The sequence below is a fragment of the Pagrus major genome, chromosome 4, assembly GCF_040436345.1.
Source record: "Pagrus major chromosome 4, Pma_NU_1.0".
Lineage (NCBI taxonomy): Eukaryota > Metazoa > Chordata > Actinopteri > Spariformes > Sparidae > Pagrus > Pagrus major.
This window is the reverse complement of record NC_133218.1, coordinates 28,605,876-28,891,515: the sequence shown is the minus strand read 5'-3', so window position 1 is coordinate 28,891,515 and position 285,640 is coordinate 28,605,876. Positions and strand designations below refer to the sequence as shown.

Below are 285,640 nucleotides of genomic sequence, written 5' to 3'. Positions count from 1 at the left end.
ATGATGATTATATTTAATATCAAGTCAATATTGTGTAGACCATAAAAAAAACAAGTAAGAAACTGTTTATAGATAAAATAACCAGAAGAGTGTTTCAATCAAACAAAATAAATATCTGACAAGTGAACTTATTTTGTCACAATATCATCAAATAATACAAAGCTTAATACAACCAGAGGTATTTAAGGGATAGCACAGTAGCATGGTATAAATGGCAAAATCTCTTACAGCAGATCAGTTATCTGTTCTGTATGTGAAATGTGCTTCTGGGCCCTCGTTACTAAACGTGTCCATCTCCTCTCTGTGCACAGTTTACTGTTTTCCTGTAGTAAAACACTACATAGTCTCAGGTGTTCTGTCTGGTAATCTAACATACGCAAATTAACAGGTTGGAATATGCACCATATCAGTAGGAGTAACTCACCATACAAATCTGCAGACATTGCAAAAAAATCATCTTACGATACATCATGATATGTGTCAAAAAATACCCCTATGAAGGCAAAGTGCAGGAATATGTATTAATTCACTGTATTACCGTGTCAGTTTCACTGAATTTTACATGAACAGAGATGAAACACTGTTTTAAAAAAGTGCATAGAGTCTGTCTTAGCTCAGTGCCTCTTTATCACACACTGACTGAAACTTGTCCATGTGTGTCCTCATTCTGATGTTAAACAGCCACAAACAGACAAAACAATAAACTAAACCCCTAACCCTTAAGTTTACAGAAGTTTACATCATGAAGGAGTCATGTAGTAGTGACTCTGGCAAGTCAAACTGTCAGGAACATCTGTTCAGAGCGCCTGCATGTTTTATCAAAAATTACAAAATGTGGGCGCCCATGTATTGACAATCATATCTCATGAGGAGGCAGTATGATGTTATGTATTTTGTCCCAACTCCAAACCACAAGATTAGTGGGGAAAAAAACATAGTCTTTAAAACCAGATTTCGACACGGGGCCCATCCTCAAGACAAGGCCTTAAAACCAGGTGATAAAACAGGACCAACCCTGAGGCCTACATCAGCTTATGTTGTGTTTGAATTAATCCCATACACCCAATTGATGTTAAAATTAATCAAATAACCAAACGTGGTGGAATTGGCCTTGCACTCAGCCCTTCTACATACAAATCCCCCAAATAGAGCAGCAATTTTCCACATTAATATTGACAACACTGAGTTTCCCTAACAGCTAGTCTACAGCAACAAGCCTTCCACCCACGTCTCTGCAGAAGAAATCATGTGTAAGCATCATATTTACAAATAGGTTTTTATGAGTGCAACATTTTGACTGCAAACCACTTAGCTTTGACGAGTCACTTTTACCAGTCATTATACCTATGAAACCGTGACAGAGCAATGGTGCCATCTAGTGATCAGTTGAGAAGCTAGCTGCATGTGCTAATGTACATGTAGGAAGCTAGCAATCAAGAAGAACAAACCTCGTAGCTGCACGCAAACACTCACAGTCACCAACGCGAATATACCATCTGCTGTAGGCTATATGAGGAATATAAGGTGTACCTGACACATACAAGCGGGTAAAGAAGGGAGACTAAAAATACCAAATGACTTATGAGAGATAGAAAACATAGCTGTAGCAGGAACACAACTACCGAGCAGCTCTTTAATCCAAAGCGGGACGCTGGTGACCGAGAGGAGCGTCGCCTGTCTCACCGTTTGAAGCAGTGATGGCAGACGTCTCTGGACAGTTTGTTGGACACACAGCACGCCAGCGGCTCGCAGGAGTACACCAGCTCTCCTCTCTTGATCCGAGCTGTCGCCCGCAGACCGTTTCCTTTCCCCGGACTGACAAAACGCTCCAGCTTCGGTGCCATAGTCGGTTTTCTGCCTCCACGTGAACCGGGCTGTGTTTACATCCGTTACGGACGCAGGCGGTGCGTCGTGACGTCACGAGCACGTACACACACACACCCACTGCGTGAACTTTTCTGGTTACGTTCTTTCTTTTACATTTCTTCTTCCGTAAATAGTTTTCATCCCTGATGCAGAATTATTACAGGATTCGTTTCATAATGTTGCTGGGCAAATACCACATGCATTAATCAACATTTTTAATACTTTGTTGTTTTGAATCTTGAATCTGAAACACATGGGTCAGTGTTTTGAATGTACACTCAGTTACCAGATTATTATGTACAACTACACAGCAACAATTGGAAAATGAATTTTTTTTTATCATGAATTTTTTATCATCATCATTATAGATACTATATTATTTTGCAAGTAAGACTCCTCGTCTCTTGTCAGTTTATTATTATTAGAATTATCATTAATATTAATATTATTTCATCAATATTACTATTATTATCATTCTTATTATTATTATTGTTATCATTACTATACTATAGTTATATAGTAGACTGAATATGACTATAATCACCCCAGGCCTTATATATGTGTTTATGTGCATACATGTACGTATGTGTATGTATGCATGTATGTGTATGTGTGTGCATGTGTATATGTATGTACATGTGTGTGTGTGTGTGTGTGTGTGTGTGTGTGTGTGTGTGTGTACATATATATATATGTCTATATGTATTTTTTTCTCTTTTTCTCCCTCTCTCCCCCTCTCTCGCTATCTCTCTCACCTCTTTTCTTCTTTACTTTTCCCACCACTCAGAAGCCATACTCCCAACTGCACACATTAATACATGACACTGCCACTCATACAAATACCCAAACATACTTAAACACATGTATTCTCTACCTAATCACTATAACCACTCCCTCTGGACACTGACCATCATGTTTAACTGTTTGTTATTGTCTGTATTTTCTCACCATCATCGACCATTTTGTCTTCCTCATTGTTGTTTAGTGTCTTTTTTTTGTTTGTTTGTTTGCTTTGGTTGTTCTGTCTGCACTAGTTTGCTTTGTAATCTTTATCACCAATAAAATGATGAGGCATAAATTAATTAAACCAGGGTTAGCACTCAGTGTAGATATATAATGTACATCTCATTATAACTATCTTGAATAAATTTTTTTTTATTAATTTCCCTCGTTTTTGCGTGATGTCTGATTGTTTGGTTTTGTTAATAAAGATGTCTTTTCACCACAAATAACCAAAATTAAATATAACAATTTTGCAATAAAGTAATAATAATCTTGCCCCATGGGCCATATTTGAAATGTGTGATAACCATTAGCAGCTCAGTGCTGATAAAACACTTAACAGTTTAAATCTTTTTTTCTGACAATATATAAATCCCTCACAGATCACAGAAAGCAAACTTCAACGATAAACTCCACATATTCATTCAATAAAAGTATCTCTGTCCATGGTGTCAATGTCCTGCTATTTTTAAATGACATTAGGTCCTGTTTAGAAGTGATAAATACGAACACCTTCTCTCATCCTCAGGTGCTGAGCTGGGAATAATTGCACTATTATGAAGCCTACATGACACAGACAAGCTTTGTGCTTGCCTCTATACGTTTGATTCTCTCTTACTTGAAGGATTTCAATGCAAGATTCAAACATTTTTCATGTTGCAAACCAAAGAAAGTTTTACGGCGGACCAGTGTATCCTCCTAGATCAGGGGTCAGCAACCTTTACTATCAAAACAGCCATTTTTGGCAAAAAATCTGAGTCTTGTAATGAAGGTAACACAGCCTAAAAAGTCTCATTATTAGTCTCTCAAGATTATTAAAAGGCCTAAATGAGCATTTTCACATGTGGCTACTCTACAGTGGGCCATTTATGCTTATTAGGAAATAGGTCTTTGCGTTTCCATTACAATAATACCATGTTTTGGTGCATTTATTAAATGACAGAAGTAGCCGAGCATAAAGAAATGTTTTTACATTTTTGTTAATTTTATTGGGGGGATTCTATAACCAACTAAACACAAAACTGAACACTTGTGAAGTGAAGAAAATGTCCACTGGCATGTGTAGGCCTATTTTGAAAAAGAGTATCAATGCAGACCTATATCCAGGCCTGCTTGAGTCCTCAACCCTCGGGTCTGAGCATAAAATACAATGATGCTGTATCAGCTCAGGGTCATTCAATTGATTAACAAAATCACAACTTGCTAATACAGATGCAATTCTGTTTGTAGACTACGCATTTTTACAACTAGGCCTAGAAAAAATGATAATGTCCAAAAATAACCATGATTCATTTCTATGACGGTTGCCACTGCAGTGGGGCAAAAGGGCTGCAGGTTGATGACCCCTGTCCTAGATCGTTACCAAGGTTTATCGCAATCTGACATTTAAAACATAGACTGGTTTGCAGTTACTGATTGAGCCTCACTATGCAGCTTATAATTGCAACTACACAACACACCACAAGTAATACCGAAACCCAAAACAGCCTCTGAACCCACAGACTTTACTTCAGTAAACAGTACATTTTAATGAAGATGAAATATTTCAATATCAGGTGCCATCCTCCATGGCAAAGAGTAAACTGCTGTTAAGTATGTGACTTACAGAAGATTGAACAAACACTGGGCTTACGTTTTGCTTGATAAATGCATCAGATCTAAATGTAATACAGCTCAGACTCATGAGGTTCATTTTTTAGCAAATGTAAACATGCATCATGTGTCGGAGAAGCCAGACTTATTCTACAATAAAAAGATACATGGAAATGCAATGCAAGACTTTTTAAAAGAGACCATATAAAAGTTTGTGACCATAGCCCTTCTATGTTTGAGACTATTCATTATGTTGTCCACATGTTGCTACAAGAGGGGACTAAATGTATGGCTACATGTCTGAGACAATCACATCCACAGTGTGACTTACAGACAGGCTACTTTAACTCATCTTGCAGCAGTTCATTGTTGAGCTCTCCACTCTGAAACCACGTGAGTTTCAGCTTCAAAATGTCTAAATACCAAGTTTGGCCCATTAACTTCTAACTGTGTGAAAAAGACCATTGGTCAGAATTGTTGCAGAAAAGACAAAATGGAGGCTCACAACAACTTTTTTTCCAACGGCTTTAACAGGAGACATACCAGGAAGGAGGTGTTTTTTAACAAGGAAAAAATAAAAACCTCATCTTCTTATTACAATCTGTAAGAACAAAGTGAAAGAGTTCATTGACCAATTCATAAAACACATCAGGTGCTGATCCACACATCCACAAAAAAATTACAACTTTTCATTCATTCATTTCTATTTGTCCGTTAAAAACCAACTGGGTAAAACAAATGAAGATTTATTCAAAGGTTACAGATGAACCTTTTTAACAATCTGTGTGAGGAAGATCACAATGACAGCAAAAATCCACCAGTCTCAAATCATTTTCAGGAACTGATGAGGGAAAATTAATGAAAATATAACACATATAATGATGGCCCAGATGATGGTATTCAGACATAAAAAAAGAAATTAAAATCTCTGTCGAGGAATGAATGAATGAATTTTAAAAAAATGAAAAACCTGAATGGGATCAACTAAAGAAAACAGATGCATCTCTTTTTTCCTTAACCACCTACACTTGACATCCTTCTCATTATAAATAATTAAAAACATCCAGAAGATTAAATAAGAGGTTTTCTGAATGATAGTCATCTGAACCAGCCAGACGACATGTGCAAATAAAAACAATAATCATTCTACTATTTGTTACGTCCTGGGAAAACCTCATATCTCAAACAAATGATCAGTTTTTGTGAGAGACACGTCATGAAAAAAAGATAATACAGCCTTATGTTGCTATGAATGCATAGGTAAGACACAAAAATGTCTCCTTTTTTTAATAGATTTGTTCTTTTCTTTACATCCTGACAATTGAGACCTTTATGAGATATGTGGTTTTTCTAGGTCTTCTTCTATGGCATCCACTACTACAGCAAATGAAAGGAAAAATATTTAACAGGACAACAAACACTGCATTATGTTGAAATGAGAGATAAAATCTATGAAGGCAGTGAGATTAAGCAGTAAAATTACCCCAGTAAGACTTAGACCTGCCTTAAAATTATTAAGAAATAAGAGTTAAAGCACTGGTGTGACAATGAAGGCTTGGTTTCAAGTTTAAGCCTTTTACATTAGACAAAATGTTTTACAACAATGGAAAATGTTAAGTAGATTACTCTTTAAGAAGGCAGAAATTATTAAGTTGGAAAAAAATTTAAAAGGCAATGGAAACATTAACAATCGCACATTGAGGATGATGGCCAGAATAAGAACAGCAAACACACAGGCAGGCAGAGCTGGACTGACACAGAGCTTCAAATGATCTCATCAACAGTGAGGCCTGTATTGATAAAGTACACTGAGTAATTATTGTTTAAGCATTAATTGTAAAATTCTCATTTATCAGTTTCTCTGACTGAGATGTTCCAAACCTTGCTGGACCAGCTTAATTGTGGGGTATTCTCTGTTCTCTGAGTTATCTGTACATAAATAATGTTTACTGGCTGTACTGAACCTCAAACTGTCCCAGATGGCTGTTCCATTGATGTGAGAGTGGTTGTGTGAATGCTGAGCATAGAAATATTGTGGGGCACTTTGGTTAGGAAGCTCTGAATCGCTCCTGATGAGCAGGTAGACACCGTGCATGGCAGCCTCTGCCATCAGTGTGTGAATGTGTGTGAATGGGTGAATGTGGCAAGAGCTGTAAAGCACTTTGAGCTTTATAAATACATGTCCATTTACCATTTAACTTTAACAGCTTTGTGGCTATAGAAATGTTTTGTTTCTGATCAAATCATGTAAAATCATGTAAAGCCCGTGTTCAGCCTAGAACCAACACAACAATGCCTGTAGAAATATTGCAATATACAAAAAAAAGAAAAGAAAAAATCGTACCAGTCATTTATGCAACATGTTAAACATTCTTTTGACAATATACAGAGGTGCACTGTGTTGCTGTACATGTTGCATATGCTACACAAAGCTAAATCTAGCTCATTGAAACCCATAAACGGATAGTTTGGACTTTTCGTCTCCAGTGGCAGCCATGTCAGCTGACTGCAAATGCATTGTTGGTAGTTAGACAGAAAAGCACAGCGACAGGACACTCAGTCAAATGTGTACGGGGGGAAAAGAACATATAGAGTACTGTGCAGCTGATTTAGAGGTCTTCATCATCTGCTCATTGCAATAAAATAATGATAATTTCCCCCCCTGTGACATATTTGATGTGCCTGTTGTCCATTAGCAGCTCAATGTTGATCATTACCAAAATAACCTTTTTTTTTTTGACAATATATAAATGCCCCACAGATGACTGAAAGCAAACATTAAACTCCAAACATTCATTCAAATGTTGATTAAGACATGATTAAGACATAATGATTTCATTCCAAGTAGTAGACATCAGAACAGTTTGCTAATGTTAAAATTTCATTTGTGATTTAAAAAAGTCAACAATAAAAGCAACACTAGTGGTTGCAGCGGTTTGTAAAATGCCCATTGCGGCACTTCCCATTTGTGCAGTGTGTGTGGAGAGAGCATCTCTGTCCACTCAGTTAACAAACTATACATTATATATCTTTTTTTTTTTTTTTTACATCTCAGCGGGTTGTAGCTGTAATTACTTAGTACTTTTTCATAACTGCAGTCTTGTAGTCCAGTGTGAGTCAGTGAAAGTTTGTATCCAGCCATGGTTGATTCATTTACCAGTGATTTTTGAAACTTGAGTGTCAGTGGCTGACAGTGAACTTGTGTTCAACAGGACTCTAAAAAACCTAGCTTGAGAATATCTAACCTATTTAATCTGGACAGGATTGAGAAAGGTCCATTCTTCCTCTTCTCTTATGCAGTCTCCATTCTCCAGTTATTATCTTTCCCTCTCTGTTCTGCTTTCCCTTTCAAACTATTGACTCTTAATCTCAGTGAACCCTGCTTTTGTATTCAAAGAGCATTAAAAATGCAGGAGAGCAGGCTGATATAATTGTTTAGCCAATTACACAGCATAATAGCCACTTGCTCCACACAGCCACAGGGACGATAGCAGCCGCCTGGCACAATTACCTCAAAAGACATTGTCTCAGGAAGTAGCAGGAACTGCTGGGCCCTGCAGTGATGAACGGTCAGGCCAGTGGAACCACAATGTTGATAAATTGTTTGCTGCTATGAACCGGGGCCGAACCAATGCTGGATGTGAGATATTCCACGCTGTATCTGGCCAATGTAGAAGTCTGCATTTCTGGAGAAGTCCTGACAGACTGAGGAGTGGGCATCGCCCAGAGCACAGTAAAGGGCGGTGCCACCCACACTGATCACTACGGTAACCAGACATAGCAGGAAGAGAAGAAGGCAGGAGTCCCCACCGCCAACATCTATAGAAGAGGAACAAAGGGAGGGAGGCAGGGCGTTGGAGTTCATCAATTATTTCTAGACATTTTATTGTCGCAATGGATTTGTAAATTTGGTGTAGGTTACCTAGCCTACACCAAATGTCCAGTATGTAGGATTTAGTGGCATCTAGTGGTGAGGTTGCAGATTGAATATAACTGAATACCCCTCTCTTCTCATGTTTTACAGAACATAATAATGTGTTCTATTTGTATAGTTTGTTTTTTTTACTCATAGTTACTTACCTACTTACTTAGGTTATAGTTTACTGTTTTAGTGCGCTGTCATTTAATTTGGACAACGAAGTTTCAACAAAGGCTCTACTCTGTACATATTAAAGGCTCATTCCAGGGTAAACAAAACACAAAAAATCTTAGTTTCAGATAATTATTAACTAGTAAAAACACAATTTGGAATAATAAATTCAATTTCTGTTATTCAATGCCCTTAAATCCTACACACTGGACCTTTAACTCATTCAATGTTACAAAAAACACACAAACTAACCGTGCTCATAGGCGTCATCAGGGACTCTGAAGCGGACGCGTCTTTTGGCAGGGGTTTTGTCAGGTCGGGGCTCTGAGGTGGCAGACACACTCACATTGTCCACGCCAAGACTCCGCTTCTTCAGTATGGAGACCAGGCCAGAGGCAGGAGACATCTGAGAAGGGAAAAAACATAAACAAAGAGATGTTAGGAGGCATGGACACATATGTTAACAGAAGCATTATTAATATTTACATAAAATACAGTTTGATCTAATTTAATACACTGACAACATTGTCTATGAGAGAGAACTAAGAAAGGGTGTTCCTCATCAGCCATGTCCACCAGGTGTCAGTACATCACACAGTCAGCAGCAACAAACTTTAAACCTCACTAACACTAACAATGCTCCCTGACAGATTTACAGTCAGTCTTACAGTAATAGACACTCCTTTCCTATGAGACAAATTTTGCACATTGGACCGAATGATCATCCCAGGCTCAACACAAAGGGTTAAAAACACATAATACGACTACAAATGAACTTTGGAGTCCCTGTCGTATTTAGCAATCGCTCTGCTTATCGTTACATCATGTAGTCATAATGTCATCATCCACCTGGTGCTGCCTGACACAAAGTGCTATGAGTCTAAATCTTCAAAAATCTGATTGGTAAAATTTTAAAGCACATCTTTTCCCTCTGTAGTGAAATAAACACTACAGACACCATTCTACTGTATGTCTATACCCTATTTAGAGTTTGATTCCTCGTAGATAGAAACATTTAACATAGTGTGGGACCAAAAAGAAGACACAATTTCTTCGTTATTTGTTGAAAAAGATGCTGTTTAAATTCTGCACCTTAAGTGAACCCATCACAAGGATCTCAAACAGGGAACCAAAATGACCTACTGCTTCCAAGTGCATGACACACTGCATGACATATCCAGTTCTCCTACCTTTCTCTCAGCATACCAGGGTTAAATGTTACATTTGCTTCCACATCCACAAAACAAATCCACTGCCTGGCTGTCAAGGTAATGGATAGGTAATAGCATTAGGGCTGAACCAGGCCCTGTGCTGTCGATTACATCTGCATCCTTTATAGTCTATTTCTATAAATAGTCATCAAAACACCAGTTTAAAGCTAAAATGTGTTTTTGGTTCTGCCAGTGTTTTATTGTTGAGACTTTCAGGAAGATATAATGCAACAAATCACGCCAGGTTATAGGCATACCTGTACAAAATAATCCTAACACTACATACATGCACACCTGCAATCATGCAAAAATATTAAAATATGCCTATAAATAATTTAAAAAAAAGACTTAAATCTTAAATTAAATTTAATATAAGTTGCACCTAACACATGTAAAGTCTGATGAGCTTACTCTTCCACTGTGGATGAGTAAGGGAGAGTGACAGAGAAGCATGATGATGTACACACCTCCTCTACAGTGATGAGCTTAGCCATGTCATCCAGTGAGGCAGCTTCTCTGATGATGTCAGCCTGTTCTACTTCGTACTCGTACTCATCCTCTTCCTCCTCCTCACCCTGCTCCTGCTGCCTCATATGGGCCTCTTGAGAAAGGTGGGCCTCCTGGTGCAGGCAGGTTTCAGTGCTCTCCTGTAGCGATAATGAAATTCAATTATAACTAAAATACCAAGCTACGGTTATGGAGACAGTAATCCTTTTTGTTGTTCTACTTTCTGTTGAAGAACTTTAACACAATTCTGATTGAAGCCATTAAAACTTATGCGAGTTAGGTGAGGTAATCACCAGGAATGATCGGAAATAGAGGAAGTGATCCTTTTCACATTTCCAAGAAAAGCAACAATGGTTTATTAAAGACAAATAGTGGAAGTGAGTAGTTAGCGTGAGCTGCAATCACCACCATGACTAAGAAGAAACACAACTCAAACCTCATTAACAGAAGTAAACAACTATAATACTGTTCCTGGTGACACAGTTACAGGGAACTACAGTGTAAAATTACTGCCAAAACAAACAACTCACAGATAACACAGAGGACAGACTTCACATAACGACTGGATTTCTCTACATTTACAGTACTTTGATTTAATTTTTTAATATTTGGTAAAATATCAGTAATACTGATAAATATACCTTCTCTTCAGCGAGGGCTTCCTGGTGCAGCTGTTGTGCCTCCACCTCTGCCCCACTGACCAGAGTCTCCACAGGGAGAGCTTCCTGACAAAGAGGGGAACCTCTTTCCTTCTGCTTCTCCTCCTCTTCATCCTCTCCCTCCTCTTCCATCTCCAGAGCCTCGGCTGCCTCCTCCACGTCCCCCTCCTCCTCTTCTCTTCTTTCCTCCTTTTCCTGTGCTAGACCTAAATCTCCTCCCTGCTGCTCTGCGGGTTTGGACTGATCCATTTCTCCAGATGACGAGGGGTGCAGTGCATTTCCTATGACTGGAATGGTGTATCCTACCCCTCCTTCCGCCTCTCCTCCCCCTCTGTTGCTGCCCTGCCTGTCAGTCAGCTGAGATCTATGGAAACTGTCCCTTCCCTCTAATTCTCTGTCTGGGTCTTCCCTGTCCTTCTCAGAGATCTCAGGGGATTTGAGCCCATCAGTTAAATTAATGGAGGGTACGACTGGGCGGCTGCTCTGAGAATGGGAGGAGTCTTCAGCTCTCTGCTCCATGCCATCGTCGACCTGACGGGCTGCATGAAGAAAAGAAGGAGAGCAGAGCTTTATGTCAGTAGAAACACTGATCTGTTTACCATAGGCAGGGAGATCTGCTCTCAGATATAAACCAGAGATCCTATACAGAAATAAAACCTCTTAAAATACGTCTTTTCAACACACTACACAATGAAACAGGAGCTGCTTGCATCTTATTTTCCATGTATCCAATTCCTGAAACTTGTGGATGTAACAGTTTTAAGATTTCCTTAAATTATGAACAACCAACTGGAAAAAAATGTCAATCTCTCCAGTGCATGAAAACCTTTTATCAAGCTCATATAATCAGAGCATTTAGAAGTGTGGGGAAGCAGTTGAGCAATACTGTGTTGACAGAACATGTTTATTCTGTCTTTTAGTGAGACTGTTGTGTTGTATGAAATGAAACTACCATGAAACTCAAACATTGCCCTGATGTCTGATCAATAAAACATTTCACTAAGAACATGCAAAATGTCAGAGCAAATGAATATAACAAAACTAGGAACTATTTTCTTTCTACCAAACTACATCCACCAACCATATCAACACGTAGAAGGAAACATGCATCTACTCATGGATGAGAGGCTAGCTAACTAAGTTAGGTAACATTACAGCTCAGCAGAGGAGGACACCATTAATGTTAACATCCCGCACTGTCACAAGTTGCTTGTCCATATGTAGATGCATGCTTCCTTCTGTGCTGTGATTTAGGGTAGTGCAATAAAAAAGAAAATAGTGACTACATTATACTTTTCACGACAAGGTCATCTTGTTCCATTATACTCAAGAAAAGGCAGAAATCTCTACAGCCGATATCTCTAAAACTTAGCAACTCACTAACAATCTAGATGGATAAATAGCAGTACAGATAAGATGAAACATGTGTCCTTTTGATTCTGGGGTGAACTGTCCCTTTAAATAAGAGCTTTCAGCGACTTACCGATCGTTTGGCTTTCCCTGGCCTAATCACTACAAATTGCATATGAATTACATTACAACCAAGCAGTTTTCAAGGCATTTTGTACCATAATTGTGAAATTTCATTGTTGACTTAAGGTCCTCTTACTAGTTTTTTGCCCCCAAACTTTCAACTGCAGCTGAGAGTTCATTCTCCTTTAAGTTGAAAGCTCCAGAAAAAGTTAGTAAGTGGACCTCGAGGTATGACATTCCTACTTTTAAACGAATTACATTTTCCAGCGGTCAACAGATATGCACCCACTGACTCACCTGTGGTACATGGAAACAGTGCACCACCTTCTTCTAATGTAGGCCTCAAAACATCAAGAGATGCAGACTGTGCACACACACAAATAAATACAGTCAGTACAGAGATACATTATCACATTTACATACACTACACAGATTAGTAATTTGCAAGTTACACTTTATTAAAAATCTAAATCATGAATGCATGCACACTCAACACATCAATATTTTACATGTAACATGAATCACTCAAAATGCAAAATGCACACTCATTCAGCTTTTTATATACATATGTACATTCTTTCTCAAACACAGACAATAAAAAAGATAAAGGTCTTACCACGTCATCTTTAGCTCTCGGTCTATGAACAGAAGAGAGTAAGAGAGACAGAGTGAGATGGTGAGAGTGTTGGTTGTTCTTGGTTTTAGTAAATGAAGACGTGAAAGATGGTTGACCCTTCTCTACTCTCCCCATCTAAAATTAGCCCGAACACATTTCCTTGGCTATAACAACGTGAGTGTGCATGTGTGTATGAGTGACACTCTGTGTATATGCGTGTGTGTGTGTGTGTGTGTGCGTGCGTGTGTGTGTGTGTGTGTGTGTGTCTGAGTTAGGCGAATGAAACCCTAGCAGTGTGATGGCTCAAATGTCTGAAAGTGCAGCAGCAGCAAAGACACATATGTTTAAACTATCACTGCACTACCACACCACACACACAGATATACATACAAACAGACACATAAACACACACACACACACCACACACACACCTGCCTAGGCACATACATAAAGTGCATGTGTGTATAGTGTGAATGGGTGTGTGTCTGGCAGCTGTATTACACTGAGGACTTCCTATTAAATATTGAAAAACGCCAAGGTGGGCTTCACCTGACTGATTTGTTACACTTGCATGAGCACACACCACAACAGACACACATCACACACTCCTCAACAATCAACACAGCCACACACACACAACACACACTGTATTACAGAGCACAATAGAAGTTAATATGCAAATTTGCAGCCAACTGATTATCATGTTCAACATTCAAATATGTCACCACACGTAGCGTATATATGTACATAATGTATCATCAAAGAGTGCGACACTTAGATAAAAATATGCTTGTATAAAATCTTTACGTAAGAAGAAAACATCACTATCAGTTTTTATCTCTGTGCATCCCTTATATATACCAGTTATGGAAAAGTGTATAAAGACAAAAAATGGCAAAACAACTTTGCTCAGTTTTAAGTGAAAAAATATGTATTCCTATAAATCCATAGCTGTCTTATTTACTCTTATCTCATTTGTTTCAGATACAAAAGAAGGATAAGGATTTCTTGACCACAAGTTGCTAAGTGGAGTGACTATGTGCAGCCTCTCAGAGAGGATTTGTCAAATTTGTACACAATTATAGTTCTGTATAAAAGTCATGCAATCTTGCATGTACTTGGTGAGTAGTTTGTTAATTAACAAGACACAATGCTGAAATAAAATGTGTATCTTGTTAACCATAGGAAGGTGTATTTTTAAGCCTCTGATGAAGCTAGGCTAACTGATCACCACTGTCTGACTCTAGTTAAAACAGTAAATAACAATATTTCTCAAAATGTTGGAGTGATTTCTGGTTTAAACTATTTTTAGGGTCATCTTGACTTCAGCAGAACAATAAGGCACATTTTCCTCGTTCCTACTGCGGTTCTTAGAGCGTTCTTGAGACTACAAAAAGCAGTACCTTTCAAAAAAATCTAGTGGTTCAGGTCATATAAACAATAAAAAGAAAAGAAATGTCAATCTAAAGAGGACATGGACACACACACACACAAACACATACACACAGATGCATGCAGACTGACCGACTGTGCGTCTGGCAGATGTGTTTAAGAGTGTCCAGATGTTGGGTTGCCAGGTCCGGGGAGGTCTTTCTACACTGGCTCTCTAAGAGAGACGGAGAGACACAGAGAGATACAGTTAAAAGCATGGATACAACTATTAGCTGAGATCCCCTGTAAGTAATAAAAATATAAATATTATCTGGGTCCATAATCTTAAATCTTTACTGATGGAATTTCCATCCTGTGATCACTGAAGCTACATCAAATATACATTACTGGGAGACACAGAGGCTGCAGTTATACTGTTGAGTAGTCGTATGCTTCATACAATGACAAAGATGATATTCACTCATATTTAAAGAAACCTCTAAGGCTCAATTTCAAGTGCAAGACTTATTTCTTTTACAAGTGTGTGGTCTATATAAAATTATTATATGAACTTAAACTCCTATTTCTGTAGCTTCTATTTTTAGAGACGCCCCAAAACAGATTAAAAGTTTCAACTCTCCTGCTTAAGACAGCATCCGGAGAAAGAAACACTTTAAATCTATATTACAAATATTATTTGTAATATAGATGTAAGCATTTTGTTACACAGGCAAAAATATTCAATACATTTGTGTATGTATGCATCGGATGCATGTGTGTGAAAGCATTACCCCACTGTTTCTGTAATGCATTCAGGTTGTCCAATACTCTCTGGTGGTAGAGTCTCTCTAGTTGGATGCACCATAATGCCCGCTGGTCTGAACATCACAGGTTAAGAAACACATATACACACACAATACATAACAGGCCCTGTAGAGCACTACTCACAACTCTAAAACTCTCACCAACCATTGCAGCGGACAGAGGTAAATGGACAAAAGAAACTGAGAATGACAAAATACGAGGACAAACAGAGACAGAAAGAGGAGGAAACAGAGTCAGGCCAAAAGAGATAGAAGGAGAAAGCACTCCAGGATGCAGTGTCTCATGTTTATGGATATGAGGAGCCAAAACACAATCCTTCTTTGACATGGCTCAATGCTTTCTCTCTCTCTCTGCCTGTCTAACTAACTCTCTATACATGCCTGACAAAGCTAAGCTAGCTCTCACTTCTCTCTGACTCTCTTATCTCTTCCCTCTCACTGCATCTCTTTCCTCTGATTAAAAATTGTCAAAATGTCCATGTATTTATCAGGCTCACTCTCCTGCCTTTCTTATTCATTTCTTCCTACTTAGTTTTATACTTTAGTGTCTGTAATTCTTTGAGTGCATTAGTATGAGGGTCTCTCGTTCCTGTATTCAGCTTGTGTGTGTGCCTGTACAGTGACATTCAACATTTTAATTTCAAAACAGAAGGTTCTTTGGTTAAGGATGAGGGTCTACATAATGACCCATAAGTAATCATGATGATAAAAGAACCTTTTGCTTTGTAAACAGCCAAAAAGTTCAACTGGATAGTTTGATTTTAATTCACTAAAAGAGATCTTGGGATTATTAAGCACTGATAATCATTATTTTCTCAGAAATTATCGGTAAATGCAGCAATCTTTCCTCATCAAGTGCCTTGTTTTGGCAACAAGCTGTAATAGTTTTTTAAAATCCATTTGATCTTCTGTAATTACCCGTCTTCATGTTGTTCACTTTATCTTGCTTTATTTTGTCTTTATGCTTCAGCATTTTCTCTTATCCCCTTCTCTTCACAGTAGTCCCTGTCCACTCGGTCTACTCTTTCTCTTGCTCTCTTTTAAACCTCACTGTCTTTAAAGTAAGTGAGGCCACAAGTAATCCACTGTAAGCTAACTGTTACAAGTCCATCCAAATCCTTAGGATCTTAGTGCAGTGTGTGAAATAATACAGATTAAAATAGAGCAGTAGTTAGCCAGAGGGAGAAAGCATAATAAAAACACATGTATGGACAAGCAGGCAAGCAGCAAGTTAAGTACACAGGAGAAGTTTATGACATACTTAGCATAAATTAAAATAAAAGCTGCGCCCCAACGCCCAACCCCAACACACAGATATAATGATAAGGATACAGTCTTCATGAAGGACAAAGGCCTCAGCAATCTGCAGAGAGACAGACAAAGAGAGACTTTCAGTTTAAGTAAAGTGCATGCTTTTTTCAAACTTTTATCACTTCAGTTTTGTCATGTAATCTATCAAGGAACTTGGCTCAATAAGGTTTTGAAACCAGGCTGAAACTATTCCCCAGGCTTGTTCCTGAACACGACAGAAGACCCCAAAATGTGATCTGGCAAAGTACAAAAAACAGGTAGGAAACACCATACTATACAGAGCTGTGACTGTACTGCGACTGTTGCAATGACTTCTATAATCATTAACGAGGACAATTAAATACATAATCTGATCTGAGGAACAAAATACATTTGTTAAACAGGTAAGCAAGAGTGAAAATGAGAGTGAGAGTGAAAAGCAAGCCAGAATAACAAGAGACCACGGAAGACACTCTACCTCTCTTCAGCGAGTGTCGTTTTCATGCTGCTCAGCTGATCACAGAACAAGAGAAGTGTGTGTGTGTATGTGTGTGTTGTGAGTCTGTGGCAGAGAGGCAGAGAGGGAGGGAGAGAGGGAGAGAGAAAGAGAGAGAGACAGAGAGAAAGAGAGAGAGAGGGGGGAGGAGGAAAGGAGGGCACAAAAGGCTCTCGCATTTCAGAAGTGAGGGGCGGGTGACGACTGAATGACCTCTATAGGTAACTGTACTGGCTCAAATTCAAAGCTGCATTAAGTTTAATTTGTCTTCTTATTTTCAACATAAGATGCACCACAGATAAGACAAACATACCCACTAAAACCCCTACTTTAAGATTCAGGATTTTGCCCCAAAAATATGTCAAAATAAATATACATTCACTGAAAATGTGTTTCTCCAACCTTTGATGAGAATGCTTGTGACTTTGGATCGTAGTTGTGACTTAAAACACTGTTAAACCAAACAGAATGAATTAGCCTGATTAAACTAAATGTAATGCAAATCTATTAGTCATTTTTCTGGACAGTGTCTCGATGAAGTCGGAACAATTTGTCCATTCTTTGGCCCTCCACGCAGGCTTTCTCTGTTGGTTGTCCAACAATTCATATTTATGCTAATGGTGTGGCTTCAATACCTCCAGTCATTTGTGATCCCTGCCCCTCTCTCTCCCCCTCTCTCTTTCCTTATACCAATCTGCAGTTTATTTTATAACTTAATTTGCGTATCATATTATAGCTTACTTTGATTTTCGGAAACCACTGACCATGTTAAATTACTGTATGATTTATAAACTCATCCAAGACACATCCAAAATTTTCATGGATGTCTTAATCTAAAAATAGTAACGCACACATTGAATTACACAGAATTTGCCTATCACATCAGGGTTATTGAGGTTTTCTCTTAAACTCTGAATGTTGACTTTTGGACTTTCCAACGTTCGGCAGTTGGAAACAATCCTATGAAGTCCCCACTGGAATCTAAATCTACAAGTAGTATAATACTAATAATAGTGTAGCCTAATCTTTATCTCCAACCGTGCAGAAATACCAAGGTTTAAACAGAAGAAATACACATGCAAAATAAAAAAATATAATATTAATAAAAGCTGTGCAGCATCCAAATGTTGATTTAGAATTCAAATGTCAACGTTATGAATAAATCTTTGAACTATGCAGCCCTATATCAAATTCACCATTATTAATGTAGTGATTGTGGACTTTTCCAAAAGTTTCCTGCAGGAACCTTCACAGTGAGCAAAAAGAGGTTCGAGTGTGTTTTTCAGCGACAAAATCCTTCTTTTGCAACATTTAGTCAGTCAGAATGACCTTCTAATGCTTAATGACTTTTCGGTGAAGTTCGTCAAGCTCCACTGTCAACAACACCCTAAATATTGAACTTTCATCTGACCTGCAAATAACTGCTTTTGATTGATGGGTTGAGATTAGACCTGTTGTAAAGCTAATTTTCTATTATCACGTTTCAAAGGTTATTGACTGAAGACAGTTGACTGACTGAAGTTGGTGGTTCTGCTTTGTTCGTATCTTCCAAAGTCACTAATGAACTAATAATTCATTTAGAAGTACTTCTTACACACAAGGAGACTTGTGCCATGAGGCATTTTTTTTTTCATCAAGATGGATGTGTTGCACATGTCATGATACATGTACATTTTTTTTTTTTACGATGGCATAATGCTGCAGTTATTTTGTTATTCGTCTTTGGACGAATAACAAAACATTGTGGTTTGCTTCTTGCTTAAAGCTATGTCTACTGTTGTAGTGCCATTAATTCAAGGTATACACTTTTTTCCAAACACACTGCCAAAACCATGATTCAGCTGTTAATTCCTTATTTTTGACTAGTGAGTTTCCACAACACACTTTTTTGGGAAATCATTAGCATAGGCTCTCACTCTACAGAGGACATGGAGACACACACACACACACACACACACACACAGTTAAAGTTAAAGGTAAAGTAAAGTAAGCATAGCGCAGGTGTGCATAGCGGAGGCACTTGTAAATCAAACTGACAGAAACAATCACACACCTCATGACGTGACATGTCCAGTCATGCAGATCTGTGTGTGAGAGAGAAACCAGCAGAGAAGACTGCTCATGTATGTTTTTTGCGTAGTGTGGCTAATGTGGGTACTTCTGTATGAATGTCTGCGTTTGTGTCTGTGTGTATGGATACTGAAGACACCCATGCCTCAGGGTACAAAGTGCCAATGCGATTATGGGGTTGAGTGGATAACAGTGATTTAATGACTAGCGTGAGAGCAAAAGTTTGAAGGGACTAAAATGACAGAAAGTCAGCAAAAATAAACTTTAAGCAATCATTAAAGAGAAGAGTGTCTTTTCAAATAAGTGACTGCTGATATACAGCTGTCAGTAGTAAGAAATTAGACAAACAGGTTACCTGGTGAAGGTATTGTGGCAGATGAGTGTCATCTCCTCTTTGTGCTAACTGCTCAAGAGACTCCTGCAGAGCAGGGCTTGGAATAGGCCCTGTGGCGCAGGTGGAGACTGAGAGACAAGTGGGCACTGGAGTGGAGGTAATTTGTTCCCAATTTGAGGTTACGGGTCCTGTGGTGGAAGTGGAGTCTGTACCAGTAGTCGCAGGCCCTGTGGTCAATGTGAGGGGTCCTGTTGTTGCACTCATAGAGGTGGAATCAGTGGAAGTGGTGAGCCTTGTAGTGCAAGCAGTTACTGTAAAAGTCTCTGCAGTTGAGGCGACAGGTCCTGCATTTGAAGCAGAAATTCCTCCGAAGACAGGCTCTGTGGATGAGGTAAAATGTTCTGTAATAAAGTTAGTATTTTTTGCTATCCTGTCTGTAGCTTCTGTGATACATGTAGGCTCAGGTGGGCTGGTAGGCCTGGTGTCTGAGGTCATAGTTAGTGTAGTAGCATCTATAGGCCCTGTGGTGAAGGTAGGTCCCTGTGAAATGGACCCTGTGTTGGAGGCAACTGATTCAGCGATGGAGGTACGAGACTCCACTTTGACATCACTCTGGCTCAGTGCGCCTTGACTGACAGGATATGCAGTTTCTGGACTGGCCACTGAAATGACAGGGGAAGTCGGCTCTGGACTGGTCCCAGGGCTGAAGGGGTACGGAGTCTCCAACAGACTGCCTACAGGGGGAAAGAAAGAGTGATGAGAGCAAGACGGGGAATAAATAGGGTGAACATGGTGAACATGCTGTAACAAGAGGACTCGCAAATCTTTATCGAAAACTCCTGAGAAGACAGGTTTATAATGTACTGTTAGAGTAAAGCACAGCTCCTATACAATACTAAAAATTATCTTTGGGACAAAAGTCAGAAGATTTACATAGCTGTCATTGTCATTAGGCCTGCAACTAACGCTTTTTTAAATTATTGATGAATCAGCCAATTATTTCCCAGAGACCAAAGTTACTTCCTCAGGTTGCTTCTTTTATTCAACCAACAGTCAAAACTTAAGAGAAAAGCAGAACATGTTTACACTTAAGGGGCTGGTGCCAGTGCAGTTTTGCTTGAAACAAAAATGACTTAAAAGATCAATCGATTATCAAAATAGTTGTCAACTAATTTTCTTTCAATCCTCTAATCCATTAATTGAATAATCAATGCAGCTCTAATTGTAATCCATAAACAAACATATGGATTGCTTTGGATTTCAGATATAAGCTCAACACTAATACCTGCCTTTGGGGGGAATAAAGCCTGAGAAACCACAGAGAACAACTGAGCACACAGAAGGTTCACACTCTTTCCTAACGAGTCAACTGCTCCTAGTTAAAACATAAAAACACAGGTTTACACGTGCATGTGTGTGTTTGTGTGTGTGTATGCTTGTGTGCAAGAGTAGACAAGTATACATGTGAGCTGTAAACTGGTTCTGTTTGATAAACACAATCAGAGATTACCATGTCTGGCTAGCAAGAAAAACTGTGTGTGTGTGAGTTTACCGATTTACTCTCTACTCCTTTTCGTCTCGTCCTTTTTGACCTGTCAGTCATGTGATCACAATGACATCATCACCTCCTAACCAGCCCGAACTCAATCCACAAATGCTGACTAGTTAAAAACATTCAAAAGGCATTACAACAGTGAGCTAGCCCAACTCTGACCAGAGTGGTGGCCTTCACTACACTGTCGCTTCTTGAACTATCACAGTTAAGCAGTGAAAGCTAATTATCGATGACTCATAGCAGCAGTCTATCTGAATGTTGCTTGTGGTTCCCATAATTACAAGATAATCTTGCACTGCCAGGCATAATATTTCTACAATATTTTGTGGGGGGATCTGATTTTTTGGTGTTTAGCAGGCAGACAGCTGTGCAGCAATATATTTTAGAGGAGATGAAAAGACTTTCAAGACATTGATCAAGTGGCCAGTTCGCAATTCTTTCCCAACACATCAGCCATAGCAACTCAATAAAGTAATAATATGCTCAGCAGTATATCTTTGAGCTTGATGTTTTGTTTTACTGCTCCAAAATAGCCCACAAAAGTGTTACTAACATCAAAGACCAACAAGCAACTGTTTGAAACAGTACTGTTGTGTCAAAGTGTGTGTCCATGTGCATGTATATTATGATTTTCTCTTTCACGTGTCTAAGTTCCCTACCTGTTTCAGAATAGGAGGAATCAGTCATGGGAGTGTCTGGAGACCGGCAGCAAATTTGAGAGCTTGATCCCTCTGAAACTTCCTCTTCCTCTTCTTCCTTCATCACCTCATCAATGTCTTCTTCCTCATCCTCCTCTCTGCCCCCTCCCATGCATCCCTCCTTTTCCTGTTCCTCCTCCTCCCCCGTGTCCTTCCCATTGTTGCTGAGAGAGGCTTTTTGGATAAGCCCACGCCCTCCAGAGAGACTTTGACTCTGTGTGAATGCGTTTGCCTCGTTGAGGTTTCGAGTTTGGGCAGTGAGAGCCTCAGGGCTAGGTAGGTTATCACAGAGGTCAACCCCGCCCACCTGAACTTGGGACATTACTCTGCCCTCACTCTCAAACTGACCTGGAGATAAAACAAAGGATCAGTTAAAATTACATTAATAAAGAAACCCAAAGAAAAAATGTATTCCTATACAGTATGAATATCATTCTGTTGATTTTGACTTCATATTAATAGGTCAGCAGCAACTTAAGGCCACAGCATAGGAAAGAAACCGCAACCGGCTTTCCTCAATCTCAAAAGCCTTTGAGTGATTTTCACTGTGAATCACATCCACTTGGTATCTATATTGTGGTTTTGAGGTCGCTAAATATGTTGAGCTTGCTTTTGTGTTATTCTTTTGGATTTAAACACTCACCACCATGATCCATCTGGCACCCCCCTCACAATGTTTGCCCTTTCAGCCTGAAGGTCTGTGCCGCCTGTTAGACAAGCCCTTCTTCAAGCCTGCAGAGATAAGAGAAAGAGACAAAACACAGGCCGACATATACGTGAGCGAACGTATGAGAGAAACAGATAAAGTCGGACTCCACTCAGAGACGACAGTTAGAGTGAGAACGGGAGAGATACGAAACAAGTTTAGCATCATTCCCCAGTTGTCAAACAAAGCCTTGGGCTTAAAGAGATTTGGAAGAAACCTCTCGAGTGCAACGGTTCAACAACACCTCGTACTGCTGCAGTAAAATACTTATTTTACATTATGGGTATTTCAGAAGATATTCAATAACTCTTATGGTACAAACTGACATGGCATAATATAGAAACACAACAAATTAAATGAATGAAAATGCAGTACAAGTCCTAAACCTTCAGAAACCACTGACCAGCTGAACACCAAGCATTAAGGCTAAAGAGGATTGTCCTGCAACTTTACTGTAAATAACGATATCCAGTCATCATCTAGTTACTCACAAGATTCAAGGTGAAATGGTAATTCAAATGTCAAATTTTTAGGATTTAGGTTTAACATTTCAATAAGAATCGGTTTTGCGAAACCAACCATTGAAACATAAAACATTACATGCAGAGATCAAGTCTGAGAGATAAATAGGAGAGATGGCAACACTAAATATTTACAAGTCGGCTGTCGTGCTGTTAACTTATTGTGGAAGGATTTAGAAGAGCGGTAACACTGACAATTTACAACCCACATTGAAAAAATTAAAAATAAAAGAAGGAGACAACTGGCAAAGTGATACATGGCAAAATACATTGAGATACTATCCACCCCTATTGGCATACCTTAGGAAGAAAGAATATTATGAACCACTAAACAGTGTAATCCAAACAACAACACTGCAAAATACAGTACAGCCTCCAAAACGAATATAGAGTATAAGCTTGTTAAAGATTAGATTTATTGTAGAGCTGCTGCACTTAATTTTACTACCTGACTTGTGTTCACAGTTGACTTAGCAACAGTCTGAACACAAACGCACACAGGTACGAAAACTGTTAGGTTGGTTTGTCACTGTTGCTCCTTACAACCAATTTCTGGACAACCCAAGGTAAACAGACGCATTCAAGTGTGTGGGACAACAATTACTGAGGGCATGTACTGGTAAACTATTATGGCATTGAAACAAAGTCTGAGTTACACTGTTATTTTCATTGTCGATTAGTCTGTCGATTATTTTCCTAAATTCAGTGTTTCCCAAAGCCCGAGATGGCGTCTTCAAATGTCTTGTCTTGTCCACAAGCCAAAGATATTCAGTTTACTGTCATAGAGGAGTAGAGAAACCAGAAAATATTCACATTTAAGATGGTTGTGTTACTCAAATGAGTTACTTGATTATCAAAATAGTAGCACAATAATCTAATAGTTGACACCTGATCAATTAATCACTGTAGCTCTATATCTTATTGACTTGATGATGTGTGTAAATGACATTTTTTGCAGACCTCAATATTGCCCTTTCTGTTTGCACACCAACAGTCTAGCTAAAATGATGCCAGAATAACAAGCTGGGGTTTTTTTTTTTAATCCCCAAGCATGTTTTCACATTTCATTTCCTGTTTTGGTCATGTGGTTTTATTTTCCCACATTCAAATGCCAGTGTCTGAATATTAAGAATTAAAAATTAATTGCTCTTTGAAAGGGTGCTTGTGTTATAATGCTACGATTACATTATCATTATATCAGTAGCATGAGATGGTCTTCAAAGGAAAATAATATTGTTCAGCGCAATAATTCTTGCCAAGTCTGCCAAGTCCTGCCAACTTTCACCAAATACACATGGAGCAGACATTCCAGAGCTTGTAATACAAACACACAAATGACTCACAACTTACAGTGCACTGGCTTTGCCTCCTATGCCTAGCTACAATATGCATGGCTGTATCCTACAGCAACAGCCATATAAACATGCAAAACAGTTGTATTAATTTTGGTGATATTTTCACACTAAAACCTCCGCAAACACACACATCCAGGCTAATGAAGGCCTATCTCAGTGGAATAAGGCTGCCCTGGTTTCCTGCAGCACTTAGCTAATTGTTCTTCCTGTAACTCCGTATTATCCTGTGTGAGACTCAGTCCAAAAATTTAGAAAGACAAATGAAAGCCGGGGCAAACGCTCCTAACACAGCTTTAGTTGCATCCATATTCTTATTAAAACTCTCATGACAATTAATCATTAAGTATTGTAACAAATACACGTGTCAGAGAGGAATCCCTGTAGAGATGAGCCCATGAACGAATCAGCACTGAGGGCTGCTGTCTCCAAAGGGAGGTAAGAACCTACAGGATGATGTAACCATCTTGCATTTCGGTTGCATAAGCTTTATATATCTTAAGAGACGACACATTCTGGATACATGTTAAATCCCAGTGGACAGATATGAACATGGCTTTGAGATTTAAATAGAACCGAGTATAGGATAAGAGACTGTTTTGGAGTCTAATTACTCCAATCTCTAATTGTCCCTCTGGAAAGGTAAAACAGTCCCAGACCATGAAAAACAACTGTGACACGGAGGCTTATGCAACAGCAACCTCTAGATTACAAACACATGTGTTATTATACATGTCATATATGTTTGTGGATGTATTTTTTGTGTCCATCAACACTATCCTTTAGTGTGCTTCTCCCACAGAGCCATCTGTCCATACAACCATCCATCCACTCCTCTTTTTGTCTGTGACCTACTCCACAGGGGACCATAAATAATGAAAGACAGAAGAAGGGACAAACAGAGAGGGGAATTCAGCCAGAGGGGGGAAAAAACACAAAGGTAGAAGTTTTTTTACACCTTTGTGTTTGAATCTGACCTATGAGAGGCCACTGCAAGGAGACAGCAGAGCTACTGTCAGTCAGAAACATGCGAGGTAAACTGACAGCGTCACATTGTGTTTACATGTACATTTTATAGAAATCAGCTAAAATAGAAATGTAGCCAGCTTGCAAATGAATGTTGCAGTAACCTTAACTGCACCCTTGCCATTCAAAGAGGTGGGGCATTGGATCGGATTCAACAAATCAGGCCAGCAAAAATATGTTTTCCCTAGCTAGTTAACCTACAAGTTTGACTTGATGTTGTGTCCATACATAATCAACTTTAACGTTAGCTAAAACGTGATGACCCCGCGGGAAAGTGACAGGCAGTGACAGAAAACACACATGCAGTGACAGCAGACTGGCTGTCATTTCTCCCCACTGATTTCGTGGTCGGTATCTGGCTTCAGAAGCTACTCAGCTAATTAACCTAGCTAGGTTTGATTAAAAAGGCTAGCTAGCATAACGTTATGTTAAAATACGTAGCTTGGTCGCTGTTGTAACATTTGTAAGCACTGTGTTGATTTAACGTCACGTTGCTTGACAGGCTTGTACCGTTTCATTAAATTGGTAGAAATCGTCCGAGTAGAGCTGCTGACTTTACTTTAATAAAGCTAGCTAACACAACGCAAAAACAACACAGCGATATTTTAGTTGGCGTTAACGTATGGGACGGCAGTGTAATGTAACGCTATGCCGTCGTTGCTAGCTAACCAAAGCTAGCTGACTACAGTAGACACATCTGGGCTCCTCACCGCAGAGAAACCCTTAAAAAAAATGTTACACACCTTACCGTAAACATTAATGTCCTAGCTTTCACATAGCTTTACAACTTCTGCGACACGATACAGCCAAGTGGTACTTACGGCTGAAAAGGTTGGCTGAATGGTAAAAGCTCGGGCATCAGACACTTTGCTGTAGATGTTGTCGCTGTAGTGAGTGTAGGTGTTACCGACAGTCAGGGTCGTTGCTACCGCTGTCATCAGGCCTGTGCTGCCTGCTGCTGCTGCTGGTGAACGTACCGGCGCAGAATGCACTGTCGCCATCTTGTGTTTCCATACTGTCAGTACGTAGGAGTTTTCTTTTTCCTGCAGGGGATTTATTAATAGTGCAAACAATTTAATTTAGTGCCTTTGCTCCAAGAAGAGGACCTACTTTCACTTCATGGTGTTGGCACAATCAGCTCTGAGGAGGCTGTATCTGATAAATTGCCTCCAGTGATGTCACTCAGTGTTCTCGTTGCATTGTGGGTAATGCTGGCACCAGGTTTTGAAAAGGAAGAATGCCTGGCATAGAAGAGGCGATATCATCTCTGTTTCTGCCGTATCGATTTTGACCATTTGTTTTTAAACTGTCAATATTGAGTCGAACGATGTTACAGCAGTGCAATGCTGGACCAGTGGACAGCTTTCAAAACCTGCCGCCTACATTACCCACAATGCAACTTAGCCACTGAGTGACATCACTGGAGGAAATGTATCAGATTACATGCAACTACTTTTTTCACATATGCAATAGTACTCCCCAAGACCTGTAAGTACACTTTAAGAGAGGCAGACAATCAGATCTACCAAAATGGCCTTTACAGTAAAATTATGTGTTTAAGAATTATATATTTTTTTGCAGATGTGTTGTTGCTTTGCATGTATGAAATGAACTCAAACTTTCATGACACATGGGTACACCATTCAAACAACAGAAACATTTCATCACATATCACATCACATACAATCACCATGTTTTCATCGTGCGCAGCAAGGGGCGAAAAGTATTAGTCTGTCCAAAACACCCAGACTCATCAATGTAAGAGCACAGATGATGCAACCGCTTACTAAAACAAGGCTGAAATCAAGACATTATGATTTATACGAAAATTCTGATTTAATGATTTCTTTCAACATTACATCAGCCACGCAGCTTATACGTTCCAACAAAACAAGACATGTCAGACATTTAGGCAAGTTTATGCACTCACAATGAATATACAAAAATATACAAGCTATGGCGCTTTACAGTGAAAAACCTCCTTCTTCCTGCACCATTACTCCAGATGTCGTATTGTAAAATTATACAAGATACATGCAGGGATGTGTTATGTGAAACAGCTCTCACCAATACTGCATCAGCAAAACTATATCAATCAATCATTCAAAAACTGTACATGCACATTTCTGAATTACAAGTGTGTCATTTGCATGACATGGTGCTTCCATGAAACCTTTGGTTTGCTTTTTTTCACCTTTCCATTGGAGAAATACATTTTTTCTCCCATGAACAATTCTCAAAAGAAAACCAACACCCAAAATAAACATTTCTGCTACCGAGTTTTTGTCTTAAATTTCAACTCATGGGAATCCCGGTTCAGGACAACACAGACATTCATTCGATGTATAGGCAAAAACATTTCCACCATTCCGCTCTCACAGAAGCGTTTCATGTCAGGTAACAACTGTTTATTCTGTTAATTTATTCTGCATAAGCATTTTAATCATTGGATTCTTTTGTGTTTCTGAATGTATACATGTATGTATCTGCTGTGTCTCTATTTCATTAAACACACGGTTTGTTATTCTCATTTATATTAATTTAACATTATATTATACACCTGTTTTTGTTTACTTTTCTCTTTAATTTCTAAAAAACTATACACATGACCTGTATGTCTATATTTTAGGCCCAACCATCCCTCTGTGTGTTCTCCAAAACCTCCTCATAAAGCCAGCTCTGGGTGAACTCCTGACTCTTGTCCATCAGCTGGAACAGTCGAAGATACTCCTCTGGGTATACGTGGCCTATCAGTATGTCCTCCTGCATGCCCATCTCCGATATCAGCTTACTCCCACTATCTGGGAACCAGACACTAGTAAAAGAAACACAAAAGAGAGATAATAAACCAGAGGAAGATACGTTCAGAAGATGCATCATGTGAAACAATCTATTCTGCAACCTGTCTCAATAGCTTTGTGTGTGCATTGCTTACTTGAGTCTATCAATGAGCTTGGCCTTCCTCTTTGCCAGCAACTGTTTGAGCATCATTATCAGAGTTGGAGCGTTAGAAGGAGTGAGGCCTGCAGAGAACAGATCAGCTCGTGGACGGAGGCGCACAAGGCACAGGTTGGAAGGCTGGGAGGACAAAGAGGTAGAGGATGAGGGGAGATGTTATATTAAAATTGAACAAAACCAACTGTACACATGCACATTGCATTGTTATTGAGTCTGCTCTCTTTCTTACCCTGTCTTTACGTTTACCCTTTCTTGACATCACAAACGAGTCCCAGGGCTCCTGCACAGAAAGAGGAGAAAGTTGACGACTAGGAGACTTTTCCATCAGAGTCTTTGGAAATTTTAGTGGTATGATGCCAGGCATTAGCTAGACCAAGTATCATAAAACAAACCACTGTAACATACTCAGAAGAGGGTAGTATTGAGTTACATTTACAGAGACCTGAGCTACTTTTTTTGAGTACATTGTATTTGTCAGAGTAGTTTTAATGCAGCAGTTTTGCTTTTCCGCAAGTAGGTTTTTTTGAGAGAAATCATTACTTCAACACCTCTAAACATGCTTGATTCTCTGTCTTTGCTGGTTTTTCCAACATTTGCATAATCACCCTCCTTCATACTGTACCTTGTGCAGCAGTTCAATTTCACAGGCCATCTGCCAGAGGACACTGTAGGCTCTGTAGTTCAGCATGTCACCTGGACGAGCTGCCAGTTTCTGATGGGAGAAAGATTATTATTGATTCATTTCAGTTACCAGACAGAAAGTCTGCCTCAGCACCAACTATTGATTGAGGTGTCAACATGAATATGGCAAATTGGTTATTTTCAGTGCAGATCACCAAAGCGGATGATTATACTGACAGGTGCAGCAGTAATTAAGTATAGATCTGAGCTGGTTTAAGGCTGTGTGAGCATGGATGTAACCTTCGCCACCCTCATGAAGACAGACAAACACACTCACAAGGTTATATCTCTATGATCAATAGATTCACTGGTACTCATTTCTACAGATTAAGGTATTAAAATGCTCTTGTTCTTTTACCAGGTATTCATTCTCGCTTATGAACAGGTTGAGCTCTATTCTTCCATGTCTGTAGATAGACTGCCGTTCAAACAAAGCGTAAACCATTCTCAGCATCTTGCTACGCTCTTCAGACTGGGGCACGATTCCCACCACCTTCACCTGGATGTCTAGAGAGAGACATACACACAAATACATTACCAAAAGACAGACTTCAAAGGATGGTAGACTTTACAATGCGCAGTCATCATTCAGTAAAGTGTGTGATTATGTGAAAGATGCAAGTCATTATACTGATGTAATGTGTTTTCCAAAGCATTGTGGGACAAAAAAAAAATATCTTAATGTTTCACACTTGTGAGTTGCAGAAAAAGTTCCATCAATCAAATGTTTTAAGGATTGTTCAAGGATTAATAGCTTGCTAAGTGTTAGGATATTACTAATTGTATGAAGTAGGTGGGGTTTTTTTGTAGCGGGAGAGGCCCAACTAAACAAAAAACCCTGTCTGTGTGCCTGTGTGTGTGAATGACAGAAAATTTGGCAACATAGCTGTGCCTCAGGTTTGTGTGTGTATGCATGGTTTATTTTTCTCACCATCAGTCCAGCTAGCTTCTGATATGCCCAGGTCAGTGAACAGTTTGTCAGAGTACATGATAGGGGCTTTAAGGATTCCAGTGCCCATGGGGTCAAGTTTAAAGTAGTCACAGTGAACCACTTCCAACTGACCATCAAGATGACTCTCCAACTCCTACAACATGAAGACATAATTTATTTTACTGCGACACAAGGGAACCAAGATTAATTAAACAAATAACCATTGCCAATTAAATTCAGTTGGGTTACAACAAAGATCTCTATTCGAGTAGAGATGAGCCAGTGCACCATTATCCATTTCTGTAGAAACTAGTTACAGAACAGGACCGTGCCGGACACTTGTTTCAGCCAAGTACTCGCTCAACCCTACACACAAGTCTACAAAAAGTAATTTGATGCAGATGTTTGTTACCTGTAGGTGTTCTAAGAAGGCCCCATCCCCTACAAGAGCCACAACTCTCTGAGCTCCAGCATTTAGCAGTGTCCTAGTCAACACCCCAGGACCTAAGAAAGACAGCCACAAACACAACCAATCAATTCCGTGTTGTTGCACTGATAAATTGTGCACAAACTGCAAATTCTTCACTATGCCACTACAGTCAAAACAGAACTGTTTACTGTGAAAATATTTGTGCCAAAAAGCAACAATTCATACATTAAGTGCACCTCTGTGTTTATCTTAAACATATCACAAATACATACCTGGTTCACATTCTAAAATAACAGTTTTAGCATCCTCAGGTTCAAGATGCTGTGCTACCAGTTTAGCCAGGTCTGGGTCCACTATGAAGTGTCTCAATCTTTTACATGCCTGAGCACGTCGTATATTCTCCTCTACCTCACCGAGGTCAAGGAAGTCATAGCGGCACAGAGGACGACGCTGGCCCTGGAGAAAGACATGAGTGCACATATAGAATGAAAGCAATCAGCATCGGATGTGCAAAAGCTCACAGTACATTGTCAAACCCTGATAATCTTTTTCTTCATTAATTTTTCATTCTACTGCAAAAATTCAAGATATCCATTAATGCCTGCATTTTCTCCACACACAAAGTGGTTCAGGGAAGAATTATAAAGTATGTTAAGAAAAAAAGCACATACATTGAAATTTTAATGGTTCCAGGCTGAGGCAAAATTGGAGCATTGCAGCAGCTGAAGCAAACCAGAACACACCATGATAAAAATACAACAATAAAGGGTCAACTTGTGGGCTGACCACAGTTGTTTAAAACAAAACAATTGAGCAGATCTATGTTATGCGTTTTGCACCTCATCAATCAAGGGAAACCAGCTGTAAAAGGTAGGACATAGTTTTGACAAGAAGGCTGATCATAGAGCAGACTCAAGACATGCTGGAGGTTTTACTTCTTTTAACTAGGCCCCTTGAAGATTCCCACAGAGGAGCTGGGGAAAAATGTGTCTGGGCTGTTGTGCTTGCCCTTTTGTCCCTGCAGCAGCCGAAACAAATGGCGTGAAAACAGTTGGAGGATCATGGGCCAGGTGTGATAACATTTGTGTAAATACCACAAAAAGATTTGTTGCAAAACTCCTTGTAAGACAGAACTTTCCCATAATTTTATATCCCATTACAGGGGGGAAAGTACAGATACACAGACATATGTAAAACCTTAGCAGACAGGTTATGCATTTGCTTAGAAATTCACATATTCCAAGCAGCAGTCGAAGACTAGTGTCCAGAATCAAAGCCAGAGATAGCTGCCTACCTGTACAGCCACAGCAGACAGGTTCCTGTGTGTGAGTGATGAATTAGGGGATGACCTCTCTGCAGAGGGCTGTTGGGAGTTTGGACTGGGTCGACCAGGACCCGAAGAAAGAGTGTCCAGGCTATAGGCCCTTCTATGAAGCATAGGAGCCCCAGGAACACAGAGGCCGGAGACAGCCCCAGGGGCCAGCACAGCCTTGTGCAGACAGGATCTACTTCTGATGGTCTGGCAGCAAGCAGAGCGCATCATCACCTCCACAACTCTACAAATCTGGGTAGACATGATGGACCAGTGGATCTGTAACTACAGAGGAAGAACAGAGGATGAGGATTGGGTGACCTTTTCAAGAGGTCACTGCCTAGAGGGGGTGTGGAGAGAAGGTGACAAGGGATGTTAAGATGAATAACAGACATTTAAGTGACATTAACTAACATTTAAACATGTACCATCATTCTTATATGACACTTGGGCGACGTGCTGGAGTCCAATTGTAGTAGCCAACTGCGTTTACTATCGTCTGTAAAGGGGCCATACGTGCATACAATTGTAAATTACACGGTGTAAATGTTTAATGTGATTCGTTATACAAAAAATATTTTTAACCAGTGTCTGAAAGTGAGCACAGTATGTTCTTGCTGCACGTGGGGAGGTAAACTTCCTAATCGGCCTCACTGGAGAGATTATCACGGTGCTTCACCCGGCCGTCCACGGACTTTGGCCATCACCTTGATAAAGATGCACAAATTCACTTAGCAGGCGATCCGTTACATGAAGGTGTAAAATAGGTGAAAATATCGAAGTTGTTAGCCGACTAGCTAAAGAAGCTACGCTAGCGTCACTTAAAACTAAAATGCAATCAATGTCGTTTCGTCGTGAGAAACACAGACATACCTTATAGCAAATTATCCTTTATATCCAAATCGGACTACACCAGTGGTTCAATGGTGTTTCTTTTTCGTCTTTTCACTGGTAAAACTCCGTGACATTGAGCCCTTCGCATCTCGACCCCACACTTGTTTTGCAATTCTCGTGGTGTCGCTGGCGCATCTAATATTCGTCACTGTCAGGCGACAACCGCGAGGACCAATCAGAATGTCGAGGAAGTTGCCATGCTAATGTGCGAATGCTAAAGCAAACTAAATTTAGTATATGTCACGCCTTACTAGAAATATATAAATTGTTTGGAAGGTACATATTTAACGCAACACAACGACTATTCGTGTTTAGGTAGCTAAAAACTACCACAGTGGTTCGTGTTTTAGCACGTTAGCATAATGCTGCTACGGAAGTAGACAAAGAAGCGCTGTCAAAACTGCACGCAGCTCTGCCTCTGTCCTGTCAGTCTGTCAGAGAGGTGAAGGTGCGGCGGTGAGCTCCTCCAGTCTGTCTGCTGTCACTATGGCTCGTGTTGAAACTACATCTAGCAGGCCTTACCACCTGGTTATCTTCGGAGCTTCTGGGTTCACCGGACAGTTTGTGGTGGAGGAGGTGGCCCGGACTATATCCGAGGGACCGAAGGGGAACCTGAAGTGGGCCGTGGCTGGCAGGAGCAAGCAGAAGCTGGAAAAAGTTCTGGAGCAGGCCGCCGGAGTCCTCAGTATGTATCTGAACAACCCTAGGAAGTTATGAGTGTTGAGGCAGAGTGTTTGTAGAGCTGCCAGCCCTTCAACGGGGTTAGCTTCTGAAATAAGTTGTTCGACTGAGGTAATGTGAAATGCAAGGATGCTGTAGTTGGTGAGCTGCGATTTTAATCCGATTTGCCAAGAATACTGTCCATTCCCTAGACAAAGGGAAATTGCTTAACTCCGACTCAGGATGTCTTATCTGTAAATCCAAGTGGAGCTCGCTGATAGTGATTTTACATGTCCATGACCCTAAACTCTGTCTGAACTCAAAGTCCAAGCGACGTTGCAACCAAGAGTTAACAATCTCATTAAAGCTATTATAATCATTATTATTAAGAAACTAATGATGCAGTCCCATCAGCTGATGATATTTTAATCAATCAATCAATCAATCAGTGTTGAACGCTGTATATCTGCAAGGATGCAAGTCTACATCTGCCAAATAAGTCTAACCTGCTGGTAAAAAAAAATCATGAAATTAAATGATAAAACATGTATAGAGTATGTGATGTAGCAAGTAACTAATGTGCCTTGTTGACACAGAAATCAGCAAATGGTTAGAAGTTCTACTTGATACTGCAAATGATTAATCAATCAAACTTTTAGTCAACATATTTTCTGATTATCAGCATTAATCCAACAGCAATAACTGTATTTGATTACTCCAAAGACAGAAATGATGGCTGCGACGAGTTTCATTATGGATACTAATTAATAAAAAAAATAAAATGAATTCATAAATGTATCTATATGATGGCAGAAACTGACAAACATGTCCATCGCAGTTACCACTGGCGTGTGTTGCCATGGTGACATCTTCCAGTATTGTGAAGATATAAGATATAGGATATATAGAACAAGATTTCTATTTTTCAGTGAAAGAGAAAAACTGTCCCTCCCTTTTTGGAGAACTTTTATCCAGCAAACCATTTGCTGGATAAAAGTTCATCAGTCATCAATTTTGAAAAAAACTTGTGACTAATCATCAGTGAATTGACTAATCGTTTCAGCTCCAACAAAAATAGAAATATAATTCACCTAAAGGCAACTATTATGTGAAAAGTATAATAAATGATTTACTTATGCTGGTAATTTTTTCAGGTTTACGATTTTTTATATTTGTGCGTCGCTCTAAACATGGAAAATGAAGTCCATAACTAGAACAACACCAGGGAGCTATTCTGCAGTAATGACAGTAATGTGAGTTTCCAGAGGATTAGAGGCGCAACAGCTGATGGAACATAGCTGCTCGCTGTGCAGTCCCCATCTATGACAACACACACACACAGCCGGTTAGCACTAAAAAATACAGTTTGTCTGTTCAGACAGATTAGTGTGTTTCCTCCAACAAGCACCGATTGTTACAGTGACACATTTAAAAACATTGTTACAAGTTCTGTCCAGCACATAGATTTAATTTCATCCAACATATACATGATCTAGGTTCTCGTAGCCCAGTTTGTGCTGCCCCTCCTTCATTTTCATTAAATTCATCTTCGCACGGTTATACAGTACGCGTATATTTACATCTGGGAATAATTAAGAAAGACTATTAAACAACCATTTGGATCAAACTATATTGTACCACCTGTCCTTACAAAGTGTGTGTCTCTGTGTGCAGGTAAGCCTGAGCTGAGGTCAGAGGTGGACATTATCGTGGCAGATGTAGGAGAACCAGACTCCCTGGCAGCCATGTGCAAACAGGCCGTGATTGTTCTCAACTGTGTCGGGCCTGTAAGTAGACAATTCAACTGACACGTGTGTCCCCCTGTTTATTTTTCTCTAACACAGAACTTTCTTGCTCCATCACATGGCACAAAACACTTTTTCCTCACATCATCTCACAGCATTGGCATGTTGCAATCTCCATTTGGCATCAGTGTAGCTCAACTGTGCCCCACCTATCTCTTCTGTCTCTCTTTCTCTCTCTGTCACAGAGCAGCCTTCATTTACACAATGAATGCCACTGACTTACAGCACACAATAAGTCGTATTGTATTAAAGTCAGAATGGAAAGTAGGTTTCCACCACTGCTTTGGGTCCTGTGTGTCATTGTCCTTCCACTGCAGTGACCACTACTGTTGGTTAAAACTGAGGCACACAGTTAAAGCCAAAAGGAGATGAAACTGTGTGAGCATGAATGTATTAAGTCTGGTATTACCAGGGTAAAGTAAAGTATTTCTTATTCTGATTCTGATTTTTGTTCTAAGAGCCAGTGAGGTGTCATGTCTTGTTGCTGCAGTGTGGGGCCTGTCAAGGTCAAGATAGTATCTGGGGGAGATATGGTGACCAAAGATACCAGCAGACAGAAATAAGGCAGGGATTGAGCAGTGATAAGAACTAAAGTTGATAGGTTAATTAGCCATCAACTAAGTCAGGAGAGAAAGGAGGTGAAATGGAACAGTTGAGTAATTAATTTGTGTGTTTGTGTATCTCTGTGTTTATAGTACAGGTTCTACGGCGAGCCAGTGGTCAAAGCCTGTGTGGAGAATGGAGCCCACCATATTGACATCAGTGGAGAGCCTCAGGTATGTCTGTACACGGTGCTGCATTTTTAAATTCTAATGTGTGGATACTGTAAGTCACTCCATCAACATTAATCATCACATATATTACTTATGAGCATCGAATGGCGTTTTTCCTCTTTCCTTTGGTGTGACCTAAATCGTACACTAAATATGATTCTTTCTTGACCTGCATGTTGTCAGTGGACATATTTTTCTGCTTTGCTGTTGTTTGGTTTGGATTAAATAGGAGACATGCTGCCTTTCATGATGTAGCTTGTTAGACTAAATTATCTGTCACTTGGCTGCTTGACAACAGTTTTCTCTTGCTGTCAGATGCTGCTTTGTGTAATGCAGCAGGTCTCATGAATACACAGTCAGCAGCACTCTGACGGCCTAACTTGAGGTTTGAAAGTTGTCTGAATGCTGCACAAAATACTCCACCACCTTCACCATATCAGGACAGAACTTGACTTAAAAGCAGAAGGCCTTTCAGCCTTCCTACACGCTCATTGTTGATAAAGCTCCATAAATCTGTTGAAATTGATTGTATAATAATCATTCATCGTTTAACAGGCACACTTAAAAAAAATTGGGTATGCGTTCCTGTTTGTGCTTCTACACATTTTTGTGTGTTTGGCTGTATGCAGTTTCTGGAGGGAATGCAGTTGAACTACAACAGCCAGGCAGCTGAAAAAGGTGTGTACATCATAGGGAGCTGTGGATTCGACTCCATACCTGCGGACATGGGAGTCATCTACACCAGGGACCAGTTCAAGGGTATGCACATATTGACATGCACACATACACTTACATAAACACAAAAATACAGACACAGTGCTTAACTCACTTTACTTCTGTTGTTATTAAAGATTTATTTATTGTTATATTAGCTTCTGTAAAAACATTATGTGCGTTTATCCACAGGTACGCTGACAGCAGTGGAGAGCTTCCTGACCGTCAGCGCAGGATCTGAGGTAAGTCAACTATATTACTATGTACATGCATTTGTCATATGTATGCGGTATCACATATCTATGCTTATCTCAAATGTTTCTTGCTTTTTTTCTTTCTCCTTGTTTACCTTCTCTCCCTTCCTTCAATTCATGCTCTCTGTCCCTTTTTTCCACTATATTTTCACCCTTTTGTATGTATGCGTGTGTCTCTGTCGTCCTCCGTCAGGGCGGATGTATCCACGATGGCACGTGGCAGTCTGCCGTCTACGGTTTTGCCGACGGCCAAAAGCTCCAGAGTCTCAGGAGGAAGTTTAATCACAAACCTCTCCCTGCTGTGGGCTCCAAGCTTAGACGCAGGTACGTACAGTAGTAATCCCCTTTTATATTTCTTCAAAATAAATCAAATCCTTAACTTTTTCTCAGTGGCAATTACACAGCTAGTTTGCAAAACTCAGTAAATCAATATTATACAGTAATGTGTACATTCAGAGCAAAGTTCAGAGTATCCTATGCTTAGAGGTTCACAATGTTTCATGTCATTCATAAAGGGAACATTTTGTACTAAAAAGACTAACCTGGAAAGATATCCTCTTGTTTTAGCTGAGTCTGACGGATGAAGCCTCACAGTAAGATCAGATAAACTTTGGAACATAAGTTTTCATGAAAACAATTGGACAGCTGTGGATTTTTATTGGATCTGTTAAATGATATTATATTTTATATTTTATTGGACGATATGAACAGGTGGAATGAAAAAACAAAGGTAAACTGTGCCTCCAGCTGTGAGTTCTTCTTTTGTTTTTCTGTGTATTTTGTCAGGCTGACAGCAATTTTATCATGAAAACGGTAGCTGGTATCAGCCATAAAACATGTTTGTATGATCTGTGTATCACATGGCTGTCGCTGATAATGTAGTGTAATTTCAGAATATTCTGCTGACTGATTGGGCTGATACAGATATCAATATTTGAGAGTATAAACAATCCAATAGCTATATGTAGGATTAAGAAATGTGTTTTATTAGGATCTCTAACATTTAGTTATTAAAGAGTCAAGGCATTAAGCAGGACATTCTACAGTTGGAAAAACAAACTCGTCAGTGCCATCTGGTGGACAAACCATGTAGTGGTGGTGTCATGGCTGCTGATTGGCTCTAAATGTTAGGGTTAAATCAGGGTTATATCCCACAATCCCTCAGTACACATACAAGCATGTACTACAGTTTCCCCCACACATTTTCACGTCATGTTGTTTTCTCAGCATGTGTTCCTTTGTGTGTGTTTGTGCACTTATAGGGGAACACTGTTCTTCAGTAATGAGATCCAGCAGTACACGGTGCCCTTCATGGGCTCTGATCCCTCCGTTGTGAAGAGAAGTCAGCGCTTCCTGGTGGAGGAACATCAGGCCACACCGGTCAGGCTTCACATTCTGCGTTTTCTTTACCCACTCTTTCTTTGTGTTAAATTTCCTCCATTGTGTCACTCATAAAAAACTTCATCATGTATCACGGAGACCCTAGTTCAGGTCTCCTACATTCTGTATGTCTGACCTGTTAAGCTCAGAATTTAAATGTGTTAAAACAACACACTTTCTGTCCGATTTATTAGTTTTCACAATTGAAAAATAATCCTTATGTATATGAAAGTGCAGGAAAAAATAATGCACCTTTTTAATCTTAAAAGTAAGTTGTCAGTTTGAAAATCCTGGAATCCCCCTGCTTAAACAGCCTGGGTTAAAACTTTCTAATGAAATAAAATTATTTTTGTGCTTGGCCACAGACAAAACTAATAAATTGGCAAATTGGCGTTCTAATGAAATGATCTAAGGACCACGATAGAGTTGTCAAAAGGTTGAATGCGGCCCACATGATGCCAGTCGAAATGATTTGCCCCGTGTGTCTAATTTCAGTTTTAGTATGAAAGATGTGATTATGATCAAAGGCTTTTTTGGGGCGACGCTGGTTGTGAACTTGCTGTGTTGATCGGGATTTTCCGATGCAGTTTATTTGGAAAAATTGGGCTCAATGGCAGACTATGAAAAATGTCTGCATGCTGCTGTTTTCAAAAATGCTCTGTAATTTCTGTTGGACATGACATTTTGACTAGACTGTTTCCATCCCCCTCTACTATAATCTGTAATTGTTTACTTTAGGTTCAGTATGGAGCGTATGCAGGAATCGGAGGAATAGGGAGCGTCATCAAGCTGATGTTTGCAGGCATGATGTTCTGGTTCTTGGTCAAGTTCAGTTTTGGACGTAATCTACTCATCAAGGTAAACAAACATGGCATGCATGAAAAAATACACATGACAGATTACAGTTCACATGACACTACTGACTACAACTGAATATTAGACCAAAAGCATGCTGGTAAATGTAAATGCTTTTATCTGTCCACTTTCTCAGTACCCAGAGTTCTTCTCCTTTGGACTCTTCTCCAAGGCTGGACCGAGTAGAAAGCAGGTAATGTGCTGACAGAACATAAAATATATCCAGATTTTCTTGTTATAAATAAGAAAAGGAAATAAGATGATGCTCTGTTTTTTGTGTTATGTGTGTATTAGATGGAGGGTTCATCCTTCCAGTTTGCCCTCTATGGAGAGGGCTACACAGAGGGACAGGACCCCTCACAGGGGAAACCTAACAGCAAGATCCGCACACTGGTTCAGGGACCAGGTAACTGGAAATTAAAAATCCTGCGTTATTATAAAATGTACCAAACAGAAAACAAACCCCAGTGTCCTGGGTGACAGCCCTGTACTCAACCCATTCAGCCACAACAACTTGTTCCAAATGCAGACTGCGTCACATTTTCCCACAACAGTATCATAGATATTTTATGACAACCCTCCATTAATGCTGTAACAAAATGTCAAAACATAGCTTAATTGTGTCTCTGTTATTAATCAGAGTGTGGATATGTGGCCACGCCCATCGCCATGGTACAGGCTGCTCTAACAATTCTCAACGAGCCCGCAGACTTGCCCAAAACGTGAGTTATCATCATGCACAATACACCATACCACCAGTTTTTTGTTTATTGATAATGATGTTTTTCAATCCATCCGACCAGTCCGTGTAAAATGGTCTCAAAGGAACTGGTTGATTGTTAATCTATGATAAACCAGACGGTAATTGAATGTGTTTGTGCTGTTTATTTTAATAGAAAGACTAAAAGTGGGAGGCATGGGACTGTGAAACAACATAAATGTTATTTTAGGAAGTGAAAGTGAGCTTACATTTTTGATCATCACAGACTTAGGATGTGTCAGCATTGCTACTGAACAGTGTTTTTTTCTTTTTCTTGTAATTTAATGTGTTTGTCAATGAATGCACGAGCCAGAAAAACAATTTCTTTCATTTTTCTACAGTATAATGATCAGGGACAGGTCATGATTTCTGAATATTCAGTTAGTCGTAGTTGGTTCATGCGACCATGGCTTTGTCTGAGAAAACAGATTTTCCATTTTTTTCCCCCTTGTTTTTACCTGCGCCAGGAGATTGTTAAAGGCCTTGGAAGAATTGCATTATTATTACCAGGCTTCAGTAAAAATTGATTGCCAAATACTTCACCGCAACTACTGAATAGTGTGTTTTGCTTGAAATGCCCTTCCCTTATAATGATTTAACATCCATAAATCACATGAATATCACTTGATCCTGAGACTTGGGTATGACATCAATTTAGGTTGTAATTAAATTCCTTTTCTCTGCTTCATTTCCAGGGGAGGAGTGTATACTCCAGGAGCTGTTTTTGCAAAAACCACACTGATCGACCGTCTCAACAAACACGGCATCCAGTTCTCTGTCATTTAAAGTTTGTCCCCTTCCCTGTTGTCATTACTCCAGGTTTCTCTCAGCACTTACTAATACGCATAATAACAACTGGGAAGTTTCCGACTATTGAAGAGGGCCATTTCACCTCGAAAACCGGGACTAGAGATGGAGTGCTTTCATTTTTGATGGTACTTTTGGCATTTATCCTGAAAATTCAGTCAGAAACTTGCCAGTCTCCCTTTAGCTTGAATATACAATTAACCCTCTGCTTGTAGGACACATAGCACAACTGTGGCAGACAAAGACAGTACAATAACCGTTGTGCATAAATGGTTTTAACATGGCCTACACTAACATGACTGCTGCTAATGAAGGAGGCATTTTGATTAAGATTCAGTTCAATTTATGTTTTTCAACACATGCAAAAAAAAAACAAAAAAAAAATTAACTTGTGTATGGATAGAAACATGGACTGAAAATACTGTCAGCTGTAAGAAAACATCTACAATCTTCAGTAAAGTGTTGTCCATGTAACATACAGTTAAATGCACTAGGACATAACCCTGTTAGTAGCACAAATATAGCAGCTGTATGTGTGTTGTTCTGGTTCAGTGGGGTAAAGCTGTCCGAATAGAAACCTGCTTTGTGTGAGTTCGTGTTTTTTGGGTCCCAAAACTGGGGTCCGCTCTCTCGTTGTGGGGTCCGACAGCTTTATGGGGACCAAAATGCTGGTCTCCATAACGTAATTAATTAAATTTCAGGGTGAAGACTTGGGTTATGGATAGGATTAGGAAAGTATTGGTTATGGTTAGGTTAAGTCTCCAGGAAATGAACGCAAGTCCAAGTAGGGAAAGCAAAGGTGTGCGTGTGTGTGTGTGTGTGCATGTACATGCTTGTCTTTCTTGGCCTGGCCCGTCAGCTAAAACTCCTGATTGCTCTGTGTTTTTGACAGTTTATAGTTGGACTATCACTAAGTCATCCTCCTCTCTTCAATCTTTATTTTTATAGATGAATGTTGCAGCAATTCACCAATACAAACATTTGCTTTAGAGCCTTGTCAGAAAATGCATTAAGTTGTTTGTGCATAAAACAGCATGGGTTACAATATGAAACTGAACGATCTCTGCTGTTTAGCTAACAAGTTTGAGTTTTTTAAAAATCTGTCTCTTTCATATTGACTGGAACAGTCTCATCCACAAAGTGATGTTGATGTCAGTTTTCCACGTTTTGAGTGTTTGAGCATTTTGTGCACGTGAAGAGCTGTTTTGGGGTTTTGTTTTGGTGTGTTTTGCTTTGTATGGGCATCATGAATAAAGTCAACCCTGCTAATGGATATACGTCTTGTGTCTTTTTCACAAAGCTTCATAGAAACTCATCAGTAATGCCCATAATGAATTTTCTGTCATGTGGAACAGGTTTTCAAGATTAGTGGTTTATATTTACAAAGAAAAAAGAAAAAACGCCAGTTATTTTACATCTCAAGGTTAGTTTGTGATCTACAGCACAACTCAAGTCATGTCATACATCACAGTGTCATATTTTATTGTTTCATTCCAAAACTTTTAGTTTAAAAAAAGGTAAAGCTGAGACATCCTACACAGTGGCACAATGTACAATGCAATCACAGGAGGCTTTCAGTTCACTCTAATATGGTTTTGTTTTACATTCAACTGAATTATGTCTTGAGGCCCCCCCCCCCGACAGCATAAAGGTGATGCGCATGATGTCCAACCTGTCATTCCTGTACTGTCAACTCCCTTGATTGTTTACAAGTGGTCCAAAATGCTGCTGTGGTTATTTCTAAGTTATTTCTAGAATTAAAGAAAGGCATTTTGAGTGTTAATGCCTTATTCATGCAAATCAAGCTATTTGCTTGCCAAGCGTTTGTTTTGCTATGAGGACAGTTTGTATGGAAAGTCTGTGTCACAAGAGTTCAGCTACAAAGCGAAGGGGCAGGTGACAGAGAGAGATTCTGAAAACCCACCTTGAGACTTGAAGCATTTTCACTCATAGATTCACAAGGTGAAGTTCTTACAAAATCTGTGACCATTGTGGACATTGGAGGGCCTTCCCCATCTTGAGGAACCACTGCGAAAATGTCTACAACTCAACTGAATGATTCTCTTTTCAACGATACCTCAACAAAATGTATGATTTACCTGCAAGCTGACACCAATGCTGCTCTTTCTATTATGTCCATCTTCCTGCTTGGTAACTTTGTGGTGGGTGTCCCAGCAAACATGTGGATGTCTTGGCTGATTTGTCATGGAACCAGAGAGCTGCTGGCTTCAGAAACTTACCTCCTAAGCCTGGCTGTCTGTGAGATTCTGTTCTGCCTGGGACTGCCAGCCCAGCTGTACTGTATGTACGGCTTTGAACATGTCATAGATGGTCTTCAGCTCCTGTTGAAGGTACAGTTGACTCTGGTGTGGACCGGCCGGCCTATTTTTCAGAGCTTCATTTGTGTGGAGCGTTACATTGCAGTGGTCCACCCATTAACTTTCATCAGGTAAGTGTTTTAAGTCTTTAAGTCAGACCTGTGACAATAAGAAATATTTACTGAACACTGTGCATCTGTGTGTTTCTATTTCCCAGGTTAAAGCCCCTGAAGTACACAGTGGCACAGTGTGCTCTGGCCTGGTGTTCATTCTTTTTGATTGTTCTGCTTGTGTTAACATTACCAGAAGTAGAAAAAAATTGCTTGTTGTGGTTTTTTCCCACATTGTGCATATTTTTGTACTGCTACTTCGCAACTCTGTTTTCTCTGACACGGCCCGGTCCAGGAGAGAGGCAGGGGAAGGAGAGGGGAAGAGGAGACGAGATGAAAAGAAAAGCCATCAACATCATTTTGGTTAACCTGGTGTGTTTTGTGGTCAATTATCTACCACCACTAATAATGTACTATTTGGCGCTGGAAATTCCTGTTCTAGGTATAGTTTATTATCTGTTTTCATGTCTGGGTGTAGTCTGTGGGCTCGTCCAACCCTTACTCTACCTGCACAGGGCTGGGAAGCTATCCTGTCTCGAGAGAACACTGACCTGAAAGTTAAAAGGTAACTCCACCAATTTTACACACTAAAGAATGTTTGCAGGTCTTGGGGAGTTCTGCTACACATGTAGAAAACAGTAATATAAAGCCTTTTGTGGCTCCAGAAGAAGCTGCATGCGACCTGATTAATTGCCTCCAGTGATGCCATCTGTGGCTAAATTGCATTGTGGGTAATGTAGGCACCAGGTTTTGAAAAGCAGTCAACTGGTCTAGCATTGTACTTCTGTAACACTGTTAGACTCATTATGGACAGGTTAAAAAACAATGATCAAAATTGATAAAAACAGAACCAGAAATATCGCTTTAATTCTATTCATTCTCCTTCCTTTACAAAACCTGGTGACTACATTACCCACAATGAACTTACCCACTAGCTGACATCACTGGAGGCAATTTATCAGATTACATGCAGCTTCTTCTGGAGCCACAAAGACTTTATACACAGACTTTTTAACTCAAGCAACTGTTCTCTCCAAGATCTGTATACACACTTAAATGTGTAAAATTGCTTTACCCTTAAAATGTGCAGAAATGACTTTCAACTGTTCAGTGAAACCATAATTCCCCTGACTGCACACGACTACAAGAAATCTAGCGTTAGACTTAAACCCTGACATTGTATTTGTTGATGGGAACACTTATTTGCAGCTTAATGATTGATAATGAGCCTCAGTCCAAGTAGCTGGAAATGTTATCTTTGCTGTGTGCATGCGGTGCACACAGAGGTAAGCAAGCACGAGGGCAATACAACCACCAACACAGGTGTCCCTGGGGATAATTTGCCTTTGTAATGGGTAATAAAATGATTTCCGTCTGTCACTGTATGGTTATAGAATGCCGACCTGAAAAAGCTGTTTTAGACCCTTTCGTGTAAATTGTGTATGTAACATAATATTAATTTGAAGTAGTTAGTCAAAGCAGAATCATTTCTTCGACTGAGATTATTGATTTCATGCTGTAGTTGGACATGATGTTTTGAGGCAATGTGTTTTTAGAAATCTAATTGTATCTATATATTATCCAGACAATGATATGATAATGATATCCTGTCCTCAGATCTGACCGAAATAAGACACCGGTTCATGATAATCACTCTCGACTTGATGTAACTTGGGTTGTTTTTTATGGTGAAAAGTGCCATGACCATTGACTTGTATATAAAGAAGTCACCCAGGTAGCTTATCTGGTAGAGTGTGTAACTCCCCACAGCATCCTGGGTTCAATTCCAGACTGCACCCATTGCTGCATATCAATCTCTCTATACCTCCTTTCCTGACTTTCTTCAGCTGTCGCTATCCAATAAAGGAAGACTTTTGAAAAATTGAAACCTTGTTTTTATGTCTGACTGTATGAAGTTGGGATTATAGGTATCAGCAAGTCACTTAAATAAATAAAATAGAAAATGGAAATAGAATTAAAAATAAAGAAAAACTCTGGATATATTAACAAATTTCACATATTTATTCTTAAAAATACAGTGATCTCTTGTACAAAAGAAACATCAAAATGATCACATCTAAAAATAACAGGGAGGTTAATTCCTTTCCCCTCACATTATTTCAGTTTCCTTGGTTAAGCAAGTACTTTGTTCCATTTGTTGCCATTTACTTTAGCACCACCTCACACACTCTAATATATATGCAGTGTGGTCAAAGTGCTTGTCTTACTAACAGTGGCTATCCACCATAAGAAGACATCATCGGCCTCATGGCTCTTGGCATTTTACTCGCCATACGTGATCCAGTTCAGCTACGTTTGACACAAGGCAGAGCCCCCTAACAGCGTACTTTGATCCACCATCCATTCCACAGCGTTTTTAGCTCACACTTCCTCTTGGTTCAGCAGCTGGTGAGAGTAGATGACATCTTCATAGTGTTATTTTTGTGCTATAGTCATGATGGAGTCGTTGCACCGGATTCTGCTTAAAATGTGCAGCACTTCAACCACAGCAGACCTACAGTAGACAGGGACACACAAAAAAAATTATGTAAGTCACCTTGTTGTTCTAGATCTATTAAGAAAAGTTATGATATCTGCAAAATTTATAAGCATAACCACTAAATAAACTAAAGATTTAAGTCACATTTTGTCACTTGGAAAGTTGTGAAGCAGAAGATAAGATGTGATCGGGGGAGTGGGAGGCAATGTTATGTCCAGCTGCTGATGAATCATCAAATAACAAGTACATTTCACTGTGACTAACTTAACTTGTAGCAATTAGTGTAGTTTCTCGTACCTGGTGTTTGTGTCTTCAGGAGGCTGCTGTTTGCAAACTGTATGTACTTTCTCAACTAGGTGGTTTCTGAAATTCTGGAGCTGAGGCAAACAGACGGTCTGTCCTTTCAGCCAAGAAAGTGGCAGACTATCTGCTATCTGGAGAGAGAGAGAGAGAGAGAGAGAGGGAGAGCAGTAGTGGTGTTAATCAAAGGAAACCACCAGCCCATTTTCAAGATCAAGTGCACAGACATTAAAAATACAAATATTCAATGTGAAAAATTATACATTTAAACACCTTTCTGCATGAATGGACAGCATTGTTGTGCAATGTCTGACTGCAGAGGGTGATCATCAGGTATCGGTTCAGTAGTTTGTCCAACATCAGTTCCTTCAACACAGACTCAGGAAGCAGCAACTCCCATATCCCCATGTTATCTAGCAGCTAATATTTTATACAATTTTATCCAGTGACCGAGCTGAGACATATTTGAGTCTGTACTGTATGCTGGGCAAAGAAAAGAAGAGACTTTTTGTTGAAAGCATGGATAAGAGCACAGCCTAATGGTTAGAGAAATCATTGTATCCCACTTGATTCACAATGATGACACTGACGGGAAGTCACACCTGCTTTCTACTTGTTAGTCATCCAAATGGTCACTTAATGTTTAAAGTGAAAGAAGCAAGAAAAGAAACTGACTTTTTGGGGTACAGAGGGATGAAGACATCTTCATCTACACAGCTCCTTAGTCGGCCAATCACAGCCTCTATGAAAGCCTGTGTGAGACATGAAAACACATTGTTGTCACAAACATGTTCATACACGGTTTATTGTATATTTAAATGTATTGTATGTTGACATTGTATTTATTTTTTTATTTATAAAAGCTGAAAGCTACAAGGACATCTGTGGACAAAAGATGATGATAGTGAAGTAAACTTTTGAAACATTTTGAAAAAAAAAAAAAAAGCCAGTTGTTTTACATCTCAAAGTTAGCTTGTGATCTACAGCACAACTCGGGTCATGTCATACATCACAGTGTCATATTTTATAGTTTATTTCCAAAACTTTTCTCAGTAAACCTGAGACATCCTACACAGTGGAACCATATTAAATGCAGTCAAAGGAGGCGTTCAGTTTACTCCAATATGGTTTTGTTTTACATTCAACTGAATTATGTCTTGGGGCACCCCGACAGCATAAAGGTGATGAGCATGTCCAACATGTCATTCCTGTACTGTCAACTCCCTTGATTGTTTACAAGTGGTCCAAAATGCTGCTGGGAAACTGTTGACCTTGGTCTCCTAAAGGTCTCATGTGACACAGAATTTTTATTGCTTTCCACTGGCTCCCCATCAAATACAGAATCCAATTTAAAGTTCCTGTGATCACTGCATGTTAAGACACCTGCCTTCATCAAAGGCATCCTTCATCTCTTGCAGCCCTACGTCACCAGCACGTCATTTATCTCATCTCATCTCATCTCATCTTCTTCCGCTTTGTCCGGGGTCAGGTCGCGGTGGCAGCAGGCTCAGTAGGGAGCTCCAGACCTCCTTCTCCCCAGCAACACTTTCCAGCTCCTCCGGGAGGATCCCGGGGCGTTCCCAGGCCAGATGAGATATGTAGTCTCTCCAGCGAGTTCTGGGTCTGCCCCGGGGTCTCCTCCCAGTTGGACGTGCCCGGAAAACCTCCATGGGGAGGCGCCCAGGAAGCATCCTAATCAGATGCCCGAACCACCTCAACTGGCTCCTCTCGACGCAAAGGAGCAGCGGCTCTACTCCGAGCTCCCTCCGGATGTCTGAGCTCCTTACCCTATCCCTAAGGCTGAGCCCAGCCACCCTACAGAGGAAACTCATTTCAGCCGCTTGTATCCGCAATCTCGTTCTTTTGGTCACTACCCACAGCTCGTGACCATGGGTGAGAGTTGGAACATAGATGGACCGGTAAATGGAGAGCTTCGTCTTGCGGCTCAGCTCCCTCTTCACCACGACAGCCCGGTACAACGCCCGCAATACTGCAGACGCTGCACCAAGCCGTCTGTCCACCTCATGCTCCACTCTCCCATCACTCGTGAACAAGACCCCGAGATACTTAAACTCCTTCGCTTGGGTCAGGGGCTCACTCCCCAACCGGAGGGGGCAATCCACCATTTTCCGGCAGAGAACCATGGCCTCAGATTTAGAGGTGCTGACCCTCATCCTGACTGCGCACACTCGGCTGCGAACCGCCCCAATGCCTGCTGGAGGTCACGGGCTGAGGAAGCCAACAGAACCACGTCACCTGCAAAAAGCAAAGACGCAATTCTGAGGTTCCCATACCAGACACTCTCCTCACCATGGCTGCGCCTTGAGATCCTGTCCATGAATATCACAAACAGGATCGGAGACAAGGGGCAGCCCTGGCAGAGTCCAACACCCACTGGAAACGTATTCGACTTTGTGCCGAGTATATGGACACAACTCTCACTTTGGTCGTACAAGGACCGGATAGGTCGTACCAACGGCCCCGGTACCCTATACTCCCTCAGTACCCCCCACAGAATTCCCCGGTGAACCCGGTCTACCAATCAGGGTGTGCTGGTAGTTCTTCCATCGAGGCTTAAATTTGAAGGAGACTGTCTTTTGAAGTTGTGGCTCCTTAGCTTTGGACCTCTCACCCATTTGACTTCAGATCTGTGGACCCCTTTGAACAAAACAGCTCAAGACCCATTTGTTTAGGCTTACCTTTGTGTAATTATTCCATCCTTTGTGAAGCAAAAGGGAAAAATGTGTGACATCTCTGCTCTTGAAGGTGCTATATAAATAAAATTACTTACTATAATAAAAGGCATACAAATGTCCAAAACATGAAAACAATTAAACAATTCAAACAGAGTCTGAGAATTAATGTGGTAATAATTGCTAAACATTGGACCTTCAAAATATATAACACTGTGATGACGGTCCTCAATTTACAATCTTTTAAAGTATCTGATGTGAGTATCTTCAGTGGCTGCTCCCTCCACTGAATGGCTGGCAGCAGCATAATTATTAGTAATTTATTTATTGGAAAGTAAGCTGTGCCTTTATTTTGAAAATATAAATTAAGAATATTAATATAGTGGTTATTTATAAGGCCTCATTCATGCAAATCAAGCTATTTGCTTGCCAAGCGTTTGTTTTGCTATGAGGACAGTTTGTATGGAAAGTCTGTGTCACAAGAGTTCAGCTACAAAGCGAAGGGGCAGGTGACAGAGAGAGATTCTGAAAACCCACTTTGAGACTTGAAGCATTTTCACTCAAAGATTCACAAGGTGAAGTTCTTACAAAATCTGTGACCATTGTGGACATTGGAGGGCCTTCCCCATCTTGAGGAACCACTGCGAAAATGTCTACAACTCAACTGAATGATTCTCTTTTCAACGATACCTCAACAAAATGTACGATTTACCTGCAAGCTGACACCGATGCTGGTCTTTCTATTGTGTCCATCTTCCTGCTTGGTAACTTTGTGGTGGGTTTCCCAGCAAACATGTGGATGTCTTGGCTGATTTGTCATGGAACCAGAGAGCTGCTGGCTTCAGAAACTTACCTCCTAAGCCTGGCTGTCTGTGAGATTCTGTTCTGCCTGGGACTGCCAGCCCAGCTGTACTGTATGTACGGCTTTGAACATGTCATAGATGGTCTTCAGCTCCTGTTGATGGTACAGTTGTCTCTGGTGTGGACCGGCCGGCCTATTTTTCAGAGCTGCATTTGTGTGGAGCGTTACATTGCAGTGGTCCACCCATTAACTTTCATCAGGTAAGTGTTTTAACTGATTTTCTACAGTCTTTAAGTCAGACCTGTGACAATAAGAAATATTTACTGAACACTGTGCTTCTGTGTGTTTCTATTTCCCAGGTTAAAGCCCCTGAAGTACACAGTGGCACAGTGTGCTCTGGCCTGGTGTTCCTTCTTTTTGATTGTTCTGCTTGGGTTAACATTACCAGAAGTAGCAACAAATAGCTTGTTGTGGTTTTTCCCCACATTGTGCATATTTTTGTACTGCTATTTCGCAACTCTGTTTTCTCTGACACGGCCCGGTCCAGGAGAGAGGCAGGGAAAGGAGAGGGGAAGAGGAGACGAGATGAAAAGAAAAGCCATCAACATCATTTTGGTTAACCTGGTGTGTTTTGTGGTCAATTATCTACCAGGACTAATGATTTACTATTTGGCGCAGGAAATTCCTGTTCCAGGTATAGTTTATGATCTGATTTCATGTCTGGGCATAATCTGTGGGCTCGTCCAACCCTTACTCTACCTGCACAGGGCTGGGAAGCTATCCTGTCTCGAAACTCGAAACACTGACCTGAAAGTTAAAGGGTAACTCCACCAATTTTACACAAGAATGTTTGCAGGTCTTGGGGAGTTCTGCTACACATGTAAAAAACAGAAATATAAAGCCTTTTGTGGCTCCAGAAGAAGCTGCATGCGACCTGATTAATTGCCTCCAGTGATGCCATCTGTGGCTAAATTGCATTGTGGGTAATGTAGGCACCAGGTTTTGAAAAGCAGTCAACTGGTCTAGCATTGTACTTCTATAACACTGTTAGACTCATTATGGACAGGTTAAAAAACAATGATCACAATTGATAAAAACAGAACCAGAAATATCGCTTTAATTCTATTCATTCTCCTTCCTTTACAAAACCTGGTGCCTACATTACCCACAATGAACTTACCCACTAGCTGACATCACTGGAGGCAATTTATCAGATTACATGCAGCTTCTTCTGGAGCCACAAAGACTTTATACACAGACTTTTTAACTCAAGCAACTGTTCTCTCCAAGATCTGTATACACACTTAAATGTGTAAAATTGCTTTACCCTTAAAATGTGCAGAAATGACTTTCAACTGTTCAGTGAAACCATAATTCCCCTGACTGCACACTACTACAAGAAATCTAGTGTTAGACTTAAACCCTGACATTGTATTTGTTGATGGGAACACTTATTTGCAGCTTAATGATTGATAATGAGCCTCAGTCCAAGTAGCTGGAAATGTTATCTTTGCTGTGTGCATGCGGTGCACACAGAGGTAAGCAAGCGCGAGGGCAATACAACCACCAACACAGGTGTCCCTGGGGATAATTTGCCTTTGTAATGGGTAATAAAATTATTTCCATCTGTCACTGTATGGTTATAGAATGCAGACCTGGAAAAGTTGTGTTTTAGACCCTTTTGTGTAAATTGTGTATGTAACATAATATTAATTTGAAGTAGTTAGTCAAAGCAGAATCATTTCTTCGACTGAGATTATTGATTTCATGCTATAGTTGGATATGATGTTTTAAGGCAATGTGTTTTTAGAAATCTAATTGTATCTATATATTATCCAGACAATGATATGATAATGATATCCTGTCCTCAGATCTGACCGAAATAAGACACCGGTTCATGATAATCACTCTCGACTTGATGTAACTCGGGTTGTTTTTTATGGTGAAAGCTGCCATGACCACTGACTTGTATATAAAGAAGTCACCCAGGTAGCTTATCTGGTAGAGTGTGTAACTCCCCAAAGCATCCTGGGTTCAATTCCAGACTGCACCCATTGCTGCATGTCAATCTCTCTATACCTCCTTTCCTGACTTTCTTCAGCTGTCGCTATCCAATAAAGGAAGACTTTTGAAAAATTGAAACCTTGTTTTTATGTCTGACTGTATGAAGTTGGGATTATAGGTATCAGCAAGTCACTTAAATAAATAAAATAGAAAATGGAAATAGAATTAAAAATAAAGAAAAACTCTGGATATATTAACAAATTTCACATATTTATTCTTAAAAATACAGTGATCTCTTGTACAAAAGAAACATCAAAATGATCACATCTAAAAATAACAGGGAGGTTAATTCCTTTCCCCTCACAATATTTCAGTTTCCTTGGTTAAGCAAGTACTTTGTTCCATTTGTCGCCATTTACTTTAGCACCACCTCACACACTCTAATATATATGCAGTGTGGTCAAAGTGCTTGTCTTACTAACAGTGGCTATCCACCACAAGAAGACATCATTGGCCTCATGGCATTTTACTCGCCATACGTGATCCAGTTCAGCTACGTTTGACACAAGGCAGAGCCCCCTAACAGCGTACTTTGATCCACCATCCATTCCACAGCGTTTTTAGCTCACACTTCCTCTTGGTTCAGCAGCTGGTGAGAGTAGATGACATCTTCATAGTGGTATTTTTGTGCTATAGTCATGATGGAGTCGTTGCACCGGATTCTGCTTAAAATGTGCAGCACTTCAACCACAGCAGACCTACAGTAGACAGGGACACACAAGAGAATTATGTAAGTCACCTCGTTGTTGTTCTAGATGTATTAAGAAAAGTTATGATATCTGCAAAATTTATAAGCATAACCGCTAAATAAACTAAAGATTTAAGTCACATTTTGTCACTTGGAAAGTTGTGAAGCAGAAGATAAGATGTGATGGGGGAATGGGAGGCAATGTTATGTCCAGCTGCTGATGAATCATCAAATAACAAGTACATTTCACTGTGACTAACTTAACTTATAGCAATTAGTGTAGTTTCTCGTACCTGGTGTTTGTGTCTTCAGGAGGCTGCTGTTTGCAAACTGTATGTACTTTCTCAACTAGGTGGTTTCTGAAATTCTGGAGCTGAGGCAAACAGACGGTCTGTCCTTTCAGCCAAGAAAGTGGCAGACTATCTGCTATCTGGAGAAAGCGTGAGAGAGAGGGAGAGCAGTAGTGGTGTTAATCAAAGGAAACCACCAGCCCATTTTCAAGATCAAGTGCACAGACATTAAAAATACAAATATTCAATGTGAAAAATTATAAATTTAAACACCTTTCTGCATGAATGGACAGCATTGTTGTGCAGTGTCTGACTGCAGAGGGTGATCATCAGGTATCGGTTCAGTAGTTTGTCCAACATCAGTTCCTTCAACACAGACTCAGGAAGCAGCAACTCCCATTTCCCCATGTTATCTAGTAGCTAATATGAACACAAAACAACTGATTAACAAACAGCAGCCTGGGAGAAATACATCCTCTCAATTGGAAAGGCTGAGACAATATGAGACACACAAGTGGTTTCAAAGAAGCATTTGTTGGCGAGCATTACTTTTATGGCCGTCCAGAACTGTTGATCCCTGAAGCGACACTGAGGAGACGACCAGTCTTCCAGGACCCTGGATAAAAAAAATATACAGTATTTTGGATTGACCTGATCTTTAAACAAGCTTCAGGTCTTTGAGTGACAATTTTATCCAGTGACCGAGCTGAGACATATTTGAGTCTGTACTGTATGCCGGGCAAAGAAAAGAAGAGACTTTTTGTTGAAAGCATGGATAAGAGCACAGCCTAATGGTTAGAGAAATCATTGTATCCCACTTGATTCACAATGATGACACTGACGGGAAGTCACACCTGCTCTCTACTTGTTAGTCATCCAAATGGTCACTTAATGTTTAAAGTGAAAGAAGCAAGAAAAGAAACTGACTTTTTGGGGTATAGAGGGATGAAGACATCTTCATCTACACAGCTCCTCAGTCGGCCGATCACAGCCTCTATGAAAGCCTGTGTGAGACATGAAAACACATTGTTGTCACAAACATGTTCATACACGGTTTATTGTATATTTAAATGTATTGTATGTTGACATTGTATTTATTTTTTTATTTATAAAAGCTGAAAGCTACAAGGACATCTGTGGACAAAAGATGACGATAGTGTAGTAAACTTTCTTTTAGTGCCGTACCACCAGACTACAAAGCAGCTTCATTTCAACTGTGAGACTCCTCAATTCAGTCTCCCGCCATACAGAGGAGTTTTAATTTTATGACCTATCCAACCTAGATAAGTTGGAATCTGACCTGGTGACAGGAATGAAGAATAACTGTAGTGTTTGCTTCTGTAGGTCATATAGTAGTAATATATTAGTATTAAATTGAGATTGTTTCGTAAACAGTTAAAAGTACCTTGAAGTATGCCATATATTTAGTATGTATGTCTGTGTTGGCTTTACCTTGACCGGTTTACTCTGCTCCCCTTCAAAGACAGAATAGTCCTCCTTTAGTCTGTGACAAACGTCAGACAGACAGACTGACTGATGGCGGGATAAGGGATCCCATGCCAGCTCCACATAGGCTAAACAAAGAAAGACGAGGAGAAAGTGATGTTGGTTCACACATCTGTGATCTACAGACTAACAAAGTGAAGGAGAGCTTGTTGACAGTACAGCAACTGGTAAGATAAATAAATGAATAAGGAAATCACGTACAGCCCTGTTGTTAAGCCTTGCCAGACTACAATATGTAAAGTGACATTTCTGGCCTGGATTACAAAGTTTTTCTATAGAAAATGCAAAAACAATGTTGTACATATATATGTTCCTGGGCACAGCCTTTATCAAACACAATGTGACCTTTCTATTGCATTTAACATAATAAACTTTAGGAGTCGTGGATAGGTACAAGTATGTGAAAGAGAGTAGGGAAAGTCACAGACAGCATGTGTCAATGTGTTAATTTTTTTGCATTCAATTTTCAAAAAAACAAACAAACATGCTTGTTCCCTTATATGTTTTACCTGTCATCTTGGGCAGGACAGTCTTTTCTATGATAGCAGACAGTGTCTGTCTGTCTGTGTGCTCCAGCTCCTCATGACCATGACCGTGACAAAAGGTCTCCACAGCTGAGAACCACGGAAAGTTTTCAAAGTCCCCACTAGCACCCTGAAACACACACAAATTACATTGGACACATAAAGGCACGTGTTGTGTGATGGCAACTGTGTGTATGCATGAGCTAGTTTCTGTGTTTGCGTCCACATGTACCTTTAGTGGGTTCCATGCCAGTAGCTGATGTCTTATGACGGGGTTCAACAACTTGGGCAGACATAGAGAGATGTAGGCACTGTGGTAGGAGTCAGAGTAGGATCCTCTCCATTCTTCAAAGCGGGACAGAATCTTCTTAACGTCGCAGAACTCATCCTGGACGTCAGAGAACACTGCCTTGGACCTCGCCAGGATATCATCTGAAGAGGGGGGCAGAAAGGGAAGAGAGTCAGATGAAAGCAACAAAAGGATCAGAGTGGAGATTTATATTACAGCCTGGCAGAATTATACTGTATCACACTTTATACTACTACATTTGTTCTATTAAAATAAACCCTGGTCTATTGGCTGAAGCTTTTTGTTAAACAGATAGAGAGCTGAACATATTTAATTCCTCACCTGTCATCTTCTGCAGCTGCTCGTCCTCTTCTGCTGAAAGCTGTGCGTCTTCAGGTATATCCATATCTTCCTCAGCTTTAACACCAGCATCTGCCTCGCTGCAAAGTGTCAGACAAACATCAGTACCTATTTTGACAGACCTTGTATACACCTCTCTTTGATATATAAATTAATTCTTGTAAGCATTTCTTATTTACTACTACAGCAAGTTGTTTATGTATACAATGATATAATACAAAATAAAAACTTTTATCTTGACAGATTTATCACACTCACCCTTGAGTTTCTGTTCCATTTGCTGAGTTTCTGCTGTGCTCATCTGTGCTATCTATAAAAGGGAGATGCAAAAATACATTTTATTTAAATATTGCCTCCATAGAGTACTTTAGATACACTTTGATCACAAATGCACAAACAGACACATGGAAACACAGATGTAACTCACAGCTGAGCTGCTGCAGGCGGTCAGCCTGCTCTTTGGTCCTCTGTCGTCTCTGAGCCAACAGTGCCTCCATCTGGTCCGACAGCAGAGAATGCAACTCCAGTTCCAGTGAGTTGATCTCAACAACCTGTCAACAGTCAAAAAATTATCATTTATTTTCATTTAATTTCATTTATCTTCAGAAGAGGGAGCATTTTTGTTGAGAAGTAACAGTGAAACTGTTCAAGGCAAACTGGTTCTGTCTGACAAAACTGTGTGATTAGAGCAGAGATTTGAGGTCAAACAAACAACGTGTGTAATAGGTAATATTAATACTAATTAACAATTGAGACTACCACTTTATAATGAAATGTGATATAAAAACATAACATGATCAAATCAGTAAAAAATTATTAGAAAACTGTTCCATCATACTTGACTGCCAAACCATGAAACCTGCCAACCAGCTCTAAAAACTAAAACGCAACCCGAGAGTGTTCATTAGAGATTAAACTGTCATCATCTTGGAACGGTACAATTAAGGTTTCTGTTATAATGATGATTAATTTCTGACCTTCTCCCGTAGACACTCCACCAGGTTGTGGACATAAAGGGTCATGGCTCTGTAAAACTTCAGCTGGCTCTCTGGGGCACTTTCCTCCAGAGTCTCCGCGGAGGTTTTAGCGCTCTCAACATCTCCCTCCATCCTCCTCAGCTCTGCTTGCCGTGCTCTGTGCACCTCCTTCAGGGAGTCTAGTCTAGAGAGAAAAAAAAATCAAAAGAGATGTGAAGTGAGGAGTACACAGGTGTTAAATGTGTTTGATTACAACACATGTACTACTTGTGGTGTGACATTAAGACAAATAACGCTAGAAGAAACGTACTTTCCAGTGATCCTCTTTTTGACCATTGAGACACTGATGGGAGGAAGAGTCTTTGGGATTCTGACCCCTGCTGATCTCTTCTTTTGTCTACGCCTGCTGTTACTGCTGCTGTAGCTGTAGCTGCTGGATTCACTGCCAGATGGGCTCTGAGAAGAAGAAAAATAAAGGATGTCAAAGCTGCAGTACAGAGGGGAGGGCTTAAGTCTTCAGATAAGACTACTCTGCCATTCGAAAGTGGCTAGTTTTACACTTAAAGGTCAAGAGATCAATATGGGGAAAAAAGAGTAAGATGGCTGCCTGAATCTCTTCCTACCTGTTCTCCTGGACGTCTCCTGACTCCCTTCACAATTTGTGTCTCCTCCCAAAGTTCCTGCTCTTCTCCGTCAGTCCCTGAGAGACTGCCATCACTCCCTAGAAGATTACACACAAACATACAAACTAGTATACCTCACATTCCCACAATTCGGTGCACAACCTCTCCACTCAACCACCCCTTTTTCCCATGCTCTCATACCAAGTTTCTCGGCTATCCTCTCCCTAATGCTCTTTAATCGAGGGGCGAACTCGATTCTTCTCTCATGATCATCTGGCTCATCATCATCATCATCCACTCTGTCTTCGTCATCCTCCCTGCTGTAGTGATCCGGAGTGCTACCAGCGGAGCTATGGCCATCTCTACCCATGGGAATGAACTCTTTCTGGGTTCGAGCAGCTTGACGCTTCCTCCTGGCTGCCTCGATCGCTTTAGCATTAGGGATAAGTACTGTAAAGACAAGTTGACAGACACATAAATACAGGTATACACAAGTACTATGTAGCTGTAGCCTCCATATTGAATATTGATCGTGTCTATTCTCTAAAATCTTTAGCATGCACACACCAACAACCATCTACGGATTTAAAACAACACTGACACTTTCTGACACACACATACAGCATACACCCACAAAAACACATACTTGGATTAGTAGCTGAGCGGCTGGAGTCTGAGGCTACTGAGCTGACTGAGGGAGACCTGACACCACCTTCATCACTGTCATCACTGTCATCCCCATTATCCTCATCCTCATCCTCATCCTCATCATCATCATCGTCGTCGGAGTCACCATTGTCATCATCACTATGGTGTAGACCACGTGGTGAAGCCTGACAGTCATAATCTTGCCTGTGAGGAACAGATGGTCGGACACCTTCACCCGCCGGCGCTGGGAGAGAGAAGAGGAAGAGATTCTAATACCAAAAATGATCAAGTATGACGACATTGGAAAACATGATCAACTAATCATCGATATAATTACTGAAATAAGATAAAAATCTTGAGCATTACTTCAGTGAGTAAGGCATTAACTCACAATGCAATATTATCAGATACGTTGCCACGTTAATGACAGCATCGTGATACGACAATTCTGCAAAACTTGATACAATACAAGAAGATTTGTGTTTGCAATGCGACATCTATCATAATGCCCTGCTAGTGTCTGGCTCAAGGGTGTTTCCAATATGAACCAGTTTGGTACCTACCCGTCCTTTGGCTGGTCTTGGCAGGTGACGACGCCTTCTTTCTAATTTGGAACAGCACAGCCTTATCAGAGGACTTCTTCAGTTTAAATGTTGGTCCGTCAGCTAACAGTGAAAAGAAAATCACAGATCCATGAGCAAAAATTTAACCCTCAGCCCAACTAAAACCTTCTGTGCAGTCTTCCCGGTCACCTACAATTCTCCATAACAGCCACAGGTTTTCTGTGTCTGCTGATTGGTGGTAAACATAACTTTATGTAGGAATATGGCCCATGGGAGCACATCATAAACTAACTTTTCTATGCTTATTGTGTACTTTAGTGGTGCATAATGCCTGACAAACCTGAAATTAATTTTGGAAAAAGAAACTAGGACTTTTGGTGCTGGGCAATTTACACTTCATCCAGTTATACGTGTGTACAAACGCAAAATTGTTACAATTTTAATGAAAATATCCTGTAAGATGTATCTATATCATTTATTTTGAGAGTTTTATTTCATATTTCCATTTACTCTTACGCTTATTTAAGGTTTGTCACCAACTGTCGCTGAGCAACGTTAAGTAAACTGGTCCATCTTTAAAAATATTGACTTCACAGCGCCATATATATACTTAATTACCTTCTTTGTCGTCGGTGAAACTGAGGACGGTGTTTGTTTTCTTCTTAATCCCATCTTTGTCTTTCTTCCTCTCTTCTATTTCTTCTGTCACTCCCAACGGCTCACCGTCTTCTCCGTCACTGCTGTCCGCCTTGGGAGGCGTCGCTTCCCGCTTGGAGCTGCAGGAGATGCCGCGGCTCTGGGTCAGGTTGGACGGCTTATTCACCACGGCTGGAGCTTTCTCATTTTCCTCTCCATCTTCTTTGTTCTTCTGCTCGTCCTCTTCGTCACTGGAGTTCTGTTTTCTCTGTCGAAAGTTCCTCCGGGGCTTTTTATTGAACATTTTGCCCGACTTGCATGGAGATAGCAAGTGGGCTGTAAACTAGCAGTAAAGCGTTGTACGTTCTGCCGGAAATCGTTTGACAAAGGCGCAAAAATGTAACGTAAATCAGCCGCAATGCACTATGGGCTGTGTAGTGAACAGCCCAAAAAAAAGTCAAATCAGCTTAGCAACTTTCAATTTTATATTCTGTAGATTATTAAACGCTATTATCAATGTAAAGTTTCACAAAACGATAGAAAACTATAATGAAAAAAACTTCAATTTATCAGTTTACCAGGCCACCCTTATTATGACCACCTGTTCTACCAAGTAGGCATAATATTCAGGAGAAATTAATAATGTATGACTGTTGACTCGGACGATATATGAGGTAAAATGTCAGCCAGAATTAGCTGAGTCGAGGAATATCTGTTCTCAAATGACATGTGACAACGTCAAAGCACTCTCGGCGGTCAGGGGCAGAGCTTCAAACGAGAAATAAATGACTGTAGTTTATGTAGTTCTTGTGCTGCCTTCTTCCTTATCTTTTCCCCATCAGCTCTCCCATCAATTGTTCTCCTTCTCCATCTGTTCAACTTGTAATGCCTCCCTGCCTCTCCTCCCCTCTCCTCTCCTCCCCTCTCCTCTCCTCCCCTCTCCTCTCCTCCCCTCTCCTCCCACTCGGCGGACGGTCAGACGTTAACAGCGCCCCGCAGCCGAGCCTCGCAGCCACCGCTCACTCGTCGTCAGCCATGTTGTTGTTGCGACACACACCGAGCTGTCAGCAACAGGTCCTCTGAGCAACAACGCCGCTAAACTTCCACATTTCTCAAACCAACGCCGCTTTCTTTGGGATTATAAACCCTCCGCGGTGTGTCTGGGAAAGCGTCCAGAGGCGGTGGATGATAACTCCGGGCCGCTCAGAAGCTCGGAAGTTGGGTGTTTTTTTTGTTTTTGGGTCGTGGTGAGAGAGGTAGGCAAGCGAAACTGCTTATCTAAGCATGAGTGCAAGTTAAGTTTGATATTGTCATGGTAGTGTTTCTAAAAATGGCTTTTAGGGCTCACCTAAGCTTTACGACTGCGTATAATCTCGCCAGTTAATGTTTCTTTGGATATTTGATTCAGAAATGTAAGAGAAAAGTGTCTTTGAAGGGCGGTGATGCTTCTCTGCTGAGCCTCATCAACACAACCTGGCACTGGGATGGGAGTTGGGGTTAGCTAGCTAAATCATGACTTCATTAGACGTTTGTTATAATCAATAATTGGACACGGGGTATTTATTGATACATAAATTGATAATTGTATATGTGGAAAGTAAGCTGTAAAAGCTGATTTGCAGGAAAGTCTCCTAAATTCCTCTGGGTTCAAACGAGTTATGCAGGTTGCAGGCATGCTGGTGACAAGTGATCAGGGAATGTTACTCTATCAGTATATCTAACATACACACAGAGGGACGTCCATGTTAGTTTGAGATTATGGACTAACATAATCTGCTATCAATAATAGTGAAATAAGCAGAGCCAACAATAAATAAGCACCACTTCTCACATCATTGAGAGAAAGTAACCCAGGAAATGTTAGAGTTGGCATCCACAATATCATGTTTTTGCCACTTTTTGATAGCTAATGATCTACAGGCTAATTTCAATTTTCATTATGTTGCAATACCACCAGTGGAGTTTGCTCTCCATGAGTGTTTTTTTGTGTCTGATTGCTGATAAAATACATTTTGTGCTACTAAGGCTTTGATGCAGCATCCTCTCGCTATGTGTAGTCACCACTCTGTGGTTTCCTCCAATGTCCCAACCACGACACTAAGTCACAAGAAGAGTGGAAGTATAAAGTTGCAGAAAATGTAAATACTCAAGTAAAGGATGTCAAAATGGCACTTTAGTACAGTACTTGAGCAAATTGTACTTAATTACATTCCACCACTGGTAACTGGTTAGCTGTCTCCTTGATTACTAATAATGTGTATCGTATCGGCCCCTGAAAAAAAAAAATCGGTCGCTCCCTATTTTAAATATTCAGAACACAGAGCAAACAATGCATTATCAACATTATTAGGCTTATTCTTAATGTCCATTCCTATGCAGATTTTATGGTTAAGTGGCCATTGCCTGACACTGATCACACAGTCCATAAAGCCTCTTCAATATTTTTGTGACAGCCAGGCAATCATATTAGAGTGTTTGGGTTTGGTTGGTTGTTAAAGAGGTGTGGTTGTGTATCAGGGCTCTGACGCACACATTCACAATGGGGCACACAGCGTAGTACAGAGATTGAAGGTTCTCTGTCACTGCAGGTAAGGTAAAAGACCCTTTGGTCTTGCCAGCTGTCTTTACCTCTTCATAATGTTAATGCTGAACCTGAGCATGAAGGTTGCCCTTCAGCTGATCAATGGGGCTTTGACCTCCATGTTCACAAACTTCCGCCAGGCTGAGGCATCCTCGAGGCAAAACAATTAATGGCTGCCAGTGCCAGCCGTGCTGAGCCTCACCTCAGACCTTTCAGTAGAATGAAAGGTCATGGTTGCTGTTTACATTATGATTATTACAGTTGGCTGGAGTTGCCAATTTTCTTCTTCGCTGTCGTGCTACTTGTGATCATCACTACTGTAAGTGCAGCCATGTGACTTTGAGCAGCGTTTACAATATTACATCAGCCTCTGGATAGACCCACTACTGCGTTGGTAGAGAATTTATTAAGCAGATGTTCGAGGAGCTCCTCCTCCTGAATATTTTCATTAAAACCACAGTGAAAATGATAGAGGAATCACATGCACATATACACGCAGTACTACAAATATCTTGTTTTACTATACAATAGCAGTTTATCACAGTACTTTATTCAGTCCTGTCATATCATTTTGATGTATGGACAAATCAGGGCGGGTCGAAGCAGACTAAAGGAGGGAGAGGCATGCCTTGCCTCCTAAGAAAACAAAACCCAGCACTGTAACCAGTGTTAATCAAACCCAATGTGAAACGCTCCAAAAGGCCTTTGCAGCACTTTCTGAATGTGTGAACACCACTGGTGGATGGGGTGGTGTTTGTGGCAGAGTGGGTGGATGGGTTGTGCTGAAATACCACTTTAACAAGGCTAACTAAAGAGTTAGCTCTATGGTCATAACAGTTGGAATAAAGTAATAACAGTAGAGTGAAGAATAAGTGATAAATGTGACAGATTATTATATACAGAAACAAACACAGACAGATGGAGTCAGAGAGGGTCATCGGGGAGATAGAGAGTCGTGGATGGAGTTGATGTCATTGGTGTGAGGTCAGCGAGCGAGGCGGCTGAAAATCAATCATTTCTCAGAACAACAGGCAGTGGTTGTTTCAGAACAGAGTAGTGTTGAGGACAGGTCAGGGTCACACAACTGGTAGGGTAGCTAGATTTACTGTACATAGATGGCACATGGAGAGACAGAAAGATAGAGAGAGGAAAAAAAGGACTGTAATAGATACAGTAAGGGAATGAGGAAGTGGGGGGATAAAGAGTGGAGGAAAGCTTCATCAAAAACATCAGTGACTCCTTCCCTCAGTCTCATCCATCCGTCTGGTTCTTCATTGTGTTTATTTCCTTCAGAAATGAAAAGAGTCCACATGGCAGCAAGGTGCAGTATTAAAAGTGCACACTAAACAGAGCAGGAGGGACACAGACACAGACATATGGACTCTACGGTCAGCGACAGCCAGGCTATTTATCCAACAGTTTTCTGTGTTGTATATATACTAAAGCAGAGACAGAGATGTCCCAGTCTCTGAGCAGGGACCAAAGCAGAACTGAAGCAGGTGAGGTCTGACAGATATAGCCAAGCCATAGATGAAAAGACAAAACCACACTCTGAGGAAGTATGGTGTGTCTGTTACCACCATGCTTCAGGCAGGCATTGATTTTGCAGTCATGTTTCATGTTAACCTTGAAAATCTGTTCAATGCAATCATTTTTTAGTTCAAAGAAAATGTGCAAACCTAAAGAAGAATGCACATTTACATTGTTTTTAAACGAAGTGTCAATGTTATGATGCATTCAGAGCTGAACTCAAGCTACTGTGTATGCTGGATCACTGATGAGGCTTACTGAGTCATTGTTATTAGTATTAATTACTCTAATGGCCAAGGTAGGTTGATATTTGTCGGCCTTGATGTTGCTAGCTGTGACAATTCCTGTCAGGGAAGCCTCCATAGTGTCCACAGTTGAATTATACAGCTGGGAATTGCAGTGACTCAATTCTCTTGACGACGTAGTGATAAAGAGAACAGGACGAAAACATGGTAATTTGGAGAACAGGTTCATACAGGCTGTTATCTGTACACACAAACTGAACACAACAACCCTAAGAGAAGCCTTATTTTTGTTAATAGTAGACTTTTCGGTTATCTGTCTGTGATTCCTCTTTACTTTATCTCCTGACAGTCTTTTGCCTGCTCTATGCACCTTGACAGTTTACACCTGTTATTAAAAATCTGTGCCTGGATACATTATCTGCATAATGTCATCCAATCCACAACCTTTTGTCATTTACTTGTGGTATTAATAAGCATCCTCATTATCGAAATTCACCTGTATTATGATGGGATTCTAAATATGTAAATTAGTTAGTCGGATCTGGCATCCCAGGTCAAGAAGGCAATGCCATGGACAGTAATCATGCACGATTAAATCATTTATTTTATTTAGTATAAAATATTTTGCGAGGGAAGACTTGCTTGCTGCTGCTGCTTGTAGCTTTTCTCTGGGCTTGCTGAAGCTTGCAGAAAGAGCCGAGGTTGGTGACATTTTGAAACTTGCTGGGTGGACCTTTTTCCTTAAGAATGTGATCACGCTGTACAGATTGCACACACACTGTGCTGAGATCAGATCACAATGTGTTATGTACGTATTTACACAGTGCGGTTACTTGTTTTTTCCTTGTTCAGATAGGATGTGCAGATACAGTTTGCATGTTAATGGCAGGTTGTGAATGGGGTATTCATCTAAGGTAATGTTGTTTGCATGGCCTCTTTACATGTACTTTACTTGATATAACATTTTCTAACTAGGCAAGTGAGGAAGTCAGGCAAAAGCACACCGGTTCCAAATGGCGACCAATGAAATTCATTTTATACAACAATGAGATTTTTGTGAGGTATGGTTGAGTAAACACCACAGAACAAACAGGTAATATATACAGACACAAACACACTCATCATTAGTCAGTTGATCTTGATCATTAGAAATCAATGTTCTCCCAGACTGAACCAACCAGACTTGTGTGGGTGAAGAGAAATACCAAAATGTCAAGGGGTCATTATAGTTGTGATATATGTAAATATATTTCTTCAGTGCTGTGTTACGATCCAGTGTGGTAGACATCATTGTTACCGTCTGTTAAACTGCTGACAGCTGTCAGTGAGTAAATGCACTGTGTGGTTACACAGTGTTCCACCACCTGCATGACTGTGGACAAGCTGTTTCATAAACTACAGGTTGGGACCTAACGTGGGTCATATGTCTATTTATGTATTCGTCCATGACAACAATAATGGGATTACTGGACATGTGTGGGCACCAGGATGGGCTAACACAGTTCTCAGCATTGATGCAACCTAGGATTGCAACTGTATGACATTTTCACAATGAAATAACCATCTGAAAACATTTATCATGGAATATGGTTTTACACAATATCACTTACAATGATGTTAAATAGAGTGAAATAGGTTGAACGAACACTTACCATCATAATTTCTCAAAATATGTCCTGACAGACATGAAACTTAATATAACTTGAAAAAAATGTAATACGAGGCTCACAGTAGAATTCATTATTGAAGATAAGCAAATGTACACAGTGTGATAATCTTCAGTTTTCATTCTACGGTATACCTTGAAAATGGTATATCACTGTAACTTGAGTGCAAGCTTGAAAAGCAGGAAAGCTATCTTAGTCTCAAAGCCTTGCTTGAGTTCTTGCTCTCACAGAAGCTTGAACACACGCCTTCCAGCTGCAAGTCTCTATTCATTCTTATTCATTCATTCATTCATTACAAGGATCTAGTGTCCAGACTATACAGTGTGCTTTGAAAGGTTTTTCTGAAGTTATGAAAATTGCCCAGCCCATTTGAAAATCATGCAAACCTGTATGTAAAAAAAAGAATCCTTTGCCTTGTCTGTAAATGTTTGTATTATGTCTCCTTTCAATGGTAAGGACTTAAACACTTTCAAAACAGTGTTACTCACAGCGGCCTCCCTGTAGTCTTATGTCCGTTTTCCAACCTCGTTTTTTAGTGCTTATGCATTACAGCTGAAGTTAAAAATGTAGTTTTGCCTTTAGGGGTAGGTGCAGCCTTCAGAAAGGATTTGCATGAGGTTTGCAAAGCCGAGTCCACCGCTGAAGTTAGTTTCTTGTGCCTGCCAAGTCAGTTGACCAGTCGGTCAGTTGGTCAACAGTCGTCCAGTCAGTTAGGAAAAGTCAGACTCCTCTGTCTCTCTGGAAACCGTAAACCTTACAACTAGTAATCCAGTGCTGTCTTTCATTTATTCATTATAATTCCTGTAGTGTTACATTACCAGAGGTCACACTCTCATGACTGGAGCCAAAACTGAATGGCTGATACTGTGGACAGATAAAGGTTAAAACAGGTTATAAGTTAAAGTTTAATTTATCAGTAATTTTACAACACCAGCAAAATCTTTTGCAAGACGGCAGCAGGGTGATTGTCGCTCAAATGTTGTAGTGGCAAATAAGTATGTTGAGCAATATGCAAAAAAAGTGCTCGAAACAGTATTATGACTAGATACAGTGGTTTGTCTATCAAACTCCACTGTTAAAAAAAAAACAGCAAAGTTCTTGAGTTGAAACAGTATTAACATCACACACTGAAGTTTGTTGAAAACTGTTTATACTTCTGTAGTATACAATATCTGACTTGGCAGGCATTTGTTAGGATTAACATGTATATTATTTAAACTGGCGATACAAGATTTTTGCTTTAGCATGTCATTATTAAGTAAATGTTGATTGCATGAACTAATGGCTATGGACACATGACCACATCTGCATTTAGATTGATTCCCTATTAGCCTTGTTCTTTATGCTATTTTGTTTCCACTTTAAGTATAAAAATGTGTCGGATCATTTTGCTCCAACTTTTTGATGACCAAATGTTATGGATCCTTGCTGAAAGTGCTTATGTACAGTAATACATACAAATAAGAAAATTATCAGGCTCTTAATTCAGGTCAGGTATTGTGGTTAATGCATGTAAACTGTATCATCACTGTGGTATTTCTAATTAGTTAAATATTCCGTGTAATTAAATGGTAACCTTTGTTTTTCTACTGCAAATACTGCAATCTTGTTTTATGTGAGGACTGCTGCAAACATGACTTCCCACAGAATAGATTGTTAATGGGAGAAGTCTCCATGTACACACACTCACACTCCAATATGTGATAAAGACAGCACATAAAGAACGAGGGCAGAATGAAAGAGAATAAGGCAAACACTGAGGAGAGAGTCTGGGAGAGCGACAGATGGCAGCCAGTAGATTAGCCCTCCCTCGCTGTTCTCTGCCCTTGTGAGAGCATTGACCAGGCCTCTTTATCTCTTTCTCTTTCATAAAGCTCATATCAGCAGACAAGTCAGCGATCCGTAATTTAGTTCCTAAAAAATCACTCGTCAATCTGTTATTCTCGTCCTGCCCCCGTTCCGACTCCTGCTCTGACTCTTGATTCATATGTTCTGGGACATCAAAGCTGTCCCCCTGCCAAAATCCATGATCACTTCCTGTCAACTGACGTTGGACAGGGAAATGCTTGTCGCTGTGGGTTACCGGGCAGGAAGTGTTGAGCAGAAAGATTGGAATTTCTCTCCTCCTTTTCCTCCTCCAACTACATCATGTGAGTCTGACTGGCTGATGGGGGAGAGATAATCATGGAGGAAGCAGGTGTTCAGCACGCCAAAAATGAAGTGAATGTGAGCGCCACAGAACCAACATGATGATCTGACACACGGTGTCCCCAACTAAGATGAGCGAAAGAGAATACAAATAAATTCAGCTTACTATTTGATGCTGCATATATATACATATCGGTTTTTCTAAATGAAATACTTAAAATGTATGCCTCATACTTCATGTGGCCTTATGTTTATCTGTCTTAGACTATGACCTGCTGAAGCAAAAGTTCACACTATTCATCCCACAGTGAAAAACTGTTTTATATTTAAACAAGGCAGTTTTGTGGTGGCTGTGCTTCAGGTGGAACAGTGCTGCAGTCACAGACGAGACCTATAAATATGCTGGCAAACCCAGCATGATTCAGGTTACTGGTCTTTTGTCAACAAAAACTCCTTATGGTACATTTAATATGTGGACACGCAGTTTAGTATATTTACCATGTTGTGATGTACATATGCTGTAAAAATATACAGACACAGCTTTCCTGATCAGAAAAGGGTATGGCTACCTTGTAATTGACAAGTTGCTACCACTGCTTTTCCTTGGGTTTTCATTCAGATCCGATGAGGATGTCCTCCCCAGCTCCACACTCGGTGATCCGAGGTGGGAAGTAACTAATTATAAATATGTTGAAGGGAATTCAGGCAAACGTAGCAAGATGATGCCAACCCAAAGCTTCAAAACAGTAGTCCACCAATCAATGTGTGATATGACGGTAGATTAACCTTGGACCTACCACAAACTCTCCCAACCAACCATTACAAGCAATAGATTAGCAAAGTTCTCAAGCTGACGAGCAAGCTGGCTCTGTCATCTGACAACGCTGCTAAAAGACACATGGAGACACGGACACCTCCATCTGCGCACTAAATGTAACAAAAAACCAGAACTCAGAAGAAGTGGGCCCTCCTGCTACAGAAAACAGTTTTATTATGATGCAACAGCAGCTCAATTTCCACACTGGCTTCGCATGTGCATGACTCAACAAGAATGGGTTCAAGCCATGAAGCAACAGACATTAAGAAAGTCCCGGGTGACAGAAAGTCAGGTGGCAATGCTGACCAAGACCCAAAGTAAAAATATACCATATAACAACTTTGTGATGGGATTGGGACAAAATGTTGTGCCAACATTCATGATCCCCAGAGGATGGATTTCAATTTCTCATCCCCATAGTTTTCTTCTAGCTGTTTTAAGTGAGATTTCTCAACTATGCGATAGATTGCCACACACATTAAAGCCCCCCTCAGGATGAATTGTGATCACTTTGAAGATCCCCTGACTTATTAATGTAGCGCCATCATCCGGACAAAATGTTAATTTGCTAAATAGTTTGGTTTGTGACCAAATACCTATAAAACTAATGGCATTTCCATGTTAGCATACCATGCTAACAATTAATTGGTGAACATGGTATATATTATACCTGCTTAGCATTTAGCGCTTGCACAACTGTGCCTAAATACAGCCTGACAGAGCTGCAAGAGTGACTCCCGTATGAAGTTGTTAATCTCAACATGTTTCCAATGAATGAATGACAACACAAACACTACATCAAAATGTATATTATCCACAGTATAACATTTAACATTACAATGCTGTTAACAGTTTAATAGCAGATGGTCTTTTATCCAGTTAGTGACACAACCTTTGTCAACTGCCTTCAGAGTCTAAATCTGGTCCAACATGGCACTTTACAGTGGGTTGTATTTGAATGGAAAGATGTGTAAAGGTATTCTTATGAAGGTTTATCAGTGTAGCTTGTGTAGTATTAGTGCCTGGCCACTACAGAGTCAGTGTGGATAGTATTGGAACATGTCCCAGTAGTTTAAAAAGCTTTGGGACGTGGCCAGAGTGCTCCTGCCTGAAGAGAACAGGAGGAGCCCTGTTTGACTCTGCTGACGGACCAAAATCTCTCTCTCTCTCTCTCTCTCTCTCTCTCTGTTTCTCTCTCTCTGCTGATTTCTCTCGCTCCTCTCAGTGACACCACTGTCCCATCTTAGCTGCAGTATTGACTGATGACTGGGCTGTGTGTTTTGCAGATGGCTGCGAGCAGTAGCTGAGGACGCCACCGGGAGTTCCCCCTCTCTGTCTCTGCCACCTGCAAAAATGAATGGTAAGACCACTGCAGTTTGTGTGTGAGTGGGTGTGTAAAGGAGGGGTGGGGTGGCCGAAGTCGGTGTATGCATGTGTGTAGGGTGCCGTGTGTTTTTCAGCCCTGCAGATGTACTGAGGCCAACACTTTGCTAGTTCTAGAAATAATTTGCAGTTTGACCTGTGTGTGCCCTCAAATCTGTGTCTCTCTGAAAACACACTGTTTTGATCATTTATATCTTATTGTTGTGATTGTGTGAGAGAGGTCCTTCTCCGCACCAGGTAACTTTTAGCTGTACTTGTAGTCTAGTTGTTGTGCTCTGTGGTTATTTTGAAGTCTATTCCATTTCTTTCCATATTTTGAAAACAACTTTGTTAATGGCGGCAGTCGCAGGACCTAAGTTACCATGCATGTTTTGTTATGATGAAGTCAACTTTACTGTTAGAAGTGTATGGTTGTTTGCTTTGCTTGGATTTAAGTGTTGTCTGTGTGTAATGTAAACTTGTGAAGGCAAAACAGCTGTTGGTTTGTTCAAGAAGTCTGTTTGCAGATGAGAACCCAGAAATCTCTCATATACAGATACATGTAGGGCTGGGCTAGGGACAGTCTAAGACAATGTATACTCTCATATCACGATAAGGATTTGATATTGATATATTGCCCAGCCCTGGATACATATAGTCTGTTTATTCAGTAAAGTGCTTCCGCTTCTTAAAAGAGTCTAGCACTGATTGGGTCTATTTATGTAATGGTAATAGCTTTCTCCGATGTCTGATGCTTCTTCCTTCTAACATTAATTATTTCCATGTGACTTCTTCTATTTCTCTCAAGGTGGTCCAAGTATATGGGCGATCTCTCCAGAGGAGAGGAACAAACATGACCAGAAGTTTGACACCCTCTCCCCATCAATGGGCTATGTCTCAGGTACTCACATTAATACACACACATGCTCACAGTAATTTCCCTCCTGCATATTCATAATGCATTTTCATCATGACTTTGCATCCTTCAGCTGTTAGAAGCTATTGTTTTTGTGTTTCTCTATTTCCCTCTCTGTCTCTTCCTGCAGGGGAGCAAGCTAGGAAGTTTTTCCTCCAGTCAGGACTGCCTGCCTCAGTGTTGGCTGAGATATGGTGAGACGCACAAACACAAGCACACTCTTACACACTTTTAGGAGATTCATTAAGAACATTATCCCAACACTCTTTGATGACTCTGTTGTCTCTCAGGACTCTGGCTGATATGAATAAAGATGGGAAGATGGACAGGTTGGAGTTTTCCATCGCGATGAAGCTCATAAAACTAAAACTCCAGGGTACATCGCTTCCATCAGCACTGCCAATCATCATGAAGCAGCCTCCAGTGCGTGCTCCCAGCCTCAGTAATCCCACCTCATCCTTGACCAACCCAGCCTATGGTGTGTATTTATTATTATTATATGCCTGTTGATATAAGGAACTTAACTGTTCAAAAGTGAAAATGTGTCATAGCCTTCATCACAACAACACCAAAATGAAGGTAAAAAAGATGTGGCGTGTTTTAGGATTTTTATCAACTATCAACAGGCTGATTGTCTCCAGACATGCATTTTGACTGCTGTATCATCTAACTGGCTGATATATTATGTGTGTTTCCTAGGTATGGGTACTCTGCCGAACATGTCCATGATGCATGGGACAAACCTTGCCATGTTGACCCCTATCTCCATGGCAACCCCTGGACTTTCACCTTTGACACCAATGACAGGCATGAGTCCTTTAATAGTCTCAACCCCCAGCAGGCCCCTGATGCCCACCATGGGAAACGCCACCCTGCCAAATGGCACCATGGGAATTCTCCATCCAATGCCAGCTGGAACCCTGGCCACTGGTACAGACAATTTTCATTTATCTATGTCCCCTTCTTTCCCTCTGCTGTACTATTGTGTATCTGTCACTGCTTTGAAAAAAATAGATGATTTAATACATTCAGCTGTCCTTTCATTATCACTTGCAAAATGCTTATTTTTGTTTCCTTTAGAATGAAAACTATTGAACAGCAATGCCTTGCTGTTGTTTATGTTTGCAGCAAAGTGCAGATGATAAAATATTTCTGTAGTTTGATGGGAAAAGGAGGCAAAAAGAATGATTCCTGGCCTGTTTTTGCAGAGTCAGGACTTTCTCCCTTATCTCCATACAAATAGCCTCCCTGTCCTTGAGAAGGTTACAGCTGTGGCTGAATGACAGTATATCACTGACCCACTACAAAGCTCCCCTCCCCTTTCTGAAAAGTGTAAAAAAGAAAATGTATATAATTTTTTTTGGGGGAAAGACAGCATCAAGACACTATGGTTAGTGTGTAATGGATGTTTGTGTGTGCTTTGTGTTGTCAGGCATACCTTTCTCTGCATCCTCCTACTCCTCTCCACTAGGACTAACCACTGGTGGCATGAACAAGGCCTCATCGCTGCTGGATCTAGGATCTATCAGGTAACACACAGAGCAGAGCACACATACACACATTTTGAAGCACTAAGCAGTTTCCCCTTTTGCACAATCAGTGCCCTATTTATCTTGTCAGTCTCTGTTTTGAAGTGCAAAAACACACTTGTTTTCCAGAAGTTTGGTGCGCTTATCCTGCATGTTTTTGTCGCCGCTGTTTGTCTTTAAGCTCGGCTTCCTCATCCCCCTCTGTGATGTCCCCCATGGTTTCTGGTCCCAGCGACTGGGCTGTGCCACATGCCTCCAGACTCAAATACAGACAGCAGTTCAACGGCTTGGATAAACAGATGATTGGATACCTCACTGGTATGATATGTGTGAGTGTGTATATGTATGTGGTCAGTGTGTAGGTCATTTAAAAACAATCAAACCAAAGTATGTGTGGAATGCAGGCGTGGATGTTCATGAACAACAGCAACCGATGATTTCATAACGGTTGCCTCCCTCTTTCTTTCTACGGGTGTTAAGCCTTAGCTAACTCTAAGGAAGTGGTGGCTGTGGGTGTGTTCAGACATGGGGCAGTTTCTCCACACACACACACACACACACACACACAGTCAGCCAAGTATGCATTTGCTTTTTCGTTCTGTCACTGCAAGCCTTGCTAGACCTGTTCTCTTGAAATAGCTGTGATACAGTCAAAAAACAATGCACACACTTCAGCCAGACTTGCAAATGTTTTCCTTCCCGGTGACTTTGCACATTATGAGTGGTTCAGAACATTAAATAAATTACATCAAAGACTTTTGGCATTTTTTTTAGCTCTTGGTCTAATCCTTTAGTAGATAGCATACAGCTCCAAGGGGTGTCTGTTAAATAAACCTAACCATTAAAAAAACTGACTGATTGTTGTTCATACAGTCATAGTCCTTTGATCATCATCTCTTATATCCAGGTAAATGAATGAGGGTTTAAAAATCTTCTAATTTCCTTTTCAACTTTTTTAGTTTAAAGAGTATATTAACACATAGTGTAACTGTCCTTACATGAGTTTTGGGCAGTTTTTTTTTTTATGTAATAGGTTACAGATTACTAGTTACCCTTTTAAAAATGTTTAAAACTGGGCTATATAGCTTGGTGGGGCAGGAGGTACTTTATTCTATTCTACATATTGTGGCTACATTAACATACCTGTGGATGTTTCCTTGATTCTACATCAAACATTTTGAAAGCGACTGTTAGAATTCAACAAGAGAAGCAATAAAAAACCATGCAAAAATTTTCAGCACCTACTGCCCAATGAATGGAGCCTGTCTGGAAGTAGAGACAACTCCTTGGAAGCGTTCCTACCCCTGATGTGTTGCACTTCAATTTGTCCCATAGACTTTGCTGACCCATACTGCCTGTTATTATGCCAAAAGAAGTTGTTCCTGTGTGACAAAAAGATGCAAACCAACAGAATGAATGTTATTATATTCTACACATAAGATTTTTACAGAAAAGAGTATATTTAAATGCAGCCTGAATGTTTTACACACACACACACACACACACACCATTGACTTCATCCTCATCCTCTCTTCACCACACTCACACATCTGTGCTATACAGCTTGTCAGCCTGACATTTATCACTCTTGTTGCCAGGTCAGCAGGTGAGAGGTGCCATGGCGACCACGATGCTGACTCAGACACAGCTGGCTTCCATCTGGTGAGAATATCTGTGTGTTTGTACTGTATCTGTGTGTGTGTGTGTGTCTGAACATGTCCTGTGATTGCTACAATGTTGTGTTCAAGAGCCAAAGTCAGATTTGGCAGCCAGAATTAAGGAACCTAATTCCACTGTCACTGGCACTGTGTGACAATAAGCCATTTGTTTGTTAAGGAAATCTTTGATTGCAGATAAAGCCTGCTCTTAGTATCGCTTGTTGGTGAACACAAGGAAATAAGATTTTGTTTAAACTGGAAGTGATAATATTGCAACAGTTGATCGACAGAAAGTTGTAATCGTACTGAAGTTCTTGGTTCTCTAAAGGTCAAATGTGTGTCCTAGTTGTCTTAAGGAAACTTTAGATCTGTATGTAATTTTACTGCATTCAAAGGTCATAGAGTCAGACTAAAGTCATTTCAAAACCTTGCACCTCCTATTTGTAACCCTCCTGCAGGAATCTAGCTGATGTGGATAAGGACGGCAAGCTGAAAGCAGACGAGTTTATTCTGGCAATGCATCTTGTGGACGTGGCAAAGTGTGGACAACCACTGCCGCTAACACTGCCAACAGAGCTGGTACCACCCTCACAAAGGTATGTGGACACATAGGACTCAATGTACTCTGTACAGTACATGTAAGTGTTTAGATTTAAATATGTTAAACATCAATTCACTACATCAATCTTCAAACTTCAAGTCTTTCAGACAACTTATTCAAAATCTGTACTCCAGATCTGCAATGAATGGATCCAGCCCTTCTCCAGCTCTGACCGATGACTTGGACATAGAACCTCCACAGAAAGCCAAACCCAACTGTAAGTACTCACTCTACTAACCCTAAACCAAAGAGTGGAGTCTTGTTTAACTGCTGTATTATGTTCAGTTCTTGTCCTCTATATTCTGCACTATATAATGCAGAAACGATACCTAGTAACATAAGATCACTCAGTGCAATCAATGTCTGTGGATCATGTCTGTGCAGCTGACAGGTAATAATATAATAGCATAAACATACACATCTTGCTGTGACACATGCATACACAGTGGACTCTTGCAGCAGCCTAAACTGCAGCTAGTCAAGCCCAGTGAAGTGGCTCTAAGTAGTGCAGGGCAGCACACTGTGGTGCTGGGTTTGTACACACTATCGTCTTTCACACAGTCGCAAGACAAGTTGTGGCAGCTAGAATTAAAGGATATATCAGGTGTTTTTAATATCAGGTTCACAGCTTGAAGCTATTCTACAACCCCTCAATCGCCTAAACATCAATTCCAGTCTCATAATCCTGTCTATCATTATTTATCTGTGGTAGTTTTATTAAAAGAAGTCTGTACAAGTTTGTGTTTAAACTATCCATTATCATCCTTTTCAAACACACAAGCTCAAATACGTTATCAGTAATTAGGGGTTATATTTAGATTACTTAGCTAAACCGGATTAAAATAAGTTTTTAAGTTCTTTATTCATTCATAAAAGGTTAATAAATGTACTGCACACACCCAGTCAACACACACCAACTACATCAAAACTTTATTTGTCCACTTTCAGACTCGTTTGAGGATAAATTCAAAGCTAACCTGGAGCGAGGGAACGCAGAGCTGGAGAAAAGACGACAGGCTCTGCTAGATGCGGAGAGGAGGGAGCAGGAGCGGCGCGCTCAGAAGGAGAGAGAGGAGCGAGAGAGGAGAGAGAAGGAGGCTCGGGAGGCCGAGGAGAGGAGGAGGAAAGAGGAGGAGAGGAGGCTGGAGCGACAGAGGGAGCTGGAGAGGCAGAGAGAAGAAGAGCGGCAGAGAGAGATCGAGAGAAAAGAGGTGAGGGTAGATGCTGTATGGAAAAGTATGAATTTCCTTTACAGTCGCAGCAGAGAATTGTTTCTTTACACTTAAGTGTCCCGTGTGGTTTCATTCTAGGCTGCACAGCGGGAGCTTGAGCGCCAGAGGAAGGAGGAGTGGGAGAGGAGGCGGCGAGGAGAGCTCCAGATAAAGAAGGAGCAGGAGCAGGATGATATCATCAAATTGAAAGCGAAGAAAAGGAGTCTGGAGATGGAGCTGGAGGCTGTGGTGAGTGGTGAAGAGACATTGGAGAGCTTTATTTCACTGCAGCATGCACATAGACAAACTGTAGTCATGCACTATTTACCTCTGTCTGTCCTGCTGTGTCTCATACATCATGGACACATTAAAGGGGGTTGGTAAAGTATCATCCTTTCTCTCTCTCTGTGTCTCTCTCCCACAGGGTAACAAGCACCGTCAGATCTCAGACCGGCTTCGTGACTTTCAGAACAAGAAGAAGCTTCAGAAGACAGAGCTCGATCTGACCAATCAAAGGATAGAGACACGCCAGCAGGACATGATCAACCTGCAGAAACAGCTAGAGGTGTGTGTGTGTGTGTGTGTGTGTGTGTGTGTGTGTGTGTGTGTGTGTGTGTGTCCTGGGTTTTTCAAAGCAATTTTTTCATGGCCAAGTAGCCATGATGGTTATTAAAGGGTAACGCCACCAATTTACACAGTTAAGTGTGTTGGCAGCTCTTGGGGAGATCTACTGCTTACATGAACGAAGTACTATAAAGCCTTTTGTGGCTCTAGAGGAAGCTGCATGTAATCTGATAAATTGCTTCCAGTGATGTCAAAGTTGCATTGTGGGTAATGTAGGCGCCAGGTTTTTGAAAAGAAGTCCACTGGTCTAGCTTTCTTGTAACACGTTTGGATTCATCATGGACAGTTCAAAAACCAAATATCAAAACTGATACAGCAGAACCGGAGATATCAACTTTGAGTGACATCCCTGGAGGCAATTTATCAGATTACATCTAAAGCCACAAAAGGCTACATATTACTTTTTCACATAAGCAGCAGTACTTTCTGTATAAACACACTTAATGTGTAAAATTGGTGGCATTGCCATTTATTGGTTTTGTGTTATCTGTGATCGTTGCTTTCTTGAGAGTGTTTGCATTCACGTTATCCCAAATATTTTCCTGCAATGACGCATTTCTTGATGCTTCTGATGCGTTTCCTCTCGGTCAGGAGTTCCAGAGGAAGTTGTCCCAGCTGACTCCGGAGCAGAAGAGACTGACAGAGAAACTCAGAAACATGGCTCTGAATAACATGCCTGGTCAGTGTTGATGAATGAATTGATAGAGCTCAGGAACAACATATTATGGATGGGGAAATTGACTGTTTGATAGGTGTTAGCTAAAAGACAGATTAATAGGGAAAATGGGTAGTTTTTTGCATTAAGTAGCATAGTAACACAGAATATGGAGTTATTGAAAGTAACAAGTATTGCAAAAACAGAAACACTAAATATGTAAAAGGGATGCAAGTATCCTTATTATCATAATGCAAATATAAATTGTGTACCTATGAATGAGAATGTAATTCTAAAGATTTTCACTTTGTAAACCTACCTCCTATCATAACAAACTTTTTTTTGTTTTGTTTTTAGTGTCAGCCATGTCCACCCTGAAGATTGGTGCCACAGAGAAAAAGGGGACATGTATGAAACTGCGAGAGCAGCTGGAAGCTCTGGAGAAAGAGACTGCTGCCAAACTGGCTGATATGGACCAGTATAACAAAGACATGCAGGTAAGAATTGAGTACACGTGTCTAACATGATTAAAATGGTTTTACATGGCACTTTTCACATAGAACATTCATATAGAGACTGTTTTTATCCTGGTATAACATGGAGTTTTACAGTTTTTGAAAGTTTTATATCAAGCCCTCTTCATTTTAAATCATTGAAACTTGCCGAAAACCTCGGCTTCTCTTTCAGCAGCACTTTGCCTTTTGGTTTTCAAAGCTTAAGACTAGTCACATTGGGAGTAAAACCACCATCTCACACCAGTTGAGAGGCTTGCAGTGTCAGGGGTACAGTAGTAAAGGGCTTTGGGCCATTAGTCACTTTCTTTGTTCAGCCTATTTTTTTTTTTTCACAAATCCACATTTCTGCTGGTTTCGGCTGCCTCACCTTGCATTATTAACACGTAATAAGCAGGTGGTCATTCAACTTATAGCTCGTTTGCTTAATAATCGCCACCTGTAGCAGCCGGACTCATTCTTTGAAGCATCATCACATACAAAAGGGATACATTACTCAATTTAAAGTATAAGGCAGGGCATAAAAATGACTTCCACCTGTGATAAAATGAACACATCTCAAATTGATCACATCTTTAAATCTTATTTGCCTAATCATTTTATAGCAATTCTATATGTAACACATTGACTTTCAATTTGAAAGAGCAGAACAAAAACATTTTTAAAAATTAACACATTAATTGAGTGGAATGCCTGTTTTTGGTTTTACGTACTACTGCATTCATCTTTTCTCTCCTTCTCCTTTAATCACTCCTCTCCATTGTAATCTTCTTTCTTGCCCTCTGACATGGATTTCATCCCTTTGTTATAATTAACTTTTATTCTTCCCTTCTTTTCTTTTGGAAACAATCTTTTCTTTTTTCCCATGCTGGATTCCTTTCCTCCTTTCTCTCCTCTGATCCTCCTTCCTCTCTCTTCCCTCTCACCCATCTCTTATCCCTTATCCCCCAACTTTACAGTATGTGGGTGCTGAGGACTCTATGCTTCAGGCTGTCTTCTGTCTGCTGGCCTGCCTCCGTAACCTCTTCTACCTACTAAAGGTTTTCGCGTTAGGTCTCTTTGTTGTTCTCGTTTCCTCTTCTCTCTTTCATTGGTCATTATTCTGCATATATTTCTCCATCACATCTTGTGTCTGTGCTGTTTTAACTTCTCTGGCTTTTACTTTTCATCTTAAGTCATGTCTCTTTGTTTTTTTCTTTTCTCTGTCTCTCACACCCTACAACAAATTGCTCAATGTTTAGGCACCTGTGTGCATGCTGTGAGTTTGTGCATGATGTGTGTGTTCAATCCTTCTATTAGCCCATTATGTCTATCTAGTCACCTCATTCTTAATCAATCACACATCTGTAACTCTGCTAGTAAAGTTGTGGGTTTTTTTCTGTATTTGTGTGTCAGGAACTGAGAGAGAGCCAGAAAAAACAGCAGGCAGCACTAGAGAAACTAAGGAGCATCAAAGAGGACAAACGGCGTGAGCTGGTCCGAAAGAAGCAGCAGGAAGAGGAGAGGAAGCAACAGGAGGAGGAGAGGAGGCAGAGGGAGGAGGAGGAAGCTCAGAGGTATTTTTGCTTTCACACAGAATTATTTTTTTAAATTTAAGTGTCATGTTGAAATAAAAGAATATGAACTAAAATGTCAAAAACATACTTTTTCATCTTAATCTACAAACTTTTGAAATACTGTCAATGTTTGCCTCCCATTCTCAAGGCGTATTAAGATGGAAAAAGAGCGTCAGTGGCAGGAGAAGCTGAGGAGGGATGAAGAGGAGCGTCTTAGGAAAATTCAGGAGGAGAGAGATGCCAAAAAGAGGGAGGAGGAGGAGAAAGAGAGACAAGCTTTAATCCAGGCTGCCAAGGAAGAGGCTGAACGAGAGCTCAGAGCCAAGGAGGAGGCAGAGCGGAAGAGAAGAGAGGTGGAGGAGAGGAAGAAAAGAGAGGAGGAGGAGCGGCTGAAGCAAGCAGAGAGACGCAGGCAGGAGGAGGAGAGGAGAAAGCTGGAGGAGGAGCGGAGGCAGTTAGAGGAAGAGAGGAGAAAACTGGAGGAGGAGAGGAGGAAAGAGGAGAAAAGACGGAAAGAAGAGGAAGAGCGACGCAGGAGGGAGGAGGAGAGGAAGAGGCTAGAGGAGGAGCGGAGAGAGGAGGAGCGCAGAAGAGAGAGGGAGGAGGAGGACAGGAGGAGACAGAGGGCGGCCGAGGCGGCTGTCCGAGATGCAGAGGAGAGGAGAAAGCGGGAGGAGGAGGAGAGGAAAAAGAGAGAGGAGGAGGAGAGAAGAAAGAAGGATGAAGACAGGAGGAAGCTTCAGCAGCAGCAGGAGGAGGAGAGGAGGAGGCGTGAGGCAGACCGGAAGAGGGTAGAGGAGGAGAGGAAGAGAAAGGAGGAGGAAGAGGAGAGGAAGAAAGCTGAGGAGGAGAGAAAGAGGTTGGAGGAGAGAAAGAGGTCTGAGGAGGCATCTCGTCAGCAGCAGCAGCCGAGTGGAGGGGGGAAGGTGGACATCCAGGAGAAACTGACGGCTCTGCTGAGAGGACTGGAGGAGAGGAAGGGTGAATCACACACACACACATGCACACAAAATAAGATCAAATGGAGTGGGTGGGGAGAAGGTGTAGGGGGTCGTTTGAGAAAGGCCCACAAACTCCCTGTCTTCAGTGTGTAATAAAACAATTTTTGAAGCTCAGTTCACATTAAGAAGACTGATGTGCTTCTTTAGGTGGGCAGCCCAGGGCCACACAACACAGGAAGTCAGCAGCTCTCACATCCTTCAAAGCACTCTACCCGTTCACTGCACGGAACAACGAAGAGCTCAGCTTCAACGCAGATGATATGATTGAGGTAAGAAAATCATATTTTATAAGGGCTTGACAAAAGACTGCAGGCCACTTATTCTTCTCTTCTTCACTCTTTTACTTTGCTGTCTCTTCCTGTCAGGTCGATGAGACGACAGAGCGGGAAGAGGGTTGGCTGTATGGCAGCAAGCTGGGGAAGATGGGCTGGTTCCCAGAGAGCTACGTCGAGAGAGTGGCCCCATCAGACACGGCCAATAATACTGCTGCTGCTGCTGCTAAAGTGCCGCTCCAGTCACAACTTTCTAGTGTCCTCGAGGCTGCCAAGGCAGCAGGGACGAAGTCTGCCTTCACGCCAACACACTCGGCAAACCCTGCACCCTCTGAGACACAAGGACAGGTGAGAGGTTTACAAAGTGTAACACCTTATACAATAGGCCTTTTTACTGCTTTACCAGCTACTACCCTTTGGTTACCACAGTATGTACACAGTATTTTCTTTCTTTCTCTCTCCGTCTGCCCTAATCAGCAGGTGGTGGGTAACCTGTCTGCCCAGGCCCTGTGTTCGTGGACGGCAAAGACAGACAACCATCTGAACTTCGATAAGGACGATGTCATCCAGGTGTTAGAGCAGCAGGAAAACTGGTGGCTTGGAGAGCTTAACGGTGAACGGGGCTGGTTCCCCAAGACATATGTGACACTGTTGGGAGAAGAAGAGAGTTCAGAGTGAGTCTGCACACATATTTGTTTTCTTTCACCCTGACAGGGAGTGGTGTAGGGGGACTGGGGGGACTCGCTTGTACTGATTTTTAAAGTAGAACAGGTTCCTCACACAAAAACAACCAACCACACACTACCTTTGTACCACTTGTTTGTCACAATCTCAAAGTCATGATCCGTCACATATCTGTCATATTTCTTGTGTAAACTCTGTAGCCTGAAGCACAAACCTGTCCACTTTCCTTACCAATATATTATGTGGCTGTTGGGATACTTTTTATCTCGAGGTCAATCAGTGAAAACATGCATCAGTCACATGATAATGTCTATGTTTCAGTGAGTGTAAAGGTGTGGTAACTATTTTAGTATGTAAGGTATTTAGGCCACTGACATGTTTCCTTCCCCCCTCTGTGATGAGGAAACTGCTAACTGTTAACAGTTTCACAAAGGCTCTTGATTTTCCAGCCAATCAAGCGCATTTCCCAACCTTCCCCTGTGATCACAAAGTTTGGCTGATGACCAAACAAATGAGATTCCAGGTTGATGAGCCCAAATTAGAACTCGCCGTTTGAATAGTATGATTACTGGTATTTCAATCACAAATGCCTTGTGTTTCCCAGGTAGGATCTAGAGCCCATGGCGGGGGAAAAATGTTGTGGTACTATTCTACTTGGATGAATGAATGGATGGATGTAATATATTCTGTGTATGGTAATGTGGTCTTTCTATGATTGCAGCATGAAAAGCTCCCCTCCTGATGCTTCAGAGTCCAGCGACAGCCTGCAGCTTGAAGGTACAGTAATGTTTCCTCTGAAATGTCAGCATAATGTAGTTCAGTTAATATTTGATCTCCATACTAGAGTACACTAATTTTGAAAATTCTGTGCTGAATTTTTAGTTTTTTTGTTGCCGTATATTCTGTTTTCTTTTATTATTCCCCCTTCCGTGGCAGGGAAACAAAGAAATATTCATTATAAAAAAATACTGTGTTGAAGTCATTCAGTTCTTCCTTACTCTACCGTTGAAAGAGCACAAATTCGATCTTACAAATGTATTAAGCAACCTTTAATATAACCTTCTTCCACATGAAAAAGATTTTTTTTTTTCAATACTCACATAGCCTTAATAGCTGATGGAGAGGATGCAAATCAGACACAAAATTGATGTGACACAACAGATAAACGTTGGCCACTGCCATCTGTGACTGTCGTCTTCTTTGCAGATGGTCTGCGATAAATCAGTGCATCCCAACTAATTATATCGCATACACCATCCGCTTATACGCAGCTGTTTGTCCAGTTCATGTTTTAAAATGTTGGGATGATTTTTCAGGTGGTTCAAGGGGCAGACATGACATTTTCTATTTCCCTCCAAATCATATGAAGTACCTGTTCATCCTGTCTATATTCAGTTTGTGTGGTTGATGTCAGCATAACTTAGCAACAGGCCTTGCATAAGCTGCAGCCTTAGCTACTGCTCATTTATGTTCATAAATTATTTTTCTCTCCAGAATACGTGGCGCTTTACACCTACGAGTCTCCGGAGCCTGGTGATCTGACATTTAGAGAGGGAGATACGATCTTGGTGATCAAGAGAGAGGGCGAGTGGTGGAACGGCTCTATAGGCAACCGCACAGGCCTCTTCCCCAGCAACTACGTCAAACCAAAAGAGGCTGATGTAAGAACACTCAACACATAATAACATACATTGCGGTGTTGGATTGCAATATGTTGCAAGGTCTTCCTGTTATTTTCTCATTTTGCAAGTTTGTAATGATGATGTTATTGTATTTTTTCAGGCATCAAGCATATCTGGAAAGAAGAAGCCAGGTAAGCTCAACGTCTGTGACTCTCACATGAGAACACAAATGCCTGGTTTTGCAATTTGCTGCAATTTTAAGTTGCATTTGTGTCTTTTGTATGCACAGAAATCGCCCAGGTGCTCAGAGCTCACTCCTCTACAGGCCCCGAGCAGCTGAATCTTGAAAATAACCAGCTCATCCTCATTCTGAGCAAGAACCCCTCTGGCTGGTGGCTCGGAGAACTGCAGGTCAGTGTTCAACTGCTGCTCATAGAAGATTTTCAGTGGGTCCTGAGTACTGTAGATAACTTCAGAGGGTCATTGATTCAGTTTATCTGTTACCTTTAACATCACTGTAACAGCCAAGTCAAGTTTGCTTTTGCTCTACTAGACTGAGAGTCGCAGATAAATGTTATCTTTTTCAAGCTTTTATTCATTACTTTCAGCTTTTCCAACAATGTATCCACTACTTATTAAGCTCTTTTTTCTAATACTTTAAGCTAACTGTAAGTGTCAACGCTTTCTAGCTGTCTATTTCAACCATTTATCCCATAATTTAAGGGGGCTCTTGAGGCCAGTAATCCAGCAGAACAATTAGAGGAATGTCTGAGAAATGAACAGTATGTTCTGCTGTTTATTATCTTGCGACGTGTCAGATTTATTATACGATTCCTGATCCCCAAGCTTGGAAGCCACTGCACAGCTGGAGAACTGCGTGTTCCATGATCCGGAGATTATTCTTTTGTGATTATCTTTTCTGACTCTAGGCCCGTGGCAAAAAGCGTCAGAAGGGCTGGTTCCCTGCCTCTAATGTCAAAATCCTGGGATCCAGCAGCGGCAAGTCCACACCTGCACCCCCACCAGGTAACACTTTTATGCAAGTCAGGTGAAGACGGGGGGCGCAGAGCAATGAAGAGCAACAGACAACTCTCACATACACACCGGTCCTCTTCTCTCTCAGTCTGTCAGGTGATCGCCATCTACGACTACACAGCCGCCAACGGGGACGAGATGAGCTTCTCCAAAGGTCAGCTGATCAATGTTTTGGACAAGAACGACCCCGACTGGTGGAAAGGAGAGCTCAACGGGGCCACTGGTCTCTTCCCCACCAATTACGTAAAGATGACCACAGCAGACTGTGACCCCAGTGCACAGTGTAAGTAAATCCCTGAAACATCATACATGAAGGGAAATATGCACGTTTAAAACAGAGATGCTCTTCGTCCATGTTGCTTTAAGCCATTTACTAATACTTATCCTTTGTTCGTCTATACAACCCCGACCTGCCATCACTGATGTTTTCTCCATCCACCCATCTTGTCATCTGTATATCCTCTCTTCTCACTGACTATTTCACTGTTTCCTCTGTTTTTTTCCCCCACTTCCTCCCTCCCTATCCAATCTCTACTCTTCCCTCTCTCTTTCTCTTCATTCCTCGGCCTCTGTCTCTTTCTCCCTCTAGGGTGGTAGAAAGTCCTCTTCCTCCTCCACCTCCTCTTCCTCTCCTACTCCTGACTTCAGAGAGACCCACTATTGCACATTGCTCTGAAGGGGCAGAGTGTCTGGACTCCCTGTCTACTAACTTCTGCCACTGAGCTAATGTTACTGTGTGTGTGTGTGCGTGTGTGTGAGAGAGAGATAGAGAGAGAATGAACATGTATATGTTTGACAAAATGAAGGTCCTGTTTTTCCTGTGAGTGAATCAGGACCTGAAACAACTTTGTAATGACTCTCAAAGCTGATTCTGTGAGTTGTTTTGGACTTTGGTGCCTTTTGTGATTTCCTCGGTCTTTGTTTTGATGTGAACTGATGCTGAATCATCATGTGATTGATGAGAAAATACATCTGAAGCAGAGGGATAGTGGGTCTCTCTGTGGCTTGTCTCTTCTTTCCTTTTGTATTTTCCCCATTTCTATTCATGCCACATCCCGCTCATTTCTCCTCATCTTTTCTCTTCACCTCTTTGCCTTTTCTTTTTTACTCTCCAATTTAGAGAGTTAAGCTCACACAGAGCCCACTATTTGTCTCTGTTTCACCTCAGAGATGTGTCTGTATTCAGACACGATGTGCAACTTTTGCTGTCACTTTTTAAGCCTTGTTCTTTAACCTGCAAGCCTTTGGATATCTTGAGATATAATGGACCCAGCACTCCTGCACTTGTCTTAAAAACTGCTTAAATGAAGGAATGACGTGGCATTTGACTTTTTACCTTCATCAGGGATACTGAACGTCCAGGAAGGACTAAAGCAATATGTTCAGGATTGAACATAAACTTGAGTGGAGAACATGCTAAAAATAAATAAGTTTGTCAGTCTCTACTAAACAGATGTTTAGTAGATGTAGCTTTAAAATTTCAATCCTCCCTTTGCTTTCATATTATGTGAACTCTGTTACCTATAACCATTTTGCAGTGGGCCTTTGATTTTATGCCTTTGAAAAGCTTCTGTTTAGCTTAATTTAGACAGAAAATGAAACAAGCAGAAGCTTACAGTTTTTCCTCTATGTTTAAAAGCCATAATTGGGTCGGCTGTTATCAGGAATATAAGAAAGGTTTGAAGTGACGTGAAGCGACTCTACACCATATGGCTAACTGTTTCAAAGCCACTGACAGACATAAACTTTGCCTCCAGGGGTGATGTCACAAACTGCTGCTGCACCTTTTAAATGAATGCTGATTTGCTGCTGCTGCTCTCAAAGTCTTTGTATGATCAGTCTGTTAATAGTGATTTAAAGATAACATCATAGTCATTATTGTCAACAACTGGAGAAAAAACAAATCTATGCAAGCTTTACTTGAGATTCTGTGACTCCTGCTGCGCAGTCTGATGAATACTGAGGTACAGCGACATCAAGAAGATAAATTCAAAATGCTACAATACAGTTTGGTTGTCTTTTGTGCAACAAAAGCAAATTGCTGCTAAAGAGCTTTTTTTTTTTTCTTTCATTTAATTTAAAGCTTACTGGATTCAGTTTACCACAAACCTGCCTCAGATCTGTGAAAGGCTGCAGTAACATGGGGTGAACCGCAATGACAGGAAGCTGCTTCAAGAGTTCATACTGCAGTAGCAGGGGCTGTTAGCACAACAGATTTGACAAAATATATAATGTCAATATCTGAAGATAGTGTAACTATTTTTGAAGATGTGTCTTAATATATTTTCTGGTTCTGAAGTAAAACGTAAAAAAATAAAGATTGATTTGAGATGACAGTGTTTTATTATTCTGAAATGAAATATCAGTCTACACTTCAACGATGTGTGTGCATGTGTGTGTTGTACGAAGTGTTTGTATTGTCAACACAATACACATGATTAAGATGGACAGATATACAGTATATGAACAGCCTTTTGAACCGTTACACTCAGCTTAATTCAGAGTACAGGTTACTTCAACGGAGCTGTGATTATACCAGGTATCTTGAAAATATTCCCCATTTCCTGCACTTATTTCAGTGGCAGAAGTCACTGATAACCAGGGGAAGAACCACATGCTTTTTCTGTGTCAAAAGGTGAGAAAGAGAGAAAGAAAGAATCCGCCTTCCTGTTTTGGTACAAACAGATTTGGTCTAGGAGAAATTTTAGTCGGATACCAGCAACGAAAAGATAACAGCAGAGACGGAGAAGGAGACAGGAGAGTCAGGGAGGCAGACAACAAACTAAAATACATAGAGAGACAAATCGGAGTCGTAGCTATGGATTTACAGAGCAGATTCAACTTTCTAAACCTTTGGGATGAGCCAGACGATGAGGGAGAGGAAAGAGAAGGGCCGATGAGGGAACTGTCAGCTAATATGGGACCCTCACAATGGGCTAATGGGTACCCTGTATCAGGTAAGTGTGTGTGTGTGTGTGTTTGTGTGTGTGTGTGTGTGTGTGTGTGTGCTGATCTAACATAGTCTCTATGTTTCCATTTCCATCTCTCTTCTTCTAGTTCCTCTTTGTTGTCTTACTCATTCTTTCTGAAAGCGGCAGTAATGTGCCCAAACAGCAGCACCATCTTTGTTTTTTTCATCCAAACGTCCAGCAGGAGGCAGTAAATGCCGTGCTAAAGTATTGCTGTGGTTTAAGTGGTGGTTTGATTTTTGGTTGAATGCATCTGTACAAAAATTCAGCCACCACAAACCTTCCTCTTGTGTGTTCCTCCTCTCCTGCAGGGTGTGCAGACCTGAACAGTCTGGACTCGATGAGCCCCCAGGAGAAGAAGAGACAGGGTTACATCCATGAGCTGATACAGACTGAGGAGAGATACGTGGAAGACCTTCAGATAGTGCTGGAGGTAATAGACACGTGTCCTGCTAATTAAACCATAGATTAATATACACAGTATACAGTGAGGCAACCTTTTTATTTCTGTCTGACAGCTTCATGTCTGTATTGGTGTGTGTGTTTGTGCAGGTTTTCCATAAGCCTATGTCAGAATCGGGCCGGGTGAAGGATGCAGAGATGGCCATGATCTTTGTCAACTGGAAAGAACTGCTGGCCTGCAACACTAAACTTCTCAAGTAAATATCACAGAGTGAATGAGATCGAGAGGGGACAGTCAGTCTGATATGAGTGTATGGATCTTATACAAGTGCAGCTGTTTTAATGTTGTGGCTGTGAGGGAAATACACATCAGCCTGTCTTTAGATACCCCAGTTGTGCACTGAACCGCGCTGATGTTTCCAGAAGTTTTAGCCTTCAGCCATATTCAAACACAAATTTTTATGTTACACGTTTTTCTTTAGAAGACCCCTGTAAAAGCTAAAGGACAGATACATAACATAAAATAAGCTAAAAAAAAACTGAACATCTTTATATTATGAGTTAGCTGATTAAGTCAACAAAATAAAAACATACAGCAAGTGGTTACCTTATTATTTGACCTTCCTAAAAGTCATTTACAATGTGTGTGCAGGGCACTACGTGTTCGTAAGAAGACGGGCGGGGAGAACATGCCAGTGCAGATGATCGGAGATATTCTGGCCGCGGAGCTGTCCCACATGCAGCCCTACATCCGCTTCTGCTCCTGTCAGATCAACGGAGCCGCTCTGCTACAGACTCGCATCGACAACGAGCCGGACTTTAAGAACTTCCTCAAGGTAGGAAGGAGAGGGCTCCAAATCCAAATGTGAAACCACGGGGACAGTATCATTGCTGCTTATTGTATCTCATGAATGCAGAGAATCGTTTCAAGGGCCGTTTTTTTGTTCATTATAATATCAATTTTGAAAACAAGATTGTTAATGTGTTTTAACATTGTCTTTTATCCCCATCAGAAAATTGCCACAGACTACAGGTGTAAAGGCATGCCGCTGTCCAGCTTCCTGCTGAAACCCATGCAGAGGATCACACGCTACCCGCTGCACATCAAAAACGTAGGCCATCGTGTTCATGAGCGTGTCTGTGTTTTGAGCTCCTCATTAAGTGGTTCAAATACTGTTTGCACCTGCACAATATGTACTGTACACTTAAGAGGAAGGAGCACAGCCACAGTGGAGACACAGTGTGCTGTGAAGCAGAATCCGGGTCCTCTGCTGTAATAATTTATAACATTTAGACAGAGAAAGAAGTGGAGAAAGACTCTTCAGAAGCAAGTAATCATAATACTGTTAATAAAGCAATACAGCTGTAATTCTAAAGATTCTTATCGATGCTACTTAACTAGACTGTCAGCTCTGTGTCTCAGAACAAGTGGTTTTTAAATGTTCAGTGATTGAGACAAACTTTGCCAAGTCTGGTCAAACAAGGCCATTTAATGAGTTAAAGTTGAGGTAACAAGTATTATCTCTTAACTTACACAATATGTACGTGTTGAAGATATTTTTTTGGGAGGAGATCATGACTGTCTTAGACTGTTTTATCTGTAACATCTTCTCATAATGACTCTGAGTGCATCATAAACAGTAGATGACGCACAGCGGCACAAATTCATTTCGAGACAACAGAGATGAGATGTTTTTTTGTCAGTAGCTCTGATCTGGAGTCAGTTTACTACTGTAGATCTCAGGATACATTGTTCTGGGTTAGTCTGTGTTTTCTTTATCTGTTGTGTGTGTGTGTGTGTGTGTGTGTGTGTGTGTGTGTGTGTGTGTGTGTGTGTGTGTGTGTGTGTGTGTGTGTGTGTGTGTGTGTGTGTGTGTGTGTGTGTGTTTAGATCTTGGAGTGCACTGCTGAGGGCCACACTGACCGAGGTCCTTTGAAAGAGGCTCTGGAGAGGGCTGAAGAACTTTGTCAACAGGTTTGATTCTCTCTCATGACTTCACTTGTTACTCTGACTAAATTTTGAGGTTATTGTCTATCATGTGTGGACGGGGACTTGTCATTGAATATCATTTCTCTACTGACAAATTGTTTTTAACAGGTAAACGAGGGCGTGAGAGAAAAGGAGAACTCTGACAGACTGGAATGGATTCAGAACCACGTACAGTGTGATGGCGCTGCAGAGGTATTAAGCTTACTAATAAATTAATCAAGTTAATTATTTATAGATTTAATCAGTATTAGCTCGATTATCTTCAGGGTTTCTGCGGGTCCTTAAAAAGTTCTAAATATAATTTTTTGGCTGTTTCTTAAAAGGTTGCACAAAATGGTTGGATTATGAATGTTACTTTTGTAAATTTGATTTGACTGCAATCTGACTTTTAAACGCGAAGAATTTATACTGATCATGTTCTAACAAACCTACCAAAGGAAACCAGCATGGAACCAATAACTACTGAAAACTGAAGCATACCCAGCTAGTGTGTCACAATGTGGTGTGTGGGCTAACGTGGCATCTCCTCTCATCAAAAACAGCTACTTCTAGAAGTAATACGTTTAAATTGTAACTGCCAACATTATGTCAAGTTTTGTATTCACATTGGGAGCATCACCAAAGTCCAGTCCAGTAAGCAAGCTCTGGACAGAAGGTTAGGGGTTGTTTCATTTGCTGTTATGGACATGAAGTCGGTCTTAAATTGTATTCAAAATTTTTCTTTTCTTTCTTTATTGAAATTGTTGAACCTGCAGAAACCCTGTATCTTATAAGTTAGAATCTTTATATATAAAGAACATATAAAATATCCCTCTAAAGTTACTCTCTTTCAACAGAATCTGGTCTTTAACTCTCTCACCAACTGTTTGGGCCCAAGGAAGCTGCTCCACAGCGGCAAGGTGAGTAAAACTGCAATGTGTTTGTGGAAACCAGAGTCAGTGAACCACCCTGGTGTCTCCTCATATTCCAGAAAAGAATTAACATTTTTTCATTTCACTGAATGAATATTTTAAAATGTTAAATGTTAAATGTTAAACAGACCAGACAGTCTGGGGAGTACAGGGAGATGAAATGTGAAACATCTCCGGGTCAGATCTCGGGATGTCGTGGTAACACGTTACAGAGAGTAAAACTTACACAGTAGACATCAGTGAGCCGGTTCATCTGAGCAGAAATCCGACAGAAGGTTAATCCACCACCGTGAATAATATCGTTATATAAACTTTTGGGTTTTGTGAATTAAATGTCTTCTGATGCTGAACAGTCGACTAAAGTAGCACCATCTTTACTGAGCAGCTGAAAGTGGAGCAGAGACAATTTACAGAAGCAAAAACATGTTTTTTAAATCCTTGTACTCCTTTCATTATTGTTGATTAGAAATGATATGATATGTCTGTATATACCACTTCTTTCTTTTCAGATGAACAAGGTGAAGAGCAACAAGGAACTCTGGGCTTTCCTCTTCAACGACTTCCTGCTTTTGACTCACGCAGCTAAACACCTCACCTCGTCTGGGCCTGATAAACTGTTCAGCAACAAGAATAATGTACAGCTCAAGATGTACAAGCCAGTAAGACATACAAACACTTGATTTTAATGTTTTAAATGTTTTTTTTGAGGCAGCACTTTGTATTTCTTTTCTAAAAATCATATAAAATGTGTATTTTCCGTAGCCTGTGCTGCTAAATGAAGTTCTGGTGAAGCTGCCAGATCCCTCCAGCGACGAGCCCGTCTTCCACATTTCACACATCGATAGAGTCTACATACTCAAGACCGACAACATCAATGAGCGGTAGCTGCACACAGACGCGCACACACACACACACAGTTTTGGTGTGTTTGGTGGCCTTTACGATTACCGTGTTATGTTTGCGTTTTCAGGACAGCATGGGTTCAGAAGATCAAGGCTGCGTCTGAAGAATTCATCGAGACAGAAAAGAAGAAAAGGGAAAAGGCCTATCAAGGTTTGTCGCTGCACTCACACAGCCGATGGCAACCGATGTGATGATCTCTGGGTTAATCGCTCTCTCTGTGTGTGTGTGTGTGTGTGTGTGTGTGTGTGTGTGTGTGTGTGTGTGTGTGTGCAGCTCGGTCTGTGAAGGCTAGTGGAATCGGCAGACTCCTCGTCACCATCTTGGAGGCCACTGAACTCAAGGCGTGTAAACCCAACGGTGAGTGTGGATAGACTCAGGTTGCGAGATGCCCTTACAGTTCAGTGGACTAAGAAACACACCATGTTCTCAAAATGTTTAATCCCTGCTTGATGCTGAACACACCGCTGCATGGATACCTAATGAAGCCGGGATAAAGCCACATTTAATTATGATGCTCTGTCATCCCTTTTTTCATCAGATTACTCACAGTCAGAGGCCTTTCTGTGACCTCCATGCTGGTTATACTTCAGTAATGCAGAATTTTCATTCTGTTTCATTTTTGAGTTGCTGAACCTTTCGTTTTTCTTCATTTTCTGATTTTTCTTGTCTCTCCTTTCCCCCTCACTGTTTTTTTCCTGTTCTCTTTTCCATTTTCTTCATCTCTTCTCGGCCCTCCTCTCCTTTCCTCTCCCTGCCCTTGCGTCTTCTGCGCACCTGCCTTCATGTCGTCCTCCAGGTAAGAGTAACCCCTACTGCGAAGTGACCATGGGAGCTCAGATCTTCACGTCCAGGACGCTCAACGACACGCTAAACCCCAAGTGGACCTTCAACTGTCAGTTCCACATCAAAGACCTTTACCAGGACGTCCTCTGCATCACCATTTTTGAAAGGGACCAGTTTTCACCTGATGGTCAGTAACCAGATTATTTCTTCCCTTGTCTTCTCCGCTCTCTCTCCCAAATTGGCTCTTGTCAGACGTGGTATCAACATCTGTCCTGGAATAGTCCAATCACAAGTGTCGTAGGTCCTCTTGTGATACAATCTCACTTCCCTGCTCTATATGAAAATAAACGGGTACATCACTGGGACAAACGGACACAATGTTTTTTACACAAAGGAAGAAACATCATCATGTACAACGTTTGATGAATTAACAAGAAGGCCCAAATAGTTAATAAACTAGAATTGTATTTCTACAATTTTAAAGGTTTACTGCTATTTTCATAAATTGAGTGTAAATGGTGGAATCGCTTCAAATAGCTGTTAAATGTTGGCAAGTAAGACGCACTTAAGATACAGAGGAAGACAGGTTGGTACAGCGATGCTGCCACAAACCAACACTTTTTACAAGGAAAATAACAACTTAATGTTTTGCATTTAATGCCAAATTCACAAGAGGGTATGACTAATAATTTATATTACAGTGAACCACATGGATATCAGACAGCATGTAATCCAATCTGCCTGTTTTTGTAGCTGCTTCTTCTTTCACGGAGGACGTTATTTGAGTAGGCGGTCCTTCAGTGTGGCTCAGGGCACATTCACATACACACTGCTAAAAGAATGTGGTCACATGTGGCTCAGACCACCTCTGAATGTGGTCTGAGTGATCGGATCTCAAATGTGTCCTCAATTCGTGGGGGAACACACACTCAGGACAGATGATAATGCCAGGGCTGAACAGAGCCTCAGATTCCCACATTTACAAGAGGCTGTATATATATAATGTGTCTGCTTAGATTTATTTCCAAATAAACCTAAACCTAAAAATCCTGAGTGAAAAAAACGTAATTCTGTGTCCTTTTTAAAATGTGTCTTTCTATTTCTTCTCTTATATCAGACTTTCTGGGTCGAACAGAGGTTCCCGTGGCAACCATAAAGAAAGAATTTGAAAACAAGGGACCGATAACACGTCGACTCCTGCTGCACGAGGTCCCTACAGGGGAAGTGTGGGTCCGCCTCGACCTGCAGCTCTTTGGCAACAAATAGCCACACAGGATGAACTGAAATAATAATGGAGTCTTCTACAGGCATTAGAATAAGGATATCTCCCTCCAGATGCAGAATAACCAAATAAGAAAAGCTGCTTTTTGTCACCTAAACAAACTCGGATGGACTCCCTTGCAACAAGACACTGGAAATGTGCCTTAATATTTTAATATCAGCCAGCACTAATAATACCTCTTCTGATGTCATCTGAATCTTCCAGTAGGAATTAGGGCCTGAGTGACATCATATCAACCCACCAATAGGAGTCTTTAGGAGAGAGAGGGAGAAAGCGTTGCATGACTGGTGCATCTGTTTGCACCTGCACAATATGTACTGTACACTTAAGAGGAAGGAGCACAGCCACAGTGGAGACACAGTGTGCTGTGAAGCAGAATCCGGGTCCTCTGCTGTAATAATTTATAACATTTAGACAGAGAAAGAAGTGGAGAAAGACTCTTCAGAAGCAAGTAATCATAATACTGTTAATAAAGCAATACAGCTGTAATTCTAAAGATTCTTATCGATGCTACTTAACTAGACTGTCAGCTCTGTGTCTCAGAACAAGTGGTTTTTAAATGTTCAGTGATTGAGACAAACTTTGCCAAGTCTGGTCAAACAAGGCCATTTAATGAGTTAAAGTTGAGGTAACAAGTATTATCTCTTAACTTACACAATATGTACGTGTTGAAGATATTTTTTTGGGAGGAGATCATGACTGTCTTAGACTGTTTTATCTGTAACATCTTCTCATAATGACTCTGAGTGCATCATAAACAGTAGATGACGCACAGCGGCACAAATTCATTTCGAGACAACAGAGATGAGATGTTTTTTTGTCAGTAGCTCTGATCTGGAGTCAGTTTACTACTGTAGATCTCAGGATACATTGTTCTGGGTTAGTCTGTGTTTTCTTTATCTGTTGTGTGTGTGTGTGTGTGTGTGTGTGTGTGTGTGTGTGTGTGTGTGTGTGTGTGTGTGTGTGTGTGTGTGTGTGTGTGTGCGTGTGCGCATATGTGTGTGCATGCATTGGGAGTATAAACATACTTAATGTTTAGTTAAGATAAAGTTACATACAATTATTTCCATTCGAGAGCTCTTTATGCTGCAAGTTTTGGAGTTAACTCGTAACTTCTGGCCTTAATACAAGTCATTTTTTTAGCCCTTTAAAATCTGTCAGTTGTTTGGGATGATGTTTGTCTTGACGGGATTCTTGGGATAAATTTATTAGGTTTTTTTCTCTTTTGTGTGCAAAAAATTAGCCAAGGCCAAGTAGATTAAGTGCAAAAAATGGCACAGGTATGAAAAGCTGTATCGATGAACGCTTCTTTCTACACCAGCTGAGTCAGCTGCTCCTGCCTTCCTCTTGTTTCTTTTTTTGGATGTGAATATTTAGAGGCAACACAGATTGGCACTTTGTCAGCAATAATAAACAGTATTTGCTCACTTGTATTTTTGGTTCTCTACACTTTTACCCTGCAAGGGAGATTTTTATTTTTTGTCAGTCTCCAGTCTTCGCCTCCCTGACAGCAATATTGTCCATCTGTGTTGCCTCAAAAAGTTGACCGTTACAAACATCCTCCAAGGAAACTCTACAAGGACACGGTGTGTAAAAGCTTTTAATTTATGTTGTCGGCAGACTTTTTGGTGTCTTCTACCTTGTTTTTACTCTTTCTGTTTCTCTTTTCTAACTCTGAGCAGATATTAACGAGAAAAAAAAAGTGTTGTATTTATTTCTTAATTTATGCGTGTGTGACTATCCAAAGGTTTGGAGCGACTTTGCTTGCTGTGTCATCTTGGATAATCAGCTGGTATCCACTGGGTTTGTTTTGAAGGTGTGTGACGTCAATGTCGATAATGTTTTGAAGGGAGATATAACATTGAGTTGATTGATTTACTGTAAGTAGACTAGGTGTCTAGTCATGTAGTTAGGCCTGCTGTTTTGTGCTCTTGTATTCTGTTCATTCGTCTTATTCAATCAACAAAGCTCTCTTTTTAAGTCCTGTATTAACTTTGATGTTTATTTTTGAATTTGTGGAAAATGTGCAAATAGACTGGACTACCTTCCTCCTCGTCTGTGTAGGGATGTTAAAGTTTGTCTTTTGTTTTACTTTTTTTATTCTCCGCAGCCTTCTGCATTCGACTGCTGCTGTGCTAACTGAGTTTATGGCCTCTCTAACCCGCATTGTCAGATCAGCCTGGAGTCTGTAACCTGCTGTTTGTACTCACTTTTGGCCTCCATGTGGCGCTCTCTGAATCAGGGTTTCTTAAGTCAAATTAAAGACATTAAAAGTGTATAAACTGTCAAATTATTGGCTGGATAAAGAAAGGCGACATTTACTTCTGTAAACTATCAGTGCAAAACCTCCTGCAGCCGGTCTTTATAATCTTAAACACACTAACATATAATTTCCTTCAAAAACCTCAAAACTGCTCAAAAGGCACTGCTTCAGCCTTTTGTACATAATTACAACATCTTACCATCACAGTTACAGCCGAAGACGACCTTTGCTGTTATTTTCTATTATTCTATTTTGTGTGGAGTTGATACACAGTAATCATGATGCAATCATTTGAGAAAGTCGCCGACAATGAGGAGAAATTACATGTTTAAGAGCCGAGGGGGAGGACAAAGGGTTTTATTTCACTACATTACAAGAACACGCTGTTTCTTTTGTCCGGTGCATCAAATATGTGACTGTATCTAATTAAATAAAGTCAATATTTTGTTAAATAAATCATAAAACCTTAGATGAAAGAATTTGATGAAATTAAAATCTGAAACAAGGAAAAACATCATATTAAATATAATTGTTAATATATTTTTCAATGGTTTCTGTTGGTGTCCAGCAGCCACAGAGTCAGTAAAGTTCAGCGTGGACTTGTCAGTGCGCACCAATAGACCTCATTAAGTCCTTCTTCACCCTCCACTGGCTTTAAGTCCACAGGAGCAACAGTGGTTATGTAACCACAGAGTGGCTCTGGAGAGGCTTCAGCAACACACACAGCTGCGTAACTGAGTCGCCTGAGTCAGCCGAGTTCAACTTTCTGTAACACCGTGCCACGGTGGTAGTAAGGGGGACTGTCGTGATGAACACGACCAGCCGCGACATTAAAACCACTGTCAGGTGACGTGAATGACATTGATCATCTAGTCACAACGGCACCTGTCAAGGGGTGGGACTGAATAGCCAGAAGGTAAACAGTCAGGTGTTTGAAGTTAATGTGTTGGAAGCAGGAAAAAAATGGGCAAGTGACAGGATCTCAGTGACTTTAACAAGGGCGACTGCAGAGTATCAACAGAATGGCAGGTCTTGTGTGGTGTTTCCAGTATGCAGTGGTTGGTACCAAAAGTGGTTCAACTGAAGGACAACCAGTTAGCGACAGGGTCATGGGCGCCCAAGGCTCACTGATGTGTGTGAGAAGCGAAGGCTAGCCTCTGATCTCACAGAAGAGCTACTGTAGCACAAATTATAGAAAAAATCAATGCTTGCTATGATAGAAAGGTGTCAGAACACACAGCGCCCATACTGAGCTTACGGGGCGCCAAATGGGTCAAAATTGATCTGGTTTTACTGTCATAAGATTGTATTTACATAACACCTGACAGCACTAAAACCAACTGGGTTTGGACCCACTTCACTCCTTCATGGCAACAGTAATCCCTGATGGCAGTGGCCTCTTACAGCGGCATCATGAACCCTGTCACACTGCACAAAAACTGTTCAGGAATGGTTTGAGGAACAAAACAAAGAGTTGGAGGTGGTGTCTTCATGTCCAAATTCCCCAGATCTCAATCTGATTGTGCATCTGTGGGATCTGTTGGAACCACAAGTACGATCCGCTTAAAGGATCTCCTGCTGTCGTCTTGGTACCAGACACCCCAGGACATCTTGAGAGGTCTGGTGGAGGTCAGAGCTGTTATGGCGGCACATGTGGGATCTAAATAATGCTATTACACTCGATTAAAAATAATTTAGTCATAGACCTACAGGAACCATATTTTTTTAATTTTACACAACTTGAAATTCTGTCTCTTAATTATAATCTTCAAAGAAACTACTAATCACGGATCACAGTCATGTAAAAATACACATTTTTATCTCCATATTAGATGCCAACAACTATGGATATAATACTGCACCACTGTGAGAAATGCAACCAGTTAAAAGAAGAAAATCTGGTTCAGTTGAATTAAGAGGCTGTGCGTTTGTGTGTTGCTTTAATTCAATTTTGTCCCGTAACTGGAAAGCTAAAATTGGAAGAGATGAAAACGGTAAACAGATTTAAAGTCTTTAAAGTCTCCTGTTGTGATGTCTGTGCGACTGCATGTAGTCAGCGTGCAGGTCAGGTATGTCTGAGTATATACTGTTGTGTAAAGTTTGCCCTCTCGTCCTTCAAGAGAAAATACACAGGTTTGGAGAGCAAAGAAACAAACTCTGGACAAACAAACGTATGCATTGAAGAGAGTTAGCAAACTGGACTTTATTTTGAACAGAAGTACTGAAAAGCCTTTCACACACAAAAGCTCTCATAATCAAATATTTTTAAATAATTGCAATTCATGCATGGGAGAAAATAAAGAAAATTTTCCGGAGGGGAAGGGTTTCATTTTTAAACGGGCTGCGTTTTACTAAAGCAATAAATGCAATTTTTATTTGTGTTGTTTAAATGAGTAAAAGTGAGTAACTCAGTTCAAAATAACATTTGGATGTCATTGCCCCTCGCGGCTGGGGCCCCCTTCTTCACCCTTATGAGCGGCCCTGATAAACAATGACTCACACGACGACTAACTCACAGAGAGTTTGTGCTTCTCCTCAGCTCTGTGGAGGTTTTTTTTTTAGCATTCTTCAGCTCTTTGTTTTGTCTTCTTTTGTCCAGAAACATAACTGTTTTGGTTTCGTCTCACCACTTGATTCAGCAATTCTGGGTCACAGCAGGCAGCTGATTTCATTAATGAAGCTCTAATACTCGCCCTGTGCACCAGTCGAACATTTAGCAACGAATGAACCAGATGAACTGAAACAAACTCGTATTTTCTGCCAATTTAAGTTTGATTTTGCCTTCCCCTTTTAATATGTCATTCATATATTCTTTACGACTTTCATGTAAAAATAGATCATGACTCATAAATCGTCGTCCAGTCGGATTTTTCCTTTATAAATAAATGTACAGTAAGTGTAGAGGCAGACAGCAGACAGAAATAGCAAAACGGTAAGGTAAAAGGCTGGGGGGTGGGGTGGGGTGGGGTGGGGTGGGGGGAGTCAGGAGAGCTAGTGAGTGAGATGAAGTAGAAAAGAAAAGTGCAGTAAAACAGAGGCAGGGCGTAGTTTAGAGGCAGAGGGAGAGAAAAACAGATACGGAGGGAGAAATAAACACATATGGAGAGAGAGAGAGTGACATGTGCATGGAGGATGAGTCTGAGAGGCCCTCACTTCCACTTGACTCAGTCATGGGAATGATTTGATTACCGCCACATGAACAGCTGTCTTATGTAACACACGTAGACACACACACGCATGCACACATACACGCAAACAAAGAAAGAGCACAAAAGTAATGAGGTGGTCTGTGTTTTGGCCAAAAACCTACACTGAGCAGAGTGGCCTGCAGCTACAGAGAGACGGGGAATCAACAAGAGAGTCCCTTTCAAAGACGGGGTCAGACAGGTCGCTTCCCATTGTCGAAAATAAACAAAACATAGAAATGCTCTGAGGTTTCTACACTTAGCTGCTGAAACAATTGATAATCAGGATATTAAAATAGTTCTGCTTGGTACTGAATTATAATCTGAGCCGTGGGAGAAGCATTCACATCCTTTACCTAACAAACAAAACTTGTATAAGTGAAGTGTGTCTCACCAAAATGCATTGTTTGTACCTGTGAGGTCTGAAAAATGTATTTTATGAATATTTTAAATTCTGAATTGTTCACATCCACCTGCATGTGTGCTCCCCTGCACAAGATAAAAACAAAATGGCGACCCACTTGTAAAACCACTGCTCCACATCCTACAAGCGTTCAAAAGAACACCACAGGGTCCCTTTAAGTCAGCAAAACTAAACGTACTGAAAGTATCACAAATAAAAGTGGTCATTAAGCAGCTGAATGGCCTCTGTGAGTGTTATATAATAATATATATAAAAAAATATTGGAAATATACTAAAATTGTCTAAAATCATATAAAGAATGAGGGTTGTGATATTCAATATGTTTCTTATTATCCAGAAATTCCATTAAACACCAAAGCCAGCAGTAAATTGATGAATTGTTTATGTTTCGCTGAATCAAAAGATACAGTATAGTTTATTCATCGGTAGCCTACAGTTGTTATAACCATAAAAGACACATCATGGAGCCACACTTTATTAGGTTATGGGTGGCGGAAAACTTGTTCGCAAAGAGATGAGATGTTTGTTTGTTTTACACATCCAGCAGTTCCAGATTAACATTATTGTTAATTGTGAGTCATTCTTCTGATTAGCTGACCTCTTTTTGCTCTGCGTTTGGTCTCTACCAACTCCTGAAGGAGAGTTCTGGCTCTTTAGCTGCTAAATGCTCCTCTGTGTTTGCCAGTTAGTTTGTGACTTTGCCTGTTTGACCTTTCTGCCTGCTGCAGCTGAAAACAGTCCTATCAGATGAGTCAGAGTGAAACAAAACAGGATAGTCATTGTCGAGGGGAGCTTCAGATTCAGGTGATCATTTTCTTGGGGTTCACGAACCCTTTCGCATTATCACATTGTTTTCACATTGACGTTTGACACATTGTTGTATCGTTATAACAAAAATATGGATTATTGCCGCTTTAAGGATTAGTGTCTTCAGGTCTTCAACTAATAGTTGTTGGTATTTGTCTTTTAATAGGATGTGTTGATCAAAGAACAATGCCAGCATTATTCTTTGTTCTTGAGTAAACATATTCACATACATGTCACCACTGAATGTGGGTGTGTTGAACAAAGAAAATACATGAAGCAGAGAACTCTGAGTATTTCTAACCGGCGTGCATGTTTGATTTGATCAGTAAATATGAATTACTTTAATCCATAATGAATGTAGCCCTTTATTTTTGCTGATGGACTTGAGTTGAGACAAGACTGCCCACACTGAAGGCTCAGCTCATGAATGATGTAATGAAATATTCGTGGAGCCATGACCGGGCTGTTACTCAGGCACCCAGCACCTGAAAATCACAACTCCTGTCCCTTGCCATTTCAGAGTTGACTGACAACACATTTGCACAGAGTTAACAGTCTTAATATTTCATCGCAGTGAGACGGAGGTGCAGAAAATGATGCATTATGGATGGTGAGTGGTGTGTGTGTGTTGTACATTCTGTATGTAGAGCAGGGTTTAGATGTGTGTTTATTTTTATTTACAAGTAAGGATGATAAGGAGGGTTTTAAAAAACAGCTGAAAAATTAATTCCCACCACTCAGCTGCACAATTAGCAGATGTTAGCATGCTAAACGAAGATGGCGGGCGTGGTTAATATTATATCTGTCCACATTAGCATGTTAGCATCGTATGATTTCAGATTTCAGAGCCTCTTGTGTGACTGTAGCTTCTTATTCAACCTATATATATAAAAAAAATTACTTTACAAGTCGTGCCAATGGTATGAAATGTTGTGCACTTCCTGTCTCCTATGTAGGCGTGGTCACTCGAGTAAACAAAATATAATCATCTTCTTAGATGTATGGTCGGGCACTCTCAGAGGCAATGAAACAAGCTGCTCTTGCGTATACCACCTTTGACACACAGATCAGATGTATTAGAGTTGATGCTTCGAAGTAAAACCAGAGTACATGTATAATCTCATTATCCAATTTTACCAGAGTAATTTAATTCAAGTGTTTATAGTCTGGGCTTGTAAACAAATATCCTGCCAGTCCTTCTACAGTAATTTCTTTATTAAGAGCAAGACACCAAGCAAGAAGATTCCTTCGCTTCACCCACAATAATTTGGTCAAATCGGGAGATTTGGCCGCCTGCCTCAGGACGGCTTAAGGCTGTCCATGTTAAAGTATTAAGATCTGGCAGGCCGAGGAAGTTTTGCATTGTTGTTATGAAGCTTCTGAGTGTTTTGGATTGAGTCCAAACTTTTGTCTCATGTCTTTAAAACTAAAAAGAATATCGTCATTGCAATAATCTGTGATTTCACTCATACCTTTGTTCACACACATCTTAAGGTCCAAGTCATTAGGTTCACAAGTACAAACGTTCAAAGGTTCAAACGTTCAAAGGTTCTTTATTTGTCACATTCACAGAGCAGACAATACAGCTTATAGTGAATTGATGAATAATGTAAAATAAGTAGTTCAGCTTTCTCTGAAGACTATTTACAGATGGCCTGGGGACTATGTCTCATTTCTTGTATACTCTGTGATAACTATCTCAGTTTAGAGAGCCCAAAAAGAAAGATGTTAGTTTTCTACCTTTGTCTTCTACCCAGAGCGTAATAAAGGCCTTAACCACCATGAGGGAATAACTGTAATGTCTCGTAATCTTCTCTCGTCAGTAATTGTGTTGAGGTAAGTGGGTTAAAATGTGCTGAGATTTCAGATTGACTTAAGCACACCCAATATCACAGTTTGATCTTTTGAGTAATATTAAATATCGTATCAACTGTTCATAACCAACTAATAACCTCTGCAGGAGCGTTCTAGTACTAGTTGTTGATTTAGTGATTTGTGCAAGCGTTTGATTGCAGGGTGCTCACAATTTAGTGATACACCCCTGAACAACAGTGGGGGAGAAAGTATTCACATCCTTTATTTAATTAAAATTATGAATACTCCGCTACATGTTAAAGTCCTGCAGTCAAAACCTTACTCAAGTAAATGTATGCGTATCGCTGCTGATGCGTGGCTTTCTGATATCGCTCTTCATGCCTCTCCTGTCCCCGCTTGCTGTGTCTTCTCATCCCTGGAGTCATAGTCCTGTTTGGAGCCTCTGGACTGTATCCCGTCTTCAACCTGACCTCTGTCAGTCCCAGAGGTTTGCCCAGTCCCAGTATGGGGTCCAGCTGTGTTCACTGGGAGGTGGTTGAGCCCGGTTGAGCTGAGCTCCGTTGCCAACACTGTCTCCCCCATGATCCGATGTCACGGTACGGTAAATTGTGAAGTCCGGTCACGAGCAACACACTCTGATGTTCTCTTATTTACATCCATGGCAGCGACATATAATAAAGAAATAAAATAAAAATGAACATACGCCCCAGAGTGCAGGATGAGTCATCGACATTTTCAATGATTTTCCGGGAAGTTACAAACTCTAAAATAACATTAAAAATACCTGCAAAACGGCTTTTTTTGCCACTGTTGGGCCTGACACTGGTGTAAAGGTGAGATTTGAAGCAAGACATAAGTGATAAAAACACTTTAACAACATTTCATTAACTCCTGGATGGATTTGCTTCACACGTTTGAGTCCGCCTCAGGATGAAGTGTGGTGACTTTAATTATCAAAAAATGTAGGTTTATGTCCAAATACCTGAAAAACATATGACACTCCCATCATCGGCATCTGCGAATTTTATTGTTTGGACTCGCAGGCGTCGTGCTGCTGATATTTAGATGTGAAAACTCCTTGACAAACTAAACCTGACTGAGAAAGCAAAACCCAGTTAGTTCCCCCAGTTGCTCTCAAGCTATCAGCGAAGTTGTGGCAGTTTTAAAAACACCTTCACATGGTGTTTTTTCTGTCGAGAGCTGTTGTCTGGGAACTCTGTCAGCCGCTGACCTGGAGCAGGAAGGTCCCTCAGACTTTTCCTGTTGCGTAACATCAGCGCAAAAATAACCCACCAAGATGACAGGTAGGCTGATGAAATTTTCATTAACGTTAACTTATATAAAGTTATTTTTAGAAAACTGGCGATTTGGCTCGGAAACATCAAACTCATACTTCCATAAAATTCAGTCGAGCACACAGAGAGACTGACAAGTGAACGCACACACTTATACAGTCCACACACACAACAGCAGCAGGCGTGTAATCATCCGTCTGTGTGTGAACATGCAGGTGAATCCCCAAAGCTGAATGAAAAATCTCGTATACTTACCTCACTGTCTCTTCATACATATGTGATACACTCACATAGGGAGCTGTGATTTTCAGATATTTCATGTGTAAAATGTAAAAACATCTCAAGCAAAAGGATGTTGATGAAGGTTCTGAGTCATCCAGGTCACGGTAATTGTAAGCGAGTAATTGTGAGCTCTGAGTTTCAGAGCCGTTAGGGCCACTTGTGGGTGGATGATTTAACCGGCCTTCATGTGGGTTGCTAGAGCTAGGTGAGCCCAGGTGTGGCTGGTTGTTAAGCCGTCTGGGGAGGGAACTCAGTGCTGCATTGTAGGTTGGTGATAAGTAATGTCTTAGGCCACCTCCTCTGTTCAAAGACGGTCGTTCCAGTTTGACATAGATGGATTATTTTACTCCTCTTTCAAACCATCTGTCTTCTCTGGCCAAGATGTTTACATTGTTGTCCTCAAAGGAGTGATTTGTCTCCATCAGATGTAAGTGGACAGCAGAGTCTTGAGGAGGAGTTGGCCCTCCTGTGTTGTGCCATTCGTTTATGGAGAGGTTGTTTTGTCTCCCCGATGTACAAATCTGTGCAGTCCTGGCTGCACTGAACAGCATAAACTACATTACTCTGTCTCTACCTGGGTGTTTTGTCCTCAGGATGGACAAGTTTCTGCCTCAGCGTGTTGGTAGGTTGGAGTTTCTCAGATGTTCCCACGACTTAAGGAATGACGATGTTGTTACGTTTTCCCATCTCCTCCTCTCTGTCTGCTCTGGGTCTTTCAGAGGTTTTGACAAAGGTCCAGTTTGGGTAGCCACAGGTTTTAAGTGCTCCCCTGACGTGCGTCTGCTCCATGTGAAATATCATTTAACATGTGGTTCATTTACATAACCTTTTTTTTTTTCCCCAGCTTTACACGTGAAATACATTTTCACATGTGAACCGTGAGGCACTCAGTTTGCCTTTCTGTCACTCTGTCCCTCCCTCTCTCCTCCCTGTACTCTGTTCTCTCTCCTCCTGCCGCTGAGTGATCTGCACTCAAGAAACAGAGAGGAACCGGAGGAGGCAGAGGCAGCGAATCTGCGTTTACAACTACGTGCACGTGTGTGACTGTGTGTGTCTGTTCTCGTTAAAGTGTGAGTGAGAGCCTGAGAGAGAAAAGAGATGCAGACGTTTGGCAGAGAGAGGAGAGAGCGATTTTGCCGACCTGTCTGTGGCTTTTATGTCACACTTCTGCCCTGAAGACCTGACCTCTGCCTCTCTGTCCAGAAAATAACCTGGGAAAAACTAAAATGGAATATCGGAGAACTGCAGCGTGTGAAACAGTCCGAGCAACAACCCTCCTGCTGCTCCTGCATCAGAGACAGAGGAAGGACTGAAGGAGAGAAATGACTGAGTTTTTTTAATTTGTGTCTAAGAAAGTGAAGAGGAGAGGACGGCTTTTATTCGTCTGACAACTGGAAGATTTACACACATAATTATACTGTGAGGGCTTTCTTTTTTAAGGGGAAGGCAAAGAGCAGGGAAGAGATAATAGAGGAGGAGAGGAAAGGGGAGGAGAGAGCAGAGAGGAGAGGAGGACAGAGCGGAGAGAGGAGAGGACCAGAGCAGAGAGGAGGAGAGAGAGGAGGGAGGAGGAAGGAGAGGAGGAGAGGAGAGGAGAGGAAAGAGGAGTAAACACACTCCAGATGGCATCTTGGCATTAATGTAAGTATAAACAGTGTGTTTGCATGTTCGTGTGGTGAGAAATGCACATAGTCAGTGATGATGTTAATGACATGGAGTGCCTCCTTTCTTTGCTCCCTCTCGACCATCTTCACCTTCTCTTGCTTTGGTTCTGCCTCTTATTTTATTTTTTATAAGTCTGTGTGTACACTGTGTTTCTCTGCCTCCCTCTCCAGCCTCTCTGCAGGTCATGTCAGATAGTAACGGTGGAGCAGCTGAGGGGAAAGGCCAGTAGTGTCACATTGGATTAGCATCACACACACACATGCACACACAGAGAGGGAGAAATACGCTTTAAAGTGTCGTGAGTGTATGTGGATGAAGTGTGAGAGGAGTGACAGTGTATCTCCTGCATGTGTGTGCATGTGTGAGCTAAGCTGTAACAGGCGCAGGAGCCATACAGACCTCTTAACCACATGGAGAGAGACAAAGAGCAATTGTGGCATTGAAGAATTTTGGCCAGACTGCACAGACCCAGAGCAGAAAGTGGGAGGAAGATCAGTGTCTATGAAAAAAAAGGGGGGAAGGAGAAGTATCCTGCACTTGCTGCTGACATGTTGGATCTGTGGACTTTGGTCAAGCAGCTGTGTGCGTGTCCATTTTTCATGGAGTTTAAACCATGTTTCAATTCAAGTTTTGGAAAAATGTGCTTGTTTGCTTTCTTCCTGAGAGTCAGATGAGAGGATTGATACCATTCTCATGACTGTACGGTAAATATGACGAGACAGCCAGCAGCTATTTAGCTTAGCTTAGCATAAAGACTGGAAACAGGGGGAAACAGTTAGCCTGACCAAAGGTAACAAAATCCACCTACCAGTAGAGTTGGGACGATCAGAGATTTTATAGCAAATCGTGATAAAAACACTCAGGATAAGTTGATCGTGGTGGATGTCCATTATGGGGATAATATCCTCACGAGGGGACAATCCTACATTCATCTGATTTATTTTGTATTGCCACAAAGGGGATGCAATTTTTGTTCATAACAACATGAAAGGTAAAGTGATTTCAATATGTTTTAATGAGTTTTAAACATATTTCGAATCACAATAACTTTGGCCAGGATAATCATGACAAGAGATATTATCCTATACCCACCATAACCTCTGGTAGTCACTAATTAACATCTTATACAGTTAATCAGGGAACACCTAGCTAAAAGTAATGCTGTCTGTGTAATGTAGTAAGTGTAAGTAATGTGAAGCATCAACTGTTCAGTCAGTTAGCTTAGCTTAGCATAAAGACTGAAAACTAACTAACTAATGCTAATAAAATTAGTATTAGTGAGCTGAACCGAATAAACTGACAACTGAATGCACCTTGTTTGTTGAAGCCGTGCCAAAACCAAAGTGTAATAAATGACAACTTGATCTGTTTCAAATGGGAGTTATTAGCCGGACTATTTGGTCGTTACGTGTTCGGCACATAACCCCGCCAACTGGGAAATGATCGTTTTATCGTTGTGCAGATTGTTATTTGTGAGCTTTAGCGTCTTAGTAGGTGGATTGTGTTACGTTTGGACGGAGAGACCAGCTGCTGTCCTTTTCTCCTCTTCGTCTTTATACTCAGTTAAGCTAAGTGGATGCTGACGCTTGGCTAGATGGATGGATAGATAGATAGAGTTGTCATGTCATCAGTGTAAACAGCTCTTGTTGTCTAGACTGTTGGACACAGTGTGACTGGCTGTAATGAGGTGGCTGCAGGCCAACTGTCTCATGCTAATGTCATTATATAACTGATGTTCAGCTGCCTGATAGTAAATCGCGGCGGGATTATTCACTCCATTTACCTGTCGTGACACTGATGGAAATCTGTTTCAGCCTCTTCACGTGGTCTCTGCTCGTACTTGTCTGTAAATGTTGTGTGGTTGCAATCGTGAAACAAGCAGGTTTTATTTCCATTGCTGAATCAATGCTTTATTTACTAAACTATGAATTATTTGTGATGACATGCTTTTTGCTGTTAACCAAATCGTCACATCCAACGGACAGAAAGAGAGAGTAAAGCGGGAGGAGTGGAGAGAGAAGGGCAGCCATGTCCTGCAGCATTTACACACAACATCACAAAATGACCCTGACAGTCAGTGGATTTAGAATAGCTCGGAGGTTGTGTTGTGCTTGGTTGTGTTGAGATGTCATGCTATCTGTTGTTGTTTGCTCTCGCGCTGCCTGTGCTGATGCATTGCTTTTCGACTGTGTTGTTAGTTTTGTAACATAATTAAAGGCCTGAGGTGAGTTTTTATGCTAAAGGGCATGTGAGGATGAGGCAAAAATTCATTTCAGTGAGCGCTTTTTTAGCGTTTTTAGAAATGTGACAGGCTAAACGCAGATTTGCTCCCCAGTGTGATCTCAGGTTGTACTAACAGGTGAGCGTTAGAGTGCTGCGCCTTCTGTTTCACAGAAAACATCCTCAGAAATTAGGCCAGTTTGATCGTCTCTGAAAGCATCATCCATTTTTTATCTGTTCAGGTTTAAACTTCTGCCATGTCTTTACAGCTTCACAGCACGAGCTGACAGATTGTTTTTTCACAGAACAATACATTCACAGTTGTTTGTCACGAAGTCTGGTGTGTCTTCATGAGGTAATTAGGCCCATTTGCAATCATTAATAAAGAGTCTAATGCGGCAAAAAGCTCATAAGCCATCACTGAGAATACATTCATGCGTAATGAGATGTGTTCACAGCTGTCAGCTGGGGAAATCACGACACATTTGTGAAATTAAAAAGATCTGCAAAAAGAGAAAAAAATCAACGTCTGTGCCCTTCGAACCACGCTCCACTCACATCTGCACAGCTTAATTTTATTTGGAGGAAGGGATTCAAAAGTTTTGGAGGAGAACGTCACGAAGCGTTAGAGAAGAATGTCAGTAATACAAGTCTCGCCGAGGGGCTTCACAAATTTTTCCATGTAATTATAGCGTCACGCTCCGAGCACAGCTCACAGATTTGAGATGTCACTCACATGTGCAGATATCGCCCAACTCAAATGTTACAATTTTGCAGACAAAGTGAATTAAAGTAATTCAGGACACCGATTTTCATTTATCCTTTAAAATGCTTGAAGGGGATTGAAAATGTTTGAGTTAATCCAATAAGTGATGATAATATAAACACTCTCGCTCTGTCCGCCTGTTGAGCAATAGTAGCTCATTTGCATGAGAAGAGGGCTTTTTTAATTGGTGAACTGGCTGAGACGGGTTTATTCCCAACCTTTCTGGATTGAGACAAATAAAACAAAGCAAAATCAACTTCTCACACTTTCAAGGTTTAGAGTGTATTTCTATCAGCTGTGAGCAGCCTGCTTTACCTGGTTTTTAGAGATACAAAGAGGTAAAACTACCTAATAACCGACAAATATAGCAAATATAAGAGAGATGTCATCGTTTAATGTAGCAGAAATGTGCCATTAGCTTTGCTTTTTTGATTAAAGGAACAGTTCACTCAAAAATGAAAATTAAGTCATTATCATTCAACCTCTTGTAGTCCACAACACATTTCTGGAGCTTCACAGCAAAACAGAGTTGCAGCATTCTCCTAAACAACTGAAGTAGATGGGGGCTCGTTTTAAAATGTAATAAAACGACTGAAAGTAAACATTAAATGGCTTCGTACAACTTGTCCAGTGTAAGTTTCCACAAGCCCCAAGATCCCAAATTGATTTGAAAAGATGTTATTAACATCCTTGATGCAGCGTCGAGCTCCCACTTCAGACGGGAGGCGTGCCAACACTTTAAGCTTAGCAACCACAGTGATGCAAACATTTTTTCAGTTGTTTTGTAACATTTTAAAACAAGTCCCCATCCACTTCAGTTGTTTAGGAGAATGCTGCAACTCTGTTTTCCTGTGAAGCTCCAGAAATGTTTTGTAGACTACAAAACTTCACCCAACTCTCCATCGGCATGGGGGATAATGATTGAATTTTCATATCTGGGTGAACCTTTATGCATGCCAATCATCTTGTCAGGTTTATTGTGTGGCGGGGTCTTGAACCACTGATTCATTTTCTTTATCATCACATATTAAAACAGCTGCCCATCGAGCCAAACTCCTCAAAACAATTTGTTTGTATATTTAAACTCTTGTAAGTTGGAGGACAAAGAAATGCTCAGGGAGGCCTTCTATAAGATAAAAGAAAAGAGTCTCCAAAAGACTGTGGAGCCCTTAATCTAATCAGATCAGGTTAGAAAAAGTTAAAGAAGCACAGTAGACACAGTGGAGTCTCCTCTCTTTCTTTGCTCAGCTTGTGTCCCTCCTGAACGTCCTCTCCTTTCAGAGGATGAAGGATCTTCCTGGATCCTCTCCAGGACTCCAGCTCTGTTTGGCTCTTTAAATTCATTTCCTTTCCGACATCTCTCTCTACCATCAGACAGTCTGGACCTGTGGAGTTAAAGGTGCTCTACATTTAGTATCAGATCCATCAATAAGTAACATGCACACTAAAGGTATAATCCTGAGTGTGTATGGGGGAGTTCCAGTCTGGGAGTGGGGCTACATGTCTAGACACAATACTGTATAAAGCTATCTGTCTACTCTACATTTAACCTGGGTGCTGCACGCGAGTGTAGACAATAAATTGTGTGGTATCTTTGTTCCTGAAACAAGTTCATAACTCATGTCTACACCCGCGACAAATGATTCATTTGTCTCATTTTCAGCTCAATAAAGCTGAATGAGAACTCGACAAGATGGCTAAAAATATATATCTTGCTATTTAAAGCCTTAGTTGCGTCCTTAGAAATAGATTTTTCTCAGCAGATCAATAAAGGATGTAAACACCCTCTTCGTGCTGTAATTTTTTGTGTGTTCACGTCCGCATCTAATAACAGATTGTACAGATTGTAGCTGTGTTAGTACATATTACCCTCAAATAAAAAGCTGGCACGTCTTACACTGTTCATCCTGAATGGATCTAAAAACATAGACTATGTCATTTAAAGTCAACATGCTTGAGTCAGCCGAAAACAAGTAAAACAATGCTTTAAAGGACAGGTTCACCCAAAAACTGTAGTCCGCGAAACATTTCTGGAGCTTCACAGCAAAACAGCGTTGCAGCATTCTCCTAAACAACTGAAGTATATGGGGACTTGTTTTAAAACAAGTGAAAAAAACACAGAACATAAAAGCCAAAAACAGACATTTACAGTTCGAGAGCATTAAGACCTTTCAGAGTGAGAAAAAGCAGCAAGGAGAAACTCAAAAACTCTGAAACAGCAGTGTCTGTTTTTGGCTTTTTGTCTTGATCAGTTCACTCCAAGTCCATGACACCAGCTCATCTTTGACAGCTACATCACATCTGTAATGTGCCTCTGTGTGTGTATGTGCTTTTGTGTGTCTGAGTGTATGTGTGTCCACCAGGAAGGTCAGCTATCCTGATCTGTGTGACTCTGCATCCTGCCAGGAGTAAAGTTGGCTGATGATTGTTTGTTGCCACCTAGTGGTTGAGATAGAGTCTCCAGAGACGGACTGCTGACCGACCTCTGTAGAGTCTGACCTTCTTATGAATCCTGTAAAAATAGTAATAATGTACAACCCACACCTGTACCTTTACATTAACTAAACTAATTTTATTATTTGTTGTATTGATACTACAAAACCTATGAGTGTTTCATACACGAGTTCATTAAAGTATGTTTGTTTGCATGTGAATACGTTACTAAATTACTGTGTGTTTGTGTGATCTTAAATTTAAATATTGGCATGTGACTGAGGGGAAGAAATCCGGTCGTCTGAGGTATGAATGCCTCATAGTTGTCTTCCCGTCCAAACCCTGCAGGCTCACAGCTCAGGCATGTTTGTAACGAGGGGGGAAAGTCAGAAGTGATGTATTGATTAAGGGGTTAGGCGTCGAAGACTCCAGTACTCGATAATTAACTCGTCTTGTTGTCAAAGAAGAGATGTTTTAGTCGTGGATGAATGGGAATGATTGATAGATTACAGTACTGCATCATAGAGCCTGTCTAAATCATTTTTATGAGCAGGTTTGGTTCACAAGAATAACATCGACTGTGTGTCCCACATCACGAAAACAGACCAGAGTAACAGGATTACTATCGTTTCATTAAAAAGGTACATTGTTTTTATGCTGCTGAAGTGTTAATTTTTATGTTTTTGTTGAGAAGTCACAGGAGGAGGAGGAGGGACGCTCAAGCCGACATGCTTTTAGATTCCCTGCACGTATGCATTATTAATTTAACTTGAAGGATGATTTGTGAATAAGAACTGTCACCCATGTTTCTTCCTCGTTCTCCCTCTTATCTGCTCGTTTTGCTCCTCTTCCTTTTCACCCTCCTCTCCCTCTCTCTTTCTTGTTCCTGTTTCTGACCCTGCATCACTTCTCTCCTCTACCTCTCAAACCTACAGTCGAGGGGAGTCATGACGCTCCGCTGACCTCTGCAGGGGAACACGAAAAGCTGTGAAATCATGAGCGCGCCAACGACAGGAAGCCCAAATATGGAGGTGACGGTGGTCTCCCAGGAGATGGCATTGCTTAGCAACTTACTGGCAGCTTACACCTTCATCGCAGGTAGGTCCAATTAGAAAAAATGGTCATGTGTGACTGTATATTCATTATTATACTCTGTAAGATCAAGGAGGCGAGGAGAGGAGCAGCAGTCGAGGGTTTAAAGGTTCTACATCTGACATTTTGAACATTAGTAAAGCAGCTAACAAGTAGTTGCTTTGTAAAGATGTAGTGGAGTTATAACATCCTGAGCAGAGAATGAAGTCAGACTCCCTCTGAGTGTGAGTTTACTGTAGTCTGAGCTTCTCTGTTCATTGTTTTGGGATGCAAATACATGTTAGTGCATGTGAGTCCCTTCCTGCATTTATTAAGAAAAGATGGCAGAGTGCAGTTCACAGCTGAAGGCATTCACAATTAATTAAAACATATTTTACTTTGTGTTATAGGTAGCTAGCATCAGCAAGTTATCTAGCAAGCTGATAGTTATATTAATTGGATTTAGGACACTCAGCAGATCCAAAGAATGGCTCTCTATCATCAATACGTAACGAATGTAGGTATAGCGGGAAAACGGATTGTACAGCAAGGCTGTCAACTCTTATGCGTTGTGTTGCAACTGAAGGTTCACAGAATCAGTCATAACCGCCCTTCCCATTTATTGTCCATGTACGCAGCCGTGCCTAGAGCGCCAGTTAATTCAAAACACGTGATTTTCAACACCGCAGGGCCTGGAAGTGTCGCGTTGCGAGAGACAGGGTGTCACATTGCCCACTCCTTATTTGCATAAAGTTGTGGTCTAGGCATCCAGCATGTTTGCCACCTCTGGAAGCTCCCAAAAGCTATATAAAAAACTAACCGTGTCGAGTAAAATGAAGACAGATTCAGCAACAGCATGGCTTATGTCTCGCGTTAAACAGGAGGAGGGTGATATAAAGGCTGCGTCTGGTTTGGAGGAGGTGTGGCTGACATGCCTGATTGTTTTGGTCTTTGATGCTGGTGCTCGAGTGCGACATCTACAGGCAGTGAATGTTGTATATAACCTTTAAGTATACCAACATTTTGATTCACTTACAACGTTTCATTATTTTTCTCCTCCTCCTCCTCTCTTCCTCTCAGACCAGCCCGAGAGGACAGCGTTGGTGTTTCTGGGCGGTGTCTGCGTCGGCCTTCTTGTCACGCTCTGCGCCATCGTCTTCCAGATACACTGTCGAGCAGACTGCCGCTACGGCAACAATAAACACGCTCACCCTCACCACCGCCACAGGAACAGGCATCACCACCGTCGCCATCACGGCTGTCCCGTCCATCAGCCCATTGACAGTAATCCAGACAGCACTGCTGTTGTTACCTCGGGAGCGACCGGGCCTGCTGGGGACAGCGAATCAGAGGAGTGGGATGACACGTCTGACCTGTCGGCACGGAGACGCAGGCGCTTCGAGAGAGCTCTGCTGAACGCCACCATGTTTACATCAGCTGAGGGTATCTGTCACACACAGGCACACATGTGAAGACTCGTGACTCCCATTAAAACCATCCAAACATTAAAACAGCCACCAGTTTATCTTCTCCATGTTTTTGAGGAAAACATTTTACTTATTAGTCCACTACACTTTCAGTTGCTTTTAAAAACAATATTTTAGCTAAACATTAAAATACAGCTTACACAGTAATGCATCAGTAATAAAAACCTAACTATAAGACACTGTCAGAGCCCAGGGGTCAGCTGACTAATGACATTTAAATGTGATGGGTTTTTTTAGTGCAGAATGCTTCATCAACATAAATAAACATCTTAATACGTCTTCCACCACTGGCCATTTGCAACCTGCGGCCAACTTTACTGTTTGGACAACAAATATTTTAGACATAGTTAATTATCTCCTCAGGTGATAATCTTTAGTTCATTTAGTCTAAATGGATCAGAAAGCAGGAGACAATCTGAGCTGAACATCGCAGAGCAGTTTAAAAACTACAATATGTGAGTAAATTACAACATTTTAGTTTTAAGTCTTCCTATAAAAATGTTTTACACAGGTATTTAAATCTATTCTTTGGAGAGTAGTTTGACCGACCCAATCAGCAGGATACATTTTGGCAGTCAACGTCTCTGCAAACCACGGATATGTTGTAACTTTTTGATAAATTTCCATATTCATCTTATGACAACACAGTGCTTATGGTCTGGTGAGGTTTAGGCACAAAAACACACTTGGTTAGGTCGAGGAAAAGATCATGTTTTGGCTTAAAATGCCTGTTTTGGTTGCCACAAACAAGATGACAGATGTCCCGAGGTCTCCTTAAAAATATCCAGTGGTTTCCGTTTACAAATATTGAAATGCGGCCTTCTCGCCTGCAGCTCCGCCACCATCCCCTCCACCTCCCCGATATTAAAGTCAGTTAATAATCATGTAACGTGAACATCATGTAGCACATTTGGGAGAAATGTCAATATGGTACATAGTCTTTGCCACGTAGAAAAGTGAACGTATCAGTGGTTTGCAGAAACGTTAACTACCAACACTTTATCCTGCTGACTCGATAGTTTTAAAGCATTTGGACAGCTTGGTGTCTAATAATGTGCCAGTGGACCTTCATACACGCACACTATACGCACTACTGTCCGCTCATGCTTTGAAACAGAAAGTCTTCTCAATAGAAGTTTGATGGTTACATGAATGGACGGTGTGTTGGCGTGCTGTAACCCTTCTCTGTGTTTGTGTGTGTTTTTGTGTGTATCATCAGAGTTGGACCGGGCCCAGCGGCTAGAGGAGCGCGAAAGGATTCTCCGCGAGATCTGGATGAACGGACAACCAGACATCAGTACAGTCACTCAGAGCCTCAACAGATATTACTGACACATGATCAGACAGGCAGATAATCAGAGGGACAGGAAGATGAAACAGGCGAGTCAAAGGAGAATAAATAGATAAACAAAAGAGAAAAAAACACTGGATGAAAGGAACATAAAACATCAGCTTGGGGGCGCTGTCTGCACTGCACCAAAGAGACGTTTACAGATCATATTAATACTGACAGTTCTCCTGGATCGGTCCTCCCTCAGCGTGTAAACAACAAGGAAAACATATGAGTTGGCTGATACTGATGGCGCAGCACTCAATACAGGATGACACCCAAGTGTTTGCAAGAGGAAAGTCCTCGTGCTCCAAAGAGCCAACAAGTAAAAACACAATGGAACTGCAGAGCAAACAGTGCGATATATAACTTCTGTGTAAAGTTGTTGTTGGTAGAAAGTCTACAAGGGATTTCAAACTTTTTAAATCTTAAACAGGTGCTTTTTAGAAACGAGAAACATTGTGCTGCAGCTGTTCATGATGTGTGGGTCCAAATGTTGGTGATACTGTGTTGTTGCACTTTCCTCACCCTTTTTTTTATTTGTAAAACTGATGTAATCAAGTTGTAAGAAGAAAACATGAATCATACAAAAGAATGAAAAGGAGAGAGATATTCACTCTTTAAACATATTGGTGCTTTTACTGCTGTAATTCTGCATCCCCAGATAAAGTGAGTGCACTTTTAGCGAGGACACAAAATGGCTCTGATGGTTAATTAAATATGTCTCTTGTAAAGGGTAACTCCACCAATTTTCCCCCTTCAAAGTGTGTTTACAGGTCTTGGGGAGTGCTACTGCATGTGTGAAAAAAAAAAGTAGCATCAAGCCTTTTGTGGCTCCAGAGGAAGCCGCATGTAATCTGATAAATTGCCTCCAGTGATGTCGCGCAGTGGCTAAGATGCATTGTGGGTAATGTAGGCACCAGGTTTTAAAAGCAGTATAGCAGACAGGAGAACCAACTTTTTTATTCCACGCATTCTTCTTCCCTTTTAAGCTTCAAAATTGTTGGAGTTACCCTTTAACTTGACAGGTCTGTTGGTTTCATCTGCAGGCAAGAAGCTCATCAGCTGCAGGTGTTGTTGCACATCAGGACAGCAGGTCATCGTGTCTGACAGGATCATGCTGCCTTTCTTTATTTGGCTCACGTTTTGAGCTGAAAGAAAAAGAAATAAACTTTTGTTTTCTGTACATATGAATGAGTAAAGTCCCTTATTAAAGTGAAACATAGTGGCTCACATTTCTTTTAACAGTTTTTGAGCGTCTTTGGGTTAGTTGTACATGAACAGCTACAACCTTCGAACAAATCTCCACAGAAATTGTGGAAAAAAAAGGATTTATGCACATTAAAGCGGACATTCCTGTAAACCAGATTCACAGTCGGGGATAAAATTACACACCATTGCAATAACAACACCAAGTCAGAAGTCTCAGCCCACAGAGTACTGTGGGCTGAGAGTGCAAGGTAAGGGAGCACCTACTGTGATGCCACATGGCGGACAGGAGAGCCATAGTACAACACCCAGCAGACAAAGCAACTTATCAGAGGGGAAAGACATCTTAAGTCTGTTACATGTTACTTATTCTACTCAAACCTGCCCTTATTCAGCATTTACTATAATAATATATTACCAAATGCACCTGTGAGCCACAGTCACCCTGCAGGAAGCACAAAACATCACCTGGGAACATGATGAAGAGTCCGAGCATCAGCAGCCAGAGTGACCCACAGTAAGTAACACTGATCCATACTGGGAAGCATTAGCACACATAAACAGATACAATCCTTTGTTTGGTTGGATGTTGGTTCTAGGGACATTTTCATCAAGCATCTCAGAGTTACATCAAGGGATTGCGGCAAAGTTTTGAACCACAATGTCGAAGCTCCTGCAAAGTAAAGGTAAAAGTTACGAGTTCACTTTTCCACAGACTCAAAAATGACCGTTTATATGTGTTGGAACAAAGTAACTCGACCTCTGCAGTAACACACAAAAACTTGTGTTAACTATGAACTCTATGATTTATTTAATATCACCATTATGAATTACTGGAGTCAGACTCCCCCTGGTGTCCACGAGGTGCCCCTGCACTCCACTAACCATACAGCAGATGCTAAATGTAAAAAAGCAACAGTAAAGTAGGGGGAAATTACAAAAAATCAGTTTTCTGAATAGATAAATTAGTGAATAGAAAGTGTAGTGGTCAAAATAAAACCAATCATGTTACTATGATAACATTTGTAGAGACTCAGAAGCAGTATGATTTAAAAATATATGTAATATATATAATATATCCTCATATGCACCACAGCGTTACATACACGTTTACTTTTCAAGACACAACATTGTTATTATGAGTTGTGTTTGTAGTTAGCACCTACATAACAGCTGACAAATCGTTACAGACCTGAGATTTGTATTCACGGCACTCAGAAACTGTGAGTGGATTCATGAAATTAAAATTTGGAGCACATATCAAGAAAGTGTCTAAAACTATCAAGATGAATGTGAATTTTAATCACACTTCTCTGATTGTATAACTGTCTGCAGCCAGGCCACCCAATGGGCTGTGAAACATTATGTTGTCATTATACAAAGAGCTCTGGAAATATTGAATCAGAAGCTGAATGAAAAAATGGCACCATTGCAAAAGATCAACAAAAGTATCATTTATTAAGCCTTGAAAATGTTATAAATCTCTCATTTCTAAATGGTCTCCGTCAGTTTTTCTCTTTAGTTTTTGTCTGTATCAGAGTGTTGCATCATGTGTCTTACTCCTCAGAAGTCTAACCAGGGAAAAGGACTGCAGATGAGCCACAGCTAGAGCCCCATTGGTTGCATTTTAATTAGATGTAGTAATGTCTACATGTATTTTCCCTGTCAGATAAAGTGACACATAAATAAATGAGCATCTTTATGACTAATATAAGTTTTTTCTATTTGAATAATTAGGTGAATTAAGTTAGATTCTGGCCTATTATGTTCTTATTAGACTGCAACATAAAAAAAGCCATGATATCATCGACTGATCACTAAAACACACACAAAAAGACAAAATGTGTGAATAATCGTCTGTAGTTGATGACCTGAGTATGATGCATGAGTCTGGGACCGTCTCACCTCCTCCAGCAGCAGCACTGCTGCCGCTTTAACGGGACGGGCGGTGACGTTGGGACGGGGACTGTGAGCGGAGAGAGGAGGCTGCCGCAGCTGGACCGACTCCCGCCCAGAACCAGAACAACAGCGGCCTGCAGACCTGCAACACACACCGTCAGCACCGCCGGCCTGAGCTTCTCCACCCGCAATGAGGGACTACTCGGCGACTCCGAGCAATGGAGGCGCCTGCATGCCGTGCTGCCAAGTTTGCGTGTTCGCCTTTACCGCATTTCTCATCATTGCAGAGAGGACGGCACGTGAGTCCTACCTGGGACACACACACACACACACACGCACACACACACACCCTGCACGTTTAATAATGAAGTGTGAGTGTTGTGAGACTGACGGTGTGATTGTAATGTGGTGGTGTGTGTATGTGTGTCCTGTTGTGTGTTATTTGACTTTATTGGCGTGCGCGTGCGTGTGCGCGGCCACAGTATGTGTGTGTGTGTGTGTGTGGGCTGGAGGAGACGCTCGCTCGCTCTAGGTGAGACAGAAGGTTTCAGATGTCAGATTGTGTTTAATTATCCGCATCAATCATACAAACATGTGAAGTTGTACATGTGTCTCAGCCCAGCGGCTGTGTGTGTGTGTGTGTGTGTGTGTGTGTGTGTGTGTGTGTGTGTGTGTGTGTGTGTGTGTGTGTTGTCATGAATAATAGAGCCACACCAGTCTGCAGTCAGCACCAGTGCGCCTCTTTCCTATTTTTATACGCTGCATGTTATGAAATCCTGCATGCAGCAAAACTGCAGACTCACGCCTGAGTTTTCCATCTTCTCAGCTGCACCATCTCAGCCTCTGTGGGATCTGTAAACAAAGCGGGGCTATGTTGTCATATTTAAGCGCCCTTTTTTTTTTTGGGAGGTGGATGAATGGACGAGGGGATGGGCGTACCCCGGGATGGGGCCTAGTCTGCCAGGACAGCCCGCCTGTTTAGCAGTTTAAACGGTTCAGATTACATGAGTGGAGGAGTGGAGGAGGGCAGAGCTGCAGAGCAGAGGCAGAAGAGACTGTCTGTAGGAGAGGAGAGGAGAGGAGAGGAGAGGAGAGGAGAGGAGAGGAGAGGAGAGGAGAGTGGAGGAGAGGAGAGGAGAGGAGAGGAGAGTGAAGGAGAGGAGAGGAGGATAAAAGGAAGAAGAAAAGGAGAGGAGAGTGGAGGAGAGGAGAGGAGAGGAGAGTGAAGGAGAGGAGAGGAGAGTGGAGGAGAGGAGAGGAGAGTGGAGGAGAGGAGAGGAGAGGAGAGTGAAGGAGAGGAGAGGAGAGTGGAGGAGAGGAGAGGAGACAGAAGAGGAGGAGAGGAGAGGAGAAGAGAAGAGGAGAGGAAGAGGAGGCAGCCCTCTTGTTGTCAACAAACCTTACATGGGATGCAGAACAGAGGTCATTTGAAATATTGTGGGCTCTCATAAGATAAGAGCCTGACTAACATATCAGGCAGCAGATATTATCAGCCATTATCAAAAGCTGTGGATCCATGGACAGTATTTTTTCAAACTGATTGAAATCATTTAGGTTCGAGGCTCCAGCTGAGCTATTTACATGGACGCTTAATACAATTGTCTGATGAGATGTGCCTTGAAGTGCCCTGAAGTATTTACTCAGAATATAACTTTGTTGGCATGTGCAGAGTTGGTCTGCTGCAAAGTGTCTTAGCTACCGTAAATATAACAGAAGAAGAGCTCCACCTGTTAATACTGTTTCAGTTAAGTTTACTGTTTCAGTGCACTGATGTCATTTTGGACATGAAAATGTATTGTTAAATCATCCAGCGTTTGATAACCACATTTGTGGGATCCTTGCAAAGAATGTGTGTTTATTTATGTATTCAGATTGTATAGGAATATCAGCTGATATATTGATATTGGATTTTTTTTACTCCCTGATATAAATATCATCATTGGCCCCAAAAAGCCGGTATCTATGTAAGATACGAGCTAAAATGCTTAACACTACAACATAAGCAGTATCATACAAAGTACTGCCAGTCTGTGCTTTACGCTCCTGTAAGTTACAATATCTGTTTTATAGTCCTACAATTGTCTGTGCAGGTGTCAGCTGAGGCTTATCCAAATATACAATGTGACTTACCTGATACAAATTGATCAGCGGCCAATTGATTGTGATTTATGATTAAAACTATATCACAGTAGTCTATAGCATCATGAGCAGACTCAGACTTACATCCCGATCACAAATAAAGGAACATTTCTTTGTGTTTATTCGACTATTCATTGAGTTTACGTGTGTGTTTGTGCCCGTCTCTCCTCAGTGATCTACTGCTTTGTGTACTACCTGTGGATTGGACACAACTACTGCTATGCCTATCTCGCTGGCTTCACTGCACTGTTCCTGCTGCCAGGTGAGATGAACAACAACAAGATACGGATATCTGTATTTACAACAGAAATGTGTTATTGGTGGTGCTCAGTTACAGAGACGGACAGATATTTTATTTATATTTGTTTCGTCCTTGTTGTTTCTCAGGTTGGGGTCCTCAGTGGCTCAGTTATCTGTGGTACCTGTCAGATGGACGCATACGCAGGAAGTCTCTCACCTGGACACACATACTACACCTGGGGCTATTCAAAAGGTGGGCAAACCTTGTGTGCGTGCAACAAAGACAGCTGCAGTGAAAGTCTGCCAACATTTGCTTACATTTGATGATTATGATAAAAAAAGGTGTTCATTGTGGCATTTCTTTCTCTCTCTTCTGTTTCTCTATCCAGGCTGTTGGAGTGCATGACTCTGCCAGATGAGGACGTGTACGGTGAGATCATGCAGCAGGCTGATTGTTCCGCCTTACGTCTGTTTGAGGCCTTGGTGGTCACCCTCCCTCAGACGCTGCTGCAGTGCTATGTGCTCATCTGTACTGACATAGGAATCAAGTCTCCAGGTACAGAGCGACTGAACATGGGAATGTAGAAAGCATGTGTGCTTATAGTGAGGTTAAGCTCATGTTCTTGTTTTAGCTGCTTGGACCACAATTTTACTGTTTTGATTCACTCTCATAACCTCATTTAAGACAGCGATAGTGACTAGTGTTGCTCTGTAACTGCTGGATGTGTAAATATGCAACTCTTTGCTAACATATTCACCTAAAAAGTTAGCGATATTTCAAGGTTTTGTTCAACCAAGTGGCCAGAGACTCAGTTATTACATTCAGGTGGGAACCTTACGAGGGACACCCGGTGCTCCCCAGAATAGCATGCACTAAATTTTTAAAGCTGTATCTGCTGTATTTGTTCTTAACTGGTACTGTACGTGGTAAAGAATATTTCCATCATGATTAAAGATACAGGGGCAGGACCGCTTATCCACTTTATCACTTCCTGCATTAGATGTACACCACAAGATCTATTGTACATTAATGGTCGATGTAGTAATGGGCGAGCTGGCTCCTCTAATGGTCTGTATTGTCTCACTGCAGAGCATCTCAGTATTTCATCCCAACCTTAGTGTGATTACGATTTTGCATATTTGGCCCCAATCATACACAGACTTGTTGCTACAGGTGCAGCTGCTTCCCAAATGACTTGGAAAAGCTTATCTTTGGCAAAACAGTGTGACGCACCTGTGGAGCAGGGCTGCCTGCGCAACGGACCGTTAAATGAACTTGATGGAAAATGTGGTGCAATCAGCTAGAAAAATGCAACACGAGGCACAAGAGAGGAGCACACATCAAGTGCTACCTTACCATAGGGAAACAGGGGTTCATGTATAGCATTACTATGTATGGAAGTGTTCACATTTCTTTTCCTGTCCGCCTCCTTCCTGCTCTCTCTCCCCTCCAGCCTCAGTTTGTTTTGTGGTGTGTTTGCTGTCTCTGTCCTGGGCCTTGGTCCTCTATGCCAGAGCCTGTTCGCTCATCAGACCAGGACACCTACAGATGACCCCTGCTGCCATTCTCTGTCGACTGGTGTGGAGGGTGGGCATGTTTAAACAACCTTCCAAAAGGCCAAAATAAGATAACAGGATCAATATAGTGAGGGGCTGTTGTGTGACAGATCTGTTTTTTCTGTCTGCAGGTCGGTATGTTGGGAGCTCGATGTGCCATTCTCATGCTCTTTACACGGATCTTCAAACAATGGATCCTGGGAGTCATTGGTAAGTCTGGATGCCAAGGCTTCATCTTCAGACTGTTGAATCTGACAAACAGTTCAGTTTCTGATAAGGATACGAGTCATGTGGTTTACAGCCAAATGTCGTGGTGAGGACATCATACCCCTCCTCTACTGTCAGGTTTACGGTGAACAGTTTTGTCTGAAAGAGTGTGTTTATGTATGTATTAAAGGTTAAATGTTCAAATGGGTGTGTGTGTGTGTGTGTGCCAGGCGTGCACTGGCTGGGTGCAACTTTCTGGATGGTGGCCCAGCAGACTGACATCATACGCTCAACTAGTCGATGGAGGATCTTCAACCTCGTTCTGGGAGCCATTCACATCTTCCTTTTCCTCAACGTGAAGTACGGCCAATCCAGATGCCGCATGGCTGGCTTCTACCTGGTATGTGTGTGTTTGTGTGTGTTTGTTTGTGTGTGGTCATTTCATAACCGTGTGTCAGACTTTTTGTGGGCAGGACCATTAATAAAAACAGAGACACAGACACACAACATGTGAGACTCTAAAAACAATTGTTTTGAATAAAGAAAAACAAGTTATAAGATAAAACATATACAGTCTAACCTTTGGATTTGAACCCTAACCCCTAAAAAGCTGAATAAAAAACTACAAGACTGAGACAAACATTGTGTGAAAAGGTAAACATCTTCCTCTGTTTTTGTCCATTCTTCTCCAGGCCATGTTCTTGGAGAACGCTTTTCTTCTTCTGGCGTCCTCGTGGTTGTTTACCATGGTGTCCTGGGATACCGTGGGGATCCCAGCTGCAATCTTCTGTAGCTTCCTCATTGGTGAGACACACACACGATCTGATATCGTTGTGTTGGTGTTGTGCCTGAAATATCATAATTAATAATGCTTCAGGGCAATAACTGCAACTGGCTAATCAGGTTTTTGTAATGTCATAGCTTTGTGATTTGGGAAAAGACTGGAAAAATATGCATATTGGAGTAGTTAACATGTGGTTATATTTTGACACAGCCTGTTTAACCCAAACTAAGAATTTTTGATGCCTAAACCAAACCAAACTGTGACAGGAAAGTGAAACAGACCCCAGTCTCCTGATGGAAGTCCTTTACAAAATCCATTCAGCCACAATGACCCGCTTCGGATGTAGACTAAGTTGAAATGATGTTCCTGGAGCAACATTAATTATGATGTTGGAACATCACACCAACACTGTGAGAAACACAGCCACACACTATGAGAGACAGAGATTAGATATGTATACAAATGCAAATACACTCTCTCTCAATTATGTGTAGTTTTCCACCCCTGTATGTTCGAAGTCTGTAGAGTTTACATATTTCAAGTCCTCCTCGCTCTCTCTCTCTCTCCAGGACTGATAGCGTTGGTGCTGTACTATCGATTCCTCCACCCAAAGTCCTTTGAGATTTTCCAAAGCATTCGCCACAGGGGGATTGGTGGAGCCTGCATGGAGCGTGGATCTGCACTGTCATTGGAGGAGAAAGTCACACCCACTTTCCATCGTCATGCAACACTGTCTGGTCTGTTAAAGATCTATCTATCTATCCATCCATATATCCATCCATCGATCCATCCATTATAATGACCATTTTTGTCAATCCACTCAGGAGGTGGGACCCTCATGGATCTCCCTATCCAATGGGAAGGTTGGAAACATCACCACTGGCTGCTGATTCGCTTGGCCATGAAGACAGGGGATGTAACTAGGGTCTGGTCGTCGTATGGCGAGGGAGGACTGGCCGGTCTTATGGGTCTGTCTGAAGAAGTTCACTCCCCCGATGACTTCCATGTCCCTCGGGTTTGTTGCGTCCCTGTTGTTGAAATATCCAGCTCATTGGTGTTAGTAGTGAGACATCTCGATCTCGTCTGATATCTACTTCGTAAACCTGTCTTTCCTAACTGTGGTTTCTTGTACTTGTTTTGTGTTTTTTGTCAGTTTACACCTGCTCAACCGCCGGTTCTTCAGATCTCACAGCCAGCTCCTCAACCAGCTCCACCACAGGTGACCCTGGCTCCACAGGCAAGATCTCTGTTCAGTTTAGCCCACAGTAAATCCACTAAGAATACAGTAAAGTCTGCAGTCTGAGGCTCATCCGTCTGTCTTATCTCACAGGTGAAAGAGGTGGTGGCGCCACCAAAGCCACCTCTAAACACTGTGGTAGCCAGACCAGTGAGAAAAGCTCCTCCCACAAGCATCCAGGATATGAGAAGGTTTCCAGAGATCATCCCAGTCCAGGAGGTCATTCCTGAAGAGACTGCAGAAGAAGACTCCAGCGCCCCACCATCAGAAAGAGGTTAGAAAAACACATCACCCTCACTGAAGGTCTTATTGCAGACAAGAAAACAGTATATTTATTATGACTAGTGCCCCAGTCGTCACACCTCAGGTATGATACTGCCTTTTAATTCAATGTGATTTTATATCCAAAGGTGATGAGGAGTTTCAGAGTGCTGCTTACGGCTCACCAACACCCTCATCTCCGCAACTGCAAGGAAGCCTCCGCCACATTGACAGCAACGCTGGTACCTTGACCGAAGCCTCGTCCTCCGTGGGCTCCCTGGACATCAAGACTCCAGGCTGGTCTCCTGAGCGACGTTCTCCTCTCCTGATTGGTTCTCCGGAGAAGAAACCAGCATTACCCGGAGAGTCCAGCACCACGCTGTACTTCAGCGCAGATGCACAGTCTCCTTCCAGTGGGAGCTATCTTGGCTGGGGCTCCGAGTTGTCGCCCATCTCCACCTACAGAAGTCCCTACCGGATCAGGGAGGCTCGGTTTATCACATCCACCCCACGACTGGAGTCTCGGGCCGGAGCTGAGAGTCCAGGCCTGGCCCCTGTTGTTGTCATCCCTGCCACTCCTGGCACAACACCAGGTGGAACCCCCGGTGGTTCAACCCCTGCTGCATCTGCTTCTGGAGCTTCGACACCTGGAGATTCAATATCTACAGCTCCAACGCCAGCAGCTTCAACACCCGCTGCCTCGACACCCGCTGCTTCCACTCCTGGTGCTTCATCTCCTGGTGCTTCATCTCCTGGAGCCACTACGCCTGGTGGTCAGATCGTCCCACTCACTCCAGTCATCTCCCACGCTCGCAAACAGATTGTCCAGTTTGTGGACAGTCGAGAGAGGATGGTGTAGGGCGGATGGGGGTAAAGGGGAAGGGAGATCCTGGGTGGGCAATGATATCTTTTTCAATTTAGCAGTTAAGAATATACATGAATTCATACATTAACTAACTTGGGAAGGCTTGGTGGGGAGTTAGAAGACATCTTCAGCTCAGCTCATTTGAATCAGTCCTACAGTATAGATTTTTATTTATGTTTTCCCCTGACATGAAAAAGTTAACACATTTAGCAGTGTTTATTGGTCCGTGTTGCTGCACAAGCAACTCCTGGTTGGTTGGAGCGCCTGCAGGGAGGAGGGTGTACCAGTATGAATCTCCTTGCATGGTACCGTGAAGCTCCTGTTGGCAGGTGAAATCGAAGCAGTTGGTAAAATCACACATGTCAGGCGATAGTCTGCTTCCTACCAAGGCCATCAGAGGAAGTTAGCAGCGACTAAAACGTCTGTACAAGGAAATCTGGAGTGGGGGGAGTTTTTGTATTTTTTCAGTTCTTTCAAACCATTTGATATAAAACAAAATCACTACACTACGGATCAGTATTAACAGAAGATTGGGTCTGGTTTACCCATCAAAAGATAACAGATAAACACTCACAGGTGCTAATGAACGTGGGGCACCACTTTCATTCATTCAAATGAACCTTTACACTTTTCAGAAAACTGAAAACGCAGTCAAGTCTCTCGCTTATCTCAGGCAGCAGAGTCAGCGAAATATAGGAGCAAACGATTTATTAAAATAATCATGATGATTATATTTAAAATCATGAAGCATAAACAATCATTTGAATCTTCCAAATGAAGCAGGTAATTAAACCAGTTTACAATAATCAAACATGGTGTCCGCCTGGCCGCTGAGCAGAATCTCCTGTAACGCCACTCTTTTTTTAAATTAGTCCGACTCAACGAAGGCAATGATCTGTTATTGAATATATAAATAATGCGCACTTATGCAAATCATAGTATACCTTCAAAGTCGTTGATGTTATTAAGCTAGCAAACGCTGTAGATGATGTTTTCAGGAAGCCGCTCGTTCATCTAGTCATCAGTCAGTTCGTTGCTGTGTGTACACTTCGGTACATGGTTGGTGTTTACACACATTACTGACAAAGACAAAGAATTTTCAGTATTTTCAGTCTTTAAAATAGTCAAAAACATGAATTGATGTGTCTGTCTTTATTTTCATGAAACTATCAGATAAGCAAATGACAAAAAGTAAACGTTTGAGGGAAAAACATTTTATAAACGATCCGTTATGCTTTTGTCTTTTGTAGCTGCAATAATTTTAGTCCGTCACCACTTCACAGCTAAAGTTTATTGTTAGCCAGAGGCTGTAGCATGATATTCTGTAGACCACACTACGGTTATAACATGTGAATTTATCAGAGGGAAATACAGCAATATAGATTGATAAAGAGGAGTTTAGTGATCAGATATGTGATATCAAAACATATAGTTTTCACGTTTGTTAATTACTTTGTTTGTGACCTGCAGAAATGCTTTGAATCTCTTAATTAAAACGTAAATAATCAGAGCTCCCCATATACACTCATACTCTCTTGAAATTGATAAAATATATAATCAGGGTTTGGCTGGATGAATGGATGAAATCAAACAAAGAAAAGATACTGCAGCCTTCAACAAACAGACATAATAAATGTAAGTTCCTGTCTCCGAAAAGAGGAGGAAGCTTTTCTGAACACCTCTGACGTTCTATTTTTTTAATTGATGAAAGAAGTACGACGTGTATGAATGATAATCAGGTATGATGTACGTCGGTACAGATGTGTGTACTGTTGATCTGAGTTGCTATGGCAACAAACCCGAATGTGCTGGGAGGGAAGTTAAAGATACCTCACCACCCACAGTGTTTTTCAGTCCAAATTGCTGTGGTCCCAATCTGCTTTAAATTTTAGATTTTTACTTACTGATCGATAAAAGAATTTACTGCTAGCCTAATTATTAGCATTTAGCATTGTTTTTGGACTTAAAGGCACATGTAGAAACTATGTACCTGCCTTGTAAAGACAGTTAAAGGTGCAATATGTAAGAATTTTCATTTCAAAAATCTGCAAAAATTATCAACAGAATGCAAAGAAACAACAGTTTGGATGGTATGTTCGAGACGTCTATGTATTGTGTTGCAGAGATATTTAATGATGTTAGCATGTAACAAGCTAGCTCTGGCCCGCCTTGTTTCATAATATCACTTTGTACCTCAAGAGGGGATGGTCCACTAGTATAGTCCAGTCCTCCAGAGGATTGTGCTGACTGATGTCCAACCTCCCTCTCTTTCCTGTCCCCGCCTGAACCCGTGGTGTCCTCAGAGTCCTGGTCAGAGCCGAGGTAAATCGTCTTACATATTGCACCTTTAAACTTGTAGTGCAGCGTCATCAAAGGTGACTGTGTACCCAGCTGCTTTTTTAAAATTCACAATATGCAGGCTTGGTTTCCTTCTTGTAGAGGAAAATGTCCTCAGATGTAGACAATCCATCAGAGTAAACATGCAACATTACACTGGAAAATTAGAGCTTAAAAAAACTCGTAGCCTTGTTCGCTAACTTTAAAGTTTGACGTGTGTTACCATGTTTGTATTTTACAGATGACAGTACAACACTAAATCTAGTTTGCAAGCTAATTTCAGCATTTTACTGAATCACCTGGGGAAATCTAATTTAGTCATAGTCTTAAATTATTAGCTCCAACTCTAAAAGACTATTTACTATATTCTCCTGTAAAGCCCACAACTCACAGCCTATCCGCCTATCCATTAGTTGAGCCTCCTACCTCAGTGAAACTGAATTTCCTTCCAACAAAACAATCTTTTATTGTGACAGTGAGAAATTGTAACTGCTTTACTTTACGACATTTGAGCCTTTGTTCAGCAGTATGAAACATTTTGGATAATGTAGCTACCAGACAGGGAGACTAGGAGAGGGACAGAGGTTTCAGGATACAAATGTTGCATAAAAGTAAAATAATAATTTGCTGCTATGAGTTTCAAGATTGTCAATGACAGTATTATGTTATGTTATATTATATATTATTTATTTCAATAAGTGAAATCTGATTGTAATTATAGATTGTGGTATTTAACAGTGTCTTCCATGTATAGTCTGTCTTTGTTTTTGTTTTTTTACTATGTTATAATTCCTTCTTTCTTTCTTTCTTTCTTTCTTAACAAATATAATTATAAAGTAAGGTCTCTATCTGTAATGAGCAGTTATGGTTGTGTTGCTCATATTTGGTGATAAAACACAGGCAGCGCTTTGAGACCATAAATGGATTTATGGTACAAAGTACAGAGGAAAAGATGCTTTCGGCAGAACCGCTTTATCAAACTGTGTCAAACTGTTATCATGTACCTGCTGATAGGAGATAAAGAAGTCACTGCATGTTACTCGTTCATACAGACATCCAGAGAATTGTATCTATTCCTTAAGAGAAAGAAGCACTTGTAACCACGCACACACACATTAACATGACAGTAAGTGAAGGGCACATGCTGGAATGTATGTGTATGCAGCAGCAATAAGCCAGCTAATGAAATGTATCTTAGTGCAGTTATTAGAAATGTCCACGCACACGCTTTAGACGATGCCTTGGCTTGATCATGAATCAGCTTTGCCTTGTGAAAAGACAGCTGCAGCTTGTCTCCGTGTGTGTGTGTTGCTTTATATTAGAACTATACGCTTTGCTTCCTGTACCTGACGTGTATGATAACGTTTGCTTGTGTTTCTTATTTGACTCATTTTGTATTTTTTAAATGTTCTTTTGTATATTTGGTCACAGTTACTGTTACGAGACGTGTGGACAGCCACAGTGCAGTGTTTCAAAGTTTCACATGTGAACTTGTTTAGAGACGGTTTATAGTTTTCATTGACAGACTGGAATTAGTTTGCTGATTGAGTGTAACGTCACTTAGTCACAGGACGGCCTCCATTTATCAACATGCGTCACCTCATCTCTGCAAGGATCTCCACAGAGCAGCTGTGGTCGGTGTTAGTGAGTCATTAACTGTGCTATCGATGTGACAAAATAAAGTCATAAATCATGATCCAAGCTCGGAGTGATGTCTTGTTTGTTGCAGTAAACATGCTGTACTTTTTATAGGACTGGATTAATCTGCGACTGTGGCCAGGGGCATTAATCACCTCCGACTCTTTTGTTCATAGTGTACAGTATTCCCATGCTGGTACACTACATGGCCCCAAGTTAACCGTGCAGTAATTTAATTAAACTTAAATAACAATAAATGTAACACTGGCTGAAATAAAACATGTCATTTAAAATGAGGATCTGCTCTTGCGCAACTTGTTTAGCAAATCAGTGACTGCTGTTAGTGTGCTGTGCTTACAGTATTTGTCCCATCTCATCAGTTTGAGAGTCAGATGACGGACTAATAAAGGAAGAGAAAGCAGATGTGGTCAGTGATCCACAGCATGACACAGCAGTATCCATTGTCCCATCAGCTACAAATCACAAGTTACTTATCAAAGTAAGACATAAAAGTGACAGATAAACTAAAAATACCACCATGACTAAAAAAGGTCATATGCTTCATATTCCAGCGTGCATTTACTTTAACCCTCAAAAGACACTTTACTTAAACCCATTAATATAAAATCAAAAAAGGAAATTCACTACATCGTTATCTGTATGTTTGACTGAGAGGGTTAACTAATCCCGTGTCTGTTATGCCAAAGGACAGGCAATTTACTGTCCTGATTTTTACTGAGTAAAACATATTTGAATAAAGAAAAAAGTGCTCAATATGATTAAGATGAATATGACTGATAAAAATATGTAAATAATGAATTTATATTTTTGATAAGGATAGTATATCCGTAATGAATTTATATTTTTGTATGACAAAGATAAAAGGTCATCAATATTATATTTAGACAAGTTGTATAGGGAAGCTGGATAATTATCATTCAGTGACTTGTGGTGAAGGGGTGGGTTAAAATAAGTTTATACTTCTTCTAACTCTTTTTCGAATATGTAGACAAATCATCAAGTGTTTGACAATTTATTTTGCTTTATGCCTTTCATTGTCTGTAAACATTATTTCCTATAATTCTTGTATGTAAGCAAATGTCTAAATCAGCTATATAACGAGTAAATGGCATTTCTATACCGCTCAAAGCGCCTTAAATCACTTGTCACGTTCACCCATTCATACACTAGTGGCAGAGGCTGCCATGCAAGGTGCCAACCGCTCATCAGGAGCAATTTGGGGTTCAGTGTGTATGAATAGCAAAGGTCACTGGGTCATGGATGGTCATTACTAACCTGCACACTTGGCTCTCACCCAGAGGCCCAGGATGTCCCTGAAGCTCCTTCTGATACAGGTATTTGCCATTAATCAATCTGATCTGACATTTCTTTTAATCACACGAGACAGCAGGGTGCGGGCCTTACCTGCAATATCATATCAAATGATATTTACCAAAAAGAAAAGGTGGAAATATGTCAGTATGTCCGACAGATCTCACAGATTGTAGAGTTGAAGGTGAGGCGGTGACACTGAGGGTGAGTTTCAGCACCACCTGGCGGTCAGACCGGTGTAGCGCAGGTCGCGTGGATGTCGGTTTAAAATAACAAAAACACAAAAAACTGTCTCGTTTAAACCAGATTCACATTATTTCTGTTGTCAATAAGAGGAAGCCAGTGGTGTGAAGGCACCAGGACACCCACTGACCGCAGTGAAAAGGGCGGAGTGGTGCCGTCACATGAGCCGCGTTCATGTGACCGGTCACGTGGTTTCAGGAATAAATGTGAGCGGAGCAGCGACCGACTCACAATCACAGTTTGTTTGACTGGAGTCGGACACTCACTCACAGAAAGGGGAGCCTAAAGATTTTCTTTTATCCAAGTTCACACCAAAAGCTGACACACTACAGCTACAGGTGAGTTATTTATGTGTGTGTGTTTGCTGTAAACAAACAGCGGCCTCAGTTTGTTTGTTATCAGATTGTTTACACGGCGAGTTAGCAGTTAAGCTAGCTAAACATGTAACGCCAAACTTATACGTTACCGTCAAAAAAACATGCGAAATGAACATTTTCTGTTAATATTTCGGACTGGCGTCGACTTATTTGGCACAGAGAGAAGTTTAAAGTCCTCGCTGTTTGTTTTTCATAGCGCAAATGGTGGTTGTTGTTTTGTACTGACTCATTTTATGCGTCAGGGGTGATGAGATTTAAAAAAAGAGGTTTGAAAGCAGGTGAAGCTAATTCATCCAAACACACGACTGACTGTGTCATTTATTAATAATGAGGACGAAATGTTCAGGTAAACCTGGTGCAGGCAGCAGCTCAATTAAAGACAAAAGAAACGTAAAACCTGAAGTTAAAATAAATGTGAAACATGATACTAAACCGTCACATGACAGGGAAATGGAAAGTGAAAGCAGGTTTTTTTTATGGGCACTGCTGGCAGCCATCCTGCTGTCTGCTTCAACAATACAAAGACACTGGTTTTTATTGAGTTATAACATGACTGTGATACAGCAGGGGATGTTAAAGCTGAATGAACTGGGATTGATTTGTCTTTTTTATAAAATGACCTACTAAAACACAATTTCCAGTCCAGGCTGTGTCGCAGTAGAGGCTCCCATCAGTGCAAAACAAAGGAAATCATCAGCAACAATTTATCTGGGCGTTTGCAACTATTGAGTAAATCTGGCCAGAGAATGAGGAAATGAGTTTCATCAGTCAGCAGACAAAGAGAGCAAACCTACCAGAGCAGAATTACACAATCAGACTGTATGATGCTTTGTTTAAAGGAAAAGTTCAGCCACAAAATGGTAATTCAGTCAGTATCTGCTCGCGGTCACGTTGATGAAAAGTCAGGTGAAAGTTTCGTAGTCCACGAAAACATTTCTGGAGCGTCACAATGAAGCAGCTTTGCAGCATTCTCCTAAACAACTGAAGTGAATGGGGACTTGTTTAAAAATCCAAAAAAACAACAGTAATATAACATAAAATGGCTCCACACAGCTCATCCAGCTAAATCCAAGTCTCCATAACCCCTGAGATCACGCACTGATGTGAAAATACTTTATTGACACCCTCTGATGATGCTTGTGCACCCACTTCAGACATGGTGCACGCTAACGCTTTAAGCTTGGCGTCTACAGTAAAGATTTTGGATTATAAAAGTGTGTAAACATTGCTTTTTAAATGCAATTTGTGATTTCGGGGCTTCTGCAGACTTGGATTACGCCAGGCAAGCTGTATAGAGCCAAAGTGTGTTTATTTCAGTTGTGTTTTTTTAATATATTAAAACAATTCCCCATCTTTCAGTTTGTTTAGGAGAATGCTCCTTTTTTTGTTTTGCTGTGATGCTCCAGAAATATTGTGTGGACTGCGAAACTTTCACTTTCCATCAGCATGAGATTCACTAGAGTACGACTGAATTTTCATTTTCAGGTGAACTTTAACTACAACACCATCTCTAGTCCAGAATGTTTCCTGGAAGTACTCCCATCAGTGCAAAAGAGAGGAAACTATAAGCAAAACTTGTGGATTTGTGAAAGGTAGATGGTTTTTTTACAATTTGAGAGGAAGACATCAGTATCACCATGAGAGGCAGGTAATTATTGGTCATCGATACTGATTTTATCTGACAAGACTGGCTCTTGCTCTTGAGAGAAAATCTGTGTGACAGTGTGCAAATGTAATTATATGAGGTTCATACATAGGTCTAGGGAAAATTGGGTGTGGCCAAGGACCAAAACCAAGAAACACACACACACTTTAGAAACAGAAACTAGAAAGATAATCAGAAAGTTAATATTTCTCCCTGTGTCTGTTTCTGACACTTCTGTTCTCCACTCCTGCTCTTTATGCTTTTAGATTGATTAACATCATCTGATCTAACTTTTTATCAGGAATGCTGCATGTTCATCCTTCCCATCGTGTTTATAAAAAAGCACAGTGTCTGCACTGGTATTGATTGTAGCTGGCATCCTGCATATCCTGAGTGCACTTCACGCCCCTAATAGGCTATGTTATGATCTCTAATGGGTTCTTGTCGGTACAGTTCATATCTTTTATAACGTGGTCTCATATATACTGTTTGAGAAGGAACTTGATGCATGCCTATATCTAAAAACTGCATACAGCATGAGGAACGGTGAGGACATGATGTTCTTTGGGCTTTTTAAGTGGGAACTGAAACACAGTCTATATACAGTTCAGTAAACTACACTCAGACTTCTGCAGAAGTGATTGCACTGCCTGTTGAAAGTCCAAAGTCCATTTCTTGTGTGTGCGTGTAAATTAAATTCTAAGGCGTTAGCTGAAATCACTGGACTGTTTTACTGCATATGTGTGCCTGCTGATGCAGTGTGTGTAACCACTAGAAAAGTCTCTGAATAGCATGACTGAGGATAAGAGGGTTTTCTCTGCTCTGAGTACACTGTGTGTGCATGTTGCACTTGTAGCTGCAGCCACAGTGACATTTAGTTATTATTGGTCATCAATACTGGCGGTCAGTAATCCATATTATTATATATCCCTTCTTCAGAGGTACTTAACAATACTAGTCATCACTGTCATGTTTGGTGTATATGTGAAAACTAATAAGATAAGGCTATAGGGGGAAGATGGAATAGCTGAACACAATGTGTGAAGAAACGGAAGTCTTCTCCAGCTGAATGTCTTTTAATCTGTGTTAGCACGAACGCACCCATTTCTGTCTTAAACCTCCCACGAAGGAAGACTTTGCACAACCCCTTACTCTTTAAAAACATGTTGGTCAGCATCGGAAATAAACCGTCACCACGCTGTTTTTCGTTAAGAGGTCTTGACATTTTGGAGATGCAGAGCCTCACAGCCGTCCATTATGACTCAGCAAGTTCATGTAGCCGTTCGTGAGTCTTGCTTTGATATCTATGTTGATAGTAAGTGACATGAGACTGATTTCTTTGCGGACAGTCATTGGTGCAGGCTGAGGGGTCACTTCTCCAAATCGGATCTAAATTGCTCGCTTCAGCAACCATGCGTGTGATTGTGTGGTTGAACCACTTCTCTAAAATTTGAACTAACGCGTCATTTAGATTTTTTTGGGGTGGCCCAGATATAAATTTGTCTGTCTGGGTTTTCCATATTTCCCACCAGCTAATTAATTCAGCCCCAACTGCTGTAAGACCTTTTGACCTCTCTGTTCAACCAACATGCAAACACAACCTGGTGAGGACATTTCTAATACCCAGCCAAGGGAAGCACTTCTGTTCCTTTTTTCTCATTACACAAAACACGATCTAAAGGAAGTTGAATGTGTAGAAAAACCTGGTCGAGACTTCTGATGAAGGAAGTCGAGCTGCTGAAGTGCATCATGTGGTGCTAAAGTGTGATTTCAGGGAACAGATGTCATTGTGTAAGGGGGAGTTATTTTTCTATTCTTTCTTCTGTCTGTGTGGGTGTTTTTTTTTGCTCATGATGTGTCATTGGCCTCAGTCATGTGATACCAAACCAGTTTCTCTGGAAATCGGACAGACCCCAGCTGTTGTCTTTGGATTCCCTTCTGCTATTTGTCCCGTGTGAAAACAGGACATGTCTAAACAGGTGTTCTGCTGATTTTACCTGACAAGACTGGCTCTTGTTCATGAGAGTAAATCTGTGTGACAGTGTGCAAATGTAATTATATGAGGTTCATACATTGGTCTGGAAAAACACACACACACACACACACACACACACACACACACACACACACACACACACACACACACACACACACTTTAGAAACAGAAACTAGAAAGATATAATTAGAAAGTTAATATTTCTCCCTGTGTCTGTTTCTGACACTTTTGTTCTCCACTCCTGCTCTTTATGCTTTTAGATTGATTACCATCATCTGCTCTAACTTTTTTTTTTCAGGAATGCTGCATGTTCATCCTTCCCATCGTGTTTATAAAGAAGCACAGTGTCTGCACTGGTATTGATTGTAGCTGGCATCCTGCTTATCCTGAGTGCACTCCACGCCCCTAATAGGCTACGCTATGATCTCTAATGGGTTCTTGTCGGTACAGTTCATATCTTTTATAACGTGGTCTCATATATATACTGTTTGAGAAGGAACTTGGTGCATGCCTATATCTAAAAACTGCATTCAGCATGAGGAACGGTGAGGACATGGTGTTTTTGTGCTTTTTAAGTGGGAACTGAAACACAGTCTATATACAGTTCAGTAAACAACACTCAGACTTCTGCAGAAGTCATAAGAGGGTTTTCTCTGCTCTGAGTACACTGTGTGTGCATGTTGCACTTGTAGCTGCAGCCAGAGTGACATTTAGTCAGCTGTGAACTTTTCATCAGCCTAGTTTCATGAGTATGTAGGTGGGGAATAACCCTGTTTCTTCTGTGTTTTCAGTCTGATGTCACATGGGGTTCAGTGCTGCACATTTGTTGTAGCTTTGTTTGTGAGACATTTCCCTTCAGACTTCATCTCTGTGATTCACGATTAGTGGGAATATGGTTTTCACTGAAAAAAACTATTCAGAGTAAAACTTTTGCACACCTGTGGATCAACAGGTGTGTAGGAGAAGACCAAAGGCCGACTAAATCCGGACAAAAACTCCTGCACACTGTCCATTTCACTTTCAATCATCAAAATCAAAAGATTGCAGCTTCTTGCAATTTTGAATATTTGCATTAATTGCGCAGCCCTAGAATTTATGCAGTTACCACAGCTCAAGTATAATAATTTCAAATGTGAATACCAAATAAACTTGTCCTCTTCATGTTGTGTTTTTCAGTCAAAATGTGGCGTGCAGCCTTCCTGCTATTGGCTGCCAGCTTGTCTGTGAGCCTGGCCAGACCCCACCTCAAACCACTGTCCAATGAGATGGTCAACTACATCAATAAGTTTAACACTACCTGGAAGGTGAGTTTCGTTATTGTTGTTGTTTTTATCTTACCTTGGACTTAAGTGTCAGTGGGTTTGAGCACTTCCATTTCTCCTGCAGGCTGGTCACAACTTTCATAATGTCGACTTCAGTTATGTCCGGAGACTCTGTGGTACGATGCTGAAGGGACCTAAACTGCCAGTCATGTGAGTCTCACTCATACTAAGTATACATGCATATCGTGTGAGTGCTTGCTTTGTTGTACCTCACCTAATGATTCAAGCACCATGTATATAGAAAGAAGAAGTGAGGGTTTTCAGCTCTGTATCCCACCTGCTTACTATAATAGGGAAAGTACATCAAGCTGTAGAAATAGCAGAAATACTTGACTCTGTCACACTGTGACTCTGTCCTCTTCAGGGTTCAGTATGCTGGTGACCTGGATCTGCCTAAAAATTTTGACTCCAGAACGCAGTGGCCCAACTGTCCCACTCTGAAGGAGATCAGAGACCAGGGCTCCTGTGGATCCTGCTGGGTGAGATTTAAAAACTCAGTGTTCAAATTATGGGACCATATTAAACAGGTGTTGAGGATTAATATTTGTTTGAGCAACAGTTTATCTGGGAAGTTTTTGTTAGTGATCGTGGTTGGTAACGCGTGCACTTCAAACAACGAAACTAGGGGGTAGTAGGGTGTTCTATCCTTAGTCCATTAAGATGAGGCAAAACACCCCCCAAATTGTATTTGTGCGTCTGTGACATGCCTTGTTTCTCCTGCCCACAGGCGTTTGGCGCTGCAGAGGCCATCTCCGACCGTGTGTGTATCCACAGCAATGCCAAGGTCAGCGTGGAGATCTCCTCCGAGGATCTGCTGACATGCTGTGAAAGCTGTGGCATGGGGTGAGATGCAGAAATGTGTAAAAGGTTTTATTACTTGGGAGAGAAAAAGCTGGATCAGCACCTCTCTGATGTTGTACAGTGTGAACAGGGAGTGTATAGTGGTTGTCTGTAAAGGTGGAAATATGTGATCTCTTTTTAGATGTAATGGTGGCTACCCTTCAGCAGCCTGGGACTTCTGGACCAAAGACGGGCTGGTCTCTGGAGGCCTCTACGACTCCCACGTCGGTGAGTTTTCTGTGCGAGAGGCTCCTACAGTGATACACGTGTGGTGTCTTCAATTCTGACACAATCTGTTTTTGTGTACAGGTTGTCGTCCCTACACCATCGCCCCCTGCGAGCACCATGTGAATGGCAGCAGACCCCCCTGCACCGGAGAGCAGGGAGACACACCCGACTGCGTCTTCCAGTGTGAAGCTGGGTACACACCTGGCTACAAACAAGACAAGCACTATGGTAAGAGAGGCAGAAGGAAAAAAAGTTGTCACCTCCATTGATTAGGGAGGAATTGGGGTTAAGCATGCTAACTTTAGGCAGAATCCTAACTCGCAGTGTGTTGCAGGAAAAACGTCTTACAGTGTGCTGTCAGATGAGGAGCAGATTCAGTCTGAGATATACAAGAACGGCCCAGTAGAGGGAGCCTTTACCGTCTATGAAGACTTTGTGATGTACAAGTCTGGTAAGTACACATGCACCAGAACAGACAGATATTGTATAAACACAGACAAAACTGGATACTTGTATTCTCAGAACCTGAACCTGCAGAGCACAGAGTAAACACTGTTTGTTTTGCTCAGTGATTCTGTAAAATGTTTTGACGCACTTGATCTCAAAATTCTTCTCACCTGTCCTCTGTGTTGTGTTCTTTGCCTCGTCTGTTTTTTCCTTTCTGGTCTCAGGTGTGTATCAGCATGTGTCTGGGTCTGCTGTGGGCGGCCATGCCATTAAGATCCTGGGCTGGGGGGAGGAGAATGGTGTTCCCTACTGGCTCTGTGCCAACTCCTGGAACACTGACTGGGGTGATAACGGTGAGCAGAGACGCATATTCGTTACTTCTAACTAACATTCATACAATGATAATAGCTCTTGGTTGTAAATGGTCGACCTCCTATTTTACATGCATGAAGGGAATAAGATATTAACCTTCAGTATAATGCAGTCTGATACACTAATTAGAGCCTCCAATGAGCACATTGTAGAAGCAACATTTCTCTGAGTGTCACCAAAACTTAACATTACAACCTTCTGAGCGGATATTTTGTATTAGACTACATTAGCTATCCCCTAGCTGGTTAGCATGCTTACTTCAATAGATATCTCTGCAACACAATACATTGACATCCCTTAAAAAATGTCACAAATGTTTTTGTTTTAAACAAAATTTCTTATATATTACACCTTTTTTTGAAATGATACAGAGGATGCCATGTTGATAAATGAATGCTGTAAATGGGAATATTTTTTTTAATAAGTTCTTTTACTTTTGATATTCAAGTACATTTGAGCTGAGACTATTTTTACATTGAGGTACTACTACTTATGAATAGCTTTCTTCAACAGAGTAAATATCAGTAAATCAACAACTCTATCATGCATCACTATGCAAAACGCCTTGAACTGTATATACCCAGCAGCTGCACACAATGTGCTCGAACACCTAAGACATGAAGATATTTATATGTATGAACTGTCCTCTGGTCTGTTTTTGGTCATCAGGATTCTTTAAGTTCCTGCGTGGATCTGATCACTGTGGTATTGAGTCTGAAGTTGTGGCAGGAATTCCCAAGTAAAGCCTAAGGTAAGACAACGAAACAACACAAAGTATTGGCAGCATACAAACCTGTATTTACTGTGTTCCTGTACAATACAACTCTGCTATTCTGTTGCAACCTCCCTGATATAATTTATAAACAGGTTAAAAGAATGCACAAGCTTCATAGCCATAAATCGATTGTGAACCTAGTTTAAACCTTTTGTGAAACCTACAACAAACGTTTAAAAAATGATGGATGTTGCCTGATATTGGTGCCTTTCTGTTTTCCTCTTGCAGGTTTTGAACAGCAGTGTCCATTACATAATCACTAGAGGGCGACACACTGCAATTGCCTGCTCTGGAACTACTTCAACTGCTTTTAGTCCTGATAGTTAAAGCCCACTGATCACCTTGCACACTCAGCATGTGGTTTTAGCCAGAGACAGAATAAACTCATGACAGCAACTATGTTCCTGATCACAAATCACCATGTTGAATTGAAGGTGTTTTTTTATGAATGAGCTTCTGTGAGGTCTTATTTTGCCTCTGAAAGCAATCAAAAGGTTTCACAGGTGGAAAGTGTTTTTTCAACCCATATGTGCATTTAATTTTATCTCAGGTGATTTGCAGCACACTGTCACTGTTGTAGGAATGAACTTGTCCCCCCTCTTCTCAAATTTTGTTTTTGCACTGGTGGAAAGCAAGGGCCATCTTGGAGGATACAGCCCATGATAGATAACATTTTCAAGACTCTGCCTAATGCAGCAGAGAAGGTCAGTTTGTTTTGTTTTTAATAACGCTTTGATATTGATTTCTTTTTTTAATCCGACAGTGTTTCTCCATGTCACAAATGCCACTCCGTGATGTTAGAATGTACTCATTGTAATTGGTGCCTACTAGCATTTTTAATCTTCGAGCATTAGATGAGCAATTGAATTTTTTTTTCACATGGGTTGGAATGGTATGTTTTTATTGTCTGTCTGTATTGATCAAAATATTGTCGCGTGAATTTCATGTTCTGAATAAAACTATATTTGGTTCCCAATTGACTGTTGTTTCTCTTGAATATGATTTACTGGCATTTTAAATCGATTTGTAACCTTTTTTAAATGACTGATTCAGAGTAGGAAAATGGGTTTTAGATGAGTAGATTGTATCAAAACTATTCTTATCGTATGAAAAACATTGTAGCTTTCGTGTGTGTGTGTGTGTGTGTGTGTGTGTGTGTAATAAATAAAATGTATCACAGGCAGTGCAATAAAACTAAGACTGACTGTAAAACTGACAGTAAATGGATAGAGAAGCAGTTACCACATTTTTTTTTTTTTTTTTTTTTTTATTCGCGAACAACTTGCTAGAAAAAAATGTTCTACTTTATGGACTGTAGGCCCTCTTATAATGGGAAAGTTAAAATGTTTGGAAAGATCAGGATATGTGCTCTAACTTTTGCTGCCAACAAAAGGCAAAAAAACAAAACTCTTCTTTATAGTAGATTAAATGTTGTTTTTGTATATGGGCGAACAACCATTATTCAACCTGGATGGTGACGTTGCTTCTGTAAAAAAAGATAAACCCTTTAAAAGAGGCCTCCTTTTCTAAAAAATATAGTGAAAGTAGTCTCTCACAGAAACTCCAGCTCCCAAAACAGACAACCTAATGCACAGCTCTCTACTGGTGTGTTTGAACACTAGTTTCACTTAAACTCTTTGTTTTGATTTTTATAGCTTCAGCTTCCTTTTTTATTTAACACATAAAATATAAAATGTATTAAATAAATACATACATACATAAATACATAAATATATAAAATATACACAATAGAAGGAATACAATAAGTAACATAAAAATAAACAGGATAAAGTAACAAAACGGGGTATCCATATATGTAAAGGTAGAATACGTATAAATTTGCCACCTTGAATTCAAATTCCCAACAAATAGGGCCTGATTGTAGCTACTGTTAGCCTATTAGCTCAGTTAGCCATGGACGACTGGGACAAAGAGGATTTAAGGCCTGGGCTAGCTGGTTAGCATGCTAATTAATATCAACACTGTTGTTTGTTCACATTCTGATGATTTTAGTTATTTTTTTTTAATATTCACAACAAATGTTCTTATATATTGCACCTTTTTAAATAAAAAAAAAGATACGTTTAAGCCTGGTCGTGAGTGGTTCAAAGTTTAATTTCATACTTTAATTGGTGAATATCGGCTTTCCTTTCAGTCCGTTTGCGTTAAAGATTATCAGACTTATGTAAAAAAAAAAACAATAATAAGACTAGTCGTTTTTCTCATTGAGATATCTCTTATCTTGAACACACCCACAGTGACTCACCGGATCTTGAACTGAACCGACCAGTGAACGGATCTTTTCAGGAAGTGATTCGTTCGGTCGGTTCAGTAACAAAAAAACCCGATCTCTTTGAACGTCACATTGAGCCACACAGCGGCGGGAGGTGCCTCCTGCTCATAACCGACAACGTGAGCAGTCGTAGCAGCAAAGCCTGGCAGCCGACAATGGAGGGGGGAGGCAGGATTTCGTGGATGAAATATGGGCCTCTTCTGTCCGTGTGTGTGGTTCTGTGGGCCGTGTGGTTCCGGTCGCCCCAGAACGAAGGGCTGGACGAGCGGCTGGACACCGTGTTGTCCTCTCTGCTCCGGGCGGAGCGCAAAGTCGGGATGAACAACGTCGCCAGACCGAAAGTAGCGATTGGTGAGCGCAAGTGGTGTAAGCTAGCTAATGTTAGCTAACGTTAACTAGCCTAACCTTATTTTGTGGGTTTGTAATCGATTCGGTGCAAAATGGTGTTAGTGCGTTAAGCTCCTTCGGTCATTATAGTGCTAACAAAACAGAAATACAAGTCGGAAGTGGCTGAAGCTGGTGTTGTATCGTGCACAGTATCAGGAGGTGTGTCAGCAAATGCCTGGCTGGTGAAAGCAGGGCGATCTGTGCTAATGTTGTATGTTGGAGCTAGACCCAATACGGTTGAGTGCATTTTGATGAAAGGGCTAAAGTGTTTGTGGCAAATGCATGATCTGTAGAGCCACCAGATCTCGGTCAAAATCAGCATCTTGTCCGACCAGCTGGACCAGACCCCTCCATCAGCCAACATGACACCACAGAGACTTGGTCCTGGCTTTTATCTCTGTGTGGGATCTCTTCAGTCCAGGCCTGCTGTGTTTGGACTGATAAGGGGCAAAGACAAGTGCATGGACAATATGGGCAAGATGGTGGTAATATTTGTGCCATGAATGTGGGTACAAACCTAGCCACAGTAACAGATGTCTGCCATATGTCAGTAGAGTATATTGTATTCTGGGTGTGAGATCTCTTGTTGTTAAATTAGATGGTGAATTTAGGGATGCACTAACTACTATTGCTGTAGTTGAAGCATTATATAGTTTGTCACTGCCAGATTGTGGTCTTGGAGCAGGATAACTAGCATGATTGCCCTGTGTCTGAACCGTCACGATCTAATCCTAAAATCTTGTCCTTTGGACCGAGATACAAGCTCACAATGGAAGGGATCACCGTATCTGCCCAACCTTTACCCAGTTCATCACCAGGCTCAGCCACATGTCGTCCTACGGTCACATGTCAACATGTAGTCACATAATATCACAGATAGTTTGATCTAATCCTGATGTATCGCTTTTAGAGATCGGCTGGTTGCTCATACTGATATATGGGCATATTTTTTTCTGATTTTTTTCTAATTGTAAGAAATTGATACCTTTTTTACTTAAATAAATGAACCCAAACTGAATAATCAATTATCATAATTGTTGCAGCTCCAATAGCATTGATGTTGCTGAAATAAAGCTCAGAAAGCCTGACTGACATGTGATATGCATCGCTTTTGTAAATGTGACTCATGAATGATGATATATGGTCTCTAGAGGTGTATGATTCAACTTTTTCTCATGGTCTCTCTATAGAAGCACAATACATAATGAAGCTACGAGCATATAATCCCAGACCTATTATCGTGCCTCCCTAATATCTATGAGGTACTTCAGGTGGTGACAAATTCTCCCCTGTTCACTTTCAACCAAAAGAACGATAAATATGCACCCCTAGTGCTGACCAGACCATAACAAATATATGTTACACAGGTATTTTTTCGTAAATTGTTAGAAAAACATGTAGGAGAGATCTAAGAGTAGTGCTAAGCATGTGCAAACAAAGTAGCTTGAGGTCGAGCTTCCGTCAGACAGAGTCAAATATTCAAAACTAATTCAAATGTGAGCTCTGTGGCAACCATTAGAGGTGGACTTCACCGGTAGGCTGTCTGTGGTGGTTGGTTTTTGTTTGGACTCTATGCTTGTAAATCAGAGCTCTGTGTTGATCACGTTTGGACCAGCAACTGAAAGTGTATCGATGTGTCGGATCATTTCAGCAGCCACGCTGGCGAACAAATGTTTCAGCAGCTGTTGTGTGAATGTCTCCCTGCTCAGTTTGAAGCTGGACACTATAATTACTTTTCTCCTTGCTCTTTTTGCACTGATAAGTTTGAATGCCGTGTCTAAAATAAAATGTGTGATACACAATCCTCTCCCTGTCCTGTTTGCCCTGCAGGTCAATACTTTATCTTCTCCTTCTAGTAGGTCACAAATTTTGTTTTTATACATGATTTTATCACTTTAAAAAAAAAAAAAACTCTTGTTCTTTCTCTGCCCACCCCCTCCTCATCCACAGGTTTTGGAGGTTGTGTTGACCTAATAGTGGACGGAGTATCGTTGATGAATAAGATTGACCTCCCTCCCACAGACCAGCCCCTACATCATGACTACATAGAAAATGAAGTGCAGCTGGCTCAGAGCTTCGCCTACTTCTTTGCACCTGGAGCTGCTGCAGAGTAAGTGCAAATTTATATCTAAATTCACAGCATGGTAATGTAAACACACCGAACAAGTATTAGCTCCCACAAATATTTGTCTTCTCTGTGCTGTGATCGGTGAGCTGAGACTTCCAGTTTATATAAGGTGTGTCTCCTGGCTTCGTGGCTGAAGAGAGAAAATCACATCATCTTCTTTATCGATCATTAACAAAGATAAACTCCATGTAGAAAGATGGCTGGCAGCAGTAGTGGTGTCTGTGTGGACAGCAATGCAGCCGTCATGTGCTGCTCATGCACGCTGTGTGAGTGTGCGTGTGTGTGTGTGACTGGTAGATAGATAATGTGTGAGGCCTTGTGATCTGCCAAGCTACACGCTACCTTTAAATTTTAATGGGACTTTGTGTTACCCCCTCAAGCTACTGTGCTCCTGACTCAATCTCTCTCAACCAAACAGAAAAAGGTACTGAACAAATCAACTTTTGGTGTGAATCTGCATATTTAAGTGGCTGTTATCTATGAATGAGTGCATTTTGGTGAGGATCCTAGCTCTGGTGAGCTTTAATTATGGTTAAGCAGTTATGGGCTGTTTAAAATAAAGAGTGATACAGGGCTACAGAGTTTAATTTGGACTAGGCTTGATTGAATTAAAGGGGACTGTTGTGCCCTGGCAGAGGTATGCACTCTACTCTGAGTGCCATTCTAGTTATCAGTTAGTTGCTGGACAACCTTCCTAATTATTTGATATGTCTGCTGTTGATCTCATCCCCCCTCTCCTTCATTGGTGACGGCTCATTTTGTGGCCGTGGTGCCCGTGAGCCGTTGTTCACTATCCAGAACTAACACCCAAAGGCAACAGGCCGCCATCGTGGACAGAGAGGGGGAGGGAATTTGTGTGAGAGAGTGAATAAGAATGCCGTGGTCCTTTTCAGCTCAGCATTCACAGTTATTTATTTTGCCTCGTGGTTAATTGTAGAATTTGGGATTGTAAATAATTGACCCGGTGATGACTGAACTTGTGTAGGCAAAGTTGAAGTTATATGTGTGAAGAACCGAAGAGATGAATGGCTGTGTCTGCCAAGTGCAGACATGGTCAAACCACATGTATGATGAAATGTGCTTGTTTTTCTCTGTGTGCTTTGCTTGTATAGTCCCTGTCAGCTAACCTGGGGGCGCAGTTGTTTTTCCATATTTTAAAAAGTTAATGGTTTATCTGCAGCTTTAGAGAGAGAGAGACAGAGAGAGACTGTGTGAGATACAGATGAGTATGAAGAGAGAAGCTAGAAATGACATAATCCCACAAAATAGCATGCATGCTGTTTCCAGAGCATTCTGGCACATTGAGTCTGTTTGAGGTCACATGTTTACTGGGAGCCTTCTTTCTATTTTTATTTCCCCTTGTATCTGAAGGGTCCCAGTGTTTCAGTGTTTTGTTTCAGGTGTCTGAGAGCAACAAGAGATGCACCTCTACTAATGCACATTTCTTTCTTTCTGTTAATTTTTGGTCCTTCTTTCAGTATCTCCAGTCTTGTTATAAGACAAACTATCACAGGAGTAGCAGTAGTTACATTTTTCAAAGTAGCACACTGAACACACTGTTTTACAATGTTTCAGTTATGTATTACACAATGTATTCTTACACAATGGCAGTTCAGGATGTTTGCGTGAAAGAACACAAGACAAACAAGAAGAGATGTGTTGAGAAATGTGTTGGTCCTTTTTAAAGTACTTGTTGTTCACTTTTAGCATTGTGTCACTATTTATTTATTTATTTATGATTTCTTTGTCCTGCAGGCGTTTTGTGCTAAATGATACATTATTTAGTGAGCTGGTTGAAGCGTCCCGTGACTTACCTGGAAACAGATGGGCAGTAGGCGGCAATGCCCCGGTAATGGCTGGTCGCATGGCAACGGAGGGATGTGATGTGTTGCTAGGGGGAAGTTTCAGCCCTGATTTCAATGATGTCCTCTCCCAGCACATTACAGGTATACACACACACATGCAAACACACACTGGTGCTCTCATTACTCTCCAGGATCTCTGCATTTTGTCATTTTTACCTTGCACAATCCTTTTCCTGCATCTCTGAATCTCCCTCTATCCTTCCTTTTTTCATGGCCTCCTATAACCTTGCCTTGTCTTCTTCACTCCCATGCTGCTGTACCTCACCTATTACCTATGTCTTTCCAGTGGCAGGTAACGTAGTAGAAGAGCCAGACATTCATCTGATCCTGGAGTACCCATCTGGTGCTACCTGGGGACAGTATACCTCACGTAGAGCCAACAGGTACGTGTTGGTCCAGCAGATGGTAGATATTTTGACAATCTTTAGGGATCCTATAAATTGAATTATATTTGAGTGTATTTAAGCCAGAGACAGATTTTTCTATCGTACCATCATCGTGTACATACCGTGAACAATATAATTTATTTACATTATGTATGTGAAGCTGACTGTGTTTGGCCTCGCTTGTGTTTGTGCTCCGTAGATATATCGTCCACAGTGACGACCACAACCCCTACCTGGCCTCCATGGAGGACTTTGCTGAGAAACTGGAAGACTTCGAACCAGATCTGCTGGTGGTAGGTGGGCTGCAAATGATGGATAATTTCCCCTTCCAATCAGGTAAGATACAATTGTTGACAAGCGGTTTATTTGTTGCTGATTTTGAACATCATCATTTGTCTGAATTTCTTCTGTTCTCTTTCCACCACTTCCTTTCGTTATTCCAGGTGAGCGGGCCGCTCTCCTGTCTCGCCTGTCCGACCTCCTGTCCTCCTCCTCTCCACGTATTGGAGTCCATTTTGAGATGGCCAGTTTTGTAGAAGAGAGTATAATGGAAGATCTACTTCACTATGTCATCCCCTATGTATGTATGACTGAACAATTAAATGAGTCAATATATTAATTCATGCGTGTTTGTTAGAGTAGCTAAAGACTTAAATAATGGTGAACTTGATGTTTTAGTCACGAGGAAGAACAGGTCTGACAAGTAATACCAGCTAGTTTGAAACTAGATTTGCTCAGTGTAATTAGTTCAATCCATTTGTAAACAGAACTGAGTGACTCAGCTGAAACTGTATTTGTCTCCTGAATTTGCATATGGATATATTAGTAAGTAGTATGAGTAGGTAAAATGTCTCGCTGTCTGCCTTTTGTTTTTATATTTATCGATAATTATGAAGTAGGTCCGTGTAGCCACAGCCTAATATAGTTAATATGCTGCCGTACAACTGGAAATCCTACTATTGCATTGGTTTCCTGTATTGCAGTCCCCACAGCGAGTGTAGTTTATTCATCCCAACTCTGCAGAATAACACAATCAGTAAATGCAGAAGTGCACACCTGAGCATGACATCTGCCTGGCACACAACTACTTTAAGGATGTTGATCACAATGAAAGATTATGTCACTCATTTGGATATATGGCTTTTGTTTGCTCAAAGGCAGGTCCTGAGTTTAATCGTTCATCCTCATTCTGCTTCCCCAGGCGGACTCTTTGGGAATGAATGAACAGGAGCTTCCCAACCTGCTCAGTCTACTTAAAGGCTCCAACATCACAGTGCTGTCGGACCCAAACCCTCGTGTAGCTACTGTCCTCGACCAGATGAGGGAGGTCTATCGCATCCTGAACCAGCGCTACAAGGATGCCAGTGCAGAAAGCGACACAAACAGTGCTAAAGTTAAGCCGCTAACACGGCTCCACGTCCACACGCTGGCCTTTCAGGCCATGATTGTGACGCATGGCTCCCAGTGGAAGAACACCATGTCGGCCACAGCCAAGGCATCTCTCACAGCTAACCGCCATGTCTGCGGCTCTAATGACATTGACCCCAGCAAGGCAAGGCTCATCATGGACGACTCCTTCTCTGTCAGCCGGCGGGAGGGCAGCCAGCGTATCCCTCTGCAGGAGACCAGGCCCGTCAGCTGCTGGGACGAGGACAACTATGAGATCTGCGTAGCTCCAGTGCTGGTGTGCACCGAGGTTTACCAAACTGCAGGTGGAGGGGACAACATCTCAGCTGCTGGCCTGGTGCTGCAGATCTAGAGGACACTGTATGGTCCATCTGTGTGTAGTGCTAACTTGAGGTTGGCAAACAATGTGGCTCATGATACTTGATCTATGGTGTGATGCAAAGTAGCCACTGTGGGTCTGATTGTGAAATATATCAGGCTAGTGCCGTCAGCGTTGCATCTCATGGCCCAGGTGGACCATAAAGAAAACTGATTATCATTTACAGGAGTCAGATGATGTGTTACAGTGGTTATTAATCAGGTGAGACCAGCAGATTTCAGTTTTGATTTTTGAGGTGAATGCTGTGGAAACCCAGTAACTCAAACATTAGTTTTCAGTCTGTCCTAACCAGACTTTCACCAGTTAATTCTCAGTTAAGTGTCTGTGAGTGTGTGCATTAATTGTGTGTACATATAATAATATGTATATGCAAAGCTCTTTTGCATCCAGTTTATTCAATTTTCAACCTTTTTTGAAGGAGACACTGCCCTGCTTATTCTGTTACTCAGCCTCGACGCTCTGGATAAATTATTGGAAGATTGAATATGGGGCCATTGTTTCCCCCCTTAGGCCGGCAGCGTAGGTAGTAACAGAGCCGAATCGATGTTTGTGTAAAAGATGAAACGCAGGAAGGGACACACACTGAATGGGATGCTGTGTTACATGTCATGCCATCCGATGTCTTTGCAAACTCATTGTAGCCCGTCATCTGACTCTTGTCCTCTACTTCTCCAAGGCCTTACAAGACTTTGCCTCCAGTCAGAATGAGATAAAGAGGGATGTGGTTTGGATAAACTCATAGAGACCAGGTTGTTTTTAAAGAGCTGTTTTACAAAGCTGCATTTTCTGCTGTAGGATACTATCTCTTTATTATTTTACCTTTTGGCTCCACTATGCAACTAACTTATACACAGAGCTGTGTAATTACTGAAATAGCTGAATCTTCTGTTTCTCGGAAGCATGTCTTTTAGGTGTTGTCACCTACTTAAAATCTACAGTTTGAACCAGTAAACAGCGGGGCTTCTTTGACCAACCTTAACCTGTCAGGTCACATCTGAACCCTTTCTTCAAGAGACGGCTCTATCTTGCCTCTTCCTCTCCTATCTCATTCTCAAAGGCAACGAAAGATTTCAAGTAGAAAAGTAGTGAGGTGATCACCACCTCCTGTTCTTCCTAATATATGTGAAAAATGTGGTGTGGGTGTGGTTGATTTTGTTTTAAGATGGTCATTCCTCTGTATATCAGTTGCAGTGCAATAATGCAAAAACAATGTTAAGAGACCACTGTTGGTAGCTGGATATGATGTCAAAGATCTCTCTACCTCTGTGTTCTTTTTGTTTCCCTATCTTTGTTTTTTCTCTTCAGACTTTTCTATAATCTATCATGTTTCTTCCTCCCCTTCCTCTTCCTCTGTCTATTTATGGCTCTTAAAGGACCAAATAACCAGTGTGGACTGCCGCTAACAAACCTGCTGCAAAGGAGAAGTTGCCGGCAGCCGCATTCTCACACGATATGGCTGCTTTAAGTGGTGCACTCTAATCTCTGGTTTTGGATTTTTCTCAGAAAAAAGGGGCTTGCAACATGAATTTATAATTTTGACTTGAAGCTAGGGTGTTACTCACCATGAATCCCCTTAATCTATGGATAAAGATCTTCATTTTACTTGTAGGATTAGAATGCAATTTCTTTCACTTTTCTCACCCACATGTATGTCAAAGCCACTACTTTATGACTTTTCTTTCCTAAAAAAAAAATGGCCTCTATGTTGCCGTCAATTCCTATTTCACTATTTTCAGGCATGGAATCACTTTTATTTGTGACCGAGCAGTAAATGATGCCATCTCTGCTGGGTTTTTTTCTTGCACGTCAAACTCAAACATTCCACCACAAACCCAGCTCCATTTATTTTCTCCATTTAGACTGAAGTATGTCTGACAATAACACCTCAACATGCAAGTTGATTTATTTTATTTCTTGCTTACACGATCTAATGTCGTTATTAGTTAAGTAAAGCTGCTGTTTAAGGTCCTTTTCACCGAGAGAACACATTCATTCATGTTACAATGCAACAAGTGTGAGTATAAGAGAAAAAGAGGAACCTAAAGGTAAAGAAATCCCTTTAAATATTTTCTCTATGTACCAAGACTGTAGTGATTTGATGCTGTTGTTTGATTTTGCTGAAGGTAAATGAGCCTTATTCTGTTTGTGTTTAGTGAAAAGGGAATGTTTAATACAGACGTTTTCTATTTCTGTAGGCCCCTGTTTTATTTTCCTGATGTCCTCGTCTTAAACCGTTAGTGGAAACCAAAAGTAACGGGTCATTGTTTTTACTGTGAAATGAGACTGTTTGAAGCAGAACTTCAGCATGAATCCATGTTCAGATAGAGAACTGCTTGTGTTTGCTATCATATGCTTATCTAAGCTCCAGATAAGTCATGTCATCCCTGTTTAAATGTTTCATGCATGTATAAATATTCAGTGCAGAATCACCTCAGATAAAATGCAAAGCTGATAAATCCAATCATTGCTTTGTTTATTTTCTCATACTCTGGGTCATTTATTGATAAGGTTCATGCTGGTCATGGAGTCTGAACTGAACTGAACTGATGATTGAATCATAGTGGCTTCCTTGTCACACAGCATCATAATTCACCATGATGAAGATTGTTTCCTTCCTCCCCACTCCCAACACTGAGCACATTTCATTTAATGTCACCTAATATAGGAAGTGTTCCTTATCTTTTATCATGCCAACTGCTTTCGTGATTTATTCATTGGCTGCACACACTGTCACATGAATGACCAGATCACCTCCTGCTTCTGATACTGATATCACCGCTGGGCCCAGATGTAATCAGTGAACAAGGAATATTCAAGATGTTAGGAGGGAGTTTCCAATTACTTTCCAACTGACCGTGATTCTGTATTCTTAAAACACCTGTGCTGTGTCAGACTTGAAAACAAGGAGAGAGGTTTGGCACAATATGCAAATACATGGCAGCACTACTATATGTTATACCTATATGTTATATGATGGCGCTCCTGCATTTTCCCAAATCTGCCAAACAAATCCGACCAAATACAGTTAGTCAGAAGCCAACCCTGGAAACACAAAGTCAGGATTTATCTATGCACATTTATTAATTATATCAGATTTACACGTCCACCTTAAGAACATGCAGACATTAACACAAACACCAGACACTATCTACATATCAGGGTCGATAGTCAGCTGGCTGATTAAGTCTTTGTAATAGATGAGGTTCTTCTCATTGTCAGCGAGTGCCGTCAGCATCTCATCCATCTCCTCCTGAGTGAAAGGCTCACCTGGTTTAAGGACAAACAACAACAGTTCCTATGTGTATATATGTTGTTTTGTGAAAGTACCATGAATGTTAGCCACACAAAAACAAGAGACAATCAGCTTTTCACCACACAAAGTAAAGACTTAAGTCTCACAAGCTTCCACTTTACCTTCCTGTGTCATGTACTTTGTCAGCTCCTCGGGCTCCAGGTATCCTTTCTTTTCTTTATCCAGAACCTGGAAACATGGTGTTATTGCCTTCATGCTTTAACAAACATCTGTAATTAACACTGTGATCTTAGGATTACTGTGTTGACTGCATGATGTTCTGCAGTTACCAGATAAAACTGTAAGACTCTTAGTAGCAGCTAATAATCTACAGCACTGGAGAATACAAGGAAACTGCAGCTGGTCTTACCTCAAAAGCCTGAAGCAGAAGGTCCTCAGGGATGGGAGGGAACCTAACACACACACATACACACACGGGCACACGCACATACGGGGTATTCCTCTGATACTATAAACATGACGATGTACCACATACACAAACTTAAGTGAAGCTGAAATACTGTCAGAGGTGGACAACACTAGTCTGTGTTAAGGAGCACACACTTTAGAGCCCATTTCCCAGCTCAGAGAGGCACAAGTTAAAAAGGAACTGGCATGTATTATTTAAAGATGTCTGACATTTGGTATTTTTCATGTAGTGAAAATAAAATCCTCTGAAAGATTTATGATCAAAAGCTGTGATCAGTGGAGGCCTTTCAGATCCTTACATCACACATTTTTGTCTGTGAAATACTGCAGTAACTACCTTATTACATTTACCAAATCTAAAATCATTTCATTCATTTGCTCCATCAGTAACATGGAGTAGACAGACGAGCTGTATAATAAATCATTTGCTTTAACACAGGCACCTACTTGCATCATGACATGGCCTTCTGCTCACCCTCAAAATTCTGCCTTTTTTTTTTTTATTCAGCTACAAAACAACACGCCTGGTGAATGTCTTACTTGTGCTCCAGCAGCACTTTAGTCATGGCTGGGAGGAACTTGTCCAAATGGATATATCCTGTGTGGTCCTCTTCCACCTGGTTGAACAGGACAAAGATGCCGGGTTTTGCTCCTTGAACAAACTCTGAATTTTCTAACTCCTTTCTCCGAACAATACACATTTCAAGTATATAGGTAATTCTTTATTTACACTACAGCAAATTAACACTTAATGCAATATTATAGAAAATGAGAATGCATATCAAATGATGCTGAAATTACCATTACATTACTATTGATATGTTACAAGAAGGTATAGCAGATAATTTAAATAATTGCACACCTCAGGAAAGCCCTGGATGATTAGTTTGATTGTTTATCCATCCAAAATATGAGCAAAATATAAACAAACACTTTTCTGACCTTAGCTATAAAGGCATGCAGGTCTTCCTGAGTGGGGAAGCAACCTAGGGAGTAGATGATGGTGCTAATCTCCCTGGAAAATAAACATCATGTTAGACCACACTATTTACATGCACGCAAATACTGTGTTTCATGGTGTCGATCTCCTGAATAGATGTATTAAGACGTGTTTTGTTTGCCTAGCTTGATCAGAGCCCACTGTGTCAGGGTTCTTTGGTTTACTAGACCAGACTAGGACTGGATGGGAGATTTCCTCATAAATTTACTGTATTTACCCTGTATAATTAATTCTAAATATATATTACTCTCTCAACACACAAGTGTGATCGATAGTGTGAGATTACAAGGCACATGGTGAAGATACAGTGGAGTATATTCATAAACTATACATAATTAAATTCACAGGAGCTGGTGTAAATATGTGAGTTAATTCACATTTTTGGAGATGGAGCCTGCATACAAAGGTCCCACATTTAAGATGTTTTGATCAATAACTACAACATGCACTCCACTTTCACATTCACTGTGTATGGAGTTATGAGATGTGACCCAAACAGTGTTGGAATAAGGTGTTATTGTACATTTGTTTTTAGATTACAGCCATCTGGTCTATGAGCAGTCTCACTCACCGGACATCCACAGTGTTGTTCGACTCATAGTCAAACGCTTCAAACGCTGCTTTAATCCTCTTGTGGACATCTGACACTATCGCCTCTGACAGACAGGACAGACAGACGAGAGCCAGGAGCAGAGCCAAGAAACTTTTTACTGAAGCAATAACTCCGACATCAAATACTTCAGGCAAATGACTTTCAACAACCGAGACATCATTCAGAAGGACAAAAAACACAAACTGCCTTTTAGTGGTAGTTTAATCATTAACACTGAAGCTCGAAAATAGTTTATAACTCGTTTATAATGAGCTAAGCTAACGTTAACTGACACGAACCTGCTCTTGGTTTATCCTCCGCCATGTTTGCCCTGTTGTAATTCTGTTGCCTAGCAACCGACTGTTTTGTGTCGAAGGAGCGAGTTAGCTAAGCTAGCAAAAAAAAAAAAGCTAGCTGATGACAGGAAGAGTAGAGATTTACAATAACAGACATTTTGACATGAAACACTGTAGTTGGTGAACACAGGTGTTCATGGTGGGAGACCATGAATCACGTTAATTAGGCTTTGTACCTAAATAGAAAGCCGAAGTCACGCTCCTTCCGGTTCACCCATTTGATCCCACTTGAATTGTGTCGTGAATCACACATATGATGTTTGTCAATTTAAAAGATAATTTTCCAAGTCAGGAAAATGTCACAGTTTGTCGTAACTGAAGAAAAATATCATCTAGTTTTGTGTTAAACCGCTCAGTGAACTTCATCGTCTCGCTCAACACGTCACCAACATGGCCGCCAACTTGGCACAAAAAGCGGATATGACGTATCCGCTGCAGAACCACCAGACTACAGAGCGCCTTCACTCCCCAGGCTGAGACTCCTGAACTCATCCCATGTACCAGAGCTCAAGGACTGTGACATTATTTTGTTTTTTAAACCCTTGTTTACAAAATCAAATTTGAACATCTGATTACTTTTCTGGTGTTAAATGGCAGTCTTGTTATTCAGAAACTCCTAAGGTTTAGGACTCAAGAATATTATCAGTTAGTTAATCTACACATAGCCTACACAAATCTGTGTAAAAATAAATTATGAGAGGGTTCACTGAAATACATTATCTTCAGGATCAATGTGCATTGATACGGAAGCCCTAAAGGGCCATGCATTCATACATTTTATTTCCTCCATTTTCCCGTGATAACGAGTTAATTTCATTTGTTTTCTCGAGATCTCGAGTTATTATCTCGAAATAACAACTGCCGTTTTCCCGAGATAACGAGATAATTTTCTCGAGATAACGAAACTTTGTTTTCCCGAGATAACGATATAAGTAATTCGAGATCTCCTCATTAACTACATAGCTGGTCAGCTATGTAGTAAATGACGACATCAGGCTCACTTAGATTGCGCCGCTGATATAGCTGAAGCCTTGCTAACCGTCTTTTTTCAGGCCTTGATTGAAAACATATGTGATGCGGTGATCGATATGCTCCTGCTCCTCTGACGTTGCTACACTGAATGATGTTTCCTGCAATGATTTAATATACTACACTATCGTTTCGTTATCTCAAGATCTCGAGAAAATTATCCCGTTATCTCGGGAAAACGGCAGTTGTTATTTCGAGATAATAACTCGAGATCTCGAGAAAACAAATGAAATTAACTTGTTATCACGGGAAAACGGAGGAAATAAAATGTATGAATGCATGGCCCTTTAGGGCTTCCGTACATAGCCTACACAAATCTGTGTAAAAATTAATTATGAGAGGGTTCACTGAAATACATTATCTTCAGGATCAATGTGCATTGAAACATGTAAAGGAACTTGTTGAAAACATAAAAAGACTTTTTACTATAAAGTACTGCATTCTGGAGTTAATGTTCACCTACTATTTCATGTCAAAATGGCTGCTGTGATCAAAGGTCTATTCATGGAGGTCCATTACTCAGAGCTATATGTAATAAATTCAAGTAGCCTTTATTTTAAAATACTGTTTTGCAGTAAAGTACCTGTTTTTGTACAGTATAAACTACTTTTTTCTGACATGTTCCAAGCTTTGACAGGTGCCTGCGAAGAATATTTTAGTTTAGTTAATGTTATCTTAAGCTTATGTTGTAAATTTTTATATTTTGATGGCAAAATGTTTTAGTCCATGCGAAGGAGGCCCGTTCACTACCTTTGAATAACAAATATATGTATACAAATAATTTAATTGTATATTTTTAAATTAAATGCATAATTAATTCACGCAATTCGTTCATTTTTGTTCTCTTAACTTTTCCTATTTTATTTACTGTATAATCATATACATACAGTCTTTGTATGTATTGTGTTTGGCTGTTTAAAACTGAATTCTGACAAATCAAACAAATCGTAGAAACAGGAGACAGAAAGAAAGGGACAGGGCAAATAAATGTTTATTTTCTTCAGCTGTATAAATGCATAAATGTTAAAAAAAAAAAAAAACATAAAAAAAAACTGATTGCAGACAGAGGCTGAATTTAAAATTTAATTACATCTTATGTTACTTCGCAAGGGCCTGGCTGACCTCAACTATCAGGATGAAAGACTGGTGGTAGATGGCTGTAACTCATTAAGAGCCCACCACTGGTCTGTAATTTTCATGGTTTCCAACTCATTCAGGCACATCACAATTCTCATCCAAATATAATGCTTATGGGATCATACACGTGCATTAAATTAATTAAGACCTGGCAAATATTGCATAATAAGATGGGATTTTTCTTCTGAATAACCTTATTTTATTCATTAAATGATTTAAGTGAATGTGTGGGCTGAACAAATTCTCAAGGAGGACAACATTTTAAATGTATGGCACACCAGTATGTAAATGAGACCAGTTTTACTAGATAACAGTCCAGATGCACTCCTAGTGCATATCCGAAGCCTGTGGTGAGTCAGACACAATAAGGCCAACCAGTGTGTACATGAACAACATAATCTACATAGAAAAGCTCATGTGTGACAAAAAAGGGTAATAAATACAATTAAAGAAAATCAAATATTCCAGAGTACAAATATCTACTAATGATGGCTTCCGTTTTAATAACATTTGATAATATTGCATTTGAAATTCAGTACTTCTGTCCCCTTTACAGCTCTATAAATATTTGACTTCATAATTAATACCAATTAGTTCTCCTTGTAGAAAATGTTTTTCAATAAAGTGATGGCAATAATTTAAACATGTTCACCTTTTCATTTATCAACCATCTAACAGTCAGGTGAGATGAAAGGTAGAATCTTAGCATTCAAATCAAGAGAGAAACCATTCATAGGGATGAAGAAGAAGAAAACGTCCTCTCAGTTGAGGGCATTGTTTTAACTCTATCATCAGTCTTCTGCTGGTGTGAACACATGATGATAGTGTGGACAGAACCAGCATCTGTGTGTTTGTATTCATATCTCTGGTTGCCCTAGATGAACCGGTTGGTCATGCCCTTGTTCTGGGATTTGTTGTACATGCTGTTCATCTACTTGTTTTATGTGTTCTTCTTCTACAGTCTTTACTTCCTGTTGAATTTGCTCTTCAGCTTGAGGCTCCAACTCCTGATGAGCTGCTCCTGCCTTCATATTGTCATCACCATTAGCAGGGTTTGCCAACGCCTGCTCCTGGTGAGGTGCGTTGTTGTTGCTGGAGTCCTGTGGTAGAAAAAGTTACTGCAGTCAACCACAAATGAGGCAGAGAATAAAACTAGGTACAGCTCCGTAAATACTTCAGTCTACATGTTAATCTGTGATAAAATTTGACACTTGTAAGCTCAAGGTACTCTTACTCGCTTTCAATCTTTATATTATATTTGATACATTTTTGTTTATACTGTATATTTGAAAGTGTTACTAAGCGTACCTTAATATTGGACTGCTTTTTCAAACAACTATTTCCACCTATCAAAATCTTTTATGTCCCGTAGATGTTCTATTTTTTTACTGGTTACTACAAGTTGTACCAGTAGGGCAAACAAAAATCATCATAATGCCTGACATTGTTACATTTTGATTAGGTTGACTGTACTTTGTCTCTTGTGGCTTGTCTGTAGATGTACAATACCTGTGCGTGAGGTTTTGGAGGAGACAGCAGCTCAGATGGGGCTAACATGCCGTCCTGGTTTGAATCCTGAGCCTGGAGTAAAAAATCTACCATAGACACCACCTGCATGTTCGCAGACACACACACAAAGATATAACTCAGATCAGATAAACAGTGTGAGGTTATGAGTAAAGTGTTTGGTAGACACAATACTTTGTCAGCACAGATAAACACACAGCCACTCCTTCCTTACCAGCTCATTGGTCTGTGCTCCAGGTGTATGATGGGAGTTAAAGTCTGAGAGCAGCCTCATCATCTCCAAGCCATCCAGGAGCCCACTGCGATCGTAGTCATAAAGACGAAACAGGTAGAATATCTCTGACACAAAGCAGGAAAAGACTGACATGTTAAATACCGAAACGATTGTTTGGGACATAGAGTTACAGACAAACAGCTTCTCTGATCAGATGCTAAGAATGTTTATTTTCTACAGAGTGGTCTGTGTGAATACAGTCTGCATATTTGATAACAGTGATTGAAGGAGCAGCTCTGTATCAGAAGTAAAATGAGTGTTTGTTGGTGTAGATGTCTACCTTGCTCCCAGTTGCTGATTTCTGGTCCTCCTTGGCCATCCTTTAGGGTGGATTTAATGTAACTTTGCAGCAACCTGTGGTTCACACAACACAAAGTACATTTAGATCAATCAGTAAACATTAAGAGCCTAGGATTAATACTGAGGGGTCAGATTTGTTCAACCCAGCAGGACTTGAGTCATGTTTAAGCCATTAACAGTCATGTTAAAGCACACATAATCAGACTGGCTACAAAAGCTCAGAGAGGCAAAAGAAGAAGACAAAATATTTAAATTCTCCCTGCGTTATCTTGATTCTTGTGCAGGCTGCCTCACCCCTGAAGCACAGTAGTGACTCTCTATGATTTTCAGCCACTAGAGGGCATGATTTCATGTCATAACTCCACATACCAGAGGGACGTGCCACCTCAGCAACAATCATTGTCACGTATTTGGTGTTTTTCTCAGTTCATCATATCTTTAATGAGCAGTCCCATTTTTTGGTACTTGCTATATTTCTATTTTAGCTGAATGTCAAAATCCCTCTGGATTGATTGCAATAGATTCAGGTCACCTGTTGTACAGGGTGTGGAGAGTAACACTTAATTAATGTTTGAGAGCAGCATTTCCCTCATAGCCATTCAGGGAGTGCCAGCCCACTTTTGTGAAGGCTTAAGAGATGTGAGTCCTTCCTTGACATAGAGACCTCATCCTAACAGTCAGCCAGAAAATCTGGTCTGTTTAGGCCCTGATGAGATTTCTTTTCAGTCTTTTGTTCTTCCTGATCGAGGGTAATTCTGAACAATCTGCAATCTAGTTCAGTGAGTCAAAAGTCACCGTTCAACCGGGTGACCTACATCAGCGTCACTGACAATAGCCTGGCACTTGCAGGTTTCCTTCGTTTGTCTTCACTTAACCCTTTGAGAGCCAAGCACCTTTATACACCTTTTACTTTTTTTCATTTTATTTCATTGGGGAAACTTTAGAGGTGGTGGTACAAGAAAGAAATATATTTCAGCTTCATAGTCCCTCCAGAGGCATTTTGATTATTATTTAAGTATTTGTGAAATTTGTGATTCCAGATAGTCAGTTGAATGTGTCACCTGCAGACACAATTTTAAATCAGCTGCTTTGTAGTCCAATGCACAGGCCAAATGGTAGATTAAGTAGAGCTTGCATCCAAAGCAACATGGCTGAAATACTGCAGCTCTCATCTAACAAGTGAAATATTTGTACCGACTGCACCTCAGCCTCACGGGAATCGAGCTGCAGATTTTATTCACACACAGCTGACAAACAGTGTGGTCATACATGCCATAGACTTAAGCAACCACAATGATAGAGCAGTGTACACATCCATTAATCTTATCAGTCAGTGAAAAGAAGCTGCAGCCACATCGTCAGCAACCACATATCTCATCACACTAAGTCCATAAAGTAGCTGTGCCTCTGAATAAATTAAACCTGTAATTCATTCATTTTATGTTACTGTACAGCTGACCAGTAACAAAGATATGAGCCGAGATACCAACAGTGAGCCATCATGTTTTGCTCTGTGTGAGGACAATGTATATGATCTCTATCGCCATGAAGGGAAAATGATTGCTCATGTAATCTTATCATTATAAGAAGGAGTCCACATCATAAGCACAACACAGCAGCCAAAGTCCAAAGGGTACGCAGACGTCAGCTGCTTAATGCACTAAAACACACTGCAGATTGAACAAATTTGCATGTGGTTTTCATGTTGTGTTCCTGGTTTTAGTATTAACTTATAGTCACACAGTAGTTTCACAAAACAATGCATGACAGTAAATATCTTTATTCCATATAATACATAATTCATCATTCTCTGAGAATAATTTTGGATTTTCAAGTTGCATTTTGAGTGCAACATTTAGCCATACTGTAAGAATAAAGATTAACACAGACTTAGAGTCCATGTGTAACTTACCAGCGGTCCTCCTCTCCAGAGCCAAAGGGATTGGCTAACGCACCTGAAGGGGGACGTGCATCTATGGATTCCTCCCTGAGAGACAAACAATTAAAGATGGATTTTTCTTTTTTTTCATTACTTTCAACCATGCCAAGATATAAATATATAGGTGACCATAAGCCTCATTTCTTCTCTCTAAAGTTTAATATAACAGAGATGAAAGACAGTTTCCTTTGCTGGCAATCACAACAGGACTGAATGCTCCTTACATGAGATATACTGTACGTCATTTGTCAAGTTTTGCAAAACATCTGCTTAATCCGGACAGCGTTGTAGGTAAATCTTGGCCATTTTGATATTGCAGCCCTTGCAGCCTCATTGTGCACATTTAGTTGTTATGACACTAAAAAGTCATCAATTATGGCATAATATACCTTGCAGCATGAAAGACTAAAAATGTTAATATCTTGGGATGTCTGAAAAAAAAGAGAGGGCGAAACTTGTGTGTAGGCAGGTGGGTTTACCTTTGTGTCCCTGGTTGACCCGGTGCAGCCAGGCACAAGTGAGTGAGAACGATCAGGGACAGGACACAAGGGACCAACCTGACCAGGTGAGATTCCATGAACACACCTACAAACACATTGGAGGACAACATTAAGTCACAGCAGCCATCATGATATTATCTGCCCATATGCCATAGTGTCACTGAAAGCAACTGAACTGGAATAAAGAGCCTTTTCCCACACTGATCTGTATCTGAGCAAACTGTGGTGGAGAATCCATCATAACCTAGTAGTAATGTGTGTTATTATCAGTGTCAAATTGTCCATCTACATGTAACACCTCCTGCCTACACACAACACGACCATGAAGACAGCTGGTGCAGCTTATGCTCCATTGTGGCAAAATCAATTAAAATCTCCACATCTAAATTTAGCTGTCCATCCACACAGTCCCCTGTGGTCAGCCCATGTATCTGCGATGTTGGAGGATGGATTACAGAGTTGGTGTGTGAGTACACCGATTTATCCCCATTAAATCACAAACTACCTGTGCTGCTGCAGCTTCCTCATTTTGAAGCAGCAGCGATGCTAACATCGAGGCACTCACATCCCCGACAACTCACTGCAGCAGCACTGCTACAGCCTGTGTACTGTATGTACACTGATAATTACTGAGGAGCTCACACTGTCTTCTTGCTTTGACTTTACACGGCTGAATTAAAACGAGGAATACACGAAAAGACGGCTAGCTGTAGCATAAAATAATAGCATGGCTACGGGTGTAAAAGATTAAAATACGGTATGTATGTGTAAGTATGTACAGTGGAGGCTTAATGAGGTCTCCAGCTGGATAAACAGGCTGTGAAGGTCTGTGTCTCTAGTGACAGTGAGCCTACCTGTCTGCATAGCTGATGTGTGGACGGTAAAAAAAAAAAAGCTTTAATTCAGGTCGGGTTTTGGTTCACAGCTTCATGTCTGGAGAGCACCTCCGCCCCGCCTCGTGCCGCCCGGTCTGCACTGCGCAACGGCGGCGGCGGCACGCGCGCCCCCCCTCCCCGGCTGCCACGGAGACCGCGGTGTTTTGGTCAATGACAGGGTCCACGTGGAGGAGCGACGCCACTGCCGTGTCACCGAGTCTGCGCAGACGGCCGCTCTTCGTGCTCCTCTCTCCGGGTTTTCCGCCGCGCCACGTCCGCACCGACAGTCAGGTTTCCCGGAGTAGGCTGCGAGACAGCAGGGAGGGTTGTAGAAAAGGAAAAAAAAGTGCCCTCAGTCTGTCTGGGAGGCTTTTGTGCGTGACAACAACAGGCACTTCCGGGTAGATTACTCGCAGTTGATTTGCATTATGGAAATATGTGTCTGTGTTTTTATCCCTTTTTCTGTTGTCGTTTTCCGCCACACAGACACAGTAAAACATGCTGTCCGACCTATCTGACCTTCATGTTGTGCTTTATTTTTTTAAATGTGCGCAGTCCCTTTTAGATTAACAACAAAAATAAAATAAAAAATACATATATACACTTATAATAAAATGAATGTCAGCTAGTGCGTGATGCAGGTGTTTTCTACCAGAAAGTAGCTGTAAACAAACACTGTGATTCAGTCTGTACTCAGTCTCAGCATGATTAGTACCTGGTACAAGTATAGTTTTTGGAGACATGAAGGACCTGCCCAATATTTGGAGGCAGATTTATGTAATTTTATTATATTAAAGGCCAGAATGAGCAGCACCTTGTTCACACAAGTGGCTGACATCAAGCACTTCACACACACACCTCTGTTTACATCAGCACAGTCCTGTATTAACACAGCTAGTTGTGTGTGTAAGTATGCGTAGGATATATGTGGCACTGGTGCTGGAAGAAACCATTTTATTCACTCTTTTTTCTATAGCTGGAATAACAAACTAATTGATTCACCTGAAATTGGGCACAGGTAGCTAAGTTAGAGCCTGTATATTGCCATTAAATATAGTGTTATTGTGATGCAATTTATGTTGGCCTCTTCGCTAAAATTGAATAAAATATCATAAGGACTTATTGATAACAGAAAATAGTAATTAAAATGTATATTATGTTTTCTGAATTTACCCAAATAGCACAGTGTTAAAGAAAATGTCCTGTATGCACTGCTGGTAGGTGTCCACAAGATGTCCCACTAACGCTTTATTTTGAAGTGATTCCTCAGAGTTACCGTGCAGAAAATGATCATACTCATTTGGAGAATATAATTAAATATGAAGAAGTTAAGGATAAAAATGTTATTAGAACATACTGTGTGTGCAAAATGGTCTCATTGTTAATGGATTCTGAATGGATTACAAATTAAGAGACTTTTAAACTGTTTGTATGCATTAGTTTTTAATTACTGCATAATTTAAAGTAAACTGATCACACACGTGACACATTGTAATGTATCATAATTATTGCATGATGTGACATTTGTGACACTTTGCATCAGGTTTCAGTAGCGCGTGGTTTGGCTCACACACACACACACACACACACACACACACACACACACACAGGTCAAGGCAAGTGTCCCAGTTTTGTATGATAAGTGTGCTGTGTTCATTAGTCCCAAGAGGAAAGTATTGATTGCACCCGTGCTGCTGTCTCCAAACACTGAAACAGCAGAAAACTTGTCTGGCAGGTGGGTTTTGTCAGACACGTGTGCATTTCTGTTCTCATCTACAAACTGTGCAGCAACTTAAATACACAGATACACGTTGTATATCTAAAGAGTCTATGTAATGATAATCTCTTGCGATGGGATCACACTGAGACGTGTGTCAACATGTTCAAGTTCTGACCCATGAGTACTCAGTAGCCATTACTACATTTATTACATGAGACTCATTACCCATGAGTTGGACCACGCTCAGCCTTGGTTGTGACGCTTTCACGCTGACAGAATCTGTCCACAGCGAGACACCCATATAAACACCTGACAAAGGCTATAGGCTATAAAATGGAGGGAAATAAAGAAAAATGTTCAGTCCTTGAAAACGAGTTGATACATTTTTAGGGGTTTATTCTGAGTTAACAAAAGTTTAGATTCCTTCGCTCGTCACCTCACTCTCCTTGGTTGTCTGTTTTTATCTGTTTCCCATCTGCTTTTCTCCTTCATGTCCATATCTCTCACACCCTCTTAGGTAATGCTAGACTTTACCCTCAAATTGCTAAAAATAGAAAAACTCTGTTGAGATGCCAACATCGCAGCACATGAACACACACACACACACATTCACACACATGCAGTACTCTGCCAGCACTAAAGTTTGCAGCCTCACTGCAGTTGTTCAGGATTGTATGGGTGAAAAGCAGTGGTGAGAGGGAGGGTAGGGGAACTGCAGAAAACTGTAGAAAAGAAAAAAAAGAAAAGAAAAAAAAACTGTTCTGAGAGAGATGGAAACAAGGGTGGTTCACATTGAGAAACATGAAAGGTGAAACTGAGATTGAAGCAGGGCAGCGGCAGAAGAAATAGTTGGGAATATGAATTGATACAATGCAGCGTGTGTTTGTACAGATGTGTCTGGATTGTAGATTTATTCAACCGGATGATTGGACTATTACCCATGGAACACATACACACACACACACACACACACACTCAAATACTCTTTCCCACATCCACACCGTCCAATCTATATGAGCTGAGCACAACAGAAGGTCAGTTTATTCAGCACAGCAGTGTAATTGAGCTCTAACCTGATCTCATCATTTTGGGATATTTGTTGATCCCAAAGGAGAAATCCATCTTTTAATGGTTGAAGGACAGTATCTCCCGTAACTGTCCCCGTGTCGTGTCACCTCACATTACTGTGAAACCAATTAAGTAGTCAGTGTTTTCTGAGTTGACATGACATTGTAGTTTCCACTGACTGTGGTCAAAAGTGCAACTGAAGTCCATCTGAAACATTGTCCAAAATATTGAGGCGCATGCGTTTGAGTTTCAGTGTTTCACTGAAATGCTGATGTTTTGTACAAAAAAAAAATTGCTTTCCAAAGCTTTGCAAGCGTAAGATGTTGATGAAGGTTCTCAGTCATCCAGGTCATGGTAATTCTACATGCTGCATCGTAGGCAACTGGATGAGTTTCATTGACTTCTGTATCTTCTGCCAGAAGGCAGCAGTGAACTGAAACACATCCAGTTGTCTACGATACAGCACTTAAGAGTTGCATAGAGATAAAACATTAGTTCACATTGCAAAGCACAAGGTACATTTATTGTCATTTTTTAAACGAGGGTTTAAAAAATGAAATAATGACTGAGTCCTTGAGTCTTGCTAGATCTTTTTTTGATAATGGACTGTTGAGGATGATTTCAGGAGTCTCACAGCGTGAGGAATGAAACTGCTGCATAGTCCGGTGGTCTGACAGCAGATACTTCTGTATCTGTTGCCAGATGGCAGCAGGGTGAACAGACTGTGGCTGGGGTGGGTCTCAATTTGTAATATCCTTTGGGCTCTGTAATAACTGTAGACGGAAAGAAACAAACTTCAAACTGATAAAAACAAACTTGCACACATGCAGTTGCACAGTTTGAAGGTCAAGGAGGGAAGTTTGTGGGTGCACTATAAACTCTGAGACTTGGACCTGTGACTAGGAAAGACCAGTCACAGCTTTATAACCAGACGTGAACAACTGTCACTCACATGAGCACATGAATACTCTGAAAAATCTCCATGCGTGCCTCACTGAGTGGCTTAGCACTGTAGTGGCTCATTATTTCACAGCTGGCTGGTACACAAACTTCCTACTGACACTCACTTACAGGAACGGAGATTACACCGTAATTGTTAACATGAGTTACGGTTTGGTACAGTATCTGTTTGTGTGTGTGTGTGTGTGTGTGTGTGTAACGGCAATGCAATTCATTTAGAAAAACACTTTTTGTTCTCACGCACAGCGGGCAAACAGAAAGACAGAGTCATGATGCAGAAAATTGGACCATCAGGCAGCGATGTTGTTCTAACAGATCACACCGCACAGAATGTACTGTTGTTGTTAACATGAGAGTCCTATTGCCATGACTGTGTGTGTGTGTGTGTGTACTTTGGTCGAAGGGAAAAACACGAGCCTAATAAGGCTGATGATGCTTTGCGATGAGGCGGCTTCCAGTCACAGATGCAGGTCACTTTTAGTTGGCTGTGAAAGCATTCAATTCTCATCCAGTAGCATCCAAAACAGCTGATGAGCAAGATTTTTAGTGTACCTTTGTCTTTGTCTTTGCAGTTCCAGCAGTTAATGAGAGCAGGGGACACTTTTTTGTACAGATATCAGGGGTCGCTGCAGAATACTGACAATAATATAAGTCCACAGCGATGCTCCATTATAGTCTGCAGCAGGGAATGAGCCTGAATCTAACAGAGCTTCAACAGACATTATTTCAGAGCCAAATACTACTGAGTGAACCCAAGTAGAGTTCCAGTGTGTAGTTGCGTATTTTTGTGAGTAAAAGTGGTTTATAATTGATTGATTAACCCGGTGAAATTGTAATTTATTATTTAACAGCATGGAGGTGAAGGTTTCAAAGCTTCATCTGGCTTCTAATTCTCTGGATCTCTACTCAACAGATTCCTCCAACAGATAGATCCTCATTTTGTGTATGATGTCGGACCAATGCACAAATATCACATTACACTGAACAAAGTTTTCTGTTTCATGGCGAATGGCAACCAGCATCAAGGTGCATAACCACCGCCTGCTGTGAGGAAAACAGAAAGAAAGAAAGGGAAGTGATTCAAGGGGTAAGTTCATCCCGACTTTATTTTGCAGGGACACCCTCGCTACATCCTACGCTGACTATGGAGATAGGCAGAGATCAGCAATCTACTGCGATCACACTTCTAGTTAATGTAATGTAATGTTAATTTTATTATCAACACTGTGAAAATGGGCTGATATCACCAATTTCTTATAAACTAAGAACAATAGTAAATATCAAAGCTGTTCAACCTGAAGAGGACTCATAGAAAAGTGACAGAAATGCCAACAGCAGTGTAAACTCCCACACATACTGTATGTATAGAGAACATTATCTCTGCTCTGTTGCCAAAACCAGACAAAGGTGAATACTGTGTCTTTTTTTAACCACGCTGCTCTATTTTTAACTCACTTTTTTTCTCTTGTGGGATCTACTTTGATCATCATTCCTGTCAGTGCCGGTGGCAACACTGCACTTTCTAACCCGCTCTCCTCTGCTCACATCTCCTCTTCCTGACCCTCTCTTTTTTAGTATAACACTAGACCATCCTCCTCTGCACTCATCTTGTTCAGATGCTTAAAATTGTTTTTTTTGTTTTAAAAAATGTATTTGTTAGGATTGTATTTTTTCTCAGAGAGCCATGTTTTTTTTTCTTCAAAACTACACATTACAAACTTGCAGTAGATCAGACCATAGTGTTAAAACTTCAGAAAAAAGGGCCAAAATCAATCAAATCCTATTTTTGTCCAAATTTGAAAGCCATAGTAATGTTCCAGGATGCATCATCCCTTCAACCTTTATCAGAATTGTGACAGAGAGGGAGAATTTAGAGCCTTTCACTACACTTCAACCATCCAGCCACTGTATGTGACCAGTACATGAAATTAATCCGGTTGGTGAAATCTCACAAAATATCACTCGTAAGTTTAAATTCGATGGAAACGGATTGAAATCTCAGCGCCTGTTGACATATTCTCCAGCATGGTGGACAATGATTTAATCTGAAGATGCAGCACGTGACAGACACTTTATTTGCCCACGTACAGAACAGAGAGCAGGGAAGTATAAGGCAGTATTTTTTGGGATTACATTCCCTTCTAAAAATTTGACCAATTCACTCGCTAATTGTATTTTCCAGCTCCTGTTCCCACTTCCCAGCACCATGTCACGCAACTGCATGGCTCTGTTTGTCTTTAGCATAGCCCAAGTGCATTCACATGCATTCTCACATGAGCACGTACATTGGCAGACACATACCCCCCCGCACACACAACCCCATTCAGTTATGTAACAAGGATTAGGTTCCCCTATTTTGTGGCCCCAACAATCAAAACTATGTGAGCTATTTTTAACCCTGGACCGCAATATAATATCAACAGACGCTTACCGTAATAATGGCAAAATTTACGGTCATTGCTGCTAATGTGGAGATGTCCTCCTAACACTGATATTCACCGCATGGGCCTCCCATAACACCAACAGCCATTTTCACTTCAGCCTCGCAACTGAGACCCCAACTTGAAGCTATGCTGCACAATCTGGAACTATTTTCAGCTCATCAGTGAATCTGTTTTTACTTGTTGGACTTCTTGGAAGCTCGTTGCTAAGCCATGTTAATCCATCAATATTAATTCAGAGCAAATGAAAATCAGGAACTCTTCGTCTACATGTGTCGCTAACCGTAGTGCCACAGACACTCTGCCTTAATGGCATTTGTGAGGTCGTTGCTAGGCAATTCAAGGGGAAAGATGGATTTTACAACCTTTTAACAAATCCCACAAACTGACTTCTAATGAAAACGGTCATCACAGCTGCTTCATGCAGCTTGATTCGAACAAAGCTGTGTCACAAGCAGAAAACATTTATGGCCCAAAGCACGTTAGATACTGTCGACTTGGATTTAGATCACACAGTGTAACAGGTCAGTGTAACACGTGTATAGGTCAATTTTTTTGTGTGAACTGCAGTGTACTACCACCACTTGCCTAACTTTAATCCTGACACCAACCCTGTTTTAACCTAACCCAAGGGCGTAGGTTTGCATATATACATGGCCCTACCAATATTTGACTATATCTCAACTCCGAAAACGTTGAAGCAAATGAAAATCAGAAACTCTTCTTCTGTGCTCATGTGATTGGTTGTTTTACTGTGAGGCAACTGATGTTTGACATAACAGCCAAACACAGCAGAGTATCCCTCTGGCTGGTCCATGCGAATATCAATCCATGCACATGTGCTATTTGATATATCAATTTTTTTTTATTTGACCTCACCGCCTTTTTAAACAGCTGTTTAAAAAAGAAAAAAGTACTAAAAACATGTTGCGTCTTTCTTTCATGCACCCCGTAACTAGTCAGGAGACATCAGGAGGTGGTGCTCATTCTGCTTTTGTCCACAGAATAAACACAAATTGAAAGCTCCTTGTAGCTGCTTTAATGATTAACATTATGGGGATTTGCATCCTCAGAAATAAGGCAAGCCTCCACAATGTGTCAACAGGTTGTTTGAAATACTTGCTGTCACATTCCACGAGCTAATTCCTCCGCGGTCCAGGTCATTACTGCTGGAAAACCGGAGGAAGCACTAATTCTGTTACAGTGGCTTCACACACACACGCACACGCACACGCACGCACACACACACACACACACACACACACACACACACACAGAGTCATTGTTGCAGTTTCTCACCAAGTCAGGATGTTTCTCTTGCACACTGGCAACACATACTGTACTTGTGCACACACTTACTCACACTCACACACATACACACAGTGGGCAGTTCCGCTTCAGGGTGCATAATTGCAGGCTTGTGTCTCGCCAGGACATGATGTCCCGAGGACCCAGGGTCAGTTCTCCACAGGCATCTGAGGGGGCACCACAGTGTCAGGACCAATCACCTGTAAGAGCAACTCTGCTTCTTAAATACACATACATACACAAACACATACATGTGTATACACACCTACAGTAGAGGGCACACACAGACACAAACAAACACACACACACAAAAGCACACGTACATACAAAGTCACGTACAGATGCACTAACAAGGGATTTAGAAATGGTGGAAAAATCTGTTGCGGTAATTAAAATGGTCATGGGGTTATGGTAATGTCAGAAAAGGTCAGAAGGGATCACGCTTGTTTTCCACATGAGAGTAAAGTTTAGCTTATGAGCACAGAAGAGGAGCTCACTTGTCAAAGCTCTATCTGATCAGATCCCATGTAATGACTGGAAGTTAGAAGTCAACTTTTCCAGCTGAGAGTGTTTTATTTTAAGACGGGCTAAAGATAAATCCTGCGTGTGTCTGCAGAAATGAGAAAACAGTGGCTAATAAATGAGTTTAAACAGCTGCACACATGTTGCATGCAGACAGAAGCTGGCTGGTCTTTGTTAATTCCCTAATTAAAGGTCAGCGTGATACCGCGGGCTTCGTGATCCACAAAATTAAATAAAATAATAAAAACATTTAATGAAAATACACTGTTTCAACGCCATCTTGTATGCGGAGCACGAATGAGTTTTTCTTGGTTTCATTCCACAGCAGGAGAATATTTGCATTCGTATTGTTTTTAGCCTTCAGACAGACTGCATAACACAAATAACAAATGATGGGAAAATAAGCTCAAATGAGAGTTCTATATTTGGTCACTGCTGCGTTAATTGGCTGTGACTAAGTATCAGCATCATTGATGATCTTACACCAAACTGACTGCTATCATTAAGCAATCAATTTCTAAATGAGCACGAGACACTTCTCAGCCACAGGCACGTAACACACAACTGAAATAATATTTCTATCAAGCGTTTTTGTGAGCAGAGGACTCAGAGGACCACCCTGACAACGAGAACATGTGAAAAAATATCCAGACTAGATTAATTCGAATTGGCAAAAAGTGCATATGTATTTTTAACTACCTATTTGAAGACTGAAAGTATGAGATAATGAGTTTACATGAGAGGTTGTTGAAGTATCAGTCATGCAATCTACGTGATGAAACTCAAGAGCAGGATCTGGAAAACAACAGTGGCATTGTTTGAACTGTCATTTCACATTTCCAACAATATTTATGTGTTCATTTTCACTTAAACTTGATTTTCTGTTATTCGTTGTTCATAGGAAACCGTTAAGATGCTTTGTGGCTAGGACGGGCCTCGTGAGTGGCCATCAGTGCATTTTTACCTGCTCTCTGATCTCTGAAGGTTGTGTTTCAAAGCTGATGTTCATTCTGATGGATTACACAACTCAAGCAACTTTGAAGGAGTTCTGATATCTAAAACAATGGTCAGCAAATGTTTCCCCTACAGGCTGCAACCACCTCTGGATAAAATTTCTCCAGAGCTGACCTCTTCACCAATACACCTGCCAAGTGTGAAGTTGCCCTCGGATGAACAGTCGTGGAGAAAAAAACAACACCTGATAGCAGACGTGTGACTCAAGTCAAGTTACTTTTTCCCACCTGAGAAAGTTGAATCTTCCCTGCAGTTTCTCTAAAAAAGGTTTTAGTACCTGTCAATGATGATAATGATATAATTGACTAATTTATCCAACCTGCTCAAAAAGTATAACAAGGAAGGAATTTGTATTATAATTGTCGATATTCAGTGAAATAAACGGAATCAAACAAAACTTTATAACGTCTGTTTGTTTCTTAATTTGTTCTTCAATCAAAATACATTCTCTCCCCATCACGTTTAAACAGTAAAATACTGAGAGCCGGGCTAACAAATACAGAAAAACTAAACTGAAAAGATAAAATGAACTCAAACAAGCCATTCGAGTCATCATGTCTTAAGTCAAGTCATGTTGCAAGTCATCAAACGAGTCCAAGTCACAATGACTTGATCCACATCTCTGCCCGATAGGCTGCTACTGTATGTGTCTGTGTGGCAGCCATACTGGAAGGATCAAGATCTGCTAAATGTTTCTTTTAATGATTTCTCATCCAAACAACTCACACTCGACAGTGCACATCCTCGGGTCCCCAGCCTTACATCTGCCAAGTTTGGAGGATATCTGCTCAGTGATTCTTGAGATATTTGACAGACAGACAGACAGTCAGTAACTAACAGGGGGTTCATGTGCGACACACATCATATTTGCCCACAGACACGCTCACACACACACTCAGTCAGTCCCACACAGTATCTATCTTTGGCTGTATAAATAGGCGTGTAATTAACGTTCAGAAGTTGGAGTCATGAGGTGAAAACACGAACATTTAAACTGCTATTAAGTTCTCATCATGGGGCCGAGAGACAGAGAGAGGGAAGAGGGAGACGGATGGGGAGAGTGGGAGGGATGGAAAGAAAAGAAAAGAGAGCGGAGCAGCGGAGCACGAGAGATGGATGATACCTAAAGGCAAAAAAGACAGAGTTGTTTTGGGAATGCGTGTGGAGAGAGTGTTTAAAATACACAAACTGTAATACATGCATGGAGGGGAATGACATGAACACCATGTCGACCAGTGCTGCCTCTACACCTCAAGGGCCTTAATTAGCCTGAAAGCACACACACGCACACACACACACACACACACTGCAATCTTTAACTCAGCAGTAAGGTCTAACTCAGCAGTAAGGTCTTGGTTTTAATCAGAGGGCCAAACTGGAGACTGATCCTCTGAAGAATTTCCAAAAGCTGCCACTTGTGTTTGTTGTTGAAACCTACTTTGGAGCAGTAAGCTTTGATTTATATAGTCTCCATTTAAAGTCCTGTAACATAACTGGCCTTTTTAGGCATATTTGATCACTTCAGTGGATGAAAACACCTGTCGTTCTCTTCTCTGGATTCATAGTCTGGATTTAAAGAGGTCATATAATGCTAATTTCCAGGTTTATACTTTTATTTTGGGGTCCTAGTAGAATAGCTTTACATACTTTAATTTTCAAAAAACACATTATTTTTTCTCATATGGTGCATTGCTGCAGCATCCCTTTTCACACTGTGTCTTGAACGCTCCATTTTAGCTACAGAGTGAGACATATCGCCTCTGTTCAATCTTTGGTGAGAGTTGCACATGTTCATTACTTAACGGGCAGGATGTAGCCAATCAGAGACAGAGTAGTTGTGTAGTGTGATCTAAAATAACACAGCTACACTAGCAGCAACTGTATGTCTGCTGACTGACTGGAGTGTATATATTTTATAATAAATATAGAAAAATATATATTTATATAACGCCTGTTACATAGTGACGCTCATAAGTTACAGAAGTAAAGGCTTGACTCCAAACCAGGCGTTTCAGGCAGTGCAGGAGCAGTGTTTTCTGTGGGAGAGAGTAAATCCCTTTGGTGTGGGCTTTTTCACTTTCCAGACCTTTAACATGCACAAAAATGCTACATAACACAATAAAGGCAAGGCAAAAACCCAAAAAGCACAATATGACCTCTTTAAATTGTAGCCATGGTAATATAGGTCAGTATCCTCGAGCAAATAAGATGTGTATGATTGCAGGGAATGAGTATGATGATAAACCAGCTATGTGTTCCCTCAGTGGATTCACAGTACATATACTGGTTAAATATTTAGAGAACATTTCCATTGCGTATGTCTAATGCTACAGTATAAACACACTGGACCAAGTGAGCATTGTCTTGCTTTGTTTGCCAGTAAAAAGTCCATACAAAATGGTGCAGATTATGGAGAAAATATAGAAGTCATCCTACTTGCATGTTCCATATAAAGGAATATTTCAGTCCTTGTGTTTCAGCCTGTGTGCAGCCATCCATGTTAGACATCTTTCAAACTAGCTTTGTGCTGTATGTCAGTGGTTCACTGGATCAATCTACGAGGCTACAACTCAAAAACGTTCTGCCATAAACAAATTTGTATATTTTGTGCAAATATTAAGATACTGAGAAACTACTAGTACTCATCCTCATGCAAAATGGAAAATAAAATCATAAAATACAACATTGATCCTGAAGAGATGTTACATTCTTGATGTGCAGGTGAGCTCGTGCACCATCTTCGGACAGGGCACGTGCTAACCTTTTAGCGTAGTATTGTACTGGCTACAGTAATTCCAGCTTTAAAAAAGGTGTAAATAACATTTTCAAATCGATTTTGGATCTCGGGGCTTCTGCAGGCTTGGACAAGCTCTATGGACCCATGTTATATATCTTATCCAGTTGTTTTTTTTACATTTTAAAACAACTCTCCATGTATTTCAGTTATTTAGGAGTATGCTGCAACACTGTGAAGCTCCAGAAATGTTGTTATTGTGGGCTATAAAACATCATCAAACTTTCCATCTGCTCGAGGATGAGTTATGACTGAATTTTCATTTTTGGGTGAACTTATCCTTTAAAGGGGCACTATGCAGTTTTTGGAGAAGAAATTCAAACTCAGAGTTTTAATATTTACAATATTAATGAGGTAATAATACAAACTCAGAAATATTTATTTTTTCTATATCTGAATAAACGAGCTGTTCTCAGAGGAAAATAAGGTCCTCACACTGTTTGAAGCTAGAAAGGTGGCAGGGTCCGCCACATTTAAACAAAGTGAAACAGTATGAAACTGTGATTTCCTTTAAGGTCAGTTTGTTTATTCAGTTTATTCAGTCATGAGTTTGTTTATTTAGTTTGTTCAGGCATTAAAAACTAATTTTAAAAAACCCAAACCAACATACTGCACCACAATAGCTTCAGACGGGGACTCACTCCATCAATCACATCCCATGGCTCACTGGACCACGGTTTGGGAACCACCTCCCTGCGTCCTGCACCTCCACCCACTCCCCCCTCTCTCCACCCCTCTCCTCCTCCTTCCTCTCGGTGTTATCCCGCCGCTCCACCGGTGCGCTCAAAAGCGAGAGCGCAGCCGGAGCGGAGTGGATGCTGGAGAGCCGAGAGAGCAGGAGGACGCACAGAGAGAGAGAAACGCTCAGAGAAAAAGCTCTTCGCAGTGACATGCGGAGGCAATAAAACCAGCAAGCGAGGCGCAGCGTCGGTGTCCGATCAGCGGTCAGAGTTAGAGGAGAGGAGCGGAAGAAACACGGAGCGCCTGTTCGTCCCCCCGCTTCAGCAGCGCAGGGAGGAGACACGCAGAGGAGGAAAGATTCCCCTAAACGCAGTGAGGGCGCCGGATGAGGAGAAGAGGAGAGCGGAGGGCATTGGATAGGCAACAACAAGGAGTGAGTACACAAACTTCTTCATCATGTGGTGCAGCTGGTGAACAGGTTTCAGAGCACACCTGCTGTCTGCTGCACTTTTAAAAACACTTTTTTTAATGCGATATATTAAAAGCATCTTCTTGAAGCTCATGCAAGTTGTTCCACTTGTCTCACTTCTCCTCTGAGAGGATGCATGCAGAAGAGAGAGGGAGAGATTATCTTTGACACCAGCAGCTCTGCTTCCTGCACAGCTGCACTCACTGCATGTTTGTTTCAATCCATTAAATATTTATTGAACTAGAATATTTCAAGTTGTCAGACAACCTGCAGAAATGTTTCTCGAAAGCAGCTAAACATCAGGAGTTTCAGTGGTTACCCTCAGTTATTCTTTTATACTGGAATGAAATGTTTTAATTGATGAATAAATGAACTCATATGTTCAACTTTGTGTAAAGCTCAGGATCATTGTCACTTTTAAAACATTATTTCCCATAGTTTTAACTTTGTATTAAGTCATCACAAACTGTCTGCTGAAGCTGAGCAGGGATGTGTAAGAGTTTACTGAGATACTGAGTGAAGAGTGAAGACAAAAGGAGATAAATGTTTTTACGGTGATCTGATGAAAGATTATTTCATTCAGCAGCACATACTAAAATAAAAGTTTGTATATTTAGTATGTAGATTGAATCTTTTAAAGAAAAAGGCATAAATCAACGCTTGTTGTGAGTTTTAGCAGTTTGTGCATACCTGTTGTGTTACCTCGTCACACAGCAATGGGAGTATACAGTATGGTGGTGTACAATACAAATGTTTATTCTCATTTAAAGGGGCAATATGTAAGATTTAAGTTGAAAATATTTAACTGAATGAATGTTAGTTTTAACAGTATGGTGTCTGTGTATTGTGTGGGAGAGATATCTCCTGAAGTTACGATGCTAACCACTCCCCTGGTCCCCAAAGCTCCCAGTCCAATCAGGGCAGCTACAGTTAGCAGCAATTAGTGGTAACTCCGCTGATATGAATGTATCAAGTGGCCAATTCTTACATATTGCACCTTTAAACAGGACAGGTCGTACACATGCCCAAAAATCTGTCAAGTCCGACAAAACATTTTCATTGGTCGCACCAAAGCGCCTGATATTCAGCGGTAACTTTAAACACCGCCACTTTTAAACTTATCGTAATTTCTTACAGCATGAGCTGAGGATGTGATATCGTGTGCGCCTAGATTATGTGCTGGTGCAGACAGAAGAGAAGAGACTTCTGACAAAAAGATAATTCATGAAAAGTGATGCTTCAAGCAGGCAGAGGTGACATCAAAACTGTTAAAGCCAAAGATATCCACATACCGTAACTGTGATTTCTTTAAGCTAAGTGGACAAACTGAGGACACTTATTTCAACATATGGCTACCATCTCCACTAAAATGTCTCTCGTCTCTGTCTTGACACAGGATATATCAGAATTAAAAAAACAGATATAAAACTGAGCTGTTGAGTGTTATTTATCTGTTCATCATATCTGCCATAGTTTGGATATCTGACCTGGTTACAGAGGTTTCATAATCAAATACAACTCTCACTCATGTGCATCAACTCAACTTCAACAGACTTCACCATCTCCCCACATCTGTCCCCTTACATGAAAGAGGCACACGACTCTCATGCCCCTCTTTCTTCTTGCTCTCAGCAAACCTTTTATTCTCAACTACTTGCCGTATCTTCTAAAAGCACACGCACACATTACACACACACACACACACACACACACACACACACACACACACACACACACACGTGTCGCAGCATGAACTGGAGAAAGTGCCTGAAGACTAAATGCTTGTGCTTAATTCATGCTTTCACCGGTGTCAGGATTTAAAGGCCGTTTAAAGGCCTGGTTGGTGATTTATTTATAAGGACTTCTAAAATTAGCAGCTAAATGTGTTTGACCGGAGCAAGAGAGCAGAGACCGGGAGGAGAGAAAAGTGTGGGGAAAAAAAGTCTTATTGCCATTTTCTCCTTTTTTCCCCGCTGACAGTGGCAGCTCCAGACTTATTGGACCCTAAATCCGCCACTCACAACACCAAGCCCCGCCTCTCCTTCTCCACAAAGCCAATCACACTGACTCCCCGGGAGGAGAGTGAGGTGAGGGAGGTCCAGATTTTAAAAGTTGTTTTTTACTTAATATTTCATAATGTGCTTATTCCACAGAGAGGGGAACAACGCTATATATAGGTTAGTTCAGGAGGCCTGCTGTATGTATGAGGGTTGATTGATCAGCTGAAGTGTTGCAGGTGGTTGCCACAGTGATGAAATGGAAGACGGTGTCAGCCATCTTTCTCCTGGTGGTTCTGTACCTGGTGATGGGGGCAGCAGTCTTCAGATCCCTGGAGCAGCCTCACGAGAGGTGGGCAGGTTATATTTTATGTCTGTCTGTCTGCCTCACTAACAGAAAAGCCATCCACCCATCTATTCACGCTCTGTTTATCAATCCACTGATCTGAGTGGATCACTATAACATGTGGAGTCCCCCAGGGTTTTATAATCGGGCCTCCATAATTTAATCTCTATGTGGTTTTGGCCAGAATCCTGCAGGAGATTTCTTTCTCCATCTACACCAACGACGTCCAGATTTACTTGACTGGTGCTGCATTTAAAGACAACTTGGAAGTCTACACTTTCTGACCTCCTACTAGAAAAAGTACAGTGGATTGCCACTCAAAGGCTAAACTCAGGGCAAATCTAGCCTGACTTTATGAAGAAGCAGTTGTCTGAGGTCGCACAACAATGACAGCACCAATGGGCAGATTGGTTGTTGAAACATGCAGCGTGCATTACTTGACAAACTGAGTTGCGGGTGACACCGTCAGCTTACTTGAGTCGAGCTGAGATGGTCAAGTTTACACTGCTGCACTGTGAAATCTGACAAAGTGACTTAAAAAATTGAGGAAACCGATTACCTCAAAATTACTAAATAAAGTAGAGTAATTTAAACTTGTTCAAACTTTTTATCTCATACAACTTCAATTTAATAGACTACTTGGTAATTCTGAGGGAAACCAGCTGACTCTTTAAAAGTAAAGTCAGCTTTTAATTGATTAACTTTTGGTGTTGTGCACCTGGAATGCTTGAAGGTCTTAGTTGGAAATTTCGACTAGTAAATTCCAACCTCGGACTTTGACTGTAACGCAGCATTAAACCAAGCTGGTAAACTCCAATAGAAAACTGCAGTGTGGAAGTACTGAGCCTATTAGTTCCATTTTAATCTTTACATTGACTTCAGAGTGAGTTCAAAGTCTGATAATCACTGAATGATTTAGAGCTATCACAAGCTGAGTATATTTCACAAAGTTTAAACTAAATCAGCTTAATTTAGGAGACTGTGCTGGACAGTAATAATAATAACACTAACTGTTATCTCGCTGGCAATCCTTTTCAAATAAGTGTTTTGAGTAGTTAAGAAGCAGTTATTTCACATCCTCACTTACTTCCTCTCCTCTCTCTCTCTCTGACAGCGCCCAGCGTTTGGCCATCCTGACCCAGAAGCTGGAGTTCCTGTCCAGACACTCCTGTGTAAACCAGAGCCAGCTGGAGGAGCTGGTTAAGGTGAGACTGGTTTAAGTTTTGAATGTGTTGCACACAGTTTTAACTCAGCACAGCAGCAGTGGTTTCAGCACCAGGGACAGCTCCTGCAGCCTGACGGGAGGAGGAGGAGGAAGTGTTAAGTTCTGTTCCTGATGCTAAACTATTGAACCCTGCTGGGGCTCTTACGTTCACCTTAATGTATTCTCCATGACAGCTCCAGATTTCTCCCTCACCCACAGTCATCTTAAGTTTTATATATTTCCATCTTTAATTCATAAGACAGGAAAGTACACAAACACACTTTTACTGTCTGCACCGCTACAGGAAATACATGTCTCAAAAGCACCTGCTTAAATTTTTATTATAATATTGTTTACAGCGGAGAGACAGTAACCCAATATGTGTTTTTTAAACCAGAATTTCAAAGTGCCTCATATTTATTCTTTGATAACTCTAGATGTGAAACATAATTTTTCTCTCCCTCTTTTCCCCTCCAGCAAGTTGCGTCTGCGATCCGGTCAGGAGTGAACCCTGCAGGGACACTGACCAACCACAGCAGCCTGTGGGACCTGAGCTCCGCCTTTTTCTTCGCTGGGACTGTCATCACAACAATCGGTAGGACACATGCACCCTCAGCGTCTCTGGGTTTATTCAGACCATCAGTGGTTCAGAGAGGAACAGAGGAACCTGTGTTGTGCTAGAAGCCAATCATTTGCTTATGTTAGCAGACTAAATTTCTAAATCAGTGTTAGCGTCTTCAGAAAGAAAAAATCTACAGTGCTCAGGAAGAAAGAAAGAATGGAGGAAAAATGTTGGCTACCGTTGCTCTCATCCTTTGGACTGTCGTGGGAAAATTCGACCCGAGTCCTTCACAAAGAAGTCCACAGTCCAGCAGCAGTAAACAACGTGAAACAAATCATCCACAGGCTTGTATAGGCAACCGAGAGAGACGAGGAAGGTCTCATTTTTTTGCGTCACATTACAATCCACTCATATTAAAAAGTGATATATACATTTACATTGGTATTATTTGTTACCTAGAGCCCCTTTAAAGAACTACAACATGTAGTAGTTGTTATGGTGACTGGCTTTTTGTGATGGTTGAGCCCTGGCAGGTATATGTGGTATATTTCAAGAAATGAATGTGTGATGTGTCCATTTACTGCTCTTAAAGAAACTGTTACGGTCAGTTATGCAACATGACTTCCTGCTGTGACAAGCGGAGACGTCACTGATTCTATATCTGCTGCCTGGATATAATCAAACTATGTCTCTGGGCTGTCTCCGTGGCCTTAAATCATTGTGTGTGTGTGTGTGTGTGTGTGTTTTAGAGACAGTCACTCAATTACACCTATTTGCAGGAGCACTGCTGTTGAAGCTATTACTTCAGAGGTTAAATTTAAAATAAATTAGTACTTACACAAGCACACAAACAGTGATTCATCTCACCTGTTGCTTTCAATATGGGCAGCCAACCCAGTCGCCACAGTAAATTTTGGCAATGTTTCTGCAAACCATGGAGATGTTTAAACTTTACATTTCTTTATGTTGCAACTTTATGTAACTTGAAATTTTATGTTGTGACAATGCTGTGCTTATGCTCTAGTTAGGTTTAGGCATAAAACCCACTTGGTTAGGGTTGGGAGAAGCTCATCTTTGGGATTAAATCACCTGCTTTGGTCGCCACAAACACGGCTGAAGATGTTCCCGAGGTCTCCCTGACTTCCCTTCAAAAATGTCAGTTTTTTGTTGCCACAAACACGACTGTAAATCATCCCGAGGTCTCCTTGATAATATGCAGTGGTTTCACACTGCTGGCTTGGCGGCTGTCTCACCTTTAGATCCACCATCACCTCCTGATATGACAGTCAGGTCATAAACATGTAATGCAAACATGAAAGGACATATGCACACCTATGACACAAACCGATGTGAACGTAACGTCCGGGCTGGGCTTAGCATGAAACGTTGATATATTTCTAAGTCTCTTTTACCTTCTGATGTCTCTGCAGGTTTTGGGAACACGTCCCCCCACACAGAAGGTGGAAGGATCTTCTGCATCGTCTATGCGCTGCTCGGGATACCTCTGTTCGGGTTCCTCTTGGCTGGTGTAGGAGATCAGCTCGGCACCATATTCGGCAAGGGCATCGCCCGAGTGGAGAAAATGTTTGTGGTGAGTCTGGAGTAACACACACAAACATGTACTGTAAAGTGGACAGACACACACATACTGTACTTCACTGTGAGTTTGTACAAGTTTATTGTCTGCAGGCGTCAATTCTATATATAGGCTATCCTGAATAATTTACATCAAAGCACTCTCCACAATTTTCTCACCCACACCAGCTCAGTTAGATCATATTTACAATGTCCAACAGCTGATTTAACGAGCATGCTAGGCTCTGATTTCACCGAAACAGACATGTGTCATTCTCCTTGTTTGAAACTTTTATTACAAAGACCTGGCAGTGCCATAGTTTCATACATTTACTGTTTCTGTTGTGTGAGTTGTGGCATGACAGTGTGAATTAAACCCAGATGTAAAGTAGTAAAGGATCAGATTCTCTGCAGGCTGCGCTGGTTTAGATAACCATGACAAAAATCATTGGCCCTAAAAGTTTGTTTTTTTTTAAAGTTTTTAAAGTCGGAGTTGCTGTTGCGAATAATTACTTTCAAGTCTCAAATGAAACGAGCAGAAGTCTGAGTGTAGAATTATTTGCTCCCCCTGCTGCTGTCAGGGCACCCAGGGGACGCAGTAATGAATATTATGATTCAGGCTGAGGACAAAGGACATTGTGTTAGTGTGTGTTTGCCTTATTGCTCTGTGCCCAGATTGTGCGAGACGGCAGCATTATCGTCAGTGAAGACTGCCAATGTCTTTTCTTTTCTACTGCACCCAGGGGACCCATTCATGGAACAATGTTATTACTGCTTAAACAGCGTCACGCTGGCTCAGTTATTCTTAGTCAGCCTGTCACTTCATTGCAGACTGAATTATCTCAACAACATTTAAATATATATTGCCAAGAAGTTTCCAGTCAAGGTTCCCAAGGGATGAATTGTACTTCCTTTGGTGATACTGACTTTTGCTCTAGCACCAACTAGAGTGTGACATTTGGTTTTGGGTGAAATGGCTCAACAACAACTAGATGGATTGTCTGAAATTTGTCCAATTTAGGATGAATTATGATAACTTTGGTCATCCTCCGATTTGTCATCTAACGCCCTGACCGATACTATCATTTATGAGCAAATACCTGCAAAACTAATATACCCATCATCCTCTGCTTTACTTCATGTTTAGTGCTAATTAGCAAATGTAAGCATATTCACGGGCCAAACGAGGATGGAGAACATGTTTAACATTATATCTGCTAAACATGATATGTTAGTAATGTCAGTCTACCTTCTGTTTTACAAAGACTTACAACAGATAGTCTGACTCATCAGATGTAAACGTTGGCTATAAGCCTGCTGTTGGCCGACTATTTCAGGCAGCATTCTCTCCCATTCTGTCTATCTATCCCCATCGCTACAGGAAACAACAACAACATGCACGCTAGCAACCTACACGCTGAAAATGGCAAGTTACTCAAACACTAACCTGGTCGCTGACAGTACAAAGACAAACAAGCTAGCAGCTGTTTCTTTTGCCAGGATTTTGCCATTTTAATATCAGGGCTCGCCTCTGCACCTGCCAAACAAGTTCCCCTTCCTGTGTTTTCTGTGGGAGAGAGGAGCTTCTGTTGGTACGGACTTCGACCTTTTTTAATTTCCAAGATCTTTTACATGCACACGAACCTATAAAACACCAAAGGAGAGGAAAAAACAAAAACGCATATATAGTAAGCCTCATGCATGTTTCCAGTGAGCACAAACAGACCAAAGGTACTGTCACTGAATTAAAATTCACTGTCCATATCATTAATTTTCTGTGCTTCTCTCTCCGTCTCCTCTGCAGCACGGGGACATCAGTCAGACAAAGATCCGTGTCATCTCCACTCTGCTGTTTGTGTTGTTCGGCTGCCTGCTGTTTGTGGCGCTCCCGGCAGCCATCTTTAAACACATCGAGGGTTGGTCTGCGCTGGAGTCCCTTTACTTCGTGGTCATCACCCTGACCACCATAGGATTTGGAGACTTTGTGGCAGGTACGAACACAAAGCCAGTGACTGAATACCAACACAACTCTATTGAATCCTGTTTGTCTCTCTGCATCATGCCTGTATGTCTCATCAGGTAGACTGTTTCTCCTGGATGTTTCACAGTCGTTGTCTCTGTCTGCCTCTGTCTCTGTGTCCAGGTGGTTCAGAAATAGAGTACTTAGATTACTATAAACCAGTTGTATGGTTCTGGATTCTCGTGGGACTAGCCTACTTTGCTGCCATCCTCAGCATGATAGGAGACTGGCTCAGAGTCATCTCAAAGAGGACAAAAGAAGAGGTATGAGACTGCTGGTTTCATTTACTCCTCCATTCATGTCTTTTGCACCTCCTGTCTGTCACTTTTTCTTTCTTTTTCTCTCCACACACAGTTCATCTGTCGATCTATATCCCAACTTCTCCGTCTCTTTGTCTCTTTCCTTCCGGCTCTCTTTCAGCACAGTGACACGCAGGTTATCCAAGCTAGTCGGTTACAGCGACACGTTCCCGCCTCAACTTTTGCCCTCTGCTTAACTTCATTTCAGTGATAAGACTGTTTTCTAATCTAATCGACTGTCTGCCATCCAAACACATAAACACGGTCGGAGGCCATTACTGTGAGCATCTCCAGAGAGAGAGAACGAAAGAGGTGATTTGTAGAATATGTGATGATGTCCTTAAATGTGTCTGGAGCTGTCTGCGCTCTAAATATAACACAGGTTATGTAAATAAAAATGAGCGCCTGGGAGTTTTCGCCAGGGAGCCTTTAATTGAAAAGCCTGGAGGTTCGGTTGTTGTAATTGGATTTCACTAGTGTGAGTGAATTTTGGTGATACAGTAGGTGATTCTGAATAAAGAGTCGGTCTTGACATTTAGCCAGTTGATAACTAACAAACATGTTTGGTCACACTTTTTCATAACAATCATAAAGTGTTACCACATATTCTATTATAAGAGATTTTGGGAGAAAGACTTGTATCTGTGTATTACTCACATTGTGGGGACTCGCCTTCCTTACAGGGACAAACGCAAGTCCCCACAACATAAATCATTAAATGTTAGGGGAAGACTTGGTTTGGTTTCGGGATAGGGTTAAGGTATTTCTCAGTGACATTGCATATTAATGAGTATTACTGTAAATATCTCAGAAGTTTCATCTGTAGCCCCTGGCCAGGTGTAAAGTTGGCAACCTAAAAATCAGGAAACAAGTTTAAATCAACAATCATGATGTTGGCATGTCGCCTCCAGTAAAAGCAGGAAAAGGACATGGGCAGCAATGGCAGATTAAGGGGCAATAAAGCAAAATACAAACAACAAACAACACAACAACAAGCAAACACGAGCAAATGCATGTAAGTTACAGAACAACTTTGCAAAAACAGTAACAAAGTAACAACAGTAACACTATTTTAGGTCGAGCAACAGGGCAGTTTAGCGGCACACCAGCTGTATGTATAAATAATGACGGTATCCAAATGAATGCTGACAGACTTGATAGCTTGTAATCCATGTTTGTAACTGGACCTGATGTGAACTGCAGCATTTCATGAGCTGCTCTGATCGAAAAGGCTGACTGGCTGAAAGCAGATTTTCTTAGTGGAATAATGTAGTTTTCTGTAGTGACTCCTCATGTAATCTGATTTGTATTAACTCATTGCCTAACAATGCAACTGAGAGGGGGAGGAGCCTCACCATGAATCATTTTATAGATGAGACACACGGCATACTAGCACGCTTGACTAGGTTTCCCAAGCTCTGAAGGTTGTATTTTTCTAGAATATGACTATTTGATTTCTTCGTGGCCCCAAGGTTGATCTACCTGCCTGTGACCAGCTGGTTAAAGAGTAGTGATCATAGCATTCATGTATACTCTAGCAGCCTCAGTTAACACACATTCCCTTACGAATATCTGGAATTGCTATAGGTTGTAGTTAGGGGTAAGGGATAGGCAACAAGTAGCTGTTATGGTTAGGTGAAGTCTCCAGGAAATGAATGGAAGTCTATGTAATGTCCCCAAAAGTGATCGAAAGATGACTGTGTGTGTGTGTGTGTGTGCATGGATGCTCCCCTGTGGGTTCTCATGCTGAAGTCCTGCTGTGATATCAGCTTACAGGCCTGTAAATGTGTGTGTGTGTGTGTGTTACTATCATGAGGCGCTGCATAGAGAGCGTATTGTGTTGTTTGCGACTGAGAACAGACTGGCTTTAAGGCTTTTAAGGAAGCAAACTGAAGCACGTCGGTGCCCCAGTAAGACAGATAAATATCTTGGTTATAAAAAAAGGTTTTGGTTTTTGTGTTTTTCAGTCTGCCTTTTCTTTTTAGTGCGCCGCAGAGCTCTGACTGAAAACAGGAGCAACAATGAGAGACTTGTCTGTATTCATTTGCAGTAATTGGCCTGTTTTATGATGTTGCATACAGTTTGTTCATAACATGGCACCTTAACTTGAGTGTTACTGGTTCTAGGAAATGTTTCACTGTCCCTGCATATTATTAAACAGTGTTTTTCTTGTGTCACAGTTGTTATATTAAGTAAAAGCCTCTGAGGTGTTGCAGAGTCAAACTATTAATATAAGAAGACAGGCAGACACTGAGGTGTTTGAGATGTGCAGACAGTAATTCAGTGGATGTCTCCCTAAAGTGAATTATAAATTCAGTCAGTTCTCGGAGGATATAACTCTCTTTTACCCTTTTATAATAAAATATTTTAGATTTGGAAGTCAGATAAAAAACGGGTCCGTGTCTGCAGCTTAATGACTAATTTTGCTGTAACATTATGCTCCGTTCCACCAGAAATATGGATGTTATCGCTATTTTGATATTTTAAAGCGCACTCAGCTGTGTGTGTGTGTGCGCGCGTGTGTGCGTCACATTTCCACAGCTGATTAATCGGACTCTGTGCAGTCCTGTGTAGTTGCAGATACATTGCTTTAATGTAATTGAGTCGACTTCCTGGTCAGTGACGCCGTCCCTCTCCATTTCACTCTGTCTCTCTCTTAAAGGCTAAACCCGACACACAAGTCTGCGATGAGTACTGACTGTCTCTAAATGAAGTTCTTATGAACCATAAGAGATCATTAGAGAGAGATCATTAAAGGAACATACTGTGGATTTATACATGGATTTCTTTCTCTTTTTTTTCATGTTGTGGAGAAAAAGGAAAATAAAAACAGTTGAACGTGGACATCATAAAAGGGATAATGTGATTTGGCAACTGTTGGATGTCAGAGTCCTTGAATATCTTGGATAATAAAGTTTTTGATGGAAAGTTTCAATGGAGCTTCAAGCGGATGTTCATTTTCATGTTGTACCAAACTGAAAATAATCTACTAGCTGCCCAGAGAGTGTCTGGAAAAGCCTGGACACTCCTGCAGACCACTAGTGTTAACAGCCTTCCTCACACAAAACCACCAAAAAGCACCTTCCACATGTACTCTTCTACTCTATTTTTCCTCTTCTTTATTTCTCTCTATCATACGTCATTTTACTTTAACTGTTCACCTGACACTGACATCAAAACAGACATGACATACCTGCCATCATGTGTATCCCTCCGTACTATCTACTCACCTCACTCTGACTCTCTCCTCGCAGGTAGGAGAGATCCGAGCTCACGCTGCAGAGTGGACGGCCAACGTCTCAGCAGAGATCAAGGAGACTCGTCGACGTGTCAGCGTCGAGATCTACGATAAGTTCCAGCGTGCCGCTTCAATTAAACGCAAACTGTCCACAGATCTGGGATTCAGCCCTGCCCCTGAACTCACTCTGCCCAGGAGGACCGTGTCGGTCAATTTCAACGACGAACGGGACAAGAACGAGAGGGAGGCTGGGACGCAGGGCCTGTCGACACCTCTGGCTAGAAACGGCAGTTTGTTCATGAACGGTTTGGACCCAGAGAGAGGGGATATCTCAGTCATCGAACACCTCAAGTAGAAAGAGAGGATGGTCAACACCTTTATAAGATCTTTTCCAAGGCAGGGCCATCTTCCCCCTTCTACAGAGACGTACTCAAGAATGTTTTCATGGATTTTTGACAACGGGACACTTTTCTCTCACTTCACGCCACTCTGAAACAGAGCAAGAAGAAGAACATACAGAACATGAGTTGATCTTGTTGAAACTTGCTCAACTAAATCTCACTCAGATCTTGGAATAAAGCAAAGTTTTTCATAGATGACAATTTGCCCTTGGCAAAGGATATAAGAAGTTTCCAACATACTGTCTCCATAAGATTATAGTATTTGGTGACAGTCTGAAAGTCAGATGAATGCCCATGATGCCTGTCTGTTTGCATTACACTGATATTTTACACTTTAACAATTTAGGATACATTTTTGAAACGCAGCTTTATATCTTATGACAACAAATGGTCCCCAGTGTGAATCAAACCATGGCCTGCTAAGTTACATGGTATGTGGCTTTACCGCTCTGCCATATTTCCAAATGACATGATAAGAGATGTAATGTATGTTTCTGGTGGGATGTGATGATGTCAGAGGAGGATGTCTGGACTACAAAGATGGTGGACTCTGATGGGGAGAGGCAGACTTTGTGTTAAATGACCGCAGAATGTAAAGATGGTGAGATTGTCAGATGATGGTGTTTGAACTACAGAGGAGACAGAGCAGTGTGCTATATTGAACTACAAAAATGGAGGACTGTGACGTCGATCGTACAGCACAGTGAATCTCTAGACTGAGCTCATTTTAGATTCTTCTGATTTTCCAGCTCGGAAAAGTGGCCAACTCAGACAGGTGAAATATTTGCAGTCCTGCAAAACTAACATATAAAACTTAAAAGTTTATAATTTCCAACATTGCAACTGGCTGAATCAGCGGGATATATTATGGAATCTAAGGCTGACTCTAAGTATTTTAATCACATGTAAGTTTAATGTAAAGGGTCACATTTAATACAAAGTTTTTCTATCATGTTGAGTCAACGTCTATAGATTAAATAACCAGATGTGTGATTACATAAACAGTATGTTCCCTTAACTTTATATGTCATTAATTTAATCAGACTAAGTCGTTTAATTTATCCGCATTGACTCAACATGATAAAAAAAAACAAAAAAACGGAAACTTATGTAACAGAATTACCTGGAACATTTACATGGAGATAAAATACTTAAAGGCACTTTTTTTTGGCAATTTATTTTTTGGAGTGTGGTTTCATGTAATTTAAAGATTACAATCATCACCACAAACCACTGTAATAGCAGTTATGTTACACATACATTGCTTCGATTTTCTTTTGGTTGTGTTACTGTTCATATTTCAACATATAGTTTAATTAGTTGCTCTTGCTGTTTACAGTTAAGCTTTTATTATTTTCTTTTTAACAGAAATTTTAAAGTACAACTTCCTTTCCACCTTTCAAACATGCTTTTGATTAACTAAAGAGTTCGTTATGTCTCTATCTTGCCTTCAAGCTGGAGGCCAGTGATCCAAAAAGTCTGACCACTGTGGTTTCACGTCGACATTTTGGCTTGTGCCACCAAATCTTGTCAGTTTAAGAGACGAGGAAGAAGGCAGATGCAGTTCAAAGTGTGTCTCTCTGACTTTGGATGTAGTTTAAAAAATATTGCAAGGAGATTTATCGAACCATTGCTGTGCCTTAAACTCTTTATTTTGCCAAATCAAGGCCAAGCACAACACACTGAGAGGTTGACAGCTGACTGAAGAAGTTATTCATACTTATAACTGTATGTATCAGTAAAACTTTTGCCTACTTCGAGCGAGGAAAATGAGGTGTTTTAGTCCAGTGCTGTTGGTTCATATGATAAATGAGTTGTGCACATTCCTGATGTGCTGCTGGCCTGGATCCACATGTTGCCATAGTCATCCAATGTGTTTTTATAATAATATACCTGATATGGCTCAGTGGATTAGGTAAGACTGTTTCAGGCTTGACTGTTTTATCTGTTTTCGTGGCTGGCAGCAGAAGATGTTCACATGGTCCCGATGCAGTGCCCCTTTGAACCACTGAAATGTTGATTTACTCGAGCATTTTAATCACTTATGAGCATCATATCGGCTCCTGATACATTTCATTACTGCTATTCCAGCAAATGTTTCTGTTGCTGACCGACCCAAAGCTGCTATAAGTCACAGTGAACTGCATATCTGAGCGGTGCTAAGCGTCAAACAAACAAATGTCTCTGATGTGCATTGAATCTCTGGTTTAATCAGTTTACTGTGGACGTGTACGACCTGCTAAGAGTGTGAGGAAAATTGTTTACATTGTCGCCATTTGATTGGAGGATTTGCACATTACAGGTCATGAAAGTTTCAGTGTTATAGTTCAAGAATAAATAACAATGTCCAGCTTTCACACACACACGCACAAACACACACACACACACGCACACACACACACAACGAGGGTTTTCATCCACGTGTGTACGCCTGCCGTTGAAAATGCACTTTGATTAAGCAGCCTTTGAACGTAACAACGTGCTCTAGCTTCAGCAGCTAACCAGTCCATCCAATCTGAAGGCTTCGATTTTGTGGTTATGTGGCATTAACGACATCTACACGGTTTAACACACAGACTTCTCTCTTTAACGATCCGAGCAAGAGAATTTAACCCTTAGACTATCACCCACATACACGAGGAGTTCATATCTGGCGGCTAGATTAGACTGACGACGATCTAGTGAATATTGTGACAAAGAAAAGTAGAAATAAGTCTGATATAGGTGATGTAGATGTTTTGACTATTACTACAGCAGTCTGTATGGTTCAGTACTAACACTGAATGGAAACAGTAGTGGCTGTCTAGTGGCTGGTTGGTCTTCCTTTGCCTTCTCTCTTTGCTGTTCAGTTTGTTTGAGGTTGTCACACAAACATCTTATTAAGCTGTGCTGAAATGAAACTAACTCTTTTCTCATTTTCTGCTAACGTGCGAGATATGTTAATGCTTTTTAATGACGATGATCGTAAAACTGTATTTTTCTAAACCGTATGTTTGTACTTGTAGAGCGTTTCTACACTAATGTGAGTCTGGGAGGACACATTGTCATAATAATGTCTGTAGAGCTGATCTAAACACAATGTAACAAAGAGTTTTGTATAATATATGACTTGAAAATATACCAGATTTCAATAATTTCTCTGTTTGCTGTCTTATTTAACGGTTGCTATTGGTGCAGTACGTTTAGAAGAAGAACATGTGCAAGAAATGTTTAAACTCTATAGTTGTTTAGTTAAATTATACTTAAGCAGCCTCTATTCTATTCAAATACTGCAGTGTGTACAGTTTTGATTGGAAGAGTGGCTACCTAGTGTATAAATATTAGGTTTTCTAATTGGATTTAAAGAATTGGATTGGATGCAAACATCTGCAAAATTTCAAGAGTAAGTCACAGTAACATCAAGCTGAAAATGAATGTTTCAGCTCTGTTGTAACTCTGACACCATCCAGCCATCCTGATGAGTTTGATCTGAAATCACCGTGTTGGTGTTTCTGGTCACATCATTGCAACAGACCAATCACGTTTTTGAAACGTCACGGCTTTGTGACTTAGAAAAATAGACCATAAAAGTGAACATGTAAGACGTTATCCTTTCAAACACCTCGTTAACTTTGTGACACAGTCTGGTTTTCACCCAAGCCATCTTTTCCTGAACCTAACCAAGTGTTTTTGTTGCCTAAACCTGAACAACCTGCAACAGAAACCTGAATACGGAAAATAATAACTGGACAGTACAACAATATGTTCCAAACAGGACACAAACCCCTCTCCCCTGGGTGACAGTCCTGTAATAAACCCATTCAGCCACAACAGCTTGCTCCAACTGTGGACACTGTCGCCTTCAGGTCAGTTTCGATGATGCTCCTGGAGCGACACCAACGCGATGATATCAGATAAATGTGTAACCACACCCAAAAGTGATGTCACAATGTACCGACACACCCTGAAGTACACTAGTTGGCCCATAAAGAATTGGCGGCGCAGCCCGTCAGTGAGAGAAATCACTCCGATTGGCTCTTCAGCTGAGCGAATCGGTGCACAAGAAACTGAAAAGGAAAGGGAATGTCCTTTTAGCCTGTTGTTTCGCTCAAACAGGTGATGTCACAATAAGAACAACACTTTTTTTATTGGATGGGGCCTTTAAATTGATCTTTACCATGAACCGGTTTCTCCTATAGAACTTAATTAGACCATGACCAGTCCCACGGTCCCTACGTTACCCCTGGTTCTAGATGGGCTCTTATAATGGAGAGAATACGTTGGTGAAATGAGCCAGCGTACTGTATGTGTCTGACTGTGTGCTGTTGATTCTAGTCTGTACTTCCTGCTTTGATAACTTCACCTCACGCATCATAAGACCTGCTGCCACTGGCCAGTCACACTCATCGGACCACTCCATCCTCCAGGAAGTTTAAACACGAATAATTACTGAGTCGTTCACCGGCTGTGATCACTGTGACGGAAACACTGATTAATGTGCCTCCACGCTTATTTGTGACGGCGGTGAGAATGAGTTTGTCATTACATGTCAGGGAAAAAAATTAAAGCCCCTGAAAACTTACAATTCACGGAATATTTCTCTATAATCTAAAATATTCATGACTATATAAGGAACCTGCAGAGTTAAGGTCTGAACAGAATCATTTTAAAGGAATAGTTCAACATCAAAAGCATGGCAGAGGAGGACATCACGCTAATGCACAGGACTACCAAGAAAGGTGAGGTTATGTAGGATTAGGCATTAAACTTTGCATTCTTTGCAGCGCTATTGTGGGATGAGCGGACGTCACCTCAGGTAGATGCTGTAAAAGAAGTTAGTGTTGTGAAACCCTGCGCATACATACGCAGTAGAAGTTTAACCTGTGAAAAAGTGTTTTGGGGCAGCGTCACTGGACTTTTAAAGCAGTTTTTAATCATATTTGACTGGTGATTCAATCGATGTAGTTTTTATGTCCCAGTTACCATGAAAAGACCAGTTATGGCTCTCTGGGGTCTGGTCTTGTTAGCCAAGATGGCTGCCGAGTGGCAAGACTTCCCTAAAAGAATGACACCGCTCTTATTTATCTGTGCCTCTCACCCTCATGGTTTTATGAGGGTGTACGTGCCGGACTCTGTCTTAGCGTGGTGCTGTAACCTCTAGAAGTCCTGTCATCAGTATGAGGTCAATAAGACAGCAGAGACTTCTGAATTTACTGCCAGGGCCGAGATATAAACTGTTAGAGTGCTACTAAGAGTCCTTTTTACCCTTTAGGTGGTGTTGATCTAATCATCTAAATGTCTGCCAGAAATACTGAACTGCTGCTTTAAAATATGTTTGGACTGGATCTTTTTGCAGATTCACGAATGTATTTGTATCTTTGAGGATTGTGGGGAGTTTAAAGAGTAGCTTGTTGCAGTCAGACAGAAATAAGTCAAAATTCAAGACAGGATTTTCTCAGTTTATTCTAGTATTTACACTACAAGCAGCGAAGTTGTTGGGCTGAGCTGAGCAGAGTGCCTTGGGCTTTTGGGAGGTTGCACCACTGGGCCACATCAGATTAGCATCCTACACATTCAGAGGTCACATTACCCAGTTTCCAAAAAAAAAAAAAAAAAAAAAACATGGGCAGTTTTCAGTATTTACTACAGTACTTTATCTCTAAAACTGTTCACAGTGGGGTCAGTAGGTGATCCGCTGTAATCAGGACACCACTACGCTGCGGGACAAAAAGACGTGTTGCTGCTGAGGTCTCCATTTTGCTTCAGTCACCACACATAAATACATCTCAGCAGCAGAGACCTTAAAATACCAGCAAAAAAGAAAATCCAATACCGTCTAACCTCCACCATAACTTGAAATGTCACTGAAAGCTCAAAACCAGCGTACTGGAGCAGAACTGGTTTCGTGCATTAACCATTTTGTATCCACGTTGAGGTCGAGCCTTTGAAAGTGATTTCCCTGAGGGAAGTTAATGTTTCAAAACATTGTAACTACAGAAGTCAGATGAACTGAAGCGTCCTGCGGCTTTTATGTTCATTTCATTCTCGGGGTTTCTATTTTTAGCTCCGTGCATGTGGAGGCGATTCTTTGCTAGAAAGGTGCTGTGTGCTGTAGAAACGCCTGGGGACACTGGTTATATTGAGAATGGCTCGTTCTCGATGTGTGTGTGTGTAATTGAAGATTATATCTGCAGCGAGTGCCGTGTGAAGCAGGATTTCCTCTAAAAATACATGCACTAATTGGAAGAGTTATTCTTCAATCTATATATTTATCAAATCTGTTTGTGTGAGCTCCTTCTCCTCTTCTGCTCTTCTCTCCACTGGTTTCCAGCCTTTCTTCTCACAGAGGCCTCAGACACTCAGACATGTTGGCAGGTCGCCCCCGACAGCAGCCAGACAGACACAACTTCAACAGGACATGTGCTTCATTTAACCTGCCACGGATGCCAGGTGTTGGTGTGGTTTTTAGTGTGCCAAACAATCACCCAAACAAACACACCTAACAAAACTAAAAAGACCAGATGCAGACAGATTTTAAGACCTTTAAAGACTACATTGGCGGCTTGCCATGTTTCTTTTTAGATCTTGTTGGACTTGCATGTGATAAAGTAAATGCAAACAGGCGTTTGATGCTTTCTTGGACTCTGTAGGAGCTTTGTAAGTCTGAGAAAATGACTCAAGTGACTTCACAGGAGTTATGCTAGTTTGGGGACGTTTGTAACAAGTAGCCTGCGTTAAAAGATGGGTACATGGGATTTGAACCAGTTAACCAAGAGAAAACAGCGTAGTGCTGGAATATCTGCAAATCTTACTCTGTGAATTGAGGATTTATTTCAATCAAATCAGAGGTGATTGCGGAAAGACAAACCAAGACTATGTTGGCGAGTTTATTTTTGTTTGTGTTGAGTTTGAATGAAATATGTTTTATGATGACTTACAACGCAATTAAGCTCATCTGAGTTTGGCAAAAGAGACAAACTTGAATTCAGAAGGTGTGCGCTTGTTTTTAGTCTGAAGATTAGGTATAAGAATATTTAATTTCTTGATTTTTATTTTGTTTATTTATGAAGCAAACAGCTGCGATAAGTCGTAAAATGCATACATCTCACAACTGAAAACGAATGAGGCATTACAATCGGACTTTCGCCTCTTGCGGTACAAAGTGTTATTACGAGACAGGATGAGCCGGGGGTAGCTAGTTTTCATGCTAACATTAGTAGACATCTCTGCAGCACAGTAAAAAGACGTTTTTGACATAGCGTCAACACTGTTGTGTCTTCACACTCAGTTAATATTAGTTTATTTTTTAAAATTCTGGCCATATCTTGGACATTGCCCCTTTAATGGCTAATAAATGTTTCACTAATGCTTTAAGGATCTGTTAAAAGCCCTTCACTGGAAAAACAGTCTACCTGTTAAACTAAACAGGGGTAAACTAAAGGGGTTTCCTATTAATGTTTAATGAACATAATTCAGTTTTCAAAGTAACTCAAACGCACCACCAGCGGCTGTCTCTTTCCCCTCCGCCCTGTTCATACAAACTGGTCGACACTTCCTGTCAGTGACTCTCCTCTGGCCCTGAGAGCTGCTGCTTACACAGTGTTGCTGGGTGAAGAATGGGACAAGTCATGCATACAGCGGGGGGATCGACGGTCTGTCAGTCCGTCCAGTCTAACGACAGACACACACACACATGCATACACAAACACACCCTCTCCAGTCCGAGTGCCAGTGATAACATAGCTCAGCGGACCCATCTCCTCATTTCCCGTGTCCTCTTCCACAGTTGGTTCTGGCACAGCAGCTTCCGCTAACAGCTCCAGCCAGAGACATCAGAGCAGGACTGAATCCGCTCTGAGGTGTGTGACTGTGTCCTGCCCACGCTGTTCCCATAACCCAGCATGCACTGCTGCACCCTCACCCAGAGAGAATACAGTGAGTGCATGAGCAAACCAGGTGAATGTGAAAACCTCAGTGATGCCCCAGCTAGAAACTGATGAACATCCCATTGGGTCCCATGGTAATGTGTCAGAAGAACAAGAGGTCAAAAGGTCGGCACACATCAATAAGACTAACATCGATACACCAGAAGAGAAGATCAATGTTATTGATCTGAAGCAGTGTCCCTCAGACATGTCGTAAAGGTTCGCCCACAGAAGTCCCACTAATTACTTTTGACAATTCACATCAGTGAGTTTGTATCGTCTCAGTCAGCGTGAAGGACGCTTGACGACATGAGCTGTGAGATACTGACACGTAATTTACTGTTTTCAATTAAAAGGTGAAGAGCAGAAATCAGACGTTTCGTTCTTGTGCTATGGAGACACAATCTTCCAAATTCAGTCATGAGTAGAGACATCAAGACATGCAACAGTCACAGATGGATGGTGATTCTGGGGTCTATAAGCAAAGGGACAAGAATTAGATTGTATGTGGTGCTGGTTTCACTAGGATTATCTTCTGTTCAGATGTGTGTGGGGGGATTTTTAATGTTGCAGCTTCAGTTGAAGTTCAGATGTTGAAAACCGTCGTTGAAAGTTGTGCAGTAGTTCTGGCTCCTCAGACCAACCCATCGCTGACCGCTTTAATGCCACAGACGGCCTTTACAAAGCCGAACAGAATCACCATGATTACCATGCTCCAGCTTTAGTTAATGAGTTTGTTTCCACTCATTAATATTTCATAATACTTGCTGTGTCCCTTAAGAGCAAATCCTAATTACGTGTGCTTAGAAATTTGGTGCCTGAATCAAAAGTTTCATTATTGAAAAGGCTGAGGGGCAGCTGGTGTTTCCTCACCAACACCACCTGTAGGTGATTTAGTGAGCTCTAACCAGGTGTATGGTGAGCTGGAAGGAGCTCATTGTGGCTCTGCAGGGCATCAAGTAAATAAATCCCCACTGGCAAATGTTCAAAATCTCATCAGAATCAGTTTGAAACTGATTAAACAATACGTTTACCAATTTACAGTACACTTACCAGTGTAGGGGACAGTGGAGATAAAATGACATGGCTCCAGAAAGAGAAGGTACACCTTGCGCACACACATATGCAGCAATATTTCTTAAAAAATAGCTTTTTCTCTAACATTTTGGCTGTCGTACTACACGCAGACTGCATTTTATGTCACTGAAAACGACCCTTTTGAAAAACTCAGAAACAGACAGTTAGTGTGATGCTGCGTGAATCAAATGTGCTCATTCCCAACTGGCAAATCTTCCCCGTCTGTGGAGCAAACAGGTTTGTATGCAAGACAAAAGCCTCTCAAAATCTAGTTTCCTCTCCTTTGCTTCACACATTACATACAGTTGCTTGAGCTCTCTCTTTTAAAAAAGGTCCAGTGTGTAGGATGACAACCCTCATCTCGCCCCAAACCTACAGTGGCCGCTAATTAAACAAGAACATGAAAGGGCTCCACCCTGTGGTGACAGAGTGTACTACGGGCTCGTAGAACAGCTGCACACACACTCCTCTGTGCATACTCGGACAACTCTTCAAAGGTTATCGTCAAATATTGGTTTTAAAAACAAAACACACCCATGTATGTGACAAAGACACCACACAAAGACAGTTAAAAAAGGTTTAGTAAAAAGGGCAATTTTTAACTATTTACAATGATCAATGGCATCGATCTATACATGACTAAAAAAACAAACTGAAAATACAGACCTGCTTTTCGCATTTGTTGCACAGATCAGTAAGAAAGCAAAGTGTCAAAACAAAAGTGAATTAAAGACATATTTCTTTTCTTGTCTTCAACTATAAAAATATCTAGAAAGTAAAAACAGGAGAAAATCTACAAAATCTTAGCTGCCATTAGCAATCGAACATGTTACAGGACTAATAGATGGATGAAGCATAGCGGTTACTGCTGTATATTTCCAATAGTATGTACAAAGATCAAAAGATTTCTTACACAACAAGAACAGTACAAAAGAAAATAAAGAACCAGTGATAAAGACACAAAGAGAAGTGAAGAGATGAAGACGGAGGAACGAACAGGCATCACAACAAAAAAAAGTGTCTTTAGAAAAAAAAAAACAAGTGAAGTGGTAATATTTTGTGTTTACGAGTGTGCATGTGTGTATTTCTACAAATAAATCACAAGTGCAAGACTGTGTGCGAGTGTGAACATCGATCTACTGAACGTGACAGTTGTCTCCTTGCTGTTGTTTCTCTTTGTGCTCTGGCGTCTTCCTTAAATTTATTGAGTTGTCTGCAGAGGGACTCAGGAGAGGTATGGGCCCCAAAACCTGTGGAGGGAGAGCAAGATGAGACGGATGACAAGATGAAAACAGTGAGTGAAAGAAAGAGCAAGAAAACAGCAAAGTAGGGAGTGTTTGTGATAGAAAGAAGTGACACTCGAGTGTAAATGAACACGAGTAAAAGTGACTGTGAGACATTCTTTCCCCTTGACCTCTCTGACCTGAAACCTCTACATCCTCTCAAACACGACTGGTTCACTTCGGCTGACCTGACGTGATTAGAAGCTGACCTGGAAAAGGTGAGAGGATATCCTGTAGACATATTAGGGGCCCTACAACACAAACCAATATGCACACACGTGCACTCACTGACCCAGAAAGTCAGTGGAAATCATGAACTCTGACCCTGATTAGGTCTCTAGGTTCCTTCAGATGTCAGATGGTGACCTCAAAGATACTATTTCACTTTATGACCACATGATATTTTGAGCCATGGTGCAATTGAAAATTTTCCATTTGCATCATTTATAAATGTGCATCATTACATTTTATACAGTAATATTAATATTCAATCTGGAGCCAGTAGGTCTGGCTACTCCTGTCTGTTTTTGTGGAGTAACTTCCTACAAAACCTCTCAGAAAGTCCAACAAACACTGTGCTGCATTTTCCCCACACTTCACATCATTAATATTTCAACACAGTCTGAGTTCTTTTCTTGCTCCGTCAAGTTGTCTGCAAAAATGTGGTAGTCAGAAAGACACACACCACCACAGATACACTGGCTGACATCTATACAGAGCCCACTGAGTTACTGTGCACAACACTCTGCTTTACTGCACAACACTCTCTTGTTCTTTACTGTGTAATGCGTCTATTGTATATTACAGCAACATGAACGGCAGCTTTGAAGAACTCAGCAACTGTGTTGACATGCTAGTGTAACTAATAAAGTGGCCCTGCATGAATGTTCACTTTGTGTAGCTGCTGCGACAGGAGAGGGGTGCTGTACTATAATCTGTGAATCTGTGTGTGTGTGTGTGTGTGTGTGTGATGGTAGTAGCTGCTCACCTTGCCGTCAGGTGTGGAAGCAGCCTGTCTGGCAGCCAGCCGAGGACTGCTGCGCTTCATCACTGTGGTTCTCCTCATGATGAATGGACTGGCCTCCCCCAGAGGAATATCAGCAAACCCTGAGAGAGGACAAATGATAACGTCACTATTCTTAATGCTACAGCAACTAAAAACTCACGAGATGTAGAAACTTTAGTTTTGTTTTCCACCTAGTGATTCATCATTTTGTGAAACTGCACATTTGTTTGTTCGGGTAAATTTACACACAACTGTGTCTCAAACAAAAAGCTGGAGGGTCTAGAACAGTGACACTCAACTTATGGCCTGCAGGCATCATAGCTGTGCTCATTCTTATAATTAAAAAAAGTTTTGAAGCACTCTATCTCACTAAAATGTGATGCCAGAATGTAAAATCGAGACGTCCCACTAGAATATGGCATATAAATAAAACAAACTATGCTTGCTACGAGTAGGCCTGTCACGATAATCAATAAATCAATTAATCATACGATAAATTAAAATGAGCTCGATAATTTTGCCGGCCTCGATAATTTCCATTTGCATGCTTGTTTGTTTTCCTCGTGTCTCTCACTAGAACCCTCTTGTCAGTCACTAGCCCCATTCACGCAGCCGTTTGCATGCGGGGATACTGCGCCAATTCTCCGCATCCGCCTTTGTGTGAACGTTTCAGATGTGGTGAGGGGTGAAATTTCGCTGCGCCTCCGGAGGTATCAGAGGCGAACCGAGCCGGCGGCGCGGAGCGAGGGCGTGTCGATCTGATGGTGTTGGTGTCTGATAACTGTACAGATCCTTCACTCAACAAAATAAAAATAAATGTCCCACAAAGCAACGTTACAGGACCAAACAACAGGAACGTAGTAACTGGTCGTGTCTTTGGCAACTTATGTGAGGAAAAAAATACCGCAGTTATTCGTGGAGAAGTGTCTGTCAGCCTGTCGGTCTGACCGACTCTTCGTCACATTTCTGCCCGAAAAACAGCGTCTGTCCCCGGCAAAAAACTTTAACTCACCAAGTGTCTGTCGCGCGACGGTCAGTTACTGTTGTCATGGTGACGGTCAGCCCTCCCGACAAGACTCAGTGAACTTAGTGAACCCCGAGAGTGAAATAGTCAGACAGCGTCCAGTTTACTGATGGCGATTATGTAATTATGTAAATTATAGAAAAACGTAACTTTGTCACTTTCCAGGATGTTTGGTGGGTCAGGATCTCAATCACAACACATTATAACAGCATCCATATGATTATAAACAGACAGCTGGTACATGTTTAGATTAACAGGAGGACACCAGGGAAACACCTTGAAAAAAAACACATACGTCATCATCATCACGTGTACCGTCACGCCTCCGCATCACTACAGACAATGGTGCTAACATTGTTGCTGCAGTAAGGAACCTGGCTGGCCATGGCTCAATTGCTTTGGCCACAGCCTCCATCTTTATTTATTTTGGATATTTAAAATGTCTTTTTCACATTCCAATGTTAAATATTCTTTAGAAATAAAGGTTTATTGATCTTTGAAAGGGTGTAGTTGCATTATTATGCCATTATCATTATATTAGTTGAAAAATGGTCTCAAAGCGACAATATTATCGTTTATCGCAATAATTTCTAGGACAATTTATCGTCCAGCAAAATTTGTTATCGTGACAGGCCTAGCTACGAGTCTTAATAACCATTCGTACCTCTCTGCACCAGCTCAGGAAGTCCCTCTGGTCTGAATTCCTCGTCTTCCTGCTCAGTTCTTGGTTTGGGTGTCGTCACTGCGTTGGCTTTGATCTTCTTTGTCAGGTTGTGCAGGGCCTCCTGTGCGTTTTTATCACTGATATCACGGTGACCCCGCTTCCCTGCAGATGAGCCTTGAGGAGACCTCTGAGGTGTTGAAGGAGCCGTGTTCTCAGTGTTGTCATTCAGCTTTCCTTCCTGACGGTTGGCGGAGGACTTCCTTGCTGAGCGCCTGCGGCGAGTACCATCAGTGCTGCTGGTGTGGACGTTAGCTTCGTTAGCACGTTGGGTGGCAGTGAGCTGCTCCAGCCGCGTTGTCAGTGCATCGTTGGTCTCTTCCAGTTTGTGGACTCGAACCATCAGGCTGCAGTATTTCTCCATGCTCTCATCTGCCTCGCTGCTTTTCTCCTCCACAAGTTTGTTGAGTTCTTCCAACTCACTCTTCATCTCCTCCAGCTCTCCTGTTCTCTCTTCTAGTTCCTTCTTCCTTTCATCGAGGGCAGCTTTAAGATCCTCCACCTGTTTAGTGTTTTCTTCTGCCTCCATCCTCTTCTGCTGCAGGGCAGTCTTAAGGTCCTCAACTTCCTTCATTCTCTCCTCTGCCTCCGTCTTCGGCTGGTTCACCCCAGTCTGTGCCTCCTCACTGGTCTTTTTGTCACCTGTTGTGAGAATGTGAAAAAAAATTATTCAGCTTTACTTTCTAAAGATTTAATATCCGTGTTTTCAGAGCACAATGCAGCTTTGTCATCCTAAATGGAAACATTTTAATAAAGCGTATTCCCTCTGAAAGTTAACCATCTGTTCACAATGGGGAAACCTGAGACTCTTCATGGGTCCACTGTGACACGTTTAATTTATTATGCTTTATATTTTTCAAGTCATTTTGGTAAATGGACAACATGTAGGCACTGAGACCAATGCTATGATAGCTCTACTGTTTTAAGTCAGAAAAACAGTCTGTAGAGCTGCAACCAATTATTTCTACGATCAATAAATTAATCACTTAGTCGACAAAATGTCAAAAAATTGTGACTGAAATGATTAAATCAATTATCATTTGCCAATTAATTTTCTTTTGATCGACTACTCCTTAGATGCATATGATAAAACATAATTACATCATGGTCATCGAGTTTTCAAAATAATGCAGAATCACTTAGAAAGTTAAAATGTTCACACCTGAGCTGCTTAACATATCTTGCTTCTCCTGCTCCAGCTGTTTGCAGGTCTTCATCCAAAGACTCATCTTGCTCAGGGCGGAGTCTTTCTCTTTAGACAGACGAGCGGTGTTAGAGGTCAGCTCGGACACCTGAAATGGGTGGAGAGGAAGTGTGACGATTAAGTGTGGAATAAAATATAAAAAGTTATCATCTGCACAGCTTCAGTTTTAAGGATAACACCAGTGTCCGTTTATTTTACTTTTCCCATTAAAGCCTTTGAATGGTTAAACTCACTCATGTTAAAGCCACAGGCAAATTCAGCTTAGTGCTGCTTGTTGTTTTCCAGGATGGTTTACGAACAGCTTGTGGTAACATACTGCTGCGCTGACATTTTGAACATGTGTTGAAAATAAAAGTGACATAAACAAGTCAAAGTAAACAGCATGCGTGTGTACCTGCTCGTTGAGCTTAGCGACAAACAGCTTGTATGTTTCCACCTCCTTCTCCATAGAGGAAACTGCAGACTGAAGTCTCTCTTGTTCTTCTGAGAGTTTCTCTTTCTCCTCTTCTGCTCTCTGCTTCTCTTGTTCCAGAGAAGACAGAGCTGAAGACAAGTTATTTTTCTCCACTTCAATCAAAGACAGTGAAGACACTAATTCTTCTTTTTCAGCCTCTAACTTCTGTTTCTCCTCCTCTATTCTTTCCTTCTCTTGTTTTAATGAAGAGAGAGTTTGTTGCATGTCATGTTTCTCCTTTTCTATCGAGGAGAGGTTAGATAGAAGCTTCTCTTTCTCATCAGCCAACTTCGCCCTCTCTTGTTCTAGTCTTTCTTTCTGTTCTTCTACAGATGCGAGGGAGCAGTGCAGGTTATCACGCTCTTGTTCTAGAGAAAACAGGGTCGAGTGCAGTTTCTCCTTCTCCTCTGCCTGACGTCCATTTTCTTCTCTCTCTTCGTCTTTGCCTTTTATGAGTGTTTTAAGCTCCTTAATTTCTTCTTCCAAAGACTCAATGCTGGTCCTCAGGTTGTTTCTCTCTTTCTCCAACTCCTCTGCCTGAGAGCGGAGCCTCTCTCCTTCCGTCTGCCACTCCTCCAGAGAAGCCTGCAGACACGTTTTCTCTTTCTCCACCTCCACCAACAGAGACCGCATCCTCTCTTTGTCCTCTTCAGTTTCTGCGCTCTTCTGTTCGAGGGAGACCTCTCTCTGCCGAGAGGCTTCCAGCTGCGCCCGGAGGTCATCCACCTGTCTCGTTTGCCTCTCCGCTTCCTCTTTCATCCCTTTCTCCAGCTCCTCTACCATGTTTCTCTGTCGTTCCTCTTCCTCTCTTCTATCCAGCTCTGCCCTCTCCAGCCCTCTCTCCAGCTCCTCCTTGGCGGCCTTCAGTTCTTCTATCTCTCTGTTTTTTGTTTCCAGCTCTCGCTCCATGCGTTCTTTCTCAGATCTCAGGTCGTCCAGCGTGGCTGAGAGCTCTGATAGTTTGTCGCTGAGCTCCCTCTTCTCCTCCTCCACCTAAGGGTCAGGAGGAGAGGAAAGGAAAAGCATGACAGAAAGTAAGAAAGGGAGGAGAAATCTGGTTAATATATTGCTTCATGTCATGTTTTACGATTAGATGATAAGGAAAGAAACGCAGATTAATATGAAGGTACCTTTCCCCTTTCCTCCTCCAGCTCAGCTTTGGCTGTTTCAGCCTGTGGAAGAGCATAAAACAAGGTGAGAGAATGTTGACCATTTTGATCCAAGCAAAAACATATCCGTTTTTTTCCTAGCATACACGTGTTTCCATCAGAATACCTGCAGCACAGCTTCCTCCAGACTTTGCTCTACGTCTTCCCGCTCTCGCTCCAGGGCATCAATGCGATCTTGCAGTGAATCAGACTTTCTCTGAGCAGCTAACAAGATAAAGAGTCATATTTTAGGCCAACACCAACTCACAAAACTCAAGATTATTTCAAAAGGATGTCAAAAGTCACCTTTGAGCAGCTCTCCTATCTTCTTTTTCTTCCTCTCGTCCGACTCGATGCGGACCTGGAGCTTTTCAATTCCAGTTCTCATCTGCTCGACCTCATCTTGTGTGGAGTTCAGGCGAGAGGCGATCTCTCCTTTTTCTAGCAGAGAGGCCTCGAGAGACTGTGAGAGACGGCACACTTCTCCCTCCAACGCCTTGAGGAAAAACAGGAGGGAAAGAGAAGGATTGGAATCAAACATTTTATGAACTCTGAAGAATCTTTGATGAAAGGGTTACAAAGTTTGTGTCCATTAGGGTTTCTATTTGATTATCTGTATCTACATCATCAGTATGTTAGGGTGGTTGTCAATCTTTATCTTGTTTTTAACTAACAAAACAAAGAGCAAGCATTGTACTAACAGGTTCTCCGAGTTATCTTACAATCCCTCTCACCTGTATCTTGCCGACCATGGACTCAGTGTTCTCATAGGCTGAGGTGTGGTCTTCTGTGATCTTGTCTAGCTGCCCGATAAGCTCCGCTCTTTCTCCGCTCTGATGGGATATTGCCTGCTCCAGCGCCTTAATCTGCTCCAACAGCTTCAGTGGAAGAAAAGGGAATGAGTGAATAGATTCACGCACATTTCTTTATACTGTCGATGCAAGCCAACTCTAAATAAAAGCCTCTCTTGACCTGTGTCAGTCTCTTGAATTTTCCACATACATACCTGTTGCCTCTCTGTCTTCAGTTTCTCCATGCTGCTTTGAAGGGCTTCATACTCCTTCCTCCCTGCTCTGATGTCGTCCTCCAGGATGGAAATTAAGTTTCTGGTGTCACAGTTGCTCTTCTCTAGACTGTAAACTTTCTCCTTCCATTGGCCCAAAGACTGGTTCAGGTCATCTCGCTCCTCAGTGCAGGACACGAGTTCAGATCTCAGCTCGTTTGTCTGGAGGAATAGTGAGAATAATTGTGTCACACAGATTAGTGGGTAAGCCTCATGTTCAACAACATCTGGACAAGGAAGAACTGACATGCTTGACATTCACTTTTCCACCAACACATGCACATTAATTTAGCTTTTATACATACAGTACTTTGATGTTTTAGCTCACCTCTGTTGAGAGTGTTTCTATCTGCTGCTCTAAGCCCGAACAAGCCCTCCTCTGGGTCTCCATCTCCTCCTTCAGCTTGCTCCTTTCGTCCTGCAGGGTGTCCAGCTCAGACTCCATGCCCAGGATGTGCTGCTCCAGGTTGGCTTTCTCAGAGCGAACCCTCTTCAGCTCACTCTCCTGCTGAAGGAATTTCTCATCCCATCCGCCTACAGAACCAAAGAAAAACACCGAATCAATCACAGACAACAACACAATGCAAACCTTCAAGTCTGTGTACTCCTTCATAAATCACGTTGTGGCTCGGTATATACCTTTGGCCATCTCCAGTCCTTCCAGCATCTCCATCACATCAGCCAGCTGGCATTTAGACGTTTGGAGCTGCAGAGTTAACGTCTCCCTCTCCTCTGACAGCTGAGCCAACTGAAAAATAAGCACCCGGTATTGGTATCAGTTATATTTAAGTGGCCGTATAATGAAATGGCATGTATTATTCAAGTTGTATTCGGCATTCAGTAATTTCTTCCCCGTACCTGGTCAGCAACACCTTTCCTCTCCTCCAGGAAGATTTTCAGTTTATGTGCTGCACCGTGTGCCTCCTCCTCTGCTGCGTGAGCTTTCTTCTCCAGGTTTTCAACTTGAACTTCTAGTTCAGAGGTCAACTCCATTCTAAGTGCGAGGTCGGATTTTAGAAGGTCGAACTCTGCACGCAGGGTCTGGAGTTCATCTTCTTGTTTTGCAATTGTTTCCTTGTAATTGTCGAAGTCATCTTGTGCCTGGGATGACTCAGTCGCTGATAGACAGGTTGAATATACACAAGTTATTCAAACATCATTGTTCAGATTTATAGCAACAATTCATAGTGTGCATGAGAATACATCTAAATTTGCAAGTACACTGATTTATTTCATTGTTTCTGTGTCCCAACTGCTCAGCGCGACGCACCGGTTTGAGCTGAATTTTTGCCGGAGATTAAAGATTAAAGCATTATTGCAGAAAATTATATTTTCTTTTTTGAAATTAAAACTGCAGTCTTAAGCACCAGTCAATTACTCACCACAGGATTCTAACTGTCTGTTCTCACCAAGAGAGGAAGATGGTGGAGAAAGGCAGAAGATTTCAGGTTTACTTTCAAGAACATCTGGGGGACTACTGCTGTCTTCAGGAAGCTGCGAGACAGACGACAAAATGAAAAAAGGTCATTCTGTTTGTATTATAAAAACATATTCACAGAAAAATATCATTCTCTTAACCATAAACTTCTAAACAATTTGAGGTATGGACAGCATAAATTTAAACATAAATTAAAAACTTACAAATTTACATTTTGAGATGAAAATGCTGCTGTATGCTAAATGTCCCCATGTTCAACACATGCAAGCATCATGACTGAAGCACAAATACACATTATAATAATTATCATCCACCTGGTCTAAGGTCTGCTGCTGCTGCTCCTCCTCATTACCACCCATTTCCTCTACAATGGCCACACACGCCTCCTTCTCATTGTCCGATTGTTCCTGGATCATCGCCGACTCATTGGTGTCCTCCTTGAAGACCAGCTCTGTCTCACTAACAGGGTTGAGGGGGATCAGATTCATGTACCACATAACAAAACAATTATATTTGTGCATTTGAGCTTTGACAAAACTCATTGTACCTGAAAGCCTCGTCAGACTGGTGCTCAGACACCGCTGGGGTCAGCTCTTCTTTCACTGGAAGGGACTCGGGATCTGTATCAAGTGTTGGCTCTATGTCAGTCTGTCCTTCTGCTTCTGCTGAGCAAACAGTCACATTTATATAAATGTATTCATACTAAAGTAGCAGCAGTGTTTCATTTACACTCTTCTTACACTCACCATCAGTTTCTGTAGACTCCATGCAGCTGATTTTGTCTTCCGAGTTCTGGGTTGACTGCGATTCTGAGAGCTGCTGTATGAGGCCGTGTTGTTGGCCCACCTGCTGTAGCAGTGCATCATACTGCTGCTTCAACACCACCAGCTCCTTCTGTAAGGCTGCCAGTTTCTGATGCAGTTCTGCCTGCTCTGCCTCAAACTGTTGGCTCCTGTGACACAACATAAAAGTCTTGTTAACAGCACAAAAGCTATAACGAGTCTTCTTAGTTGAACGCAGCTGAAGATGAACTGTACCTCTCTCTGTTCTCCTCCTCAGTCCTCTTCTCCTTCAGCTCGATCAGCTCCTTCAGCCTCTGGAGCTCCTGTACTAAGGACATTAGTGAGCCCTCGGAGCGCTCGTTCTCCTTTTTAAGTAAAGCCACCTCATCTTCACAACTCTCTACGCTCTCTTGTAACAGCAGCTTCTCCTCAATCACTTGATTTAAAACAGATTGTAGATTGATGTTCTGTTCCATCAGCTGATTTAAGTTATCTTCCAGCTGAAGCTTTTCCTCAACGACTCGATTCAAGTTATTTTTCTCTGTGGTTAGCTCGCTTAGTTGAGCCTCAAGTTGGATTTTCTCCTGGCTCATCAGATTAAGGGCAACATCTAGTCTGGCTTTCTCCTCGATGACCTGCCTAAGGGTCGATTCAACTTCTTGTTTCTCTGCAGTCATTCGATCAATCTTTTGCTTCTCTTCGCTAAACTGCTCAACGTTATTCTGCAGTTGTTTGTTCTCTTCAGCGAGCTTGTCTAAATCTGCTTCCAGCTGTGTCTTCTGTGCATTAACTTGAATAATTTCAGCGTCGACTTGCTCTTTGTCGTCTGTTAACTGTTTCATAGTAATCTCAAGGTTGTTTTTCTCCTGTAGCAACTGCTTAAGGTTGTTTTCTTTGTCCTCAATTATCTGCCTGAGAGCTGTCTCTAACTTGACATTTTCCTCTGTGCTTTGCCCGAGTTGCGACTCTAGTGTAGCAATGTTCTCCTCCAGCTGGCTTCGTTTGACAGCGTCCTCTTCCAGTCGAGTTATTTCATAGCTCCTCTCCATCAGCTCCTCCCTGGCTGTGAAATATTGCGACTCCAGCGCAGAGTTCTGACATTGAACCTCCTCTAACCGGGTTTCCAAGACAGAGACCTGAAAAGAGATTAGATTTAATAGAATCTGGGATGTTTTCTTTCCACCACAATATTGGATTTTTGCAGGTGTCCAATATGCTGATATTTTCCCCACCCGTTTGATTTAAGATACCGATCTGTATATATGCACATATTTCTTTAAATCTAGTTGCAGAGAACATCAATGAAGACAGGAGATGGAAAATATTTGCAGATTTGCTGCCTGAATTTTAGACGATTAAATAAATCAGGCATTTATAAGACACATTTAAATTTTATGGAAATGTGTTAAAATATTGAGCTCCACAGCGATGAATATTAATCTCCACACCAAGTTAAGCATCTGCGGCAAATAACTATTTTCTGTGTAAGATAGTGGCTCTACCTGGGCTTTGCTCTCCTCCAGCATGGCCTCCATGTCAGACATCTGGGTCTGGTTCTGAGCTAGATGAGCCTCCAGTGACTCTATGGTTCCCTTCAGCTCCTCCACCTGACTGTCAAAGGAGTTCATGGCCGTCTCGTTGTCCTCCAGGTCCATTTGCAGCATCTCCAGCTGCACCTTAACGCGAAAAAATTAAAGGAAATCAGTAAATGAGATGATTACTCATCACATTTAGTAGATTACTTCTTCTGATCTACTATTTTTTACAATATCCTCAGCCAGGCAAGACTCATACAGAGAGGTGGAATCCCTTCCGGCCTCTATAATATGAAACTGTTTCCACTGCCTGAATCATAACCAAGAATACATTTGTAACCAACCTTGATTTTGTTCATGGCAACCACTTTCTCTTTCAGTAGATCTGACGTTTTGGCCTGCTCTGCCTCGGCTTTATTCAGCTTCTCCTTCAGGCTCTTTACCATGTTGTCTCTCTCTTCTAGGCCGCGTGAAGCAGCAGACAGAGTCGTTTTCATGGTCTTTATCTCCTCCCGCCGAGACCTTGATTCCGCTTTAGCTGCGGTTACTAATTGCTTAGCGGCTTCCAGCTGCTCTTCGCGACGTCTCTCTTTGTTAAGGGCATTTTCAATCTCCAAAGCGTGACTCTCGGACTCTTTGCTCATCTTCTCTGTGAGCTCTTTGACTTCTTTCTCCAAAGCAACAATCAGATTGGTTTTCTCAGTCAGGGTGCTCTCCAAGTTGGTCTTGATTTCAATAACGGAAGAGTGACTTTTCTCAAGCGCTTCCAGACACTTCTTGAGGTCAGCGTGGGACAGGTTGACCTTTTCCAGTTCATTCTGCAGGACTGGAAGCTTCTCTGCTGCATCTTTGCTTGCAGTTAGTTGGTCTTCTAATGAGGATATCTGCTCCAGAAGATTGTTGATCTTCTCACTCTGAGCCAGCTGGATGGTCTTAATAAGAAACAGATTTTGGGTTTATTATTTGTAAGAAGTACAGCCAATAAAATCTGTAGAAGTAACTAAACTACTAAACACAAGACATTTCTTAAAGAGAGCAATATTTTACCTCGGCCTCTTTCTTAGTCTCTTGAGCTGCATTTTCCAGCTCAGCCTTTTGTTTCTCAAGAGACAAAATCTGAGCTTCAGCATCTCTGAGCTGCTGCTTCGTCTCCTCTGTGTCACTCTGCAGATCCTTCAGCTCCTCCTCTAACTGCTTGAGCTCTTCTGACTTTTTCTCATTCAGTTTTTTGTGTTCCTCTTCACTTCCCGTCAGTGTCTTAATTTGTCTCTGCAGCTCAGCTCCCAGTTGCTCCTGGACCTTCAGGCACTGATCCATGGAACTGACCTGAAACATGAACACAGGATTCAACAATCTATTGGTTCTTCTATTGGTAAAGAATAAAATAAAAGTAAAGAGTAAAGAAAAAGCAGAGGGCATAACATTATAAAAGGTCAGCAGGATAGAGTTAGTTTGACAATATAATAAGAATGAGACATAATTCTCCTCATCCTCTGGCAAAGATATTTTGATCAGAATGTTCTCATTGGTCATTTTTGATTATTTTGTAACTCACAATATATTTCAATCTATTACAAAAACTAAATATAGCCTCAAAATGTCAAATGAAAAGCCTCAAAAAGACATGACAGAACAAAAGACTAATTGTTAAGCAAAAGGAATGATCTGTTAAAGTCTCTATGTTTGAGACAGACCTGGTTTTTGGCAAGCAGCAGCTCTTGCTGAACCTCCTCCAACCGCAGCTTAAGCTGTTCAGTCTCTTCTACCTTCGCTGAAACACTCTCCTCACACTGCTTCTGCAGGGCTACCTTCTCCTCTGCCAACCTGGTAGAGAGCAGAAACCAAAGACAGAAAATATGCATGTCAAGAGCAACGTTCATCGCTTCCCCATGGAGATAATGAGGACACAATATGCAGGTCATACTTTTAAGTACTTTATTGTGGCTGTATCTATTCCTCTTAAACCCTCCAATCTTATCTTGCACAGTGAAGCTGGTACAATCATTACCTCCCAGACCCAGTCTCAATTTTCTAAAGTTGATAAAGTTAGGGTTTATTGCATGGCTGCTGTATTCACATTATGAACTTAAAACAACAACAAAAATAAAAGTCCCACCTGGCACTATGCTCCTCCTGCTGTGCAGTGGCCTGAGCGAGGCTGTCTCTCAGCTGGCTGATCTCAGCTTGGCCCAACTCTAGCAGCTGGTCTTTGGAGCGAGCCAGGTCGCAGGCTGCCTGGTGCTCGTCCTGCAGCTCTGTGTTGGTCCTCTCAGCCTGCTCTGCTCGAGCCGACTCCTTTTGCAAACGCAACTCCAGATCTTTGACCTGTTCAGATGAAAGAGTAAGGAATATATACATTTAATCAATGACAATTAATCGTATTGCCTTAAGTCTAGTCAGGTTTTAAAATGTTCATGGATACCCTGTTACCAAAACCAAAACTTGGGCCCACACTTAATATTTGTCTATAATGTACAAACAAACAAGCAAAACAATACCAAAAAAAATCACCTGTTTTTCAAGCTGGGCCACTTGTACAGCAACATTCTCCAGGTCTTTGGTGTGTTTCTGCCCAGCTTCAGTGAACTTAGATTGGAGCTCGTTGTACTTGTGCTCCTTCTCCTCCAACTCTGTGCTCATGTTGAGGAGCTCTCCCTTCAATGAATCGATGTGAGCAGACAGACTGGTCTTCTCTCCCTCTACACTCACAAGCTTCTTCTACAATAGTGAAAAGAAATGTATTTAAGGGTGAACTCCTTAAAGATTACTGATGTCACTTGTATTTAGGAGTTGACTGTATTTCTTATTTCAGTCATAGATAGCAGATAGATCAGAACATTTATAATGAAGATAAATTACATGGACATATTGGAAACCAGTGCAGCTTACCTTTATTTCATCAGTAGCTTCATTCAGTGAGGTGAAACTGTTTTCCAAGTTGGTAATTTTATCAGTGAGGTCTTTCTGCACAGCCTCAGTTTCATTAATCAAGGTCTCCTTTTCTTTCTTCCACTCCAGCAGAGCTTGATGCTCTTGTTTCAGTTCCTTACACTCGTTCTGACTCGCAGTGAGATTGGATTTCAGCTCCTGGCTCTCTTTCTCCAGGACCGTCAGCCTGTTGGTCAGTTTCTCTGCCTCTTGCTTCTGTTTCTGTAGGTCATTCTGAGATCTACGGTGCAATAAAAGTTTTCACAATGATTAAAGAGCAAGTTACAGATATAGTATATGCTTTACTCTCTCGCAAGTTTGACTGTGCCTCCTTCTTCTCTACAGTAAAACTGTTTACCTGTCATTTTTGGTCTCTGCATCAGAAATTGTCTTCTTCATGTTTTCCAGCTCCCGGGCCGAAGCCTGAGTCTGCTGCTCCAGTTTAGCCTGAAGTCTCTTCAGCTCCTCCGCCTGCCCTTCTGATTTTGCTGAAGATCGAAAGTGACAAGCAGGTTAAAAACAGATAACCTCAGATAATTCTCCAAAATAACTGCTACCCTCTGCGATCAATTCCTCCTATTAATTCACCTTTTATGTCATCTAGTAATCCCTGGGTGCGTTTGAGGCTCTGGTCTGCACTCTTCTTCTCTTCCTCCAGCTGACTCAGACGCCTGCTACTCTGGTCCAACTGAACAGTAGAAGTGTTCTTCTCTTTCTGCAGCTCCTGGAGGAAGGAATGTGAAGAGTGTTTAAATTTAATGATATTTGGTGCCATTTTTGACATGTAAAGTTATACCAGCAGACTTGCCAGTGAGTTCTCAATTCACAGTTAGTTATTGGATATTCTATAAGGATTCTAGCACCCCACCTCCATTTTCTTGCGGAGGTCCTGCTCTTTGGTCTGGCTGGCCTGGAGGCTCTGCTCTGACCTCAGCAATTTCTGTTTCTGCTCCTCCACCTCCCTCTCCATCTGACTCTTCTGGAAATTCATCTTAAAGGAGCAAAAGGAGAGAGGAGTTAAGACAAGGGAGAAGAAACCTAACCCAAGGGAAGAAAGGCTGAGGCTAAACCCCTCATTAGAAAAAGGGACTCCTCTGAGTTATCCAAGTTAATGGCTGTGTGAGGAAGGACTGAATCAGAGTACATGAAGCAGAGCAGAGCTGTTACACAGCTACCTTCTCAGTGTCAGCCTGCAGCATGTTGCACTCTTTTTTGGACTGTTGGAGCTCTTGTGTTAGCTTGGTTCTTGTTTGGTTCAGCTGCTGATCCAAAGCCTGGTGAGAACTCTGCAGCTGAGCTAGCTCCTACACAAAATACAACAGGCACAACAATTTTTGATTAACATTTCAAAAATTGCATTTTTATTTAGAATGTTGCAGGTTGCAGGCTGCTGCACCTTTTGACTGTTTCTCTCTTGGTCTTTGAGTTTCTGTTCCAGGGCTCGTCTGCAGCTCTCAGCGTTGTGCCTCTGACAGTTCATCTCCTCCGAGACTTGTTTCAGCTTCTGCTCAACTGATGAACACTAAGAAGCAGAATTTTTGTCAGTTTTTACCCATCGTTCCAACTTTAATCAATATTGTCAAGAAGATATAGAAGAAAAACAAAATATCATTTGATAATGAAGTCTCTTTGTACCACTCATGAAAGCCTACCTTGGCTTCAACCTGCTGGTGTCTGTCTGTGGCCTGACTCAGCTCATGTCTGGTCTTGGCCAGGTCTCTGTCCCGTTCAGTCAGCTCTTTGCGGGCCTGGTTCAGTTGGGTCTGTAGTTCCTGCAGCTTGGAGGCCTGGCTACGAATTTCCTTCTCCTGAGTGGACAGATTTCTCTCCAGCTCTGACACACGGCCACGCAGCTCTGATGAAGAAACAGTACAAATTAAAGCCCAGGAGCTGATCATGAACAGATTATCTAATCATAAAAAGGAGCCAAATACATTTTTCAAGGGTGGTGGAGGTACAAAATAAAAGGCTGTCTAATATCTCACAGAAAAAATATCAAATGCTACACCAGATATTAATTCTAAGATAAATTATAAGCAGTCCACCTTGGTTAATGGACTTTAGCTGCTCCATCTGCTGGGAGGATCCACTGGGACTCTGCGCTACTATGGAGGCGCTCATCCTGGCTTTAATAGGCGTCTCCTCGTGGGCATCCCACAGGGACGTCCCCCGCCTCTTAAGAGGCGTTTCCATTGCATCCTGAGACAGGCGGCTGTGGGCCTGTTCCTGCCATGGGAATATGGAAGATCCAGCTTGGCGGGCAGCAATGTCCTTGTGGCTTACACTGACTGAGGACTGACTCAACAGCTGAAAGAGAAGAGATAAGTTAACATCATCAACTACAAATAAACATACTGCATAACAAATATAAGTAATGTTTTACTCACTTTAACCTGCATGACTTTGAGTTCAGTCTCCAGCCTTTTTCTTTCTTCTACCTCCTGGCTGTATTTCTCCTGAAGCTCATCTAGTCTGTTATCTATGGAAAAGAAATACACACATCTTTAACTCAAATACAAATTCCCAAGTAGATGAGAGGCAGCAATATCACTCAGATTGGCCACCAGCCTGAAATGTATGAATATAACTGGAAACCAAACACCTGAGGTTAAGAACTAAACGTAGAAAAGGAAAATCTAATAACATGAATTTATAAAATGCATTTAACATGAACTTGAGGCACAAAGTATTAGAACAAACTAAAATACCCTGTTGTCTGTAAGCAGGGACAGGAGCTGGGGTAGAAAAACATTTCTGTGGAGTAGTGTAGGGCTGAAGCTCAGAGGAAGAGGATGACAAAGAGGAGGAGCCAGCAGGCTGGGAACGATCCAGCTCATTTTTATACCTGAGCAGAAAGACAGCGTCATTCAAGGGTCACATATTTTATATCAAATTATGTTAAGCATGACTTACTCAGTATTTGACAAAGCAGCAAGTCGCATTTGTAAATTCACCTTCTCTACTTGTTTAAAATGCATATCAACACACACTGAACTCACTTCTTCAGCTCTTGCTCCAGTCGCTCTATGGTCTTCCTGCAGGAGTTAAGCTGACCCTCCAGGTAGCTCACCTGGGTTTAGGACAGGGATTTAGTCAAGATCACAGAAAGTTAAATTTTCATGTTTAATTCCTGTAAGCTGGGCCTAATTTTCTTTTTCTTTTGTCATCACTGACTTCATTTCTCACATCAGAAACTGACCTGCTGCTCTTTGACTCCGAGGTCATGGGTGACCTTCTGACGGGCTTTCTCCAGAGAGTCACAGGACTCTACTAAAGACTGGTTCTCTCTTTTCAGAGCAGAGGTCTCGCTACGTTCACTGTCCGCCTGGAGAAAGACAAACAGGTGATTAATAGACATATTTATTTATACAGTATAATTTATAAATAATCTGGTACAGCTACAACAACTACAAGTTATTTTCAAGACACTTTAATGTATCTACACTTCTTCCATTTTCAATGCATTGACCCATTCAACACACCTTTTGTTTCTGTTTTTGCAGGGCAGCCTCTAAGGAGTCCAGCTGAAACTGCTTCTGGCTCCTCTCCTTCTTCAGTTTGTCCAGCTGAACCTCCATCTCCTGGATCTTCTGCAGGGCTTTCCCTGGAAGTCCATCCTTCCACTCCTCCACCGCCCAGCTCATGGTTTATAACCTCTCTAAACAGACATCATCTTCATCAAAAGGGGGGAAAACAATACTAACCTGCAAACTGAATCATCATCAAGTGACTCAGTTCTGTATTGTAATGTGATGAAAACAAATGCTTTTGTCTCAACAAGAACATAACAATGCACAATTTCATCTTATAACGTTGATATCACAGAAAATTACGTATTATTAGACGTAACTTTACTTTGTTGTATATATTTCTTTTTTACATTGTTGGCACTCAAAAGAAACAACAAAGGAAGACTTTTATTGTACAGGGAAACATGTTTCCTTACTGTGCATATGACATTAAACACTGGCGTTAGCTAGCAAACGTCAATTATGATTTAAGTTAATTGGCCTTGCGTTCATGTAACGTATGACACTTTTGCAAAGTGTTTTGTAACGTAATGAGAGTAATAATAACATAATAACTATCGTTAATTAAATACATTTGTTCTCTTTTAACACCGTGAGGGCATTGTGAAGTTAGCAAATGTGAGCTAGCTAGCATAATGTTAAGTTACGTTCAGTTAATCGTAGCTAACATAACCTTTAATAACGTTATTGTTAACGTTACCATATTAGTTTCAGTGTTATTTAGTGAATCGACTTTAGCAAAACACACATCAGATGAATTAACTTGATGAATGATGCTGACCTTGATTCGCAGTGGACCGTGAACATTTGTTAGCATCATACAGTTTGTGTTGGACGTTAACGTTTGAGCAAACGGTCATTTGGACTTTAAGCACAAATCAACGGCCGGAAACGACTAAATGTCTCGTTAAATGACACGTGCGGCAAAGTTAACTTACTGCTGCAGTACATCGTTGATTTATGAGGGTTAAAATGTCAAAATAAGCCGCACTTACTTTGGGCGCGATGCTCCTTAATTACACACACACGCCGTCTGTTTGGGTCGCTCGCGATATAAAATTCAAACTCCGCGAGAGGAAACCGCAATTCATTCTACTCCGTGCCCATTGGCTGCTTCGTGTGACGTCAGCCAGGCAGCGCACACGATTGGTCCGCCGCTGGTGCTGACTCGACAGTGCCGACATGTGGTGTGACTTTGTAAACACCCAGCAGACGTCTGACAGGATGTGCTGCTGGACACAGACCCTCTGAAACTCACAAACTTCAGGGTGGGACAGCAAACTTAAGATAGAAGATAACTGATATAAGATAACTTAGAATATTTAAGCTGTTATGCACAGATTACAGTCTAGAAGTAGGGGAGAACAGGATAAGATGAGCCACTTTTTACATTTGACAAGTGTATTTGTTTCAAATAATAGTTTCTATATATACCTCAGGTTGTTGTGTACCCATGAAATTATGATGGTTTCACAACAATGACCAAGCAAAAACAAGTAGTCCTGTGGTACAACTTGCCCCAAGGTGGGGGACACAAAATCAAACAATTTTGAGAAAATTTTTAGCATTGTTAATGCCATCAATTTAACATGGGCAAAAACTCATATTTTTAAATAAAACCCTATGTTTGTGTGCACTTGTTCAACATGCTTACTGAACATTTTCAGTAAGAATTAAACTGTAACCTTTGTGTGTTAGCTACGGAGAGAACGCATGTCTAAATGTGCTTTTGTGTGCAACATATGTGTGCGTTGCTTAAACTTCACATTAGTCAACAATTAAGATATTTATCACATTAACATTGTAAGACTCGTACAGTCATCAAACATTCATTTGTAGTAGCAGTTACCACTTGGCCAGTTCGCCATTGTGGGCGTTAATACAGCGCATCTTTGATAGTTCTCACTCTCATTAATGGATAAAAAAAAAAAAAATTAAGTATACATAGCAAAGCATTTGTCATACTGTCATTTATTGAGATCCACTGACATGGTACAGAAAGAATCAGAGGCTCACATTATTGTTTTGCATTCCACTAACACAACATTCATGCCTGATAAAGAAACAGTTCATTACAGAAATGGCAGAAAACATCATCTGGGTTTCCTTTCATCTGGTTTCATACATGCAGCATGAGTATGGATTTCACCGTTTTAACCCTTGTGCCACAGGTTTTCATCTCTCATGACATCACAGAAAAAAGTCAAACAAATCATATGCATGTTCTTAGAGTACGGCCAGAAATTAAACGTCCGCTCTAGTCTGGCAAACAGAAGATTAAGATGTTTTTTGGTTTCTGCAAACCAGCCTACAAAACGTCTTTTCATTGTGTCGTTCCTTTGTAAAAACATCCACAAAAAGTAAACATGTGGAACAGAGCTGCTGATTGGTGCTTTTGGATTACCTATGCAAAGCTGTAAGGCAGACAAGTTCTAGATGTATTTTTACAGGTGAAGCAAAGAGTCATCAATGCAGGAGTTGCTACAAACGTGACCACAGGCAACTCATAACAACGGGCCGTTTCCAACCCGCAGTAACCCACATTCATGTGGTGCATAAAAATTGCATCGATATTAAAGGAACAGTTCAGCCAAAAATTTTAATTTAGTCATTATCTACTCAGCCTCATGTAGATGGAAAGTCAGGTGGAGTTTGGTTGTCCACAAAATATTTCTCGATGTTCACAAAAGTGATCAAAGGTGTAAATAGAGTATTTTCTTCTTGAAACTTCTTGAGACTTGGAGTACGCCGGACAAGCTGTGTGGAGTCGTTTTAAGTCCCCATCTACTTCAGTTGTTTAGGAGAATGCCGCCACGCTGTTTTGCTGTGAAGCTCCAGAAATGTTTTGTGGACTACGAAACTTCACCCTACTTTCCATCGGCATGAGAGTGAGTAGATAATGACTACATTTTCATTTTGGGGTGAATTTTTCCTTTAAAGAGGGAGAAGCTACAGGTATTATAAAGAATAAAATAATTACATCTGTGACTTGTGTCAATAGAGGCAGGTCAACTGTCTAGTCTCAAAAACTTATAAAAATGAAACAAAATGTGCTTACTGGTTTGCCATTTTGACATCATTTTGTTACAGAAAATTGTACAAAATTTTAGTGCAACAAGAACCCTTAAGTAAGGCCCAGGTGATGATCTTTGCATTGCCTTAACCTTCAACTTTTTAAGGCCTCCTTTGCACGCTGCATGCTTACTCTTAAGATTCAAAACGGCAACAACAAAGAGTAAGTCCTGTTGCCTTTCATGTGGTCTTTCTAAAGACTGATTTAGTCAAATCTGCAGCAGAGAGAAACTACTGTAAAGCTGCTCCTCCTCCTATTCAGGGTCAGGGTCTTTTGAAACCATTAAACAGGCAACATTTCTATCATTTATGACCAACCACGTAATCAACATGATTTTCTTAATTTCACTGACACACATTTTATATGTATCCGTTTCAGCTGGAGGTAACGCTTCCTTTAAAAGTTGTCATGTTGGTAAAATTTGTCATATATTAAGATCATCTCAGTCTGATAAACTTACCAGAGTGCAAACATGAACTCTGCATTCAATCAGAGATTAAAGGGAGATGCACTTTCACTTGTTGACCATAAAATTTAAAGTGTATAAAGAGGATGATATCCCCCCCTCGTTATCTCTTGTGTGAAAAGTCAAAAGTTATATCCTGCTAAGTCATACTGTATGTTAATATTCTGCTCACTGATGCTAAGGTGACTTCATCCCCAGGTTTAACGATGCTTCTGAGAAAACACTAAAAAAGGTACAATAATGCATCTCTTGATAAAAGGCAACAAAAGCTACAGTGTTGCGCCTTTTTTTCCTGAGAGCAAAGGGGCTCTGATCCAGGATCATTGGTTATGTCGTAGTAGCGACGTCTTCACTCTGAGGTAAACTGGTCTCAAATCAGCGCCCTTGATTAAGGATACACTCTGAATAGAGAATTATAGCTGGTTCCTTGTCAATCAAACCCATGGCCCTTTTGGTCAACAAGCCTCATATGAAAAAAATGAAATACAATAATAATAAAACATGCAACACTTCTTCTGGTTCTTAAAACAAGCAAAACATACTGTAAGACAAGCCCATCAAAACACTGGTTATTCAGTCAGGAATAGTTCGTTGCATTCTCTTCTCCGTTGCTACAGAGTACCTGATGCATGGTCAGTCATCTTTTTTTCACAGTTTAAACATGAATCAATGAAGCCAGAAACTCTGCTGCTGAATAATTGATAGAATTAAAATGCAGAGGATGCGATTTAAGTAGTAATGCCCTCCGTAACAACTACTAACCAGTTTGTACAGAAGTCCAAACCATTAAACAACTGCTATGGAGCAAAGCTGTACAGCCAAAACTGCTGCCAAACACATGAACGATGGTGAAACAGTCTGTTGATGGGTCGCAGAATGTAGTTAATTATTTTAGACTCACAAAAAAAGGGGGGCAAAATTCCAGAAAAACTGCAGAAAATAGAGTTGCCGTAGCTGTCACATGAAAGCTTTGTTTCGTCCAAAAGGATGCTTTAGAGGCAGTATTTAGGTTTTTCTTCTTTTCCCACTGATGTGATGACATTTTTTAAAAACATGAATATAGCTGTTGAATGGGTTTAATGAGCTTCAGCACACAGAAAACAACATGTGAAGTTTAAGGTTAGAACTGAGTATTATAGACGGAAACATAACGTGGTCATCCTCAGCCAGAATATGTTGACAATACACATGAAAAAAGAAAGAGACCCTTCCAGAGAGAGGCATGACAAACACTGGAGTGGGCGACAGAAAGGCAGAGGTATAAGATGTGTGGCATGCAGTTGTGTTTTTGTTGTCTTCAGAGAGGTTCCTCAATTAAGCACCTCTCTTCGTAATCTTTTTTGCTCCTCCTGCTGCACCTCGTTTACTTCTGCTCCTCGATTTCTCGTTTGACTTCAGCTACATAATGGTGATCTTTCCCATGAGCCACCTCCATGATGGCAACTGCCTGTAGACAGAAAAAAAACTGAATTTACAATCATTTCAAAAAACAAACTGCAAATTTACATATGTATCCATCTTCACTTTGCCTTTTTAAATACACCAGCTGACCAGATATCTGTAAATGTACCTTCTTCAGAGCTCTGACTCCTTGTGTCTTCTTCTCCAGCCCCAAATACAGACGTCCCAGTTTCAGATACATAGACGCCACATTTAGAGAGTAGGCTGGGTAGTGAACACTGTAGAGAGAATATAATTTATGCATCAAGCTTAACAGTGAATACCAGAGGAAACAAGATATAATCTATAATTAATGTTACATCTAGTTTTGTTGTAGTGCTACAAACATTTAGAACATATCAAGCTGGGAGAGTACAGCAGTAAAAGATAAAAGATATACCAGATGTGGCTGAGTGCTGTGTACCACAGAGGGAAAATGAGTTTAGCGTGTCATGTATAAATATAACATGTTGTAGTGTGTATATTGTAGGTAGGACTAAGAACAATTCATGAGAAAATAGGTTATGCTGTATTTAAGTGTATGTAGTCAGTAAAACATGAATAACCTAATTCTGAGCTGCAAAGTGCAGCTTAAAAAAATTATTAAAGAGAATTAAACCTCATAGAGGTCTGCAGCAAATCTCATTACATAACTGGGGTGAAGCGAGGAACTGTAACCAGACGAGCCAGATGGCTTGTGAAACAGAACCAGTTCTTAGAAACGGTCCGGAAAAGGGCAGGCACTTTAAAAAAAAAACTAAAAACTTAGCAGGTTATTGGCCGAACCATCTGGTTATCGCTGTCTATCACCGGCTAACTTCAACCAATCAAACAGTAGGAGAGTGCTCCCACTTCTGATATCACTGATGGTACAGCAGCAGCTACACCAACCTCTAATGCCAAGTTCACTCTACTGGATTTAAGCCCTGATCTTGAGTTGCCGACAAAAAGCCCAAGATCAGAGGCTGATCTGCGCACCATGAATGACGATCGGTACGTGTGAACTGTTCAAAGACATGATCCAGGAGCTCGGGGACAGCTCGCCAGCATGTCGCTACACTGGCTAAATATCTGGTTGAGTCGCAAACGGGTCGGGGAGCAGACACTCTCCTTTCTCCCTCTCTCCGCTGATGTCATCTGCAGCAGCTCTCTGAACCCAGTCTTCTCACATCTGTGTATGGAGCGGGCACAATAATAGACTACAGTTTCTATAATATAGACACACAAGCTGGTCAGTATTTGTAGCTGTGACTTCTTGCTGAACCACAGTTTGAGCAGGCAGTTTCTCGTTTTCACTGCGATAATAATCCTCGCTGCCCATCATCCTAATCCGTCCTCTCAGGCATATTGTTTTCTTTTTCTTCAACCAAAATCCGTAGCTGCCAGTAGTTCCTCATAGGACGCTGATTGGTCCAAACCACTGTGGTTCAGCCACAAGCGCAGAGCTTGAAGCCTGGAAAGATTGAATCCTGAAAGTTCATCTGGAACGTTGAAGGTAAACGGGACCATTCATCAAAGCACTGCCTCCAAAAATCTGCTTAGGTTGTAGTTCTAGTGCATACAGGCTCATCCAGAGTGATTTTAATGGTTCAAGTGTAAAGAAGCCCATTGTCTCCACCCTTAGATTTCTCCAGACCTCTGCAAACTTGATGAGACAAAAGGTCTGAAGAAGTGAGATCAAATTCTTACTGATGGGGTGACTGGCAAGAATGCTGCTGTACAACTGATTGACTTATCTTACAACATCTATTGTACCTGCACCAGATCCCTTACAGATCACTTTACCTGTACGGCTGAACGATCTTCTCTCCGTAGCTCATAGCTCCATCCCAGTCCTGCATGTAGAGACAGACGCCCATGGCCTGATACATCATGTGCAGCATGTAGACGTTGGTGTCTGCAAATATCGCTCCCATCTTCTCTTGGCTGAGCTCACACATCTCCAGCAGCTCACTGGGGGGTGCCATAGAGTCAAGGAATAATGACACAAACAATATGCTAAAAGAAGAGGAGGTCGGGAAGTAAAAGGTTGTTCTTGATAGAGACAGAGGAGGAAGGGAATCAGAGAAAATGGAAACAAGAATGTGAAAAGGAAATACAGTTATGAGCGGAGGAAGAGGATATTCTTGTAGTGCTTGGCTCTCCTGAATTCCTCGATTACATTTTTGGCATAAAGGACCATAGATCGGATTTCCTCTGGCTCTGGTGGAGAACTCAGCTTCCTGATCTCCATTTTTTCTTTATCCTGGAAGGGGAGGAAAAGAAATCACAAAGAGCAGGAAACAGATAGTTACGATCTGTGCAGTAACATATCATACAGAAGATACTCTAAAGGTTATGTAAAAGTACGGTACAGCAGAGACAGCTGTGTTCCGACTTCATACTACTGAACACACTCATTCTGACCACATGCAGTGTGTTAACACTGGAATAGTGACAACATAAACAGTTCTGCAATACATCTGTTTGAATAGGGAACTAAATATGATGTATGAGCATGAAGTTGATTTATTGTCTCATAACGGGAGCTATGACTGCTGATTAAAACTACTTTTAGTAGCTCCACGAAGATCTCAGAACACATAAACAGTTCCTATTTTCAGAAAACATGTTGGTTTCACATTGTCTAAGTTACCAAATGCAAAAGTATCAGTAGTTTTCCAAAGTCAAAATGATAGTAGACACACGGTGTCACAGATCTTCTCTCACGTTCTGCCAAAACAACATATACTACGAAGAAAGGTGAATGTATGATAATGAAATTGTTTTGAATATAAAGTGTATTTTGATTCTCGACATCCTCCAAAACACCCAGGTTTTATTTTCTTTCCTCATCTGGGGCTGAATTGAAAGTGTCTGGTTTCTACAGCTGTAGTATACACAGTATATTTGCGTATGTAGTATGGAATCTGGACACAGCTACTCAGTTTGTGTGAGAGTGTAAGTTCAAATCTCAAACAAAGGAAGGCACATGAGACACCAATACATTTCTCACATCAATGGAGGCAAAAATGTTTCTGCCACATTTACATTGTATATATCAGTGATTAAAAACTTTATAAAAGGTGTAAGAGCCTGAGAAAGACAAGTGAAAGGTACCTTGGACTTGGAGGTGCACTCAGTACACTGGCATGTGAAGAAGTAGGAATCTAACAACCTCTCTTTCCTGTCCTCTGTCGGATAGAGCAGGTCGATGTAACTGTTGAAGATCTACAGTGCAGAGCGAGAGGTGAAAGACAGAAAGAAAAATTCATGTCATGGTCCTTTTGCAAGAATCAAAATTAAGAATGTATAAGAATCTGTATTTCTTCCTGATGTATGTGGTCTCAAACTGGCTGTCACTGAGAAGCATCTTTGTTACAGCGTTTACTTACCTCGTCTCCAGGGTTTATCTCTTGAACAGCTCGGACCTCAGCCACTGTGCCTTTGTAGGTCACTATGACATTCGGGCTACAGCTGTGATTCATCAGCGCTACACTGTAGCGAAGAGAGGAAGGAGGAGAAGCACAATAGCTTAAGAAAGACTTGTGAAATCACGGAATCGTAATAAAATCACCACATTTAGCAGCTTTACGATGGTCGGACTACATGATGGTTTATGTATATGCTACGCTGACTATAAAAAAAGAAGGACTGAAACAATTAAACAAATCAGATGTAGATGTCATATACAAGAGGTGGTTGATAAGTTCATGGCCTAAGGAAGAAGGAGATGAATTACACAGCTCTCGTTTTATGTATGTGCAATGGAGTGATCACACAGACAGTTTTAATTTAATAACTTTTGTGGTATTTCTCTCTCACACAATCAAAAATTGCAAGAGAAGGAGATTTTACAATGTCAAATACAGCCCAAATATCAGTAGTTCAATACACTGATGAATGGATGAACTGTATACTTACTCTGGAAAAACAGCTGATCCCAGATGGGAGAGCTCCTCATCCTCTATGGTAAAACCATTACAGTTAACCTGAAGACAGAATAAAGGCCGGAAAGAGAAGGAGGGATGGGGCAAGAAAGAAAGCTGGGTGAGTAACATGATGATACAACTTGCATCACCCTTTATTCACTTATGCTGTAACATCCCCTCCACAGAGGAGGAAATCCAGTAGTAGGTGACTGAATGAAGCTGTGAGATAAGAAGAGGCTGATGGTGTAGCATGGAGAGAAAGTAGACAGCAGCTCTGACAGACAGATCAAATTAAAAGAGCTAAACACTGCAGAATTAAACAGACTGGACAAGCGTGTGTGTGACACAGATCCTAGTTTCACCTCCACATGTGCTTAAATGTGTATCTGCCAACAACTGCAGGGACAGCTGGGGATAATGTAAGGGCAGACAGATTACAAATATGTGTAACCGTACGCATGAGTACGAGCAGTGTGCACATGAATACTGTGCACATATATTTGCACACTGTGGGTCTATGTGTATGTTGCAACCTGGCATGTCCTTTCACATAGCAAGAGAGGTAAACACCTGTCTGTTTTGTCAGCCAAAACCTCTGATGCTCTCCTGACCAATCACACGACAGTAACAAAACACACCCAAGATCCTGGATCCTTGTTGGAACAGGATGTGGGTTTCTGGTGACCATTGTTCTACAGAGAACCTGTACTCCTTAAAAAACCTGGTGTTGTCCAGTTTGTTTTACCTGTGCAAAGAGCTCAGTGAGAGCCTGATCGTCGGGGAGGTCACTGATGTGTCTGGAGTAGAAGTGGTGCAGGGCTGCAATGTCTGTCTGGTTCATCTCGTCCTTCTCACTGTCCATCTTATCTAAATCTGGAGACAGAGGAGATGACAAAGAAAGAGAAGAACACGTAGAAAAAAAGGACATGTAAAGAAAGTCAAGATCTTGAATTAGATCACCATGAAGGGACAAACTCACAATTTTGTGAGTTATAAGCTCATTTTCTTGAGCACAAAATCGAAGGCTCCCAACTCTGGATTTTAAATCGTTAAATAGTGTGTCTGTGGATGCGTGTAGACATCACAGGTATTACTAACAACCCTTAAATCCGACAGATAATGCTTCTCACGTTTACCATTGGTCAATTGCTAATGAGTTCCACCACCTTCATAAATATCCAATTCTAGGAGTATCAACGACTTTCCATGTGCTAAAATTCAAGGACCCAACACAGCATAGCTTGACCATGATCAATGTTGAAAGATGTTACAACACTGAGACATTTATATAATGAAAACTAGCAGACTTTACAGAAGCTCACAGACAACAAATAAAGAGAGAGAGATGCTTCTCAACCGTGCTGCTGTTACAGTAGTGAAATATCAAGAGCTTCAATCTCTATTCTAGCATAATATAAATTTCAAGCACTGTTAATGGCCAAATGTCTATTATCAAAAAAATTTCAAGGCCTAGTACCCCCGAAATTCAAACACAGGATTTCAAGGACCCATGGGGACCCTGAAATGGGATAACTCAAAAGGTAGGTGATAAACGTAAAAGGGACAAAATATGAAGCTTACTCCAAAATTATATCTACATATGTTTTGTCACCACTATCATCATAATTTATCATGCGGCTCCTTAGTACAACCACTCAGTGTTCGTAAAATGTGGGATATGCTGTTGCTATAGGCCATGTGTCATTGTCAGTCACACGCACTCGCAGTCTGGTGGCAGCAGGCAGCAGCTGGTCACTGATTTGCTTTGTGAGCATGAGAGACAGGTGTGAAGGTTAATTCTGTGACAATCCTCTGATGACACATCTGAGCCTGAAACAATAGCTCACACTAAATGATAATACCAAACACAGCAGAGAAAACAGTTTGTGGGCACTTAGATGGGCAACAGTCTTGTTTTTGTGCGTGTTTGACAAATACAATTTTATCAATTTACAGTGTATGATTAGGATTATTGGGAGCAGCCTAACATGTATTTTCAGGGCTTATATTTTATATAATCTGAATACCACAGTTGGTTGAGCCTTTGTTTAAAAAGGCACCATAGAAACAAAACAGAAAACACAATAATAATGTTATGAATCTGACTGTGTGCTTAAGTTTCCTTTCTACAATTCTTTACTGTAGTTATGGGCTGGCATAATATATATGGATCAAATATATCATCTAAAAGCTTCGCAGTACAATCGCAGTCTCCCAGAGAAGAGGGTTGAGTACCTTGCTCAAGGGCACAGTGGCAGTGATTTTTAAAGAAGGGGAAACATGAAATTACAGCACCCAGAAGCTTGGGATTTGAGTCCCCAGAGCTCTGCAGAATCGGAGTGAATGAAAGAGACAGAACGAGGACTGGAGGCTACAGCAGAGGATATTAATAGACACACTGCTACAACTGCAGAGACACAGAAAGATCGCGCACACACACACACTGCACCATGTAACTAAAAGTGCGCGCAAATGTAACTAAACATGCACGCTCATGTATTCATACACACACAGACACACTTACGGGCTTCAAACTCTTTGAGCAGCAGCAGCCTTTCTGAAGGGTCTCGCTCTGTTGTGACTCTCTGAAAAGTGAAACACATGAGATTAGTTAAGTCAAGACAGCAAATCACACCAAATGAAATACAAAATAACTGAATTTAAGACCAATGAAGAAGTAATTAATACACTATAATTAAACAACAGCAGGTAAGCATGCCTGGATGATGGCAGCACAATACTTTAATTTAAACTGAGGAATCATTACAACACAACAAGCTTATGTTACTTTGTGTTGATTAATTGTTTTTATTAACTGGGTCAAAGGGCCAATTTGAACATGTGACCTTTCTGAAGTGCAACAAGTGAATAGCAAAAGACATGACACCCATGACAACTATGATATTCACGCAAAGGTATTCAAATGACACTGAGATGAGTGAAGTCATTACATCGCTGTTCGACTTGCATAAAATATGGTTACGCTCATAAGATTAACTTATTATCAAGCAGCCACTTATTTTATTTGACTTTTATCTTCTTTAAAGTTTGTTTAAAGGTTCTAAAGAATTTCACATCGCTCCTTTCAGCCATCAGCTTTCAAATTCAGGCTGGTCATTTTGAGTTTTCATTGCATTTATAATTACATGAACCTCACAGGTATAACTAGTAACATTACAATAACATTAGAGCCCAAGTTTCGGCATGTCTTCCCCTCTCTCTCTCCCCCTTTCCTGTCTGACTCCCCTAGCTGTCCTATCAAAATAAAGGCTAAAGGACCAAAGAAAAATCTTTAAATAAAACAACAACAACAATAACATTACATAACTTTCAATGCGCATTTCCAGTTGTTTTTCTCTTTAGTCTTTGATTTAGTTTTGTTTTCAGTGTCATAAGCATTACTACTCTTAGATTAAAAGTTTAAAATCTGCTTTCTTAAATTTTTAAGCATCTCAAGGACACAGTATTGAATCCGTCTTCTCTCTTTGTGTTAAACCTTTGCTACATAGACATACATGTTGCTCCCAATTAAAAAAAAGACTGAGAAACATTTCCACCCCTGCTTCTTTTTACTTTACCTGTTTTATGATTAGTCTAGCGACCAGTCTGACAGTCTCAGACGGACACCAGTTTTCCCCATAGGCAACCATAGCTACACACTCCAGCTTATGCATGGGCCAATCACCTCTCTGCATAAACACACAAACACAAAAAGACAGAAATAACGACAGTAAGCAACCCTCCGTTATTACAGCAGGACAATAAATGAAACAAAAGCTTCAAACACAAAAAGCAAGAAGTTGAGGGTAACAGGGAGAGAGAATTAAATGAACACAGTGGGCACGAAGTGTATGGATGCACAGACTATATTAATGAAAAACATGATCTCTGTTCTAGTTGGCCTCCAGCTGACTTCTTTAGTAAGTTTATCTTTAAGCTTTTGGGCTGTTGTTTATTTTATTATCTGCTCTGGGTTTTTTCACTAGATATGTCAATGGTCAAAAATTATGTGAAATTGCATTTGGGCCTCCAAACGCCCTGACAAATACGTACACAAATGTCTTCCACAAACCTAGGGAAAAAGCTGTTTACTGTAGCAGTAACATGTACTCAGTCTGTTCCTTTAGTTATTTGTGGACCTGGCACACATACTCACAAGAAAAAAAGGAGCAGCGAGCCCTCTTACCTGACAGTCGACATTGCAGTAGTAGGCTTGTTTACACTTGCCGCATTTAAAAAGATCTTCTCTCCTGTAATGACATGAAGACACAACACGTTACTCCACCACAGCTGTGAGAAGTGGATTGGGGTCATCTACACAAAATACCACAGTTATTTCTGTGGAGACGTCTCTTCTGGACACTTTCCAGTTGGTTGATATGAGATTAAATTAAAACTTTTACTAACATAGTTATTTTCCAAAAACCAAAACTTTTGTGCATGATGGCTTGATATACATTATAATAAGAAGCTCCAATTAAATTCCTCACCAGTTCTACAAACATTTACAGAGCATCTTAATAAAACAAAGGGTCATTTTGTAAACCACAACGGATTAAACATCACTGTTACAGGAGTCACAAAGACGTCCACCCCCCTCAGTTCACACATGCACCCCTGGCCTTCTCATCTCCTCTCCTCTCTTGGGACACATGGACAACTATATTTAGCACCCTAACCTTTTACTGCTCTACAAACCTGAATGGCAGCCCGGGTAGGACGCATGTGCATGTATAAAAGTGAGTGGGTGAGTGTGTGAGAGGGAGCTAATTTTACTCTAAAATGCCTCAAAAAGTAGGCAAGCTAGAGGGCAAAACCTTAAAAGCACCAGGTTAACCTTTCTGTATGTTTTGAACACATTGTGCCTACACACACCTACACATGTCAATACTCTATGGACGTTGTATCCTACACACAAATGGATCAAATTCAGGTTATCATTATGTTCTTACCATGAATGAGCAAAACTCGTAACTTGAAATAGAGGCAGACTCTTGACATCATGAAGGCTAGCTGCTGTCTTTCTACTGCTTGGCTTTCAGGTGCATAAAAGCAACAGAGTGTACATAAACAAAAGGCTAAAAATCAGTGAAGTGTTCCTTCAATTGAGTATACAACCTGCACATGTGAGTAGCCTGTTTAAGACAGTGTACTAGCATATTAATAGGCTCATTTCGACTACATTAAGCTCGTTGTACGTGAGTACTGACATCTTTTTCAGACTCTCCGGACTCTGCAGTGCTCCAAACAAATGCTGCAGTGTCAGTCAGGTGAGCTGCCTCACCGCACTGACCCATTTCAGTCTGCACCAGCTCGGTAGGTGTCCAGAGGTCCACATGCTAACCTAGCTAAGTACTGAGGTTAGCCAGCGCTGGACTGGACACATCACTCTCTCTGCTGCCGCTGCTTTAATTAAGCTAGGCTGAAAGAAAGCCTGAGGCTCACTGTGACAGAAGTGTGTTTCCCAGTTGTTTCGGAGAGGTGAGATGTTACCTGGTGAAGCAGTGCTCACAGTGCGCTCCTCTCTCATTCACTGTCAACACGTAGGAGTAGGCAGGGCAGGCGAAGACCAGCTCCCCCACCGCGAAGTGCCTCACCGCCCGCAGGCCTCGGCCTTTGTCCGGGCTCAGGAACCTCTCCGTGCCCTCTATACCTTCGTTCTTCATGGTTTTCTTCTGTTTACGGTCTCTCCGGGCAGATAGTGCTGACCACCACCTGTTTCTGCTGACTGCTCTAATCAGCTTGTCTGAGCTGCTGCCCGCTTCTTCTTCTGCGCTCCCGTGTGTGCGCGCTGTGGCTCTCAGCGCCCCCTGCTGGACAAGCGACGACACGGTCCAATCCAATACAGTAATCAATGCATGCAGGCTCTGACTGCACTGGGGCTGCAACCAGTTATGATTTCTATTATTGATTATTCCACTGCATAATGTCAAAACAAACAAATAAATAAACAGTCTAAAATGTAAAGATTCATTAACTATCATCTTTGATAAAGAAAAGCAGCAAATGTTTGACATTTTTGCTTGAAAGTGACTGAAACTATTAATTTTCTTACAATCCACCAGTCGACCAGTCTATCAGCTCTACACTATAGCGGTCTGCCCCAATACAAAAAGCGACCAGACGTGCCAACATACATAATCACTGCATGCTTGTGTGCTCTGCCTGATCGTGTCCCTTCTGGACTGGTTTTACCTGCATGTGTCTCCGCTTAAGGGGCGCAAAATCTGAAAATGTGCTTACAATTTTCTAACTGATGCATTTAAAATTGATTTTGAATGCTACATGTTGTAATGTTTTGCACACGTTGTCATGTTTAAACTACCCGGGCTGCTTAACATTGTTTTGTATTAATTGTCTGCATTGTATGTGTCCTACTTTACTCACTCCTTTGATTCCTTAATATTTGAGCCTGCTATCTCTTGTCCTAATTTTACATGTTGTGTGTTTTATTTATCAAATCATGTTAATTTTATTCATATAGCCCAAAATCACAGTCACATTGCCTCAGTGGGCTTTACAATTTGTACAGTGAACGACATTCTCTGTCCTTAGACCCTCAATTCGAGTGAGGAAAAACTTCAGGAAGAGCCATATGTAAAGTACTTTAGAGGTGCAAAGTAATAAACTACATTTACTTAAGTAAAATTTTGAGGTAACTGTTCTTTGAGTATTTCAACTTTTTTTGCTCCACTACATTTATTTAATAACTTCAGCTACTCGTCCCCTCCAGATTAACAATGCAAAATGTAATTTAAAAAAAAACATATGATGTATTATTACACATTAATGCATCAATAAAGAGAATCCAATATAATAACCACTCTAAAATAGCCACTGTATAACGGGTCGAACAATTATCAGCCTGTCGGATGATCAGATCTGATATTCAGCATTTTTCTGATAATCAGAATCAGTGTTTTGTTTGTTTTTATCCAATTGCCGATAAAATAAATTAATTTAAAAAGGTTTTACTTCAGTTCTGTTACAGCAACCTACAAAGTGACTAGTAAATAAAGTTACCAAATAAATGAAGTGGAGAAAAAGTACAATATTTGCCACCAAAACATGGAAAATGGAAGTACAAGTACCTCAAAATCCACTTAAGTACAGCAATAGAGTAAATGTACGTAGTGATGTTCCTTTACAGCATATGACTGGTTGGAGGTCAGGCTGCTATTCCTACAATATAACATCTTATCCAGAGTAACAGCGTTTGACTGATGGATGGAGAAAGTTCCTTCTTTAAATATTAACGTTTCAGAAAACACATTAGTTTCTTGTTTAGCTGCCACGTCGCCCTTTCCCTGAACAACAGAGGATTTTGCAGACAGTGGTCCAGATTTATTGTTGCATAACTGTGAAAACTGCAACCGACAAAAACAGAAACATCAATATTTTACTGTATCTCGACATGTTTGTGTTGGTGCTTATGTATCTGTTGCAACATCAACCGCTGAGGCAGACCAAAATACTTGAGACACCGTTTAGTTTATATATATAAATGCTTTTATTTAAGTTAATCATTTCTCCTCATTCAAAGTTGAATTTCTGCAGTATCTATAAAACAGGAAACAGTTAGAAGCGCTGTACAGTCTGACAACAAAACTAGGAACCGCAGCTGAGTACACTGTGTATATATGTACATACTGTACACACACTGATGTAGGTATATACAAAAATATACACTTTTACATGTGCGACCCCTCGAGCCATATCATTCAGTGAAGCCACGTTAACATCATGTCCCTCCCTACTGATTCATCGGTTATCAGTCATTACTGGTTGATGAGACTTGTACAGTATAGTGTCTTATGTGCATGTTAAGCCCCTCTTGTGCCCTCACTCACACACACTGTTACTGTCACTCGTAGCAAAAGATGGAGAAGCTTAAGCAGTCCTGAGCTGGAGGTCTCAGCGGGGGCTCTTCACACATCTTCTTCTTTTAACCCTAAGAGAGGATTTGAGGTGGTCTGAAAGGGAAAGATCCTTCTTGTTCGGACAAACTATGACATAACTCTTCTCCTTGTTTCAAGGAAAAGTTGAGCGAACACAAAGCTTGACCTTTACAAATCCTCTCTCAAGTCCATTAAAAAAAAAAACGTCCAAATACACAGTGAGCATGAATGATGTCCTACTGGTGCGGTGGGGAAGACGCTCTTGTTCACTGACTGGTGTTCAGTTAGACGCCCCCCTCTTAATGTTGATTATGACGCCTGTCTGCAAGATTGGCAATATTCCTCCTCTCTTTGAAATAATACTATTAGCAATTTCCAAAGTGCCTCAAAAGACATTTTGCAGACTAATTTAAAGACATAAATTCAGTGTGTCCATTATAAAACTGACACCAGATCAGCTGCTAAGAGTCGTCCTCCCCCCCCAGTGTGTCCTACACATTGAACTCAGACTGGGAAGAACAATGAAATATGCAACAAACTGTAGGCGAATGAGTCCTCTGCTACTCATTCATTATTTCCAAAGACGTCTCTCTCTTTTCATTCGTCCTCATACAGAGAAAACAGGAAGGAAGCTTTGGCACATTGTGCTAAAGATGTAAACATTTAATCATCCAATCAAAATGAGGCTACAGTCATTTCCTCTGTGTCGAACATAAAAAGAATAAAAATAAAAAAGCAATCTTTTCATCTTCACAAGAATAAGACTAGTTTTAAAAAGAAAAAGGCTTCAAACAACACATGTGAACTGTTGGCCACTCAGGTGTGTCTGTGCAGTCTCCACCGCCTGGATGTTTTAAAAGGGCTGAATCAAATTTTAATTAACAAAACCAAGGACAAAAAAAGAATGTGATTGTTAAAAAAAAGTCAAACTCTGGGGTGGTGCATTTTGCATAAAAAATTTACTATCTTGAGTCCCTTTTTTCTTTTCTTTTCTGGTTTTCTACTTGTTACCCACAAGAAGTGGGACAACAGGGGGCGCTGTACACCATTAAAAACATGTTACCCTCACTGACAAGGAGGAAGGGCCAGATACTTTGACCTCCATGAGGTTCTCACAATGAACATTTCAGAATCAAATGTTAATACTTGAGTGTCAGAATGACACCAATGACCCCCATGACCAGATCAAGATCTGACATCATACATATGAAAGAGATGTAAAATGATAGTGCCTGCACCCAACGTATCAGAAGAAATCACAAACTTCAAAGCAAAACCAAAAAAACGTGTGTGGAAAGATGGCAGCATTAAAAATGTGTGGTAGTGCGGTGTACTGTACCAACGCACACTTAAATTCCAATCAGCGCTTCAGTATTACAATTATTGATTTGCAACATTTTTATAAAATAAAGACAACTTTTTCTTTTTTTCAAAACAGAATGGCAAAAAAACAAAAACAAAAACCCTTTACCATTATTTCTCAGTAAATTCACCCATCATGAAATCCAAACTGAAACCCTAAATCCGCTTTGGGCCCCTCGAGTCTGGTCACCATGGCAACACAAAACTCTCCTCACATCTAGGTTCACCTTCGGGTCTGGCCTCGTACCCGCAGGCCCACAGTGCAGCAACCTATCAAGTCACAGGATAGGCCATTCAACCAGCTGCTGTCTCGGCTGCACCTCTCTCCACTCTACTCGCTCTGCTTTACAGTTGGATGAATGTGTAAGACAAAGGCGCACATCGTGTTCAAGGAACAAAATGGAAGGAAAGAAAAGACAGGTGATGGTTCAGGGGGATGGAAAAGTGTCAGACGATACAGCGAAACAAAAAAAAAAAAAAGGAGAATTTACGAGTAAGGATCGTGTGAGGATATTTGACATTAAAGAACACTTGAGGCTGCAACATGTGATTTCTGTTGTACAGTAAAAAGATGTTTTATGTTAATCCAGTTGCCTTGAAGCTGCCAAGTGATGAGTCACTCCAAAATTTAATCAAAAACAATTTCCCCGAACAGCACCATCATTACTCATCAGTGACTAACAGCACAGAGGATCACAGAACCCAGGAAAGACTAGCGTTGTAAACAGACACGTGCGCTGCAAATAGTATCAGTAATACTATGGAGTAACAGGAAAAACGGAGAACTGGCACAATGCTGTTTGGCGACACTGAAATATCGTTATGAGAATAACGTGGCTCGCTAAAATAAACAAGACGTGTTCTCATTTTCTGAGCGGTCCTGTGCGTGCAATCAAAAAAATCTGCTCACCTTCAGCAGAAACAGAGTGAGGACAAACAGTAAAACCTTGTTTATTGCAGCTTCACACTTACGAACAGATGGCTCATCTACCAGGCACAACGAAGAGAAAAAAACACGTGGATGGAAAACACTGCTACTGACCGAGTGACGCTGTGCGAGCTTGGTGGTGATACATGCAGCTTTTCAGAACACATGTGCATGCACATTTCATACAGTTTGACTGAAGTCAGTACTTTTCTTTTTGCATGACATCTGTTCTCAGGCTGGAATAATCAAGGCTTTACTTTGTCAACAAAAAGAGGGATGTCAATGTTAGCCACATACAAGCACCGGTGTTTCCTTCTACTGCCGTGCAAAAGCATATGAGCCTTTTAGAGCCAACATCTGTCAGCTCAAGGGAAAAAGCTGCAACTTTAAATGCAGTTTGAGCGTGATTATAAGACGTTAGCCTTCCTACTAAGCCAATATAGACACAGGCAAATGGAAATGATCTGTGCAGGAAAAAGAAGATGTACAAACTGAACCGTAGCGTCAGAGAGCAGCGTGAACATGTGAAGAAAAACTCTTTTAATCGCTTCTCTCGTATTCCTGAAACACAAAACATCCTTCTGAAATTTGGTTCCATAATTTTTTTTGATAGAAGTAAACAAAAAAAACAGAAGAGATTTGTTTCTTGTTTCTTTTAGAGACATAATGGTGTAGAAGTGACGATGCTGCAGCAGCCAGTGCCACAGCCTGAAGACAAACAGTAAACCCTGAGGGTGGGCTTCAAGACACTTCCTGGTTTCAGGAACTGCACTTCCGGCCAATCCGGTGTCAGGCCCCATCCTAATTAGAGAAGCTCCTCCCTGAAGCCCCTTCCCCTCCCCCCCAAGACACAATCTGTAGGAAAAACTGTATAGAAAACAAAGCAGAATACACAGCTTTCCACCTCGGCTGATTTTTTCTCCGTCGATCCTGTAAACCAATGAGAGTAAAACGAGAGGAAATCTCAAGGAATCAAGTCCATTTCCTCCCTTCACATCACTCTACACCCACTCAACAAAACCACAACAGAGGTGTGGTAAAAACAAAGAGAGCACCGGAGGGGAGCGACCACACCGAAATCCAATTCTTTCTCGAGAACGAAAAAAGAGCTCCTGCGAACCTCCGTGGAGAATTAACAGCAAGAAATAAAAAATATTAATAGGAAAATAAAATAATTACAAAGTAAAAACGTTTTTTCACCAGCATTAAAGAAAGTAAAAGAAACAGAAAGATTTCACTCGCCATTTTCATCTGGAACCATCAATGAAAAAACACTGAGGTATGTAGTTTGGATGGAAAGCTTCTTTCCTCATCATGATCATCACCGTCTACACCCATCCACCAAATACAGTCAGTTTCCTGTTTACTCCATTATGGTCTACAAGCCCCTCCCCCACTGGGTGTGGCTCTTTGTCTTGTTTATTTTGAGGAGGGGGAGAGGTGTATAGACCTGCCTGGCTGCATCTCTGAGGAAGAGCGAGAGGGATCCATTAATCCATCAAGTTTTGTCTTTTCTCCTCGAGTCCGTTTCCATCTCTTTATCCGGGCCTCAGAGTCTGTCTGTGTCTCTATCCAATATCCAACTCTTCCCAGGGTCTCTAGCGCCCCCTATGATTGTAAATTCAGGGTGAACTTCCACTGTTGGTTGAGGCTCGGGCTGCAGACTTCTACAGTGAGTCCGCCCATCCTGGCACTGCGGCTGTCGAGACAGAGGTTACTGCCCACGTGACGAAGCTTCGAGTTGGACTCGATCTGCTCCCATTTCTGGTGAGACACAACAATGTCATGACATAAACAAAATATGTAGTGGGTAACTATACAAGAAATGTTTGTGAGAGAACGGCTCAGTTCCGGTCCAACCAAACTTTACCTGTCTGCTGTCATTCTCTCGACAGCCTTGTAGTTTGATGAGCGAACCAGCCGTTCTGTCCACCACAGTCAGACACAAGTCCATGTGTTTGACTGACTTATCCTTGGTCAGAGCCCACTCCTTAACAAAAGAAGATGCCAAAATATTAGTATAAATGCACCCACACATCTGCATGCCAACACACTGGGGTTCTGAGCAAGAAATGACCCAAGTGGAGTCTCAATATTATGTTTAATTTTATAACATAATACAGCTACAGAGTACGTGTTCCCTCAAAGTTTTGTTCTATTTTTTAAACAAAAAACAGTGTGTCGAAATTGAGTTGTTCACTCCAATTACTTAATTACATTGAGCTTACCAAGTTGCAACTAGAGAAGGCGATTTCTGAAGAAAGTGTGTTGTGAATGCTAGACGTAGGAAAGCTGATGCTTAACTGCACGGCTGCCTTTAAAAGTTGAGTAATATCAATAATGTCTGGAAGATGTGGAATATTTCAAGGTTTGTTGAAAAGCTGACGCTAAACTGCACAGCTGCCTTTAAAAGTTTGTTTTGAAGCAGCTGATGGAATATGAAGAGTTGTAAAAATTGTGAAAGAGTCAATTACTATTACTAAGACCAGCTCTGCCCTCTTTACATGAACAAATAAAGAGGAACACAGTTGCTCAATTATCGTACTGCGCTGATTTAACAAATAGCAACAATAGATAATAGTAGTGGGGCTCAGTGACTTTGTTTCAATTCAGTATAACCAACACCCAAGAAGACAGTTATTATTCTCCATCAAGACATGCAACCTGAATTTAATGAAGCGTCTTTGTTTGCTACAGTTAATTTCAAGCTAGATTTGCCAACGTTTGGTTCCTAAAATGAAAAACTGCTCATGTGATATGTTTTGCCATTTGGTAAAATGACAGGGGTGAACCAGGCGTGTAAAGCTGATGGTCTTTAACTCTCCGTGGCAGTTTTCCCAGTAAGAACACACCTGCCATTCTATTTTAAGGTACGAACTATTTGAGAAACTGGGCGCACACACACACACGCACATAAACACATCCTCCCATTCAAAGTGCTCTAAGAAATATACACCTCCAAGAATCATGTTAAAATCCTTCCATGTACAGATATTCTGAATGTAAGCTGAGTTTTCAGCACAAATGCTAAGTTTGCAGGTGGACTGACAAATAGACAATTCTGTATAGATATACATATATAGACACATTCCCTCTTTATAGGTCCTACAGTCTGTGCAGCATTTGACCTTTAATTGTTGAATCTTTTAACCTCGTGGGCTCTCACCACCACCAAGTGCCACCCTGGTGTCTTTGGAGTAAGGTTTGACAAGCTGACCTGTGTGTGTCGTCCCTGTAACGCTACCTGGTTTCCCCCAGCGTTGTGGCATTCATAGACGCCCACCACCCCGTCTGCAAAATGACCCAGGGTGTCCAGACAGTTTCCTCCCTGCTGCAGGGCTCCAAACGCTATGTCCTGGTGATCTGGGACTCTGAGCACACACAAACACAAACTTAATTGTTTAATAGGAAATGAAGAAAGGTAAGAGCCAAAGAAAATGAAATAGAAAGTTAATGTACGATTTTCATCTGATAAATTAGACAATATAACCTTTATGTTATTACATTTGAAATTATTCATATTTAGATATGTTACGTTCAGACACTAATAATCTCATTCATGTAGGTGACAAATTGAAAACCTGCCAACATCTAATAATGTGCCTGAGTCATAATTGCTAGCACGGGTTAGTCATTAGTGTCACCACAGTGTAAAGCATTAGCACAGAGGAGATCACAGTCATAGTGCTACTCCTGGCATAGCTGTGGCCTCCTACAAACCAGGTCCTCGTAACACTGCAAATTCAGTTCAGGTGAGACGGTTTCCTACATGTAATTTCGGTCTGCTTACCCAAGATTATATATTGTGTCATACTGTGTACCCCATCATATTCCATCAAAGTCTCTCATTTTCTTACCGCAGTTCAGGGTAGACGTTCTCCAGGTACCATTTGAATGGCTTGCAGCCTAATCTCTTCTTCATCTCCAAACGACTCTGGATACTGAGCGAGAGAGAAAGAGATGGTGACGCACCGAGAGAATTAGAGGTTTGATCACCAAAATGTTTCCCGACACTGATTGAATTATAGCCCTCCCACTCTGCCGGTCTGTAAGGGCGGACAGTGGAGGCCGAGGTCACGTCTGAGGCTTCATCCTCTGGGGAAAATAACAGCTTCGGTTTGCACTGGAGCGAGATGCCAAGTGTGCTCCCAAAAGGTCACATAATAAGCATTTTTATCTTTGTCTTATTACTAAGCACTCTATATACTAAACACTGTATGAATGTGAGAGCACCTACTCTTGTGTAGCCTCAGCTGAGAAAAGTGGAAATAGGCAAGGAGCAGCAAAGTAACTGAAATCACCATAGAAAACATAGATTGATCCAGTAACACAGTTAGGCTACTGAACTGCACCTTGGATATTAGCCTTTTATTTACCCAAATCATTCAGATTCCTCCTCTGGGAACCATGTAAATGTTGAGATTCATGAGCCCTATAACCTCTAACAAGCCAGTTGAATATCCATCTACCACTTTTTCATGGAGCTTTGCCATCTGATTCTTGGTACTCTTCACCAGAGCCATTTGTGTCCATCATGTTCCTTTGCCTTGGAATATCGTGTCATAATTAACCACTAATCCTTAAAGCATGTCAAATAATATGGCAGTCTTTTGATTGGAGCAAATCAAGCTCTGACTTCTTGCTCTCTTTCAAGCCACATTAACTGCCTGGTGTCACATGAATAAAAAGGGTAACTGACTTCGTTTACAGCTGACACGCTGCTAATTGGCAATCCAATTAATACGCCCATTCATGTAGCTGCCTTTGTGATTTTATGATCTAGTTATATCAAGCTGTCTGACTCCTGTAGGGCTCACACTTCATGGTACTTACTTTCCGTAGGGGACGTTTCGCGCCGAGGGGACGGCAGCGTAGTAGAAGTTTTTGTACTCGTCCATCCAGACCTCTGCTGCTCTCCTCGTGTTCCTGAGAGAGGGGTGAGGGGAGAAAAATGAAGGATGAGTGAGTGGCGTGGAGAAAAAGGAGTTACCAGCCACCTAAGTACACCTAATTTTTTTTCATCATTAACAAAAAAAGTCAAAAAACGCCCTAATGTTAATGGGATCTATACTGGGCTGAGACACATCCTCCATCCAAGTTTCATGGAAATCCATTCAGTAGTTTTTGTGTAATCCTGCTGACAAACCAACCAGCCAACAAAAGGACACGGTTGAAAACATAACATCCTTGGCGGAGGTAAAACTACCAGGATGTCCCACTGCATCTGGTCACATTTTCCATTACGCAAGCCAGCATCCTTTCCTGGCTATTCTGACCCACAATCCTCGACGCAGCGAATGAGAGGGCACATTGACTGAGCCCGCGGAGAGAGCACAGACAGACGACAGCTCATTGACAGATGACAGAAGCCGCAATGACAGATGACACTGCATTCAAGTGAAAGTGCGAAACATTCATTGTGTCTGGTGTGTGCAGTTAATTCATCAATATACTGTGTCAGACTGCGATGGATGTATGAGCGAGAGGGCCAACGTTCAAGGCATGATGTTATGACAAAGTATTATGTCCTGATTGCTGCAGCGCATGCTAAAGGTACAAAGGAAAAGTATGTGATTTGGAAGTATCTCAGTCCTGCTCTCACTTGATAGTTTTTTAATAAATCTCTGCAGCCATTAGAGGGCAGAGTTCCACTGGTTTAACAGACAAAGGTGTGTTTATTTTTCCAGTTACTGCAGACATTGGTCAACAGTGTGCATGTGTGTGTGTGTGTGTGTGTGTGTGCGCGCTGCCAAGCACAGCAAGGTGTTGACATGAAGTCCAACGACATTTTTGTTGAATTTCCATTTTTTCTGATGATCTAACACAGTGGTGTCAGACTGTGTGTCAGCTGGAGTCGAACACAACTTGCCCATATATTATTTCTAGATGACAGGTTTGCTGGAAAAGATCTTTCGATTCGTCAAACACAGCTAAAACGTGTCCAGTTCCAGACAGCTACAGAACTTGTATTTGCAGATGTGTCCGGAAAGCTGCCTTCATTGCTGGAACAAATAACTAACCACAGTGTTGCAATTCGCCTTTTTGTATTGGAGGAAATGTAAATTCTGACAGACGAGACAGAAAGAACACTGTGTACTGTGACTTTCACCTTTACCGGAGTCCTATCTCAACAAAATATCTTTACTTTTACTTAAGTATGACTTTTGGGAGCCTTTTACACCAATGAAGATATAAAACGCCAACACAGTGAACATCTGCTACCGTAAGTGTCACCTAAGACTAGCTTTTGCCGGCACCCATTTAGTGGAATAAAAATCCCCCAAAGCATGGACACTGGCATCTGTAGATCAGAGAACTTAAAAATTCATTGGAGGTGACACCAGATGCTGTGTCAGTACTTTTCACAACAACTACTTTCAACATGGAACCAGCTGTGCAGAAATCTCTGAATTTCATCCTGATCCACCTGTGCCCCAGCAACAGAGGCAATGCACTCTACAGGGAGCTTTATATGAGGCCTAGAGGGGCCTTTCTCCACTTTGGTCCCATCTCCACATGTCCAATATACGTAAGCTGTATATTTGGGAAATGCAACTCCCACAACAATTATAAAGTCATCCGAGCAGACAAACCGTGCGCTGTCTGGTAGCTCCCCAGGGTCCCTTGCAGCAGACACAGAGCGGGTGTCTGCAGCTTTATTCAGACTGAAGGGCAAGACATTCAACTGAAGCACTCTAAAAGCACCGACAAGCCGCTCTGCATTGTTGAGGCTGATACTTGAGAACATCGCTCCACCCAATCAATTAATGAAAGATATCTTGAAGTGTCGGAAAGGATTATGCAACTACTTTTGAGACACATTTTGATAAGAATATACTGGGACCACGGTCAACAGGAGGCGTTGAAGCTGAGTCATATCCAGAGCCAACACGTTATAAAGGCTATGACACTGTGTGATCTAATGATGAAGTTCAAACTTGGAGTCTTTTCTTCTTGGTTTCATCCGGCTGAAGGCCCAGTCAAGTAGTATTAAGATGTTAGTGCTCTTTTCTTGTGCGCTGTTAGATTTGTTTCTACGTCTTGAGCATCTGTTGGTCACAGCTGTCAGGAAACATTCAGTCATTTTCATCTTTCATTTAGAGTCAAAATGTGTGACACCCCTATTAAAGAGGCACCACAATTATCTTTAAGCATCTCAGAAAGCCTGTTTCAAACACATACTTAAGACAGCGATTAGCTGATACTCAAGATACTCCACATATTGGTTTATTCCACCCCTTGGCTTCATGTTTTTATTCCAGAGAAACCATAGGCACTTTAAATTCCCTGTTCCCTGTTATCAGGTTGTTGATGCTCTTAATCAGGGCTGTGTGGGTTTGTTGGGCTCGTTTCCAGGGGTGGATGCTTGTGGTTAGAGACAGTTTCAAAGAGGAGATCCGTATCTCTCCACGTATCATGTTCCCAAGGACTGATGTTAAGTGATTATGTTGTCACATGCATCAGAACTAGAGGGCAACACACACACACACACAAACGCACACACACAAACACACACACACACACACACACACACACACACACACACACACACACACACACACACACACACACACACACACACAGAGACAAAAACAGATCTTCTATATTTAATAAGAGCATTCTTTCTAAATCTGAAGACAATTTTTTCTCTGTGATTACTTTTTAATTGCTTTTTAATTGTCAGTGCTTGGTTTTAATTATCCAACACTGGTTTAATTCTCAAAGCTGTAGTAAAATAAATAATGTATGTTCCAGTGTTCGCAACAGCACTTGATACAAGGGACAAAATCAGAAATAAATGAAGTAAAAGAAAACGTCTTAAGAGCGTTTCACGGAGGGAAAGTAATTTGGGCTGCATGTTATGGTAAAAAAAAAAAAAATGCAATTATTTTAACAGATATATAATGATTATCATATGATTCATGATTAGTGGTTTTTGATTCACAGTTTTCATTTTCACTGAAAAAAATACTAAAATCCTGATGATTTGACATTAGTTAGTTGCTGCATCTCTGCAGCACTACAGTACTTCATTATAACGCTGTTTTGTCACATGTTTTATCTTTTTTAAAAAAGACTAGCAGCTTCTATGATTTGAATGTTGCTCTGGGCCACATTTCAATTTCAATAATATTTCGATTTATTGTGCAGCCCTAGATGTAATAACTGAAATGAAAAAATATTCCCTTTTAATAATTTTGCCATGTTTATCAGCTATATTGCAGTACACAAAGTATATCTCAATATTTTGAAATCTCCTCAAAAGCAATTCATAAATGCTAAGACTGGGCAACAAAATAAAACATCACTATATTTTTAACCTAATACCTCGATATCGATATTGCGACAATGTTGAAGGGATGACTAATTATACTTTGACAAAATATAAGCACAATGAGATTTTTGATAAACATTCATCAGCAATGTATATATATCCATATATCCAAAATCCAAGAGTTGATAATCTGGCCCTATCATCAAACAAAATCATGATTACACTATATCCCCAAAATAAATGTATTAACACACTGATATTAGATTAGATGTCCTTATGGTTTCAGTTCATCATCATTACATTGTGGTAGCTGTTTTGGAGTCTTCATCAGCAGACTGAACTGTAAATGTTCAAGTTTCCCCTCTAAAGAAATAGTTTGACGTTTTGGGAAATTTGATAAGTCGCCTCGATGTGGACAGGTGGGGCTGGGGATTGAACCACCAACCCTCCGATTAGGAGAAGGCCTGCTGAACAGCCGCCCGCTTACATCACACACACACATGTGATGAGCCTGAATGGTTACTGACTGCTCCACCATTTTTTTATGTGTGTGTGTGTGTGTGTGTGTGTGTGTGTGTGTGTGTGTGTGTGTGTCTGTGTTACCTTGCAAACACAGTCCCGCTGCCCCCAGGGAAGGTGTATGGATGCTGCTTTCTGAAGACGTGGCCAACTCTGCTGCAGGGGATGATCTCCAGACTGCCAGCACACTGCCACACACGAAATGAGATCTCTGAAACACACACACACACACACACACACAACGACACACCGACACACACACACACACACACACACACACACACACACACACACACACACACACACACACACACACACACACAGATCACAAGACTTACAACAAACTGTTTCTGTAAATATGTCACAGTTCATTATTAGAAGCAGGATGTGAGAGGTCTTGTGCTGAAGTCAACTCAGGACATCTGCACCTCATAAATGTTTTCAGTGTGTCGATATCGTCAGGTTCCCTCTCCAACATTGTCGGCATTTGCATAAGTGTTGTCTAAATGAGCACACAAAGACACCAGTATCTGAAGTGTCAATGCAGTTCTGAATCATTGTGCTGTCTCTAGAGGAGCATGAATCATTCTGTTTATACTCAGCGATTTCCCAACTGCATTCAGACAAAAGCATCGTGGAGACTGGGGCTGTTATTATATCATTCTACTGTTTGCAAATGATCTCCATTGTGTACACTGTGGTTATTTTCCCTCAATACCGACTATAATCATTATCACATTAACACTGTAATTTTCTAAGATCAACTGAAGTCTGGAGGACTCTTTCCCCCAGATATGACCACCGAATTACTGAACGGTTTTCTCTTCTTGATCACTTTTCTTGGCATGGAGACCGAAGATGAGTTCATGAGTTAATCACAGTGTGGGAGACGCATCATCGGTGCCACTTCAGTATCAAGTCTCAAGAGAGGGTGCAGATTTTATAAGCGAGTTTTTTTGTTTTTTGAGCCAAAAGTCGTTACGATGGAAAGAAATTGCAAAGACTGGCGAAATATGCTTATAATTTTTTTGCTGAGAGTTAGATGAGAAGATCGATACCACACATTGCGGATTGTTAGATATCAAGCTGCCAGTAGTTTGTTAGCTTAGCTTAGCATAAAGACTGCCAGCCGAGTGGAGCGGCTCTGACTCTGTCCAACACATAGCTCCCTGTAAAAAACAACAACAAATCATTGTCTTTACATTCAAACTTTTGCTAAGTGTTAATTACTGATCTTTTTTTCCCCAATTCCCCTCCCTGGGAGGCTTTGCTTTTTGCCTGCCCACCGCTGTTAATAAGGATTTGTTCTTAATGACTTGCCTTGTTAAATAAAGGTCAAATAAGTAAGACAAATAAAATAGATTAGTGTGGATAAACAAAAGCAGTCTTCCTGGAAGACTTTCAGCTGTATAAACATCTGGCACACTCAAACAAGATGGAAGATGTTATTTCACTTGACACTTCAGTGGAAAGGACGTCCAATTACTCTTAAAAAACATTTCCACTTTTCTTTTATCTCAGGAACATTTACACGGAAACTGCAGATCAATTCCATTTATTTTGGGTCTATTCTTATCATATTGTTTTTTACATTTCTACTCCTGCACTGCTGCTTCTTTTCCTGTGCTGCTGTGTCGAATTGAATTTTCCCTCAAGGGATCAATAAATGTACATCTTATCTTATCTTGCATCTCTCATCACTTAAGAGACTTGAAATGTATCTGAAGAGACAGAGGTCTCTGGTATCATTCTCATCTAACTCTTACAAGAAAGATGAATGTGTGTTTCTTTAAAGGTCTCATATTGTAGAAAGTAAGATTTCCATATTGTTTTTGATTTCAATGCGATTCTAGGTGCTACATAAATTCTGTTAAAGCATCAAAATGCTCAATCTCCGGAGTAATGCGCACAGCCTGTATTTAGAAACTGTCTTTAAACGAGCCGTCAGACTCGCGATGTCACAGCTACACAGTCATCACCCTCAGCCACGTTCGTGTTCACAAAAAACCTCCATCAGAGCTGATGTGGAAACACAGTGCCTGCTCAGGCCTGTGAGAGCTGACCAGTCAGAGGAGACCGGAGTATTAAAGAGACAGGCACGAAAATGGAGCAATCAGAGAGAGAATGAATAGAGGTGCTGCTATGAGAGAAATAATGTGTTTTTTGAACATTAAAGCATGTAAAGATTTTCTTGTAGACACCCAAAATAAAAGTATCCACATGAAAATTAGCACAATATGAGACCTTTAATACCTCTAATAAAACGCTGTCATATTTAGAGGCTGATAAGTCAGGGTGCGACACATCACAGCAGCTACGTATATTAAAGGTAAACGCTGACAGCAGTTTAAGTTTATTTTCTGTCGCTACCACTTTACTTTCTACTCCTTAACACACTGTTTATTTTGCTTCTTTCACTGACTAAGACTTCCTATTCCTCTGACATCCATTATTGAGTCATATGTCATCTCCTAACCACCATCATCTGTCTGCTGCTTCATGCTCCGACTGTGACTCTACTACTGAACCCGCATTTGCACCGTAGCAGCACTCACCCAAGTTTTCTCCTCCCCATACATCCATCATCATGTCGTACTTTCCCAGCTGCTCAAAGTATTCCTTATCCATGACAAATAGACCACCTGCTATCATCGGAGTCCTGCGGGGGCAGAGAGAGAGAAAAGGGGGCAGAGTGAGGAAAAGGGTGAGATTAACAGTTGGTAGAAACTGGCAAACAAAAGTGTGTCAGTTGTGTGTGTGAGTGGTTTTTATCTCAGATAGTGCGAGTCTTACTTAATGGGGGCAATTGGGTTGCCTTGTCGGGCTCGTCTCTGATCCAGAGTCATGTAATCCCATTTAAACACCAAATTCCAGTCGAAACCTACCGATAGAAACACACACACACAGACGCACAGACACACACAGACACACAGACGCACACACACACAGACACACACACACACACACACACACACACACACACACACACACACACACACAATTATGAACATTAGTTGGGATTAAGTAGCGTGCTGGTTATATAATTAGATTTGTCTGGATGCATCTGCCATTACCTGAGCTACTGTCTGCATGTTTTAATGTGTCAGCAGAGACAGTCCAACCCATGAACCTGACAGTATATGGAGCTGTGTCACACTTTCATATACTAGTACTAGAAAGTAAAGGAAATAGTATGGGATAGTCATCTCAGAGGAAAGACACTCTGCTGCGTTCAGGTGGTGTCGGGTAATGTGTAATCGGAAAAATGTGTTGAGCAAGCAAGTGACCACTCAAGTTGGGAGAACAACTTGAAAACTTTGGTACACAACTTGTCTTGTGACATGGCGGAAGAAAGTAAATGTTTGGTTAAGGGCTAGAGAACGTTTTGCTCACATGTTTTTGTACTATGGTATTACCGTTAGTTGCTGTCCAAGTAGAGTGAGCTAGATCAGTTAGCAATTAATTTTGATTCTTCCCTCCTTTGAAAAGTTCCTCCATTAAAACTGAGCATTGCATTGTGGGATGATAGTGTCCACACTCCTCAAACGGGCAAATTTAAAATGTTTACTGACATATTTGACTGTAGAATAACTTTTTCTCGGCCTATGAGAGTGATTTGTGAGATCGCAAATAGTTGGTACACCGATCCTGGTCCAATGTTCAGCACACACAAGAGTAATGTGGAAACTTCAAGCCTCTATTGCACATACACTGAGAACTGAGCTTACAGGGAAGTAGGAGAAGTGATTTTAAAGATTTTAATGCAGTAATGATTCCTTTTTCTTTATAAACTATGTCAGACACACATTAGAAAGTTGTTGCGTGCCTGTATACATGTCTGGAGAGGATCTTTAACCTAGTCTCTTTATGAAAGCCCCGCATTGTCATAATCCAGTCAAACCTGCAGTAAGGTAGACAGTTTGAATCCAGTTAGCTGTTAGACTAAACATGCCGAGTATATACTTGTGAGAAACAGCGACAGCAGCCTTAAGTAAAAAGCTGTTTATGAAATACAGCGCTGGATGCCAAAACAATGGGTGTTAATGTTGCTAGTGACACAACAGCATAGTCATTAAAACTGTTACAAAAAAGCCAATTGTCTTAAAATCTAACCAACACACAGCCTTATTGTGGAGCTCTTCTCACTGACCTACACGGGACGTCACATGTGTGTTCTACTTGTGTTCTGTACCTCCTTTCAGATCGGCCGAGGCTCCTACGTACTGGAAGTTGTCCATGTTGATGACGTCGATGATTGGAGAGACTACTCTGGTCTTGTCCTGAGAGGGAAGGACAGAGACAAAATTATTAATAAGGTCTTATTCAGAGCAACATTAAGTAAGTCTTGTCAAACAGAGGGACCATCATAAGCAGCTACAGATGACTTTGAGAAGTAGGTATTGCCCTCAACAGAAATGATTCATATGTTTAGTTTATCGTTGTTTATAAAGCTCTGTCTCCTCCACACCAAATCAAACCCTGAGCACAAACCCACAGAGCCACATCACACAGCAGCTCAGAGCGACGACTGCTCAAATGGCCTGTATGAAACGATAACAGAAACAAGCTTCCAGGTGCTGAGAGAGTTTGTTTATTTTGGGTTGAGACAGTCTGAAATGACATGAGAGGGTTTCACCCACACAGAACTCATTTTTCCTTCTCTCTCCTCTTCTGCATCGAGTGATTCATTATTCAAAAGTGCAACTGCAGCAAAGGAATGCAAAGTCAATTACTCTGACAGCAAAATGCTTTAGATCTGGCATGCAGGCATTTATTAACTTGGGAATGACAAAACACCACGTTTGGGAGGATCAAATGCAGAATCAGACCATTTTCACTCATATCACATGAATATTTAAAGAACGACCTCCATTTTAGACACAGTGTCCCACTTCACTCTGAGCTTACATTTGATCAGGAAGTTCGTTCCCTCTCCAGTCATTACTGAAAGACTTCACTTTACTCATCATCGCACTGTTAATGTGTGAAAGAGCTCAGTTTGTGTTGATTCTGTTTTTCCTTTTACAGCTCGATGTGGTTAGAAAATAAGGAACATGTGAGATTTTGGTCTTTTTAAACGTCCCATGTTGAAGAAATTGAGATTTCCTTGTCTATTCTGATTATAAAGCAGGTCTTGGTGCGATATAAATACTGTGAAAGTATCAAAATGCTCAATCCACCTATACAGTCACCACTCGTGGCATAGCCATGGTTGCAAAAACGCCGGCAGGGAAGATGTATTAAACATAGTGATGATTGCTCAGGCCTGTGAGAGCCGGCCAATTAGAGGAGAGTCGGCCTTAAAGAGACAGGAGCTAAAACGGAGCGTTCAGACAGAGGGGGAATAGAAGCTTTGCAGCATCGGACAATATGAGAAAAATAACATCTTTTCTGAACATTAAAGTATGTGAACATTTTCTAGTAGACACCTTAAATAAAAGTATGAACCTGAAAGTCAAATAAACCTGGTGTCTTGGATGGTTGACTGCTCTCACAAGGAGAATAAAAGTTCTGATCAACTGTCTTACATGCTTACCGTTTCCAACATCACATTTTAATTCAGAAATAAGCTATATTTTTTGCACCATTACGGATCAGAAAAGCGTAACGTGATTTTCTGCAGCTGTGAAACTGTGCTTTTAGACGAAAAGAGTCCAAACATTCCCGTGTCACTGAAGCCTTGTCATGCGCTCCTTGTTTTTCACATGATTGTTAACAAGACAATGACTGACTACACGCTCCAGGGGTGCCGCTGTGTAGCAGACCTCTGACCTCTATGTGAAAGAGAGAAGGAAAAACAAATCCCTCTGCAGATATGAATAACATTATCACTACTGTGGAGCAATTATAAGCAGACTGAGATAGCCTCTTAGGGATCCTTCCACTCTGAATCATGTCCACTGTTTTATTGACTTTTCTTGGGCATTTTTCTAATTGGGTCTAAATCCATTTTAAGTCCACTTACAATAGAGTTTAAGAGCAACTTTTTGTGCAAGTACACAAACCCTGCTGATGGAGACTGAGTAAACCACAAAAATTAAACAGAAATATATTAATGACTTCAGCCAAGTTTTTTATAGAGAGAGGGAAGCGAAACTATTACACTTGACTTTAAGTGTGTCTCTCTCAACAGCACAACACAGAAATATCTACTGACCTATCACTTGTGTGTGTTCACTTGTGTGTGTGTGTGTGTGTGTGTGTGTGTGTGTGTGTGTGTGTGTGTGTGTGTGTGTGTGTGTGTGTGTGTGTTTGTGTGTGTACCTCAGCCACTCTCTCCAGTAGTGGCTCGAGCCAGTGATCATTACATTCACAGTGAGAGTCCAAGAAGGTGAGGACTGGTGCTGTGGCGGCGTCTGCACCACGAACCCTTGAACGCATCAGTCCTGAGGCAAACACGAGTTGCAAAAAAATGAAAAAACTAGAAAACAAATACAAATATTTTTGCCCCCTCAACCATACAGACTGGATAAATAACTGCATTGAGATGAAAATGATATAAAACGTCCTTCTCCCCTTCTTCTTCTCACCTTCTCTGCGGTCATTTCTCAACACTCGCACTTTTTCGATCTTCCCCAGCAGCGCTCCGTCCTCCGCTGTAACACACACAAAGCAGGTGCCACACCGATGATACACACATCACATTTACACCTGACCTTGTTAGGGTTGTCTGCGTGCATTACTCACGGTTGTCACTGTAGTCGTCAACCAAAATGATCTCTTTGACCAAGTGAGAAGGACTTTTCTTAAGGACACTAAATGAGAGAGAGAGGGAATGTATAGGAAGTATTAAAAAGGAGAATGTAAGCCTACAAATCAAAGTTGAAAAGTTTTTGAAGTGTATAGCACACACACCATTAACCTACCTGACCACAGTCCGCAGCAGAGCAGAGCGAGCTTCATTGTGGAAGGTGATGACGACGCTGGAGGCCGGCAGTTCTGACTTCCATTGTTTATGTCTGCAACTAAACAAACAAGAAACCACAGAAATTAGGAACAAAAAGACAGAAAAAAATATCAAACGGCAAAAACATAAATGCCTGCACGTGTACGAATGCACACAAGCACAAACACTCCTACGCACATAAGCGCACAGCTGAACGTGTGAGCAAAGCTGCGAGCTGGAACCACTCCCTGCACAGATTCTGAATACATGAACACAGTGAATGGGATTCAGCACACGCCGACACACACGTATACATGAAGAGACAGACACACACACACACACACACACACACACACACACACACACACACACACACACACACACACACACCAACAGACACAGAGTAATGCTCTGCTGAAGCTGGGATTGACAGTGGGTTTTACAGACCGCAGGGTCAAAATCCCATGAGATCGTGTATATGTGTGTGTCCAACAGAGACAAATCCTCACCGCGACTTAAAAGTGAGGAACATGGGTGACTCTGCATGAGACGGTGAGCCAAGCAGAGGATGAAGAGGAGAAAATGGGGCATTGATCACTGTGGGACTGCTTCTCTCCCCAGGTTCAACACATACCAGATGTACAGTATGTAGTGTACAAAAGCACATAAATGCTGAATGCACAGTACACTCTGTCTGTCTGTGTGTGTGTGTGTGTGCATGATGTGCGCGGTCCTTTTGTCCCAGTACCATGTCTGTCAGAGCAGCACCACCTTGAAACAGTCAATATGCAGCTGCATCAATCTTGAATCGACCTGTACATTTCTTGTGCTGGAAACCAAACGTGTGTGTGTGTGTTTGTGTGTGTGTTTTTAATAGCTGAATAAGCCTACAATTTCTTTTGATCCTGTGCTGAAGCCCTGAAGCAGTCCTGGTTTGAAACCCCCCCAGCCCCTCAGCCAGGCTCTTTATTTCTGGTCAACCAGTCACAATCAGTGCTGCTGCAAGCTGTGCAAATGACACATCACTACCGGATCAATAGGAGACACATCCCCGCTCTTTTAGTGGGCTAATGGCTCTAGCTGTCTCTGTTAGGTCAATACATCAGTGAGGCCAGACCACTGCCTTTATAGGAATAGTTTTTGAATTACACTGGCTGAATACGGCGACGTACTGTTTTAAGATGACAGTGTCGGCTGCTCCGCTCCATTTGTGGGCAGGTTTCAGTTGTCAAAAAATGTTAATTAAGCATAAAAAGAACAATATAAATGAGTGCATAATTAAACTCACAAATTAATTCAGATTTCAAGACAAAAATCTGTTTTTTTCCCATCTGTAAAGAAAGGCAGATTGTCTGTATAAGACTTGTGAATGTCACTCAAACCCATTCAAAGTACCAGAAAATCTTATGTAACGTGACGGCATTCATGCAAATGTGGTGGCCAGTTGCTCCACCAGTACACCACAGGAATCACGCACTGAGAGCAGGTGTCACACACTGAATCATACATCGAATTCAGTCACTTTCCACAACTTGAAATGCATGTTTGGAAATAATTCTTGATAGGAAATAGGGGAGGATAAATTATTTCAATGTTTTCAACCTACAACAGTTCATTCTCTTAAGGGCCATGTTAACTTTAGTTGCAGGTTTTAATGTTGAAATGCAAAATGCTCATGCTCTGCTCAATGAAATACCAGGTCACTGCCAACTTCAGGGAGCTTTGCAGGGCATCAAATTTAACTTCAACAGATAAGAACTGAGATAGCATCGAGGATTGAAATAGGCAGCTTTTGGGTATGACTGATATCCTGCATAATAATCAGTAAGACCACAAGAACATTTGGCAGACAGAAGAGTCTATCTTTTGGATCCCTTTTATTTGAATAATATCAGTTATTGTGAGATTTTATGCCCTGATTTTCTTTTTGCCTTCTCACCAGTTTACCTAGCAGAACAATGGACAGCTATTAGCAGCGGTTTGTGTTATGAATGGAGCCGACAGTGAACAGTGCGTGTCTATTGCTGCTACTTCCTGGTTTCATATGATAGTCGACAATAGAGGGAGTTTCCAAGAGATTTTATCCAGTCTTGTACCAATTAGTCAGCCGCACAGACGGCAAAGGACAGCATGAACGCACACAATCCCTGCAGCTTCACATGCAACCATAAAGGTTAGAAGGGACTGAATTGTGGTCTGATCACATCATCTGTTGTGTGCGTGTGCACGTGCTGATGACAGAATAACAGAGAAACGTACTGGTCATGTCTTGTGTCAGGCACGGCTCTGTCCATACGGAGTTTGTCGCTCTCCACCTGGTTGAATTTGTTCCTGGCGTACGGATCCTGACCCGGTCGGACGACTGTGGCTCCAACGTACAGATCCTGGTCGAAATCCTGCCAGCGCACTTTACCTGAACACACATACACATGCATTTTAAACACACAGCCAATAAACATGACGAGTTGGAAAGATACACTAGTTTTTTTTGCTTGTGGTATTCACCAGATTTGTGGTTTAACTGTGATGGAAAGTGAAAAAGATGGAGGGAAAGGCTGAATAATGTTGAAAATACATAAAATCCAGTCTCCATGAGCACTACAGGGTATTTTGGGGAAAGTAAACTGGGTGTTAGTGCACAAAACACACGACTAAACCTTGTAACAGGCTTGATTTGGATGTTAAATTATGATGAAAAAGAGCAGACAGGAGGGGGAAAAAGTAAAATCAATTTCTTCTAAATGTTTCAACTATCAGATAAACACTAAACCACCAGAGAACATATTGTGTTGTCCAGGTTTTTAATTAGAAACAGATTCTCAATGCGACCCGTTAAATAACACGTTAAATATGTGTTAAATAAACACAGCATATCCAAAAATAAAAGCAGCCACCAACGACGAAGTTAAACCCCCACAAAAGGCTGAAAATGTGTCTCAGGAATGAATGGGATTATACATCAGTGGGAATATGAAATGTAGGCAGCAGCCTGGCTGATGCAAGAATCCCTCACGCCTGACGGGAAGGAAACCTCGGCGCGTCAAGCTGCTGCTTGACAAGGCGGGAACACGGCACTGAGGAAAGCTGACATGAGATTTATTCTTCTCATATGCGAAACCGTGCAGAACAGAATTCAAACAACAGACAGAAACGAGGTGAGAATACTCAAGCGAAGCTAGAAAACACACAGAGAAAACATTTATTATGCACAAAATCAATCCTACTGACTTCAGTCATTTACTGCAGCCTGAAATAGAAGTTTGGAAAACATAATATTAAACATTATCGAACCTACACACAGTGGGAGCACACTGCGTCTGTCTGACCAGATTACCGGGATCATTGCTCGCTGAACACAGAGAGTTGTCATGTTTAATTTCACAGTTTATCTCTGACTACTGAGACACACACACACACACACACACACACACACACACACACACACACACACACACACACAAATAATAATGCAACTAATTAGCCGGGTGCAGCTGCTATGCTAATGACTTGTGTTAAGCATATGGCAGCGTGAGATTACACTATCTCTCAGTATGGATGAGTGTGTGTATGACAGACAGACAGACAGACAGAGAGAAACTGAGCCTGACGAGAATGAGGGAGCCAGCGAGTGTGTGTGTGCGTGTGTGTGTGCATGTGTGTGTGTGTGCGTGCGTCCACCCTGACAGCATGTGAAAGTGTCTGGCATGCTAATTAGCTAAAGCTCACAATGATCTGCCTGCGACTGTATAACGGCGCCTCCGAGACACTGCTGCATGTGTCTGAGCGTGTGATGTCCTCGCTGATATCTCTGTTTAGTGGCAGCAAGTAATTAATGTGGAGAAATTAATGTTTCAACCTTTGCGAGTCTTCAGCTCAGACTTATGGAGACAGAGAATAATTGTCAGTCCTCCTGGTTTCTTTGCACGCTGCACACACCCAGAGCAGATTTAACTGTCCACTTTCTCACTGGGATTTACTCATTCGGTTGACATTTTTCCAATACTCTCTCAGGCCACTTCAGCAGGTCCAACCTTCGTGACTGAGCTGGTGGTTTGCTGCTTCTGGGCCTGTACTGGTGAATCGTGCGGCTTGTTGGTTTGAACACTTCTCGCTCGACCTCAGCCTCTTGTCACGAAGCTGCCCCCCCCCCCTCCCCTGCAGCTGCTGCTGACTGGTTGTTGTTGTTTGTTGGAATATTTTCTGAAAATCCCTCAACGCTGTTTGCAACGAATTGGTAACTCTGGCACTCGGAACTGTTCCCGCGATCTGTACTGAACCATGAACCCACCGCCTACCAGCTCAGAGAACCGGAGAACGCCGACGCTCATTGTGCACACATACACACATACACACACACACACACTTATTTGATTCACTTCCTGAAGATGATCCAAAAAAAAAAAACCTTAAAGAAGAATTCAACACCAGGCTGAAAAGCGGCGTTTCTCATTATGTGCTTTGTTGCACCTGCAACCACGCAAGAGTGATGTCACGGGGTCCTGAGGTACACCTCTACGTCATCGCTGCAGCACAGCGAGACGTTACACCACTGGAGATGAGCAAAAACAATTTCAGGGGGTGCAGTTACAGTTAAGTGGATTCATTTTTCAATCTTAAAAAAAGGTGCAACGTGTTAGATGTGGCCACCTGTCGAAGGTTACTCCAAACAAATAGGAGGCACAATATCACCAGAGAGAGCGCCAACTGCTGCTCAGTATACTCGCTGCTGTAGCTATCTTTGGCTGAATCTTTGTCTTTGGCAGTTCGCCGTGGAGCTACTGGCCCTATTAGCTGACTGGCTCGGAGCAACGGGGGAGTTTTTGTGTTTACACTGCGGGCACAACTTTAAAAGAGCTTGAAAAAAGAAAACACTCAAACAAAGCTCATCTGATATTCACTGTAATAAGCTTCACTTGGGGCATTGCCATTTTTAAAATGCACACGGCACCGGAGACGGGCTCTTATTCTTGCGACTATTTAAATTAGAAAGAGCATTCAAACACTTCGGAACAACTCTTACTCCCTCTTCTTCCTATTCTTTCATGACTTTATCATCCATCTTCTATTAAATTTTACTCTTCTTCTCTGCACCTCCCATTTCCTCTCTTTTCTTTTCCACCACTTTCTCTCGTCTTCTGTGAGTTTGTGTCTGTCACGCCGCCGTCGTTGTAATCGTGTAAAGTCACCCTGAAGTTGAAATGCCCCCACTTCAACATTCAAATTGGATTCCATTTCCACTGCCGGATCAGATAAGAGAGCGTGTGTTCAGCTTTCGCAGGTCATGGGCTTGTGAAGGAGGGGCGGCTGCTTTGAGCCAGGCTGAGGATGAGAGCTGCATGAGAAATCGCTGCTCGGATGCTCCTTCTGCTGTGACTTTCTGCTCGGCTCCACAATGTAGGAAACAAAGCCTGGGTGGAGACGCATAGCTTGGGTTTGCGGCCAGATTAAAATGGATCCCTGAATTATTTTGGATACATTTGCAGCTTTAATTTTTGAAGGTTGTGTCACCCTGCAGGCTGTATTGGATTGTCTTCTCTTTCTCTGTGGTTATTTTACCACGGTAAGGTTAAAGAGGCCGAGGATGTTCATGTTCTGCTGGTAATAAAGTCCAAACTATGCCACTGTGTTACCACATTTCACAGTGGTTTGGGTTGTGGGAACAGGATGTGGAACACTTTCTGGATACATGTCGGTGGTGCACAGTGTCTGCCGTGCACATGCTTCACAGCTGGGATGTAACAATGGGAAACTGAACTCTCTCCAGTTCCTCAGGAAGATCCATGCCAAATAATCTGCTTTCGAGTATGACAGAGATTTATTTGATAGCTTTGTAAAACACATCACTTCCTTTCCTTCACATAAATGTCATAATTAGCAGTATGTTATTCATTCCCAGCCTAATCAAACATTCATGTATATAAGGCGCAGCGTGATTACAGTGCGTGATGGAATTTTCCTACCTGGAGGCAGCGTCTCCAGGCTGTGAGACTTGTCGTCAGAGTTGTGAGCTTTGCTCCGAGCGGATGAGTCACTGGAGCCCCAATCATCCTGAAACAAACCAAATAATGAGACACACATTAGCACGGATACACACAGTTACATCTAAAGATAAGCAACAAGGAGAGCAGAGTGAGAGAGAGTTATTTCATTTTCCTTCTGTATTTTTTACCTTTAAAGCAATTATCTTATATTTATTGCCTTTCCCATTTAATTTTCTATTTTTTAGTTTCCCTTTGCATTTCACCCCATTTGTTTACTCATACTAATTTTTATGATTGTTTTTCTTTATGCATTTCTGCTTCTTTATGCGAATGAGAAGTGTGCCATGGGGTCAACTTTAGGAATAAATTAATAAATAAAATGGAAAATAATTGGGAAGGCAAATTTAAGGGAAATTGATACATAGGCAAATAAATACAGAAGCAAAAAGACTTGAGTGGGACATGATGACAAGGACAGCTGCATCTATACATTTCATTCCAAACTTTTGAGCTCTTCATCCAGTTAAACGTTAAACTTAAGATATCAAATCCATAGTAGTAAGCAGTCCATTCAGGTTTAGTAAATGTAAAATGACTACATACCATTATAAATAAAGCACTGTGGTGCTACAGAGATACCCTGACCCACAGATCATATTCTCCCGATGTAAGGGGACATGCTTGTTTTGTACAAACCCCAGCAAAAATTTCCATTCCAAATTAAGTTGTGACTCATATCCATTCAGTCAACAGGATTTCCAGAGAACTAAATCAAAACAGTCTTCTAGCAAAGCACTCAATGAATAAATCAATTAATACACGTGTTTCATCCCATTCAATCACGTTTAATCGACTTCATCAGTGCACTGAGAGCCACAGTCATATGAATGCCCTCATCATTTACACAAATGGACAGATGACCGAGCCACCCCTGCTTCTGTCCATCTACGTTACCATTAAAACCCACTGGATCAATACACAGGCAGGCACAGCAATTAGCGCCATTCATTCCCTGTCCAGACCTTTGCCCTTGACTTTTGAAAACTTTTGTCCAACCGTCTTATTTGCTCTGTAGTTCCCATTCACCTTCAGCCTCTCCAAAATGCTTTATCGATCTGTTTTCTTTAGTGCCTCAGAGCAACCAATGACAGTGTGACGTTGGGGAGGAACACAAACAGCATTCAACAGTTTATTTTTACACTTCAGAGAAGTGGTAAAGGGTAGAAAAACGATTTTCACACTTTTTTTCATGTTTTATGCTTTTTAGGCCTTTGCATTTTGAGCAGCAAAATAGCTGCTGTTGTTTTCTGCGCCTCTCAACCATCATTTCATTCTGTGCCAGCTTTTCTATTCATCTGCTGCGGAGAGTGTGTCAATCTGTTCTCAAACTATACCCATTTTTCATGCCTAGAAGAAGATTAGACCATCCAACACCCACAACTACTTTAAAAAAAATTCTACATAAAATCAATTTCTATAAGTGTTTATGACAGCTGTGTGTGTGCACACTCAGATGGCAATGCTCAGTGTAGGATGAAAACCAAAGCTGGCAGTGTACTCGCTGCAGAAATACAGTTTGACAGGCTCTCGGGGGGGGGGAAAACGGGACACATTCTCAGGTAAAATAAAGCTCCAAATTGGCTTCAGACTCTCGTTTCGATGGCCTGTTTTGTCTTGCTGACATTTTACGGTCAACTCAGACTGAAATGTTCCGCGGTTCTGCACTTAGAGCTGGGTACAAAATCTTCCACCTTTACGGCTTATCGAGTGCAGATTATAAACCAGAGGAACAGTGTTTCAATAAACATGCAGCAAGTACACTCAGTATAGCCGAGATCTCAAATTGATTTTGAAGGATGCTATATACACCCTCGACCAAAAGCTGAGTCGTGCACCAACTTCAGATGGGGTGCACTGACGCTACAGTGAGGATTTCCACGAATATATAACGGTATAAATAAGGGTCTTTTCACATCAACTTGGGACCTCTGGGCTTTTGGACACTTGGATTACACCAGACCAGCTGTATGGAGCAATTTTATATTAATCAATCAATAATAATAATAATAATAATAATAAGTCCCCATCTACTTCAGCTGTTTAGGAGAATGCTGCAACGCTGTTCTGCTGTGAGGCTCCAGAAATGTTTTGTGGACTACGCAACTTCTTCTGACTTTCCATCGACATGTGGATGAGAAGATCACGACTGAATTTTCATTTTTGGGTGAACTGTTCCTTTAGGAACTGACATGAAATGAAGTCAGCTAAAGTGTGCATTCCTCAGATCAGGATGATCACGTCTCTCATGACGTCTGTCTCTTTTGAGCGTCATCAAGCTAATGTTCAGTTCCCTTTTTACATGCCTGGCTGCCTCGCGCTCCACAGTTCAGCGCCTCTGTAGAAACATCTAGAAACAGTGTTTGGGAAACTCTGCATCTCATGAGGACGGACCTCCCCTCAGCACCTGTGCTCATATGCGACAACAAGTGTGCAATGTAGACAGAGGCAAGCGTACAAAGACACCGAGGATGTTCAGGGATGTGTACCTTAATGCCGCGGCGCACACACACACACACACGCACTTCTGACAGCATATTATAGACGAGGCCTAAAGCCCTGATAGAAGAACAGACCGTCATGAGCACTAAAATATTAATGGATTCGTCATCCGACTTCTCAGTGAGACTGAAGTTGTGTTAAATATATGATCGGGACATCAACTCTGTGGAACAGAAGTGACATCACATCCTACAGACTTTTCTGGCATTTGAAAGTGTGTCACAGCTGCAGAGCATTACATTAATAAAGGCTCTGGCCCATGCAGGTGTGTCAGTAAGTTATGCCAGTAAAGCCAGCATCTTTTTCACAGCAGCGTACGAAAAGAACAGATGTCACTGATAACAATTCTCTTCTGTTTAAGCGTCCCAGTGAGTCATGACAATGTGACACGAGCCAGCGTAAACAAGACCAGGACCCTGAAACTGAAGCAGCTAAATGGGATTCAGCCACCATTCATTTTATTATTTCCACCTGTGCTTTTCCTACTGTGACATGATAAAAAGGCCAATATTGGCAACACTTACACGTAACGCAGCTTTTATCAATATTAGCAGTAACACCTGTGTTTGACAAGTCCTTGCCAGCAGAACACAGGTTATCTTAGGTAACGAGCGACCCATATCTGCTGTCAGGTTGGGTCAAGGATCAACGATAATGGCCCAAGTTGCAGTAGCCGAACATCTTTGTTTACCTTGTGGAATGTACCAGTGTCTATACGCAACAAAAACTCAAGTCTGCTGACACATTTGTCAAATGATATTTGAGTATTACGAACCGAGGTACTGCCTAGCCGGCGGCAAGGACATGAAAGTCCAACAACTACTGAATATACTGCTGGCAGACTGCACCTGTATGCGTTAGAATTAACTCTTTTTTTAATATATGTGGTTTCTAGTTATAAGCCTCAATATTATTTCACACTGTGACTGAAGGGCTAGTACAGTATCAACCTAAGTTTACTTCCATTGTAGCCCCTCTGTACACTTGATACATTAATTAGCCTCAAACATACATAAGTTCCAATTAAATTAAGTTTTTCTATTATGTTTAGTCAATGTGAATGAATTTAATTAGTTACTTATACATAAATCTTGTGTGTTCATTCTATTATTACATACTAATTTAAGGGAAATTTCTACATAAACATAATGTGTTTTTCAAATGTTAATTATTCACCTATTATACATAAATTTAATGCATTTCAAATCGGTTACTCTGTCACACATCCAGTTATTTAGTCTATACAAACTGACTTAACATGATAGAAAAGCGTCGCATTGAATGTGACTGACTGAATGTGTATAACTACTGAGAGGCTACCAACAGGATACGTGTGATAGTTTGAGCAGCTGTTCTCAATTTAAGATCAGTTTGTAAGTAGACCGGTTTATATGACATACAGCTGGTTGAATAATAAAAAAACCCCAGCAAGGAGTTTCTTGACAGCCTGTCGAACATCAAATAGTTTATTGAGTGTTGAGAGACTATCAAAATAAAGTGTCTCCTGTAGGAAATGCACCACTCGCTCTTCTTCTTTCACTTGAGTGCACAGATTTACAACATTGTTTTTAATATTGTTAAAAAGTTTTTCATTCGGAAAAATGAAAAGTCTGTTTCAAGTCCCACGCCTTTGTACGCTTGTACACACTCATGAATAGCTATGGTGCTGGGAACAGATCAGCAAGTGCTTCTTCCTGCTGTGCTTGTAAATGCCAGATAGTTATTTTTTTCGCTGCAGTTCTACGTCTACTCTTACTTGTTGAAAGCATTTTTTTAATTAGAGAGGTGATGAGAACGAGGTAGCAGAAGGGCAAAGGAGAGGGAGCAAAATAGAGAAAGACAGGAAAGAGAAATGAGAAAAGTGAAACTTAACTTTATGACAAAAAAAAGGGGAAAAAAAGTTAATGAGGAAGAAAGTACGGAGCTCGAGCTGCAGCTGTGCAGCCTGAAAAACACCGTCTGTGATTTACGGGAATTGCAGTATATCACAGATAGCACAATGACTGAAAGCATTAGGAGATGATGAGAACAATGCAGTGCTTTAAGGACCAGTGCACATGATTTATCAACGAATGATTGCTATAAATATGACTTCTGGCTGATTGAAACATGATTTAAAAGGTTAGGCAGAGAGCAGATGTTGGGAGAGCTATTTTTATCGCCCACATCACATGAATGGTGTAAACGGCTCCAGCCTATATCTGCCTCTTCTCTACACAAAACCACGATTGATTCAAACTGTGCACACACGCAAAAAGCAAACAACGCACACGTCAGTGTGGCAGCTACAGCCAGAGATATGAGACACGGAATAAAAGCGCTGACTGTTGAACCCTTCATGTACATTTCAGGTTAAAATATAATAAAGATGTTTTAATTAACATAATGTTCTAAGACAGTTTGTAATGACTGATCCATCACCGGGTAAGTCATGTTTAAAGGAATGGCTCAAAATGTTAGGAAAAACACTTCGCTACAGTTGGCAAGCATTTAGCTTAGCTTAGCATTAAGACTGGAAACGGGGGGGGGAAAGCTAGCCTAGCCCTCTTTAATAGTAACAAAATCCACTAAGACTTCTAAACCTCACTGATTTACACGATATATCTTGTTGTGCTTTGGACAGAGCCAGGCTAGCTGTTTCCCCCTGTTTCCATTCTTTGTGCTAAGCTAAGCTAGCCAGCTAACTTTCTCTAAAACTAGCAGAAAATGACCAATTATTGTTTCTTCTATCCACTTCAGTGCTGAGATGAGTAGTTCCAGCTTTTTTTTCATTGTTTTTTTTTGTTTTACATAACAGGAATTTCAATACTTTGAGGTTAGAGCCTTTTGAAGCAGAGGAGGATTCATCTCGTTTGAGCTCTGGGGAATACTTATGAGCATTTCTCTCTATTTTTTGGCACTTTTGCCCTCTTTAGTTCTTCCCTGACTGCATCCCTCTCCCTCCATCGTTCTGTTTTTCAGAAAGACACTTCATATTTCTCTGTTCTGCTGTGTCACAGTGACAGCAGTTTTCTTGGTCTGCCATCTGGCAGATGGTCATGACACATGAAGGCAAAGAGACAAACTTCATACACAAACTGAATTTCAAACAAACACACACACACGCACACACACACACGCACGCACACTCAGCTCATTCACACTTGATTTGTGTCCGTCACTGTGGTGTAAAGCCAGTTTCTGTCCAGCTCTCTGGTCAGCGAGAGAAGAGCTGAAGACAATCTCATAAAAATTATTTACACTGATTATTTTGCCTTTCCAAGTTCTTTCCAAAGGCACGTGTGGTTTCAAATATCCGAATGAGCTATAGCTTTGTTTTCCGGTGGTTAGGTTTTATTTTAGACTTTGCCTTTGCAGGATTTTTCTCCGGTGGCGGTAGGTTTGTTTTCCTGGTGCGAGCCACCGAACAACTCTCATGGGTGTCGGTGTACCTGCGGTGTGTGTTTATCCTGCGCTTTGTTGTTTGTTTATGTAGGGCGGCATCAAGCATCTTATGGCACACAGTGCCATAAATACTTTATATTCATCAAAAAAAAGGACGATTTAATTTGATTTTTGTATCATGGTGCTACACGGGGTGACAGGAAATTAAAAGGGCCAGTGAGAAAATGACATTTGACAGGTTATGAGCAAAAGTAGAAGCTGTATATAATAGTAATTAAGTATGAATTCACACTGAGATTGACAGAATGAATTTCAATGCTCAAACGTCAGAGCCGTGTATGAGCCTGAATGCACACATCAAAAACAAATTTCAATCTTCCACTTTACAGCTGATTGTCATGAACGCATCTCTGTCTCTTCATGTCGTGACTTCATGCTCGCCTTGCTTCACCTCTCCTCCGAGCAATGTCTAAAAGATACTTCAACTCCCTTCAGTTAAAGGCAAAAAAACCAAACATTTCAAGAATTTACATAAATAGAGAAGAAGCATGCCATCAATCAACAGATTAAAAATAGACAAACCGCACATTTTTAGTCAAATCGAAGTGAAATTTTTTGAACGAATGCAAGTCCTACAGAAGGAAGCACAACGGAGCCCTCACACCTGCCTCTCTGATAATGGGATGGACTTTAAGCCCCTGACAGATCAGGCCAAGCATGCATGTGTGTGCTAATGTGTGTCAGCTCATATTTGTGTATGTGCAGGCTTTGGAGCTCACATGCATTAGTGTGTCAGTCTGGTTACACGGATGGTTATCTGTCTGCGAGTGAATGTGTGTGTGTGTGTGTGTGTGTTTGATCCGGTCTTGGTCGAGCCTCTGATAGTCAGAGTATAATCCACAGTAATCTGATCACATCCACTGATAGATTACCTCAGATAGGAGCCAAAAGTTCACCAGCACACACGTAGAGTACCCCTAGGCTGCGTTTGCTCAGAAACATGGATGAATCCAAACACATATCCAAGTAAAATTAATGAAATATGAATGACATGCCCCTCTCAAGTACAGTATATACATAGAAGTATGTGTAGAGGCTTTACTGTAGTCCATTTGTGATATTTGGCACTTTTTTCTCTGTGATAAATTCAAACTCAAGCCACAACTGGTTTTGATTTCACAGCGTAGATTCAGATTAAACCCTGTTTGTCTTACAACAGGCAGTGCCAGTGCTCCGATTCGCTCTGTAAGCTTAATTCATCACAAAATCCCTCCCAGAGACAACCGTACAGTACATCAGGCACCGAGAGCAGCAGGGAGAGGACGCAATGAAACAGTGATGGACAGCAGCACACAGTGATGACACAATATGCTGCTGAAGGTCGTGATTACTGAAAACCAGCTTGAATTGAATTTGTTACACCGTTTTGTATTCTTCTACTACATCTTTTATTGGTTGTACAGCCAAGGGACTGCTGAAATATCTTGAAAAAGCAGGCCTGTACTCCGCTTCTGTTTGTCAACTGGGAAAGGTGAACAAAACTAAATTAGCTTCTGAATTAAACTCATTTACTTCTAAACAAGTCTAAGAGTCCACAGCCATGCTAGCAGCCGTCAGGCTGTCACAGCGGTGCAGCTTTGAGCTGCATGCATTTTTCTGTGACCTTTATTTATTCAGGGAGGGTTCACCGACAACAATCCTCTCTCCCTGATCACATTTACACAGTGACACATTCACACCTGCAAGCTGCCCGCTACAAACACAGTCCACTGAGCAGCTCCACCGGAGGTTAAGGGCCTTGCTCAATGGACGTAGGAGCCATTTTCCTCTGACATCACTCTCAGGGAGGAAAGCTCAAATGTAGTACTGCTGTGTTCCAGGTTTCAAGTCGTATAAACTTAGGCAGTCTGAAAAATTGTCATTGTATTGGACAAATTAAATGCTGATGAAAATCCACTAGATTTTTGTTGAAACATCTCACTAAAAACCAAGCATCTCAGCCTCATGGTGGCACAAGAGGAAAAGTCAACCAAAGTCAATGAGCATCACCGTCTGGGAACCATAAACGTGTGTAAAAAATGTGATCTGAATCAATCCAACAGTTTTTGCGATGTTTCAGTCAGGACAAAAATGATGAAGCAAGCGACCGTCATCCCTGGAGCCATGCTGCTAGCATAGCTAAAAATACATCATAATACTTCACCTCCCACTTATGTGCACACTTCAGCCCAGACACTTCGAGGTATATTAAATGTATCCCATGTGTTAATGGAGAGAGCTTTGTCACTGGTTTTCGATTAAGTTGTAATACGTAAGAAATGTAGCTTGATCCAAGCTTTCACCCACAGTGCAGCGTACAGCAGCAAGTGCCGTCACTGATTAGAGAAAATGTCCTTCAAGTGGATGGCTCAGGTTCAAGCCCCAGTGACAGACAGCATCTGTCTTACAGAAGTGTCCTTAAGCAAGATACTGAATCCGTATCAGCGGCAGGCTAAGCCTGACCTTTGACCTCCCTGAGGAGGGAAGAGAAATGTCATACAGCTCTGATTTTCCCAGGGCGGATCAAACCATTGTCTCCGGATACACGAGAGAGGGGTTTCAAATGTATAACTGATGTATAACCCGCCTGTCAGGTCAGTTAACGTAAAAAATGTCAAAAGAATAACTTCACCCAAAGCCTTGTGTGAGGCAGGCTGCTTTTAACTCCTTCATACTTGACCTGGAAATGAACTCGCCCTGATGCTAAACCTCAAGAAACTAGAGCGGACACTGGGATCAACCAATAATTAACCACGGAAGAAAAGAAGAAAGGAGGAGGAACAAAGACACATTTAATATATCTAAATCATCTGGACACAGTTCACTCTTATATAACATGCATAATATTGTCTCTCTGGGGCGGATTTATCACACAAAACCTCTTTGCATATGTGGTTATTACACACTGATGTTGTTGCTCAGACAAGGAATCTACGGCCATGCTAGCAAGGTAGCACCACAGTGTTTGGAGCTAAATTAGCTTAGATTAGCATGTTAGCTAGCATTTGCTAATTAGCACAAAATACAAAATATAGCTGAGGCTGACAGGAATGTCATTAATTAGCAAGTACTTTGCCAAAACTAAAAACTGGCACCGGATGAAAAGTTGCATGAATGTCAACAAAATTTTATGGCAAGGATAAATGCCATCCAGTTAGCATGGCTAAAGACTAAAAAATACATATAGTTTACCAAAGAGTAGGCATAAAAGAATCATTTAAGAAGATGAAACGGCATTATTGAAACATAAAAGACCATAAAAACACCACTTTTTCAAATTATTTCTCCCAATTTGCCTAATCTTTACAGTACATGAAAAGTGGTTAAAAAAGACCAACTTGCTCAAGGGATTATTACAGTTTCCGAGCTTTGAAGTTCTTTAAAAGCAGTGTAGATGTGAGCGAGTAAGCGTCAAATGGCCAAACACGAGAGGAAAAAGGGCGCTGTGTTTCTTACAAGACAACTAAAACACTAAAAGGTTGCAACCTTCCATTTCTTTCCCCAGTACAATCCTCCCCACTCTCTCAATATATCAGCAGAACAACACCAAAATTGGAGACGTGTTATGTATTTTGTTCAAAAATGTGACTTCATTTGTGAGACTGCATGTGCTCACAGTGTGACCGTGTTGAAATCCCTGGTGCAGGCTCCCTACGGTGATGCCATCCTCTCCATCTCGCACCGCAAGTTGTTTATCGAGGAGAAGAAAGGATCTAGAACAAGTCACACTTTTTTCCTCCGCTTTAATCACAGCACTGTGCCTCAGGCTTCACACACACACACACAATCATCTGGCAGTGGTTCAACATGAAAGGAGTGAAAGACGCTTGTTGCCGAGACCTTCTTAAACTCTTAAAAAACAGCCGTGACTGGGATGTCATTACATACAGGAGGAGGGCGAGGTTACATGCAGAGGGAGGATGCAGACGGACGGTTTTGACATTTGTGGTCGTTTTGTTTTGCCTCCCTGCAGAGCTCTCCAGCAATATGGTGTTGAAGTTCAACCTGCTGAAACTGACTGTTTTTGTGCCTCTGCAGCAGCAAACTTAAGGATAAAACTGTCAAATTACATATGACTGAACTTTTCACCTGCCAGCAGCCCCCCTCCTTCCAGTTCCTCCTAACTTCATTTCATTTTAATGCATCTCATCTCCCTTCTCCTCCTTTGTCATGTGGTGACATCCCCTCCCGTCTCCCCTCTTACTTCCCTTCCTCCTCCGATCAGCTCTCATCCGAATCTTTTTACTCTCCTCTTCCTCCCGTTTCTTCCTCAGTCACGAACTTAGCATTTTGAATTTTAGCCGGTTATTTGCTCAGCGCTGCATAACACAAGCTCGCATTAACCAGAAGGAGCTGGAGAGCAAAACATAATTAACAATCCATCGTCAAGTTAAAAAATATACCTGGAAATGTCAAGAAAAGTAAGGGGCAGGCCATCTGACAATTTTAGATCGTGATCAATCTCGAAGGCGTCCACAATTTACTTTTCAGTCAAGTCATAGACATGCGGCATTAAATGTCCTCTGTCACGTAGCTCCTCCTTGGGTGATGCATTATAAATAATGCTGCGTGAGTTATAGCTTGCAGCACGGAGGATGAGGAGCTTTGACCAGAAAGGAAAAATCTTAAAAGCTAGGGAAAGTTTTCAGTGTGTCAGCTATCACATTAAAAGGCGTAACACGTAAGAATTGTCCACCTGTTAAATTCACATTATCATTTTAACTAAGGTATGCATGAAGAACTACTGAGATAACTACTGACGTATTCTGCAGAGTTGGCACCAGAAGCTAAAAGGAAGTACAGTTCGTAGAGCGGATATACGTCACTCTACATTGTGCAAGTGGAGTATAAATCTATCCGGGCCTTCACCCAGTAATGCAGAGTGAAGCCTGAAGTTGTTCAGCCGGCCTCCCCCTGAACAAGAAACAGTACTGCTCTCTGTCTGTCTGTCTCTCTGACATTTAATCAGGCACGACAGAGAGGGATAGTTATCCAAAACATCGCTGAAGTATCAAAAGTGTGTCAGAGACACACACACACACTCCTGCTGATGCATGGCTGTAGGAAATGCCTGCTCTGCTACAAAGGAGCTCATTAGGCTGTGTATAACTTTAAATAAGTCACTCCATAATGAAACCTCTATAGAAGAGAGAGAGAGAGATGACAGAGAGAGAGAGAGAGAGAGAGAGAGAGAGAGAGAGAGAGAGAGAGAGAGAGAGAGAGAGAGAGAGAGAGAGAACAAAAGGAGGGGAGGGGGAAGCTGTTTGTAAAATCCACAAGACTTCAACCCTGAAGCGCCCTCGACTTCACTCGGATGAAAATTCAGACTGCACTGAGCAAACTGTGACAAGTCTCACCAGGGTGTGTGTGTGTGTGTGTGTGTGTGTGTGTGTGTGTGTGTGTGTGTGTGTGCGTGTGTGTGCGTGTGTTGTGTGTGAGCGAGTGAAAGGGAGGGCGGAGAGAATGAGAGAGACTTGGGGGGCGTAAGACGGCTCAATGGAGCAATTGTGTGGGCTGGCCCCCTTCCCAAAACTCCATCTGCATCCTACACACACACACACACACACACACACACACACACACACACACACACACACACACACACACACTAACACACACACTAACACACACACTCTTACACCAAGGAATGGTCCGACCACGCACACAAACCAAATATCTAACTAATTATCTCCAGCTCCTGGTTTTAGTTCACCACCTGCTGAGGTGGGTGACATCTGAATCAGCCCAAATGAAGACGTCCAGTAAGCGAGTTTACCGGTTCAGCCTGCCGTCCAGAGGCAAACTGGGTCGACTTCATTCACAACATTACAGCTGAAGCATTCAGGCATCTGCAGGCGTCTACCTGTTGCTTACACAAAGACTGTTTGCTGGTAAGACACACAGTTCTGCATCTCCCACTGCTTTGTCAAACTGAGAATGGTAAGAAAAACGAAGGCACCGAGTGGAATATATTTCCCAGAGGGGAAATTGAGTTTTAAGCTTTTGAGCTGTCTGCTGCAGTGATTCTCCACAGCTACGGCTCAACAACAGTAGAGGAAAGTGGGTGGACTACTGGATAGTCCTCCACACGAGCAGAGCACATTCTCAACACTATTTGCAACTAAGGGTGTCATGATTCTCCAAATCCATGATTTGATTTCACGTTCACTTTTAAAAAAAAAAAAAAACAGCTGTGCGATTGCGAGTCTCAAAGAAATCATCTTTGTCGTGGTGGCTTTTTGCAGGATAGGGTTAGGCAACTTCAAATAATGTTCAACAACATAATACCACCCTTCAGGGATCCAAAAATGAGCCATAAAAAGACAGAAATTCCGTCTGTTAGAAAGTTTGGTTTCTCAAATCTGTCTCGAGTGAACCCCCTTCACAAACACATCAAGGTAGGATCTCTGAGAAAGAAAAAAATCCCCAACATCTCTGACGCCGTTGGAGTTAATGATGGCTGAACGCAATCAAACTTCCTGGATCAATGCACCCCTACTGTACAGCCCCTCATTAAAGATTACGCCAACTTCCTGTGGAATATTTTGCACAATATTTAGCACAGATGTTGCCCAAAATGTGCTAATGTATTCCTTTACGGTCGGCCTGCCTGTCTCTCATCCGTCTCCCAGCCTGTCAGTGACGCTTCAACACACACAATAAACAAAGGCTCCAGTTCACGGTTTCATGGTGTCCGTTACATCTTTTGTTGAAGCACTGTAGTAATGACACACACACACACACACACACATCTTTTCATGTTGAGTGAGAAGGGTCAGAGACAGGACCTTCTGTGTTTCTGTCCAGGACTGCAGAGGGACATGAAAGAGCATCAAAAAGCGGGAGATAAAAAGTGAGCAAGAATGCAGAGAAGAAAGCTGGAGAGTACAGTTGATTCACGGCTGTTGACAGAGGCAGTGAAGAGATCTGTGAGGGTGAGAAACAAGAGGGGGCAAATGAAAGGAAGAGTGATGGGAGATAAGCGATAAGTGTTAACTGAGAAGCACTCAAGGGAGTCACAACACGCTCCCATCGAGAGGGTCAAAAAAAGACTGAAAGCCAAACTTTTACATTTCTATTCCTGAAATCTTTTTCTTTTTTTTTGTCACGTGTTGGTAATGACTATTCAGCATTGTGAGAGCTGCTCATTACCTGCTGTTAGTCGGCGGGAGTTTGAGGAGTAATTTGAACAAATGACTCCTGATAATGGGCAAGTTCAGATTCAATTTTCAGAAGAGAGGGGAAGGCGCTGCTGGAGACAGCGAAAGAGGGAATGCAAAACAAGATGAGGCGAGAGGGAGACGGCAAAGAGGAGCGGGAGAGAGAGGTTTGGGTGAAAAATGAAGCTGGGAGGGAGATGGAGTGAAGTGCTGAATCATCTGAGTGTGTCAGCAGAGGGGAAAAGTAGGCCAGGGTGGTGGGGTGCAGAGGGTGGGAATGTTAAAATCCCCCAATTCAGTCGTACAAACTCTTTCATCAACCACTTGCTTCCTCTCTTTTCTTTCCCTGCACCCCCCTCTTCCTCACTGCCTCCTTTAATTCCCCCGCCTCCTCCTCCTCCTCCTCCTCCTCCTCCTCCTCTTCCCTGCTAACAGTAAATGATTGTCCCCTCCTGAACCACAGCGGTGGTCTGTGATTACCACCACCGAAAAGGTTCCTTCTTGCTTTAAGACAATCTGCATGTCGGCAAGTGCTTTCATTATATTGTTAATTACGCGGAAATCATTGTGATTTGTGAAAATTGCAGCTCTCGCTCTTAAAAAAAAAAAGGGAAAAAAGCTGCAGACAACAGCTTAGGCAAGATGTGGTTGGATTTACAGTAAGACACCCCCCAAAACGATGCTGAGGTCATCAGTGTTACAGTACTGAAAAGGCAACACAGCACATGTTACCTCATACCACGGGAGTGTGTGTGTGTGTTTTGTGGTTGGAAGGAGATTTAAGTCTATAAATATTTTCTTTCCCATACAAGGAGAAAAGTTTTCTGTAAGCCAGCAGGTATCATCATGTATGGATGTGAGAATGTGTGTGTATGTTGCTCAGTGTGTGTGTGCGTGTGTGTGTGTTAAGGCGAAAGCAAACACAAGAGTTCTACAGTCTCACGCTCTGTCAGTCCTCAACATGAGACATTATGTTGTAATGTGCTTGTGGATAAACTTATAGATTCAAGACACATTACTCCGTGCTACACAGTTATTAAATGAGGCGCACATGGAAGAGCTTGAGTCCCGCTCCCACTGTTCTGTGTTGAAAGATGTCGACACACTCCTGGTTTGGACACAACCCAGACTCTTTCTGTCCTTGGCCTGACACCAATAACATCATCTATAAGTAAAGCAGCCTTTCTGTCGCTACACACAGTTATTACACAATACTATGGATCGAGTGTTACTCAAACATTAATGTACAAAGATGACAGCTTACAAATGTTAGACCCAAAATGCAAAATTAACTTTTTTGTCCACTGGCAAAATGGTGAGTTAATGTTCAACTTTTACCAGCCGCTCAATAGATGACCTTTTGTCTTCTGGCTGGTGAGAAAAGCTAATCCACCAGCCAGTTGCATATTTTACCAGCATTTGGTGTGAATTTCTGCCCTGGTCAGTGGCGGACTGAGGCTGAGGGTCAGGGGTGAAAAAAATAACAAGGGCACCACATGTATGTGGGGGGGCACCAGCGCACAGAAATATATTTAAAGTGAAGAGAGGGGACTTCACCATGTTTTTTTTCCACTGGAAGGGCAACTTAGAGGGCAATTTATCATGTTTTTAAAAAAAATCAACCAAAATCCTTCCCTCACCTCTCTGTAGCAATGTTGACACATCTGGGCAACTAGTAAAACAGGAAATGGTTAAAATCAAAGCAGCAGAGACACCTCGACATACTTCCTAATATGCCTCAAGCTACAAAATCACTAATTACTACAATTACCATGATGCAACTCAAACCCATCTTTCATTAGACCCTTCCAGTCTGGTAAACACACACCATCTTTCAAACTCCACACGCCCAGTGTCTATCTTTGACATCATCAGGTTAGTTTCTCAGCCTTGAGAAGGCTCCTCGAGAGCCAAAGCAGACATGACAAAACTTCTCACAGGCTGAGCCGTAATAACCAGGATGAGTGAACTGAACGTTGTGACTCCGCAGAGGTAGCCTTCTCTCACGGCGCTGGCCCATTCCTTACAGCGAACACCAGTTTTTGTGCATCATTAACACATCTGGTCCCGATGGGCCCCCGCTGATGAGTGTGTGTGGTCATGTTTCCTGTGTGTGTTCCGACAGTGAGAGCATGCAGCCTTTCAGTCTTATCACTGCAGGATCGTGACACCGTCTCAGCTTGTATTATGTTAAAATTCACAGATATGTTGAACAGGCTGAAAGGGACCAGATGTAAGACCTTTGATAAAGGCTAATTACACACTCCAACTCTCGTTCTGCAACTTTTATGGCACACAAAGGAGTTTTTTTTTTTTTTCTTCCGTAATGGGATACAGGCCCTTTGAAACAAATTGCTGCTCTCATCATGCGGCTCTCCCCGGGGAAAGGCGTGCGTCTCATTTGAGTTATGACCTATAGTTTCAGTAACCAGACTGTGACATATTACAGACCTTAATCAAGCCATTTTTAAGAACTGGGTCTAGGGGTGTGTACGTTTAGGCTGCTGAAAGGGTCCCTAACATCACGTTACATCTATGACGTCTATTTTGTTCAGTTACGACTGCTGTAAGTGTTATATTGAACAAAAGCCGATAAAGATTTTGTTGAAAAAAAGTGTTAAATAGCTCTGTATTTCAACAGAAATCACTGTTGAAGAGTGTTTGCTCAGTAACACACGTCTCTCCTCCCCCTGTTAATGCAGTAAAAGAGACATTTTCAGGTATCCCGGCCCACTTTATCCAATCAGGACAGAGAACTCCATAAAGAGGTGGTCCTGTCTGCTTGTGAAGACACAAGGAGCAGGATCCTCCTGTTCTGGTAAACGTGAAACATGCAAGTGGTGATTTAGAGGAGGGGGGGGGGGGATTACAAAACGGCAACGCTTACAGCAGCTTTAAAAGCACCAGCCTTGTCATCACCACTCAAAAAATACCTCCTTCACTTGACTTTTCTTTATCTGCACCGGTCTAACAGAACTTGAGCATACTCCCTCATCACATTTCTCGTCTTCTCATGTCATGTTTGTTTTGTCTTGATCCTATCATTGTGGAATTTGAGCTGAAAACTCGCCAACAACACAGCTGAAGTAACTGAAGTTTTGTCACAGAATGACAATAATGCTCGCTCGCCTGGATCGCCACAGTGTTCAATTTTCAGTGGCCCAACTGATTAAAAATTCAACACGGGTTTTCTCTCCACCCCCCCATACACCATCACCATCACCTGCAACTACTCACCAATGCATTTTAAATGTGTCCTCTGGGCTGCATGCTTGTGGTATATTTCCCTTGTTGACACGTTTTTCTCGCCAATGCTCATTTGCAAGAAGAAACGATCTATAGTAACTGAGAGAGGATACAGTGCTATGGCCATATAGGAAGGGTCCGCAGAGTTATTCAGTGAATTGACCGTGTTGCAGTGTGTAAACAGACTATTTCTGATTTCATTTCTATAGTGCTGCTCTTTTAGGAACGGCGAGAACAGTGAGTAATGGAGAGAAAGCTCAGCAATCTGCCAACAACAGAAACAGCAAAGACATCAGTCCAACCAGAATACAAATTCCCTGGTGCCACAATTTATCTCAATCCCGCATTATAGTTTTCGAAGTGTAATTTCATTTAGTTGTGTTCATACATTTTAATCAGGCAGCTGACATGAGCTGTGCACACAGCCAGATCTTACACACTGTTGGATCAATTATTTATGGCGGGGTGGGATGGTGAACTCAGACCTGTGAGAACGTCTGAAACTTTTCGGCTACTATATTGTTAGTGCGCAGACAGAGAAGAGTATACCTTCCACAGCACAAGTACTCCTCCTCCTTCCAAAGTCTGGCCTCAGCTGGCCATACCTGCGTCTGTATGTTAGCACCAGTCTTGGCCTCATCTCCAAAATGACGTCGGACTCCAGAGCATAATAACACGCGGCACAGAGAGCATAAAACAACCCATTTCAAACCAAGCCAAGCTAAGGTGTAAGATGGCTCTAGCTATTCTTAGCACCGACTTGACGGGGTCTGACACAATCACATCTGCTCCACCCCCACCGAGCTTAAAAGCACAGATAAATCAAACCTACCTTTTAAGGCAGAAACACACAGAAAGAGGCATAAGGCCTTCTGGCCCGAGAGCTGAGAATACTCTGAAACTCTGTTTTTATAGGAGTTCTCTAAAGCTGCGAGTTAGAGCGCAAAGTAGGACAGTACATGACGATTTTGTGTTTCCATAATTGGCTCCCAGGGTGACCGACTGAACATCTGCCCTACTTCAAAAGAACAAACAAACTAAATAAGAGTATCTAAGATAGATGGTAAGCAAGCATGCACGAGAACAGACAAAAGCATATTTTTCGCAAGACAGAAACACAAAGAAAGCAAATATAGCAGGAAGAGAGAGGGTGGGAGAGACAGAGGGACGTGAGTGCATTACCATATGGTCTGTTGGAGAGGAACTGGAGAGTTAAACATCATCGCACACTGAAATATAGCCTGAGTCAGGGGAACACGCATCGCTAAACACAGACACAGACAATCACACAATCACTCACACACACACACACACACTGAGTCAAAGCCATCTTTAAGATCATATTGGGAGAACTGGCCATTCATTAAGCTCCATCCATCTTACTGTAAGGTCTACGCGTGTCAAACTTAACGACATTTCTCCAACCGTTGCAGAATTACAGAAATGTCATTTGAAATGTTGAGAAATGTTCAAAACAGTGGGCGTTTGACTTCAGACAGGTGGACAGAAGCAGACTGCTCATTTCTAGTCTGCTACAACTGTCGATTTTTGGTGGCTGAAATAAAATAAAATGTCACTAGAAGACACTGAAATAAAGAAACAGCAGTCAGTTTAAAGGTAAGTATCCCTAGTGTTATGAGTATGATAACTTGGACAAGCAATGGGCTAAAGAGGTAAGATTGATGCTGAATTATTGATATATTTCAAAGAGAAAAGGCTTTTAGATTATTAATCAATGTGTTTGAAGAACATAATGCTATTTCATACAAAGAGTGTGGTTGGTGGAGAGTAAACTCCAAGGGGCCGCTAATGTTAGCCTGAACTCAGAAATAATATATTAGAGCCGCTCCCACACAGCAGAGAAAATACTACACAGTGCTATTGTGGGCTTTTGTATGTAACCTTAACCACCAAAAATAATGCAGCATAAATTCAAATTGTAAGTAACGAAGAGTTGAGTTAACTAACAAGCTGGTTAGCCAGACAAGCTAACGAAGAACAGACAAACGAACAAATGTACAGGGAAATACCTCAGTGGCTCTCCTTAACAAACGACTGGCCAGAAAAACAACCACATTGACCAAACTGCGACCATGACAAGAGACACTGACAATCGACCTATTCAGTTGTTTATGTATGAGGATGTGTTGCAAATGATGCCGTTACAGTAAAGAAGGGAGCCTCAAATCTGTTTGCCACTGAGCTGCAAAAAAAACGGTTTGCGGGCAGCGCTGGTAATCCTGACTTGAACTCACGGGTACACCGGCTTATTTGGAGTAGCGAAGAATTTCCTACCATAAATCACTGTACACAAACTCATACAATTACAACTGGCGCAGGCTGTATAGTCCCGAAGCAGCAGAACTAGTGTGGCGTTGAGGAGATGCATTACACATAAACCCTTGCTGATAGGGGCCTTGGCCTGCGTGTATGTTAAAATGGAGGGTTTATGTTAAAACCGGCATACTTTACAATCAAGTCAAACGTATAAATGCATGTGTCTATTTTTACAGAACCGCCATCCGAGCCTCCTGTCACCAGAGGAATATGCCATACAGAAGTCTGTTCTTACACCAGACTTGCTATGCGGTCTCAGGAGTCTTTTTTTTCCCCTTTTTCTGTAAATGATACGATTTTCAGGCGGTTTCCTTCAGAATTTCCACCACTTGGACAGATGGCTCCTATTCATGCTGCATTCAAGCTACCTTTTGACTGCTTTTTTGAGGCAACTGGGTCAGGCACAGCAACTTATCTTGAAGGGATGAGCGGGAAAAATGTTTTTTTGTCTCACTAAATTGTGTAATTTGGTTTAGAAACAGAAGACAACCGAGACACAAACCTCCTAAGTCTGCTGACGTGTCCCTGAGAGGAAACACGAGCCCACAGGAAATGTGGTCAAAGACAAACTCACGCACGCACACACATACCAAGGCTCTGTAATTATTCCTTTAATCCACTTTCATCTATTGTGTCATGACTCTTCATAAACTAGCAAAAGAGTCTCCAACAGATAGATAAGCTCACTTCAGTTTACAGAGTCTGACTTTAGACAGTCAGCATGTTATTCAAGCAGCCAATCAGTCATTCGCTCTTGTCGTTAATGTTCTTCCTTCTCGAAACCTAGAAGCCTGTAGAGCCGAGTCAGCGCCTTTGCTTCCTAAAACCAATTTCAACATACAGTAAAAAGACACTGTAAGCTCTTCTTTACTAGCATTGACCATAACCTTACAGGCTTTACTGTGGACTTTGGACCGTTTTATGTGTGTTGTGGTGTGTTCATTTTGAGCACAACAGCAGTATCTCTGACAGTGTGTGGGGTTTACAAGCGTGGGGAGGACATGAGTAGCAGCAGTAAGGCTCTGTCATTTCAGGACACCTATGTAGGCCTTAAATCAGTTCAACCAGTCAAATCTACTCATTACAGGAAGTAGTGTTTTAGATATTATGTGTTGCTATTTGCCTTTTTGTGACATATTTTCCTAAATCTACATTTCTACTTTACTGGAGCTGCATATTTCCTACACGTCCCAGAGTTCCTGTAGGCAACCTCCAGGCAGCATGTCAGCAGCAGTCAACTGCAGGTTGCACTTACATAAATGTCATGTCTTATGACTGCACTGCACTGTGGTCTATTGAGGCTACTGTCTGCGAAGAAATTGGTTATACGTATGTGAATCTTCTCCCCCCCGTGCAATTGGTGACATGGCATGAGAAGAAAGCCTTGCTTATCATCGTAACAGGCTGACATTAGAGCCTGGAGTCAGAAGTGCACTGGCTGGTGATCACTGGAGTGAATATCCCCAATACGGATTGAAGACGCATTTGAGAGCTGATCACTCTGACCACGTTCAGAAGAGTTCATTCTTTTAGCAGTGCGTATACAGATGTGTCCTGTGTCACACTGAAGGACTGCCAACTCAGCCAACTTCCTCCGCGAAACAACATGAAGAAGATGCCACAACAATAGGCAGAGCAGATTACACACCGTCTGATTTTCATATGATTCATTGTAACGTGAATGACTTTTTTTGGCTGCTCCGGCCAAACTGCCAACGATAGCAGCAGATGTTTGTAAACACGCCATCTGTTTCAACTAAACATTGAAGAGTAACTGCAATATCTCCAGACTTCCTTAATAAATTGTGCAATTTGAGAGTTGTTGCAAGAGGAGAATCTTCACACGCTTTGCCAAATTACCACGGCAAATTCGAAATTATGTGAGCCTTCTTGTAAACTCGGCATTAAATGCAAAACATTAAGTTGTTTCGTTTCTTGGAAAAAGTGGCAGTTTGTCGACACGCAGCTGTACCAGCCTGTCTTCCCAACAGCTGTTTGAACAGATTTCATCGTTAACACTAAATTTATGAAATAAAAACATTTTATTGACAATAAACATGTCAAATTTGACAAAAATAGTAAACAGTAACTAATATGCGCAACTTCCCCTAAATCCTCTGTTTACAACACGTTCTTAACTATTAGGGCCTTCTTGTAGATTCGCTAAATGTAATCCATGAGGAGATTTTTTACTTTGTGTAAAAAAACATTGTGTCCGTGTGTTCCAGTGATGTAAGTGTTAATTTGCACACGGAGTGGGGAAGTGAGATCGGATCCCAAGTGGTTGTGATTGGATCACTTAGGACGGGTGTTAATTCCAGGTCTGAATTCCCTCATTGTCAGAACCAAGATTAAATAACAAAAAGACAATAAAAACATTAAGAAAACGCACAGATTAAACCATAAGAGTCAATTGAAGAAAGATCTGTAGGACGACTTACATCACCAGTAGCCGGTTATCAACACACACAGAGTATGCAGTTATTGAGTAGCCGAAAACAAATGCCGGTTCATTATTGAATGGCTTTGATGTGATTGCAGGGTGAAAAAATTAACACCTCCCACCAGATCAGTCTTGAAAAAACTATCTACCCACCACTTTGGCAGATGGCCAGACATTATTTGGACATTTCTTCCATTTTAAAAATCAGTTACTGAGATTCAACACAGAGGGGCCTCTTCTGTACTGCCATTTAAGCTGTTCTCCACACAACACATCTAATGGACAGAGCTCAATCCATCCCTTCTCTCACAGACTGATTAATAAATCAATAAATGAGAAGCCATGATTGGACAATAACTATTTCACAAGAAGTTCTGATTATTTCTTCTGATTAATTTTCTAGGTTCTGCTCAGAAAAGAGTAAACGCCGATCTGCAGTTCATTTACGGTCGAAGCTGATGCACGACATCAGCATCAGGATCCTGTGACCCAAATGTAACAGATCAGCACCCGTCTACTGTGAATGTTTCAGGATGAGGATGACGTGGGTGGCCAGGATCCATGTGTGCATGTACTTCAATCTGCCCTGTGTTAGATTTGTTTTGCAAGTCGGCAGCAAACAGCTGAGAGGGGCAGATGGAAGGTCTAGACAGAGATTTTATATCCTTCAAAAAACTGATTGTCTTATATTTGCTTGGAATTATAAATACGGAATACGGATAAAGGCAATTCAACGACACAAACAACTATCTTTACTTTTTGTTGATTGGTAGAGCTTTCTCCTAATTTTCACTCACACAGCTTCCCGGAGTCATCTGGCATAATGTAAGTGCAGCATGTTGTCCTTCAAGTGGTTGACAATCTAGACATTTCAGTTGGTTTGCAAGTGCAGCTACCTCAAAAGAGAAAAAGCAAAAAGCAAAGCATTTGAAAAGAATATTTTTCTTCATTCTGTTATTATTTATTCTCAAAAATTTGGCAAATCCTCTTTCATAACTCCAGTCACACAAAATACAGAAAGCATCAGTCCCATTTACACAGTCCAGCAGCAACTGGAAGTGCAGCAGCTGAAAGTCATGGGTGGTTGTTGGACATGTAATACTTTTATCATATGTCATTTCTTTCGTGATTTGAATGCCCTTCCCACAAATAGGGCACAGGCAAACCATCCTAGCCACCTGCGCTCCCTATCAGGCCCATTTGAATAGTTTACCCTGATAACGGGGCTCAGATTACTGCTGACCTGACCAACCTCAATGTCTTAACACAGCTACAGCAGCTTGCCTCTCAGCGATAAATTGAATAAAAGAGGGGTTTTCTCTTTATGTTTGAATAAAAAACAGATCTTTGCAAAGCTCTCATCTCAGCACCCGTCCCATGAACAATGGATATCCTCATTCCTTTCAACTTTTCCATGAGTGCTCGTTGTCTGCCAAGGAAGAAAATCATCTTAAGAAAATGATCCCGTTTTGAGCGCACACAGCGCAACATGCTGTTGTGTTTAACCACAACAAACCCACCAATGATTGTGAGGGGTGGATACAATGAGACGAAGAATAAATGAAGGAAATAGAAATCAGTTGAGGATGTAGTGGAACTGCGAGCAGAAACATGCTCTTTAAACCACCTACTTTCATGGTGCCATCAACTTGCTTTTTTGTCTTCTTGGCACGGCCTCACTTTCTTCATCTCCTAGTATCTCCACAGATGTTTGTCTGTTCAGCGCAGCCAGTCATACATTGGGTTTCCGGGCTGGCAGGTCGGACTAACTCCCTCTGACTGGTGGAAACGAAGGCTGCCAAACCAACACAACCAACCAGTCTCCTGTTTTGGATCCAGTTGCGCTTTTTTACTACCGTTTTCCCCTGTCTCATCACTCTTTCTTCATCTTTCCGTCATCAACTGCTCTATCTTTGTCCTTTTTGTAGGGCATAAAATACAGTAAGTGGTTTAATTGACCATTTGCCAAGTCCTGGCCCCGTTAGTCAAGCTTTCCAGTCTTGCATGGCACGTAAACGCTCCCTACAGGGATATCTGTGGAAGATTTACCACTCAAGTTTAGTAATTTTTGAAACAATGGGTCATTCATTTTAAAAAGAGGCACTTCCAGTTTATGTGGCAGATTTTATCAGCTGTAGCGAGCTCGCTAATGAAGCGAATGTCGGCTCCGTGAGATGGTTGAAACCACCGTCTGCGGCTGATTTTTTAGTGGCTATAGCTGACTTGTTGTAAACATAAACCCTGTAAAATGGTCATAAAAAAGCATTTGATGGTTACATGTGACACTGCGCTAAAAACTGAGGCTAAAGCTACATGTCCCAGGCAAAGGGTCCTCGGAGTCTTCACCAGTTGATGATCCATGTAGGGAACATGGAAATAAAAGAGCAGCATCGTTCTTGCACTGCAGGTCATAGTCACATCGCCTTGGTAGGCCTATGTGATGTCATCTTGTGTTTGCTGGGTGATTCACCTGGGTCTCTGCTAACCTGGAACGCCCAAGGGCCTCGGTATGTTCCCAGATTATTTACACCTGGCTGCAGTGTAGCTCTGTCTCCCTTTTCCCTACAAGCACCCATTAGTTTGGTTAAGTATGTTGCCTTGCATTGCCTGTGCATGCCTTTTTTTGCACCTTACAACACCCTCCGCACAGCTTAGCAACCAGAACTTCAGAGCAAATTAAGAGGGAGCGAGAAAGAGCAACACAGAAACAGGCACTGATGGAAAACCCAAAGTTAGCATAGAAAATGAACACACTGGGGCTGACTAATCCACCACAGTTGGGACAAAAAGTTTAGCGGGAAGACTTGACGACTTAGCAGCTGGTGACACACACAGATCCCAAACCCCATGACCTCCTGAGCCGGGTCATAACAGCCTATTATAAGTATGATAAGGAAAAATGTGAGGTCAGGTCGATAACATAACCATGTTTGGCTTAGCTTAGCTTACATAATCAGACAAACAAGACAACGGTTATCAATGATCATGTTTTCAAACAGTCACCCACGTTAGAAGAAAAAAGGCTTTGGGGATAAAGACTAATGCTATAATGGATAACAAGTTTGGCTGGGGTTGCTTGAGTGTAAACCTCCCTCAATCCAATAAAGAGCAGGACACAGTGGCTAGCGTTAACCTACACACTGATATAGCATCCAGGACCAGCTTAATGTAACCGCACAATGATGTAGCATGAAATGCATCATGGCCTTGAAAATAATTTTTTGTGATACTACTATAGGTAGTTAGCCAAACATGCTAGCAACTGCATCTTACGTTAGAGCAGCAAAAGTCAGTTTAATCCATTCCTGACATTTTGCTCTCATGTTTGTGATTTTGGAGAGGCTAAAAAAAAAAAAAAGACATGACCCTTAAAGCCGTTCTCAAAGCCGTTTAAATGCAGAGCATCATTCTTAATTCAGCCCCGTGCAGAGTTTCAACGTTTGAAATGATCTAAAGCTTGACAGGACAGTATTTAAAGTTGCTAAGCTATGATTGGACAATCTCTGCACGGAAAAGTGGTTTAGCAAACACGACATCACCTGGGAAAGCCTCTTCAATAATGCTGCAGGGAGGAAAAGTACAAGCAGAAACAGCCACAGTGATATGTTTGCCAAAGAGCTGCAGACAACAGGATCTGCAAACAGCTCACCTCCAACAGGTAAACAACTTCTTTAACCTGTCGTGCTGTCTAATGGAAAAACACTTCATTTTACAGCTGCTCCTCTCATCTGCAGTCGCAGCCTAGATCATCCCCCTGCTCTTCGACATCGTCGACTCAAGACAAGTGCATCATCAGTTAAAGACACACCTGTTGTAATGGTGATGCGAATCCCTGACGCGCTGGTCTGACCAGGTCAAAACCAGTCAAGCCAAGTCAGCACATGTGTGTGGAAAAGGGCCACAAGAAGGGCAAGACGAAACAGTAACAGCTTCTTCTTTCATTTCCCATGCACGGTCAAATGTCCCTTAAGCAACACACACACAGGTGGAGTCGTTTAAGCAGAACAACACTGTCTCTCTCCTGGGACTCCCAGCTATGAAGTTGTGTAACTCTAATGTGACTGTGACGCAGTTTCTTGTGTTGTTTATCGAATAAAACCGACTGAAGATAAATCCTTGAAAGACACCGGTGACTTCTTCTTTTGTATCTCTATTTACACTGTGAAACAGTGAAGCGTTTGTGAGGGGTGATCATTACTTGAAAGGAACACACTCAAACACACACATCAATACTTCAAACAAAAACTGGATATAGGAGAAGGATTCAGTACTCGGGGATGCCCAGCTTAATTTGAGCCTTTCATCGATTCAGTGTTTGCTCTGTGGTGCTGCATTTAGTTAGTTAGCAACAATGGATCTGCTCCCTGGCTGAAATCACAATGTATTCTGGTAATATAAACATATTGAACCGCTGAGGCCTCAAGTGGTTTTGAAGCCACAAGTCTTTTGGCTTGATGATTGTTCTGGACTGAGACGGCAACAGGAACTCTTACAGATGTAATCAGTGTTACGAGGAAAGCAGTGTGTGTGTGTGTGTGTGTGTGTGTGTGTGTGTAGAAAGCCATACATATATAGCAAAGATTTGCCTGTAAAGACTATAGATACACTGTAGGTTCTGTGTGAGCTGTGTGAGCTTGGGCATGATACCGAAGCCCACTTTGCTCTCAGTGGCTCTTCCATCGGTGTGTATAAAAGGTTATTGGTCCCGATGAGCAGGTGGCATCTTGCATGGTAGCCTCCACCACAAGTGTGTGATTGTGTGTGTGTGAATGCCGACTTGTATATAAAGCGCCTTGAGAGGTTGGTAAGACCAGAAAAGCGCTGTACAAATATAGTCCATTTGCCACTACCATCATCATCTTCACCCTCACTGACAGTGTGATGTGCAAGTGCCCCATTTTCCAAACATTTTCCACTTTAAAATAGCAAAGTGCTCAGAGCCAGTGAAGCTACACTTTATACTATGACAGACAGATGTATTGATAAAGCCGAAAATTTGAGGCATGCACAGACAGGCAGGAGCTGAGCGCCTAGAGCTGCAGATAACAGAGACCGTAACTTCACTCAAGCCAGCATTAAAACCTCTCAGAGTCCCTGCTGATCGGATTCATGTGCGCTCCTCTCCTCTCCACAGTTTGCTCGAAGAAAAGCGCTGAACTCACTTCTGACACCAACTAGAAACTAATCCAAACCTCTGGCTAATCATAACACACTGAAAAATACTTGCAATTCAATACTGTGATCCACCTTTGGGTGAGAGCTGAGCTCCATATCAACAGTGGACAATGTGTGCATGAGTCACTCTGGCACGACTGTGTTTACCACATGTGTATGTGATTCATACTTCCCTCTGCCCAAGTCTCTGGCAAAGTAAATACAGTGTTTGAAGGATATTATACGAACAAATGCATTTGTGCCGATCCATATGAGAACCACAAGAGAGACGTGTTATATCTTAAAACATGCCACACACGTCAAACTTAGTTTACCCCTTTGATAAAATCCAATTACCGTCAGTCTGCAGCTTTACTCAAACAGCTGATAACTCTGTTAATAAAGTCTGTGTTGGTTCAGTGCCACCCTCCTCTATCTGCCACTTAGCTCCCCTCTCACACCGCTGATTAGCAGGCAAGTAGACTCAACAGTGGGACGTTGGTTTCTCAAGAGCTGGCAGGAAAAACCCTCTGAGGTCTGTCCAACAAGGAAGAGTTTAATGGGCATCCTGGTGAGCCGACAGCCTCATGTTTGCAACATTATCCTCCTGTGAACAACAATGCACTTACAGATACACGTTTGTACTAAGGTGAGCTGCTCGCTGTCTCCCAAAGCTCTCTTGTCATTCTGCATGTACTGAGTATTCATGTGTATGGAAGAGGGAAGGAGGTGGAAACTTCCCCTTCAGCTCCTCATCTACACACTGCAGGAATACATTACTCACATATATCATAAGACTGCAGAAAGATGCCAAGAGACAGATAATATTAATGGTTTTATAAGAAACCATGGGCCTTAAGCATGACAACTATATCATTATATTTCTACATTATCCACATTTCTTTGATTTTCCATAATTTACAACATCAATGATCGAGCTCATCTAAACTTCCTCAGTTTTAGAACCACCAAGATGAGGTTACACGCTGTTGATTGGTACACAAGTCTCACCTCCTCTCATTTTACAATGTAAGGGCCAAGACACACCATACCCACATCAAAGAAGTCATAGTGACAAAGGCCGACTATTGCATTGCCTGTGTCTCGGCCAAAAAGTTGCACTTGAACACACCACAAAGACTACAGCTGACGGCCAACTTGCTCGCAGCATTTGCCATCATTTTCACACGTATCTCGCTAATAAAAAGGCACCCATTATCCAGATCATATCTGGAACTGGCAAAGAAGCTACAGCAAAACCTAAGGCCACAGACGCTCATCAACGGCCCAGAAACTGGCTAATGGTGGACCTCAGCCTCATGTGTCAGGGCCCTAAAACAGTGTACTCAGGACAGTAAACCTGAGAAATGCTCAAGATGCTCAGTATCGCTGTGTACACTAATAAAAGAAAGACAAACATCCACAGTGACACATCTGAATTTATGACTGAAGATATGAGGAACATTTTCTCCAAAGGTTTGCTCTCGACCTATGAGACACATGGTGACATTTCAGTCACTTTTTTTATTGCCAGACCAAAAAAAGCTCACAAGGAATTTGTAATAAATGGCAACGTTTCTGACATTTTAGCAGATGAAAATGTGATCGCTTACAGGCACGGATACTGTGCTCAAAAACTGTCTTTAAACCGGCATAAAGACTCTAACAAGAGGGACACTTTTCCAAATAGGGTATTTGGGAACTGATAATAGAAATGCTGTTTGGTGAGCGCTTTGATCTTAAAAGCCACAGTATCATGGGTGAGCCCGAGAAGTAAGTTGAACTAATTCCCCTGGCAGAGACACCATTCTTCAGATTATTCAGGAGTGGGCATTTGATTTAGCTGCCATGATAGTGTGAGTCCTACTCAGGCTGGCAGGCACGAAGCTGCTGGAGTCTGAATTCACCACAGTGCCTTCATGCAGCGATGACACAACACCGTGTAGCTTTGTGAGGTGTAATGTTGGATGCAGGCGCTATCTGTGAACAGTAAGAGGAGGCCGATGGAGTGCTGGCTGAAATGTGTGCTGCACATAAATAACCTCAGTTTTTGAAGCTTGGAATAGTTCCTTTGAAAATGATCTGATTTTCTCCAGAGCGCTAAACACTCTCCAGACACCTGCAAGTCGCAGTTATCTCAAGTCTGACTAATGAATGAATGAACGTACAAGCTTGTGAATCACGCTTTGAACATAACTCCCAAGGAGGAGCATTTGTCTATATTTGGAAACAGCTTCAACATTATTACAAAATTGAATTCGCAACCTTTCCAATTCACCTACTTGTTGCAAAGAGAAGAAGGATGATGAAAAGGTAAAACAGCAGGGAAACACTTGATGGGAAGCGTACCAGCACTGAAACTATTAGTTGATTAAGCAAATAGCCGATCAACAGAAAATTGGGAACCAAAACTTTTTACTGAATGGACTAATGGTTTAGGTAAATTGTTGAGAAATCCTCTAAACATTCTTCAGTTCCAGCCTCTCAGTTGTTAAAGGAGACATATTATGCTCATTTTCAGGTTTGTAACTTTATTTTAGGTTAGGTTTTTTACTACTGGAACAGGTTTACATGCTTTTTAAAAAAAATACTGTCCAGTACTGCAGCACTGTATTCCCCCTCTGTCTGAAACACTAAGTTTTAGCTGCCGTCTCCCCTCCTGAATACTCAGTCTGCTCTGATTGGTCGGCTCAAACATGCCTGACCCAGCACTACTACTCGTGTTTCCAGCTTCCGATTAGCTTCACTTCTACTGTGTATATAGACATACATTTTGCAAATGTGCGACATGGTGTCGTGGTTTGATGTCGCAAGAATTGAAGGCCGGACTAATAACGAGGCGTTTCAGGAACAGTGTTGTCTGTGGGAGAGAGGAGCTCCCGTTGGCGCGGACTTTCGGCTTTTTTAATTTTCAAGAGCTTTTACATGCATAAAAAACCTATATAACACACTGAAGGGAAGGAAAAAATCTGCTGTTTTTCCACTTTTATGACATTGAATTTTGAATAGCCTCTCTTTTGTTTTTGGAAACAAGCTTATTTAAAACATCTTGTTGGGCTCGCCGAACTTATGAGCATATTAAAAAACGCTTTCACATTTAATAGACTAAACAAAAACTTGAAACAATCGGCAGATAAATCAAAAATGAAAATAACCGTTAGTTGTAGCAACCACACAAAACAACAACAACAACAAAACAACGATTCAAAATTTTGACTCAATCAATCACCAGCAAGTGGTTGTTATTTCATGGGCCCTCAGTGCAGTAAATCGAGTCTATTTATGTGTAAGCCTTGGGTGCTTTTGAAAACATCACTAAACCGCAGCTACAAAGTTGGTTTCCTGACCACACTAAGAAGTTATTAAATGCGATGACACTTCAAAAGGGAGGGGAGGAGGATGCGATGGGAAAACAACACCTTGACTGTGCAGCGGCACCTTTGTTTAAACAGATTAAATCTCTGTGTAAAGACACCAGCCAGGTGCGGCTGATCATCCAGGCTCCATATTAATGCTGCCTGCAATCCAACTCCAGAGAAAGTTACTTATCAAGGGAGCACCACTTTGACCCCCTTAACAACCTCAAATACACACACACACACACACACACACACACACACACACACACAGATGAGAGAGAGAGCTATCAGCCTAATGGAAAAGTAAAAGGCCTGCTCTGGTTGACTGGAGCAAAGCAAACACAGAGAGACAGATAGGACGAGACCAGAGACAGGTGGAATACACACAGGACGTTCACACACATAAACACACACGCACGCCACTAAGTCCTGAGGGGTAATAGAGGCAGTGTACTGTGCACACGTCATTCATACACACAGCAGGATACACTGGCCTATATTAACACTGGCAGACATACACACCCTCACTATACACATGAGCAGGATGTTTCCCCCAACACAAGAAAGTGACTGTGCTCAGTCTCTCTCCCTAACACACACACACACACACACACACACACACACACACACACACACACACACACACACACACACACAACCAAGAATATGTGTGTACAGTGGCAAAATGTCTTCTTCCACATGTGAACACCTTAAGGATATCTAACTCGCAGTTCATGCACGATATACTATTGCATGTACAGGCCTGGTATATAATGAATTGAATCCATGCCTCCACGAGCTGTAAACCAACGGCATGACTTTCACAGTAAAAATCGTAATAAGTAAGGAAAAGTAAAAGGCAAAGAAATAACTTACACACAGCCCTGCATTAACCCGACAATCACGAAGATTCATATGTTCAGTTTTTGTTCACACTGTTCTCAAGAGGTGTTGATTCAACTGTATGGCCATTTTGGAGGTTTGCTGTTGAGCTGTATTGAGTCATACTGTGAGTTGTAACTCAAAGTGCTGCAACTTACAGTCATTTTCATTATTGAGCCATCTACCAAGTCATTTCTCAATGAATCGTTGATGAAACAAATGGGTGACGCCTTCACATTTCTTGTTTTGTCTGACCACGACCCAAAGGTGTTCAGCTAGACTATTATTTAATAAAAGTAAAGGCAGCAAACTCACATTAGAGAAGGTGGAGCCATCAAATGTTGGACATTATTGATCAAGAAATGACTTAATTGAGTAGTCACTCTCTGCCAATTGTCAAATCACTTGTTTGAGCTGTAGTTTCTGATTTTATAAATAAAATATCAGACACATGAGGCTGAATCTCACACAGTTTCAACACAAACTGAACAATATAAGAGGATTTGTTGCATGTATATCAGGTACAAATGGGGCGTCACAGCAGTCCAGTTAAAGTGAACCTAGAGGTTGATGATCCCACAGTGGAGAAAAAAAAAATGAACTAATGTCTAAAGCCGGCTTAAAAAAAGAAAACAATTACATCACTACAGCATGTTGAATCAGAGCTTTAACCCGGCTTTAATCTGCACACTTCCTGATCTCTGCTCATTTCTCGGAGCAGCAGCTTGTGCTGACGTGCTCTATAGGCAATCCCCCCCCACCACCACCCACCACCCACCCTACCCTACCCCGGCCCTGTGAGCCAGGCCAGCAGCCTAATATTAATAACAACCCCTCTGCATGCTTTCACCTTTAATTCTGCCCTCACATTCACCGGCGCCTCCACATTACAACATGCGTCCCTCCCCGGTGTGGACGTGCTTCGCTCCCGCTGCCACGGAGAGGCGATCGCCGGCACAGCGGGAGGTCCGTGCACGCCGCCCGGCCAGCCCCCGCTACCCTGCTGCCCTTGTCCACACTCATCTCCACCAAATCAATGCCTGTCCACTGATACTAGCAGGCCCCTTTATCACATTCCTCACAGCATCGGTGCAGCCGCTAATCAGAGCCCAGGAAAAAAAAAGAGGCACAGCGGCGCCAAGTCACGCCGCTCCATCTTCGCTTTGTCCTGGGAGAAAAAGGTCCACACGACACGGGGCGGACCGTGTAGCCCGAAAAAGCAGTCGAGGAACGGAAGCCCTACCTTTCGACTCAGCGCTGTCCCCGAGTAGAAGTAGTAGGCTATCCCCAGCACCCACAGCACGGCAAAACATAACAATATCCTCGATTTCCTCCGCATGGCTGCCTCGTTTTTCCGCCCGCCTCTCTCGGTGCGTCGTGGCTCTGGTGCGGTCGGCTTCTTTCTGTCGCGGCTCGTCCCGGTCGGCTGTGTCCGTGCGGGGCGCTTCGCCGTGCGGCTTCGTCAGTCGGTCAGGGGGAGCGGAGGGAGCAGGAAGCAGCCAGCCAACATCAGCGGGGTGAGAGGGCAAAGGCTACCCGACTCTAATCCAATCAAACACCGGCTCAGGCAGCCCTGGAGGAGGGCCGGGGCTGGCAGCGAGTCGAGCCGTGCCGCGCCGTGCCGTGCGGTTCTGTGCTAAAGCCGAGTAAAGGGGGTGGGGACAGTCCCTGTAGGGAAGGATTGTTGTAAAATTTCAGCTATGTGTGTCTTCGAGCCGAGAGAGAGGCTCTGTGATCATCATGCTACATGATTTCACTGTCTGCCGTGGAGCTGCAGGAGCTCCGAGGAGACGCTGGGGGCGCCAGAGACACTTTACACCGGGTTAAATAAGAGGAAACAAAAGCTTTAGTTAACTTCTCTTTTTCTACTGTCCAATCACTTTCTTTTATTTTCCTTTTCTTTCATCTCCTCATCTGTCTTCTTCTTTCCTTTCCTTTCCTTTCCCTTCCTTTCCTTTATCCTTCTTTCCTTTCCTTTCTTTTGCTTTCCCTTTCTTTCCTTTTTCTTTCCTTCCCTTTCCTTTCCTCATCTGTCTTCTTTCCTTTCCTTTCCTTTCCTTTACTCTTCTTTTTACTCTTCTTTCCCTTATCCTTCTTTCCTTTCCTTTCTTTTGCTTTCCCTTTCTTTCCTTTTTTCTTTTCTTTCCTTAAATCTTCTTTCCCTTTCTTTCCTTTCCTTTCACTTCCTCTCATTTCCCCTTCTTTCCTATTCTTTCCTTTCCTTCCTTTCCTTTCCTTTCCTTTCCCCTTCTTTCCTATTCTTTCCTTTCCCTTTTCCTTTCCTTTCCTTTCCTTTCACTTCCTCTCATTTCCTTTCCTTTCCTATTCTTTCCTTTCCTTTCCTTTCATTTCCTTTCCCCTGGTTCCTTCCTTTGTTCCTTCCTCACTTTGTTCCTTCCTTCCTGAAAATAGGCCCACGTTTTTATTAAGGGAGAGTTTAATTCATGAAGAACAATTGCCATGTTACTCAGCACTTTGTGGACTTCATCCTTGTTGAAAATGAAAGTTCACTCTTAAACTTGGAAACAGTTAGTTGACAAAACAAACTCCCCTCAAGGTTCATTTAGTATCTTTTGGTTTTGGACTAGAGACAAAACACGGAGATTGATGACGTCACCCTGAGGTCCAGGAAGTCATGATAGGCATATTTTGCTATTTACATGAATAATCAAGAACATTATCAGCAGAATAATCAATAATGGCACTGATTTTTAGTTGAAGCCCAAAGTACAGTGTCAAACCAAACTTGACATCTACAGTCAGTTTCCAGTCACCATTAGCTCTCAGTGACTGCAGCACCACTCTCTGTACAGTAAACCAGAGGTGGGCCTGGGTCCGTTTTTGCCCGGTCAGCTGCATTCAGTCTCCTCAACAGTGTTGATAGCAGGCGTCATGTGACAGAGCGGATCTCCAATAAAAACAAAGTCACTTTCAGTTAAATGATAATGTCGAGGTGTGCTTTTGAATTCACCCAGTATTTTTCTGATTATGTGTTTTATTGTCCGATTGCTGATAAATAAACGAAAGCTACTGTAAGTTTTTATTAAGTTTATTAAAAATAAGTGTTAAATACCTCTATTAAAACGGCTTCAACTTTTTAAAATGGCTCTGATGCAGCTTGCTGTGCTCAAAGTAACTAGTAGCTAATTCTTGAGACTTGAACCAAATGACTTGAGCCACATGTCTGGTTATAAGAAAGCATACAATACAATACAGTATGAGATGGTCTATTATTATTTCTCTAGAGCATCAACTATATATGAATATCATGACTGAATACATACCCATCAAAGTAAATAGGGTATTATTTATAAAACTCTGCTCCAACAGAACTGTGGGTGTCGTTTGATCAGATTTGATTGACACTTGTGTGGCAACATGAGCAAACAGCCACACATTCACCATTCAAATGCTGCTAGATTGTAATTGATGCCCCCCCATCCCCTTCAAACCAGTGTCAAAACAACAATACAGAAAATATCTCTTAAAATATGTGTGTGTGTGTGTGTGTGTGTGTGTGTGTGTCTATTGCTAAAAAAGGGCTGTCTAAAAACAATAAAGATTTGAGGGCCTTTAAAGCAGCAGACACAGGGTTCCTTCAAATCCAATAACTGAGATACAAAGAAAATGAAACATCAAGTGTCGCCTCAAATTGTAGCTGATGGATCATTTTTCAAAATCCTCAAATGTTCAGCGGAAAAAA

General features: G+C 41.3%; 16 protein-coding genes and 1 long non-coding RNA gene across 20 annotated transcripts in view; 7 read left to right on the top strand and 10 right to left on the bottom strand.

Moving 5' to 3' along the window:
* smyd3 (SET and MYND domain containing 3) overlaps positions 1–1,878 on the bottom strand; it is an 83,504-nt gene extending 81,626 nt beyond the window's left edge. For both annotated transcript variants that reach the window (XM_073464500.1, XM_073464501.1), the window contains exon 1: positions 1,684–1,878. In XM_073464500.1, the coding sequence (XP_073320601.1) occupies positions 1,684–1,844 (161 nt within the window). In that variant the 5' untranslated portion in view covers positions 1,845–1,878. The remainder of the gene's footprint in view (positions 1–1,683) is intronic.
* Positions 1,879–7,509: 5,631 nt separating this feature from the next.
* Positions 7,510–26,395, bottom strand: cnsta (consortin, connexin sorting protein a). Its single transcript, XM_073464190.1, has 13 exons — positions 26,082–26,395; positions 22,299–22,387; positions 21,617–22,003; positions 19,424–20,136; positions 16,545–16,575; positions 15,180–15,266; positions 14,542–14,623; positions 13,018–13,039; positions 12,699–12,765; positions 10,911–11,467; positions 10,230–10,409; positions 8,804–8,957; positions 7,510–8,280 (listed from the first exon to the last, which is right to left on the bottom strand). Exons 2-13 carry the CDS (start codon positions 22,309–22,311, stop codon positions 8,072–8,074), a joined length of 2,502 nt encoding a protein of 833 aa, XP_073320291.1. The 5' UTR covers positions 22,312–22,387; positions 26,082–26,395; the 3' UTR covers positions 7,510–8,071.
* Positions 26,396–27,071: 676 nt separating this feature from the next.
* tfb2m (transcription factor B2, mitochondrial) lies at positions 27,072–32,603 on the bottom strand. Its single transcript, XM_073463990.1, has 10 exons — positions 32,446–32,603; positions 31,555–31,857; positions 30,533–30,716; positions 30,243–30,334; positions 29,831–29,984; positions 29,258–29,406; positions 28,841–28,930; positions 28,448–28,498; positions 28,196–28,338; positions 27,072–28,075 (listed from the first exon to the last, which is right to left on the bottom strand). Exons 2-10 carry the CDS (start codon positions 31,834–31,836, stop codon positions 27,886–27,888), a joined length of 1,335 nt encoding a protein of 444 aa, XP_073320091.1. The 5' UTR covers positions 31,837–31,857; positions 32,446–32,603; the 3' UTR covers positions 27,072–27,885.
* A 62-nt stretch (positions 32,604–32,665) lies between these two features.
* Positions 32,666–41,747, top strand: LOC140994393 (saccharopine dehydrogenase-like oxidoreductase). Its single transcript, XM_073463991.1, has 12 exons — positions 32,666–33,151; positions 34,801–34,913; positions 35,627–35,707; positions 36,334–36,463; positions 36,611–36,660; positions 36,866–36,996; positions 37,935–38,052; positions 38,791–38,910; positions 39,044–39,100; positions 39,202–39,313; positions 39,548–39,629; positions 40,363–41,747. The coding sequence occupies exons 1-12, from the start codon at positions 32,953–32,955 to the stop codon at positions 40,451–40,453; spliced, it is 1,284 nt and encodes a 427-aa protein (XP_073320092.1). The 5' UTR covers positions 32,666–32,952; the 3' UTR covers positions 40,454–41,747.
* A 3,154-nt stretch (positions 41,748–44,901) lies between these two features.
* Positions 44,902–46,029, bottom strand: LOC140995100 (uncharacterized). The gene is made up of 3 exons (XR_012178756.1): positions 45,976–46,029; positions 45,700–45,836; positions 44,902–45,417 (listed from the first exon to the last, which is right to left on the bottom strand). It is a non-coding gene; the product is annotated as an uncharacterized lncRNA (long non-coding RNA).
* Positions 46,030–51,592: 5,563 nt separating this feature from the next.
* Positions 51,593–58,726, bottom strand: gcfc2 (GC-rich sequence DNA-binding factor 2). Its single transcript, XM_073465018.1, has 18 exons — positions 58,348–58,726; positions 57,730–57,831; positions 57,165–57,410; positions 56,720–56,968; positions 56,519–56,616; positions 56,206–56,351; positions 55,896–56,079; positions 55,346–55,469; positions 55,177–55,228; positions 54,901–54,998; positions 54,502–54,701; positions 54,255–54,399; positions 53,692–53,813; positions 53,167–53,243; positions 52,789–52,855; positions 52,513–52,659; positions 52,243–52,379; positions 51,593–51,959 (listed from the first exon to the last, which is right to left on the bottom strand). Exons 1-18 carry the CDS (start codon positions 58,667–58,669, stop codon positions 51,827–51,829), a joined length of 2,649 nt encoding a protein of 882 aa, XP_073321119.1. The 5' UTR covers positions 58,670–58,726; the 3' UTR covers positions 51,593–51,826.
* Positions 58,727–59,417: 691 nt separating this feature from the next.
* Positions 59,418–93,819, top strand: itsn2b (intersectin 2b). 2 transcript variants are annotated; one of them, XM_073464075.1, is made up of 40 exons: positions 59,418–59,621; positions 68,640–68,713; positions 69,524–69,616; positions 69,762–69,825; positions 69,922–70,109; positions 70,331–70,561; positions 71,064–71,160; positions 71,342–71,478; positions 72,759–72,822; positions 73,277–73,414; positions 73,554–73,636; positions 74,368–74,630; positions 74,730–74,879; positions 75,055–75,195; positions 75,846–75,933; positions 76,267–76,406; positions 77,817–77,977; positions 78,126–78,958; positions 79,126–79,247; positions 79,344–79,598; positions 79,731–79,924; positions 80,656–80,711; positions 81,429–81,595; positions 81,717–81,747; positions 81,846–81,967; positions 82,486–82,582; positions 82,680–82,874; positions 85,872–85,993; positions 86,113–86,219; positions 86,615–86,798; positions 86,976–87,074; positions 87,854–87,937; positions 88,061–88,144; positions 88,789–88,851; positions 89,373–89,522; positions 89,626–89,744; positions 89,834–89,916; positions 90,040–90,123; positions 90,563–90,736; positions 91,667–93,819. In XM_073464075.1, the coding sequence occupies exons 2-40, from the start codon at positions 68,707–68,709 to the stop codon at positions 91,813–91,815; spliced, it is 5,619 nt and encodes a 1,872-aa protein (XP_073320176.1). In that variant the 5' UTR covers positions 59,418–59,621; positions 68,640–68,706; the 3' UTR covers positions 91,816–93,819. The 2 variants fall into 2 exon arrangements, with proteins under 2 accessions (XP_073320176.1, XP_073320175.1); XM_073464074.1 differs by having other exon boundaries at positions 79,728–79,924.
* A 16,216-nt stretch (positions 93,820–110,035) lies between these two features.
* Positions 110,036–112,876, top strand: eva1ab (eva-1 homolog A, regulator of programmed cell death b). The gene is made up of 4 exons (XM_073463740.1): positions 110,036–110,084; positions 111,138–111,248; positions 111,351–111,500; positions 112,764–112,876. Exons 1-4 carry the CDS (start codon positions 110,039–110,041, stop codon positions 112,874–112,876), a joined length of 420 nt encoding a protein of 139 aa, XP_073319841.1. The 5' UTR covers positions 110,036–110,038.
* A 3,296-nt stretch (positions 112,877–116,172) lies between these two features.
* xkr5b (XK related 5b) lies at positions 116,173–123,266 on the top strand. Its single transcript, XM_073465032.1, has 14 exons — positions 116,173–116,281; positions 118,294–118,383; positions 118,509–118,614; positions 118,751–118,917; positions 119,816–119,949; positions 120,050–120,128; positions 120,356–120,525; positions 120,818–120,929; positions 121,479–121,646; positions 121,734–121,924; positions 122,063–122,146; positions 122,240–122,420; positions 122,557–123,012; positions 123,091–123,266. The coding sequence occupies exons 1-14, from the start codon at positions 116,173–116,175 to the stop codon at positions 123,264–123,266; spliced, it is 2,223 nt and encodes a 740-aa protein (XP_073321133.1).
* Positions 123,267–129,051: 5,785 nt separating this feature from the next.
* On the top strand, positions 129,052–137,800 carry ctsba (cathepsin Ba). The gene is made up of 11 exons (XM_073464401.1): positions 129,052–129,160; positions 134,017–134,144; positions 134,227–134,312; positions 134,527–134,641; positions 134,890–135,005; positions 135,145–135,230; positions 135,312–135,458; positions 135,565–135,681; positions 135,902–136,030; positions 136,719–136,800; positions 137,053–137,800. Exons 2-10 carry the CDS (start codon positions 134,022–134,024, stop codon positions 136,790–136,792), a joined length of 993 nt encoding a protein of 330 aa, XP_073320502.1. The 5' UTR covers positions 129,052–129,160; positions 134,017–134,021; the 3' UTR covers positions 136,793–136,800; positions 137,053–137,800.
* Positions 137,801–139,252: 1,452 nt separating this feature from the next.
* On the top strand, positions 139,253–148,130 carry adpgk2 (ADP-dependent glucokinase 2). The gene is made up of 7 exons (XM_073464889.1): positions 139,253–139,468; positions 141,455–141,614; positions 143,388–143,578; positions 143,784–143,880; positions 144,083–144,219; positions 144,327–144,463; positions 145,085–148,130. The coding sequence occupies exons 1-7, from the start codon at positions 139,273–139,275 to the stop codon at positions 145,640–145,642; spliced, it is 1,476 nt and encodes a 491-aa protein (XP_073320990.1). The 5' UTR covers positions 139,253–139,272; the 3' UTR covers positions 145,643–148,130.
* A 687-nt stretch (positions 148,131–148,817) lies between these two features.
* On the bottom strand, positions 148,818–151,306 carry drc8 (dynein regulatory complex subunit 8). The gene is made up of 7 exons (XM_073463733.1): positions 151,282–151,306; positions 150,962–151,046; positions 150,333–150,405; positions 149,931–150,007; positions 149,332–149,374; positions 149,084–149,150; positions 148,818–148,936 (listed from the first exon to the last, which is right to left on the bottom strand). Exons 1-7 carry the CDS (start codon positions 151,304–151,306, stop codon positions 148,818–148,820), a joined length of 489 nt encoding a protein of 162 aa, XP_073319834.1.
* A 2,038-nt stretch (positions 151,307–153,344) lies between these two features.
* cgref1 (cell growth regulator with EF-hand domain 1) lies at positions 153,345–158,908 on the bottom strand. Its single transcript, XM_073463861.1, has 7 exons — positions 158,899–158,908; positions 158,024–158,129; positions 157,518–157,592; positions 155,586–155,659; positions 155,246–155,370; positions 155,014–155,115; positions 153,345–154,604 (listed from the first exon to the last, which is right to left on the bottom strand). The coding sequence occupies exons 1-7, from the start codon at positions 158,906–158,908 to the stop codon at positions 154,362–154,364; spliced, it is 735 nt and encodes a 244-aa protein (XP_073319962.1). The 3' UTR covers positions 153,345–154,361.
* Positions 158,909–158,973: 65 nt separating this feature from the next.
* Positions 158,974–183,492, top strand: LOC140994292 (potassium channel subfamily K member 2-like). The gene is made up of 9 exons (XM_073463860.1): positions 158,974–159,220; positions 173,877–173,983; positions 174,133–174,245; positions 175,354–175,444; positions 175,921–176,038; positions 177,436–177,596; positions 179,385–179,571; positions 179,724–179,863; positions 183,154–183,492. Exons 1-9 carry the CDS (start codon positions 158,974–158,976, stop codon positions 183,490–183,492), a joined length of 1,503 nt encoding a protein of 500 aa, XP_073319961.1.
* A 9,590-nt stretch (positions 183,493–193,082) lies between these two features.
* Positions 193,083–211,677, bottom strand: cenpf (centromere protein F). The gene is made up of 38 exons (XM_073465256.1): positions 211,631–211,677; positions 210,588–210,763; positions 210,305–210,430; positions 210,105–210,175; positions 209,814–209,950; positions 209,493–209,584; positions 209,151–209,412; positions 208,758–208,960; positions 208,502–208,627; positions 208,281–208,409; positions 207,974–208,096; positions 207,694–207,829; positions 207,464–207,593; positions 207,067–207,346; positions 206,689–206,895; positions 206,294–206,502; positions 205,872–206,001; positions 205,225–205,503; positions 204,522–205,109; positions 204,145–204,318; positions 202,898–203,778; positions 202,607–202,812; positions 202,408–202,525; positions 202,175–202,319; positions 201,805–201,916; positions 201,281–201,540; positions 201,062–201,170; positions 200,751–200,956; positions 200,366–200,584; positions 200,094–200,237; positions 199,666–199,855; positions 199,487–199,584; positions 199,342–199,383; positions 198,152–199,204; positions 197,716–197,845; positions 196,497–197,195; positions 194,791–194,909; positions 193,083–193,769 (listed from the first exon to the last, which is right to left on the bottom strand). Exons 2-38 carry the CDS (start codon positions 210,747–210,749, stop codon positions 193,656–193,658), a joined length of 8,409 nt encoding a protein of 2,802 aa, XP_073321357.1. The 5' UTR covers positions 210,750–210,763; positions 211,631–211,677; the 3' UTR covers positions 193,083–193,655.
* A 913-nt stretch (positions 211,678–212,590) lies between these two features.
* smyd2a (SET and MYND domain containing 2a) lies at positions 212,591–225,261 on the bottom strand. The gene is made up of 12 exons (XM_073465137.1): positions 225,019–225,261; positions 223,712–223,775; positions 223,104–223,214; positions 222,050–222,110; positions 220,271–220,398; positions 219,518–219,585; positions 218,989–219,091; positions 218,714–218,824; positions 217,739–217,859; positions 217,400–217,574; positions 215,745–215,853; positions 212,591–215,621 (listed from the first exon to the last, which is right to left on the bottom strand). The coding sequence occupies exons 1-12, from the start codon at positions 225,189–225,191 to the stop codon at positions 215,538–215,540; spliced, it is 1,308 nt and encodes a 435-aa protein (XP_073321238.1). The 5' UTR covers positions 225,192–225,261; the 3' UTR covers positions 212,591–215,537.
* Positions 225,262–230,239: 4,978 nt separating this feature from the next.
* galnt2 (UDP-N-acetyl-alpha-D-galactosamine:polypeptide N-acetylgalactosaminyltransferase 2) lies at positions 230,240–283,670 on the bottom strand. Of its 2 annotated transcripts, none has more exons than XM_073464330.1 (16): positions 283,181–283,670; positions 251,354–251,441; positions 247,653–247,806; positions 245,374–245,472; positions 245,195–245,262; positions 245,038–245,103; positions 244,772–244,893; positions 242,700–242,787; positions 241,301–241,388; positions 241,063–241,166; positions 238,592–238,718; positions 234,547–234,639; positions 233,571–233,654; positions 232,958–233,084; positions 231,584–231,703; positions 230,240–231,477 (listed from the first exon to the last, which is right to left on the bottom strand). In XM_073464330.1, exons 1-16 carry the CDS (start codon positions 283,274–283,276, stop codon positions 231,322–231,324), a joined length of 1,680 nt encoding a protein of 559 aa, XP_073320431.1. In that variant the 5' UTR covers positions 283,277–283,670; the 3' UTR covers positions 230,240–231,321. The 2 variants fall into 2 exon arrangements, with proteins under 2 accessions (XP_073320431.1, XP_073320432.1); XM_073464331.1 differs by having other exon boundaries at positions 231,239–231,477; positions 232,931–233,084; positions 283,181–283,389.
* Between the last annotated feature and the right edge of the window lie 1,970 nt (positions 283,671–285,640).

What these genes read in the sequence shown, in the direction of transcription:
- cnsta (XM_073464190.1), bottom strand. An exon ending in CTTTGTCCTTCATGAAGACT is followed by an intron (nt 15,267 to 16,544) that starts GTATCCTTATCA and finishes TGTGATGTTCAG; the next exon opens with ACCAGCGGGCATTATGGTGC. An exon ending in AAGCCCTCGCTGAAGAGAAG is followed by an intron (nt 10,410 to 10,910) that starts GTATATTTATCA and finishes TTATCGCTACAG; the next exon opens with GAGAGCACTGAAACCTGCCT.
- xkr5b (XM_073465032.1), top strand. Translation starts at nt 116,173, where the DNA reads ATGAGGGACTACTCGGCGACTCCGAGCAATGGAGGCGCCTGCATGCCG. An exon ending in CATTGCAGAGAGGACGGCAC is followed by an intron (nt 116,282 to 118,293) that starts GTGAGTCCTACC and finishes GTCTCTCCTCAG; the next exon opens with TGATCTACTGCTTTGTGTAC. An exon ending in ATGACTTCCATGTCCCTCGG is followed by an intron (nt 121,925 to 122,062) that starts GTTTGTTGCGTC and finishes GTTTTTTGTCAG; the next exon opens with TTTACACCTGCTCAACCGCC.
- adpgk2 (XM_073464889.1), top strand. Translation starts at nt 139,273, where the DNA reads ATGGAGGGGGGAGGCAGGATTTCGTGGATGAAATATGGGCCTCTTCTG. An exon ending in CAGACCGAAAGTAGCGATTG is followed by an intron (nt 139,469 to 141,454) that starts GTGAGCGCAAGT and finishes CCTCATCCACAG; the next exon opens with GTTTTGGAGGTTGTGTTGAC. An exon ending in ACCTCACGTAGAGCCAACAG is followed by an intron (nt 143,881 to 144,082) that starts GTACGTGTTGGT and finishes TGTGCTCCGTAG; the next exon opens with ATATATCGTCCACAGTGACG.
- smyd2a (XM_073465137.1), bottom strand. Translation starts at nt 225,191, where the DNA reads ATGAAGAACGAAGGTATAGAGGGCACGGAGAGGTTCCTGAGCCCGGAC. An exon ending in TGTGAGCACTGCTTCACCAG is followed by an intron (nt 223,776 to 225,018) that starts GTAACATCTCAC and finishes ATGTCATTACAG; the next exon opens with GAGAGAAGATCTTTTTAAAT. An exon ending in AAGATCGTTCAGCCGTACAG is followed by an intron (nt 215,854 to 217,399) that starts GTAAAGTGATCT and finishes TTCTCTCTACAG; the next exon opens with TGTTCACTACCCAGCCTACT.
- tfb2m (XM_073463990.1), bottom strand. Translation starts at nt 31,836, where the DNA reads ATGTCTACCCAGATTTGTAGAGTTGTGGAGGTGATGATGCGCTCTGCT. An exon ending in TGTCTGCTGTGGCTGTACAG is followed by an intron (nt 30,717 to 31,554) that starts GTAGGCAGCTAT and finishes GTCTTTCTCCAG; the next exon opens with GGCCAGCGTCGTCCTCTGTG. An exon ending in TATTTTAGAATGTGAACCAG is followed by an intron (nt 30,335 to 30,532) that starts GTATGTATTTGT and finishes TGTCTTTCTTAG; the next exon opens with GTCCTGGGGTGTTGACTAGG.
- gcfc2 (XM_073465018.1), bottom strand. Translation starts at nt 58,669, where the DNA reads ATGTTCAATAAAAAGCCCCGGAGGAACTTTCGACAGAGAAAACAGAAC. An exon ending in TGTCCTGCCCAAGATGACAG is followed by an intron (nt 53,814 to 54,254) that starts GTAAAACATATA and finishes TTCTTTGTTTAG; the next exon opens with CCTATGTGGAGCTGGCATGG. An exon ending in ATCCCTCTATACCCCAAAAA is followed by an intron (nt 52,856 to 53,166) that starts GTCAGTTTCTTT and finishes TTTTTTATCCAG; the next exon opens with GGTCCTGGAAGACTGGTCGT.
- itsn2b (XM_073464074.1), top strand. An exon ending in ACCTTCAGATAGTGCTGGAG is followed by an intron (nt 85,994 to 86,112) that starts GTAATAGACACG and finishes GTGTTTGTGCAG; the next exon opens with GTTTTCCATAAGCCTATGTC. An exon ending in ACCCGCTGCACATCAAAAAC is followed by an intron (nt 87,075 to 87,853) that starts GTAGGCCATCGT and finishes GTGTGTGTTTAG; the next exon opens with ATCTTGGAGTGCACTGCTGA.
- LOC140994393 (XM_073463991.1), top strand. Translation starts at nt 32,953, where the DNA reads ATGGCTCGTGTTGAAACTACATCTAGCAGGCCTTACCACCTGGTTATC. An exon ending in GACGTAATCTACTCATCAAG is followed by an intron (nt 38,911 to 39,043) that starts GTAAACAAACAT and finishes CCACTTTCTCAG; the next exon opens with TACCCAGAGTTCTTCTCCTT. An exon ending in CACACTGGTTCAGGGACCAG is followed by an intron (nt 39,314 to 39,547) that starts GTAACTGGAAAT and finishes GTTATTAATCAG; the next exon opens with AGTGTGGATATGTGGCCACG.
- eva1ab (XM_073463740.1), top strand. Translation starts at nt 110,039, where the DNA reads ATGGCATTGCTTAGCAACTTACTGGCAGCTTACACCTTCATCGCAG. An exon ending in TCGAGCAGACTGCCGCTACG is followed by an intron (nt 111,249 to 111,350) that starts GCAACAATAAAC and finishes ACAGTAATCCAG; the next exon opens with ACAGCACTGCTGTTGTTACC. An exon ending in CATGTTTACATCAGCTGAGG is followed by an intron (nt 111,501 to 112,763) that starts GTATCTGTCACA and finishes GTGTATCATCAG; the next exon opens with AGTTGGACCGGGCCCAGCGG.
- cgref1 (XM_073463861.1), bottom strand. An exon ending in GGTCAACCAGGGACACAAAG is followed by an intron (nt 157,593 to 158,023) that starts GTAAACCCACCT and finishes TTTGTCTCTCAG; the next exon opens with GGAGGAATCCATAGATGCAC. An exon ending in AATCAGCAACTGGGAGCAAG is followed by an intron (nt 155,371 to 155,585) that starts GTAGACATCTAC and finishes GCTTTGTGTCAG; the next exon opens with AGATATTCTACCTGTTTCGT.
- LOC140994292 (XM_073463860.1), top strand. Translation starts at nt 158,974, where the DNA reads ATGTCTGGAGAGCACCTCCGCCCCGCCTCGTGCCGCCCGGTCTGCACT. An exon ending in CGACAGTCAGGTTTCCCGGA is followed by an intron (nt 159,221 to 173,876) that starts GTAGGCTGCGAG and finishes CCCCGCTGACAG; the next exon opens with TGGCAGCTCCAGACTTATTG. An exon ending in AGCTGGAGGAGCTGGTTAAG is followed by an intron (nt 175,445 to 175,920) that starts GTGAGACTGGTT and finishes TTTCCCCTCCAG; the next exon opens with CAAGTTGCGTCTGCGATCCG.
- cenpf (XM_073465256.1), bottom strand. Translation starts at nt 210,749, where the DNA reads ATGAGCTGGGCGGTGGAGGAGTGGAAGGATGGACTTCCAGGGAAAGCC. An exon ending in GCAGAGACCAAAAATGACAG is followed by an intron (nt 207,347 to 207,463) that starts GTAAACAGTTTT and finishes ATTGCACCGTAG; the next exon opens with ATCTCAGAATGACCTACAGA. An exon ending in AGGACTGGAGATGGCCAAAG is followed by an intron (nt 200,957 to 201,061) that starts GTATATACCGAG and finishes TTGGTTCTGTAG; the next exon opens with GCGGATGGGATGAGAAATTC.
- ctsba (XM_073464401.1), top strand. Translation starts at nt 134,022, where the DNA reads ATGTGGCGTGCAGCCTTCCTGCTATTGGCTGCCAGCTTGTCTGTGAGC. An exon ending in GCTCCTGTGGATCCTGCTGG is followed by an intron (nt 134,642 to 134,889) that starts GTGAGATTTAAA and finishes TCCTGCCCACAG; the next exon opens with GCGTTTGGCGCTGCAGAGGC. An exon ending in CTTTGTGATGTACAAGTCTG is followed by an intron (nt 135,682 to 135,901) that starts GTAAGTACACAT and finishes TTCTGGTCTCAG; the next exon opens with GTGTGTATCAGCATGTGTCT.
- drc8 (XM_073463733.1), bottom strand. Translation starts at nt 151,306, where the DNA reads ATGGCGGAGGATAAACCAAGAGCAG. An exon ending in AAAGTGCTGCTGGAGCACAA is followed by an intron (nt 149,375 to 149,930) that starts GTAAGACATTCA and finishes TGTGTGTGTTAG; the next exon opens with GTTCCCTCCCATCCCTGAGG. An exon ending in AAAGTACATGACACAGGAAG is followed by an intron (nt 148,937 to 149,083) that starts GTAAAGTGGAAG and finishes TCCTTAAACCAG; the next exon opens with GTGAGCCTTTCACTCAGGAG.
- galnt2 (XM_073464331.1), bottom strand. Translation starts at nt 283,276, where the DNA reads ATGCGGAGGAAATCGAGGATATTGTTATGTTTTGCCGTGCTGTGGGTG. An exon ending in GAGAAATGACCGCAGAGAAG is followed by an intron (nt 244,894 to 245,037) that starts GTGAGAAGAAGA and finishes TGTTTGCCTCAG; the next exon opens with GACTGATGCGTTCAAGGGTT. An exon ending in TACTGGAGAGAGTGGCTGAG is followed by an intron (nt 242,788 to 244,771) that starts GTACACACACAA and finishes CTTCCCTCTCAG; the next exon opens with GACAAGACCAGAGTAGTCTC.